Source organism: Cryptomeria japonica, chromosome 8 (genome assembly GCF_030272615.1).
Source record: "Cryptomeria japonica chromosome 8, Sugi_1.0, whole genome shotgun sequence".
In the NCBI taxonomy this organism is placed as follows: domain Eukaryota; kingdom Viridiplantae; phylum Streptophyta; class Pinopsida; order Cupressales; family Cupressaceae; genus Cryptomeria; species Cryptomeria japonica.
This window is the reverse complement of record NC_081412.1, coordinates 80550428-80806501: the sequence shown is the minus strand read 5'-3', so window position 1 is coordinate 80806501 and position 256074 is coordinate 80550428. Positions and strand designations below refer to the sequence as shown.

General features: G+C 38.2%; 1 protein-coding gene across 3 annotated transcripts; it reads left to right on the top strand.

The window, feature by feature from the left end:
* The first annotated feature begins 31498 nt into the window (after positions 1-31498).
* Positions 31499-244282, top strand: LOC131038433 (EIN3-binding F-box protein 1). Of its 3 annotated transcripts, XR_009104473.2 has the most exons (9): positions 31503-32164; positions 65033-65089; positions 87460-87527; positions 121752-122526; positions 135714-135848; positions 144979-145118; positions 206871-207051; positions 243599-243927; positions 244075-244282. XR_009104473.2 is itself a non-coding variant. In XM_057970872.2 (8 exons), exons 1-8 carry the CDS (start codon positions 32000-32002, stop codon positions 243758-243760), a joined length of 1683 nt encoding a protein of 560 aa, XP_057826855.2. In that variant the 5' UTR covers positions 31503-31999; the 3' UTR covers positions 243761-244282. The 3 variants fall into 3 exon arrangements, 2 of the variants coding, with proteins under 2 accessions (XP_057826856.2, XP_057826855.2); XM_057970872.2 differs by having other exon boundaries at positions 243599-244282; XM_057970873.2 differs by lacking the exons at positions 206871-207051; positions 243599-243927; positions 244075-244282 and adding an exon at positions 203178-203580 and having other exon boundaries at positions 31499-32164.
* Positions 244283-256074: the final 11792 nt, after the last annotated feature.

Genomic DNA, 256074 nt, shown 5'->3' with positions numbered 1-256074 from the left:
GATCAGACTCAAAACCAATCTTACACTCCTCAAAAGGATCTAGACATCAACAAAAACATACCAATCATGATAGACCACACACCATGCAAAATCAAGCCTAAACCCCACTAGGCTTCAATGCTCAAGCACGAGACAACCATGAACTTGATGTGGAACTCTTAGGGAAGACATAAGAAAACCTTGGAAAAATTTTATGAAGATAATTTCAGACCCCAAACAATTTTTTTTTTATCCCAACTTCAAACTATGACTATCCACCATGTAGACCAACCCTTAGGCCTAGTAGTCCTCAATGTAGGACAACACCAAAATACATAACCAAAAGGTTCTTGAACCCAAATTATAAGAATTAAATGTGATGTCTCAACAAGGCCTAAAACATAGTGCAAACTTAGACCTTGACTTTTTATGCAAACCCCCAAAGTGTAAATTTGACCTACTTGGCCTAGAGCCCCAATTAGGTCACTTTTACAAAGAAAGTACCCTCAAAATTATTCAAATAGACATGAAAATACTTTTAAAACATCCTAATATCTCTCAATCCACCAAATCCACATTCATTTGGGGTCCAAATGTCTCCAATTTTGTCCAGCACTCAAAATAGCAGCAAATTCATAACTTGTCACATAGAGATTCCAAGTTAAAACTTCACAAAACTCACTCCTCCCTCCATGTCTTCCCCTGATACTTTTGGAATCTTAAAATAAATACATTTAACTGACATTACCCCAAGTGGAATTAATTTTAGAACGAATAATATCAAGTTATTGACATTTTCGTACAAAACCCTAGGAAATGAGGGTTTCAAGACCCAATTTTAGAAAAATGGATGGATTTCACTCAAATCTGAACCAACATGCTTGAAACTGGTGGGAAATGAAATATTTATCTCTATTATAACAATACATATACCTTCCTTTGATCAATAAATCCATTCAATGAAGATATAAGGTCTGCAACATGTATTTTTATAGCAAATTTGCAGGGAAACAGTGAAGTTTTGTATTCCAATCACCAAAATCTACATCAAAAACCTTCTTCTCAGTTTGGGAGAGGTATATATAGAAAAAACACATCCTTCCAACTTATCATAACCACCATTTTAACCTTATGACCATTGGCAACCACCTTTTTTCAAAAAAATTATCATCAAGAATGCAAACATTGTCATGCAACTTTTGCAATGTTGACAACTTTTCATTCTAACCTATCACACTCACCTAGACTCATAAAATTAATTAAAAATAGGCCAAATGTGGCTCAAATATTCTAAATACATTTATCTAACCCACTTTGACACCTTTGGGTGACCATTGACCACTAGTTGACCAAATAGGTGTTGATAGGTTACGAAGTCCAAAATGTCATGAATGCCTTACATAATTGACAAAACATAATGAATTGGTCCAAGGGACCTTATTAAATCATAAAAAAATGAAACAACACAAAAACCAAAAGATAAAATCCTTTTGAGTCACTAGGTGCTCCAACACCATACTCCCAGGGAATAGAAAAAACTCAAGTCCCTTGAGGAACTAGATCAACAATAGAGGTACCATGCTTCAAAATGTCATCTTCACTCATCCATGTGGAATCTTCAGTAGGTAGGCCACTCCATTTGACAAGGTACTCCTTTTAGGTCTTCTTTCTATTTTTCTTGACCACCTTGGTGTCCAAGATGCACTCCAACTTCAATGGTTGCCTAGGTGGAATATCTTTCACCCAACCTTCATCTCCATCTGATTGCAAACTTGCATCTAAACCTGCAACATCAGCTTTGTAAGGAAACAAATCTGAAACATTGAGAATAGGAGATATTCCCATGCCTTGAGGAAGTTCAATCGCATACGCATTAGGACCAAATTTATGCATAATCTAGCAAGGTCCAATCTTCTTCATGAGTAACTTAGTTCGATACCCTTTAGGGAGTCTCTCTTTTTTTATGTGTGTCATCACCAAGTCCCCTGCCTTATACTGCACATCTCTCTTCTTCTCATTAGCCTTCTCTTTGTAATTTTCAGTTTTCTTGTGAAGGGTTTCTATCACCCTATCATGGATGTCTTTCATAGCCAATGCAAAATCCCCTCCTTGAGCACTCCTCCTTTCCAATCCTTGTAGGTCCCTTAATTCAAGAATATCCCTTGGATGATTCCCATAGACCACCTCAAAAGGGCTTTTTCTTCTGCTTCTATTGACAAAATCATTACAAGCAAATTCAGCTTGAGGGATGATCATATCCCAAGCTTCTCCATGTTGCTTTGTAAGACATCTAAGAAGATTTCCCAAGGATCTATTTACTACCTTGGTTTGGCCATCAGTCTGAGGGTGATACGCTGATGTAAAGGACAATTGAGTCCCCAAATTCTTCCACAATGTACGCCAAAAGTGGCCCACAAACTTAGATTTCCTGTCAGTCACAATGTTGAGAGGCAAACCATGTATTCTAATAATTTATTTGAAGAATAATCCAACAATATGGGGAGTATCATTAGTACATTTACATGGTAAAAAGTGAGCCATCTTACTAAACCTATCTACCACAACAAAAATTCTATCAAAACCTCTTTGAGTCCTAGGAAGACCCAAAACAAAATCCATGCTGATACTCTCCCATGGCCTACTAGGAATAGGGAGTGGTTGATATAAACCTACATTTGATGATGTCCCCTTAGCTCTTTGGCATATGCTACAATTTTCAACAAACTTCCTAACATCTAATTGCAACTTGGGCAAAAACTAGAACCTCTTCACCTGTTCCAATGTTTTATCAAGTCCAAAGTGACCCCCCAAACTGCCACAATGATTTTCCTTGATAATGTTCTCCCTCATTGAGAATTTAGGGATACACAACTAACTCCCTTTGAACAACAACCTCTTCTGCAACAAAAACTCAGAAAAATCAGAATGATAGGAATCTAAAAATTGAGTGCAAACCTCATATATCTCATTGAAATCTTCATCATCCTTACACATTTGTTTGAGGGAATCAATCCCCACACTTTGCAACTAAATCTCCCGCACCATGCACACCCTCCTACTTAATGCATTTGCCACCTTATTGGCCTACCCCTTCTTGTGTTTAGTGGTGAATGTGTAGGCTTGAAGATTTTCAACCCACTTCATATGCTTGCGACTAAGCTTCTCATGTCCATTCAGAAAACTGAGAGCATGATTGTCAGTATAAACAATGGATTATTTAGGTAAAAGGTAATGCCTCCATTTTTTCAAGGCTTGTAACATTGCATACAACTCCAAACATATGTAGAAAACTTCCTTTTAGCATCATTAAGTTTCTCACTAAATAAATCCACCAGTCTGCCTTCTTGACTTAAGACAACCCCTATGGCTTGACTTAGGAGAACCCCTATGGCAAGATTATTAGCATCACACTCCACTATGAACAACTTGTTAAAATTAGGCAAACACAAGAATGGGTTGTTGTGCTAATCTCTTTTTCCAATATTAAATAGATTCATTTGCTTCATTTGACCAAGAAAACTTACACTTTTGACCTCCCTTGATTGTGTCTATGATGGGTGCACATATATGACTGAATTTGTTTGTGAACTTTCTATAAAATGTTGCTAACCCATGGAAAATCATCACATCACCTACTATATTAGGTGTTATCCATGTCAATATATCCTCCACCTTTTCTGGATCCATCTTCAAATTCCCCTTGGAGATTACAAAACCAAAGTAGACAAGTTCCTCCTTCATGAAGATGCTCTTCTCCATGTTGATCATCAACTTTTCATCATGCAACTTCTTCAAAACCAAGTTCAAGTGCTCCAAATGCTCCTCCATTGTCCTGCTAAACACAAGAATACCATCAAGATAAACAAAAACAAATTTACCAATGAAGTCTTTCAATACCTCATTCATGAGGCGCATAAAGGTTCTTGGGGCATTGGATAGCCCAAAAGGCATCACCATCCACTCATAGAGAACTTCATTTGTTTTGAAGATTGTCTTCCATTCATCCCCTTGCCTTATTTTGATTTGATGATACCTACTCTTGAGATTAATTTTGGAATAGTAACAAGCCCCTCCCAAACAGTCCATTAAATATTCAATTCTAGGCATAGCAAACCTATATCTTATGGTAATCCTATTGATGGCCCTAGAATTAGTACAAAGTCTCCATTTACCATCCTTTTTAGGTGCTAGGACTATTGGGACAACACATGGAATGAGACTCTTTCTCACCAACCCCTTATCCAGCAATTATTGCACTTTCTTGGAAATTTCCTCATTCTGAGATGGAGTCTTCTTATATAGGTAGGTTTGTTTGGCAATGTAAACCCTGGTATGAAGTCAATTTGATGGCTTATGTCTCTAATAGCAATCTTGGGAATCTTGTAAACCATTATACCCTTATACTTATCCAACAATTGTTGACCTTTTTGGTAACTTCTTCCTTATCATGACTAGTGATGCAGGAGCATCCCTAGTTCATAGCAATCTTGCATCAACCAAAAATATTTTCCTTTTTGTTTTGCTTTTTGTTTGCAGTTTTAGTTTTCCTTTATGTGTGTTCTAATTTTGGCTCACTGGATCCTATGGAGTTGGATTCTACTTGAAGACTTGATCATCTTTCTTTCTTCCAAACCGCGTTGCATTTGGATCATTTTCCAGCAAGATATCGCTACCAGTTGACAGTCCTTTGTTACCAGTTGCCTAGACCTATTTTGGTGATCTACCAGAACCCATTTCAAAGCTTGCAGAGCCTTGGGCATTGATTCTGATGTTCCTTGGTGTGTGGTTGACCTTTTCCCATGATCTACATTTCATCCTTTGTATTTTCTGGAGGAATCTCTTGGTGAAGGCCGACCTTGTTTATTTTGCATGTTAAGTCTTGTTCTTAGAGTTTTGATCCCTTTTGGGCCAATTGGATCCTTTGGATGGATATATATAATTGTAATTGTGCATTAAAATGTAATCAACCAGAGAATCAAGTACCTAGATTGTGCGTAAAAGATAGATCTCAAGATTCAAGGTCTCGGTTGTGACCTATTCTGTATGTTCTACTAGGCCTATGAGTAAGTAAGTTGTAACCCGGTTGTTACTAGTTGGATGTAATCAATTTTCATGCAATAAAAAAAAAAATCTGCATTGCCTCCATCATATCTTTTTGTTTCCTTTGTGTTTACTCTTGCTGACTGGTCCAAATTGGTCTCTTTGAGGTCCCTCCTCACCGGTGATTGCTTCAACTAGGCTCATTAGGATTGTTTTTAGGCTTCAAAATCATAGCATACTTGGGGGTTCCTTCTTCTTTTAGGATGTCTAAAAACTCTTTTACAGTTACTATCTTGACACTTGACCCTATGTTCTTATCTACACCCTCATCTGGTAAAGGATCCCTCTTGTATTTCCTCCCATTTTTCGTTAAGAGAAAGGAGTTTGTTTTCCCATCATGTTGAGATTGTACATCATATTGTCATGGACGTCCTAGCAATAGATGGCAAGCATCCATGGGGATTACATCACACAATATTTTGTCTTTATACTCCCCTATTTCAAACTCTACCCAAGATTGCTCATCCACTAAGACCCGTTGCCCTTTATTTAACCAGGACACTTTATAAGGGCTAGCATGAGGTAATGTTTTCAACTTCAATTTTTCTACCATCTCTATGGAAACCAAATTTTCAGTAGAACCTGAATCAACTATTACCTTACATAGCTTACCATAGGCCTTGCACATGGTTCTCAATAATGTCTTCCTCTAAGGGGGTTCTTTCACTTGAGGCACCTTCAACATGGTTCTCCTCATCATCAATCTTTCTCCATCATGGGTCGAGTCTGCACTTCCAATTGGGGAATTGACACTTTGGAAATATTCTTCTTGAATCAACTGGTTCCTTTTCTCTTCTCCTTGAGAGTTTGAGGCTTTCTTAGGACACTTGTTTGCAGTGTGCCCTACTTGGTTGCAATTGAAGCATCTCCTTGTGAAGACACCAGGACCCCTTCCTGGTCCTCCAAATGTACCACTTCCATTGGGTCTCCTTCCTCTAAAGCCTCCTCTTGAACCTGAGTCTCCATTTTGTTCTTGCTAGCTAGACTCACCTTGGGGGTTTTGAGATTATCCTCTTCCCCCAAAATTTCCTTTTACTCTAAATTTCTTGCCTCCTCTTCCCCTACCATGATATTTACCTTTCCATCTCAATTTTTCCTTTGCCCTCAAAGCCATTTGAAAGCATTCATCTACTATTTTAGGAGTCATCAGACTCATCCCATCTTGAATATTGAACTTGAGCCCATTCAAGTACATAGCAACCTTCTCCTTTTCATCTTCACGGTGCCCTTATCTCAAACTAAATTTGTGGAATTCCTCTGTGTAGGAAGCCACACCCAAGTCATTTTGCTTCAAGTTTTGCATTCTCCTATACAACTGCACTTCATAATCAATAGGCATGAATTGGGTCTTGAGTTTGGACACCATCCGGTCCCAAGAATGAATCATACTCTTGCCCATCTTCACCCTTTCACCTTCAGTATAGTTCCACTAGGTTAAAGCAGCACCCTTTAGTTTGGTTTTTGAAAAATTCACCTTCTCCTCCTCAACCACTTCCTTGTATTCAAAATTTTTTTTAGGGCATTTATCCAATCTAAAAGTTCTTCGGCATTCATCTTCCCACTATAGGTAGGAATCTCCATCTTGGCTTAAGAAGAGTCTTTTACAATTGTCTTTAGGGATTAAATGAATGGTATTTGATTAGTAGGTATCTCTGGCTCCTATCTTTGGGGCTATTCTTCTTCATCCTCTTTATCCCCTTCTTCATCAGTCTCCTCACTTGGCCCTTTTCCTTTCTTCATTACCTTTAGTTCAGCCTTGAGTGCCTCCTTGACCCCGGTCTTGATCATCTCTTCCATCTCTTGGAATTTCTTAGCCAGCTTTGCGGACATCCCCTTTGGAGGCATTATTATAGCCTCTTCTTGGCTCTCTTTTTTTGACATACACCAAAATTTGTCCTCCCAATGACCAGACTTGCCTTGATACCAATATGATGCAGACCCCTGAGATGATAGAGTAACTTAGACCAAATTTGGTCACCACTTCCTAAATCTATTTGGGACCACTTAGATCAAAATCATAACCAATATTAGACTCCTCATAAGGCTCTAGACATCAACAAAAAAATACCAAGCATGATAGACCACACATCATGCAAAATCAAGCCTAAACCCCACTAGGCTTCAATGCTCAAGCATGAGACAACCATTAAATTGATGTGGAACTCTTAGGGAGGACATAATAACACCTTGGCACATGTTTATGAATATAATTTCAGACCCTAAACAAGTTTTTTTTTATCCCAACTTCAAACTATGACTATCCACCATGTCGACCAACCCTTAGGCCTAGTAGCCCTCAACGTAGGACAACACCAAAATACACAACCAAAAGGTGCTTGAACCCAACTTATAGTAATGAAACATTATGTCTCAACAAGGCCTAAACACATATTACAAACTCAGACCTTGAACCTTTCTACAAACCCCCAAAGTGTAAATTTGACCTACTAGGCCTAAAGCCCCAATTAGGTCACTTTTACAAAGAAAGTACCCTCAAAATAATTCAAATAAACATGAAACCACTTGTAAAACCTCCTAATATATCCCAATCCACCAAATCCATGTTAATTTTGGGTCCAAACATCTCCAATTCTGCCCAGCACTCAAAATAACAGCAAATTCATAACCTGTCACATAGAGATGTCAGGTTAAAACTTCACAAAACTCACTCCTCCCTCCATGGCGTCCCCTGAATTTTTTTTTAATATTATAATAAATACATTTAACTAACATTACCCCAAGTGGCATGAATTTTGGAACGGGGGATGTCAATTTATTGACATTTTTGTACAAAACCCTAGGAAATGAGGGTTTTCAGACCCAATTTTAGAAAAATGGATGGATTTCACTCTAATCTGCACCAAAAGGCTTGAAACTGGTGGGAAATGAAATATATCTCTCTTTTATAACAATACATATTCCTTCCTTTGATCAATAAATCCATACAATGAAGATATAAGGTCTGCAACATGTGTTTTTACAACAAATATGTAGGGAAACAATGAAGTTTTGTATTCCAATCACCAAAAATTACATAAAAAATATTTTGATTTGTTTGGGAGAGGTTTATATAGAACACATACATCCTTCCAACCAGCCATAACCACCATTTTAACCTTATGAACGTTGGCAACCACCTTTTTTCAAAAAAATTGTCATGCAACTTTTGCAATGTTGACAAATTTTCATTCTAACGTTATCATACTCACCTAGACTCAAAAAAGTCATTAAAAATAGGCCCAATATGGCTCAAATATGATAAATACATTTATCTCACCCACTTTGACATCTTTGGGTGACCATTGACCACTAGTTGACCAAATAGGTCCTGATAGGTTACAAAGTCCAAAATCGCATGAATGCCTTACATAATTGACAAAACATCATGGTCCAAGGGACCATATTACATCATAAGAACATGAAACAAAACCAAAAAAAAGATCAAATCCTTTTGAGACACTAGGTGCTCCTGCACCACCTCCAAATTAGGGATCATGGTTTATTTGAAGCTTTATACAATGAGGAAGGTGTAGCAGTGCATGATTTAGAGGAATGGGAACTTCAGGAGGATATTTATTGGAGGAAAAAGACACGAGTGGATTGGTTATAGAAAGGTGACAGAAACACAAAAAAATTTCACAATACGGTTAAAGATAGAAGAAATGGTAGCTCAATTACTTCTCTCATCTCCTCTAAGGGAGTTCCCTTATCCTCTCATAGGGAGATTGCTCAAGAGGTTATTAGTTTTTTTGTTAATTTATTAACTAAGGAATTTACCACAACTTGTGAGGAGGAAAGACTTGTGCTGGATTGCATTCCTCCCCTGGTTTCCAATGAAATAAACGATGATCTCATCAAACCTATTTCATTAGATGATGTAATACCCCTCTAGGCCGACTACAAATAAGGAAGGTATTGTGATATTATATCTTTGCTATAATGTCATCAATAGATATATTCGATATTAAATGTTGATCAATATAGTTAGGAATATGGATAATTGAGGATGTGTGGTTGGCTTAGGACTTGATGCTTATAATGAATATGTTTCAGTAATGTTTTCATAGGATGAAGAATGACTATTTTATAAGGGATTTTGATGTACTAACCTATGTTGCTGCAACTAAAGTTATACATTTGCTTGTGAATTTTATATTATTGATTTTTTATGGTGATGTCAAGTTTATGCTCGTTATTCATTATTTTTATGTGGCATATTTTGTTGGGTTATGTTGGTCATAAGGTCGTCCTTGTTACCCTTAGCCTTGCTCAATTTTAGAGCATTGTCTATTGTTTATTATCAACCTAATCAGATCGCCACTTAGGCAATTATCCGATGTGGTTGATATGTGGTATGTGTCTGTTTTGTGATAAGTTTGGGTTAATGTTTTAATGTGTGGTAGAATTAATTATTAATTTTTTTATTAAGTGTTGATTACATGTGAGTTTAATTTAATTAATTATTATTACTTATGAGTAATTAATAATTGATGTTTACGTGTGTATATGTTGCAATGTATAAATATATTAAAGGGTTAAATTAACACTTTACCTTTTTATTAATAAATTAATATTATAGTTGTAAATAAATTAATCAATAAAAATGTTTTGTTTAAATAAAGTAATTAATAAGCTTTATTTATTAATTTATTGAGTCGTATTTTAATGTTAAAATAAACTAATTGATTTTTAATTTATGAGAATTTTTAATTAAATTGTATTAAAGTTTTCTAAAAGGGCATGCTTTTTGGATCATTTATGCATGTGTGAGTTCTTGGGGAAATTTCTATTTTTCGAGATGGATTTGGGGGAAAACCCTTTATATTTTAGAAAATTTCCAGAATGAGGGGTTGGCTCTTTGTTGTTTCTTTTGTTTGTTAATAGTTGATCACGGAAATTTCCTTAGTAAATTTTAGTTTTTATGTTGACTAGTTTATCTGGTAATCGTTTGTTGAAAGAAAATAAGATAATCTTCTTAATTTAGGGTCTGGAAAGTGGTCTTCAAACTGAAAAAAAACTTCTATGTGTATATTATGTTCTGAAAATGGGAGTTCAATTTTAGGATTTGATTGTTGTCAGGAAATGTTTTGGGATTCCTTGTTTTAGATTTTTATTTTCTTTGTGTCTGTAAGGTGCCTAAATGAGGTGAGATTTTAATCTGTCTAGTTATTCATCACTTCCTCAGCCCCTTTTTGTACACTATACATCACAATGCTTAATCTATGACATTTAATTTCACAATATTGTGCTTTCCTGTATCAAATTTCATTGTGCCTCTATGGTCTCAACTGATATTTCTTTTAATTGAATCTGTTGACATCTCAACTTTAGGCAGTGCCTTCTCTTGGTCTATTGTAATGTCTATTTAAGTTGCTTAGTATTCTCACAAGATTTCATAGATTTAATGAATAATTGAAAGGATGGTTATTTTTGTTTAATTAAATAAAAGTAAAAAGAAATTATATTCACATGCTGGATAAATACAAAATGGTTATAGTTATTTTAGTAATTTTATTTGAACTTTATTTCTTCTAATCAAATAGTTATAATTATAATAATATGAATTATAAAATTTTATTACATAATGTTCAACCAATGATTTTGTTTAGAATGAAAACAATGAGGATATCCCAAATCTTTAAGGATTTACTGAATTAGAAGGTTGGTCTCTTAAGACTTTACTTATTTATTTAAAAATTAGAAAGCTACTTTATTGGAATTTATATATATATATATATATATATATATATATATATATATATATATATATATATATATATATATTATTTTAGAAAGTAAATTATTTTTTATATTTGAAAATAATATTACTTTACTTATACCATAATTGAATGAGAAAATGATAAGGATTTACTTTCATTTCTTTCCAAAAGAAAACAAAAAAAAAAAAAGAAAAACCATTTTAGAATTGAGTTATTTACATATTTAAATGAGAATATCTTTCCTCGAAGTATATTGAGGATTTATTGTAGAATTAATTTCACATTTTTAAGTGACTTTGATAACTTATAGAGGCTTAGTATTCATAAATAAGAATAGGATTGTTTTAAAACCTTTTCGTTTGCGTAGTGAACTTGTTAAAATTATTATATTAATATAAGGGGGTTATATTGAGAAAATTTTGGTAAAGTTAATTACCTAAATTTAGTAGATAGTTGTAGAAGGCATAAGAATATGGAAAACTATAAGATATCTTGTAGTATATATATTCATATCAAATGATTGATAGAAGAGAGAAAGAATGCTAATTCAATATGTTAGTGATTACCCCTTGAATGAAATAATTATCCTAAAGATTTTTAAGATGAAGATATTATTTTGATATTAAGATAAATTTATGAAGAATTATGTGTGAAGTGATTTAATGATGTAATACTTTTGTATTAATCTAGTTTAAATGTAAGATATAGTTTATAACTAGCACTTTAAGTATTTTAAATGCTTGAAGGTGTCATATTGTTTTATATTAGTGTTGAAGTTGATGTTTGGAACCCTTATTGAGACCCTTTGTGTAGTTTCGTAGGGAAACCTATGTATAAATAATCTTTATATTAGGTTATCTAGGACTTCATCTCTATTTCACCTAAGTGAGTGGTAGTCGACGAGAGAACTGTCTAGGGTAGGAGACCCTAGAGAGGGTTGCATACCCACTATTGTTACAATTTTTAAATCGAACTGCGAAGTTTCCGTACTTTCACGTAGGCAAGCCCATCTGCGATGATCCCCCAAGACTGTAGGTCTAGCCCTTAGGTCTAGCTCTTTTGAGTTGTCTAGTCTTGTCACTCTTCCTATGTTATATGTTTATCCTTGTAATGGTAGATGTTTGACCCAGTTAAAGTCATTGTATGGTTTAACCTGTTGAACATACCTAACATTCGATAGATCGAATGTGTGCATCTAGTGGTGTAGGCTTGTGTGCAGGAACGTGCAATAGGTTGAGACATGTGATGTGCCAAAAAGAGAAATCTTAGGTATGAGGTAACAGGTTTGTTAGTTGAGTGTTGCTTAAATCAGAATTCATTATGTTACAGTGTGTATAGTCATAATCTTTTAGTAATGTTGTAATATGTGATAGCTTAAAAAAAATTGTTGCTACTTTTTAGTGATGTTTGCTTGAGTAAAAGTGGGCATTACAAATGAGGTTGAGGCAGTTGTCTTCGATATGAAATAGGGTAAGGCCCCAGGGCCAGATGGCTTCTCTATAGAATTTTATCAGGAGTTTTGGGATATTATTAAGCTGGATCTCTTGGAGGTGGTGCAGGAATTCTTTAGAAACAAGCAGATGCTCAAAGCTTTGAACATTACTTTCCTTGCACTTATTCCTAAAATGGAAGGAATTGACTCCCTTGATTCTTTTAGACCTACAACCCTGTGTAATGTGGTCTACAAAATCACCACAAAGCTGATTGCAGAAAGGCTTAAGTCATGGTTGAGTAGATTAATCTTTGAGGAGCAAGGAGGCTTTGTTGCTGGAGGACAAATTTTTGATGGGATTATAATAGCAACAAAGTTGTGCATTCTAAGACTGTCTCTAAGAAGAAGGTGATGTTTATAAAATTGGACATGGCTAAAGCTTATGAAAGAGTCAAATGGACCTTTTTGCATAAAGTGCTTAATGCATTTGGGTTTGGTATTGATTGGATCAAATGGGTGATGGGTTGCATCACCTCCTCATCTTTTGCGGTTCTTCTTAATAGCGAGTCCACAGAGTTATTTAGTGCCTCGAGAGGTCTTCGGCAAGGTGATCCTCTTTCCCCGTACCTTTTCATTTTAATGGCTAAAGGTTTCGGAAGGTTTATAAAGTCCTGAGTTAGATAGGGATTGCTCCAGGTTGGAATTGGGGTCACAACATACCTTCGTCTTCCCATCTCCAATTTGTTGATGATACTGCTATTATGGGTGTTGCCAGAATTAGTGAAACTATAAACTTTAGAAATACTATGGACATTTATTTGAAAGCCTCTGGACAAAAGATCAACAAATAGAAGTCTTCTATCTTCTTTTTTAATACTCATGTTCTCATTCACTCCAGGATTGATAGAATTTTGAGATTTACAATTGGAACCCTTCCTTTTGTCTATCTTGGAGTTCCTCTTTCGGCAGGTTGTATACATGGGGGATTATGGCAGGATAGTTTGGATAAGTTTTGACGTAAGGTTCATCATTGTACTATTAGATGGCTTTCAACAATTGGTAGGGTGACTCTTTTAAAGTCTATGGTCCAGACGCTACCTATTTATAGGTGCTTTCTGCAAACTGCTCCAACAAGATTTATTAATGATTTTGATGCTTTTTCTAGACAATTTTTATGGACAGGTAATATACTTTCATCAAAATGGAGTTTGGTCAAATGGGATTCTGTTTGCAGGTCAAAGCAAGATGGGGGGTTGGGCTTGCATAATGCGGGAATGAATGGTCGGGCTCTGGCTGCTAAACTTTTCTAGAGATGGTGTATCAGTCAAAATCAAAGTTCGGCTAAAATCCTTAGCATAAAATATTTAGGAGGGGTGGATAGCAAGGAAGTGCCTTGGTATAGTCTTCTAGGAAGTGGATCTATGATTCGGCATACTCTCAAAAGGGGAGCTCAGTTATTAAAGAAAGGATTCTTTTGGATTTGTAGTAAGGGTGTTGATGTTTTGGAAGGACTCCCGAGATGGTTTCCCTCCTATTCTAGCTCAATTTCCCCATTTGTATTCTTTGTGCAGTTGTTTGCTTGATGTTAAGTGGACTAGAGTGAATTATGTTAAGGTGGTTATGAACTTGGGGCATGGGCGGGTGGCTAGATGGAAGGAACCACATGAAAGGCCTGTTGGAGGCTTCGTAGAGGATAGGAAGGAGCTTGCTAGAATCCTGGCTGATAGAGTGTGTAATTAACTCAATGGAGTGGATATTCTTTCTTAGGGCCCTAACTCGAAGGGGAAGTTTACTGTGGCTTCGGGATATCAAGAACTAGATAGGCGAGATTTTTGCATGACAAATGTGTCATGGGGGAAGTAGGTTTGAAATAGGATGGCTTGGCCCAAGTGTATTTTTTTCTTGTGGTTAGTCATGCAGAATAGGTGTCTCACTTGGGAGAATATTAAGAAGAGGGGGTTTCAGGGACCTTATATTTGTGTTTTGTGTGGAAAAAGTGAGAGACTATCCCTCATTTATTTTTTCAGTGTTCTTTTACTAGAGAGGTTTGGCATTGGTGGTGGGGTGTTTGGAGGCATTTTTGTGTTCATGCCAACTCTTGGGTCGACTTTGGAGCAGTTTGGGCAGACCTCCTGCTAAGACTTCATTTCTTAAGGTAGTATGGGATATTGAACCCTTCTTCATTATTTGGCAATTGTGGCTTGAAAGAAATCAAAGAATTTTCCAAGATAAGAGGATGTTGGAGGAACAAGTTTAATTGTGGGTTATGCATATGATACAGGAAAATCTGATGGCTAAGTGTGATCTTTCTGAGACAGTTGACCCTGGAGATTTGCATGTGGTCCAAAATTTGAAGATTTTTGGTGTGAATTTTGGAGATTTTTCCATCAGTAGGCAACAAGCAAAGTGTAGACATGCTAAGAAGAAGGTTAATCAGGATGGTTAGTGGTCTCCTCCACCTCTGGGAATTCTTAAAGTTAATACGAATGGTTATTCTAGAGGAAACCCAGGGCATGCTAGTGTTGGAGGAGTTGACATGGATAACTATGGTAATGCTATCAATGAGGGAAAAGTTTTCTTTCTTGGCTGAAGGGACGAGGGACCCCATCCCCTTTTATTCTCAAAGTATAAGGCACATTTGACTAATAATTACCTGAAGGTTCTTGTTGTTCTCTTAGCTCTTGAAAGGGGGTGTGCACTTGGTTGGAGCAAGATTATTTGTGAGTCTGATTCTCAAGTAGTTGTGGATATGTTGATAGACAAAATATGGATGATGTTGACTAGCATTTGGCTATGGTGGGCCGTCAGATTCTTAGTTTGTGAGACTCCTTGGAGTTGTCTCTTTTTGTTATATTCCTCGAGAGTGGAATAGGGATGTTGACTGTTTGGCCAAGTGGGCCTTAGAGGGGTTTGATGGTTGGGATGTTAGGGATTGGGGCCAATTGCCTCAATAGTATGCTCAAGATCTCGAAAGTATTGTTCAAGAGGAAAATATGTGATTGATTTGGTCCTTTAGGGGATGCTCATTGGTAATGTTTTGTATTGTTATTCTTTAATTAATAAATTTTTACCCCCTTTTTAAAAAAAATAATCATAAATACTTTAAATAGATTCTTGGTTATTCGTATTAATTTGTTTCTATTCCAAAAACTTGATCAAAAGCAATTAAAATTAGTCATGGTAGTAGTTGTAAAAAAATTAGTATAACCAAGTCTATTAGTTAGTTGAAAGTTGAATGATATTTATTATGAAATTTTGATTGAAGTATTATTTGAATTAGTTTAGATAATTTAAATATTTTGATTATTATTGTTGATAAGTTAGGGACATTAACTAACTTGGTGATAGGATTAGAAAACTTAAATCGAAAATATAAACAATAAGGATCATTGGTAACTATAAAAGAATAAAAACCAAAGTATGAAACATTATTTTAAAAAATCTGAGATTCATCTAGTTCCTCTTAACTAAAATAGAAATTAGGATGAGAGAAGTCCTTTTTGCATCTCAAATTAAATACTTATCTTTTGTTGTAAATGACTAACAAAACTTACTTTGGAGGTTGAATAAAAGTTAGATTTGTTGATCTCGATTTTTTTTTTTATTCTTGTCTTAATCAAGCAAATGAGTTTTCGAAAACCTATTCCATGATCACTTAGTTAGAAAATAGAATAATAATTTTTATGAAGTAAATTTTAGGAGCAAAACATTAGCCAATTTCTAAGAATTTGAAATTGATAAGGTTGTCATTTGTAGGAATTATCTATATATGAAGTTAAAGTTACTTCAAGTGGAAGAATTAGTTAGTTCAACAATTTATAAATTTGCAAAAGAATTTGGCATTAGTCCAAGAGCAAGTAGTAATAGATTGATTTAAAATTATTTTTTAAGAAATGAAATAGATGAGTTTTATTTGCAAGTATTTAGCCTTTACCATATAAAAGTATTTAACATATACATATTTAGACACTAAGTATCAACTTTTTTAAATTTGTGTTAGTCTTATTTTCAAACTTTATCTCAAAGAAGAAGCATTCCAAAAGTAGTTAGATTGTGTACAAAGCTTAACAACTAGTGATTTGACAAGTACATAGATTCACCTATCAAGTAATTACTTAATATTTCCTTTCAAGCAATCTCATTCTTAGTACTAGTTTTTTTTTTTTTTAAGCAAATAGAATTGTTTATATTATGCAAATTTACCTTTCACGAAGCTAGATTAAATAGTTCTTCCTTATCAAGAATTAATAACTTCCAAAGTAGTTGATTTGTTCATTTCCATTCTAATCAAATGTTCCTTTCAAATATGTAAAGTTTATATCTTAGTTTTTAATTTCAAGCAATAGTTCATTTCATGTAATAGTTTCATTTTCATAGTTGTTTTAGTATAATGATTATCTAAGCTTTCATGAATCTTATAGTTGAATTCCTAGCTAGACAAGTAAACAAGAGGAGATGAAACCGAAAAATTAGCAGTGTTCGGTATCTATGATGCCTCTGGGTCACGCTTACGGGTAATGCCATCATGTTGAACTACTACACTTAACTCCTAATAAAGTTGCAACAATGACCTCTGTGGTATCATCCATATAAATCGTTGGGGAGAAATAAGGGTCATTTGGAAGTTAAAATCCAAGGGGCAGGTAATCCCCTTGGATCGATAATCTAAAAAAATAAATTTCAACATCCATCAGTTAAACTTTAGAAAAACCCATTAGGGTGTGCGTGATGATTTTATAAATTATTTATCTAATGAAAATTTCAGCGGATGATAACGGGTTGAGGGTGACGTATATCATAGGAAATAGGACTTAGTTTTTAGGCCATAAGCAGAAGACCACCTTGAGCCTTTATGCTATAGAGCTACCATCGTGGGTAACAACCATAGGGAAACTATATGGGACATTAACCCTAGAAAGGGTTGCACACCCACCAAACAGTTTACATTAAACCATAGATAGAAACTAGAACCACATATTTTATGCCTTGATCCCATGCCGAAACGAGTATGTGGGCAGTTTAGGGACAGAGTTGTCCCTAGTACTTAGGCATGCAAGGATGGGGATTAGGATTTGGTTAAGGATGATTCGTTGGTTCTCGAAGCTCCTTAGTCCTTCAATCAAAGGGTACATATAATACTAATTGAAAGATTAAAATTAATTCAATGCATACTTGGAAGGAATCCTGTTTGGATTTGCTTGACTTCTCAAAGATTTGGTCGAATTTCGAGGCGAAACTCAAGCTTGTTTATATAATTGTTTTTATATACTCCTAAGGACGGTGACCTCGATGCACTCCTAGTAGGGGAGTGCAGTCTTTAGAGAGTGACCTAGGACCCAGATGGTCTCAATGAGTCTAAGTCTCTAGCCAAAACAATTCCTATTCTTATGAATAGATGCCTACTCCATTTGGGTAGATGCCTATTCCGAAGTGGATAGATGAAAACCCCCTGTCCCATATGGACAAATGCCTAACCCATATGGTTAGATGCCTATCCCGGTTCGATGGATGCCTATCCCATTTGGATAGAAGTACTTGAGTATGTGATTGAATCATACACAAGTAAGAAAAAAAAATTAGTGGAAATCTTGTGTTAAGCTAAGTGGGTCATTACATCACAAGCATAAATTATCTATGAGTACTGAAGAATGATGTACACTTCATTTCTAAATATTACAATAGTTTTATTTTAATTCAAGTACTGAGTGTTATGCTAAGTAATTTTGGTAGTGTAGTTTCAATTGTGTTCTTTTTTATAAAAAAATGATTAACATTTTAAGCTGTCCTCCATATAAAAATGTTACAACTTTTTCTTTTATTTTCCCTTGCTCAAATCTAGAGATATTTGGAAAGATGTAAACCTTGTTGTAGTTTTGTGCTACAACATATCAGTGGCTCACTCATCATTAACATATTTACCATATTGTTTCAATGTTGCAAGAACAATGTATCCCATATATATTGACTTCAAAAACCAATACCTTACTTCCATTATTTCTTCTCCTTGCTGTCCATTTTTGAGATGTTCACAAATATTTGGAAATTTTCCTTAGATCGTCGTTTAACCACAATATGATCATAAAGTTTTATGTTGGTTTGTTTGCAGCGTGACAACAAAGATAATTGGAACATCTAAGCCTATAAACAAGCCATGTCCTCATTTGACTAGGAGCATTGTCTTTCTCATTTTATTTGTCTTCTTTTTCCTCCTATGTAATCCTCCAATGATAACGACGGTGGAGCCTCTATAGGATAATGTTGGTTCCTTCTTGTGTTATTTTTACACATGGTTAATTTGATCTCTATTGTTATAGATCTTATTTCTTTCCAAAAATTTAGAAAATAAAATAATTTGGCCAGTGCATGAGCTCTTAGTATATTTTGGAAGGTAAGCCCTTGACGTCTCATGCAATAAATATTTCAACTATAGGAACCTTTTCTTCTTATAGAATGCGATCCAATAATTTTACATGTGTTATTATACTAATCTATTAGCCAACTAGTTGGTCATTCAAAGGATGGTTTAAATAAAAAAAAATACAATTATCTTGTTGTTCCGGGTAAATTAATGGCTCGAGTTTTAGAGAAAATTGTTCACACATGCTTAGGATTTATGCTAAATTCTTATTAGGTTGTGTTGTTTATTCTTTTACCCTTCCTGGAACATATTGAAGTTTTGAGTTTGGCTAAGGGACATAAAAGTTATGGGTACTTGAATGTTGCCCATTTGCTGCAATTGTAAGTTAAAAATTGTTAATTGATTTCCAAGATGATGTTTATTGAATTTAAAAGTTTATAGTAATTATTTACATAATTATTGCTATGTATGAGTGAAATTATCAATGGTTAAAATCCTCTATGGGTTATCTTTCATTTATATTGGGTGATAACCTACTACCAATTGCATCACGAGGGAAAAATATCCTTTGCCTCCTATATCATCTAATAGTGAATGGATCTAGGAAGCTATATGGTGTGGTGGATTAAGTTCCTTTGGAAACTAATCAGAAAATATTATTATCTTGGAACATATTAGAATTAACTAAAAGAGATGGATATGAGATATAGTCTTGACTTCTATTGAATATTAGGAATATCATAGTGTGAAGATTCAATAATTTGTGCTAAAAATATTGAATAACATTAACTACATTTATAAGTGCATTGCTTGAGTTAATGCACAAATTATTGAATAACATTAACTACATTTATAAGTGCATTGCTTGAGTTAATTTTGTTAGCAACAATCAAGAAGGAAGACTGAGCAGAGGGGGGGCGGGGGGGTGGGGTGAATCAGTCTTCACCGGAACATCAAACTTAATCACAAAGCATAGATCTGATAAACTGCAGTAATAAAACAAATAAGCAAATTAACAACACAACACAGAACACCAAGATTTTGACGTGGAAAACCCGGTTAAGGGAAAAACCACAGTGGAAATCTACCCACAGTAAGATGATACTCTCCAGTAGTATGTGTACATGTTACAATTGGGAATGCACATGCATTCAGGTACACTGCCTAGAGCTCACTACTCAATAATAATGGCCCGAAAGGCTACAACCCTTAGGGAAGTCTCACTGACTTACAACAAGATTTAGACTACAATCCAGAAGAAATGAACTGAAATAATAACATCTCCAAATGCCTGATTACAGTTCCAGTTAAGCACAGATGTTTGCCCTCCAACACCAATCTCACCTCAAACTCAACACCGAAGGATAAATCACTCGTTCGAACATAAACCTCTCTCTGATAATACAGACACAACATCGACACCCAAATTGCATGAATATATCACCTATATATATATACAAGTCATCAACCTTGATAACAAGGTCGACTAAACCCTCAACCCTTAATTACAAAATTACATCACTCGATACAAATATCAACCACCAGACCAATAAAATGATTTACATAGCATAACATGGACCTAAATCAAATTCCCAAACATTCAACTCCACTAGAAATCACACCAAGATCAACCACAACATGCTACACCACTGGGAAAACTGCATAACACGAAGAACGTCACCGATTGATAGAAACCGCCAAAAACTCGCACAACAATCAATGCAGATCGTCAAAACAAATAGAACACGACTAAGAAACACCAACAAGCACATTAGAAAAATCAGGAATAGTTGCACCAACACCACTTATCAAATCTTCATCGATCAACATCTGAAAGCTCAACAACACAACCAATCAACAACTTTCACGAAGAAAGATAACTTGCGGGGCACCAAATCACGAACCATCCGAAATGAAGATACACAAGACTATCCCAAGAAATATCCCAAAGTCTCAACACAAGATTTGATTACACCGAAATATACCAGGGATATACCGAACTCTTCAAAATAACACTACAAACCGGATCATAAGATCTTCCCAAAATGCAATCACCAGAACAAATCATAGGAATATGTTGACATCAATGACAACAACATATCCTATCAGAAGCAATGACCAACCATATCCAACAAATTTAACCCCCTTGTCACAACCCTCCTTTATCACTTTTGGATTTAAAATACAAACTCTATTATATTCTTTGGTTAAGCCATTTAAATGATTGAATGAATATTATAAAAGGATAAAATAATAAAACTCACACACACACACATGGAAAATATACATTTTTCTTATTTATTTATTTAGTTTTCAACATCCAATTATGGCACATGTTGTAGGAAGAATAAGAAGCTTCTAGAGGATTCTCCACCACCTTGCATGTAACTCCTCCCACTAAGTCTAATCAATTTGCATGAAGTCCAAAATTGGGAAAGAATCTCTTTTTTTAATTCAATTTTCAAGATAGTGGAGTGGAGGGAATTTTCTTATAAAATTATATGCAAGTTTCAAAGAAGGGAGTTGATTATGTTTTTGAAGGAAATTCTCCCAAGTTTTTCTTTGGTAGTCTCATTTTATTGCAGGATCTTTTTAAGTTGTGGTTGGAAGATCTCTCTCTAGTTGCAAGGAAGGATCAAGGATAGCTAGAGGATTCAACATCAAACTTCAGCAAACCAGGTTCTCTTTTTTTTTTTCATATGAGAAGTTTATATTATCAAAAAAAAAAATAGCTTCTAGATCTTCTTTCAAAAGTTTATTAGAGTGTAAATCTCTTCTTCTATGTAGGAATAATTATTGATAAGTCTCTTCCACATAAAGCAAGTAAAAGATAGTTCTATTATTTATTTTATTTTCCTTAAGAAATATGCTCATAATCTTGCCTTTTGTTTTTCCAAGATTTTAGATTTATGCAAAAAAAAAAAAAATCATATTCCCTTTATTCTTTAAAAATCTCTTTTTCTAAAATAAAACTCTTCCCTATGTGATTGAATCTTACTTCTTCCCTCTAATTCATTTCTCTGGAAATCTGAATCTCGTTCTTAAAATAAATTTCTCTGTGAAAGTTAGTTGAAATGAAAGGAATAGTTTTCGCTGTGAGTAAATCCTCTGCAATATTCTCATTGACTTCCATTATCTGGTTATATAATTTCTCTGTGAAAGTTAGTTGAAATGAAAGGAATAGTTTTCGCTGTGAGTAATCCTGTGATATTCTCATTTGATTCCTCTATCTGGTTATATGTATTTTCTCTGTAAAAATTAGTGGAAATGGAGGGATAGATTTCGTTGGGAATAATTCTTTGTGTTGTTTTTCATTTGGTTCCATCATTATTTCTGTGTCTGGAAATCCACTCCTCTCTGGATAATAGTTGAAAACTGAGGAATAAATCCCTCTGAATAAACTCTCTATGTTTTTTTTTTCCTGTAAATTAATCCTTATTGTTTACATTAATATTTTATCTTTATTGTTAAATTCTATCCTTTGTGTGCTTAATTAAATTAAACTAGAAACTATATATATATATTATTTATGAAATTTTATGCAAGTAACGTCCATATTGTTGGGTGCACGATATCCGACGTATGGGGTGTCAGGCTCGCAGGTAGAGTTATTACTCCGCAGGGGGAGTGGTACCGTAACGGTACCCTCCACTACCCTGAGGTCACTGTTGCGGTAGTGACCGCAGGCTAGGGGAGGGGACCATGGGGTCCCCCTCCCACTTATTCCTTTATTAATGCCAATGCAACTTTGACTAATGGTTTCGTTAGACTTTTTTTTTTATGTATAAAGTTTTGAATAATTAAATTCTTTTTTTATATGTATAGTTTTAGTTTATTAAAATTTTGAACTTAATAAATTTTTATTTAGATTTTAGTTTTAGCAAATTATAAATCGTAATTTATTTATATCAAATTTTGTAATTAGATCTTTTTGAGCCACTTAGCAATTAATCCCCATTAAATGATTTGAAGCTAAATTTTATTTGGGATTAGTGGCTTTTTAAGTGATATTCTCGCATGTAACTTACACTGCCTCCGCCTCATACAAATTGCTTCACATTGATTACATTTATTGGCGTTTCCATCTCCTTGCAAGTTTCACGCTTGATTATTGTTATGCTAGTTTCCTAATTGTTATTATTATGCAAAGTTACACTTCAAATTCAAATAATAAATAATGTTAGTTATGGTTTCTATTCCATGTCATTCATCAAGTAGTCATTTCAATTAATTGAGCTTTGCAATATCTAAATATTTGCGTTCAATTCATAATTATTTTCCAAGCATGATGTTTTAAGTTAGGAAAAAAAATTAAATAAAGGAAGTTGGAAAACCAAAACCTAGCAGCGTTCGGTATATACAGTGCCTCTAGGTCACGCTTACAGGTAATGTCGTCGTGTTGAACTAGTGCACTTAATGCCTAATAAAGCTGCATCAACGACGTCTGTGGCATCGTCCCTATAAATCGTTGGGGAGTAATAAGGGACACTTGGAAGTTAAAATCCAAGGGGCGGGAAATCCCTCTTGGATCGATAATCTAATAAGATAATTTTTAAATGATTTTACATCCATTGAGATAAACCATAGTAAACCCCCTATAGGGATGATGAGTGAAATGCTTTTATAAAACTGATTTAATCTCAAGGAGTTATTGTCGATCGGTCAAGGGTGACGCTCATGATAAGAATTAGGATCTAGTTGTTTTAGGCCACAAGAAATAGGCCATCTTGAGCCTTTGCTTAAGCGCTACCATCATGGGTAGCAACTGCAGAGAAACTCTCTGGGACATTGACCCTAGAAAGGGTTGCGTACCCACTAATCAGTTTACATCAAACCATAGAGTAGAAAATAGAACTACATACTTTACACCTTGATCCTATGCCGAAGCGGGTATGTAGGCAGTCTTGGGACAGAGTTGTCCCTCATACTCAGGTGTCCGTGGGTGGGGGCTAGGCTTGGTAAAAGAAAGATTGAGTAACAATCCTATTTTGAAGATAAGATAATTAAAATTGAATAAAAAAGTAATTCATTGCATACTCGGAAGGAATCCCGTATGGATTCGCTTGACTTCCCGAGGCTTTAAGCCAAATTCCGAGGTGGAATTCAAGCTTGTGTTATGTTATTCAATTACTCCTAAGGAGGACGACCTCGGTGCACTTCTGTTAAAAGAGTGTAGTACTTAGCGAGTGGCTCAAGACCCGAATGGTCCCAATGAGTCTAAGTCTCTGGCCAGAGCACCTCCTAGCCCGATTGGATAGATGCCTACCCCCTATGGGTAGATGCCTATCCCGTATTGGATAGATGAATTCTTATGTCCCATATGGACAAATGCCTAAACCATATGGTTGGATGCTCATCTCAGATGGATGAATGCCTAATCCAAATGGATGGATGCCCAGAGTATGCAATTGAATCAAACACAATGAATAAATTAAACCAAAAAAAAAAAGAATGGTCAATTATGTTAAGTTAATTATGGTGGGTTACTACATGTGGTATCAGAGCAAAGGTTCAAATCTAGGCCTTGTGCTCACTTCAATTTATTCAGCTAAGGGAATGTTTTGCAATGGTAGAAATTAAATTTAAACAAAAAAAAAAATCCTAAATCAAGAACTAACTACATAATTTAACTTTCAGGTAAAAACCTAGAATGGCAAGAGGAAGAGGAAGAGGAAGAGGAAGAGGAAGGGGTAATGGAAGACGTACTAGGAGTCAAAGGGAAGAAAACCATAAGGAAAACCATGAAGAAAACCATGAAGAAAACCATGAGGAAGACCATGAAGAGGAACGACACAACCTAGGAAATAAAGAAGATGGGGTCCAAGCTATAATTGACCTTCTAACCGAACAAACAGATAAAATCAACTTCTTAGAACAATCAATGCAGGACCTTAGGGAAAGGCAGAATGACTTTGAAAATAGAAGTGGTACTGAAAATGGAAACCCTGGTAGCAATCAAGGGAATATGGTGGGTAATAGAAAGGAAAATAACATATTGGAACTCTCCAAGGACTTAAAGAAAATCACCCCTCCTAAGTTCGATGGGAGGCAAATTGGTGAAGGGGCTGAGAATTGGCTAAATGAAATGGAAAAGTATTTTGAGCTAAGAGATTTTAGCGAAACAACCAAGGCCTTATGGGGTTCCTATCAACTCACAGGGGAGGCAGCCAGTTGGTGGACCAACACCAAGGAACATAATGGGTATAGCAGGGATACGATCACATGGGATCAATTTGTTCACCACTTCCGAGATAGGTGGCTCCCTCAATTGTTCTTTGATGAGAAGGTGACAGAATTCCATAATCTACGTCAAGGGCCCCTATCCATTCAACAATATTGGGATAAGTTCGCCAAATTGCTTAAGTATGTACCTATGTACCAGATTGATGAAGAAGCCCAAGCAAGGAAGTTCATTTTGGGGTTAAATACCAACATAGGGGCAGAAGTTGACATGCATGGACCCAAAAACATGAATGAAGTACTTGAAAAGTCCCTAAGGCAAGAGAGGAAGATTCAAACACTAGCAGGGCAGAACTATAATGGGAACCACTCATTTAAAAGGAAGCAAGAATTCAATGGAAACACTAATTTCAACAAGGGTCAGAGGAATAATTCTTCTGAAAGAAGACCACCTCCTAATCAATATCAGAGGAATGGAAATAATAATAATAATAACAGGGGCAATAATAACAGGGGCAACTATAACAGGAATGACCAACAGAACAGGATAACTTATCCACCCAGACCCAATGAAACAAGGAATGATTCCCCTAGAAATCAAGGTAGTAGGGGTCTTCCAGGTGGATGCTTCATGTGTGGGGGAAACCATTTTGCTAGAGAGTGCCCCAGGATGCAAGGTCAGATGTAATGTTATAAGCACTTATTGTACATGGACTGTTGAATTAATATAGAGGTTGGTTATTTAATATATTTCCATTATGTTTTGTGCATTTACATTCTGCATTTAACCGTTTACCCGAGAGGGCAAACATTTGGCGCCGCTGCCTAGACGAACTCGGGAACGGAAGACACAGATGGCGCACAGACACAATGGGCCTACCCATTGGTGAAGTAAACCCGGAGGCCGATGACGCGTGGACAGAACTTTATACAGGAGAAGACATGGCAACGCGAGAATTTTCAATTTTGCTCCAGGTAGCCATTCAAACATACGTTTGACAAGAAGCGGCGGAGGCAGAAATCCCACCAAGTGTTGTGTGGACAGGGCTGGAGGTTAGCCCGGCAGTAAACTGGTTGATGAACCACCTCCCCTGGTTGCTTGCACAGGCATCGCTGGCACAACAGGCCTGCCAGGGGGAGATTGCCCAGGAAGAGCGACGACAACAAATCTTGCAACGCTACGAAGAGAACAGTCGATGGGAAACAGAACGAGATGGCGCCAGACCAGGAGGAAATTGAACCTTGTAATAATCCCGACACACAGCTGATATAAATTGTGGCCAAAAGGCAAAATAAAAATAAAAATAATAAAAGCTTTTTTGTGTACATGGTGTGTGTTTGCTGTGTATGGAAGTGACTTATGCCCAATAGACTAAATAAGGACAAAAATAAAAAGATACAGAGTGACGAATGGGAAGTGGCACAAACCGCGTTGAATCTCAGACAACAGATAGAACGAAGGCATAGACTAAGGCAGCTTGTCGAGGGACGACCAGCCGAGGGGTTGCCCAAAGGGAACCCAGGAGGTGTCACGGAGGTTGCAGAGGCAGAGATAGACGGAGAGAACTACATTGTCTACACTGTTGTAGGGATGCCAGAAGGAGTCACGGAGGGTGCCGAAGGAGAACTCTATAGTTCGCCAGAATACCACCGTAGGGTAAGAAGCCGCGAAGAGTTGGTGGAACAAACAAGGCGAAGTCTAAACCTGATCGACGCTACCAGAGACTTGCTAAAGAATTTGTCCATTTCAAAGGACAACCGGAGGGAGACAACCAACCAGAGGGAGACAACAGTACGACCGAAGGTGCCGAGGGAGCACAAGGACATCAAACCATAGAGTAGAAAATAGAACTACATACTTTATGCCTTGATCCCGTGCCAAAGCGGGTATGTAGGCAGTCTTGGGATGGAGTTGTCCCTTGTACTCAGGCGTTCATGGGTGGGGGCTAGGCTTGGTAAAAGAAAGATTGAGTAAGAATCCTATTTTGAAGATAAGATAATTAAAATTGAATAAAAAAGTAATTCATTGCATACTCAGAAGGAATCCCGTATGGATTCGCTTGACTTCCCGAGGCTTTAAGCCAAATTCCGAGGTGGAATTCAAGCTTGTGTTATGTTATTCAATTACTCCTAAGGACGACGACCTCGGTGCACTTCTTTTAAAAGAGTGTAGTACTTAGTGAGTGGCTTAGGACCCGAATGGTCCCGATGAGTCTAAGTCTCTGGCCAGAGCACCTCCTATCCCGATTGGATAGATGCCTACCCTGTATGGGTAGATGCCTATCCCGTATTGGATAGATGAATTCTTATGTCCCGTATGGACAAATGCCTAACCCGTATGGTTGGATGCTCATCCCGGATGGATGAATGCCTAATCCAAATGGATGGATGCCCAGAGTATGCAATTGAATCAAACACAATTAATAAATTAAACCAAAAAAAAAAAAGAATGGTCAATTTTGTTAAGTTAATTATGGTGGGTTACTACACCCCTCCCATAATATGTTATTGATGGTTGAGTGAATTAGATACACATTGCATTTAGAATAAAGGTATGCTAGATTGTTAGTGATTCACATAGCAAATTAGATTCCATCATGCATGTTGGCCACATATTGCTAGATTCTTTGTGATGTGTCGGGCTTCTCTAGTGAGGTAGCACAAGGAAGCTAATTCTTCATGGCAGGGTGGATATCACCTTGATGATGCTCTCTCTCCTCTACTGTAGGTTATAGAGGAAACATTTGAAGGTTTGTAATGTAAGTGTTAATGCAATTACCTAATGATAAATAGTAGATGCCTTTTGTAGAATACTTATTCTTCTCTTGTAATTTTGAGTGTGGTTCATGATGTGGTGTATGAACCTATAGCATAAATATTTGTATTTTTTAATTTATACCAAGTGTGCTAAATGGGCTTGTACAAATAGTAATGATTATGGTATGATTTAAAGCATGTTTAAATTAAAAGTATTTTTTTTTACTATTAGTCTATTATTTGTCTTCTTGACTTTGGATTATGTTTACTTTAATCACTAATTACCATATTTTATCAAGTGACCATCAGTAGATGTTACAACAAGAAACAACCTTCAATTTTTTTTATCCACAACAAAGGTCGAATACATAGTAGTAGTATGAAGTTGCACACAAGTTCTTTGGATGAAACAAACATTAAAGGTCATGTTCAACTAGAATATGATCATCCAATTTAAATACTTTGTGACAACACAAGTGCAATTAATATTTCAAAGAACACATTTATGCACTCTAAGATAAAATATATTCTTATTAAGTATCATTTCTTAAGAGAACAAGTAATAGAATATCATGCCAATTTGGAGTATATTGCCACACAAGAACAAATTGAAAATATTTTCATAAAGCCCCTTCCTATACATATTTTTGAGCATCTTAGATAGATATGGGAGCGATATGAATATCATTGAGTCACAAATTTCTAAAGAGAAAAACGAATTTAGGGGGAGCTAGTCATTGCATTATCTTTCATCTCTATGCATTCTTTTTCATTGATGTCAAAAGAAGAGAGTTGCTAAAAGGGGGAGTACTATAGTTGAGGGGAGAATTATGTTCATGTTGCATTCACAAATTATTTCTTTGCACGTTGTCATTAATGACAAAGAGTGATTGTTGGGAATATTGTTGTCATTGATGTCAAACGAGTGAAGAGAAAAAGTATTGCTACCATATTACCACTATCAAATGTTAATCAATGTTGAAAATACATTTTGAGGATAAAATGAAAAAAATATTCATTGAGTTTTATATATAAATTTTTGAGTTTGATGGAATGACTGACCTAGGTACTTTGGTGCCCACATTTCTTGTAAAATAATATTATAAAATCTAGTTTATGGTACCCACATTGGTGAATTTATCCATCTTTGTTATATGCCAACCATTCATGGAGGATTGCCCTCTTGGGTGAAAATTTAAATTAAATTTATTGTTTTTATTTGGGTTGATCCATATTGGAAGGATTCCCCTCTTGGAGGAGTCACCCCTCTTGGTTGAAGATGCATATGGAAGGCATAAAAGAAGATGAATGAGGAAAGTGAAAAGAAAGCAATTAAAGAAATAATTTTTAGATTTATAGCAAACTTTCAAGGAGATTCATAATAGACTTTCAAAGAGAGTTATACATCGATTTACATTGTAAATCAATGTTGAAAATGAATTATAAGGAGGATAAATGAAAAAAATAATTCATTGAGTTTTATATGTAAATTTTTGAGTTTGATGGAATGGCTAACCTATGCAACACTTAAATTTATTTTTAAAATAAATATTATAAAATCTAGTTTATGGTACCCATATTGGTGAATTTATCCACCTTTGTTGTATGCTGACCATTCATGAAGGATTGCCCTCTTGGATGAAATTTTAAATTAAATTTATTGTTTTTATTTGGGTTGACCCATCTTGGAAGGATCCCCCTCTTGGAGGAGTCACCCCTCTTGGTTGAAGATGCATATGGAAGGCATAAAAGAAGATGAATGGGGAAAGTGTAAAGCAAGCAATTAAAGAAATATTTTTCAGATTTATAGCAAACTTTCAAGGAGATTCATAGTAGACTTTCAAAGAGAGTTATACACTAATTTACAAGCAAACTTATAAGGAAATTTTATGAATGAGATTCACATGATTATCATGCTTTGAAGAAGCAATAATTAATAAGATGGAAGTTTTGTTCATTTGGAGGTTGGTGACTCCTTTTTATAAGAGATTGGTTTCTCTTGCTAACTTGGAGCTTAGTAACTTAGGGATTCTATTTCTAGTGGGTTGATGCATACAAATATTTGTAAAGAGATTTTGTTATTGGTTAGATTTGGATGGTATATCCAAGCAGTCTTTTCTCTATGGTTTTCTCTTGAAAGAGTTTCTACATAAATCTTGTGTCTCATATTGGTAGATCCCATATGATTGCTAATTTTTCATGGTTGATGCTTTTTAAAATAAGTGATTTTTTAATCTCATACTAATTCACCACACTCTTAGTATAAGCATGTGTGCTCATTAGGAATGTAGAAAAGAGAGCCTCTCATATTGATGATGCACATCTTGACACTTGATTGGAGGACTCAAATTCTTCTTTCTAGAGCATAATTGGACAATGGTAAAAAAAGAATAAAACTCCATGTAATAATACACATTTGATGATTATAAGATCTTTCTCTTTGAGATAATTAATCTTTAGACTAAAATTGTTTATTATTGTCAAAGTTTGAGGGACAAGCATTCATAAAATGATTGGATTTCACAAACTATTTGTTACTAGAATCTTGCATCTGATGTTTTTTTTGTGGCACTTGGATGCCCAACTTAGATTTACGAAGAAAAAAAGTTTATATTATACATATGATATTGCAAATGTATATACATATGACATATAAAATTAATGCACAATCCATTCTTTGACATAATTAGTAATGTAAAGATACACTATTTAATAAAAAAAATACACGTGCTTAGGACTTACTCTATTTTTGCTATCTCTACAAATAATTATTTATATTGATAAATTATGATATATTTAAAGTCACTTCTTTTTAATATGAAATTGTGACTGACACACACACACACACACACACACACACACACACACACACACACACACACACACACACACACACACACACAGAGTAAAGATAAAACTATAAAACCTTTTGGTTAATTGATAAATTCAAATTTCCACCAAACTTTTCCAACCCCAACAAATTGAGTAAGCCTTTCCAATATTTCACAAAAAAGATAATTTTTTGCTTAAAATTTTCATTAATGTCAAATAAAGACAAGAAAAATGAAGGTATATTGTTGGTATAGGAGATGGCTTCCCTCAATTCAACTATAATGGAAACTATACTTGAATGCTTTGCCACGAATAAAAATGACTTAAAAGCTTTTGTTTTATATAAACTCTACAAGCATATATGGGGTAAAGTATTTGGGAGAAAAAAGAAGTATTATCTTGAAGAGTTCAATCTCAAGTGCCATCATCAACAAAAAGATTGCATAGCAAGTTCTAATATTTCATGGATAGCCAAAATTCTTATTACTCAATTAAGAACCGATTCTCATCAACTTCGATATAAAATGAGGAAGTGAAAAAGACCTAAAAAATACAGAGAAAGTGTGTATATTTTTGCGATAACGAAGTAAAAAAACAAAGACAAACCTCCCTATATAGCGACAACTAATTTTTCATAACTTCATAAAAAACAGGGAGATGGATGATACTTAAAGAGGAATGGGAAGATAGAAGATTTAGATATTGCACTCAAGGGGTGGTGGAGACTGAATGGCATTACATCAAGGAGTGTCCAACCTACAATGACATGCAGATCAACTATGTTGAGACACTAAATGTAAACACCTTGAGTAACCAATTTGACGAAGAACAGATAACAAGAGTTGTAGGATTCCTAATCAAGATACACAACAAAAGATCCAAGATATAAAGGAGAAGGAGATTTAACAGTCACAATATTTCATTTAGATTTATTCGGACTTTGCATGCCTCCTTTGCTAACTCTTTAACCTCGTGAACGTTATTAAAACATTCATTCATTCAAAACATTAAAAAAATAAATATACACATCATTTCCTTGATTAAAAAAAAAATGCAGAAGATCCAAATGAGAGAAGGCTGTCCATAGACTCTTTTAAAAAGCTCTATATATCATAAGGGATGACATGAGATCATTTGGCGGAATGGATACCCCTCAGTCCTTGGCTCTTAGCTAAAGAGGTTCAGCCTATTGACTCATGCTCCTGTATCTAGTGGCAAAAAATACTTTGTGAAGGCCCTCGCTAGACTGACAACTCAAGGCTTCATGCCTTTGCTAAGCTGTCGGAGATCTATGACAGGTCTAGACTTCCCAAAGAAAAAAAATTGAAACTAAAAACTATCGCACGTCTAGACCTCCCAATAAAAAAAAGAAAAAGAAGAAAAAGAAAAAAGCTCAGAACCGCTTTTATTTCCGTATTTCTCTTCCTCGACTTTATACAAACAAAATTCAAAATAATAAAAATGGCAGTTCACACAGTAGCGTAGAACAGCATCTGTTTTAGTGTTTTTCTCCCTAAACTGTATACAAACAAAATTCAAATTAAAACTGGCAGATCGCACTCAATAGCTAAGAAGCGCCTTTGCTTTTGTGTTTCCCTCTCGAAACTTTATAGATTGGGAACCTGAAAGGAGAAAATAACAATGGGGAAGAGGAGAAGGAAAAATGCAGGGGAAGTCATGGACAGCGCAGAAATCCTGCCTGATGATGTGTTGCTTGCAATTTTCTCGCACATTTCAACGCGAGATTTGCTTTCTCGCTTGGCTCTCGTCTGCAAGCGCTGGCTTCGCCTCGTTAAATCTCAGTCGGTAGGTATCCGTTTATTTGTTTCTGCAATTTCCTTTTCTAAGTTTTTGTAGGTTTGGCAGAATCTTATTAGTTTATTTATTTTTAGCTAAATCTTCTTCGGTATGGTAATTGTTCGTTTGTGATAAACCATTGAAGGCTTCCAGGGACCTTTGAAATGAGAATTTTTAATATTTTAACGATTTGGCTGTGTTTTGAAGTCATTTTAAGTTGATCTATATAAATATCTATTCATATCAATTTTTTTTCTCATGTCTATTTATTTATGTTTTAAATAAAATTTATCGTATCCATTTATTTTTTAATTTAAATTTTATTGTATCAAGTTATTTGTTAATTTAAATTTTATTGTATCAAGTTATTTGTTAATTTAAATTTTATTGTATCAATTTATTTGTGAATTGAAATTTTAACCAAATTTTTTTCTGCATAGTATTAATTTTTCTGTTTATTTAAATTATATCTAAATCCTGTTCTTTCTAATATTAATTTATTTGTTTACTTAACTCAGTTAAATCTTATTCTGTATGGTATTAATTTATTTAAATTTTATTGAGCAGGGTAGAAATTTATTTGTTTTTTTTAATATAAATTTTAGTTAAATTTATTTGATGTGGGAACAGTTTGTTTATGTTATGTATATAAGCTTTTTTTGTTATACAATGAAGGCTTTGAATATAATTTTTTGATGTTTAACTTTTTATATTTTTAATTCATAATCATTTAAGGATTAAGTTAATGATATATATATTTTTTATATCAATTTATTTGTTTATTTAATTTATATTAATTTTTTAGTGTAATATGAATTTATTTGTTTATTTGAATGTTTATAAAATCTTTTTGTATAATATCAATATATATGTTTGTTTTTTTTTAGTTTTTTCAATTAGATATAGTATTAGTTTATTTGTGTACTCAAAATTTTGTTAAATCTTATTTTCATGGTATCGATTTATGTATTTATTCCATTATGAACAAGGTGGGCCAAACTGGCATTAACATATTTGGGCCAAGCAGGAATTTGAACCTTGGTTGCACCATTAATAGTACAACCACTTGATGACTACACCACAAGGTGATGCCTTTTGCTTGTTTAAAATTTTACTAAAGATTTTTTATGTGCAAAATGAGGGATTTTTGGCCCTCATCCATCATATCTATATCAAAACTATCTGAACATGGAGTTTGAATAGTCTTATCCCTCTGAGAGAGCAAAACAATAATAGATTTCATCTTCTAATTGTTACCATACATAATACCAGTGAACAAAAATTACCCTAATACAATGATGATGGTATGATTTTTAAACCTTGCTCTTCAACGCTGATCTAGTCATCTTCCATATCATGGATGCTTGAGCTAGATGCCTCTCTAGCCTATGTGTTCAAACCGGCCATTTGAATCAAGTAATTTGCTGGCTTCCTTGCTTGCTCTACTTTGGCATTTGCCACAAAAGGAGATTGAGGACAAAACTTAAAAGGGCTTCTCAGCTTTGGCAAGTCCTCTCTTGGCACAAAATAATTCCTACCTTCAGCAAGGCGTTTCTGCATTTTTTGCATTCCTCCCAAAAGAAGGAAGAAATGAGCTTCTAGCTCCTGGAACGTGGCCATGGAGACCAATCCCTTGATTTCAAATCCCACCAGTAGCAAAGACTGAACATGGTGAGCCATGGTGATTTAGGGAAGAATACAAGCCACCTAGAAATTCCTTTCTTACATAATGGATTGCCAGCCTTTTACCCCATCCCCCTTATCCTTCACAAATTCAGAAATCGAGCAATTTGGACACAAACATGGACGAAATGTCTGAGTTTACCCTACTCATCTCAGCTTCCAAAATATCAAGGACACAAAGATGCTTCTCATTGTTTCAATTGTAGGATGAAGGCATTTCCCAGATATAGGCTTGAGTATGTACCACAAAAAGACATTTTACGGTTCTCTGTGAATAGGTGAAATTTGGGATCCATCAGTCAAGGAAAAGAAGCAATCACCGAAAACCTCAAAGATTTTTTGTTTTCCATTGAAATATGAGAACTTTTCCCATTTTTTCATCTTTCATAAGCTCACACAGGGTGTGGGAGAGGTCATCAAATGTTAGAAAACGTAATGATGTAGATATCCAGTTAGGAAGCTTGCCGTCTGATCATTGCTTGAATGCAATGCACATCATCCCTCTGATTCCCGTCTATCCTCTAAAATTTCTGACCATTCCCCAAACTTGTAGCTGGGAGTCTTCATGGTACCTTCCCTTCCAATGAATTTCAGAATATATAGAAGATTTTAAATTGTAGCATTATTACCCATGGAAACAATAGAATAACAATTATAGAGTACCTAAATATTGGATCTTCTAAACACTTTTCAAAATCTCATCATAATGGGAATTTTAATAAAGAAAAATTTAAAGGTAATTTTTTAACTCACTGCCAGGTGAGACTTCTAATTGGTGTACGAGACCCCCCCCCTTATTCAAGCATTTAATAAGTAAATTATTTCTCCATTTATCTTACATAATTTTGATGTGTATAACCCTACTCCCCTCTGGATTTGTATATGTGACCATAGATAGTTTTTTTGTTGGTCACTCTGCTACTGTTCTTGTACAGCTGGGTGCGTACAAATTAGCTAAAAATCAGACTTATTTTTGGGGTTGAATCTCCTTAATCTGGGTGCTGATTTCAATTCTTTATTTAGTGGTCAAAGTTTCTAGAATAGGCATATATATTCCGCGTGTGAATTCCTAAAATTAGGTGTATATATTCAGTGATAGTTGGTACTATATATTAGTTTTGAAAGAAAAATAATATTGGAGTTCTTTGGTGTGAGATTCAGAGTGTTTGGAGGCGTGTTTTGGAGGGTTTCTTGTAGTTGAGTGTAAGTGATTGTGTGCCCAAGGCATGAGAAATAGGAGGCTTGTTTGGTGCTAGCTGTACGAACTCTGTGACAGCAGAGACTAAGGGCAAGGAATGTGGAGTTGAGTTAAGCTTTGGTAAGGAGAATCGATGATACCATTAGTTCCTAAGTGCTGGAGAATAGCATTTTCAGATTTTTTGCATGCATAATTAGTAGCTGTTGTGTTTGTTGGACTGCTCCAACTCAGACCTCATTGCTGCTGTTCATGCATTGGAGATTGGGTATGCTGTCAAACACTTAATTTGTGGGATACTTTATCTTTTATTTGCTGTTCATTTCTGAGCTTTCTTGCAGCATGTAATGGACTTCATATCATTTGTATTTGAGTCCTATGCAAAATCATTTATATCAGATTAAGATCAGCAATATGCATCTTGTCTCTATAAAACCTGTGCAAGGCTTATATTGAGTTTGAGGGAATAAATATTATCTACTATTATACTTCTTGTCAATGCATTATATGAATGCCATCTATTATGAATGTTGAATGAAACCAATACAAAATTGGAAACACATAAACCTTCATAGTTGCATGCAAACTGTTTGACAAAATTACTCAAGGAGTACGAGTGAAAAAATTGGTGCCAGAAAAGGTGTAGCATCTTACATCTACTAATTGAAGTGTTGCAAATTATTTGGTCTATACAAATTCCACTAGGCTTTCAACATAATAACAACTCTAAAGAATAATGTAATTTCCCCTTCCCAATTTGCCCTAAAATCACAATTGTAACAATTTAGGGTTAGGTTTACATATTACCAAATAAATATCTCTTTATTGATGCAATCCTGGATTTGAATCCTGCAATCACAACATGAACAACATAAGCAAATATACACATATATGTGTTTAATCATTAGGATTAGGCAATTACACCATATTCATAGATTATCAATAATGCAAGCATATTAGGGTTTGGGAGAAGGGACATGATGGGTCCGCCCAAAGTCATTTCTACACCAAGCCCAAGAGTGGATGTCTACCATAGCTCTCTTGCTTGGCAGATTGCATCTGCTTTCCCCATCAATGTCTCATCCCCCTAATGACACTTGCCATCTTGTGGAATTGGGTGGGGGTTGTGTTGTGACCATTTCACACATCACCCCATTGCAAATGGGGACCCCTGCTTTTTGCTTTTCTGGGGTTTGTTTTTAGGTCTTTTAGGGTTTTGTCTGTTAGCCTTTGCATTTTGAGTGTCGCCAAGGGGATCACCTGGATAGCATGTCCTGCTGGAGTGATGTCCTGATCCTGAAATTTGGCTAAGTCTGGAAAGTTCTGATCCTGAAATTTGGCTAAGTTTGGAATGTCCTGATCCTGAAATTTGACTAAGTCTGAAAACTGAAAAACCTCCAAAAACTAGATTTTGCAATATAACTCTTGGAGGTCTGAAACCACTCTCAAACATCCTGAAAGTATATATGGAATATAACTTAAAGTATAAGAACTTATACTTAAATGTTATATTCCATAAAATTATCCTGACAGAGAGTGCAAAAAGTCAAATTTCGCTCTTGACCCTCTTAGGAGGTCCAATGCGAATCTCGCTCCTGACCCTTGCTGAGGGTCCAAGGCGAAAATCAACCTAGGACTCATTCCTTGCCTTATTTGACCAAATTTTGATTTGCGAGGCATTTTGAAGGGAAAATTGGAAATGTTTGAAAACTTTGAGATGATGGATTTTATCCGAGATTAGAAATTTCGCTCCTGACCCTTGCTGAGGGTCCAGAGCGAAATTCATTGTAGACATCATATGCCAACTCGCTTGAATTTGAAACCTTGTTCCTGGCGTTGAACATGACCTGACTTTGCCTTGTGAAGTGGTTTGTGACTTAAATTTGAAGCAGTTTGGCCTAAAAGGGTAAAATCGCTCCTGACCCTTGCTGAAGGTCCAGGGCAAAAATGTTGTTTAAGTCATATTTGTCACTGACTTTTCTAATTTGTTTTGTGCAGGGTCTCCCGGAAGGATGATTGGATGTGACTTGATGCTTTTTGAAGGTTGAAGACATAAAAAAAGGATGAATTTTGGAGACTAAAGGAAAAATCGCTCCTGACCCTCAGAGAGGGCCCAGGGCGAAATTTTGATTTCCTTCATTTTGCAGTGAAAAGAGACCAAGTTTTGAGTATGAAGGGGAAACGAATGACTTTCTCCACCCACCTGAAGGAGTTTTGACTTGAAATGATGAAGGACCTTGTTGAAAACACAAAAATCGCTCCTGACCCTCAGAGAGGGCCCAAGGCGAAAAATCTTATAGAGGTCATTGCTAGCCTTATTTGGTCGATTCGAGATGTCAAAGGCATGGTGGAGGATGAAATGAGCATGATAAAGTATCCAGACTTGATTAAGGATGATGAGATGAAGGAGTCTTGCCCAGGAAAGGTAAAATTGCTCCTGACCCTTGCTGAGGGTCCAGAGCGAAATTCTTTGTATGCACATTTTTTTGACTTTTCTTGGACATGAGAACTTATTCATAGCATGAAACAAGATGACATCTTCCTTAGCAAAGAAATTTTGAGATGAAAAGTGAAGCATTTTGGTCCAGGTAGCAAAAATCGCTCCTGACCCTCAGAGAAGGTCCAGAGCAAAATTTTCAAATGTGCATTTTTCTTACAAGGTCAAAGTGATTTTTATAATTGGAATGGATGAAGGAAAGCATGTTTTAACTGTTGAAATAATTTGGATGATCAACAAAAGAGGAAATCAGGCCAAAAATGAAAAATCGCTCCTGACCCTCAGAGAGGGCCCAGGGCGAAAAACCTAATATAGGATCTTTTCATCCAAGTTTGAGAAAAGCCAAGGCTAGGCATGGGTTTGAAATAATGTTTAAATTGCCTTGAAGTGAAAAGAGATTGTTGAGAGTTAGGATTTTGAAGGCAATTGCAAAAATCACTCTTGACCCTTGCTGAGGGTCCAAAGCGAATTTTCATGATTCTCTCCTTTGTTTGTGGAATTGAGACAAAATCTTGTGTGGATAGGAAGAGGATGTGATTTTTTATGCCTTAGAGGCAATTTGGAGTCCAAAAGATGAAGAAATATGCCTAAAACCAAAAAGTCGCTCCTGACCCTCTTTGAAGGCCTAGGGCGAGAATCACAAAAACTGCATGTTTTCTTCAAAATTGTGCCAAGGCAAGGTTAGGCTAGGGCAAAGAGACCTCCAAGTGCATGATGAAGGATGCTTTGCCTTTGAAAATTGATGATTTTGGTCACAAAATGAAAAATCGCTCCTGACCCTCAGAGAGGGTCCAGAGCGAAAATGTTGGAAATCCTCATTTTACCTTGCAACAATGAAGCAAATTTGGATGGAATGGTTAAAGCAAGATCATTGCTTAGTGGCGAACAAAGTTTTAATGAAAAATGATGGAGAATTAAGCCCAATTTGCAAAAAATCGCTCCTGACCCTTGCTGAGGGTCCAGGGCGAAATTGACATTTCCACCTATTTTTCCTCACGCAAAATGTCAAATTTGAAGTGCAACACATTAACTGGATATCAATTTACCCTCCAGGAGATTTTCAAGTCAAGATGTGAAGTATTCAAGGCTAAAATTAGAAAATCGCTCCTGACCCTCAGAGAGGGTCCAGGGCGAAATCATCATGGAGTTTAATCAAGCCTTGTTTTGAAAATTAATATTCTCCAAATTGCATTTGATCGCCAGAATTGCTAATTTTGAGGCATTTGGAAAATTAAAATTAAATTAGCATTAAATTAAAGCATTTTGGCATTTAATAAATTGATTTTAAGCCTTAGAAAAATCGAAATTTATTTTGGAGGCATTTAAAATTAATTTTTAATAAAGCGCTCAAGGCCTTATTTTGTTTTTATTAGCCAAGTCGGCCCCCTTTTTTGAGATTTTACTTATTTTTTACCTCCTTTTTTGCCAAGTCGGCCTAGAGGAAGCAAAGGGGTGAGCGCTCTATATAATAGGAGATGCTTTGTTCAAGTTTTAATCATTCATTCATCCTTTTTCAAGTGCAAAGTTGAAGTGCGAATTGGAGGAGCGAAATATAGCATGTTGGAGGCGAAATTCTACTAATTGAGGAGCAATTTGAGGAGCGAAATCCAGAAGATTGGAGGCAAAGTTTGCTAAGTGTTGGAGTTTAATGGAGGCATGATTCATCCAAGAGGAGGCTATGATTTAAACTTTGCCTAGCGAAATTCATCTATTTTTACATCATTTCTTAGAGTTTAATACTCAAGAGGAGGTATGGCAAAATCATCTTGACACCCTTGTTTAAGGTTTGATTTTTGGACATTTGTTTTGGAAAAATCTAAGTATTACATGGTTAATTAGGAAATGATAATTCAAGATTTATCATGAAGTTTCCTAATTAAAATCTTAAATCTTCCTTTTAAGTTTAATTTCTAGACTTCAAGATATATTACTAATTTTGAAATGTTGTGTAGGTATCAAGATGGCGACTCCAAAGTCCGGAGGATCTACAAGTCGACAGGTTCTCATCAAAGAAGATCAAGCAAGGATAAGGACGGCCTTCTTCGGTCAAGCATCATCATGACTAACCTCTTCCAATCCAACATTCCAAGGCGAGGTACATCATCATCCTGCACATCAAAGACAAAAGAAGTTAGGGCAAGGGTTCGTTGAAGAAGCAGATAGTCTCAGAAGAGTTAATTAAAGCTAGCTTCTCAGCAACATCAAATTGGCATCAACCAGGTGTTAGACGAGGTGGCATCCTAGTCATCACTCCTCCAGTCGGATAGGTCCACCTCAGCATGTCCAGATTCAATGTACCTAACTCATGGGAGGTGGCACAAAACTTCTATGTACCTACCCCAGCTATCTATTGGGCGAATTTTCCGGAGAAGACATGTATCCTAAAAATGTAATTTTATCATTGGTCAAGCATTAAATGCTATGTAATGGTTGTAACAAACCCTAATTAGGGTTTTCATTATTGAATCTTGGCCATTGATCTCAAATTGATCTTAGCCATCGAATTGTATTATGGGCACTATATAAGCCCCGACTCTTCATTTGAAAAGAGGAATTGTTGTGACGTTTTCACACATCGCCCCATTGCAAATGGGGACCCTTGCTTTTTTTTGCTTTTTAGGGTTTGTTTTTTGGTCTTTGAGGGTTTTGTTAGTTAGCCTTTGCATTATGAGTGCTGTCGGGGAGATCAATAGGATAGCAGGTCTTGCTGGAGTGAAGTCCTAATCCTGAAATTTGGCTAAGTCTGAAAGTCTTGATCCTGAAATTTGGCTAAGTCTGAAAGTCCTGATCCTGAAATTTGGCTAAGTCTGGAATGTCCTAATCCTGAAATTTGACTAAGTCTGGAAACTGAAAAACCTCAAAAAACTAGATTTTGCAATATAACTCCTGGAGGTTTGAAACCACTCTCAAACATCTTGAAAGTATATATTCTTATACTTAAATGTTATATTCCATAAAAATTATCTTGATAGAGAGTTCGAAAAGTCAATTTTCGCTCCTGTCCTTCACTAAGGATCCAGAGCGAATTTCGCTCCTGTCCCTCTCCAAGGGACCAAGGCGAAGCGCTCCTGTCCCTCACCAAGGGTCCAGGGCGAAAAGGCTTATTTGAGTCATTCCTGACCTTGTTTGGTCAAATTGGAACATCAAAGGCATGGTGAAGGACGAAATGAGCATGATAGAGCATTGAGACAAGACAATGAAATGATGAAGTTTTTGCCTAGAAGGTCAAATTCGCTCCTGTCCCTCACTAAAGGACCAGAGCGCTTTTCTTTATGTGCACAATTTTTAGACCTTTTTTGGACATTAACTTTTATTCATAGCATGAAGTAAGGTGAAATCTTCCCTAGCAAAGGAATTTCGAGATTAAAAGTGAAGCATTTTGGCCTAGAAGACAAAATTCGCTCCTGTCCCTCACTGAAGGACCAGAGCTTGAATCCCAAATTTACATTATCCTTGCAAGATTTAAGTGATTTCGCGATTTGAGGAGGTCAAGAGAAGTATGTTTTGCCCGTTGAATATAACTTGAGTGGCCTACGAAGGAGAAAATCAACCCAAGTTGCAATAGGCGCTCCTGTCCCTCTCCAAGGGACCAGAGCGATTTTTAAAGGAAGCTCCTGTCCCTCTCCAAGGGACCAGAGCGATTTTCCCTCAATTGCAATTTTCTTGCAAGGACGAAGCAAGTTTTGTGATTGAAACGAGTGAAGGAAGGCATAATCGGTCCATTGAAGATAATTTTGAAAGTTAGCAAAACACAAGTGAACTCATAATGGCCAAGGCGCTCCTGTCCCTCTCCCAGGGACCAGGGCGAAAAACACATTATCAAGTCTTCCTCCCCAAATTTGGACGAATCCAGGCCAAGGCACAAGATGGCAATGATATTTGAAATGCTTCAAGGAAGAACGAAGTGGCAAAGACCACAAAACTTGATGAAAAATGGCTAGGGCGCTCCTGTCCCTCACCAAGGGACCAGAGCGAAATCTTCAAATTTGCCTAATAGCCTAACATTTTGGAATGCTACTTTCGTTTCCAAGGAATAAGGAATGATGTTTTATGCCTCGAAGGTCATTGGAAGTTGATGCGATCATGAATGTGTGCAATAAGCTAAAAATCGCTACTGCCCCTCACTGAAGGACCGGAGCTTGAATTTCAAATTTGCACTGTTCTTGCAGGATCAAGACAATTTTATGATTTGAAGAGACCAAGGAAAACATCATTTATCCATTGAATATAATTTGGAAGGCTAACAAAGGACGGATAAGCTTGGATTTGCAAAATCGCTCCTGTCCCTCACTGAAGGACCAGGGCGAAAATCTCTAGAACATCGATTTTGCCTTGCAAAAAAACGAGTTGAACATGCACTGAAGGGACGAAAGGGATCTTTGCTAGCCCCACAACGTGAATTGGCATTTAAAAAAGTGAGGAGTGCAAAGCAAAATTACAAGTTCGCTCCTGTCCCTCACCAAGGGACCAGAGCGAAGTTAGTGGCATTCACATTTGGGCTTTAATATCTTCCAAATCGTATTAGATGCTAGAATTGCCAAACTTCGAAATATTTAAAAAGGAAAAATTAATTAAACTGGCATTCAATAAAAAACACATTGGCATTTAATAAATTAATTTTTGAGCCTTAGAAAAATCGAAATTTTAATTATAAAGGCATTCGAAATTAATTATTATTAAATTAAAATTTAAAAAGAAGAGCGCTTGAGGTATCATTTTTTATTGCCTAATTAAGTCGACCTTCTCCTTTTATTAATCTTTGTTTATTTTTTCCACCAAGTTGGCCTATGGAGAGGTGTAGAAGGTGAGCGCTCTATATATTGGAGGTGTTGTTTCACAATTCAAATCATTCAATCATCCTTTCAAGTGCGAAATTGGAGAGCAATTTGAGGAGCGAAATCCTGAGGAGTGGAGCGAATTTCTACTACTAAGTGTGGGGAAGCTAGTGGAGGGGGAAATTCATCTTGAAGGCTATTGGAGAGGCGTATTTCTTGCTAGTTTGGAGGATAATTTCCAGATTTTTGAAGACATTTGAAGGCGAATTTCCAGATTTTTGAAGAGGAAGGTGGAGTTCTTTTCCAAGCTAAAGGAGGTGCATTTTATCCAAGGGAGAGCTTTGATCTACACTTTGCCTAGCAAAATTCATCTATTTTTACATCATTTCTTAGAGTTTAAAACTCAAGAGGAGGTATGGCGAAATCATCTTGACACCCTTATTCAAGGTTTGATTTTTTAGACATTTTTTGGAAAAATCTAAGTATTACATGGTTAATTAGGAAATGATAACTCAAGATTTATCATGAAGTTTCCTAATTAAAATCTTGAATCTTCCTTTTAAAGTTTAATTTTTAGATTTCAAGATATATTACTAATTTTAATATTTTGTGTAGGCATCAAATGGAGATCCCGGAGTTGTAAAATCAAGCCAGATCAAGGACGGTCTCCTCCAAGGACGATCAAGCAAGGACAAGGGCGACCTCCTCCAGCCTAGCATAGACAAGGACGACCTTCTTTGGACTAACGTCATCAAGGGCGACCTCTTCCAATCCAGCATTCCAAGGCGAGGTACAACAATCATCCTGCAAATCAAGGACACAAGAAGTTAGAACAAGGGTTCGTTGAAGAAGCAGATAGTTCCAGATGAATTAATTAAAGCTAGCTTCTCAACAACATCAAGTTGAATATCTACCAAGTTACAAGTGTCAGACGAGGTGGCATCCTAGTCATCACTTCTCCAATCAGTGTGGTCCACCTCAGCATTTCCAGATTCAATGTACCTAACTCATGGAAGGTGGCACAAACTCCGATGTACCTACCCCAGCTATCCATTGGTGGAATTTTCTAGAGAGGACATGTGTCCAAGCAATACAATTTTATCATTGGTCAAGCATTAAATGTTATGTAATGGTTGTAACAAACCCTAATTAGGGTTTTCATTGTTGAATCTTGGCCATTGATCTCGAATTGATCTAAGCCATCGAATTGTATTGAGGGCACTATATAAGCCCTGGCATTTCATTTGTAAAGAGAATAGTTAGAATATAGTTGGAAGCAATTAGAAGACAGATAGAGAGTAGTTAGAAGGTGATTAGCTAGTTGATAGAATAGCAATTAGAGTAGAGTAGAGAGAGAAGGCAAAGATTGTTGCCAAGATGTTGTTGTAAGAGACTTGTAACTTCATTGAAGAAATGGTGAAATTTATGGGTCGATTCGACAATTTGCATGGTCTTTATACTTCTCATGTTTGATTTCATGTTATTAGATGAGTGGAAGAAATGTGCTTGATTGATGGTGGAATTCGTATATCCATACTACTAGCAGTTTGTTGATTGCAAACTTGCCTTGTGTAGTCAACTGGAATCATTCAGCTTAAGCTTAACTTCAATTGTCACTTCTTCATTGATATGCATCAACCTGATGGTGTCTATGCCTGCAGTGATGATTTGAACATCATAAAACTTTCCTTCGAAGATTGCACTAACCTTGTGGAGATGTTCCTGTGATGTCAAAACAAGACTTAGTTAGAATTTCATCAAAGATCATTCATTGTTCTTACATTCTTAGTGTTAGGATTAGATCCTTTCCTCGCCCTCATCTTTTTTCCTTTTTTCAAATCAAAGCTAGTAAGAGCTTGTGTTCCAGCAATATTCAAAGCAGATCAGACGTTCAATCATCAAATGTAAGTCCCCTTGTGATTCCAGCAAATCACATCATACCACAAAGAGCTTATCCACACGTAGAGATCCTACAACCAAGAACCTTGGAGTCATCCTGATTGATCCTTTTCCGCGATATCTTCAGCAATCAGAGGCTTTATTCAAGAGAGGATAAGGTACCCTTGGGTATTTTATTCTGTGTTAGGCAGTGTACAAAATACACGTCAATAGGAATAGAATAGATAATAGAGAGGAGAATAGAAAGTAGGGAGTGAATAGTTAGAATAGTGAATTAGTCAGTTAATAGTATAGCAATTAGAGTAGAGTAGAGAGAGAAGGCAAAGATTGTTGCCAAGATGTTGTTGTAAAAGACTTGTAAAACTTCATTGAAGAAATGGTGAAATTTATGGGTCGTTTCAACAATTTGCATGGTCTCTATACTTCTCATATTTAATTTCATATTATTAGATGAGTGGAAGAAGTGTGTTTGATTGATGGTGAAATTCGTATATCCATACTATTAGCAGTTTGTTGATTGCAAACTTGCCTTGTGTAGTCAACTGGAATCATTCAGCTTAAGCTTAACTTCAATTGTCGCTTCTTCATTGATATGCATCAGCCTGATGGTGTCTATGCCTGTAGTGATGATCTGAACATCATAAAGCTTTCCTTCAAAGATTGCACTAACCTTGTGGAGATGGTCCTGGGATGTCAAAACAAGACTTAGTTAGAATTTCATCAAAGATCATTCATTGCTCCTACATTCTTAGTATCAGAATTAGATCCTTTCCTCGCCCTTGTCCTTTTTCCCTTTTTTTCAAATCTAAGCCTGTAAAATCTTGTGATTCCAGCAAATCAGACGTTTAGGTCGTCAAGTGTAAGTCCCCTTGTGATTCCAGCAAATCACATCATACCACATATAGCTTATCCACACGTAGAGATCCTACAGCAAAGAACCTTGAAGTCATCCCGATTGATCCTTTTCGCGACATCTTCAGCATTCGGAGGCTTTATTCAAGAGAGGATAAGGTACCTTTAGGTATTTTATTCTGTGTTTGGTCGTGTACAAAATACACATCAACAGGTTGTAAGAAGGTTACTTGGCTGTCTACTTAAGTGCCCTCTGGTTCTAGGAGCCTTTGCGGTCAACTCTAGAATGGCCTACTTACTTAGCCTTGTATACCCCTTTTGCTTTCACCCTGGGCCCTTTCTACAAGGTGGGTTTCAGTCAATCAGGCACATTTCATATTCTATCATAAGGACATATACTTAAACATTCTTTATTATGCATAAACAATATGTATGCATATGTAAGACAATGATTGGCAGAAATATCAATTATTCCACTTAATATTTATCTGATAATAATAATTTGAAATGATTAGAGTTCTGCTGTGATGAATTGGACTGGTTTCTCTTGTGATTGCTGCTCCCTAGCTTATGTCTTATGCTCTTGCTGTGTGATCTGCTTATGGATTTGACCTGCTTGAAGGGTTCAGTGTGTTGGACTGATTTAATGATTTGCTGATATCGAATATTGTTGTTTCTGCAGATGTGTGTTTTGAATGATCGATGATTACCAAGTGATTGTTGCTTGGTGATTTGAAGATGCCAATGTTTCTTCCAAATGGCTGCTTGGCTTAAGTACTTATTTCTATATTGTTTGCTGCTTATTGGATTGAGTGCAGACCGGATCTAATGAGTTCTGATCCTTGTTTTCTCCTTTTAGATCTGCTTATAACATCTTTATGCATCTCTTGTGATACTCAGGATTTTTGCCTTTAGGACGAATTGATATATACGAATTTGCCTTCTTACTTGCTCTTTTCCTCTGCTTTAAGTCTGCTGTAGATGGAAGAGGTATATCTGAATTTTCACCCCCTTTGAACCCTCCAACTTTCCGTACTTAAATACCCCATCACTCCTTTTCATGAAGAGGTATGATTCTCCCAAGGGAGTCAGCCTTTTCATGTTTTTATTTTGCTTTTGAACACCTCACAAAGGATTCACCATTTCATGGAGAGTCATATACTGTCTTTTCAACCCATATGATATTTTATTTTCTTCCATAGTTGGCCTTAACAATACATAATTAAATTTATTTAATCACCCATATAAATCTGTGATTAGTTTGCTGCAACTAGGGTTTTGTCACTGCTGTGATTAGGGTTTTATGACTGCTTCAACTAGGGTTTGTTATTGCTGCGACTAGGGTTTGTTATTGCTGTGATGGTTTAAGATGGGGGCATGACAAATAACAAGAAAAAAAAATAAAAAGACCATATAGGGAGACATAAATATACCTAGTAAAACCCTTGTGGGAAAAATCTAACTTTGAAAATAAAAGCAAATGCATTATTTGCAACAAAATAATTACAATAGTATATAGATTGTATGCCTTCACATGAGATCAATACTCTCAATTAAGGAGGAAACCTTGCAAGATATGATCTTCAACAGTAGTTGGCAATTTCTGTTGCATTCTTCATGAAGATTGATCTTTAGCATGCACAAGATGACAATCCACCAAAAGATGATTTCTAACCTAGATCCCATGCCTTCTATTTATAGGCAAGAATAAAAAAACTTACAAAATTTTTTAGACACCCTTAACCAATGCAGCTAGGCATTGATGATCAATGCACCCAAGTACATCTCCAAGGTGAGTGCCCAAGTTTGACTCTAGGACCATGAGTCATTACAATCTCTAAGACATTAAATGCATTTCTCTAGTTTCCCTTCCACATTAAAAGCATTTGCCAGTGTACCTTGCATATTAAATCATGACTCCGTTAGGTTTTTTCAAACATTACCAACTGTGGTAACCAAGTTATAAATTGATAAACACATGGGAAATTGCACTCAATTAAGTACGCTGGTTAGGTTATAGTGACAATTTGACCAGTGTGCTATTTTCTGTTAACCACCATCAAGGTAAGCTCAGACATGTGAAATCATGTGAGGTCGATACTTTGTACTTGCATCACTCAACAAACATCAAGGGTGCCTGTGCATATATATCACAGCCAAAGCACATGCATATTCCCTGATTGGGGTCAACATCATAAACGCAATTAGTCACATAATCATACATGTATAATAAACCGAAATAGCAACAACATAGTAAACACACTATCATAATACTATAACTTTATTGTAGGGTGCACCACGTGGATGCCAATACAAAAGAATGGTGGTATGCATTATCTAATATAACATATATGATATTGACAATGGATCAAAATAATGAAGACAAAATACAAATGTGGGAGGCACTACATCCTCCCCCCTAAGGATAGGCTTACTTTTGGAAGCCTACAAAAATATAGAGATAAAGATCTCTCAATTGTGTTGCATCCTCCCAAGTAGCTGAAGTCTCATCATTCGGGTCCTATTGAACACTTACCTATTTTATGTATTGAGCCCAGAGGGTCAACCAATGATGTTGTAGACTCGGTCTCCAAAGAAAGATTCAAGAAGCGGAATGCTAAGCTAAAAATTCAAATTCAAGAGGAGGAGGAATCAATGAGGAAACTACTCGAGGAATTAGAAAAGATGATTATGGATCTAAATATTCAAGTTGAGGAGGCTAATTGAATTGAAGAAGTTTAAAGAGATTAGCTGAAAGTAAAGGAATCAGATTGTGAGAAGTTGGAACTTGAAATCGATTCCTTAACGAAGGAGAAGACAAAAGATCAGCTAAATTGAAGTATGTAAGTTTGATAAAATTATCATAATGTTGGATGATCTTATCAATGTGCAAAAAATCACCATTCATAAAAAATGGTCTTGGATTTGATGAAAATGAATAGAAGACAAAAATTGCTGCAAGTTCTAATGATGTGGATCTATTGAAGAAGATAGATGAAGAAAAGCCAAAAAGCTATGCTGAGACTCTAAAAAGTCCCACCAAAAAGGAAGAGAACAAAAAGAACAAAGTCCCTCAAAAAAATGATCCACCTCCAAAGGTAAACAAGGACAACTACAAAAGGTCCTTTTCTCAAAGATAGCTATGCACAACTAGGTTTCAATATTCCTTCCACGATTATTGTTTTTCATGTAATCAGTCTAGTCATAAGGCAATAAATTGAAGAGCTCATACAAGGAATGATTTTGGGTTCTCTAAGAGGAACTATATTTCATTCGCTCCTCTAATGGATTATAATGTAATATGCTATAAGTGTATCAATTTGGACACATAGAAAGGTTTTGTAGTACTTTTGCAGAGCCTTAGAGACAAAATAAGGAGGATGTTCATGACAAGAAAAAGTATGAATCAAACAAGGTTTGGAAGAAGAAGTAGGAGCAAGAAATGAAGGAAAGATCCATGCTTGTACAAGTTGCACTACATGCTCCTATATTGAGAATATCCTATATGTTAAAGGGTTGAAGCATAATCTCCTAAGTGAGTAAAATGTATGGCCAAGGGCACACTCTCACAATTCATTTTAGAGGATGTAAAATCAAGAAGGATGGTAAATTGATAATTGATGCTTATAGAATGCACAATAAGCTCTATATCTGTAATGGATTCAAAAGTGAAAAATATTATATAGTGCAAGAAGATGAGAGTTGGCTGTGGCACAAGAGGATGAGACACTTGGACTTTGATAACATTGTGAAGATCGGCAATAAGCAAGCCATAAGGGACATGCCTAAGATAGCAAAGCCTTCCAATACTATTTGCAAACAATGTGAATATGGTAAACAAACAAGGACAAGCTTCAAACCCAAGGAGCACTCTATGTCAAAGCTAATTGAACTTGTTCATATTGATCTATGTGGGCCAATGAGGACAAAAAGCTTGCAAGGTGAAAGTTACTTATGTTGTTCATTGATGATTATTCCAAGATGACTTGGGTAACATTTCTTAAAGAAAATTTTGAAGCATTTGCGAGGTTTAAGGCATTTGAGAAGACGACTTGGGTAACATTTCTTAAAGAAAAATCAGTCAAGGGGAGTTGCACTCAGAAGATTATTCTTACAGGGTCAACATCAATGACAAAGGGGAAGATTATTAGATTATTGTCATTAATGTCAAAGGGCAAATCAGTGGCGCAATGGACAGAGGATTAAGTTGTGCCAAATTTATGGCACTATGATTGAGATTTTGTTGATCAAAGAGACAGGCAATTTAATTATTAAATTGCACAAGTAATTAATTTTTGACGCCCCATGCTTGAAGGAGTTTTATAAATTGCAAAAATAATTATTAAAACTGATAAATATATATTTTTTTGGATGGGTAAAATTGATATATATATATATATATTATATTAATCAAAAAATAAATACATGAGTTTGAAAACTAGTTTGCAGAACCACCATTAGTCTACCACAACCACCCAGCTAACAACATAAAACTACTAACAGTAACAAAAACCACCCATCCAAAGTCCTACTCCACCTTAATTTGAATACAGTTTCTCATATAACATATAAGCATTACATATATTCTATGAAATCAAAAACTTGTAGACAGAAAAACCTAAAAATCTAGGCTTCAATCCTTATTTGTCTTCAACACCTAGTAATCCTCTTTTGCAAACTTTAGCTTCTCGCTCATCGGCTTTGGGCCATCTGCATCTTTGGCTTGTTTTTCTTTTTCCCTTTCTTGAATGTACTCCTTAATGAAACAGAAACCAATAGCCACCTCTTCTCGTTGATCTTCTCTCTTCTGTGTAGAGCACCACACCATGAAAGGCTTGAGTAGAGGAGTGAATTCAGCTACCTGCATCCATTTGCTGCCTTTGGCAACGAAACCTTCTATCGGCCTTGCCATACTAATGAATGCACCCATTCCCAAGGCCCACTCCGTTTTTATGCAAGACTCCATAACCCACTAGGCTTCCTCCTTCGTGCCCAATTCCAGACACCAGACAAGCATGATGGACAAAATGTTCACATTGCTGTGATATTTATGCTCCGCCTTCATAAAGCCATTCCCTTAAGAGCATTTTGATCATCTAGTAAAACATAGGGTTGCCAAGAAAATATTCTTCATTCTTAAATCAGTGATCTCCCCCATAAACGAAATTTGTCTTTTCCTTGACCTGAGGATGAATGTGGCCTCCATTCTTCCTACTACCCAAGCTCCACACACTACTACAATATCTCCAAGCTCTTTTCCTCCCACCACTGGTAAAATCTCTCCCATTTTTGAGTTCCCTAAAAAGAAAGCTTCCAATGCCCAGACCAAATTCAATGACTATTAGTAGCTCTAATAAAAACTCCCATATCTTACCACAAAACTTGCACGCATAATCTAACAGATCAAACAGTCGTCCATCAACATCCTTTAAACCGCATCACTTTGATCCTCTTGCCATATATCCCAAGCTTCGATTTGCAGATTTCATAAATTGAACCACCATAATTATCATTACCTTCATTTAGTGATATTGCCCATTTCGATAAGGTGTCCGCCACCTTATTTCCATCCCTTCTAACATTGGTGATTTTGAAAATTTGAAAATCGTCTAACTTTGCCTTAATAATTTTTTTGAATTTGTTGATTTTCCAATTTGGTGTTTCACCCTTTATAATCCCAGTAGCTATAATTTGTGATTCTCCCTCCAAGTGCAAATTGGATATCAAAAGTTTGCTTGCCAATGTGATCGCCAATAATGCCACACTAACTTCAGCTTCGTTATTTGTCCCTTCCTTGAGCTTCTAAGCTCCGATAGCTAGTAAGTTACCCTGCTTGTCCATAGCCACACACCTTGCTTTAGATGTGTTGTTCTCAAATTCTGATTCCCCCAATCCTCTTTGTAAGAAAATTTGATAACTCTGTTTGCATATGAAGAGGACAACAAGAAAATAAAATTCCAGAATAACATATAACAAGGTTTCAGCAAAACCTTCTACACTTTGAACTTATCCAAAGCTCAGGTGGGTATACCTTTTGTGAATACTTTCACACTTTTAAATTGAGATCCACAGTAAACCAATGCTAAAAACCTATGAACCTCATCACCTCAATAATACTTGAAATATTAAAAGAAAACATGCGTTAATTTTCAGTTTTGACCTCCAAGAAAGATAGAAAAACTCCACAACTGCTTTCAGTGTCTTATCTAGGCTACAGAGTCACCCAATCTAAACAAGAGTTCCAAATCTGGACATTCTCATACATCTCATCACTTCGGCTCTCATTAACCTAATATATGCCTGACATATATATAAGCTCTTTCCCTTTAAACTAAAACTGTTTATCAAATTCAAAGCAGCAAACTATTGATTTACTAACAGAGATATCTCAGGTATATTTAATTCCTCTCTTGAAGAGGAAAGCCTAAAACATATCTGTAAGATTGCCTTGCAATCCCTATTCAATCGAATAACCCTAAATTATCCAAAAGAATCCAGTAAATCAATGAATGCACACAAGAAGACAACGGAGATTTAGGCTCATAAAGTTTTGATCTGTATATTAATATTCATTTTTGAAAATCTTACATAACTCAAGGTGATTTTTGAAAGAACCAAAAAACCCTAGATATATTTCAACAGAGTTTCTTTACAAATTCTTGTGATGATCTTTTCCTAAAGTCCTGGTATCCATTTATAATCATATGGATGCAAACAAGCTTCGTACTTCCCTAGGAAAAGTTTGTTACAACCATGATTCCCGCTGAAAAGAAATGTCAAATGACAATCATTTCATTCCTAATGGCCTTTTAGTTTGTTATTCCGCTGTAGCATCTTCTAACTGTTCTTGAACTTCCACTTCTTGCACTGCATATTTGTTTTTCCATTCTTGGAACACGTCATCACCAGGCCAGGAGAAGTTAACAATTTTCTTCTTCAGTTTATTTAACCTTTTCCATGTGATTCTTAATTGTTTAACCTCTCTCTCCAAAAAACCATAATGTGACTTTATTTTCTCAATTTCTTCAATTGTACGAATAAATAATGATGTGTCATTTGTATTGATGACTTCATTTATCCGTTGAGACAAGTTATATCCTAGCTCATCAAGCCATGCCTTTTCATCTTTCAGTTGACTTGGACTAACAAAACCCCCGGGAAACAATTCATACTTATGATTAGCATATTCTCTTCTATACAAGTTGGCTTTTCTCTTTACACCGGCCCTTTCTTCTGCTAACCTGGTCATGCCCTTCACTAACTCACAAGTGGACTTAATATCTGCATCAGCCTCTGCTTCTTCATAAGATGAACACATAAGTTCCAAATCCACCTCCCTAGGCATCCACTTATTCAAAATTGGCTCCAGAGTAGCCTTATCTTCTTTCAGCTCAGTCAACATATTCAAAATTCTTTTCATATAAATGTGCACAATAGAAGCTCCTACTGTGTCAGCAAATTTCAAGATTTTGCCTCTGACTTTCTCCTCATACTTATTTGCAAATAGGGCCTGAGCTTGCTTTAACTTTTCCATTTTATCTTGTATGGTCTCAATTGCTTGAAAATCAGAAGTCATAGGAGAAGGGGGAAATTCAATGATTGGGCTGGTGGACAGAGGTTGTGCTGGAGAGGAGGCAATCATTAATGTAGAAGATTCACCCTTCTGATATTGTCGTGCTAGTTGGTTCTGCAACTTGGCAATGATGCTATCCTTGTGGGCTATCTCCCCTTTGCCTCATTGTAAGCCTTTAGAACCGTCTCTAATTTTACTTGGAGATCAACCTTCTCCTTAGCTTCCTTCTTAGCTACTGCCACATTGAATTTTGCTGATTCTAAAACTGTGCTGGCAACTTCTACTACCCTTGTGTCCTGCACTCTTTTCACAATCATACCTCCTAGGTAGCCAGACCTTGAAGTATCCTTCCTCTTTCTGCTCTCATCCCTCTTAGAGACCACATGACTAGAGCAACATGGTCCTTGCTAAAGGTCACCCCTTCCAAGGGCTTTGTTTCTTTCCTGACTACTTCAAGCACTAGTGCATTTGCTATATCCCATTCAGGGAGAATTAAGACACCAGCTTTTGCTACCATTTCTCTCCCCTGCTCATGTGTAATGGTTTTGAACTCTGTCATCGTTTCCTGTTTTACTTCTTCCTCCACTGCAGATGCATCTTTGTGGGGTTGTTCACTTTTCCTCTTTTCACATTTGGCTTTGAAATTTTCTACATTTTGCTTCCAAACAAACTGCATGAAAGACCCTATTGTAATAAAATTATTATCAGCCAGGAATTCTTCACTGGCCTGTTTGATGATAGGGTCTAGCTCTTTTCTTTTAAACTCCTCTGTAGTCAAATCCATTTCAGCACTTGGTGGCTCTTCAGGCATCCCTTCTTGCACTTCTTCATAAGTGTAGGCAATCTCCCCAAGACTTCCCAACTGCAATAATTGCTCAGCCACTGCATGTTCATCTCCCACATGGATTGGGGATTGGGATGGAGAGTATAAAGGCTCATTTGTTTGCACCTCTTTTCCCACCCTTTGCCTCTTAGGGGAATCTTGGGTTTCAACTACATCTTCCATTGCTCTTTTCCCTTTTGAAGTGGAAGATTCACCCCTTACTGGCACTAGCACACTGTACTTAGGCCTCTTGTGCATCACATATTCACCTGGAGGGATGGCCTTAGCAAAGGCAGGCTTGGCTAAAACCATCTTAGCCTTTTCAGGATCATTTTTCAATATAACTTCCCTCTTCTCCTTCAAGGTTTGCATTAAATCTTCAAATTACAATATCAAGAATTTAGCCTTCTCCTCAAAGGGAGTAAAACTAGATAAAGGGTCATAACCAATATCAAATTGGTGGATAAAATCAAGAGCCCTTTTATATGCTATCCACTTTTCCTTTCTTAATTCCTGTTCATCAAGGTTGAATTCATTTATGATCAGATCCTCAGGAAAATGGAATAGGTGTGGTCTGCCTTTACATATAGCTATCTTCTTGAACATACCATTAAAGAAGTCTTCAGGGTCAGCAAACCTTGATACTGCAGTAGACAACCTATATGGCTGCAAGAAGTCATCAAAATGTTTCCAACCACCCTTGGTGATTACAAATTGATGTGCAACGGTGACAGTTGGGAAAATTGTCCCTTTCCCCTATTTGTTAATTCTGCTTCTTGCAGACCTCCGATTTGCCTCAGGACCTTTGCAATTCCTATCTTCAATGGGACTTGGTAGGGGAGCAAATATGGAGTTCCTCTGAAACCATAGACTCTGAACACAGTAAAGACAAAGTACAAGTATATATCACCCCAATTATGAACAATCTTAATACCTTGAGCAAATTCCTTAGGCCTAAGGAATTCGAAGAGAGCTTTGGGAATTTTAGGGTTTTGGGGGGCACAAGAGGATCCTAAGCCTAGATGCAAAACATCTGTCAAACTTCAAATAACTAGCATCCTCTCTATCCCAAGACAAAATTGTGCTCCGCAATTGAACAGGCATCTCCTCATTATCCTTTTCCTTAATCAGGTCCATTTCACTAGCAAAATAATCAACACTTTTAAATAAAAACATGTGCATAAGAAGAGAATACCATCCAAAAGGTTTGTCTACCTTAGCATTTTTTATCCCCATCAACCCTTCATGAATGGCATCAGTAAGATAGGGTGCAAAGTCAAAAGTTATTGCCAGAGATGGGTTCAAAATCTGTGCTAACATGAGCGTGTAATGGGTTGGCATGATTGTTTCAGCATCTTCCCCAAAAATCTGACATAGGGACCAATACATCCCTTTAGCTCTTAAAGTAAAAAGATTTAAAGAGAAGGGCTCCATGGTGCTAGGGCCTACAACAGTCAGTCCTCCTATTTTGACAAAAAACTCTTTCAAAGGGCCACTCCTGAGGTGATCTCTCTGCACATTATAGACCTATGCAAGTGCATCAAAATTGATGGGCTCTAAATAATTCGACACCTCATCGAGTCTGAACACTTTCCTGAACTCATCATCATTTATTTCAATTAATGACCCCCCATTTACATTTCTCACACATTTAGCAACAGGGTCATAGTTATTTGCAATCTCGGTCAAGAAGTCTACATCCATGAAAACCCCAGGGACTATGAGCTTGCCAACATCTAACTCCCATATACTGTTCATTGGAGCAGGGGAATTCCTCTGGCCGAATCCCACTTTGAAAAGTCCTAGGCCTGATATCCCTATCTGTGAATCCCTCAATCAGTTCCCTTTGTCATACAAACCATCACCAATTCTCAGTCGGGGAGCCTTGGGTACTAATTCTTTCATTTTAGCTGCGACACTGGTAGACATAGTTAATTGTTCTAAAAAATCATCACAAATGGCTCTATCCTGGTAATTAACCTTCCCTGTGAAATCTCTTCACGGTGCCATCCCGAAATTACAACTATTTCAATTAAACTTAAACAGACCTCTGAAAATTCAAGCACCCAGGGATATCAATTCAAACTGTAACTGTCAAGCAATATGCAGAACTTACTTGTTGCCTGAAGAAATTTGCTCTATGCATTGGTTCCTCTGCAAGACTTTTCGAAATGATGCCAATGTTTTAGCTGATGTGAAGCTTATTACGGAAACTGAGCATTGAATAGAAACATTAAGCCACATGCTTTGACAATCAATTCGCAATTGAATTCGAAATATGGCTCCAACTGACCACAAAGAATTTTCTAACTGTCTTGCCTTTTCGCTGCTTTGTGAAAGATAAAAACCTCGCACCTTTTCATTGCGAAACAATGCCATCCGTTGAATCCTGAAAGATGTGCACGTTCTTTACCTTGCCTGGGTCATCCTGCTTAAAAATGGGCCCCACCTTCCTTTTGCTGTTTTGCGAAGCATAAATCACATGCATCTTTTCCATGCGAAACAACGCTGATCGTTGGATCTTCTATCATCCGCTCGACTGTTATCCTTCACGATGACCGCTAGTCTATTTAACTAATTGCATGAAACCTTCACCGCTAATGGTTTTCGCTGTTTCGCAAAGCATAATCACCTCACATCTTCACCATGCGAAACAGTGCGCATCGTTGGATCAATTTTGAGATGCGCAACTTTTAACTCCTTTAACCTTTAAAGTGGGCCCTCTATGCGGAATCCACTTGTCCTGCCGGTTTTCGGCAAATAGCCTCCATGCGTTGACCATTCATTCGCTCAAGAACTCTGTCGGACTCCACATTTGAACCGCCACGTGTCTTAACTAGCCGTGGATTTCATTAATATTGCCACTTAATCAAACGGGCCCCACACGATCCACTAGGAGCCACGTGTCCAACCGACAGATCACCTTTTGCCTTAGCTAGACATCCAGCTATATTGCCACCTTATCCGCCACGTAATTGCCAACTCTTTTTCGCTACTTTGCGAAAGGTAAACCTCGTGTTACTTCGGGCTGCGAAACAACGCGCACCGTTGGATCTTCTCGGAGATGGACTTCTTTTATCTTGCAAGCCACCCTTTTGCTGGGCCCACTCGCCTTTCGCTACTTCGCGAAAGGTAAACTTCGCACATCTTTACCATGTGAAACAACGCTGACCGCTAGATCATGAACAAAATGCATGATTTTTAACTCATTCTTTAGCCTACCTGCCGGGCCTGCCAATCTTTTCGCTACTTCGCGAAGCATAAACCTCGCCCATCTTTTCATCGCGAAACAACGCGGACCGTTAGATCTACCGGAAGATATCGGCCCTTTAGCCTTCCTTGCGACCGCTTTACCTGGGCCCACCACCTTTTTGCCACTTCGCGAAAGGTAAACTTCACGCAACTTACCTTTGCGAGATCGCGCGCACCGTTGGATCTATTAGTACTTGCACGATCTTTATGAAGCCCGACAAAGAAATAAAAACTTAGGAGAAGGCAAAAAATTAAAACATTATTAAAACCCACCTAAGGCAAAACTTAAAGGGGGGACCTCTCCTCACGACAAACCGACCCTTCCACTTAAGTGGAAAAAGTAACAAGGAAATAGAACACAGGGATTTCGAGATAGAAAAGGGTAAATTGCAAAAATCCTAAACCCTTAGAGCAATAACCCACAAAGGCAAAATGAAGCACTAATCACAATTTTGCAGATTTTAGCAGATTGGAGAACAAAATCATCCCATAGTCAAAATAGTGATAACGAGATGACCCTTGATTTCCCCTAGATGCGCCATCGTAATTAATTTTAATCCATCCTACTTCTGGCTTTGACCATTCAACCCTTTCTCCTTCTGCAAAAATGGATTAGAGCATAAAGGCCCATTAATAGGCCAACTTATAAATCTAATAAATTAAATACAAGCTGTTCGAAAACACTAATTGAGACAACTTAATTCTATTAATCGAATTATTTTCTCTCCAAATGCCTAGGCCGAAAATGGGGACATTACATATCTTATATCCATTGACCTAAGACCTGCATGTAACATCTTTTTTCAAGATATGGGATAATTCACTTGAAATTGGTCATATAAATGCTATGCCTTGTTTACTGTGGAATAGAACAAATGACCTTAAGTTGGTTGAGGCATAAAAGTGATTTAGTGAATTAAATGAATCTTCCTTAAAGCAATACTTATACAATACATCATTTGTTGATTTATGGAATAATTTACTTTAAGCTGGTTAATGCATAAATCCCATCTACAGTGGCCCAAGATTTGTACTGTCTTATTTGTTGAGCTGCAAAAATTGGTTGAGTGCCTAAAATTAGTTAAGTGCATTATTCAATTCTCCTCTAACTGAGACTTAACCTAAAGTTGGTTGATTGCATAAATGCTATCTCCCTTGATTGAATACTTGGACCTTGCTTCATTATTGAGGTATGCTACAAATGAACTCAAGTTGCTTGAGTAGATGTAGCCCATTGAGTGATTAAATTCTATCTCCTCTGACCTAACACTTGCCCTTCGGTGCATGTACTGATGTCTATGAGAAAAGGTCCCTAAAGTCAGTTGGGTGCATAAATTCCATCTCCCTCAACATTTGTTTGGGTTCTCAGCCTCTAGAAATGGATGCAATATGTTTATTGATGTTGGATCTGGATGAAATAATGTATATCATTCAACTTTGAGCAGCAACTCATCTTTGAGGAATCCAAACCTTAATTGCTGCTATGAAGATCCATTGATCGGACATTTGAGTTGACTCCTTTGAAAAAATTCTAATATTACCAACTTTGAAGTAGCACTCCAGGTTAAATCTTGTTGGTGTATGTAAAATCCTTAACTGAATTTATTTGCAAGGAAAAGAAATATCATAGATCAAGCAAAAGATTGCTAATAAAACATAAAGATATTGAATCTTTGAATTTCTGGAAATTTCATCACACAGTTCTGTTTTAATTGCATCCTTCCTTTTGCTTAATTCACAGCAAATTTATACTTGTTCGATATAATAGGGGAATGATTATTGATCATTTCAAATAATGTTCTTAATCCTGCAAATGAAAGGAAATGAATATGCAGTTTGCAACTGGTAAAGATTTTAATATTTGTGCACCTGAAGCGTTCACAGCCAAATTGGCAATTCGGTGTTGACTCAAATTAATACACTGAAACGGCTCTTTCCGGAAACACTAAAGCATTCATAGCAAGCAATCACAGACGCAAGACAATTTCTCCACGGTTTGCACAATATATGAATTGAATCCCGATATTGGGTTTGTAGTTTACCGCATTTGGTTGCCACATACGGGTAAACGATTAAATGCAGAAAGTAAATGCACAAAACATAATTGAAATATATTAAAGAACCAGTTTCTGTGTTAATTCAACATTCCATGTACATCAAGTGCTTATAACATTAAACCCAGATACGACTATCATGATGATACTAAGAAGGAAAGGTATGCAAAATATAATAGCCAAAGGGGTGCGACTAACCGTCGCGTCCAATTGCCCTTCGGGACGACTAACTAACTGATTGCCGTAACTCATTATTATTGACGACAACATAAACATAATATGACAACATAACATAATGATTATTCCCGGCAACATCATCCCCCCCAAAAAAAGAAGTCGTCTCCGGACGACTTAATACAAAATAGAGATGACATTAACAAAACCAAGGTAGAGAATTGCAGAAACGGCTGACACCAGTCGAGCCCAAAACTTATACACCTGCTGCGTCCTCGCCTGAAAACCCTTTTCTACTACCATCCGATGCTCAAGTGCGGATGCCACCATTATTGCTTCCGCAAGGAGTTCTTTTTTTTTCCTCGACATCACAATCCTCCTGTGCCTAAACCAAACTTGCCTGCAAAACACGCTTTGTAGTTTCAGCCTCCATCAACTGCTACTCAAATGATACTGTTTCCCTAGCCAATTTGTCCTCGATAGCCACTCGCGCTGCCCTCTTGGCATCCAACTCCTGGGTACGTTGAGCTAAGTCTCCTGCTACTACTGCCTCCAACCTGGTGGTCAGCTCCTCCCGAGCCCTCGGTGCATCCACCAAGGCAACCTCATGTCCAGTCGAGACATACTCCGAGTTCCTCAAAGCGTACCATTCATGCTTGGAAGTGGCCACAACCTTTTGGCACAAAGGCTAGGAGATGCCTCAAATCCTCCATCACACTCCCCAAAGGCTGATAATCTGTCTCCCTCTACGACTTATGGCTTCCCTGCCAATGCTTAGCTTCAGGCTTCTTTCTCATAGTACGGAACAACCCCAACACTTACCATGACTTCTCTGATGCCTTCGCCCAACTCAAAAAGTGTATTGCAGCTCAAAAATAAACTGGGGGTCTGGGGGCAGTGCCCCCAATGGGGTCGAGGGGCAGCATTGCAACTCGTACAAAGGTTATCTGTCAGACGATGGAGTGGCTGAGCCGTACAATGGCTGGGGTCACCTGAAGCTTGGTGTCGTATGGTGATTGGTCTCCCGTACGGTGGCTGGGAAGGTCATACGGTGGTACCTGCCGAGTTCCACCCTAGGCCGGTGACTCCCGTGGTGGTTCCACCGTACGGTGGCCCCCTGACAGTGGTTCCACCATGGCCATCGATTTTTTTTTATTTTTTTTTTATTTTTATTTTTTTCAATTTCCTAATCTAATTGTCCAGAGATTCTTTGGCTCAGGTCTTGTGTCTCTGGGATCGCCTTTCATCATTCTCGGTTTGCCTCGCCCGAGAGTCTCCCACTTTGGTCCCGTGCCTCTCGAGTCCCCTTCCATCCTCTCGGGTCTCCCTCTGGACTCTCGAGTCGCCTACCCGGCCTCTTGAGTCCCCTTCCATCCTCTAGGGTCCCCCTTTGGACTCTTGAGAGTCCTTCTGGCCTCTCGGGTCCCCTGCGCGCTTCTTGTGGTAGGGTTTCAATTTGGACCCGTTGATGGCAAGTCTATTTTCAATGGCCATCCGAAGACTTGGAACCATAAATTCTATAGGAACCACGGTCTCCTTCCCATACATAAGAAGAAGAAGAAGAAGAATAATAAATATTTTGAAGGTTGCGGCCTTCCACACAGGGTTCCAATTGTTGCCGACATGAATGATCTTGGGATTATCTACGTCACTGAGGTTTGGGGCGTCTCCCTTCCAATATTCTCTGTATTCTGGCAGGTGCACCTCCTTTGTTACTTGCTCTGGTTCCTCTACTTTGAGCTTGTAGCTCTGGAACATTTCGTAATCCTCCATCTGCTAGTGGAAGAGCCCGTTCAATGACCCCGTCTCATCCTCAGAGCACTCTCCTAGTTTGAGAATCCCTTCGTCGTTGGGCTCCTTGCAGCCTCGTCCTTCGTCCCCCAGGTCGCCTTCTCCTTCACCCTCCGATTCGGAAGATGATGCCAGTTCCTCACTAACCAACTGCGTCCCAAGGTCTATGATAAACTTCCTTCCTCCATTCTCCATAGACAGAGTGTTCTTCTTCCAGTTGTGGGTGGCCTTGGCTACCACCAGCCACCCTCTCCCTAAGATCACATCATACCCTTTTTTCTTTAGTGTGATTACCATGAAGTCCAGTATGAAGGATTGCGTCCCGATGGTAACTTGCTGGCCCATCAATGTCCCGATGGGTTTGATTCCATGCTGATTAGCTCCCAGCAGATTGAATGTAGATGGCCATAGCGTCGGCTTCCCTAGCTTCCGCTAGGTTTCTTCTGGAAGAACATTCACTCTTGATCCACCTTCGACGATGGTATCGGTTAGAATGGTGTCAAGGATACCCATCTCCACAATGGCTAGGTTCCTTCCAGTGTTAACTGCCAGCAGCATGGGGTCTATTGTAGACCCCCCAGGAACATCCGTGCGGTGGTTGGTATTGGTGCGTGGTTGGGAGACATTATTCAGCAACGCTGTTCGTAATTGAGGCATCGTCTGGAGGAGGTCATGTACCTTCACAGGCACCTCTAGTTTTAATTTTAAAATTTGATTTAGTATAGCCTCCTTTGCGTTTGGTCGGCTGGAAGTACCCATTGTACCCTTCGCCTTTGCCCTCTCTCGTATCTCTTTCTCAATTTCTTCTCGTGCTTCTCGTACCCTTCGCTTCTCCATCTCTGGGTCTGGGCACGTTGCTTGTCTGACTTGGGCGGGGGTTACTTCTAGCACTTCCTCTTCTTTGGTTTCCTCGATATTGAGCAAGTTGACGTCGGACTTTGGGCAGGTGGCGTCTTCGTGGTCTCCCGTCCGCACCATTTGCACAAATATTGTGTGGCCTCTCCCTTCAGACAGTCTCGGGCGAAGTGTCCCCATTGGTTGTACGCTCTGCATTGTATCATCGGTCGGCCTTTGGAGTCGTATTGGATCCGGCTCCTTGTATTGTTATTATTGTTGTTTCGTCCTCCCCACCGGTTATCTCGGTAGCCTACCGATGTTGCATTGTTGTTCGCCTGGGAGCTGCCGGTACCGCCCGATGTAGTTGGTTGTTCCTGCGTAAGCAATACTTGTTGGTTTCGTGTTTTCATGTTGTACGGGCATTCCCTGGTGGGATGCCCCATCAACTAGCATATATCACAATAGGCTTTCTTTGGGCAGGAGCCTTTCGTGTGGTCGTCCGTCTTACAATCCGTGCACCAAACCTCCCCTTCGTCAGTCTTGCTCGGACCTCCCTTCATAACCTTCAGCTCTTTCATCATCCTCAGCATGTCCTTTTGCAAGGCTTGCACCTTTTTTGCCGGACTCGCCATCGTTGTTGCTTCCCTCAGAAGAGTCATCATCCTCTGACGAGCTATCCTTCTTCTTTTTCTTCTTGGATGTCTTGGTCTCACTCTCGAGATCCATCGCTCTATTATATGCATCTTCGTACGAGGTTGGTGGAATAATTTTCATCTTCTTCCGGAGGGAGTGTTTCAGTCCTTCCACGAACCATCTCTATTTCAAACCATCCGCTGGTTGACTCTCCATTTTCCCCAACAGTTCCTTGAGCTGTCGACTATAGGCTCGAACCGTCTCGTTCTTGTTTTGCTTTGTGCCATAGATTTCGGCTACTATTTCATTGTCATCTCTGAGGAGGCGAAACTCTATCTCGAACTCCTTCAGGTTGGGCCATGTGTTGACTTTGGTCTTATCCGTATCGGAGTACTAGTCGATGGCCACTCCCCTTAAGGTTGTTGGAAATTGTGTTACCCATTCGTCCTGGTCGGTAACACCGTTCGCTGACCATATGGTTTCGCAAGTGCGGCAATGGCGGACGAGATCTTCCTTCCCGTCGCCGTTGAACTTCGGCAGCTTCTGCTTACTTGCCATCCCACCGCTGGGTCTCGCTCCTCTGGTGCCTTGTGTACTTGTACCTGGTGATCCTCCGCCTCCGCCTCCTGCACCTAACCCTCCACTCGTGGGTCCTCTAGAGAAGGTTGTTGACCCCGAACCGAACAAATTGCCTCCCTTACGGTACCCTTGTGCTCCCCTGGCACTGTCGGCCGTACCATCACCTTCGGTCGTCTCCCTCCGGTTGTCCTCCGAAATGGACAAGTTCTTTATTAGGTCTCTGGTAGCGTCGATCAGGTTTAGACTTTGCCTTGTTTGTTCCACCAACTCTTCGCGACTTCTTACCCTACGGTGGTATTCTGGCGAACCGTAGAGTTCTCCTTCGGCACCCTCCGGGACTCCTAGGTTCCCTTCGGGCAACCCTACGACAATGTAGAGAGTGTAATTCTCTCCATCTATCTCTGCCTCCGCAACCTCCGTGACACCTCCTGGGTTCGAGCAACTCCTTGGCCGGTTGTCTCTCGGCAAGCTACCTTAGCCTACGCCTTCGTTCTATTTGCTGTCTGAGATTCAACGCTCTTTGTGCCACTTCCCGTTCGTCACTTTGTATGTTTTTATTTTTGTCCTTATTTAGTATATTGGGCATAAATCACTTCCGTACATAGCAAGCACACATCATGTACACAAAAAAAAACTTTTATTATTTTCCCTTTCGGCCACAATTTATGTCAACATTGTGCCGGGATTATTACAGGGTTCAATTTCCCCTTCGCCTCTTGCCATCACGCTCTGCGTCCCAACGACGATTGTTTTCTTCGTACTATCGGAGGACCTGTTGGCGTCGCTCCTCGCTGGCAATCTCCTCCAGGCGGGTTCACTGTGCCAGTGATGCCTGTGCAAGCAACCGAGGGAGGTGGTTCATCAACCGATTCACTGCGAGGCTAACTTCCAGTGTGGTCCACACGGCACTTGTTGGGACTTCAGCCTCCGTGGCCTCTCTTCGGATGTAGGTCTCGATGGCCGCCTTAAGCAGGATTTAGAATTCCCTCGTTGCAGTGTCCTCTCCGTTGTAGAGTTCCGTTTGTGCGTCGTCGGCCTCTCGGTTAATCTCACCGACGGTTAGGCCCATCGTGTCCGTACGCCATCCGCTCCTTCCTTTCCCGAGTATGTCTAGGCAACGACGCCAAATGTTTGCCAGATATGGGTAAATGATTAAACACAGAAAGTAAATGTACAGAACATAATTGAAATATATTAAAGAACCAGTTTCTGTGTTAATTCAACAGTCCATGTACATCAAGTGCTTATAACATTAAACCCAGATATGACTATCATGATGAGACTAAGAAGGAAAGGTATGCAATATATAATACCCAAAGGGGTGTGACCAACTGTCGCATCCAACTGCCCTTCAGGATGACTAACTAACTAACTGCCGTAACTCACTATTACCGACGACAACATAAACATAATATGACAACATAACATAATGATTATTCCTGGCAACAACGTTGAATAGACAAGCCATGCCTTAGCCTCCTCGATGCTGTTAGAACAGACCCGCAATCCTTTGTGTTTTGAATTGTCTTTGCAATGGCTCGCGATCTTAGCGAACACGACACAAGCAACACGATACCTTCGTGTTTGTATACTGGCTAATAAACAACCCGATACCTCCCAGGCGGTTCGTATATTGGCAGATAAGCAACGTGATACCTCCGTGCCTGAAGAAGGACAAGATTATACCATTCCGAACTTGTTCGTGCCGTTACTTCCTTTGTTTCGATTCCGCCATGGATATAAAAGCAATAGGAAAATCCCAATAGGCCAATTATTATTGACGAAAGGAATACTCTGTATTTCTTATCGGAAACTACAGAGATGAATATGAACTCTCTTCCAGTTATTAAATCTAATGATATTTCCCACTATCCCTCATTTTCCAACAGTGCCTCTATTTAAAATGAATTTTAGAAAGGAATCCGTTCCGTGAGGAACTATTTGGAAACCAACCTGTAACTTATTCCATTTCAAAATAAATAATAGTTTATTGGCTTATTAATTAGTTTATATTAGTGAAGAAATACTAATATAAAATAATTAACCTGAGAATAATTTATTTAATTATTAATTAATTTATATTAATGAAATGGATAATTAATATAAAATAATTAATATAATATTCTAGTTGAACTTAAACTAGAATTTATTAGGGGACATTACAGTGTAAAATAAAACTATACTTCCAACTTAAATGAGCAATTTTTTTAATCAGAAAAAATGAAGTAAAAGCTGATGACAATTTGATTTTTTTTTTCAGGTTAAGGAGCTGCTACCTTCTGTTCTTTGCTGCTACAACTGCCCTTGGGCATCTTTGGTAACCCTAGCCCTCTTCATATATTTATTTATTTTGTAACGATTTTTCATATTCTTTTTCTAGATTTAAATAAAATATTTGTTCAAGTACAAAACGTATCGTGTTCAGGACATATATCTTTGTATATATATGTGCATGTACATGCATGCATTTATGTTTATGTGCATGTGTAGATACATATGCATGTGTATGTATTTGTTTACATAAGTTACATACATAAGCTGACATATAATTATTTGTTCTTTCTAATATCATAAATTATGTATATACATAAACATACAGATATTTTATATGTTCTTTTGAGTAAAATATGGACGAGGCTGCATGTCCTTATAATTTAAAAAGGGTAGGGACCCCTTTTCACATTGGACTGATTTGTTCCCTTAGTGCATCCATTTATCAATACTATATGTATAAAATTTGACAGATATGTTTGCTTAACAAAGATTTTATTAATATAATTTTAGAATTTTATCTTTTTAGTTTTTAGCTTGTTTTTGTCTTCATACACACACACACACACATAGATGCATATATACATATACATATAGATGCATATACATATATACATATAGGTACATACATATGCATATATATGTATATATGTGTATAAATGTATACATGTATATACATATGTCTAAATATAAATGTATATATATGTATGTATAAATATTATATATATGCGTATACATATACGTATACGTATACGTATACATATACATTATTGTCAGATTTCTAAAGGAAAAGCTAAAAAAAAAATATTTGTATGGATAGAGTTTCTGATTTGGGAAACTTATCAGAACTACTTTTTGGATTTGCATTGGCATTTGCATGGATTTTTTTCTGTTATTTCCATATTTACAAATGTATTTTGAATGGTAAACAAGAGGATCTTGAAATCTTTACAATTCAACTACGTTTAGATCTTTTTTTGATAAATTTAAAACATTATGTAAAACATAAGAACAAGATTGCATGATAAATAGGGTTTTTATTCCAACCATTACAACCAAAAGACTCACGAGTGCGATAACTATCCGACCATAAAGAGACAAAATGAGTTAGGATCCACTGTTTTCCTCCAAATGCATATAGAATACTTGATGATTAGAATTTTGCTCATTCCCCTTGTCCAGGGTGTAGAACAAGTGGTAGAGGTGACATCGGATGCTGTGGGTGTTATTGTTGGAAATATTGTTGTCTTTGATGTTAAAGGAGTATTGCTGCCATCATGTTGCTGCTATTGAAGGATATTGGATATGTGGATTCTGGGAGTTACAACTTGCCATAACTCACATTTTCTTTCCTTTAATGATAAACATTTAAAATGGGCTCTCAAGAATGAGTCGGTCTGCTTTATCTATTTTGGGGTCCTGGTGAGTTAAGTGGGTGTCATAGTTGACACCTATTGTTAGCAGGTTGGTGGGTGGAGATGACAAGGCATCATTGAGCAATTAAGGCAAGTTTCCAAGTGCGTGAGCAGCCTTCTCTTGCTTGGACGTAGCATTTGGGAAGGTTACCAAATTTGAGGTTATGGTAACTAGTGTAGTTATTGGCAACTACACCTTTCAACAAGACAATCCCATACTTGGGATTTTTCAAGTTTGGAGTTGGAGAAGTAAAAAGAGGTGAAGAAATCAGATTTGAAGAGGAATTTGCTGTTGTAGTTCTTGCTTGTAGTGATGTTGGATTTTGTAATCAGATTTCATGTTTGCACATGAATCCAATAAGGCTCAAACTTTGGAATCAGATTTGGATTGTAATTTCAATCAAGAAAGCAATAGATAGTTTGCACATTTCTTATCTATTTTTTTTGTGTGACATTGCTGATTTGTTTTGGGTTTGGGTTGAGATGGTGAGTCTCCCTACATCAAAATATCAGCATGATCAAGTGTCTCACTGAATGTGATGACAAGCTGCTGTACCTTCTTGGTGCAAGGATTGGTGAAGCCATCTTGTAGTATCTCATCCTATACAAATTCTCCTTTGTGCATCAAATTGTGGCAAATATATTTGGAGCTTGATTCCAAAACACTAAGCTATACTTTGCAAATTTTGAATATCAAAATAACATCTACCTTATTTCGAATACCAAAATAACATCTACCTTGCTTATCACCTTCGAACTTCAAGCATCTTGTTATCCCAATAGGCCGCTTCTTATGTGAAGTTTTTTGACTATGATTTGTTCCATTAGACCATAGATCATATCAAGCATCATAATTTTGTCTTCAAGTGTAGAATATAGCTCCAAGGAGTGACCCATGAATTGCAAGCATTGAACTTTCATAACTTTGTTACAATTCACAACATATTCTTTATGATTCTCCATGGTTTATCTTTTTATCCAAATGCATGGAATGAGGAACTCATAAAAAATAATGATATTGATCTTCCCCAAATCTTTATCCTTTTTGTGCCTCAAAAGATCACCTCGGTTGCATATGCATAAACAATTTTAAATTTGAGTAAAGGCATCTATATGCCTTTTATTGCAAGTCATACGTTTCACCCTTTCACCATTCTTAGAGTGCTTTCTATGATGACAAAATCTTGTAATGGCATAGCGTGGAGCAGTAAATTTGGATACGACCCATCATTTTCATACATTGGGTTGTGGTCAAGCCGCTTATGTTTTTTTGCTTATTTAAGATTCTCGATTCAAGATCAACTAAAATATTCATGCCTATCAACATAGCTACTTTGAAATTCAACCACATATGGCAATAACCCACTCTTTGGAAGATCCATGGGTAGTTCTTGGATTGAAACATCTTTTCCCATCTTAGGCTCTTTGCATTCAACAAGTAATGCTTGTTCTTCCTGGACTTTATCAATATTTTGCTAGCATACACACTTGTTAGGAGTTGATAAAAACAGTTTCTTTTGACGAACGGTCCTTATCTTCAACTTGTGTGGCAAAACCTTTCTCTCCTTGCTCAATGGTTTGTTTCATAGCAATGTCTTGTGCCTTTGGTTTTAACTTTTCTTCTTGCTACTTGATTTCTTTTCTATCATCTTCTTCAAGTTCTGACTTTTCCGCTTCTTTTCTTGACCTTCTTATGCTGTTTATATAGACATTTTCATTTCTTGAAATCTCATTCTGTGTAACTCCAAATTCTCATTAAAGGGAACTTGAGATTTGAATCTATTAGACATCTTGTGATATTGGTCAAGGGTTCTTGTGGCCTCCAATTTGCACTTTTCCTTGTCTTATTGTATTTTTATCAAGACCTATTGAATAGGATCTGTATTTTTTTCCTTTTGTAAGAACTTTGCTTTAAGAAACATAGGTTAGTTATTTGTTGAAGGACTATTTTTGGTAGTCTTGTACTAATTAATATTATGCAAGGCTTTGTATCATTCTTATAATGGATTCTTTCATTGGGATGAATGAAATACACTACAGGCTGGCAGATCAAAGCATCGGTGCCATTGTAGTGTCACCAATCAGACAACCATAGGAGATAGGCAATTTTTCAAACACGTGCAAGCTGAAATAATGAACTAATATCAAACGTGGATGGAAAATCCTAATGAAATTAATGTTATTTAACAAGATAAAAAAACTTGCAGAATCCTTATCAATTGAAACACACAACTATGAACAACAGATCCAAAATTCCATAGGCTAATATGATTTTTGAAGACCTCAAATGACAAAAATATGATAATTATGCTAGTTGTATGATGTATAACAGTTGGTAAATTACTAAATTGTACAAAATCATTATGTACTCTTCAACATGAATCGTAGATTATTTATGAGGGAAGATCAGACTTTATAATAGTAAAATAACCAATAGTAAGCATGTATGACAACAGAAATTAGATCTAAATTGAGGTACCAAAAAAAGAATCTAATTCTATTACAAATTACTAAATTGTACAAAATCATTATGTACTCTTCAACATGAATCGTAGATTATTTATGAGGGAAGATCAGACTTTATAATAGTAAAATAACCAATAGTAAGCATGTATGACAACAGAAATTAGATCTAAATTGAGGTACCAAAAAAAGAATCTAATTCTATTACAAATTACTAAATTGTACAAAATCATTATGTACTCTTCAACATGAATCGTAGATTATTTATGAGGGAAGATCAGACTTTATAATAGTAAAATAACCAATAGTAAGCATGTATGACAACAGAAATTAGATCTAAATTGAGGTACCAAAAAAAGAATCTAATTCTATTACAAACATTAATCAGCAATATATCCTTGAACAACAAGTTATGAAGACATCTTTTATTTATTTCATTAGAATTCACTTACAGCAGTCTGTATATCTGTACAGAAGGTAACCTTTGAATGTGGTGCCAAAGATGAGCTGAAACTGTACAGCGGCAGCTGGAAGGTGCTAAAACAAGTGTGAAAAGGTCTGCAACCTCTCACCAATGGCAGTAGGCATCTGATATTAGCAAGTTTTTTTTGAAAACCTATATGCAAAACAATGATATTTTAGCAGATTCAAACCCCTATGTACAACAACAATAGTCATATCTCTCCAAAATCATCAAATCTATAATCGTACGACGATGCTAGGACTAGGAGTTAAGTGATTGCTGGAAACATCAACAACAACAGATCCAGTTGGGATGCAACTTAGAATGATGTGTAGCAGCAACAATGAAGTGAAACCAACAAACTAAAGTTGAATATTGGTAGATTTGCTTGCAAACATCCTATTGGGCCAAGCTTTGACAATCAAATCTTCAATTAATCTTCAATAAATCAGCACAATGGTGATTCCTGGCTGGAATCACCTTTATTGGATAATAGAGTTTTCACCATCAAATCTAAATTGGAAACCAAGAGCTTTTTTGTCCATCGTATCCATTATACTAGGGGTTTTTCTCCTTGAATGTTTAAAACCCTATATTGGAAGGAATATTGAAATGACAGATATAGATGATTTGCTTTGAGTAGATGACTTTGTTTTTTATATTTACTTTTCCTCTTAAGTCCACAAAAACACATTTAAAATAAAATATTATTTCAAGTGTTTAGAAACAGTTTTTTAAACATTACATAGGCCCTATAATAATATATAAATTGCTCTTTTGAAAATAAAGTGGCTGGGCCCAACTTAAAATATTAATATTAATTATTCAATTTTTTAATCCCCTAGCCTATAGGAAATAAAAATAGGCTATTGGTCTTCAATTATTTCTTTTAGTTTTGAAAACCAGACATGACATTGAATACATGACACAAATTTGGACATAAGTAACTGGATAATTTTGGTAAATGTTTCAAAGACCAATGAGCTCCTCAATATAACGCCATTGTGCCTCATTTTTCCTCTCAAAGATAGCAATTAAATATTAATGAGATTCTTTCTGAAAAAGAGCCCCTCTTTGTTTTTTAATTCCTTTTAATTTCTTTTAGAATTTGTCATGAAGTTGTCAAGTGTCTTGAGGGTTAAAACAATCTTTTATGGAAAGAAAAATACCATGGAAGGGATTTGCTTTGTTGCCCAAAAGCCCAGATGCTAGTGTTTAATAAAAGTCCTTGAATCTCTGAAAATATATAGGACCCCATTTAAACTCTTGTCTCTATTAGATTCATTGGTAAAGGTAGTGTTATCACAAAAGCTTGCACCCTTGCTGAGCTATCAACTCAGCAACCTTGTGAAACATGGAAACAACCCCGAAGTGTGGGACCTTGCGCAAGGGGGTTGAATCTCCGGAGAAGGCTGGCTTCCTTCTCAATCCAGGTGCAGGTGTTGAACCAACTCAACACTTCAAAACTTACTCCTAAGCCTATCCTAACAACTTGTAGAGGAAAAAGGAAGAGAGAAATGCTTAAAATGAAAGGAGGTGATGCACCAAGGTAAGAGATTCTTCCTCTTCCTACCCGAAATGACACAAAGAATCAATTGAAATACCCAAAAGATGCACAAACTTCGGTTTGTATGAGTGACCCCAATGCATGTATGGAGGTTAGAATTCGCTGAATGTCAAGAGGGGAGAAGGTTTCCCACAAGTCACACTCAGAAATAAATTAACACAACATATATGAGAGAAGAGCCACAAAACATACACCTATGATGAAGGTAAGGAAACATACACAACATACATAAGTTGAAGGAAGGCGAGAATGGTGATTTCAATTCATTATAAGGCCAATGGCAAAACTTACAGTTGCAAAAATGCAAGATAAATACAAGAGAAGTGAAAGAGCATAGAATAGCTCAAGCTAGCAGAGAGAGAACCCTTTACAATGAGGCTTAACAATCTTTATATAGAAAACAGGTTACAAGAGTGATCATGACCCTTGTGTGTGCAGGAAAATGTCAATCTGGGAGTGCAGGGAAGTGTATGCACTTGACTTTCTGTACATGCAAGCAACCTAGCCATACCCTGAAAATGCAACCTTGAGAAGGGTGGATTGACTGACATTCCAAAGTCAGAGCATGCAGACATGACATAAGTTACCACAACAAGCATGGCTCTGTACCTCTCTTGATGGAAATCCTGCCAAAATCATTAAATGCACCCCTGTAGCTCCACAAAAGGTGTACAAGTCACAAAAATTGTTGGAGCATTTAAAGCTGAGTGTTGATCACGCCATCCGGAAGTGTTGCAAGCCGGAAGGAAGTCCGAGGACTTCGGAAACTCGAGTTTCGAATTGGGGAAGACAAGGAAAGAACTTCGGAACCTTGGGGTTCCGGAGTTCCGGGGAAGAGGAAAAGAGACGCAGCAGGGAACTAGAGAGAAAAGGCAAGGAGGGAAGGAACTTCAGAACGGGTTCCGGAGTTCTGGGAAGGAGAAAGGAGAGTCAGCAAAGGGAAGGAACTTTGGAACCTCGGGGTTCCGGAGTTCCGGGAAAAGAAAAGGCCAAGGGGAGGAACTTCAAAACCTTGGGGTTTCGGAGAAAAGAAAGGGAAGGCTAAGGAAGGAACTTCGGAACCTTGGGGTTCCGGAGTTCCGGGGAAGGGAAGAAGACTAAGAGGGAACTTCGGAACCTCAGGGTTCCGGAGTTCTGGAGAATAGAAGAGGAGGGGGAAGGAAAGGGAGGAACTTTAGAACCTCGGGGTTCTGGGGTTCCGGAGAAGAAAAGAAGAGAAGGCAAAGAGAAGGAACTTCGGAACCTCGGGGTTCCAGAGTTGTGGGGAACATGTAAGAAAAGGAAGCAAAGGGAACTTCGGAACATCGGGGTTCTGAAGTTCCAGGGAAGAAAGAAAAGGCTAAGGAAGGAACTTCCTCCAGGCAAGACAACACTTCACACTTCATAACTCCATTGTCTTTCTCTTTGATCAATTGGGGCAGCGCTGGTCCATGGAACATATCTCTGATCGACTCTCATTGATGGACCAAGGGTGTCATAAAATGACAACAGGTAGCTATTAAGTATGGCACACCATTTGTCTTCATATTTTTCATTTGGGTGCCAGATTTTTTCACCAATGCATGCAAGTCCTCCAGAGACAACTGATTTTGAAGAAACAACAAATCAGATTCATTCCATGCAAGTATAAAACTTTTTTTGTGAATTCACTAACTATTAGAATAATGGCAATATTTTCCTCCGTGGCTGGGATATAAGTGTTCCTCATGGATTTTCATTCATGGTCTTTCTCTTTCCAACCTTTGCAATGGCCGCTGCAATCTTCTTGTCTGAAGCATAGTATTTTGAACTCATCAGTGCCTCACAGAAGGAGAAACCCTTAGGACGGGTTGCTCCTCTCCTGATTGCTGTTTACTCACATATTCTACTTTAATAGGTTAGACTTACAGAACATAGGAATATAATAATTTGCAACATTTCAGAAAGATATAGCTCTATTATCAATTCTCAAATATTTAATAACTATAGAATAACATTAGAGCGGTCTGTGATTGTGAATAACAAGTACACATATATAGTAGACCGATGTTGATTAAGGCTACCAATCGTTGGAAGCTACTAAGTGACAACTAATTATCGGTTAAGGACTAACACATAAATACAAAACATAATTATTTATTACATAGCCGACTATAATATATTTGTTTTATTCCTTGCCAACTACATCAACCCCCACAAAAAGAAATTCATCTTCCAAATGTCAAACAAAATTGGGATTTGTACACAACAAAACTGAAAAAAATACTACTAAGAGGAGGGAGGATGAGAAGACTTCCTTGGATGCATTGAGGACGTAGGTGTGGATGTAGGAGAGGAGGAGAGCGGTGTTTGTTGATCTAGCTTGTGCTCCCGACTTGCCTTCACCATGTGAGCAACCTCCATCAAGTGGTTTTTTCTATTTTCTAACTCCTAGTCCCTCTCCTACAACTTGCACTTCATCTTCAACAGGTTGGTTTACCAAATCAATGACAATAAATGTGTTTGTACAGGGCATTACACACTAGTGATGTGTTTATATATAAATTCATCTTTAAAGGATGCAATGCATCATTTATTCATTTGTTTAGTAGATGATAGGTTTTTTTTTCTATTTCCCAATTATGCCACTACAATGTAGACTATTTACTGTCATTCGATAGAAAACAAGCCTATAATGCAAGAGATGTGGTGTTTATTTCTTACTCAAGAATTATGGGCAAGTGCCCTTTATTTCCTACTCCAAAATTTGCTAAGTGGTCACGACTTGAAGCTCATTTTATGCATATAAGTATTACACACACAATATTATTCAGGAAGAATACAATTATATATCGTTGCTGTGTTGTCAATACAGTGGATTATGAGCACCTTTAGCATGTTTGCATAACCTCAATCATTGCCTTTATTTTAACTGCACCAACAAAATTATAGGGAAGGCCGATCAAATTAACAAAGCACCAGGAAACAAGCAATTCATCATAAAAATAAAAGTCAATTGTAAGTCAACACAGGCACAATTAATTCCTAATCAAATTTAAAGGATGCTTTGTTCAAAATTATTTGTCTATAAGGAGAAAGAGTTTGTAACCAGAGCAAGGAAATCATAGCTAACAAGCACAAAAATAATCAATTGGTTATGTAGGAATTATTAACGAAAATAGGATTTATGATTTTAACTAGAGCAATACATTAGCTTTTTGTTTATGGCATTTTGGAATCAGTTACTAACATCATGAATTGTAAGGATCACTTTTCTCCTAGAGTTAATTAAGTCTATGCGGCAGAATTAGTACAATGATTAATACTAGAGTTAATATAATTTGCATATATAATGTTATCGAAAATAGACATAAACAACGATGTATACCCTAATGTGATAATTTATAAGAACTCTAAAGGAAATATCCAACATGATAATTGAATAACACGACCACATAAAGCAATCACATTATCACTAAATTCACATGTCATTGTCTCAATATCTTTTATCAACAAGGGTTTCCGATACTTATCTTAATCTTGAGCACTTGTAATGATCATTCTCACTCTAAGAAGATTCTGGTGGCCTTGGGTCATATTGGTGTACGTTTTATCATATATCGAACATTAGAATAAAATATCGAAGGATACTCTATCCTCTCCCGAACAAAATCACTACTTGTGCCAAGATTGCGAGAAAGACCACAAGGCGACTCCAAGGTCTATATGTGCGAATGGGGGACTTTATGTGGATAGCTTCTTGGATAGTGTGTGCTGAAATACAAGAGGGACTTACGCTTATCAACTAGTATCATTCACAAGCTGGACTTAGGCAAATTTATCAATAAATGCTCTTTGTTTTTGGATTTTCTGATTTGGGATTTCAAAAAAGGATAAGGGTTTGGGAATTCAACTGCTGCTAAGCTATTCCTATGAACTCAAGAGATGGTAAAGACTGGGTGAAACTAGTAACGACACTTTGTTTCGCCACACTTGGACAACCATGCAAAGCGGGTGCAATCTTCCCGGGTTGTGCTTAAGATTTTCACACTTATGAATAATACCAACAATTGAACAATATTACTCAAAGTAGAAGTTAAGCAACCACATCAAAAGCTCAGGCTAACTTTACACATTGAATGAAAATCATCCACCCAACAAAAGTATGAGCAAAGTTTCACCAATCTAAACTATCAATCCTTCATTCATCTAACAACTTCAAAGCAAATTACTTAAAGCAAATCTATTCTAAGTGTTGAAGAAAATATGCAACCATGCAACCACTTGATAACGAATAAGACTTCAAAACAATATTGATAATGGACTTTTTATTATCCAAGTAGCTCTATGCAACAATTTCATAAATCTCTCCACACTGAAATGCAATGAGAGAATGAGTTTATATAGAGTTTCTGAAAACAAATGAAAGGCCGAGATCAATCTAAGATCAATGGTCAAGATTAAGACAACCTAACCCTAATTAGGGTTTCCCAAAATAAAATTAATATCCAGTGCAAGTAAGACAAATGGCACAAGGTGCTATATTTTAGGATTGCACCCCATTCTCCTATTGAGAAGCAGAAAGTTCAATGAACTTGGACACAATCTGATCAACCTCTTCTATCATGACATGTGGCAGCACATTGACTTTGAATTCTAATCCTTCCAAATCATCTGCACATACAACAAAAGTGATTTCCCAATCTAATTCCTGTCTTTGGAAAGCATCTTTGATGGACAGGAGGTTTGATGCCTTAGATAAATTCTGCTTCAGGATTGGTCCAGTGGAGAAGATTTCCTGTGTCTTGACCTTTAGGTTTTCCAGTGCCAACTGTTAAAGTCATATGCAACTCTTGCTTCAATTATATTTCCATCAGTTAGTTCTTGCTTCAAAACTCCCTTCAATTCTCTAAGGCATGGAATAATTCTTTCTTGGATGTCCTGAAGGTTGGCCCATGCTTCTGCCATATTTGCAATCCTGGAGAGTAAAGAGTTTTGTCCATATGTTAATGCTAACCTTTCCACAAATGTGGCTGCCTCTTTACTTGCGCTTTCCATCTATGTTTTGGTCTCTCTGGTTGTTACTGCTTCTTCCTCAGATCTTTTGACTGTTTCTTGTGGATTCAAGAGTGGAGGAGCTTTTGGATTGGCTTGGTTAAGTGGCTTAGTCAAGTGCTGAATGTATTCCCTCAGGCGCTCAACTTCTTTTCTAATATTCCTTCTTCTTTTCTCCTCCCTTGTCCACTCTTGCCTTCATGGAAGCAACTGAATTATCCAAGTCTCAGCTTCCTGCCTCTTGGTAGTTGGTCCTAAACTGATTGCAGTGACTTCATATTCATGAGGACCAATATCTCCCTTTGCCTTGTCCACTTTTGGCACAACAATTTGCATTGTCTTGTAGTCGGTTTCATCTCTTTGGATGGTGGAAAACCTTCTGGCTGGCTTCTTTGTGGCAACCTGTTCTAATCTTGAACTTCTATTTCTTGTGTTTTCACTTTCAATCTTTCCTTCAACCAATCGGGAACAGTGGGCTGCTCAATGCCTTTCACTTCCTGATTGCCTTTTTCACATGTGATACCTCGAAGGGTGGAAATCATTCCTTCTTGAAACTCACCTTCCTCAACATCCATTTCATCGTCCGATTCCAATACTTTTGTGCTAGTAGGAGATGGAGGCTATTCATCTTCTTGATGGATTGACTCTACGATTTCTCCATGAATTGGGGAAGGAATTTCCATCTCGGCCAACAACTTATTAATGGCCAATATGTCATTTATGTTTGTTGATGCGACATAACGAGATGGTTCTAGCCTTTGTTTCTTCTGAGCAGGTCCTTCATTCATAACTGCCTTTCCTTTCCTTTTAGCACCATCAATTGGCATGGCACTTTGAGATGCCTTTGCATTTGAAGAACATTCTTTTGCTTCACCAATCAGGTCATAAGCCAATGTTATATTTCTCTGTCTTAATCTATGACTTTGTTGATCGATCCACCATCTGGAATATTTCATAACTGGCTGCATCAAGGTGGTCAAGTCTGCATGTTCTAGTTCTGACCATTTGATAGGAGAAAGAGGTGCATGCTCATCAAAGCCAGTTTGAGTATATTCTGCACTGTCTTCTACTTGATTCGGCATGGGGAAAGGTTCCGTCGTTCTGATCAAGCTTACTGAGAGTCTAGATGATAACCTTTTCCTGATGTCAAATTCATTTGCAACATTTGCCCAAAAATCCTCTATGTCTACTCTATGTCTGAATCTTTCTCCATTCACTGATCCAATATTATTGTAAGGATCATAGTTAGCTTTGGACCGGTAGAATGTAAAGGGATACCACTACATTTCTAGTTTGGCACTTTCAGCTGCCTGTGGTGTCAGACAAGACTCTTGCATATTTCCAATAAAGAATGGAAAGGATATAGCTGCCTTCTGTCTTATCCTTTTGAAGCCCTGATATGTTTTCAGTTGTCTGAGAACTTCAAGTAGGACCATCCTGTTTGTTGGATAGATCGGAAGTCGGTAAGGAAAACCGTCAAAACCTTGGACTCTTATGTATGTAAATTTCGGAAACTGGATAAACCAAGATCCATACTTGCTGATTAAACTTTTGGCTTCAGGAGGATAACCTCAGGTGAGTTCCTCCTTGTAATGTCCTTGTGATGTACATTAGGAATGCATCATTCACTCACTTGAAGTGGGTTTTCTCCTTAAGTTGTAGCCGAGGATAACAGTCATAAGACTTGAATTCATTTTCTCCATTACTAACTACGCCTTTGCAGATCAGTCCGGAATATCTAAAATTTCTGGTCAATGAGTAGATAATGTAGGAGCTCATGTAGAATGTCTTTGTCTTCTCCAAATTTATTAGCTGTTCATGAAGACTGTTGCTGATTATGCAAGACCAATTGAACATCTTGACTCTTGAGGTAATTTCATCTATGAAGTAGTACATCCATGTCTCGAATGGTGCGCCCTGAGGGCTGCCCATTACTCTATTCAACAGTAGGATGATATCACCATATTCTTCTTTGAAGTATGGACGCAACAGATTCTTTGGCAGTTTTCCCTGGGGTCTTTTCTTTTCCAACCATGACTTTGTTAATATTTGCCGCACAGAGTTCAAACTGGTTATCATAGATCCTCTTGGTATCTTCTTTGGTCTTGTAGGAGGTTGTATTGTAGTTTGGAATTCCAAATGTCTCTTGAATGGCTAACTCTGAAAGATTAGCTAACACTCTTCCATCAGGTGCAATGATCTCTCTTGATTGTGCATTGTAGTGAATAGCACACTCAACTATCAACTCAACACATCGCTTAGTTGGAGGAAATCCAAATGCTTGGACGATGCCATTCTCATCATTCGGCAAGCAATGGGTTTCGGCAGGTATCCATCATGCCCGTACATTCTCTTTTTGAATTCTTCTAAGTCCACATGTCCAAGGTCAGTGTCTATGATATTCTTCCATTTAGATTTGATCTTGGATTCCGGTTGTACTCCTTCACTGACAAACTTCATTGGTGCTTTTCTGGAAGGTGCTCCTTTGGTGGTCATCAACCTGCAAAACACATGAAAATATTATTTCTAAGGTTTTTATTCTGATTTTTGATCCTTCTTCTTGGAATTGTCACTTTCAGCCTGTTAAAAGGTTAAATTTCTGTGAAAAAGCAAACTGAAAGTGAAGAATTTAATCAAGAAATCGATAAAATTTGAGAGAAATAAGACATGATAATCAGAAAAAAGCACTTAATTTCTTGACTTCCAACACTTAAAAGGTATTTTTACTTTTTCAAAATTTCTCTTCAAGAAATCAATTTTCACAAAATTTGAGAGAAAACTTCTTCTCAATTGCTCTCCAAATTCTCAACTTGAAAAATGAATTTGGTTGAAAATATATAGAGTTTAAGGTTTTTAAACTTAGAAGCTTCTTCTTTGAGTTTTTTTGTTTTTTTCTATTTTAATTTTTAATTTTTTGTGTTTTAATGTTTTAAATCTTTCCAAAATGGAAAGTTTTATTTTTCTCTCAAAATTCCATCCTTAGTTAAGGAATCTTCTAGAACTTTCTTTCAAATTGAATTTTCTTGAATTTTTGAAAATATTTCTAAGTGTTGAAATTATCATCCCTTCGAAAATAATTCAAGTGTTGGAAAATAATTAAAAATATTCATGTGTCAAAATTATTTTCCAACCCGTTCGTTGATTGACCCTTGATTTCATGTGCAATTTTTCTCAGATTTGTATCTCCTTTAGCCATTTTTCTCTCTTCATCATGGCAAGTTGATTGTCTTTGTGTCCAAGTCATGGGTGAATTTTTTTATGCCTTGTTCAGGTATCTTTACATATTCCATTTATGCCTAGGCAATTGGAATGTCTAAGTCTTGCCAACTTGTGTGTTTGAGTGAACTTCCAAAGTGTTTGGACAATTTATTTTGGCAAAATCTATTTACTTCTTTGAAGTGTGCTTCCAAGTTGTTTGGATTATTCTCTTTTGGCAAAATTTTATTTTTTCTTCCCTTTTAATTTCGCCTTGCTATCTTAATCCCATTATGGGCGGACTTTGGAGGTGTCTAGCCAAGGGCGGACTTGAATGTTTCTTAGATATGCTGAGAAGAGGGCGGACTTTAAGTGCACTTGGACATACTAACTTTCACCTTGCTTCCTTATCAAAATTGTTATTCCTCTTATCCATTTTTCCCTTCTTCATAGCAAACTTGACCATAAATATCTTATACTCCACCTAGGCGGACTTGGCGAGTCTTTAGACATAGCGGACTTTAATTTGCTTGTGCCATCCTTGGGTGGGGCAGAGTTTGAAGATGCTTTGCCATCTTGTTTTGATCACGCTTTATTTTGCTTTTATCTTTCTCTTAGAGGGCGGACTTGAGGAGCTTCATGCCAAGTCTTGCTTTTCCAAGGGCGGACTTGGAATGTTCTTTGCCACCCATCCCATGTGCTAGGCGGACTTCTTACTTGCCTTGCCATGTTTCTATGCCTTGGGCGAACTTCTTATCTTGCTTGCCAACTTTGTTTGTGGAGGGCGGACTTCATGAATCTCTTGCCAACTTCAAAATTTGGTTAACTTTTCGTTGCGCTTGTTTTAAGCAATGTTTGCTTCTCTCCTTTATGCCATGTCTTGTTCTAGGCGGACTTGGCAAAGGCTTTGCCAACCTTGACATGTGCCTTGACATGTTGTCGTAGCTTTCTCTCCTTGACTTAGTTTTATTTCTTTCCTTTCAACTTGGTATTGTTGGCTTAACCTCGAGTAGGAGTTTACTTTACTCTTGCCACGAGTTAGTTGACTGAAGGTAGGAGTTTGACATATGCTTGCCATGTTTGTTTTGTGTCTAGGCGGACTTTGATCACTCCTTGCCTTCCTCTAACATGCCTAGGTGGAGTTCACCTTCTCTTTGCCATGTCTTCTTGGAAGCATGTTAGACATGTCCAAGGCAGAGTTCATTTGTCATATGCCTTCACCTCCATGGCGGACTTGATGTAGTATCCCTTGCTTATGTATGGAAGAATTGATGATTTTGATTCAAGGAATATTGTCCAACAAGTTACATACAATCTACAACTAAGCACTTTACTGATTTGCAAAGTATATAGGAAACATATATCAATTTAACTACCAAGGGAACAACTCAATTTTTCATCAATACTAGAATTGACATTATGTCAAATAGATGTCATACATGCTTCAGAAATATGGGAGTTTGAAGTATACAACTGTTGCAATTAATTTCTGATCACTATTTCAGACTTTCTAAGATAGACAATGACATTCATTGATACATGAACAAAGATGTAAGTTTGCAACTGATCTCTAAATCGAACCCTGACAAGATAGTATTCCAATTAAGCACACCTGAATTGGCTGAGTACCAATTCCGAAGAGCAACCCTTCAGAGGATCTTTCACCCCCTCAGTTATGCAATCACTTGGGAGGTATCGTTCCCAATGATTCAGCTGAATACTTGTAGACCTTCAAGCTCCACAAATGCTCAAGTAGATGCACTAGAGAAAAATAAACTTGGATGCCAAATGAGAGACCCATGGGGTCTATTTATACACATAATAGAATCTTCTAGAAGCCTCTTAGTCTTTCTAGAAGTATCCATAACTTTCTAGAAGTATCCATAATAGAATCTTCTAGAAGCCTCTTAGTCTTTCTAGAAGTATCCATGACTTTCTAGAAGTATCCATAATAGAATCTTCTAGAAGCCTCATTGCACTTTTTAGATAAAAAGTTACTTCATAAAATAAAAAGTGCACCTCAATTTAAAAATATAACATCTTGGCCCCAAATAATAAAATATAATGTCTCCAAGAGCATAATGAGCCATCCATTCACCAAATAAATGCCAAAATGACTCTCTCACCACAACCATCTGCCTACGAGAGTTTGGAATAGGCAAATCCACGTAAAGTGTCATGTCATACTAAAGAGGGGACATGACAGTCCGCCCCTCCTGAAATTGCTTGGCCTCAAGCAATCTCAATGCAGGATGCTGCAGAATGGCTTCACCCTCCCAAGTAGCATCCTCAACAGGTAGATCCTTCCACTTAATCAGGTACTCTCTGATCACTCGCCTGCGAAGCTGCTTCTCTCTGCTATCCAAGATGGATTCTGGAACCAAGATCAACTTCCCCTCATCATCCAAGGGAGGTAATACTGCAGAAGGCACCACACTCTGACCCAACGCCTTCTTGAGGCGTGACACATGGAATACATTATGCACTCTGCTATTTGCGGGAAGCTCCAACTCATAAGCCACCTCACCAACCTTCCTGATAATCCTAAATGGTCCATAGTAACGTGGCTTGAGTTTCTCTGCACCACTCTTCTTGAGAGTGGACTGCCTGTATGGCTGCAACATGAGGTAAACCATATCATTCACCTCAAAACTGCGCTCAGTCCTCTTCTGGTCTGCATATTGTTTCTGCTGGTTCTGAGCTCTAGCAATATTGTCTCTGAGAGTCGCAACTATGTCCTTACTCTCCTGTAGTAACTCACCTGCACTAGGTACTCGACTGTCACCCAATACTAAATCCAAAAACAATTGTGATCCTCGTCCTTCAGACCTCCTAAATGCTTTGACAACGTTCGAATGTAATTTTGAGCAAGATTTCTCTATTTCGCTCGGGATGACTTCAAAACTCTAACTCAAAACTCCTAGAGAAAATGGATTTATGAAATTGCAGAGCTAGGACAAAACCCTAAAAAGCAAAGATAGGGGGTCCCCATTTGCGATGGGGTGATGTGTGAAATAGGTCACAACAGGTCCTTTATGGCTATAGCACCCCTAGAGGAAACTGGGTTGTATACCTAACCAAACTTGCCTCATGGCATAAATAACATAGAAATCGGTTCTTACACAGAACCAAACTGCTTCACTGGATGATAACATAGCCTTGACCAGGAAATTCCCAAGTGTATGCTTGTTGACGTGTATTTTGTACACAGCCTAACACAGAATAAAATACCTAAGGGTATCTTATCCTCTCTTGAGAAAAAGTCTCTAACTGCTGAAGATTCGCATAAAGGATCAGTTAGGATGACTCCAAGGTTCCTTTTAGTAGGGTCTCTACATGTGGATAAGCTCGCCGTGGTATGATGTGATTTGCTGGAATCACAAGGGGACTTACATCTGATGTTTGAACTTCCGATCTGCTTTGCTGGACACAGGCTCTTACTAACTTGGATTTGAAAAAAAATGAAAAAAGGATAAGGGCGAAGAGAGGATCTAATCCTAATACTAAGAATGTAGGAGCAATGACTTGATTTTTGATGAAACTCTAACTAGATCTTGTTTTGACATCAATGGAACATCTACACAAGACTAGTGCAATCTTCTAAGGGAATCTTTATGATGTTCAAATCATCACCGCAGGCATAGATACCATCCAAGTTGATGCATATCAATGAAGAGGCGACAAATTGAAATTGAGCTTAAGCTGAACGATTCCAGTTGACTACACAAGGCAAGTCTGCAATCAACAAACTGCTAGTAGTATGGATATACGAATTCCACCATTAATCAATCACATTTCCTCCATTCATCTAATCATCTACCATCTAAGATTGAAGACTCAACAAGAAACCATGCAAATTGCAAGAAAACGACATATTTCACCATTACTTCAATGAAAATGGAGTTTGTTTACAATCAATGGCAACAATTTCTTGCCTTGTCCTCCTATTCTACTCTAATTGCTATTCTATCAACTATATTCTAACTCTTCCAACTATTTACATGCTATCTCTAACTTATTGCTCATTATTTCTAATTTATTGCTCATTAGCCTTTACAAATGAAATACCTGGGCTTATATAGTGCCCACAATACAATTTGATGGCTTAGATCAATTCAAGATCAATGGCCAAGATACAACAATGAAAACCCTAATTAGGGTTTGTTACAACCATTACATAACATTTAATGCTTGACCAATGAAATAATTGTATTGCTTGGACACATGTCCCTTCTAGAAAAATCGACCAATGGATAGCCGGGGTAGGTACATCGGAGTTTGTGCCACCTTCCATGAGTTAAGTACATTGAATCTGGACATGCTGAGGTGGACCACACTGACTAGAGAAATGATGACTAGGACGCCACCTCATCTGACACTTGTAGCTTGCTAGATATTCAATTTGATGTCGTTGAGAGGCTTGCTTTAATTAACTCTTGTTCTAACTCCTTTTGTCCTTGATTTGCAAGATGATGATGTACCTCGCCTTGGAACGCTGGATTGAAAGAGGTCGCCCCTGTCCTGGCTTGATCGTCCCGGCGAAGACCGTCCTTGATCCGGCTTGATTTTTTCTTTGATGAGATCTCCATTTGATGCCTACACAACATTTCAAAATTAGTACCATGATTTTGCAATACATAACATAAATTAGAGAGCAAATTTTAGGAAACTTAATGATACGTCCTTTATTAATCATTTCCTAAAAACGACTATTGAGCTATGAATTCAAAATTTAAGCTATGACGATCAACGTTCAAAATCAAAACAATAAATCCATATCGCCATACCTCTCTTGAGAGCTAACTCTAGAATGCAAAAACAAGGAAATCGCCTAGGCAAAATGAAAATTAGATGGCTTCAACGTGATCTCCTTTAAATGAACAATCCCTTTATCAATTCATCACCCTTGAGGATATCTTTGACGTGGTCTTTGGCAAGTTCGCCCAACTTGAGACTAAGCTCGCACTCCTTTGATGATGTCTGCGCCCTCCTCTTGAATGACAATTTCGCACCTCCTTTGTATTCTCCAAATCGCATGCTAATGAAGGATGTTAAATGATGATTTGAAATGAATAAACCACCTTCCCTTTATAGGCGCTTACCTTCATATTGATCTTAGGCCGACTTTGGTAAATAAGACAAATTTAAAATAAACTTAAAAGGCCGACCCTTGTAAAATGAAACAAATTTTAAATCAAGCGCCCCATTTGATTTTTTATTAATTAATAATTAATTATTAAATGCCTTTATTATTTAAATTAATAAATTTCGATTTTTATAAAGGCAAAAATAATTAATAGATATCAAGCGCAAATTTTAAATGCCATTCTTAATTAAATTTGCAATCCATCGATTTTAGCATTTAAAATAAATTTAAAGAAATGTGTTTGAGCGCCAAATTTTTGAAAATGAAATAATACATACCTCATCGCCCTGGTCCCTGACTGAGGGACAGGAGCGATCCATCAATTTGGTCTTGATCCTTGCATTTTTGACGTTCAAAATCTTGATCCTTACGTTCAAATCGGCATTTTAGCTGGGTCCTTCAAGTTTGATTGACTTGTTTGTGCGAAGGAATGTCTTTAAGATGTGATATTGCCCTGGTCCCTTGGAGAGGGACAGGAGCGATCCATGTGTTCTAGCTAGAATTTTCCACCTTTCAACCTTTGTTCCTCGTTCATTATCTTTCAAATGGCGTCCTCGATCTTGCCCACCCTTGCATTGTCTTGATTTTGAAGGAGCATGAGTGTTTTAATAGAAATCGCTTTGGTCCTTGTCCAAAGGACAGGAGCGATATAAGTTCCTTAGCTCAATTGATAGCATTTTGACGTTCAAAACTCTTGTATATCGTCTTCAAAAGACACCTTAGACCTTTTACCACTTTGCAAAACCTTGACTTAACGTGATTCATGCATGAATTGGCAAATATGGTGTATATCGCTCTGGTCCCTTCCTGAGGGACAGGAGCGAACTTCAACGTTTTGAGCTTGTCTTTGCCTTCTTCAACTTGTAATTGCTATCAACGAGTAAAATGAAGTCCCCTTGATTCTCCTTGGTCGCTTGAAACATGATCAACTTTAAAAATCCAGGCCTTTATGAGAATTTCGCTCTGGTCCCTTCCTGAGGGACAGGAGCGAACTAGGAGTCTTGATGTAAATCCTTCAATGTTGACGATCTTTGATGCTTTGCGCTTGATTGGGACGCTTCGAAATGTCCTTGCCACCTTGTTCTTTGTCTTGGAGTGTCTTGAATTTGGAGGAACGGCAATATAATCATCATATCGCCCTGGTCCCTTGGAGAGGGACAGGAGCGATCTTGCTCTTGTAGGCTCCACATCATATTGCTAACCTCTAAAATTATCTTCAACGGATTCGTAACATTCCATTCCATTCATCCATGCCTTGGGTTTGATTGTAACTTAGCCAGAAAATCATCTATAACAAAAATCGCTCTGGTCCCTTCCTGAGGGACAGGAGCGAACTTAAGCATTTTGGTCCTTTGATGGCATTTGGTAATCTTCAATTTATCTTCAATGAGTTCATTTCACCTCCTTCCTTGCCTTCAAACATAAAGTTGACTTGATCTTTGCCCAGATCGTACCTTATGAAGAATTTCGCTCTGGTCCTTCAGTGAGGGACAGGAGCGAATTTGACCCTCTAGGCAAAAAATTCATCATTTCGTTGTTTTTGATCAAGTCTGGATGCTCTATCATGCTCATTTCGTCCTTCACCATGCCTTTGATGTCTCGATTCGTCCAAACAAGGTCAGGAATGGCTCAACTAAGCATTTTCGCTCTGGTCACTTGGTGAGGGACACGAGCGATTCGCCTTGGTCCCTTGGAGAGGGACAGGAGCGCTTTTCGCTCTGGACCCTTGGAGAAGGACACGAGCGAAATTTGACTTTTCGAACTCTCTATCAGGATAAATTTGATGGAATATAACATTTAAGTATAAGTGTCCTTCTATCTTTCTTCTTTCTTTCTTATACTTTAAGTTATATTCCATATATACTTTCAGGATGTTTGAGAGTGGTTTCAGACCTCGAGGAGTTATATTGCAAAATCTAGTTTTTGGAGGTTTTTCAGTTTCCAGACTTAGTCAAATTCAGGATCAGGACATTCCAGACTTAGCCAAATTTCAGGATCAGGACTTTCAGACTTAGCCAATTTTTCAGGACATTCCAGACTTAGCCAAATTTCAGGATCAGGACCTCACTCAAGCCGGACTTGCTATCCATGTGATCACCCCGACAGCACTCAAAAATGCAAAGGCTAACTAACAAAACCCTAAAAAAACTAACCCTAAAAAGCAAAAAACATGGGTCCCCATTTGCAATGGGGCGATGTGTGAAAACGTCACAACAATGCTGTACCCCAAATTGGACACACACCGTGTGCCCCTTCTCCAAATGCCTCGTAGCCCACCATGCCCTTCCAAGTCTCACATAAATGACTTGTATACTTTTTAAAGGGTGGTTCCCAAACCATCACACCCTTTCAAAAAGGTCACCTTTAATTACCCTTTAATAAACATAATTATCTTTTAAGAGAAGTTTTCATACACATTCTTTAGTAATCTTTCCTTAAACCAAAGGATCATAATACCCTTTTATTTTATATCTCTTTTTAATTCTAGAAGAGTTATTTCATAAATTTATCTTTTCTTGGAGAAAAAGTTAAATAACATGAACAGATGTGGACTAGATGTTAGGCATGGATGTTCTGCAAATTTGAGAACCGCACGATCATTGGTGTGAGGCACAACATATATTTGGAGGCAGAACTTTTCATTCAGATCAGTTTTGAGTTGTGATTATTAACTCTAGACAGTTTATTCATGACTTGGGGTAAAGAGAAGGTTTGTTGGTGTATTTTATATTACTTCTATTAATCCTAAGTCTTCTTTATTTCTAAGTCTAAGCTATATGCTCACTACCTCAATAATTGTTTGTTATTGAATATTTGATTGTAGTAGTTATCCACTCATATTGCTTTGTATGTACTGTATTTCGATGTGATTAATAATCTGCATTCAACTTTTGATTATAATCTGTCTTTTTTATTATTTTTAATTAACAGACATTCGTAGTTTGCTGGTCAAATGGTATAATTCTTTTTTTTGAAGCCAATTATTGCAAAAAAACTTGATTCATCTATTCTTTTTCTATCATATATTCTTCATAAGAGATGTATTTACATAAAGTAGACTTATCATTGTTTTCTTCATAAATGGGACTGTTTTTGCTATTGTAGCTAGATAATTTTTGATTTTCAAATCTGATCTTCTATTACTTCTTTCTAGAGGGAGGAGGACTTCTTGAAGCTATGGTCTTGCTATAGTAACTGTTTGGAGAAAGTGAGCTTGAATGGGTATGCATTCTGCAACATGCAAAAGATTTTTCATGCTTTATCATCTTGGATGTTTTAGATTTCATGTACCATAAAGTCTCGTGAAAATGGTGCATTTTTATTATAAAAATTGAAAAACATAAAAATACACTCTGCAAAAGGAGATACATGAGACTTTTACTTTTCTTACAGCTAGTTGCAAAATATAACAGCAAACAGATGCCCAATATGTAGGAAGAACAAATTATGTTGTTTTGAGTCATTGGGTAGCTAGATGTAATAGTTTCTGTTCTCAGGACCAAATTATTATGCATCTTGCATTAAAGAAGAAAGTGGTCCTTACAATAAAGGTATGGACTAGAAGAGCCCAAGATAATGAAATTGGCTAGCATATATTTGCAAGTCCTCCTTAGCCTCTTTTCTGCTTCATCCAAGTCAGCAGTTGCTTTTAGAAAATGTATAGTTAGTCGTCCTTCTTGTTTGTTTCTTTAGGTGCCTGTTTTTACTACTTTTATCTCTGGTTGTGTTTGTGAGCTCATCAACCATTTATTATTCATTTTTCTTTCTTTCTTTCTATTTTTCTTGCATATTATCCTTGAAACCATAGTTGAAAATCTCGGACTCGCCTCGGACTCGGCAAACCAAAATTTTGGACTCGGACTCGAACTCGTGAAAGACTCGCGAAAGACTCGGCAAAAAAAAAAACCGTAGTTTTACAAAAAAAACATAAAGAAATTAATGCATTTAGAGAACATAAGTGCCATAATTGAAACATTACACATGTCATATGATCTACAAACACGCAACATTTGAAATTTCATCATTCATGGCAGCATATTCAAGTTTCAAGTTTCAACTCTAAAATGTATAATGGCAGCATAAGTATATAAATGTTCACAAAATTACATATAATGATATGTCCAAGTCCAACTCCAAATGTGAAAAACAACAATGTGAATGAACAAACCAAAGAGAAAACTACATCTTCCTCTTTGTATTTTTCCTAATATAGCTCAATTTTTCAGGCCTTGAGCTAGAAGTAGTAGCAGTGGGTGTTGTGGTATCTAAATGGTGAAATGATTCTTCTTCAAAGTCAAAGTCCTCATCATCATCCTCATCTTCGTCCTCATCTTCATCCTCCATTTCATCCAATCTTGCTCCTTCTGCATCTTGTGCTGCTCCTCTCTCTATTTCTGCAATTTCTTCTTCGGTAAGGAGGACATCATCACCATCATTTTGTTCATTCATGGTCCAATCACCATATGGATCAATTTCATCCAAGTCAATGGCCTCATGTGAAACACCCTCCACCTGTCTAACTCGAAGGCGAAGGTTGTACCGAACAAATACTAGATCATTGAGCCGCTTTTGTGACAATCTATTTCTCTTCTTTGTGTGAATGCTCTCAAAGACACTCCAATTTCGTTCACACCCAGAAGCACTGCATGGCTGAGACAAAACACGGATAGCTATCTTTTGAAGATTAGGCGTGCCGGCACCATAATTCTCCCACCATAAATCTACAAAAAACATTTAGAAATATTAGAATTGAGAAAAAAATGTAACAATCAAGTTTGTAGGTTTTTTCTTGCACTATTGAACTAAGTTACTAAATTTTTTACCTGGTTGTTGTTTTCCTCTCCTATCAATTGCTAGTTGTGATGAGAAGAGTCTCCCCTCTGCACTTTTGTAGATCTTGAACAATGAACATTTCCAAATTCAGAAATAGATACTAGATAGTCAAAGTGTCAAACTCAAATTCAATAATGAACATTTCCGAATTCATAAATAAAGATAGAGCAATTGCAAATGTCAAATCTCACCTCCAACTCATCAAGAACCTTGTCTCTCAACACAGGATCAGGTGTCATCTTATCAATGCATGTAATAACACCTGCCATGACCTCCTCATCAGCCCTAAATGAATCAGTGAAGTAGAATTTCGGGTTCAAAAAGTAGGCGAAGGCATGTATCGGTTGGTGGAGTTGGTTTGTCCACCTACGATCAATGATGCGCCAAAAGATTTCACATTTTCTTGTATTTCCACGATAGTAATGTGAAATGGCCTTTTTGGCCCTATCCATGGCCTCATAAATGAAACCCATTGGCATGCCCTCTCCATCCACCATACGAAGAAGCCTTACCAAAGGTTCTGTCACCTAAAAAAATTAAAACAAATTTTAAATTAGTACAAAATCAACCCCTAAAAAATAAAATCAGCAAATAGACAAGATTGTATAAACTTTACTTTTGTGTTTGTTACTTACCGCAGTCAACTCCTCTCCACTTTTGGTGAACCCTTCATCAAAAACAATGCAAACAATCTTCTCTACTTCAGGTCTTTTGGAGTATGCAGACCCCAACCAAGCATCTGACACAAACATCTGCTTAAGATGAGGAATGGCACTAAGAATGCTCTGCAAAGTGATGAAGTGGCTAGCAAATCGTGTCACTCCAGGTCGCACAAGGTCCTTGCCATTTGTGTGTTTTCTCATCAAAGCAAGCACCCAAGTATGGTTGTAGATGAATTTGGTGACACTTTTTGCATCTTCAACCACCTTCTTCACCCATCCAATCTTCCCAATGTCCTCTAGCACCAAGTCCAAGCAATGTGCAGCACAAGGACTCCATGTAATCGAAGGATGCCTCTGCATAAGCATTCTACCTGCAGATACATATGCAGCTGCGTTGTCCGTGATAATTTGGACAACATTCTCAACTCCAACTTCCCGAACCACACCATCCAACAGATTACACAAAGTCTCTGCATTTTTTATTTCATTTGAGGCATCAACAGACTTTATGAATACCATTGCACCATTTGAAGCCACCAAGAAGTTGAGAAGAGTCCTATTCCGTCCATCTGTCCATCCATCAGATAAAATGCTGCATCCTTTTCTCTTCCAATACCTTTTCTGATCATCAACCACACCTTCTGTATTTTTCATAGCTTTCTCTAGCAATGGCCCACTGAAGTCATGACCTGTTGGGGCCTTAAACCCCTTACCCGCCACTGTACATGCATTAACAAAACTTTCCCAATACACATTGTTTGGTGCATTGAAAGATAGATTATTGTAAAACCAAAAGTTTGAAGCTGCTATCCGTGCTTGTTCATGCTTCTCTCCATTCCATCCTGTACCTTCAAGTGAAGGTTGTGCACCTGGAACATTGCGTGGTACAAAAAAATTAGGGTCTGATCGAACAAGAGTGCCACTAGCCTCACCCTCATTGTCACCAAAAGATGAAAGTGACTGACGACCCCGACTGTGACCAATGGGACCCGAAGTGGACAATGTGGGATTCATTGCAGCTGCCATGGCTTCTCTTGTTTTTTGCCTTTCTTCCTTATGCATATCATTCTCAGCAATAATGGCCTTCATCTCTCTAATAATTTCAGGAGTTGATTTGGGGCATGCCTCCACACCATATCCAGGTATTTGTGCAAGGTGGTATTTTAATCTATTGATTCCACCAGTCATCCATTTTGTGCATTCGGTGCAAGTGACCTCCCCCTTTTTGCTTCCTGCAATCCCATATTTCCAAGCTTTATCTCTTTGTCTTCCTGACCTTGGGGTTGCCCTTGGAGTTGAACTTGCCATTGCTGATTTAACATGAAAAAAATAAAATCAGCAGGGTTTCATGGAAAATCAACAAAAAAAATGACAATGAATCATTTGGGAAAAATAGCATTCAAAAACAAGAAAAAAAAAAGAGGAAATAACTTAGGAAAGAAAATAGAAAAAAATTTGGCAGCATATCCCCTTGTTTTTCAAGATTTTTTTCAGTTTCAAAACAATGAAATGATTCAAATGAAAAAAAAAAAGAAAGAGAAAAATCCTTACCTAGATCTCTCTTGCTGATTTTTCCTTCTTCCCTCTACTCCTCCAAACCCTTCTAACCTGCTACAGCCAAAAAAAAACCAAAATGAAGTCAAAAATTAAAAAAAAAGCTTGTTTTTAACCCTTACGGGCGCATTTTTCTGGGCCCGCGAGTCCCTGTGAAAGACTCACGAGTCTTTGCGAAAGACTCGCGCGAGTCTTTGCGAAAGACTCGCGAGTCTTTCGCAGGGACTCGCTTGGACTCGCCTCGCGAGTCCTGGGCGAGTCGACTCGCAGCGCCAAAGGACTCGCGAGTCCGTGGTGAGTCCGAGGCGAGTCGCCGAGTTTTAAAACTATGCTTGAAACCATGCATCTGAAATTTTACTTGAGTAATTCGAACTTTAAAATCTTCTTGGTGAATTGATGTGCCTATGCTTACTTCATTACTGCATACTTTGGGGCACAGTAGCAAAAAACCTTTTCCGTGAATAAAACGGCAAACGAAAAAAATATTTTTCAGTTAATCGGGATTAAATTGGGAGAAAATGCAAACCAAAAATTGCAGAAAATCAGAGAGAGAGAGAGTTTCCATCACAATTTGGCTAGGAGGGTTTCCATCCTCAAAACCAATCTATGCTGCAGGGTTTCTGTCCAAGGGAAGAAACGATGAACAATTGCTGATTCTCTGAAATTCGGTTTTTTAAAAATAAAATGTCAAAAAGGAATTTTCTTTTACAAGCTCTCCTTTTTATACCTTATTTTAATATTTGAAATATCATATTTCACTTCTCTCTCGAAAAGTGACTTTTAATACTTCTTTTTAATTTAACTTAGATTCGGGACCTATAAAGTTTGTTAAGTTGTCCAATATTAATAAAACAATTAATTAGATATAAGTTTATAACACGAGTGACTTTAGGCAACTTAATTAATTAATTATTTACTTATCACACCCCGATTAGCCTACATGAATTGAAATAGGCTACAGTTTTCCGCTAATTGATCACATGTGTGAAGGGGTCATTACAAGCCAATGTCTTGCTGCTATGAGGTACACCACATTAAGGGCCTGTGAATTTGTTTGACAAGCTGTAGGGTCCACCCCTCTCCTAATTTGATCAATCTAGTTTTCATCAAGTGCAGTAGCGTCCCACAAGATGGCAAGGTTACTGTTGTGACATTTTCACACATCACCTCATTGCATAGGCGTTTTGGCGTAGTTGTCTTAGTTTGGCAATAATTTTGGTCATTTAGCCTTTTGCTTGTGAGAAGGGCATGTCTTGTCAATCCAGGATAGGGTGAGTCTTGGGTAGTTCGTGAAATGTCTTAAGGGTGCAAGGTCTTGTTGTTAGGAGGTGATTAAGTTAGGAACTCAAATTTCGAGTTAGGAATTCGTGAACAAAACATTAGGACAGAGGATTGATAGAAAAGTTGTCAAAATTGTCAAATGTTGTCATAGAGCAAGAAAGTTGTCAATGTTGTCAATTTTGCAAAATGTTGTCATAGTTGTCAAAGTGCGAAAAATGTTGCAAAGTTGTCAGGGAAACTCGTCAAGGGGATTAAGGTTTTGAAATGCTAAGTGTGAAAAATGAAATCCTAACAATGTGACAACCTTGACAAGGAAACTTTCTCGTCAAGTTTGGATTTTCCGACCTTGATAGGATGGAAATAAGAAGAATTTTATAAAAATTCCTTGTTTAAATTTAGAAATTTTGAGATTTGAATTCAGTCTTAGGTTGAAGCATGGAATGCACTTTTGTCCTTGATGACCTTGGAATTGCACCAAGTTTTGTCTTTGTAAGGCTTGAAATGCCGTCCTTCACTTAAGCAATCCTTGTCCATCATTGATCACTACCTTGGAGTCCATGAACACACCTAAAGTGTGCTCAACACTTATCCCTAGCATCACTAGTATTCACCCTTCTTAGTCCGTATCTCCACATCTATCCAAGCTCACCTTGAATTAGCACTCATCTATCCATGAAACATATGAATTAGTGCCCTTAAATCCTTGGAGGGCATCATTTAGCACTCTAGATTCCTTAGAACACCTCATCTAGTGCTCAACAATTCAAGGCTATCATGTTTTAGTACCCTTTTATCCTTGCTCACCTTGATTTGGCGCTCACCTCTCCCTAGGACACATCATTTAGCGCCCAACATCAGTCCTCACTATGCAAGGAATTGCGTCCAAATTTCTTTTGTCCCTTTACACTCATAAACCCCACCTTGAATTTTGTCTCTTCACACCAAGGAGATCCTCTCCAACATCAATCGGACCTCATTGCACTTGAAATCCGTTTTAGACTTGTCCTTGTGCACATTGAAATCACGCCTCACACTTTGTCCTTGCTTAGTAAGGAAGTGTGCCTTGTAGGTAGTCTCTACACCCTTTGAAATCCCGCCTTATGCTAAGTCCTTGGGCATTTGGAAATCTCGACCTGCACTTGCCTTTATTTCACCTTGAAAATCAGACCTAAATGCATAATGGATTTATGTTTATATTGAAATGCACGAGTGGTCTTGAAGTCCACCAATGTTTGCTCTTTTATACGAAGGCCTAGTTCAAATGGCAATAGGGTCGACCTAAAATATTTGACCTTAAGATTAAAATGTGTGGGAGAAATTTAATACAAAGCGTGTATGAGCAAAGGCAACCATGTGAGGGAGGGTCCAAAAATAGGGCCGACCTAATGTGAATTCAAAGCCCTTGACTTGTGTGAGTTGCAAGGTGAATCAATCATGCTACAAGGATAAGAGCAAGCCAACTTGAACTTGAAGGGCTAAATCCTTTTAAAGTTGAAACTATTAGAATATTAAAATAATGTTAATTTTAGTATTAATGCTCAATAGTGTATATTCTATTTTAGTAAGATCTTCTACGAACTTCTCAGAAGTTTCTTATTAGAAACTTGCTATTCTTGTAAATATTCTTGTATTATTTATGAGCGTCTTGCTCATTCTGTAATTAATCAATTCTTTGAAATCCATTGCGTGTCTCGCACTGTTTTATAATATGAGAGCTATAGGTGAATTTTTTTCGAAATTTTTCTTTTTTGAAAATTTTCGAAATTATTCTCATTCATCCTAAGGGCTTTCGTCTGCAAAAATCGTGATTGGCATTCGTGGGTCTGTTTTGAGGATTTTTTTCATCTACTCGCGTTTGTTTGCTACCTCAGAAAATGCGATTTTTCGCGTCCGTTTTTCTGGAGCTGTGCTTTTCGCGCCTGTTCTCGGCTCTCATACAACCCGCGCGATTTTATTCCTTTTTCTGGAGGTTTTCATGTGATTCTTGTTCGCGTTTTCTAAATCTGCGATGCAATTTTCACGTTTTTTGACTGCGGATTTCGAAATTTTCTGGCGGCTCTGCTAATTTTATTTTCACGACCTAGGGTTTATACCCTTTATTTCAAGTCGGAAAATTTTTTCAATTAAAGATTCCTTCTGGGTTTTTTGAGCTCTCAACTGGGCCGTCAGAATTTTCTGGGTGCCTTGGTTTTCGTGCCTCGATTTTCGAGCCCGCGGATTCACATTCAGACAGCATATTCTTGGTGGGTTTTTCGAATCCTAATCTGGGTAGTTGTCTGATTTTTCTGGGTGCATCGTTTTTCGTGCTGCAATTTTCGAGCCAGCGGATTTGAATTTGGTTTTCAGATTCCTTCTGGGTTTCCTCTCAGCTTTCAGGCACCTGTCAGTTTTTTTCGGATCAGTCGGGACTTATCTTGAAATCCGTGCCTGTTGGAGTTGTACATGTCTCTTTCTGTCGTTTTCCGTGCCTTGGGAAGCGTGCAAATGGCTTCTCTAACCAACCTGATGTTAGAAGGCAGTCAACGCTTTAATGGCAACAATTACAACATCTGGAAACAGCGTATGTTGACCATTTTCGAATATAGGCGTCTTGACCAGCTTGTTTTGGGAAAAGAGCTCAGTCCTGGTACACCTGGTGCAGATCAAGATAAGTTTGATGAACGCAATCGAGAGGCAGTTATGCTTCTCAAACTCTCCGTGATTGATGATCAGTTACCACAGATTCCTTCCGGCAAGATAGCTTTCGACATCTGGAAGCATCTCAAGGAATTGCATGAGACATTCGACAAGAGCCGAGCATTCTTTCTGAAGAATCAGTTGTTCTCCATTATGATGGACGAGCGCATGTCCTTACAGGGACACCTCACGAGGATTAAGGACATTCGAGATCAGCTCGAAGCTATTGGTCAGACTATGGAGGAAGAAGACATGGTAGTAATCACTCTCAAAAGTCTTCCGAAATTGTATGAACACTTCATTGAGACCCTCAATATTACTTCAACTAATGTTGACCTGAAGTTTTCAAAATTGTGCACCAAATTTCTATAGCAGGATCGCTGGAAACAACAGTTTGGTAGTGGTACTACGTCAACCTCCTCGGAAAATGCCTTCACAGCCCAATCCTTTCACAAGGATAAAGGCAAATTTCAGTCCTCTCAGTCTTTTCAGCAGAAAGGCTCTTCTCAGACATAGGATGGTGCTAAGAAGAAGAACATGCAGTGCAATTACTGTCACAAGTACGGCCATATGAAGAAAGATTGCCGTCAGAGGCTCGCTTCTGAACAAAAGAAGCAGGGAGGGTCACACCAGAAGGCGCATGTTGCTGAACATTCCGAGCAGAAGGAGTCTGCCTTTTATGCCTTTATGGCTAAGAGGTCTTTAGATCATGCCAGGTCTTCTGCTTGGTACATCGACTCTGGTGCGTCACGTCACTTTTTTCATCAACGTGACTGGTTTACAAACTTCTCATCTTTCAGTGATTCCGTTGTATTTGGCGGAGGTGAGGAGTATACAGTTGTTGGCAGAGGCACTATTCAGATACAGTCTGGTGGCAGGAATCTCATCTTCCTGAATGTGTACTATGTTCTTGGTATGGAACTTAATCTGCTCTCTGTCAGTCAGATTATGAGGAATTCTCCTCAGTTAGATGTGGTGTTTAGTGCTCACAAGTGTTCCATCATTGATTGGGAGACTTGACTTACTGTTGCTGTTGGTCTAGAGGATCATGGCCTATACAGGCTTCTTGACACTGGTGATTCTCCTGAAGTGGCTCTGGCAGCTCGTGTTTCTCCTCTCAGCACTTTGTGGCATCAGAGATATGGACATCTCAACATTCAGTATCTCTCTCAGCTATCTCGGGAGGGACTTGTTTCAGGGTTATCTGATATTCAGACTCAGCATCTTGGAGTATGTGGCGCCTGTCAAGCTGGCAAACAGCATCGGACTTCATTCACACATGGAAAGTCTTGGCGCGCATCTAAGGTACTTCAATTACTTCATGCTGATATTTGTGGTCCTATGAGTACATCTTCTGTTACTGGTTGCAAATACTTTTTGCTTATTGTAGATGATTTTAGTAGAAAGATGTGGGTGTACTTTCTTAAACACAAATCAGATGTATTTAGTATCTTTCAGAAGTTTAAGTCCTTCGTTGAAAAAGAGTCTGGATGTAGCATCATTACTCTTAGGACAGATAACGGGGGGGAATTTTGTTCTTCTGTATTCTCCAACTTCTGTGATACCCATGGCATCAAACAGCAGTTGACTACACCCTACACTCTTCAGCAAAACGGTGTTGTCTAGCGTCGCAATCGTATGGTTGTTGAGATGGCTCGCTCTATGTTACAACATAGGAGTGTTCCGAATAAGTATTGGGCTGAAGCAGTGTTTACTGCTGTCTACCTCCTTAACCGTTCCCCTACTCAGGCTGTTAAGGGGAAGACTCCAGAAGAGGTTTGGTCTGGTCGGAAGCCTAAGATCAGCCACCTGAAGGTTTTTGGCTCTGTTGCCTATGTTTGGATCAAGTTGGATTCCAAAAGTTAGAAACTCATGATGATAGGATACAGTGATCACCATAAGGCCTACAGACTGATAGATATAGACACTGAACGTCTTATCTTTAGTCGTGATGTTGTATTTGATGAAGACAGAGGATTCTTTCAGTCCCCTTCTTCTGAGCAGTGTTCTTAGGATCAGCCTCACAGTGTTCTTCCCTTAGGTTTGCCTGATGGGAGGGATGATGCAGAATCTATTTTCGATGATGCACTACCTGAGTTCCCTCCGGAGAATAATCCTCCTCCTGCTGCTCCTGTTCCTGATCTTGAGCCTCTTCCAGCTCCTCCAGATGTTAGCACTTCTACTCTCCGGCCTAAATGGTGGGCCAAGACCATTGGTGATCTCAGGGATACTGAGCTCATTGAGGGTAGAACCTCCCGTAATAAGAGCAAACAGCAGCATACAGTAAATTTTGCTCTCATGGCTAACATACATAGTGTTTTTGAGCCTTAGACATATTCAGAGGCTAAAGGTATACCTGAGTGGGAACAGGCTATGGAAGTTGAGTTCCAGAGTCTTCAGAAGAATCACACTTGGGCCCTTTCTGATCTTCCTTCAGGGAAGAAGCCCATTAGCTGCAAATGGGTGTACAAAGTAAAATACAAAGCTGATGGAACCCTAGACAAGTATAAGGCTTGTCTTGTTGCTCGTGGGTTCTCACAGAAAGAAGGCATTGACTACGAGGAGACTTTTGCTCCTACAACCAAAATGAGTACCATACGGCTCGTTCTTGCCTTGGCAGCCCAATTCAGTTGGAAAGTCCATCAGATGGACGTCAAGAGTGCTTTTTTGAATGGTGACTTACAGGAAGAAGTCTACATGACGCAACCCCTAGGATTCAAGGTTGCTGGTCAAGAACAAAAGGTCTGTAGACTAGTCAAAGCACTCTATGGTCTGAAACAAGCTCCTCAGGCTTGGTACATGAAAATTGATAAGTACCTGACAGATCATGGTTTTCAGAGGAGTCCATCTGATGCAAACCTGTATATCAAGCATACTAGTAATGATGTTCTGCTTGTGGTTGTCTATGTGGATGACTTAATCATTACTGACAATTCAACACATTTGATCACTAGGATCAAACAGGATTTGTGCCGCACCTTTGATATGACAGATTTGGGACTTCTACATTACTGCTTAGGAGTTGAAGTTTGGCAGACTGAGAACAGTATCTTTCTCTCTCAGTCCAAGTATGCCAGAAGTCTTGTGGACAGGTTCAGAATACAGGATTGCAAACTTGCCTCTACTCCTATGGAACCCGGGCTCAAACTTTCAGCTCAGTCACCTTCATCAGTTGTGGATGAATCTTTGTTTAGGCAACTAGTGGGCAGTCTCATCTATCTTACTGCCACTAGACTTGACATCAGTTTTGCAGTGAGCTACATTTCACGCTTCATGACAGCTCCCAAGGCTGATCATTGGATAGCAGCGAAGCGTGTGCTGCGTTATGTGAGTGGCACTCCTGATTATGGACTTCTGTACACTCGGAGTTTTGATCCTACACTCAGTGGTTACACAGATTCTGATTGGGCAGGTTCGGTTGATGACCGTAAATCTACAGCAGGGTATGTGTTTAGTTTGGGATCTGGTGCTGTCACATGGACTAGTAAGAAGCAGTAGGCAGTGGCTCTCTCCTCGACAGAAGCAGAGTATCGGGGAGCAGTTAAGGCATCTTGTGAGGCGGTTTGGCTTCGACGAATGCTTGCGGATATGCATGTCTCCCAGGCAGGTCCAACTCCCTTGTTCTATGATAATTAGGGAGTGCTCAAACTCGCCAAGAATCTAGTCTTCCATGAAAGAACCAAGCATGTGGAAACTCATTGTCACTATATTCGATAGCTGGTTGAAGACGGATCTATCCAGTTGCTGTATGTTCCTACCTTGGAGTAGCCAGCAGACATCTTCACCAAGCCCCTTGGTCCTGATAAATTTGTAAAATTCAGGGGGTCTATAGGTGTAGTTAATAGATTGAGCATTAAGGGAGGGTATTAGAATATTAAAATAATGTTAATTTTAGTATTAATGCTCAATAGTGTATATTCTATTTTAGTAAGATCTTCTACGATCTTCTCAGCAGTTTCTTATTAGAAACTTGCTATTCTTGTAAATATTCTTGTATTATTTATTAGCGTCTTGCTCATTCTGTAATTAATCAATTCTTTGAAATCCATTGCGTGTCTCGCACTGTTTTAGAAACATGTGTGTGAGGAGAGCAATTAAAGGCCAACTTACAGTGAGGATCATCAAACATGAGAATAAGACTTAGCCGACTTGAAGGAAAACAATTAAATGAGATCAAAGACATTGAAACTGAAGTGCAATTAAGACTTGGCCGACCTGTTTTGAATGGAGGATGCAAAGTGGTGAAGTGTATGATTACTAAGACAGCCGATCTACCTTTGCAAATCACACCAAGTCTCTATAAATGTAAGACAAGCATCGCCTTGTTCATCATCAACTCAAATTCGACTTAAACATTAGAAGAGCAAAAGAGGAGCATGTCGAGTTTCATCAACAGTGTGATGATCACTTTCAAGAAGTCTACAACAAGAAGATTCCAGAGAAGCAAAACACAGATCAAATTCAGATCAGCAGACATAATTGAATACATAGATGCTTAAAACTTCCGACTTTCAAAGAGCTATAACACTTGAAATTAATAAATGGAGATGGTAAAAGTCCTACGCTCAATGCGTAAGACCTTATAAACCTCAAGCTTTTATACATGGGACCTTGTAAATCCATAACTTCATTACATGCACACTCCAAAACTCTGATTTGGAGTATACAAAATGGTGAAGAGATGACAAGCTCAATTAGGATTACAAAGATGAGGTGTTTAAGGCATGGGAAGGGAGTAAAGACTTCTTGGATTATCGTGAATATCTTTTATTCTCAATTTTAATGCATTTACATATGGATTTCATTCACTAATGTGATTCATTTTGTTTCCTTTCTTTTTTAGGCGATGCATGCAAGGACTGGAGCAAGACAAAGGATAACATCATGATTCACATTTTCAAGAAGGTCACAACATTTAAGGCTTGCACTACAAAATGAGGAGGATAAAAGCTCAATAGCATGAAGAATTCAAAACAAGCTTATGAATTTTAAAGAAGATGCACAAGAAAGATAAAGGATTTCGGCCTCAACAATGCAAGATGCAATATGGAAAGGATAACAAGAGGAATCAAGGTTCGAGTCTATCGTGCTGTGCACAAACTCCTCGTCTTTGACAGGGACCCCCTTTCTTTTTTGCTTTGCTAGCCATGAGAGAAAGAGAGAGGGCCTTGGGGGTATATGTAATATTCCGTACGTAGTACGGTCCTCCTCAAACACTACTTCCATGTGCGCTGCGATTTGTACGGCCTCCCAAGTTAGAACATACGGTTGTGATCGTACGGTATACTCCCTCAGCCAGTCGGTGTGCGGTGACGGGTCAATGGCTTTGATTGTACGGTGTGTGTTGGCCATATGATGGTATGTTGTTGTATCGGGTCAAAGCACTTTGACCGTATGGTTGGCGATGATCATACGGTAGTGCTGGGCCGTATGGTGAGTGAGTATCTGCTGAGTCCCGCCCCTCGAGCCCCCCAAATGCTTAGACAGTTCGGTGTTGCACAGAGAAAGGGTAATGGAATGAATTATTAATATTCCAGACATGAGACTTTATTTTCAGAATGAAGATTCACACTTGCCAGAAGAAATAATCTGAGGATTCGTACATGTAAAGAGAAATTATATTGATAATGATCGCACAATAGATTACACTATTATGTAAGTAATTGGTAAAAAAATGATTGTTATATTAACAATGAGCAAATATGCTCAATAAAAAGATTTACAAAATGTACAAAACAACAAGTTTTTAAAAAGAAACTGCGAATAAGATCAGAAAGATCTTATTAGAAATATTTACATAATATTACATAATTGAGCATTAAATAAATAATAAAGTATTATTCTAATACCCTCCCTTGATGCTCAATCTATCAACTAAACCAATAGACCCCTTGAATTTTACAAACTTATCTGGACTGAGGGGCTTGGTGAGAATATGTGCTGGCTGCTCTGCTGTAGGAACATACATCAACTGAATGGATCCGTCTTCAACCAATTGTCGAATGTAATCACAATGAAGCTCTACATGTTTGGTTCTTTCATGGAAGACTGGATTCTTGGCAAGTTTGAGAACTCCTTGATTGTCATGAAGCCTGAAATGTAGCTCACTACAAAACTGAGATTAGGTCTAGTAGCAGTAAGATAGATGAGACTGCCCACTAGTTGCCTGAATTGTGTTTCATCTACAGGAGGAGAATCAAACTTGGCCGACAACTTCAAGCCAATCTCCAGAGGTGTGGAAGCAGGTTTGCAATCTTGCATGCGAAACCTGTCAAGCAAGTTCCTGGCATACTTAGACTGAGAAATAAAAATGCTACCATCAGTCTGCCAAACCTCAACACCCAAGCAATAATGGAGAAGCCCCAAATCTGTCATATCAAAATCCTTGCACAAATCTTGTTTGATTTCTGCAATCAAATGTGCTGAGCTGTCAGTAATGATCAAGTCATCCACATAGACAACAAGAAAGAGAATATCATCACCAGAGTGTTTGATATACAAATTACTGTCAGAAGGGCAACGCTGAAAGCCATGAGCAACCAAGTACTGATCAATCTTAATGTACCACACTCGAGGACCTTGTTTAAGTCCATAGAGTGCTTTAACGAGTCTACATACTTGATGTTCTTTGTTGGCAACCTTGAAACCAGGAGGCTGCATCATGTAGACTTCTTCCTTCAATTCATCGTTGAGGAAGGCACTCTTAACATCCATCTGATGGACTTTCCATCCAAACTGAGCTGCAATAGCGAGAAGAAGACGAATGGTACTCATCTTGGCAGTAGGAGCAAATGTCTCCTCATAATCAATGCCCTACCGCTGTGTGAATCCTCGAGCAACTAATCTGGCCTTGTATTTATCTAAGGTACCATCGGCATGATACTTGACCTTATAGACCCATTTGCAACTAATGGGTTTCTTCCTTGGAGGAAGATCAGAGAGAACCCAAGTGTTGTTCTTCAGAAGGCTTTGGTATTCAGTATCCATTGCCTGTTCCCACTCTGGAATCCCTTTTGCTTCGGTATAAGTCTGAGGCTCATAAAAACTATGAATGTTGGCCATGAGAGCAAAGTTAACTGTATTTTGCTGCTTGCCCTTATTTCTCGAAGATCTACTCTCAATGAGCTCATCAAGACGAAGATCACTGATTGTCTTAGCCCACCACTTAGGCCTAAGAGTAGATGTGCCAACATCGGATGGAGGAGGAATAACTGGAAATGGAGGCGGAAGAGGATCTGCAACAAGTGGAAGATTAGCATCATCGGGAGGAAATTCAGGTAGTGCATCATCAAATACAAAATCTGCATCATCCCTCCCATCAGGTGAACCAAATGGAAGATGAACACCTAAATCAGAAGCCTTCAAAGGCTGATCCTCAGAATTCTGCTTAGACGAGGAAAGTTGAAATGCTTCTAGATCTTCACCAAAGACAACATCACGACTGAAGATGAGACAATCAGTGTCTACATCAATCAACCGGTAGGCCTTATGGTTGTCACTGTATCCTGTAAACATGAGCTTCTGACTCTTGGAATCCAACTTAGAACGCTTGGCATCTAGAATCCAAACATATGCAAGAGAGCCAAGAACTTTCAGATGGCTGATCCTGGGTTTGCGACCAGTCCAGGCTTCCTCAGGAGTCTTCCCTTTAACAGCATGAGTGGGAGACCTATTAAGGAGATACACTACAGTAAACACTGCTTCTGCCCAATACTTCTTAGGAACATTTCTGTGTTCCAACATAGACCTAGCCATTTCTGTAATGGTGCGGTTACGACGTTCTACAACGCCATTTTGCTGTGCGGTGTATGGTGTGGTTAACTGACGTTTTATGCCAGGTGGATCACATAAAATCTAGAAAGAAGTAGAACAAACCCCCCCAATTATCAGACCTAAGAGTAATAATAGAACAACCAAACTCTTTTTCTACCAAGGCCTTAAATTTCAGAAATACAAGAAGCACATCTAATTTTTGTCTAAGAAAGTACACCCACATCTTACGACTGTAATCATCAACAAAAGTAAGAAATACTTGCACCCAGTAACAAAAGTAGTATTCATTGGACCACATACATCAACGTGGACCAACTGCAATACCTTAGATGCTCACCATGAGTCACCATCCTTGAACAGTGTCTTGTGCTGCTTCCCAGCCTGACAAGCGTCACAAACTCGCTGATTCTGAGTTTGAATTTCAGGCAAGCCATGTACTAAATCTTCTCGAACAAGCTGAGCAAGGTAATGTATGTTCAGGTGACCATACCGTTGATGCCATAGACGAGTGATAGAGGATGATTTTGTTGCGAAGGCATGCTCAAGAGAATCACCTGTATCCACAAGTCTGTAAAGACCATGATCCTCAAGACCAACAACAGCTGTAGTGCATGTCGGACGATCAATAATAGAACACTTATGTGTACTGAAGATGACATCAAGTTGAGGAGAATGCCGCATAATCTGATTCACGGAGAGAAGGTTTAGTTCCATGCCAGGAACGTAGTACACATTGAGGAATATGAGATTCCTGAAAGATCCCTGATGGATCCCCTTGCTGATCTGCTGTAGTTTTTAAATTAATAAACTATATCTTCCTGTGATGCCTTTGATTTGTTTTAGAGAATAGACAGAAGTTGCAGAAGGTTTGTTTCTTTTTGTGTATTTTGATAGTTTTCACAGAAGTAATGAATAATGAACAGTAAACATGAAAGGAGACTGAAAATAAATAAGAACATACAGCCAAATTCAGAATTGCTACAAGTTGTACCAGACAGATTTCTGATTTGTAAAACCAAATAATAATTTCAATGCAGATCCAAGGAACTTACATCCAACAATGATGCCAAACTAAAAGGTGAATAGTGATCATGAATCAAGAATACCTCTAAGGCTGAATACATGCATTCCTTACATTCCACGTGGGATGTACCTGCTGCAAATGGCGGCCCTAAGGCTGCAAGGATCATGCCCAAACTGAAGAATCAATGTGCCATGCTGAAACCCTTACTCTGCAACCTGAATCCACAATGAAGAATGGCGTACTCAATCTCTGTCAACAATGCACTCTGCTTGAAGAATCCAATGCCGGTAACTGCTGAGGGCTACGTCCCAGCCAGTGCAGATCTTGGGGTTTGCGTCCCAAATGAAGAATTGCCCACTCAGAGCTAATTCGCAAAAATAAGTCTGATTGTGTAAAAAGATAATGAACAATTTGGTCTTCATCTCCTTATATCTCCTTTCCTTTCCAAGCCAAACCCTAAAAGGGAGTAAAGTTGGCGCATTATGAAAAGAGTGTTATTTTCTAATTATGGCGTCAACTATAGGAAAATAACACTAAATTGCAAATAAATAGCTTTAGGCATCCAAAAAGACTCCGGAAGGTGAGAATCATGCAGCAAAGTTCAAGACCTTTCCAACGAGCTATAACACATAGGCATATCAACCCAGATGAAACCAAAAATCCCTTATTACTCCGAAATGACTAAATACATAGCCTTATTTTAATTTATTTAATCGCTAACTTAGGAAATATTTAAATATATTAAAATATCTCCAGATATCCAATAATAGCCCAAAATGACCAAACAATCATGAATATAACTTTGTCACCTATCTGTGACCGATGCCGGAAAAGCTAAGCTAACTGGCAGTAATCTAGGGATGCTCCTAGAAACTAGGAAACACACCCAAACTCCCTGAAACTGAAACCATGACATGGTCTCGTGGAACCTCCAATATGGGAACTGCCACAACCTCCTAAAAAATAGGGAATCTCCCTAAAATCAAGGAACTTCTCCCAATGGCCCTCAAACTGTTTGAAATGCCAACTCCGGATACTGAATACCCTGCATGAGTCTCTATCCACCATTGCCAGCCTACGAGATCCAAATAATAGACCATCCCACTACTCTTCTCCTGTGACCTAGAAAGGGGACATTACAATTCCTCCCACCTGACTGTATCTGAACGTTGCCCTTGCCGACAACTATATACTCCTCACCTCCTCCAAAAATAATTGAATCAGTATAGGGAGTGGATTTTGTAAACCAATCACGCCTGTGAGTGAAATACCGAGAAGCACCAGAATCAATATACCAAGCAGAAGATTTCCCATGGTCTACACGTCTTTTAGCCATAAAGGCGTAAAAGGCAAACTCTTTCTGCTCTGTGTGCTTGACGACACTGGCTTTAGGCTGAGACCCTCCCTGCTTCCGCTGTTTGGAAGCTATCCGATTGCGACAATCCTTAATGAGATGGCCATATTTATGACAATAATTGCATTGAACCTTCTTTTTCGAGCCTTCTTGTGACTGACTAGAGCCCTTCTGCTGAGATGACTGGGAGGACTGAGATTTGCCTTTATCCTTGTGAAAGGATTTGGCTACAAATGGTTGCTCAGAGGAGGATGAAGTGGCACTGCTACCAAACTGTTGTTTCCAGCGATCCTGCTGCAGAAGTTTGGTGCACAACTCTGGAAATTTCAGATCATCATTCGTAGACGTAATGTTGAGAGTCTCTATGAAATGCTTGTAGGATTTTGGTAGACTTTTGAGGGTTATGACTACCATATCCTCTTCCTCCATTTTCCGACCAATAGCTTCGAGCTGATCTCGAATGTCCTTAATATTCGTGAGATGCTCTTGTAAGGACATGCGTTCATCCATCATGATGGAGAACAACTGGTTCTTCAAGAAGAACGCTTGGCTTTTGTTGAATGTCTCATGCAACTCCTTCAGATGCTTCCAAATTTTTGAGGCTGACTGGCCAGAAGGAATCTGAGGTAGCTGGTTATCTGTGATAGAGAGCTTGAGAAGCATCACAACTTCCCTATTGCGGTCATCAAATTTGTCTTGATTGGCTCCGACTACAGAAGGACGAGATTCTTTTCCCAAGATAAGATCATCTAGGCAGCGATATTCGAAGATTGTCAGCATACGCTGCTTCCATGTGTTATAATCTTTGCTGTTGAATCACTGACTGCCTTCCAACATCAAGTTGGTCAATGACGCCATCTTGCACGTTTCCCAATGCACGAAAAACGAAAATCAATGAAGAGGCAATAGCACGAAATACAAATCCCAATGTAGAAAATAGAGGCAAATACAGATACAAACTTAAAAAACAGATGAAGTACAACTGACACGAATTTCGAAATTATTTCCGACTAACGCAAAAAAATCCAAACACAACCCAGAAATCCTTGCGAAAAACCTAGAAAGAATCTGAAATCAGAATTGAAATTTGCGGGCACGAAATTCGAGAGACGGAAAACGATGCACCCACAAAATTATGAAAACAACCCAGTTGAGCTCTTGAAAAACCCACCAAGAATCTGCAATCAGATTTTTTTTTAGACTTGATCTGAAGGGTAAAAACCCTAGTCGAAAATGCAGATTTTAGTCCAAAAATGGCAAAAAAAATTTGTAGGCACGAAAAAATCGCGTCGCGCGGGCATAAGACTTAGAAATCCCAAGTCGTTGGATGAAAGGTCGAAAAATTGCGTGCGAATAAATACAGGTCGCCACGAACAAAAGACGCGAGCAACGAAAGAAGTAACACTAAGAAAGTCGTAGGTTTGCAGGTTCGAAACCTGAGACACGAAACTCCTCGAAAAATCCGGCCTTTACACACAAATCCAACCTCGTAAATTTTCCAGGAGCAAAATTTAGAAAAACAATTTTTTTTTCTTTTCGAAATCATCAGGCTCTGATACCATATTACATAAGTAATTGGTAAAAAAATGATTATTATATTAACAATGAACAAATACGCTCAATAAAAAGATTTACAAAATGTACAAAACAACAAGTTTCTAAAAAGAAACTGCGAATAAGATCAGAAAGATCTTATTAGAAATATTTACATAATATTACGTAATTGAGCATTAAATAAATAATAAAGTATTATTCTAATATACACAGACTCCAAACAGAAGCAAAATAGGGTGAGGAGTTACTCCCACCGAAATTGCGGATGCCAAGTAGGGAGGATCTTCCACCTCCGAAATGGCAGACGACTGAACTCCAACACGAATTCGCACATACAGAGCAAAGATACCAAATTCACACATACCTACAACTAAGCCAAACTCGACCATATAAATGGGATCCAGGAAGTTTCCCGAAGGGTTACAAACGGGCCGACACCAAAAAGTTTATAACTAACTCATTAATAAAAAGGGCTCGAAATCTATTATTAAGTACGGGGCCGTACAATAAATTATTTAAATTGACTATTTAATTATATCGAGGACATTACAGTATATGAGTCAGAAAATCAAGTCCAAGCATGAAGATAGGGTAAAGCTGAAACATGAAAGATCTAGGCTATGGAGCAAGAAAGAAAATATGATCATATGATCATTTAAGAACCTGACTTGATCCCAGGGAAAGATGGGAGTGGGCCCTAATCTTTTGAACCTCCTTCCTCAGAGGTGTGTCTCAGGATTGCTCCTTAGAAGACTCTTCCAAATGCCTAAGCAAACACCTAAATTCATTATGGACATCCTCAAGTGCGGCTTTGGCAAAGGGAAGAATGAATAATTTATGTTATAAAAGATCTTCCAATGCCTAGAAAAGAACCTAAGTTTGAGTTAAAACTTAAGCAAACTTCGGGAAAATCAAACCTTTCTGCTTGAAAACCCTCTTGAAAATCCCTAACTTTATTGCAAGTTTCTCTAAAGCTTCTACAAGTTCGGTATTTGCTGGACTTTTGGTCTGAAAATGCCTTGGAAAATGCCGAAGAAAATACCGAATTTCACCAAAGTCGAGCAGTTTTGGCGTTTTCTTGACTTTTGGTCTTCCAAACTGGAACTTAAGACCAAAATTCACCAAGGCATTAGTAATTTTGGTGTTTATAGAAGTCTTTGTCTCCCAAGACCAAATTTCAGGCTGAGATTCATATGTTTGCAGTAAAAAAGAGATGAGATTTAGTCCATTTTTTCTACGAAATTTCAAACAAGGGCATCAAAGATCCCCTCCTAGACGTGAGCAAAGAATTGCAGCATTATATCTATATGTTTAGAAGGCTATAGGCCAAGGAGATGAAAGAGAAGCAAGGCATGGAGCTGAACCAAAACCTAAACTCGGTGTTTTCCAAGGAAACAACTTCATTCCCTAATCTTTGCCAAGGTTTATGCCCTTTCCTAAGCAAAATTCGGACTTTTCTAGACCATTGGCATTCCACACTTGCCAATCCCTAAAAAAATACTGAAGTTGATCAAAACTTGAACAAAGTTCGGAATTTTCAGAACTTTCCACTTGCCAATCCCTAAAAAAACACCAAAATTCACCAATTTTTTGGAAAAGTTTGACATTTACTCAACTTTTTGCTTGACAACTCCTTGGAAAATACCAAAATTCATTCATGCCTGTCCAGACTTTGGTTAAATTAAAGCATAGCTTAGGTGACCCTTCCAAGCCCGAGGTAAAGGCCGAACTTCCTCATATTGTGCTAACATTTAATGATGTTATAATGCCTCCTTCAAATGCCGAGTCTTCTTTCCTAAGTTTTCTTCTTAAGGTTGGATTTCTCATTCACAAAAGGTGGGATTGAAGGCATCAAAGGCCTTTCCTAGACCAAGAGGCATTCCAAAATCAGCATTGGTTGAAGCTCGAAATTAGGGATAGTCTTCACTCCCAAAGTGTCTCTCTCATTCACCCCAAGCCTATGTAGTTCATCACTTCGTCCAAGCCAAGGGATCCTCGTAGACATGATGGTAGAGTAATACTCAAATCCTTCAGAGAATGAGTGAATGGTAAAATGATGATTGATCCTTGCCTTATGTGGCCATGCAGGATGAAGAATACAAAGAGGGCTCTGTGATGCCACCCTCTGAAGGATCCCCAAGATAAAGCCAGAGGATGAATTCCACGCCAACACCCAGAAGATATTAGCAAGTGGATCCAAAGACAAAGTAATAAGGGTTGGATGAGCAAGGACCCCTACCACCATTGACATGGCAACGTGTTAAGAGCCAGGGCATAAGATTGAACAAAGAGTTATAGAACGGTGTGATGTAGGGCCAATTGGTGTTGTTTCCAGAATTCTGGAAGACATTGATAGAAGACATAGAATGCTACAAGACATGTGGAAACAAAAAAGAACAGCTGGAGATAACAAAATATAAATTTATTGTAAAATCAATTGCTTTATTGTAAGATGAGTACTTGCAGGCCCAGTTTAATGCAATTCAAAAGAGGGTCACAAGTTAGTTATTTCCCAGCTACCAGATTTACCTTTTTGTGCCTCGAGCCCCATGTGCATCTTGGTCTTCTAGCGGGATTAATTGAAAACAATTGAAGGTAGTTGAAAAGGTGGTTGATGGTTGTTGAGATCATTAACCAGAAAGCTGTCTGAACTTCTAGAAGGCAGATCAGAGCCATTGGATGGATGGAATCCTAGCCATTTATTCAAAATGTAAAATCTATAAAAGGCCAATGCCTTCTCATTGTAAGGGGATAAAAGGTTATAATTTTAGAGTTAGACAGTTAGAATTTTAGAAGTAGCAGTAGTTAGAAGTAGAATAGAGTAGGATTGTTGGACATAAATTGTTGTAATGGTAGTTTGAGCAGATGAATAAAGCATTGAAATATGGTGTTTTGCCATTTACCCTAACTTGTTTGCATGGTTTCTCTCCATCTAGCTAATTAAAGTTCAATGATCTTAATGGTGAAGTGTGAGGGTATTTGATTTGATTTCAGGTTCATACCATTGGAGGCTTGCTGACTGTAAGTCTTTGTGCATGGTTAGTCTAAACCTATTATCGCTCTTAGTTCAATTGTGAGTGTTTGTTTTGGATTGCGCCAGAGTTGGGTATCCAGATGAATGTTCGTGGTCTAAAAATCTTTCATCCTCTTTGGAGCTTGCACTATTCTTGTGGAGTTGTGAGTTTATCTCTAGCTCAACAAGAACTAGTTTATTCGAAATCTGTCTACCTACAACACCAACTATTATTGTCGTTGACCCTAGGATCCCTAAACCCTATCTGTTTGCTTTTATTTCATCCATTTTGAGAAGTAAAGCATCATCAGATAGCCGTACCAGATGTGGGTTGGCTTGTAAAATGTGTAAGTCCCCTCGTGTTTACCAACAATACATATCAGCCGCTGAGTTATTCTAAGCAAGTCAAGACCTGACAGTTGGAACCTTGAGGTTATCCCCTTTGATCAGTCCGAACAACATTAGGGATTTCCTTATTGAAGAGAGGTTAGGACACACTCATCATTCTATTCTGCATTGAATGAAAGTGCAATCTTTTCACCATCAATAGAGTCCTAATTGCTCTACAAGGAAGGATTTTACATTGACGTTGATCAACATTAGGACTCTACAACAACGTCAAGGAAATCAAAGATTTTCAAGACCAAGGTGAAGATGAGGACATCAAAGACATGTTCGATACATTCCTCATCTGTTTTCTTCTACTAGTGAGATTCTTGAGGTTGCTACTTATAGCAGTTTTCCTTCACCCAATTCTTTTATTCCATGCAAGGTTCGAGGAGCACAACCTTCGCTTGAAGGTACTCTGGTGACAAACTTTTGGCACCACAATAATTGACTCTTCAAAGTAGCGAAGAACCCATATTGGGAAGGTTTTGTAAAAGCATTGATAGTTGTTGGTAAGGGGTTTAAGACTCTTACGAGTAAGGATTTGAGTGGGCCATTGCCATAGGAAGCCCTAAAAAATACATGGCTTGTGTTTGGTGATCAAAAGAAAGTATGGCAGAGGGAAGGATGCAACATCTAATTAGATGGATGGATGACAAAATGGCTAGAATAGGATTCTCCTTAACTTCTTAGTGGTTTCTAATGGCACATCGGTGTTGTTGAAATCCATACGTGCCTCACTTGAAGCAAAAAATGCTCAAAGTTGGATGCATTGGAGAAAAATGAATACATTTCTGAGGAAATAATCGATCATTATTTTGATTCCAACTTATTGTCTAGTTTGAGGCTTGTTGGTGTCTGTTTTATCATCTTCCAAACATTAGAATAAAGTACCCGAAGATAATTTATCCTCTCTTGAAAAATCACTGCATATGCTAAGATTGCTAGAAGATCATATGGCGATTCCAAGGTTTGCTTAGTCAGGTCTTGACATGTGGATAAGTTCAATGGGCATTGTGATTTGTTGGTAATACACAAAGGGACTTACGCTTGGATTGCTCAATTCACAATGAAGGTTTAGACAATGAACCTCTATCATTTGGGACTTGGATCGTGAAAAATTGAAAAGGAGACAAGGGTTTAGAAGTTCTAATCTATTCCTAAGAATTCCAGAGACAATATTGGTTTGATGACCTCAATAAACCACACTTTGCTTCGTCTCATTCACGACGACTACACAAAGTGGGTGCAATCTTCAAAGGACGTGCTTATGATTTGGAAGTTAAACATGCACAAAGGAAAGCTCAGACTAACTTTGCACAGTGAATGGAAATCATCCATTCACCAAAAGTATGAGCAGAGATACACCTTAAACCAATACTTATCAGATCTTTCATTCAATCTAACAACATGAAATAAATTCTAAACCATTGTGTTGAAGAAATTGATAGCCTCACCAATCATTCAAATAATAGAGATTACAAAGCCTTAAGAGAAAGCACACAAGTAATATATTATCTGAAAATTACCTTCTCGCGACAATGTTTCAAAAACCTCACACTCTCCAAATGAGAGGAGGCAACCTTATATAGGAGTCCAAAAATTATGAACGACCGAGATCGAACAATGATCAAGGGCTCAGATTGAAAGATTGAAGCCCTAATTAGGGTTTCCCAAAACTAACTACCCTTCGACCAATGAGAAAATTACATTTGGGGACACTTGTCCTTCTTGCTAACTATGAACCAACAATAAAAATAGAAGGTTGTTGCATTGTGAAGTGTGCCCTCTAGAAGCTTCTGTGGATAAGTTAGGTTCATTGAACCTGGACATGCTGACTTGGAACAATTTGATTGGTTGGAAGATGATGAGGCGCCACCTCAGCGTGTTGGATTTCTTCCTTGAATTCTCCAATTTGTGCGAAGAAATCGTCTGAGTATGGAAATTTGTTTCTTCTTGTCACCATCTAATTCTGATTGGGAGCTTGTCTTTAAGCTTTCAGGAGATGAAATCCTTCAAGAAGTTGTCCTGATTGCTTCCATAGGTCTGGGATTGTAGATGAAATTCCCCAAGAAGTCTAAAATTCTTTTCTATATTTTCACCAAGTCTGAGAACTTTTCTTTCTTGATGCCTTGAGTCTTTCAAGTGCCTTGAATTTGGAGAAGAATTCCTCTATGCCTTTGCCATAATGGAGGAATTTGGAATTTCTTCCTATGAAATAGTTTTTCCCATACTTAGCCAAATTTGGGCCATCTTTATGCTTGAACCTCGCTCATGGATTTGTCTTCAATTCTCAGTTTGGCTTGAATCTCCATTTGTGTTTTCTGCGATGATCCCACTTTCAGCTGCTATTTATGATCCGCGAAACCAAAATAAAATTAAGTTAGAATCCTCATTTTGAGTGTGAATTTTGATGGTTTGATGGCAGAGTGTGTTCTGATTTTGGTCCCTTTTACTCCAATACCTCAACTCTTTTAGCCTTTAACAAGCTGCAAACACTTAGAAATTTTAGAAACCCTTGAAAACTCAATCTGATTTAAAGGTTCGGGAGTGAAATTTGTCTTTGATTACTTTGAATTGTTGGTGTTGGAAATAAGCCACACCCAGACCGACGATGGACTGGTCCAAGAGGGGCTAGTAGCTCAGTGGTAGAGCACTCCAACAGCGTATGGAAGGTCCTAGGTTCGAGTCCTAGCTGGTCCATGTCTCAACATGGTATCAGAGCCACGTCCAGGCTAGGAGCTCCAAGCATACGAGAGGTGTGGCTTAAGGGGGGGTGTTGGTGTTGGAAATAAGCCACACCCGGACCGACGATGGACTGGTCCAAGAGGGGCCAGTAGCTTAGTGGTAGAGCACTCCAACAGTGTATGGAAGGTCCTAGGTTCGAGTCCTAGCTGGTCCATGTCTCAACATGAATAACTTAGTTCCCAAAATCTGTGAAATGAATGTTGAAATCAGATTTGGATATAGGGAAATGTCTGAAAAATAAACTAAGTTGTGAAAACCAACTCCATTTTCCATAAAAACTTCATCAAAATTTGAAAATTAGATTGAAAAACTTAACCAATCTGCCTCAAATACCCGTCACCTTCAAAATTTCAGAAAATATGTGGATTTGCTCTTCAAAACAGTCAAGAATCTCCTTCAATCTGCGTGTGAACTTGTGAGAAATGTTGGAGATCTCAGACTTAAACATAAAATCTCCTTCAAAATTACTTCAATCTGTAGAAAATTCTTCAAAATACTCTCAACCTGCACAAAACTTCTCTCAAAATGCCTCTCAACTTGTTCTTGAAATTCGAACTTCATATGATGAAATGAGAGAATGAAAGGCATTTGTATGCAGTTCAAATTTCATAATTAGAAACACAAAGGATTTTCAATATTTGTTTCTAATTCGTTCTTCATTCATCGAACTTGGACATGTCTTGTTTCTTTGTTGAGTTCAGTCTCTTAAGAAGGTTTCTAATTTCATTTTCAGTTGAACTCAGTCACATGGGAAAGTTATGATTTTGAATCAAGTCTGAGTTTAGTTCTTTGAGAAAGTTTCTATTTTCGAAACTTTCTAAAAACTTTCTTCTTTCCTTTAGCAGATTTTCTTCACAGCAAGGTGGATTTTGTCAATCTTTTCCATATAAGGGTGGACTTGGTTAGATTTGTGCACCATTCTTGCTATTACTTCACACCCTAAGGCGGACTTTGACAGATTCAGGAACCAAGGAGGGCGGACTTCATGGAGCTTGTGCACCTTCCAAGGCAGACTTCATGCCTTTCATTCCCTCTCAAGATCGGACTTCGACAAAAGTATTCCTCAACTGAAGCAGACTTTAGGAAAAACATTCCTCATCTAGATGAAGTTCACAAATTTTTTTTCCTAACATGCTGGTCACATTTTCCAACGCAGGGCGGACTTGGAGAATTCTTTTCCTCAAATCAAATTGGAGTTAGCAGATTTTATTCTTAGCCAAGGGCGGAGTTGAAGGAAAGCCTTCCCTTCTAACTGCTGAGTTCATTATTTTCTTTCCCTTGCACATATTAGACCTCAGAACTTCATCATCAACCAGGGCGGACTTTACCATTTCCTTGCACCACTCACCATCTCCTTTCAGCTTAGGGCAGACTTTCCTTGATTTGTGCACCTCTTTACCTTATACTTGCCGGACTTCCTTAACTTCATGCACCTTCTTCATGGGTGGAGTTCAAGAGATTCATGCACCATCACCTTGCAAATTGGGCGGACTTAGACAGACTTAGGCACCAAAATTCATGTCTTTGGGTGGACTTTGGTGAGTTCATGCCCCTTGACTTAGCCATATTTCTTCATCCTCAAGGTAAACTTCACTTGATTCTTTTCTCATCACCTCCAAGGCGGACTTTACTTGTTTCATGTACCTTGTAATCACTTCCCTAGGGCGGACTTCATAGAAGCTGGGAACCATATGCAGGTTAGGCGGACTTGGAGGTTACCATGGCCATGTTGATGTAGGGCGGACTTTGTTGAGTTTCTGCACCACATATCATGCTGGGGCGGACTTCATTTATCTTATGCACCTTAGGAGGGCAGACTTGCTCAAACCTTTGCACTTCTCCCACATGCTACTTCCTTCTCCTTTGGGCGGACTTGATCTGATTCTTGGCACCACTTCGTACACTTAGCCATATTTTCCTTATCTCAAGGCGGACTTGGATTAATCTTTGCACTTCACTTATTACCTTGAGCAGAGTTCAATTCACTTAGGAACCTTTCATCTGCAGCATAGGGCGAACTTTGCTCCACTTGTGCACCATCATTCATATGTTGTAGGGCAGACTTCATGAAACCCAGGCACCATGGGATCAAAACTCAAAATCTTCATAACTGGTGCAATTTTTTCCAGATTTGCTTGAAATTCGTACATCTTTCATCCGTTGAATTCCCTAGGACCCCTAAAATCTAGGAAATTGGCTTTTTGGGTCAAAACTTGGAATTTGGAGGAATTTGACGATTGCTTTTAGTGCATCTTGGAGCCAATAATGCAAACCCTAGATCCACTTTCTAAAAATAGAAAAAGCAAGGTTCCCTTAAAAATAGGAATTTTTTTCAAAAAATAGCCATTTCGGGGATCGTACTCAAAATGCCAAAAACAAAACTTCCTAAAAAATAGGAAAAAGCAAAACTTTCTAAAAATAGAAAGTTGTCTAATAGCTCAAATCAATTGCGATCTTCGTCCTTTGGGCTTTCTAGACACAATGATGACGCCTAGACTCTGTTCTAACGATGGCTTGCACACTGACTCATAATGTTCAAAACTCAAGTCGCTCAAAACCTTAGTCACCGGGTTCGCCGAATTTCATGGTTGAAGTTCAAAATTTGGCGAACATTAAAAAAATGTATAAAGTTCATTGAAATTCGTTGCTAAATTCATACGAAGCACTTTGTATTAGGTTTTTTCAAAACAAATTTCTTCCTGCTCGCGGCTGGGGCACTACATATTTTTTCAAGGCGTGACAACAAAGAAACGGTGGGTGAGAGGATATGTTTTACTCGACATGCCACCACGGGATCGGTCTGCTTGAAATCGTGATGGCTGTCGGGCAATAGATTTGGTAGTGTTCGTTCTTGGCTTAGCTTTCATTCATTCCACGATTGCTCTCTCTCTCCCGTCATTTTCATTCATTCCTACTGCTCTCTCCTATCGCGTTCCCACTGTTCTCTCCTGTTGCGACTTCTTTTGAAGAATTTAAATTTTCTTATATGTAGTTGATTTAAAACTTTTCTATGGTTTATAATTTTTTGTAACATATATTTTATAGTTGAATAATTTATATTTATTAAAAAATTAATATTATTTTATTTATATTAACATTTAATATATTTAAACTTAATATTATTTTACTTGTTTATTTTTATTTTTAAATATTAATATTTAATAATATTTAATTTATATATCTTAAAAAATTACATATGGCGAATTTAATTTGAATTTTATACATTTCGAATTTTTTCCTTATCGAACTTCATTCGAATTTCAAAGCTGTCGAACTTTGAATTCGAATTCGAACCTGGTGACTTAGCTCAAAATTGACAAACTTTGGCAATACCGACGTAGGAAGGTCACAAGGGACTAACAAAAACCCTAGAAAGCAGGAAAAAGGGAGGGTCCCTATTCTCAATGGGGCGATGTGTGAAAAAGGTCACAGCAAGGCCCAACTATTTCAGTTACATTAGAAGGGGGGAGATAATGATGTCAATTGTATTCGATTATTTTTTGACATAGGTAAATAATTATAGTGCTGTTATACAATTATTATTGGTAATTTGGCTGTAATGTAATGTATTATTTGATTTTGAAATTTCAAAATTTGAGTGTTTGGGGGTCATATGACATGTATTTGAATTTTGAATCAAATTAGACTTTTGTGTTTGTTAGTTCATGATATTTTTCTTTGCTGTAATTATGTTTCTTGTTTTTTGTGCCACATTTTTCACTGTGTCTGTGCATAGTCCCAAGTTTGAGTCAAATTTAAGGGTGTTGACTCTGCTTTTTCAACCTTTGGTATATACAATAGAATGAATGAATGAATGAAGGAGTTTTAATGACGTCCACGAGACCTAGTGGTCTAAGGGACCTAGAAGTTCCAAATTATCCCAGTTTCAAGTTCTTTTCCATACTGGATCTTCTCTTGTGAATCTTGATTAAGAGGCTTGCTGTTTTGTGAAGCCTCGACTCTTCAAAAAGCTCATTCAAACTGTCCACTTTTAATTTATTATCAAATTGGCTGCGAATGTCTTCATACGCTGCACACTCCATATTGAAATGCCATTCTGTTTCTACTGCCCTCTTGCTGCAAAAAGTGCTCGTTCTTTCTTTCCACTCTTCTTTTGGCACCTCCATCTACCTGTTTCACATCTCAAATGATGAGATCCAGTCCTTAGTTGAGCAATTAGAATTTTGGCCTTTCCATTGATCGCGGATCTCAAATATTTTTTTTCATCATGCTCCCAAGTAGGGTTGAATTCTTTAATATAGTATGCTTTTTTATTGCCTAGTTGGTTTCTCCACATGGCATTCCTGAATTTCTCTAATAGCCACTTTTTTATCTCCCTTTACTGCTGGGACATTCGTGTAAATTTATGTCTTACTTGTTCATCCACTTGTTATTTTGTTTCTTCCAAGTCTTTTTCCTACGACTTAAATCCTCTTCAACAATCTAAACTGTTGTAATGTCCCCAGTTAGACAACCTTAGGAATTGGATGAAATCTGAAACAATGTGCAAGCTGAAATGATAAACAAATACCAATGCCTAATTGTAAAAGCCAAAATACCTATTGAAGTTATGCTGATCAGCAATATTATTAGCAATAATAAATATACTCAACCAAATATAATTGCTGTTATAGAGAAGAGGGTTCATATGAATACCTAACACCAATATGAATTCATCCACTATGCTGTTACAGGTGTATTTTTGATATAAACAACAATATCCTTTATTTTCTGAATCTAGTACAATTTCCTAGTCAATTACAAATGCAAATAGATAAATTTGTGGTCACAAATAATGAATTTAGTCCAATGACATTGTACTATAATGCAATTAGCAAATAGAGATTTTCGCTCCTTTAATCCTGTATATGAGTGCACATCATATACAACAAATATCTGAACTTACTGCAATGTTGGTTGATAGAGATATTAAATGACATGACCCTTGATGACATGTCCTTCAAATTTGTATGATGCCAACTGCAGTATGACAGATAACCTAGTATTCAGTTGTAAATAAGACTTCAATTCTGCAGCAATAATGAATATAAAATATTTTGGCTGAGATTGCAAAACACTATGTTCACTATATGCTGCATAGCAGCAATTGCAATCAATATTCCAGCAGTAAATTGCTTACCAGACCTGCAAACTGGAACCTTTAATACAGCTGAAAATAATATGCAATAGGTATTGGACTGATATATACTTTAAATAAAATCATCAAGTGCTAATACAACAATAGATCTCAATTTCCTGAGCTATTATCAACAAGTACCGAAATCTGCAATAATATTATAGTGATTTTTGAAATGACCTACAACTGTAAACACACCATTGGTTACTTCACAGACTCAAAGATAGTGGTGGATGTGAACTCAAAACATGGTGCAAAAATGTTGATTTCATTGTAGTTACTAGTGACAGTGTAGCAGCAACATGCAAATTTGAAACTCGGCTCAAAAATGCTGATTTGATGATGTGGTACAATTTTGCTTGCAAATATAAATTGAACAATTGCAAGTGATGAGCCCAAATGCGATCTTTGAGTAGAATCACCTCAAAGGATATGATGGTTTTTGTCCTCAATCCACTTATGGCAAATCAAGGGGGCATTCATCGTTTGGATCTTCAACACCAACGGTTTTCATCCTTGAGTAATTAAAATTCCAAACTGGAATGAAGTCAATAGAAATGATTTTGAATAGATAGATAATGCCTTGATGTGAACATTAATTTCCCTTTTATGGTGCTTTGCTTTGGGCTCTCTTTATTTTATATTTTATTTTATTTTTCTTTTTCCCTCCTAGTATTTTTAAAATATACTTTTAAATTACATTCGAAGACTATAAAAAAACCACTTTTTTAATATTACATTGGCCCTAAAATATATTAAGTTACCATGCTCACTTAAAATATTATTGTTTTATTTCCCTTGCTCTATATATTGGCCTAGAGAAAAGGAGATAGGCTAGAGGTCTTTTCCATGGGTCTAATCTTGAAAAGGGGACATGATAGTTGTCAAATGTTGATGCAATTACTAACTCAAAGGTGGTATTGCATTCTATAGTATAAATGTTAGAGAAAACCCTTTGCTTGCTTGTATGAGCTCACTCTGATATAGTTGCCTATAGATTATCTAAATTTTTCTTTTGCGTGAATGTTTAGCTTGGCTCTTTTTTCTATTGTGATTTTTTCTTCCTTATTTGGCTTGTTTGAACTTAACTTGGGGTTTTTGCTATGCAAATTTTGCTTATGTGCGAGTACCCCTAATATTTTGTTGCACAATTGTTGTGTCCAAAATTTTCAATTGCATAAACTTCTTTGCACATATATTTCTTCGGTTGGTTCTATTTTTGCTGCAATTTTTCTTTTCTCTTGTTTGCTTATTCTACGTAGGTTTCTATTGTGCATGGATTGGTTTATGTTGCATTTTAGGGTATTAGCAATGTGATAAGAAGGGCTTCTTCGAGAACATGGAGTTCCCATTAAAACAAGAGCTTAAAACTCTATTCCTTCACAAGGTCCACTCACCAAAAAACAAATACGCTAGCCTTTCCTATCAAATATTTGGGATTGAAAATCTTTGCCACAAACTTAAAGATCTTTTGTCACTATTTCAGAAACAACTACATGGAAAAGATGATTTTGTTGCTGATTTACAGGCAAGGATCACTAACCTTGAATAGGTTCAAGCCACCCTTATCTGTCCCATTACTTTCAATTGCTGAACAAAGTGGTCTCCAAAATTAAGATTTAACAATCAATAATAATTTACACAACACGAACATATTAAAAATTAAATTGTTGCCCAACAGCAGTGTGTTTGAAAACAAACTAAGGAGCTAAGTGTGTGGGTTTTTGTGTGTTGAAAGGCACCGCAGAAATTGCATGTAAATTAGAGAAGCATTAACAAGGCATGTGATTGTTTTGTTAGTACATTGGTTTGTTGGAACTTGGAAGAGTTTTGGATACCATAATTACAGAATACATACAAAATGAATTTGATTGAAGGCTTTAGAAACTCTCAAGCAACTGGCAACAGCAAATAGAATGCATTTTTGTCTTTTAGCCCCTTGCCTGTGCCATGATGGTAGCTTTGGAACTTAATATAAACACTCATCAAAGAGAATGCTGGAATTTAATCGCATGTTTCTATTGCAATGCTCTATCTGGATAAACATGTAATGTAGAGGCATAGAAAAGCTTTGCTAGTTACCTCTTCCTATGCCAAAATTGGGAGGCTGTAGAACATTTTAATGCATGATACAAAGTTATGGGTCTTATACAAATGGATTTGATTTTTTTTATATATGCCTTAGTAATTTTCATGCAAATGCAACATGCAGACTAAAGCCAAAATCTGCAGCCTTTTCTCTTATTATCTCTGTCAGTACCAAAATGAATACTTCAGAATAGAGGCAAGGACTGTGGATGTTTATTATCCAAAAGGGACATGGTATAATTTATTCAGTGCTTCAGATTCAATAACAGTGGTGGATGGTGCATGTGTAAAACTTCAACTTCCTGTAGACACCATCAATGTTTAAATATATGTAGATACCATATTCCCTATGCAAGAAATGGATATGACAACAAGAGAAGCCAGGAAAAACCAATTTAGTCTTGTAGTAGCTCTGGCAGTGGGATGGAAGCAACTGGAGAGCTATATTTGGATAATGGAGTTGATTTAGAAATGCAAAATAGAGAGTATCAGATTGAGTTATGTAAAGTTTTAGGCAAATGTTTTGGAGGAATGAGTTAGGATCAAGCCATTAGCCCAAATGGGGGAGTTCACAATTGAAGAGAGACAGATTCTTTAGAATGTTATAGTTTTGGGATTGAAACTTTGTTCTGCTTCTGTTGCAGATGCCTCAATTGCTACTTTATCTTATCACTGTGATCATGAGAAGGAAAGAAGAGGAAGGTGAGAACTGTTTTGGTCAGAAAATTTGTAAGTTTTTCTTCGTCATTCTTGGTGAAAAGAGTCAGAACTGATGCATCACCTCATATTGATGATTTTGATAGTCATGGTTTTCAACTGGTGATTTCAAATCATCCCCTTCCAATTGGGAACAACTTTGAGCTCCTTATAAAATAGAAGTAATAGTTGAGTAGAAATCATGTGATTGGTATGGTATTAAAAGATATTTTCCACTGAATACTTGCAGAGTTATTAAAGTGAAAATGAAATGATTACAAAGCAGCATTCCATCTGTTTTTTCTGTATTTTAAATCTGCTCAGATGTGAGAACAGTTAGAGAACATTAGTTTTTTTTGAAGATTTAGTTATCATCAATGAGTAGAAATCTTCCAAGTTTCTCTTGAGTTGTCTGCATTCTCTCTTTTTGGTCAAGAGCAAAGTATGCAAGCAAACTGTTTGGCAGAATGTTTTAAGAATGTGCATCTACAGTCATCACTTGCCCAAACATTTATTATGTTGTTTCTTGATCTCTGGTAATTTTATTTCATCTTTCGTTGTTTGTTATTGTGTTGACAAGCATCAGCATATACCATTGATTGTAAATAATGTTGGAGAGTATCTGACACACTTCTATGTATTTCTGGCTCTTGGATGGTGATGCAGATACAAGCTGGGTGTTGACCGTGTCGTTAGCCTAATAGCATCCTGCCCTAATCTGAAGGATCTATCAGTTGTTTCATGTCCATCACTTGTCCCATTTTACCTAGAAATTATTGCAAATATTCTTCCAGTTCACCTTGTCAATCTTGACTTTCATGTTGACAGCCAATTTCACTTGAAATTACCAGCTCTTTTTGATAGAGTTCTTGATGCTGTGAGTCACAGATGCCCACATCTTCAGAAGTTAGACCTTGATAGCTGCATACAAGTCTCAAGAGATTGTCTGTTTCGATTTTTAGATTTAAAGATGTCCATCAAAAGCCTTAATTTATGTTGTGATACTGTTGGATGGCCAGAACTTGCTAATATCTTTGTATCGCTTAAACATTTAGAACACTTGTCTATTGTATCATCAAAGCTCAACGAATCTGCAGATACTAGCGATGAAGAGGATTATCTGTTAGATAGGAGGAGGATGAGAAGTAGGATGCGTCTTAGAAATGTGGAATATGCATCTTCTCTTTCGGATTTCAAGTCATATGTTACTTCATTTCCTTGTCGTTTGTCCTCATTACGGCTCTACCATTCTCCACATCATTCTGTATCTTTCACTTCAGCTCCATCCATTGCATTATTAAAGAGTCTTGGCCACCAAATACATCATTTGCATGCACAAAATGTATTCAACGGAGGTTGGCATTCTATTTCAGTTTGGTGCGCTGGTCTTGAAACCTTAGATTTGTCACATGCAAAGAACAAGGATCTTCAGTTAACTGGGGTGCGTTATTCCTTTCTTTTACATGTTATTTTTATTAATGATAGAATGTGATTATATGGATATGTTTACCGGAAAGGAACAAAAGTTAAAAGGCATTACTACTTTTCAAAAGTTTGTTTTACTTGATATGCCTTTTCAATATTCTTTGTGCACATAAGACTTCTGAGGACATACATATTGACTTTGAAAAGTACCTGCTCTCTTGTATGAGAATTTCATGGCTTCTTCTCAAGCTTTTCATGAATGTTTTGTTCTTCCAATAGTTTTCAGGTTGACTAATATTCCTCCATTTCTAATATACCAGAATTATTGGTACAATAAGATTATGTAACTCTAGGTAACCAGAATTAGTTGGATTTATGTAACTTTTTTGTATTTTCTTATTTATTGTAATGACTGAAAATCCTGAAGCACTATTGATTTTAAACCCTAGGTGATTCAATTTTGCGATTTACAAAAATCTATAGAAACTCCAGAGTTTAAATTACTACACTTACAATAATACACTAAATGATTTTTTTTTTTTGAAAATAATAATAGTAACAGCAATGTATAAATGGGCAACATTGACCGGCATAAATTTGCTTACAGATAATAGAAACCGCTTACTGCAGGCTGCAGCTTGATAGAAGGGTGGGGCCCACAAGACAATAATCTTGCACCAGAATGTAATCAGAAATCATATAAAAACATTCTGAAGAATGTGATCAGAGTAGCAGTCTTCAAAAGAATCCAAACTCCCTGCAGTATATTATAATTCCAGTGTTCGACATAAAATGTTAAAGATCTAATATTGTGATTACCTTTTTTATATAAGCTGCAGCTGGTGTTTTGGAGGTTCATCCAATAACAGATTAGAATTAATAATGTATCTACCTTATATGTATTTATTTTCCTTACAGCGTGGCCCACAAATTACAACACAAATATTAATAAGTTTCTAATCAGCATATGGTCTTTAACTGTTTCGATTTCCTTATTCTCTTTGGCTGTGGTGGACTTTGTGTCAGAAATGGTCTCCTTTTGGAGTGGTAATCATCCAAGATCCCTATAACTTTTGATGGTGCCCAACAAACTTTCTCTAAACACTTCTTCCTTGGTTGTACGATTCCTGTATGGCATTCTTTCCATTCAAAAATAGTATAAAAATATAATCTAATAAAGCCTTCAAAATGTAGGGCTAATATTTACCAAGGTATAATCAATATAATATTTATCTTTGAAGACCAAAAATATTAGAGTATTGTGAAATATCAAAGAAACCTTGCAAGAATACAAATAGACTTTTGAACCAAATTGGAAACTGGAAAAATACTCGAGTAATGAACTAGCTGAAAGTGGGAAACTGATTGAATTTTTGAAATTCTTTGATCTTCCACACAACTCCAAAATTTTTCAATGAACTCTTCAATTGTATCTTTCTGCACAAATGCAACCCTTGGATGGAATCGCTTGTCTATCGAACACGAGGGTTTTCCTCCCCAAATCTAATCCAAGAACCAAGAGGATTATTGTCCTTTGGTCAAAAGATGAAGCGCTCAATCTTCAAGAGAAAATGGTTTTTCTCAAACCAATGGATGATTTTTTTTGAAGCCCAGCTCCTTTTATAATCACTTGTTTTCTATTTTTAGCCCTCCTCAAGAAGTCTCCAGAAATTATTTTTGTTTTTAGTTTAATATTTCAATTTTCTCCCTTGTCCTGGCAACACTTATGACATCATCTTAGGCCCTCTTGTAAAAATAACACTTTACAATATCACTTTCAGGTACTTTATGGTTTAATAATAAAATATAAGTTGTTTTTTATAAGATTAAAGTTACTTTTTGGGCAACTTAAATTAAATTATTAAATTATTTCCTTAGCTCAAAAAGGGGACATGATAGCTAGCCCTCGGAATTCTATCTCAACCTTGTAGTGCTTTTAGCTGTGAGTGTAATTGGAGTTTGTTTGACACCATTCACACAAAGAAACATAATAAGTTGACTTAACAATGTCTTAATGGCCTAGTATTTGTGCAATACAACCTTTGGCTTTACACAGAAAAGGTGGAGGGCAAATTAGAGCAGCCGATTGATTTTGATGAGATTGACCCATTAGAGACTGGATTGTGTAGGACGATGAGTCGTCTTTGTTTACAGAGGATGAGATTGCTGATTTCGAGAGGCAAATGTGGTTACAACTGAAGGAGGCAAAGTTGGATTGTCATTGGATGATACTGATGTGTTGTAGGAGTTATTGCTATCTAGCAGTAGGGTGGAGCCATAGGCTCAATATCTAGGCCAAGTTGTTGCCGGGAATAATCATTATGTTATGTTGTTATATTATGTTTATGTTGTCATCAGTAATAATGAGTTACGGCGGTCAGTTGGTTAGCCGACGGGTAGGTAGTTGGAGTCGTGACGGTGGTGTCGCACCCCTTCGGGTATTATATATTGTGTACCTTTTCTTCGAAAGGATCATGTTAGTCGTGTCAGATGTAATGTTATAAGCACTCATTGTATATGGACTGTGGAATTAATATAGAGGCTGGTTATTTAATATATTTCCATTATGTTCTGTGCATTTACTTTCTGCATTTAACCGTTTACCCCAGAGGGCAAACATTTGGCGCCGTTGCCTAGACGTACTCGGGAATGGAAGACGTGGATGGTGCACGGATGCGATGGGCCTACCCGTCGGTGAGATGAACCCAGAGACCGACGACGCGCACATGGAACAAGAGGCGAAGGGGAAATTGAACCCTGTAAGAATCCCGACACAATGTTGATATAAATTATGGTTGAAAGGGAAAAATAAAAAAATAAAAGTTTTTTTTGTGTACATGGCATGTGTTTGATGTGTATGGAAGTGACTTATGCCCAATAGACTAAATAAGGACAAAAATAAAAAGATACAGAGTGACAAATGGGAAGTGGCACAAATCGCGTTGAATCTCAGACAGCAGATAGAACGAAGGCGTAGGCTAAGGTAGCTTGCCGAGGGACGATCGGCTGAGGGGTTGCCCGAAGGGAACCCAGGAGGTGTCATGGAGGTTGCGGAGGTAGAGATAGACGGAGAGAACTACACTGTCTACACTGTTGTAGGGCTGCCAGAAGGAGTCACGGAGGGTGCCGAAGGAGAACTCTACAGTTCGCCAGAATACCACTGTAGGGTAAGAAGCCGCGAAGAGTTGGTGGAACAAACAAGGCGAAGTCTAAACTTGATCGACGCTACCAGAGACTTGCTAAAGAATTTGTCCATTTCAGAGGACAACCAGAGGGAGACAACCAACCGGAGGGAGACACCGGAAGGTGACAGTACGACCGAAGGTGCCGAGGGAGCACAAGGGTACCGTACGGGAGGCAATTTGTTTGGTTCGGTGTCAGCAACTTTTTTCGGAGGACCCACGAGTGGAGGTTCAGTTGCAGGAGGCGGAGGATCGCCAGGTACAAGCACACAAGGAATTAGAGGAGCGAGACCCAGCGGAGGGATGGCGAGTAAACAAAAATTGCCAAAGTTCACAGGGGAGGGCAAGGAAGACCCCTTACGGCACTGCCGTACATGTGAAACCATTTGGTCCGCCAACGGAGTAACAGACCAGGATGACTGGGTACAGCAATTCCCAGCCACATTATGAGGAGTTGCCATAGATTGGTACTCCGATGTGGACAAGCAAAAAGTGGCCACGTGGGCCAATCTACAAAAGGAATTCACGGGGGAGTTTCGGTTGCTCCGTGATGACAATGAAATTGTAACGGAGATATATAGTACCAAACAAGGTACCAGGGAGATAGTACGGGCATACAGTCGGAGGTTGAAAGAACTCTTGGGTAAAATGGAAAGCCAACCCGCAGATGGATTGAAGAAACGATGGTTCGTTGAAGGGTTGAAATCCTCCCTATGGAGGAAGATGAAAATTGTACCCCCGACGTCATATGACGACGCTTATAATAGGGCGATGAACCTGGAGAGCGAACACAAAACATCAAAGAAGAAGAAAAGTAATAAATCCTCATCCGAGGATGATGACTCTTCACAGGAAAGCAGCAGCGATGACGAGGCTGGCAAACGGGTGCAAGCGCTCCAGAAAGACATGGAGCGAATGAGAAAAGAATTCAAAATAATGAGAAGCACTGGTCGGAACGAAGGAGACATATGGTGCACTGAGTGCAAAGAGGAAGGGCACACAAAGGGTACTTGCCAAAAGAAGGCATTCTGCGAGATTTGCCAAGTGATGGGACACTCCACCAAGGAGTGCCCATACAACATGAAAACCCGAAGTACGCAAATGAACCAGGTGTTGTTCACGGAGCAGGCCACAACATCCACACCAGCGGGTACCGGCCAACATACTAACACAACGACATCATCTGGAGGATACCGGGACAACAGACGTGGCGGCGGAAGGAATAGCAACAATAACAATAACGGAAGCCGTATCCAGTATGACACCAAGGGTCGGCCAATTATCCAATGTAGGGCCTGTAATCAGTGGGGGCACTTCGCCCGTGATTGCACGAAGGAAGCCACCCCTCAGCACCTCTGCCGTTGGTGTGGGCCAGGCGACCACGAGGACGCAAATTGCCCGCAGGCAGGGGTTAATCTCCTCAACATTGAGAAGGCTGAGAAGACTGGTGAGAAAGAAGTACTGGCGATCACCCGCGCCCAGACGAAAAAAGCCACTTATCCCGACCCCCGTACGGAGAAGGAGAGATTACGGGAGGCAAAGGCCAATATTGAACGTGAGATGATGACCGAACGACGGGACAACGAGGTGGCGAGTACATCATCCCGTACGGAAGCGGAAAATAACATCATTGGGCAAATCTTGCAGATGGAGGTGTCGATAAAGGTAAAAGACCTTCTAGACTCTATGCCACAATTGAGGACCGCCATCCTCACCAATGTGCAAAGCACCGCAGCGTCGAGTGCACCACAGGTACGGGTTCCCGCCACCGCATCGTCGAGTGCACCACAGGTAGGGGTTCTCGCCACTGCTTCGAAGAGTACACCACAGGTGGAGGTTTCCGTCAGCCCTTTGATTGACCCGATGTTACTAGCCTTGAGCAGTGGTAGACACCCAGCTGTGGTAGAAATGGGTATCCGTGGGACCATTCTGAAGGACACCATTGTGGACGGGGGATCTGGGGTAAATGTACTACCAGAAGAAACATGGAAGCGGCTGGGGAAGCCCACCCTGTGGCCACCCACATTCAACCTGGTGGGAGCGGACCAACACGGCATTAAGCCACTCGGCCTGTTGATGGCCCAGCAAGTGACAATTGGTACGCAACCATTCTTGTTAGATTTCGTGGTTATTCCCTCGAAGAAGAAAGGCTATGACGCCATCCTGGGGAGAGCGTGGTTGATCAACGCGAGGGTAAACCACAACTGGAAGAAAAATACACTTTCCATGGAGAAGGGAGGGCGGAAATATACCATTGACCTACACACCCAAGATGTCGGCGAAGAGCTCGCCTTTTCAGACTCAGACTCAGAGGACTCTAATAAAGGGGAAGGGGGTCTCGATGAAAGCAAGGGCAAGAACGCGATGGAGCCGAACAGTGAAGGGGTGCTCGAATTGGAGGGATGTTCTGAAGATGAGGTATGCTCACTTAACGGGCTCTTCCACTGGCAAATGGAGGATTACAAAATGTTCCAAAGCTACAGGCTTGAAGTAGAGGAACTAGAGCAACCAACAGAGGTGTACCTGCCGGAATATAGAGAATATTGGAAGGGAGACACCCCAAACCCTGGCGACATAAATAATCCGAAGAGTGTCGGCAACGATTGGAACCCTGTGTGGAAGGCCACAGCCTTCAAAATCTTTATTATCCTTCTTCTTCTTATGTACGGAAGGAGACCGTGGTCCCTGTAGAAATTGTGGTTCCAGGTCTTTCGATGGCCATTGAAAATAGACTTGCCACCAACGGGCCTAAATTGAAACCCTACCACGTGAAGCGCGCAGGGGACCCGAGAGGCCGGACGGACACCCGAGAGCCCGAAGGGGGACCCGAGACGATGGAAGGGGACCTAAGAGGCCGGGCAAGCGACTCGAGAGGCACGGGACAAAAGCAGGAGACTTTTGGGCGAGGAAAACCGAGAAGGATGAAGAGCGATCCCAGAGACAGGGGACTCGAGCTGAAGACTCTCTAGACAATTCAAAAAAAAAAAAAGGTGAAAAAAAACACCACCGTACGGGGCCGTACGACAGATGACCGTACAGTTGGAAGAAAGAAAGAAAGAAACGTACGGTCGTATGACAGGCGACCGTACGGTCAAAAATTTATTAAAAAAAAGTTTGAAAAAAATTGCACGGACGTACGACAGCGACCGTACGGTCAAAAAAAAAGAAAGAAAAAGGGAAAATGGCCACCATACGGTGGGACCAAGGTGACACCACCGTGTGGTGGACGGTGACACCACCGTGCGGTGGAAGCACCGACGGTGACACCACCGTGTGGTGGAACCACCGACGGTGACACCATCTTGCGGCGGTCACACCGTGCGGTGGGAGACACCGAAGGTTGTTGCCGAGACATGAACCCACCACCGCACCGCACACTGCACACCGCATAGCCCGACCACCGCACAACACCGAACACCGCTGCACAGCAAGGGATAAAGGAGGAAGATGCACCGCACGACCCGACCACGCACCGCACGGATCGATCAACACGCACAGCAAGGGTTACGCACACCAATGCGCAGCAGCCGCAAAAGGAAAAAAAAAAAAAAAAAGAGACCAGGCCCGCACAATCCACACAGCCACGTAAGGGCAAAACGACCACCATAGGTAGACCAAGCAGCCGCACGATTGGAGGTGCCAGTGCTGTTGTTGACCGGAGGTGTGTCCGTACGATAAGAAGGGTGTCGACTGCATGGGAAGGTGGCTGCACGATTGGAGGTGCCAGTGCTGTTGTTGACCATACAGGGAGGTTGTATGGCCGGGATGCCATCGGGGACATTACATTGCCTTAAAAAAAAAAAACAAAAAACGACGACGACGGATTGAAAAATGTTTCAATGACATCTGGAGCCTAGACACTGAAAATATTGGAGTGTAGAAGAAGGGTTTTGACATCATAAAATATCACAGAAATGATGCGCGCCATGGACTTTTGTGGGGTTCTGAAGGTTGTAAATTGGTGTTGCCCCGCAAGGGGCGCTGCCCCTCGACCCCGCTGGGGGCGTTGCCCCCAGACCCCCAGTTTATTTTTGAGCTACAGAAGGCCACGGGAAGTGTTGTGGTTGTTCCGTATGGTGAGAAAGAAGCCTGACGCTAAGCATTGGCGGGAAGCCATAAGCCGTAGAGGGAGACGGATTTGGAGGTTGCGAACAAACAGAGTTTGAGGGAAGCCATTGCAGGTCCGCGCAGTTGTATGACACTAGGGAGTTATTCCGTTCAGTTTTTGGCCTTTTGGGAGTGTGATGGAGGATTTGAGGTGTCTCCTAGCATTTGTGCCAGCGGATTGTGGCCACCTCCAGGCATGACTGATACGCTTTGAGGAACTCGGAGTATGTCTCGGCTGGACGTGAGGTTGCCTTGGTGGATGCACAGAGGGCTCGGGAGGAGCTGACCACCAGGTTGGAGGCAATAGTCGCGTGAGACTTAGTTCAGCGTACCCAGGAGTTGGATGCCAGGAGAGCAGCACGGGTGGCTATCGAGGACAAATTGGCTAGGGAGACAGTATCAGTTGAGTAGTAGTTGGTGGAAGCTAAGACCGAAAAACGTGTTTTGCAGACAAGTTTGGGTTAGGCCCAGGAGGGCTGTGATGGCAAAGGAAGCAATATTGGTGAAATCCGCACTTGAGCATCGGATGGTAGCAGAAAAGGGTTTTCAGGCGAGGACGCAGGAAGTGTATAAGATCCGGGCCCGACTGGCGTCAGTAGTTCCTGCCGTTCATCTCTATTTTGTATTAAGTCGTCGGAGTCGACTTCTTTTCTTGGGGGGGATGATGTTGCCGGGAATAATCATTATGTTATGTTGTTATATTATGTTTATGTTGTCGTCGGTAATAATGAGTTACGGCGGTCAGTTGGTTAGCCGACGGGTAGGTAGTTGGAGTCGCGATGGTGGTGTCGCACTCCTTCGGGTATTATATATTGTGTACCTTTTCTTCGAAAGGATCATGTTAGTCGTGTTAGATGTAATGTTATAAGCACTTATTGTATATGGACTGTGGAATTAATATAGAGGCTGGTTATTTAATATATTTCCATTATGTTCTGTGCATTTACTTTCTGCATTTAACCGTTTACCCGAGAGGGCAAACACAAGTGGGGAGCCACAACTGAGTATGAGGGTTAGACCTTCTTCTACCCAAATTTTCACTAGAATGGGGAATAGAAATTGTAAAAGCTTGTAATAATTACTTTCCTAGACTTGCAATTTATGATGATTTCAGAGACAATCATCATAAATTAATAATGGTTATCTGCATGATTAATTTTGTACTCCATTTGTACTCAAGAATCAAATCTAATTGAAAACACTTCCCCAATGGTTTTTCAGATTCATTCAAGACATTTTGCAAACGAATTTTGAAAAAAGAGTCTCTTAAATTTAAGTACCCTTTTAATGACTAAGTTTTCCTGTGTTGGAATTTTTTGGCTTGTTGAGTGCTTTCTGATTTAGAAATTGCAAACCATGTTATTACTGTCATAGATGACAAAAAATTCAATTTTAATATTGCCATGAACATTGCATTACTATTGCAGCAGTTCAATAATAGAAATATATGATTTTTAGTGGTGTTAGGATTTCTAAGATAGTTTTTATTTCAATGTTTATCACGGCAGCCATATTGGCAAAGTAAGAAAGAGTAATAGATTAATGGTTTGCTGATTGGCGGATATCACAGAATAATCATCAAGTGGTATTAAGGATTCCAAGGAACATTATTTCCTGACTAGTGTTTGAGCTAACCCCATCTGCATTTATTAGGCCGTTGTTACAATCTCTTGCACACTTCCCAAAGTGTCCAACACATGGCAAATAATGCCAACACAAAGTGGGACTTCCCAAGATGAGGCCAAAACAACAAATAAATATGAACATTGGGAATACAAGGTTGAGACACCTTATGTTGATAGGATTGGTTGTCAACATAGGGTTACAAGGACATAGGAGCACACAATTGTCATGAATTTTGGTAGGTTAGGGCATACAAGATTTAGAGCCAACAATCTTGTTCATGAAATGAGGCAAGTAAGAAAGATAAAGAATGATCAAAAAGCACTTAAGGTCGAAAATCAAGTTAAAAAAAGGTCATTTTAAATAACATTAGTAAAGTTATAATAAATCTTAAATAAATTTCAATTATTGATTAATAATGAATGCTCTTTCATTTAAAGAGTGAACACCAATGTACAGGGTTACCTAGTACGCCCTTAATGTAATGTCCCCTTTCTAGAAGATAGGCAGATGACAGGTGGTTGACCTGTTAGTCGAGTTCCCGTAGGTCAATAGTTTGGATAAGGGACTCAATTGGAGGCTAATGGAGCATTGCAAGGGCTTTGTGAGCGGTTTGTGATAGTTTCCTAGATTTTATGCCTCTCAAAACCCAATGCCCAAATTAGGGTTCCAAATTATTAAATTTAATAGACTTTAATCAAGTTTATTCCCCTCCAATAATTCTAACTTCATGAAGCCTTCATTATTCATTAACAAAGGGGCCATTTATTATACAAATAACTTAACACTTTGACACCTAGGGAAGTGTGCCAATGGCCCACTTTATTATATTTTATTATAATGTATAAAGTGATAATAATAATTCACTTTATTATTATTTATATAAACCCAACTTAGGAAATATTTATATTTCCCAATTAATTCATAAAATGCTCATCTGGACTCAGAAACGAAATCTGACTGAAGCCACCTAATCATGGAAGATGCCCGAGTCCTATAAGCCAACTGATAGTTCCCCCTAAAAAATAAGGGCCCCTCCTAAAATCTAGGAAACTATCACAAACCGCTCACAAAGCCCCTGCAATGCTCCATAAGCCTCCAATTGAGTCCCTTATCCAAACTATTGACCTACGGGAACTCGACTAACAGGTCAACCACCTGTCATCTGCCTGTCTTCTAGCAAGGGGACATTACATTAAGGGCGTACTAGGTAACCTTGTACATTGGTGTTCATTTTTTAAATTAAAGAGCATTCATTATTAATCAATAATTGAAATTTATTTAAGATTTATTATAAATTTACAATAAATCTTTGTATCGGGCAAAATGGTGCTTTTAGGGCATTTTAAGGTTGTTGGATTAAAAAAAACACTTCAAAAGTGACTTTTTTTGTTACTTTTTGGTGCCCAATGACTTTGGTTACGCCTAGGTATACCCGGGTACACATGGTAGGCAAACCCAAGCATGGTCCCCAGCAAACCCGTATCCAAACCTACCTGGTGCGAGTGTGAGAGGCCTTAAGTGTGATGTCCCAGCCTAAATGCTGCAATGATGCGGATTCCTGCTGGGAGTGTACCCAGGGCTGGGACCCACCCACGATCAGGCAGCCATGTGTCCACGAGAGGGCTGGCTTGAGCTGGCACTCTAGTGGGACAGAAACTCCATTCTTAATGCCACTAGGTGCCATTCACTACCAATCCGAGCTTTTGGCATAGTGATCGCCTTGCTTGGTATCAAAGTCGAGGTCTCAAGTTCGAGCCCCACAGAGCGTGGTGAGCTGTGATGTCCAAGCCTAAATGTTGCGGTGGTGCGGAATCCTACTGGGTGTGTACCCAGGGCTAGGACCCACCCACGATTTGGCAGTCATGTGTCCATGAGGGGGCTGGCCTGCGTTGGCTCTCTAGTGGGATGGAAACCCCACTCTTAATGCCACTAGGTGCCATTCATCACCAGTCTGGGCTCTGAAAGATCCCTTTCCAACTGACAAACTGATTTTTTGAGTTTGAACTTGCTGTTTGAGGTTTTTTTTTGGAAGTTTTAATGGTTTTGATTGCTATTTGTTTCCAAAGGATCATATAGGGTTTATGCTTGCTTCTTTGCCAATGAACAAGTGATTTTAAATGCAAAATATAATGAACTAATGGACTGATAAACAATTTCAGAGTCTGATTTTATAATATCACAATAATTATTGCAATTTTGAAAGATTTATTTCATCAAAAGGACAAACAACATACCAGGGGTCCAATGCCTAGCTTGGAAGTGAATGTTTTATTGGATGAATTTGATCTATTGCAAAATATTGGCATCCAAGTAGAACTAATGCCTCCAATGAGGTTTATTTTCTTCAACTATAATTATCAAAAACAATTATTAAAAGAATTGACAAATCTGCTCTTGATTCCTCCATTAATTGACATAATATTGAAATTTTGAACTATTAATTGGCATTTAATATTTATCTTAATCACTACCATTTTGGCATTTGGCATTGATCATTAATGAAGTATCATTGTCTCAAATGTATTTAGTTTTGCAATTCTGTAAATTTCAAAAAAAATTTAAATTTTTTTTAATTATGTATGTATGTATGTATGCATATGTATATAATTACCGTAGCCAAGGAAAAAAAATGCCCTACCAATGTATCCATATTGGCAACTTAGCTATTGTATTAACTCTTTCAAAGGAGTATTGTACAACAAATACAATTTAAAGACAAGTTGTAGTAGCTGGAAAGCCAACCAAGAGACCTTCTCTCTTCCACTCTCATATATATATATATAGACTCGGACTCGGTGTGGACTTAGTGAGGGTGACTCAACTTGGTAGAAAAGCTTAGCGCAGACTCGATAGTGAAAAACCCAAGAAATTTAGAGATTTTTAAGGATTTAAAACTTGTTTCATGCACCCTTTATTAAATAAACCGTAAAGACATTGACATCATCAAGTAGAAGCTAATTTGATCAGATACACAAGTAAACATCATTCACATAATTATAAACGCAAATTATAGTTGAAGGAAATACCACAGTTAGATATATAAATATTGTCAAATATATACATTACTCTTGGAATTTGAAATCCAGGACATCAAATGTTCCAAATAGATATCAAAACAATAACTAGAAGTCTATGGCTCAAAGGATTCTGTGTCCCTCCTATGAAGGCATCTAAGGTAGGTTCCACTAACTAGTGGGGATTCGGGAGTGGAGGCACTAATGGGTTTGAGGGGTTTGGGCATCAGGACTTGTCGGGTCTCGGCCAAGTCCGTGAATCCTGGGACTTGCCAAAACTCGTCCAGGAATTGGACGAGCCGAGTTCGAGCCCCTGCGACTCAGCTAGGCTCACCCGACTCGCAACTCGCCCAGTCCTGGCGAGTTTTGGCGAGTCTTGGAACTCTGACATACATACATACATACATACATACATACGTACATACATACATACATATATATAATAGATACACATATAATAAATTTACATATATATACATGTGCATATATATATGTACGTGTATATATATGTATATATATATACTCTACCCAAGGAAAAAAGTTGCCGTATCGATGTACCTGTACCCATACCCGTATTGACAATTTAGCTAATGTATTAAATCTTTTAAAGTACTGTACAACAATTACAATTTAAAGACGACAAATTGTAGCAGTTGGAAAGCCAACCAAGTGACCTTCCCTCTCCCACACACACACACACACACACACACACACACACACACATATATATATATGTATGTATATAAAATTGCCATATCGACATACCTGTACCCATACTAGCAACTTCACTAATGTGTTAAATCTTTCAAAGGAGTATTGTACAACAATTACAATTTAAAGACAACAAATTGTAGCAGTTGGAAAGCCAACAAAATGACCTTTCCTCTTCCACTCTCAACCTGGATTTACAAATAATGAAGTGCCTATGTACATGCTGCTTAAATTATTTACATCTGATTTACAAGTTCACACATTTACATGGATCCACCAGAATCAGTTAATAAATGCTTTAAAAATCTTGCCGGGCCACATTTTTTGGATTTTCTATTGTTTGATTTTGGTATTGACAAATTCAATTATGTTTAAAAAATAAATGTGCTTCCTGAAGACTGATTCGCTTTTTTAAAAATTTCTTTGTTAGATGACACAGTTCATTGTAAATTGCTTTGCTGTTTGTTTTTCACCAAATTAGCTTAGAGTATGTGAATACTGATGTTAGATTCATTTGTTTTACTATGTACAATATTTTTCAATATATTCATTTTCTATTGCAGATTGAAGAAGTGATTTTATGTGGCCTTCCACGCTTGTTAAGAAATCTGAAAAGAATAGCTCTTCCTTTTGTATTTGATGATGTTCTTGTGGAGCTTGGTCAGTTCTGCCCCAAACTTAAGGAGCTTAGATTTGAGGTATGATAACAATTGGTGTGAATTCATTTCCATTCTCTTGGATTAAATTATTCATGGCAAACTTCATTAACTGGGTTCATGTCTGAAAGACTACTTTAATGCAAGTAACTTATAATATTAATATGCTATGAAATACATGGAGTTTATGTAATTAAATTTTGAGTATAAGCCCAATGCTAAAATGACCATATGCAGCCTTGCACATCCTTCTTAATCTGTCTGCACCAGATCTTCCTTTGCTGCTGCTGTTGAACCACACTGTCACTTGGCTTGTTTAATATTTTCATAATTGGCTATAAGCTTCTTTGGAGGACATCTGCTTTCAGCTTCCCTACTCTATACTAATCATTTATTGCTGTGGAAGCATAGTAGTCTTGTCAAATATTTGTTCTTGATTCTGCCATATGTTGTCATAACTATATGCTTCTTGAGTATGGTTGAAAAAACAGTCCAAATAATGTTGTTACAGATCAACCTCTACTGTTTCTCTAGTGAATTGATCATCTTGAGAATCTGCCAAAGGCTTTACGTGTGCATTCTGGTTTTCCCGGTCTTTGCCAAAATTCAACTTTTTAGCATTTCTCTTCCTGGCTTTGTCTTCCATTATCCAAAATAAAATTAAACCATGCCTTATGATTCGGTTAGCCATTAAAGATACTAAACCATCAGCTTGCTTGATCTAACTAGACAATTTCATCACATTGCATCCTTCATCTGGTTCAATTGCATCCATTGCATACTAAACTTAGGCCCTTGGCCCCCCTGCCCCCCCTCAGGAAACTCCATGGAACTATGATTTGAGGTGAGGAAGTCCCATATTGGATGCCACTGTCATAACACAGCATTTGTGGCTTTTCTTGGTGCATTCGTGGGAGCTTTTGTTTGTAAGTTGACCGCCAAACTTCCCCAAGACAGCCGTGATTATTGCAGAGATTTCTTAAGGGGATGTGAGGGGTAAGCAGCCACCTTGGTGTTCAACTCTACCCTTGGGATTGGTGTTTGGGGAGGTGAAATGATACCTTGGAACAGATTTTCAGTCATCTTCCGTAGGTGACTTCTGCTGTAGCAATTTCTGTGTGTCCCAATCTGCTGTTTAATAAGGTTAGGGCTTGTACATGCATATTTCTGTAATCTGCCATTCTCAAACAGCAAACCATTCCACCAATAATGCAATTGTTAAGGATAAGGAAGGGCCAAGAAGAAGTGACAAGTGTGCGGCAATTGCAATATCATTATCTACTGAGGATGCTAGTCTTCAACATACTAGTCCGGATAATGTTTCCTAGAGGCTTACTTAGTGCTAGTACGACCACCACCTCTAGCAAGGACTATGATTGTGAGTATCGCACTCTTGCTCGCCATGCTCTTATCTCTCACACTCTTGACACTCTTGCTAGTGAGTGTTTCTCCATGGGCTGAAGGAGTTCTAGTAGTGACACTAGTAGCCATTGTTCCTGAAGCGGCATCAGTCACGACACCAAGAGCTATGGTTGTCAAAGTGGCACCAGTCATGACACCGACAACCATTGTTGTTGAAGTGGTGCTAGTCATGACACCAATACTAGTTGTTGCCAAAGTGATGTTAGTTGCTGCATCGTTGGTAGTTGTCATCGAAGTGACACCACTAGATTCCGAGGATGGAGTTGGTGCTAGTAGGGTGGACAATTGGCTGAGCAAGTTCAACGTGTCACCAGTCGGCCCCTATTGCCACCACCAAGTCTCTTAGATGAGAACTTGGATTCTTTGGAAGTTGTGGAAAGTGAAGTAGAGGAGCTAGTAGTTTATGCAAGGGAGGTAGAGTAGGTGGCAGTCGAATGGGAAGAGGAAAAACTCGGACTTGTAGGGGAAGCGGAGAAGGGTATACCAATAGTAGAGGCAATTCTTTCCATAGAGACATTTGTCGAGCCCATGGCTAATTAGCTAGGTAAGCCTCGAGAGATGGATAACAATTGTGCTAGTACTTCTTGGCTTGAAAAGGCTAAGACTCTAGAAAGCGAGGGTTCAGATGGCGCATCCAGTGAGGATGAGACTTGGGGGATGCACATAGAGATTTGTTTACTAGAATCCCATTACGTACTTGGCACGGTGCACAGATACTTGGTAGAGCTGTAGGATGTAGCTTTGTTTATGCATGAAGTGGCAGATTTGTCTCGCTAATTGGAAATTGGTCTGAATCCCTTAGTGGTCATTGAAGCCAAAAAGATCCTTGTATTCATGCAAATGGATTGCCAAGGGGAGTTCTTATGCTGTTTTGTATTTCAGGGATGACCCATTATGGAGACCCTAGTGATGTTGGCAACATGGAACCCATCGTGACGCAACATGGTAGGAAGGCATGGCTGAGTGCTCGACATGGAGGCATGCTTTCAAGATATGTTTGACAAAATGAAGAGGGTAATGACTTCTTTGGAGGAAGCTAGTGTAGCCAGGGCAAGTGCACTTAGACAGGAAGAGGTGCTAGGGGTGAGTTGTGTGCCCATATCAACATATCTCAGGAGTAGATCGCCTAGTAGATCCATCTCACCACTGTAGAATGTGAGTGTCATATAGCTTTGGAGGCCACCTTGGATGGTCGGAAAGCTCAATTACTTGAGCAAGAGGGTAGATTGTGGCAACAAAAGGTGGAATTGGTAGAGAAGGATGCCTAGTTGTCACACACGAGCAGTAAAGTAAGGCTACGACTCAGGAGTTGGAGTAGACTAAGAGTGAACTGATGGAGATAGTTCTCATGGTTAATGTGTCATGGGAATGCGAGCTCTTGGCTGAATGTGACTTGAAGATCCACACAGATTAGTAGAAACACCTTTGCTAGCAATACTCCACTTCTGGCGCCACTTCGAGCCTGACATCCTCCACTTGCCTAGGGATATCCTCTCGCCTTCCTGAATAGTTTTGTTGTACATAGCTCCATTTTTGCTTCAATTGTTTGGAAGATGACTTCTTTTTTTGGGGGTTCGATGTAGTCGGCAGATTATGTCAAGTTTGTTTAAAAATAAATATTGGTTAGACAAAGGTGTTAAGTGTGTAGTAGTTAGTCGACTATGTTATGTCATGGTGTTTATTTTTCCCCAAAGGGTAGTTGTTACTTGACAGTTCTTGATAGTTGGTAATCTTAACCAACTATGTATTATTTATGTACTCATTTTGGATTTCTCGGGGACCTGTTACTATTGTCATGTATACATTGTATATTGGAATAAATGCTTTATTGAACATGTTCTTGTTATTTCTATGTTATGATATTCCATGTTCTGTAAGTTATATTTCGTTTACTTTGTATGTAGGTCGCATAATCCTACCCGAGTAAACTTTAAAGTCAACAACATTGTTTAATTTGCTGTCCTATCAAGTGTTTGACAAAATGTCAATGAGCTGAAAGTAGCAAATGAGCAAATATTTTTTTTGAAACTTTTGGTAAGGGACTTTATAGTCATGGTCTTCTAAACTAGAAGTGCCATCTTCATTGTAATGTTTCACTCCACTCTGATTTTGAGAAGAAAGTGCACTGCTGCTATGGAGAAGATCTAAATTAGGATTGTAATACTTGTCAACGCTGATCCCATAGCCGTCCCGACTCTCTTGTGCATCCTCCTCATCACTTCCAACGGAGTACTGTGGATCCAAGACATCAAGATTTCTAACCTCATGCTCCAAGTCAGCTGCAAATGAAGATGAATCACATTTCCTCTCCAGAATAAAATCCACTTTACGAGTGCTAACTTGTATGCCTATACCATGTCTTGACTAATTTTTATCTTTGTCAAGTTTACCTGTAAGCCTCAAGTTACAAACACGTACTTCTTCCTTCACTAACCCTTCTTCTAGGGCAACTTTTGATTTTTCTTTCATTATTCTTTTGATGTACTTCACCATACCCATTTTACCAGGTCTCAAGGCTGCAACCGAACTTAAGAAATCATCAAAGGAAACCTTTTTTTTAAACCCCTCAGGCATGCTTTGGTACTCTTAAGAGAGTTGGATAGCTTCCTATTCATAACTCCTCTTGATCTGATCTTCAACCCTGCTACAACCCATTTTTGTACTTTTGAATTTTATTTAATCTTCCAACAGGATGGCAGGAAAACTTCGCTTTGATACCATTGTAATGTTCCATCCCAATTTGCACCTAAAATTCTTTGCACTTCTATCTACCACTCAGCTATATTGGTATTTTGTCAAACAATTGTCGTACATTCATTGGTAAAGAATATAAAACTTGTTGCTTGTGAAAACATAGGCTGCTGATGGTTTGGTGTTGTTTGTTTCAGTCTTGCAAAACCTTGTAGATTTGCAAATAACAAGGAATATAAAATGGATAAACTAAATAGCAGAGAGAAGTATGTATTGCTTTAATTTTCAGTCATTCTCGTTGCAAAATATTTGAAACTTAAATGAATCTGAAATTAAAACAGACCTAAAAGTAATGCCAAAAGATGATAAGTCTCAACCAATCTGCAACAAAAAATAGGAGATTGGCTCTGAGCTCCTGAAATGCATCACAAACCTCCCCAAAGGGCACAAGACCCTTGAATGGGCTCCCTATCGACTGTATAAGCCTATGGAGACCCTACTCATAGGCTAACCTTGCTAACAACTCTGACACTAGGAAGGTGCAAAAATGGGGCATTACATTCATTTAAGAAGTTACCAAAACTTTGTGGTATATTACTATGTTTGATAGGTTCCCTATCTTGTTTTTAAATTTTAACAATTTGAGTTACATGTGAGAAGTCATGTGCTCAGCCTAAAAACTTTAGTTGGGTTAAAATGCATAGGCATTGAATATGGTCTTAAATTTGGTATTTATTAGTGCATTCTACAAAAAATCAATCAAATTTATGAAAGAGCTTGAACATGTGTAAGAAACCATGTGTATTGGTCTAGTTGGTTTATAGATTGTATAAGTAGGCACTAGTGAATTAGATTTCAACATGGTAGAAATTATTTCTTGTAATTATCCCAGTCTTGATTTAATAGTAAGGCAAAGTGATTACTGTAATGATGACTCGGGATTCGGTCCTTTAGGGCATGCTTCCTGTGTTAATGTAGCCATGAGACTTTGAGCCATGGGAACAAGGCTTTGTGGAAGCCCCAAGTGAATTTTGTTAAAAGAGATACTCGTTGGACATGGCATCTAATACAAATGGTTCTCTAAGCTTGTTGTTGGACTCTATATTCATCTTATTGGGGGACGAGTGTTAAAATTTACATATGAAATCACCCTTGAAAAGATAATCTACAGTAGCCTTTAAACTGCACTTTTTAATGAAGTTTTGGTGAGAGATGAAATGAAGAAATATAATTACAATAGACAAAATAAGGGGTATTCTTGATGTTATTGGATTTTATATTTTACACTTCTTGAAAAGATGAAATAATTAGACTCTTTTCATTAGTAATTAGCTGGTTTTGTCTGTATTATAGTTATGAGACTTAGGAAGTGCCAACTTTATTTGTCAAAAAAGCAGAAAAGCAATTTAAAAGTAAAATAAATAGTAGACAATTAATGTTAGAATCTATTTTATAGACAGCTGTGTTGGTTGAAAAATTTGTACAAACGATATTATTTCTCTTATTTCAGGAAAGAAGTTACAGCAACAACAATAAATACAGAAATGAAACTTTCATAGGATTTTTAGAACATAAAGGGAAGCAAAGTTTCCATGAAAGCACAAAGACTTCCGTCACTTCCCCGGGATGGGAAAATAGAAATGAAAGCACAAAGTCTTCAACACTCCTACTGTCCTATCAACCTACTCAAAATGATAACAGTGTACAACACACAACAGTTCAAAGTCTGTCTATATGACACACTTCACCTTACATGCACAAGTCTTAAAAATAAAAGCAGCACAAAGTCTACAAGTTATCTCCTTGAGCTTTCTAAACTAGCTTTAAACATGATAAGCAGCTCAAAGTCTGCAAGACCAAGTCTGAAAACCTAACCTATGATTCTAAATACAATTAGCAACTCAAAGTCTGGAAGATTGAGTTTAAATCCCTCTTGAACAATAGAACAAAAATCACAATCAATTCCAGAAAATGTTGTCACATAACAACTTGAATTGATACAAAGTCTCAACACAACTTGCCTCTTTTATTGAATGCAATTTGATTTACATCTAAGCTCAAAGTCTTAGAGTGTACATACAAATTGACAGAATTTTGTTGCATTGCCAGAAGATATAGATTACAATAGACCCCCTCAAGTATTTATAGGAGAGGAGCTTTGAGAAAAAGGTGGAAGGATCCCAACTAAGTTGAGAAATTCTCTCAACCACCATGACTTATTCCAACTACAGTCCTAATTTAACTCAACTTGTAGTTGCCTTACATGTAATTACATTTTACAAAAATGCAAGTAAAAGTGACACTTGCAATTACAAAACTTGTTTTTACATGTAACTTGTCAAAACAAAATTACAAATGCATAATTGAAACTATTCTATGTGTCCGAAAACATGACTCTAACTACATCAGCCTTTGTCTGTGATGATTTTCATGCTGCATTTGGATATTAGAACTTGAAGTATTCAGGATTAGTGAAGATATCTCGAATCGGAATGGGAATTTGCATCCTTAATGATCTTTGTGTCCTTGGCCAACGAACTTCAATCTTATCTTCTTGCTTGGGGTAGTACTGGTTTTTCTAGAGGGAAGTTCTTCTCTTTGTTGTGTTCTTTCTCCATGCTTGATTCACTTTGTCACTAGATGACTTCATGAGGATTATTGACCGTTGGGCTGCCCCATGAATTACTGTTGTATCTCTTCTTCTTTTGTTCATTGATGAAGAACCCATAACACCTTATTCAAGATGAAATTGTTATAAAACAATGCCCATGCTTTGATTTGTTGGTTTAATAGATCGTGTGTGCAAACAATATTGACAAGGGAAGAGATAAATTGATGCAAAAATGGGCTAACAAGTGAATTTCGGGTTTTGAGGACTGCATTACATGTGTGGAAAAACAAGAGCACTGAGTTGCAATTGTGGAGAATGAACATGCAACTTCATATGTGTAATGGGAAAATACAAGTTTGCACTTGTAATTGGATCCTAGAGACTCATTTTCAAGTGTTTTTGAGTGCATTTTGGACCAATCTCAGGTTTTGGGAGGTGGAATGTGAGTGAAGACCAGCAAGCTTGAAACTATGAAATGATCAACACAAATGTAGGGAAAAACCTTGATACTTCCACTTGTAATCAGGTCTTGAAGAGTTGATTGCAAGTACCTGATTACAAGTGTACAAGCTTGCATGTTTGGGAGGTGCAAATGGAAGAATACAAGTTGGGAAATAATGTTGAAACTTTCACTTGCAATTGGGTCTTGAAACCCCCATTGCAAGTAAGCATGCTTGTATGATAGTCATTAGCTTGCAAAGACAATAAAAAGACTTGCTATAGAAAAATAAGCACCTTCATACTTGCAATCGGGTCATGGAACCCCCATTGCAAGTTTCAAGAAACTTACTCGCAATTCGGGTCTTGGAACCCCCATTGCAAGTTACAAGAAACTTACTTGCAATTCAGGTCTTGGAACCCCCATTGCAAGTTGCAAAAGACTTACTTGCAATTCGGGTTATTTTTGGTTCATTACAAGTTGCTTTTTGAAAATAACTTGTAATGGGGGAGCTTTTAAAATCACTTTACAATTTGAAAAAATGACTTAAAGGCCAATTTCGGGTTTGAAGGACACTTTACAAGTTAAAAAGACTTGTAATTTTAAACACTTGCATTTACCTCAAAAAGTTCCTACAAACACTTAAAGTGGAAAAAAAAACATAAAGTGAAATTTAAAAATTGTAATTGCATCAAAAAGTTCCTACCTGTAGTGACTTTACTTGCAATGACATCTAAGTGTTCCCCAACTTGCAATGACATTTAAAAGTTCTCCAACTTGCAGTGACTGCTTTGAAACCCGAAATTGCACAGAAAATGGCCAAAATGAAGGCCAAATGTAACCAAAGTTTTCACGGAGATGGAAGATAAGCTCGTGATTGATTTATCATCAAGAAACGTAGACTTTCCACCTTGAAAAGTGTTCCTTAGAGCCTTAAAATTGCAAATTTCATATTAAAATTTCCTACTTGCAGTGACTGCTCTGAAACCCGAAATTGAAGAAAAACCCAACTTTAAGACAATGAAAATTGACAAAAACGGAGGTGAAGGACTTGGATTCATCAATAGATTCCTAGGTGATTGAAAAATGCCTTGGAAAACATGTGTAGAGCCTTAAAATCTCAAATTTCAAGCAAAAATCAGTGGGGTCATCCCAATTTGTGCAAATTCAAAAATTAGGACAACAAGTTGCCATGTGTTTCCATTGAGTTTAAAATCAGCTTTCAAGGTTTTCTTCAATCCGAGTCTTGTGATGATGGTCTGGACTCTATATGACTGTTTCTTAACCAGTTAACAATTCCTCAAGTTTTTATACTATAGGAGAGATGGGTGGGAATATTATGATTATTTTCTGCAAGTCTAAAGGCAGGCTTTATTGGCATTAGCTTCTTTTTCATATACATACTATACTATACTGTGTGTTAAAGCATATTATAAGCTCAAAATGAAATGCTGGTGTACCTAGTCATTTATGGTGCAATATGTCCAGATTATCTAGAGTTGTTGCTTTAGTGATAAGTTTCTGAAATGCATAGATATTTCTTTACTATATATATATATATATATATATATATATATATATATATATATATATATATATATATATATATATATATATATATATATATATATATATATATATGTATTGGCTCATTTGAAAATGAATTGAAAGAAGTTATTGAGTCAAATAGTTGTTTCTTTACTGATGACTTTGGCTTGTATGGTCCATTCTAAAAATCTAGCCTTTGTATTTCACATCTCTTTTACCATTCAACACAGAGTTAATCTGCTGGTGCATCCCTCCTTATCATGAGTAACTTTATTTTAACATAACTAACTTATTTAACAAAGTTCTTCTTTAACAATGATTTTTCCTTATTCCCTTAAAAGAAACGATCTTTGAATAAGAAAGTGTTTGATTTCAATTTTGGTGTCAAAAAAATGTAGGATTTATTGGGGGGAGTATGAATTATTATCTTTACTAACTTTTTGATTATGGAAACTATTTAGGGTTTCAGTTGCAAAATTTCTAAATCAACTAAAAAGCACCTAGTTACTGACAGAGGAGTTATAGCAATTACTGAAGGTTGTTCTGAACTTGAAGTATTGAGCTTGAGTGGTTGCAATAAGGTGACTGACTCAGCCATAAGGTACCCTTTTTCTCCTTTCTTATTGGTATTTGACATTTTTTTTTTACAAATTTTACTGCTTCCTTTCAGCAGGTAGTGTATTATTAGAAAACAAAAATAAGAAATGTAGACATATCTCTACTGATTAGGGTATTTTTCAAATATATTATGGTCTAGTCTTTCAGTTTCTTAAAGGGAGAGTGAATTGATTATCCAGATCGGAGAAAACTCCCAGTTTGGGAATTTGTCTTTACAAATAGTAACATGGGCTCAATTTACAAATTTTGCCTGCAAAGAATGATCAATTAATGTCCAGAGAAAGAAAGAATAAATGAAAATACCGTTGTTCAATTGAGCTTTGGGGACAGGTGACTAGGGGACCATGGAAACAAATTTAGGGATAGTGGCTAGGGCACAAATATAATATATTTATGGTTATACATACATATTTTACAAACACACACAAAAGATAGGCCTAAAACAAATTTCATTTTTAACTTTTTCAAACCAGATTGAAGGTGTAAAAGCAGCGCCTTTGTCCGATTTCCTATCATGATACAGGGTGGAGTCAAGGGGTAGTGCCAGTAATGCCCAAAAATAACACTGAACAATTACTCAAAAAAAAAAAGAACAATTTTTTTTTAAACCTATTGTTATAACTTGTGCATTTCATCATGACATAAAGTGTAGGAGTACTATTTCCATATCTTGGATTTATGATAGGAAGGGTTTTACATGATTAATGCCACCTATTTTTTATGTATGCTCAAGGGAGTTATTATGAAGATTTAAAACAATTTAACATTCTTCCACAAGGCGTTGTCATGCATATCATGTGGTAACCAGAATCACCATCACACAAGAACAATAACCTCCTTTGCAACCACATTATATGTTTAATTAAAAATAAATGCTTATTGTTGTTATAGAATTCGAATGTCAGGACTCAAAAAATTACTATTCCAGAAAGCCATTATTCCTAAGTCACAATTGTAATGCTTAGTTGATAGTTGATAACTCTTTACAAAATCTTAAGTTGCAATGCATAAACAATTGTGCTCTAATAATTTCTTTAGTCAACTCAATAGATATCTAATATGTGTGTGTGTGTGTTCGTTTGTGTGATTGCTCATAATGGATTTATTTATATCAAGCTCCTATCTAAAAATACTATGTTTAATACATTCAAAAATCAATTTATTTACTGATGATATTACGTATAGAACATCAACACCATTTGAAGTGTTTACAACACCATTAATAAATTACATCTTATTGTATTGACAATATAAGAAGAAAAGTGAAAATAAAATAAGCATTCTCAATAAGATACAATAAAATTCATCATTCCAAGTAAGATTCTTATATCAATTGTAAATTTATATATTTTTTTCCAAGAATGTGTATCACTTGTACCAGTATAAAAGATAAGACATTATTCATTGAATATTCTTAGGAATATCATTAATAAATTAGTACCCTTAAAACTCGTTTCCAATTCCACTATCAAAGTGATATTTTTAATAATACACCTTTTTCTTTAGTTATCCATTTATTGTTATTACTTACCAACATGCTAATTGCTATGAGTTAAAAAAATATAAGCTCGCTTATGATCCAGTTATGGAGGTAGTGTACAATGTTCTCATTAACCAAGTATCTAAGACAAGAAGATAAGGCCATTTTACTGCGAGTCAAAGGTGAGTATTCCACCATGTGTACTAGAATGATAGAGACAACACACCATTAAAATTGATGGGATTGCTAAAGATAAATTTCAAATGTGTTAAATAGATTGCGCTTGGCTCTTGCCTTAATTAAATTAACTTTATAATGAATACCAATGTTGTGTAGATAAACCGGCTCATTTGGAGTCTTCCCATTTTGTTTAAGTTTAGCAATTATTATTCTTCCCTACTATTAAATGTTCCATCGAGCCTACTCCAAGAACTATGTAATGCCCCCTTTCTAGCATTCATAGCATGATGTTGTCGTTAGCCTAATTCCCCATGTTCCCGTAGGCTAACCAGGACATTAAAGGGACTTAGAGGCCATTTGGCCTAGACAGTTTCAGTTGCAAGCCATTCTGAGGGGTTTTGAGGTAGTTTTGGGCACACTTACTATTTATAGTAAGTTATTCTGGACATGGTTGGACATCCAAGGGCAATAATATGTCGATGGTAATTGTTTAAAATTGACAAGAAGATTTATTTATCATTGATATGATTTATTGTGCGTTAATAAAGTTATTTTATAAAGTTAAATTTAATTATTTAACTTTATTAATGCATAGACTATAGTTGTGGGAAATATCTAAATAAAAGAGTTCCCCTTTTATTCTATAATACATTGGAGACTTAAAAAAGTGTTTGGGGACTTATGTTGAATGAAAATCATGTTACATGCCATGGGAAATATTAAAGAAAAAGCAATCGCGATAAAATAGGGGCCAAAAAAGCAATCGCGAGACGATAGGGGTGTAAAAGCAAAAATCCCGAAATTATAGGAAAGGGCAAAAAGGGTGATTTTGTTTATCCCACATTGACAAGAGGAGTGAATGAGCTTTTGAGAAAGGGTTATAAAAGAGATTGATGAGTCCTCTTTCAGCGTGCTGGATTGAATAAGGGATTTATGAAATTGTTTGGAGAGTTCATCTTCAAGGGCTTGGAGGACGAAACCCCTCTTCGCTTACAATCTCTATGCTGTTGGAAGACACAGTCTGGGGGTTTGATTAGTGCTTGCAACCAGGTATTAAATCATTCATCAAGGGTTTATTTGCTGGTAAAGAACTTTGAATTTTTATATCAGAAATTGTGGGAAGTTTAGAAGGAGCTTTGGATATATGTTTGTTATCGCTGGAGACAGAGATAGGCTGCATTTGGAGATATATATTGACAGATATAGGCTGCATCAGAAATATATACTGGGCTGCGATTAATATAAACTGCCTTTTTGAGATGTGTATCTGCTGTGACTGCAGCATTTGCAAATTCTGGGCTGTCCCTTACTACTGTAGCTGTACCTTTCTCATTCGATAGAGCTGCTAACTTAGGTTGAAGTCTGCTAGGGCCTGCGTGGGGAGTTAATAAGACTACAACTGCACTGTGGAAGGTATTTCCATCTATACAGATCTGTAAAAGTCAGCTGCACTGTTGGAAGACTTATTCTGGGCGTTGTGTGTGAACTCTTGCTGTGTATTAATACTCATTTCAGCGAATGGGTATGTTTATTTGATGTTTGCAATTCAATTGAAGCATTTGATATTTCCAGTCTTTAATTTGCTTGCACTTTCAGAATATATTTGATTTGAGAATTGAAAGAAGTGAGTTTCATCTTAATATCTGTTGTTGATCTGCATTGCATATACATATTTTGTGTTTCATATCTCTATCTTGAGCTAAACATTGAACACCAAATCAAACAAAAAGTAAAAAAACAAATACACATTTGGGGGCTGCACATTACAAACTAGGAGGTGTGGGAGAATTTTATGTTGTTGGGATTTTTGTTTACTCCAAGATCCATATTATTATTTATTTCTTTTGAGAGGGGTGCAAGGACGGAGATGTACCGCTCATAGTGGCTTACCTTGTTAGTATAGGCATGCCCAAAATGCATACTTGCGCATAACGCTATTTAGCTTGTAGTTTTTTGTTTTAAAAGAATTACAACATTTAAAATTTTCTAAATGTTTTTCTAAAAAGACCTTTTTATAATATTAAACAAATCTTTGTTAGAGGTGTGTGTTGACGTGTCTAAAATCGCTGAACTTGCGACTTCATCCGGCCAACGCAGAGTAGAATGTACTCGCTGAGTATCCTATCCTCTCTTGAGATAAGAAAATCCCTAATGCTGGTTTCGTTGATCAAAGGGGACAACCTCAAGGTTTTGATTGTCAGGTCTTGACTGTGGGATTACTCAGTGGTCGATGTGATTTGTTGGGAGCACAACGGGACTTACGATTTGCAACAAGCTGGTCTGCTGGGATTCTCAAATTACGTAATAAAGAGAAAAAGGAAAGGGTTTAGGAGACCTAAAACTAACAAGATTGATATGCGGGTAGACGGATTCAACATAACCAATCCCTGCTTGGCCAGAATAGCTCACAACCTTGCAGGAACGGTGCAATCTTCAAAGGGACTTGGAAGATTTTCAGACTGGAGACGCACGACTAAGCACCCAATTATGGCGCAGCTCAGACGGACACCTGCAATTGAACTAAGCACAATTAAAGGCTCAGGTTAACCATACAAAAGGATACACAATCAGTATATCTTCAATGGTATGAGCCTGAATCTATCAAATACCTGCACACCCAAAACAGAAAGATCTATCTAAAATGCTGAAAGAAACCATGCAAACAGGATGAAAACAAGACAATAAACACCAAATCAATGTCTATATATTGATTTCAGCTGCCTATTACAACAATTTCTGTAGCATTCCTATGCTACTGCTAAGATCTAACCTATTCTAATTTCTAAAATCTAACTCTCTCACCAGAGTCTGACTATTTAACAAAACTCTCTAACCCTTTACAAAAGAAAGGCCTCTGCCTTTTATAGTTTTTACAATATTGAATCAGAGGCTAGGATTGACTGCATCCAAGGGCTGCAACCTGCCATCCAAAAGCTGGCAACCTTAACTCATGCCCAATCAATTCTCAGTTATCGAACCAACCACAATTCCAACTACCTGCCACTATTTGGCTTTAATTCGGTCAATTTGGCAGTTGGACATAATTGTCCACAAAAATATCTTGCACGGGACCCACAGGCAGTTTTATAATAAATAAGTTTCAGTTTTTTAAAAAAACTGAACTTTTGGAGTTAAATCCAGCTATGTACTTTTCCTGAGAATGCATGATTGTTGCATTCATAGTGTTCTTCGGTCTTTGGTGGTGAACTTTAACTTGTTGCCCGGGTGGCACACTTCCCAATGCTTCATCACTTTGATCTTGCACTGCATCTTTTCTCCTCCAGCTTCCAGCGCTTGGCCTTGGTTGCGATCCCTTTTCGATTTGCATTTTTAGGCCTTCGCCTAGTTCTCTGCGATGGCGTCCTGCGACCTGCAAACCATTAATCCCATTTTAATAAATTAATTTGAAAAATTAAAATTAATTTAACAAACATTAAATTTAACGCCTGGAGGGTCATTTGAAAATTTCCCAAGTTTTAACGCTTTTACTCCGTCCGCAAATTTAGTTGTTCCTGGCAATTTCAGGCAAGAGGGGCGTTCGAAAAGTTTTTAAAAAAGTTCATACTTAGACGTTTTCGAAATTCGGCCTAAATGGCACTTCCGCAAACTTTAAGATAACGCCTTACTATTTTATTTTCACATTTTCGGGGGGTTTGAGAGCAATTGCAAGGTTTTTAAAACTTTAACATTTTCGTCCCTTTATGGCGAATTTTGGGATTTTGGACACTTTTGAAAGGTTTAAAAACTGACATTTTCACCCCTTTATGGCGAATTTCGGGATTTTGGGCACTTTTGAAAGGTTTAAAAGCTTTGACATTTTCACCCCTTTATGGTGAATTTCGGGATTTTGGGCACTTTTGAAAGGTTTAAAAACTTTGACATTTTCACCCCTTTATGGTGAATTTCGGTATTTTGGGCACTTTTGAAAGTTTTAAAAACTGACATTTTCACCCCTTTATGGTGAATTTCGGGATTTTGGGCACTTTTGAAAGTTTTAAAAACTTTTGACATTTTCACCCCTTTATGGTGAATTTCGGGATTTTGGGCACTTTTGCAAACTTTGGGATTTTGGAGTGTTTTTCAAACTTCGGGATTTTGGGCACTTTTGCAAACTTCGGGATTTTGGAGTGTTTTGCAAACTTCAGGATTTTGGGCACTTTTGCAAACTTCGGGATTTTGGAGTGTTTTGCAAACTTTGGGATTTTGGAATGTTTTGCAAACTTTGGGATTTTGGGCACTTTTGTAAACTTCGGGATTTTGGAGTGTTTTGCAAACTTCAGGATTTTGGGCACTTTTGCAAACTTTGGGATTTTGGAGTGTTTTGCAAACTTCGGGATTTTGGAGTGTTTTGCAAACTTCTTTCCCTTTTGTACTTTTACCCTCTAAAATGCAATTTTCGGCATTTTGAGGGGGTTTTGCAAATTTTAAAAACTTTTCAACTATCACTTGTCCCTCATTGTGCAATTTCTGGTGAATGGGAGGAGTTTGTCAAGTTTTACCTCTTGTATTTTATCCAATACTAGCGAATTTCGGGGATTTCACCCATTTTGCAAATTTTTAGAAACTCATGTAATTTCCCCCCTTAGTGCGAATTTCAGGATTTGAAGGAGTTTTGTCAGTTTTTTGACACTTTCAATTCTTTATCTCCTTTGTATCCCTTGGCGAAAATCGGCATTTCAACGTCATTGCAGGGTTTAACTCTTTCTTCACATTTAGGCGACTTTGCGAGAATTGGGGAGTTTTAAGTTCGCAATATGGCCCTAGAGGCCGAATTTGGTTTTAGCGGCACTTGATTGCTTCATATCCCCTTCCTCTTCCGCAAGGACAGAAAGGCACAAACTGGGGGGTCCCTGTCCAAGACGGGGATGGGTGTGCGATTCGCACAACAGTGTGTTAGGGAGTTGTACGACTCCTTCAGCGAAATATTTTTGCTTTCTCTATAAACTTGCCCAAAATTGACATTTTGATAGACGATTTTAAGGTTTCTAGATCTTCTAAGCACGTTGGCAGGGTTAGATTTGACTCAAAGTGTTCTGAAATGGCATTTCCTTGCTAGATTTGGCAATGAACTGATGGCTTGACGATGATGATATGATGTAATAGGTTGATTGATGACTTGTTTTGTGTTGTCATTGATGGCAACCATGTTTTGTTAGTCATCTAAGTCATTTAGTCTAACCAGTAGAGGAAGCAGTTATACAGTGAATCGGTAAACAGGGACAGTGCTATGATCAAGCGACCAGTACGGTAGATCGGTGATGAGTTAGGTGTTGCGGTTTGGATTGCATGTTCATGACATTGGCAGGAGTCTATGATTGGAACCACATCAACAGATTCGAAGTTTGGAGCGAGTTATGATGTACTGAGTAGTCAGTCACGAAGAACAGTTAATTGGTAGAGTAGAGTTACTTAGATCGGTAAACCGGTAGACTTCATGTTTTATTTTTGAGTTATGATGTCTGTGGCCGACATGAGTAAAGCGTAATGTGCAAGATTGTCTAGATACATTGCACCTAGGAAATTGTTCCAAGGATATTAGTCGACTTAGGAGACTTGTTTATAAAAAAGGTGAATATTGTGTGATGATGTATGAGATGAAGGATCTACAATGAGAATTTGATTGTGTGGTGTAAGGTGAAGCTCTGTATTAATGTTTAGTCGGTGCTAGAAGCAGAACTGAAGAGGATCTATCAGGCACAAAAGTGCTATATGCAGATCATTTACCTGTTGTTCCCTAACAATTGCTGCAATATTAAAATCCCTTAACTGGGTAGGTCCTAACATGCCTGATCTTGTAAATCCCTTCACCGGGTGACTCATTAATTTGGGTTTAAATCCTTTAGCAAGGTTACTCCTAACAGGGTATAGCTCCTAACAGAGTTGAGGTTGAAATCCCTTCACCGGGTGACTCCTAACAGGGTCTGCTCTTAACCGAGCATTATTGTAAAGCTCCTAACCAGGCTAGGCCTTTAATAGAGCGCATTCTGAAAGAGTGCATATTTTTGTGGGTGCTAATTCCCACTGTGGTTTTTCCCATTTGGGTTTCCACGTGAAAAATTATTGTGTTATGTGTTGCATGCTTTATTGGATGTTTGCATATGTGGTGATATTTCTTGCATGCTTATTGTTTTTCATGTTGGTTAAAGTGGTGATTAGATTTATATTGTTTTTGCTTGCACTGATTCACCCCCCCCTCTCAGTGCCTTATAAGTTTATCAATTGGTATTAGAGCCTAATTCCCTTAAGGCTTAACCGCTTGGGAAGGATCCTTAAGGCTATCATGGGGGATATGAGTTATAGAGAGCTTTCTAATAGGCTTGTAGACTCTGAAGAAGCGCTTGGAGAACTTAGGGTTAAGTACAAAGCTTCTTTGGCTAAGAGGAGAGAGTTAGCTGAGCAGCTAATGGAACTTAGTGAAAACAATTCTTGTGAGGAAGCAAACATTGATGCCTTGGCTAATGAGGTGGAAAAGCTAAATGATGAGAAGTCTAATATGAGGAGAGAACTGGAAGCCCCTAACCATTAGGATGAGTCAAGAGTTGGAAGTCAAGAGGACTGCTGAAGACAAGATCAGAGAGAAGGATCATGAGATCTTTAAGCTGAAACAAGAGGTTGGTACCCTGACTGCATATCTTCAAGAGGAAAAAGAAGAAAAAGAGGAAGTGAAAGCTGATCTAGACATGGCTATGTCTCTTAGAGAGAGTCTTATGAAAAAGAATGAAGATCTTACTAAGGAGTTGGCTGATTCTAATGAGATATTGGCTAAATACAACAAGAGCACTGCTATGATTGATGAGCAAATTCAGTCATAGAGGCAGGAAGGAGAGACACATGGCTTGGGTTACACAACTTTTGAGAAAGGAGAACCATCCGGTACTAAGTACATCATGCATGAAGATAAATCTGCATCTAAGAACAAGAAAACCACCGGTATGAAATCCTACAAACCAGTATGCTTTAACTGTCATAAGGTAGGTCATACTGCTAATGTTTGTAGAATTAGATCCAGTGGTGTTAATGGTTATAGACCTAATACATATGATGGATATATGCTTAGCACTTTTAATGGTTATTGCTACAATTGCAACAAGTATGGGCATAGAGCTGTTGAGTGCAGGTTTGGAATGAATAATCAAAGACCTTACATGAATCAGAGGTCTGGTGGTGATTGGTAGAGATCTTTTAATGATCGGAGAAACCCTAATTGGCAAAGACCTTATGTAAAGCGGTCTAGTCCATATGAAATGGAGAATAGATGGAATGTGATTTGCACTATTTGTCATAACTATGGACATGTAGCTATGAATTGTAGAAGAAGAACTGGTAGGGGCAATGCTGGACCCTGGAGAGCATCTTGAATGGGTTGTTTTCATTGTCACAATCCGGGACATATTGCAAGGTTTTGCAGAGCAAGGATGAACCAACCTGTAAATTAGTCTGTTGACTGGAAAGGGAAGAAGAAGGTTGATGTAGAAGAAGTCGGGTGTGAGATGGATAAGATCTGGAGGAAGAAGGGTGAGGAGAAACCATCAGAAGACTCCAATTCTTCACCTAGTGTGGAGAATCCCTCATCGGTAAACTAAGCTATATAAATCTTAGGGGGAGCTTATTGTCAGATCTATTTCCGGACCCCTTGAATGATGTGCGGTAAGTTAAATCTGCATATTTTGATGCATTATGCTATTATGAAGTGATTTTGAGTTGAAACCGGCATGTTGGATATGTCTTGGAAACCTGTAGCATGTTTTAGGGTTGAATGGTGTTTAGGGTTTGTTCAACCGGGTATAGCATTTTATGCAGTAGGTGTTAAGCAAATAAAAGGAAGTTTTTCAGTCTTATTTGTCACCTAGCATCCTCGAGAGCACTTGGAGAGAAAAGAAAGCAGAGAAAGAGCTTGTGATTATTGCATTGGTAAAGGTTGACAACGGATTGAGAAGATTTGTGAACAGTGAGTCGGTGAAAGTGCATTTCAGTGTAGAAACTCTAGCTGCAAAGGAGTTAAAAGGTATTTATCTAGAATCTGATTCTAAGTTTGATATTTTGCGATGGATATGCCACACATTATAGATGTTATTGTTAGGCTTCGACTGGAATTCAAGAGGCATCCTCACAAATCAACCGAAACTGATCTCGCTGGAGCCCTATCCAGTGTTCCTTATGGTGTTCTACATGTGGAAGATGTCAGATCTTATATTCATTGTAAGTTGGAAGACTTAGGTATTTTGCTATCTTTGATCAGTACAGGTTAATGTGTGATAAGGAAGGAATTTTGAAAGAACAATTCAGGCGGGTTAACGATAAAGGTTTTCATCATGCATTGAATTTTCTGGATGATTTTGAGGAAGAGCATGTTAGATATGTCTTGAGTAGAATACATGATCAGTCTATGTGGTTAGATAGACCACATAAGATTACCAAGGATGCTATTCATGCTATCACCGGATTGTGGGCAACCGGTGAAGTCCTTGCATTGAGATCAATCCCTAAGGATGATGTGACTAAACTGACAAAATCTAGATGGGATGGATGAGCTATGATTGTGAATGAGATTGAGGATCCAGAAGTAAAATATGTATCTATGGTCATCGGTTATAGGGTTTATCACTCTAGCCGGATGAACAGTATTCCTTGTGCTGCGATTCATACTGCCTATCAGATGATTAAGGATAATGCAGAATATGATCTTTCTAAAGCCTTAAGAGCACAATTGATGCTGAATCCAGAGTCAATTAAGAAGGACAAAAGGCAACAATTCAAATTTGGACAGTTGATTGTTGGTTTATTTTTCTACTTTCTGTAATGTCCTTGAACCAATCAGTGCACAAAGCCCACAACAAGATGCGAAGACCACCAAGAAGGCGTACGGTGCCATTCGTATGGTGAGGTTGGTGCTAGCCGTACAGTGGTGTTTGTGCCAGCCATACGGTGAGGGTGGTGCAAGCCGTATGGTGGGGGTGGTGTAACCGTACGATATGTACAACTTTGACTGTACGGTTGGAGATGCTGGGCCGTACGGTGAGTGAATGACCACTCCAGAGCCCTCCAAACTCACAAAGTTCAGTATTGCACAAAGGAAGGTTAATGGGATGAAATATTAATATTCTAGACACGAGACTTATTTTCAGAATGGAGATTCCCACTTGCCAGAAGAAGTAATCTGAGGATTCGCACATGCAAAGAGAAATTATATTGATAATATACGCACAACAAATTCACAGACTCCTAACAGAAGCAGAATAGGGTGAGGAGTTACTCCCACCGAAACTGCGGATGCAACGTAGGGAGGATCTACCTCCTTTGAAATGGCTGACAACAAGAATTCGCACGTACAAGAAAATACCAAATTCGCATCCCTACCTACAACTATGCCAAACTCGGCCTTATAAATGGGCTCTGGGAAGTTTCCCAAAGGGTTACAAACGACCGACAAAAGTTTATTATTTTATTAATTTGGCCCCCTTTATTTAGTAGTTAAATTAATTAATTAAATAAGTCCTTATGATATTATTTAAAATTTAGGACCACTTAATTAATTAACTTAATTAAGTCACTTTATTAAAATTTGGGACATTATAGTCCTCTCGGCCCAAAGATTGCTTGCCCTTAAGCAATCCGTAACTATCTGCCATTTGACAAGCTTTGGGATCCCAGACCATGCGCGGATGCTGGTAGCCGTATCCGTTGAAAGCTTGACGCCGCACCATGACTGCGAGCACCGCATGCAAATCCCCAATCAGCTTGGGCTGCTCCACTTTGATGTAAACATTGCCCTGCTCGGAGTTGAGAAATAACTCATCAAAATCCATCTTGCTTTTTTCATATAAATGCCACTCACAAGGAGAGATGACAATCATGCACGCCTCATGCCCAACCAAAGGGTAAACTTCGTATTCAACCAATTGTAGAGATTGCTCCTGTAAGGGATCATTGCTAGAGTTTGCATCTCCATGAAGTTGATCAACCGCTGTTGGCTTGACAAAATTTATACAAACATCTTCAGCCTTGTAGTTGTCATGAAAGTTTAAGTGTTCTCCACTTGAAGGGACAATTGTTGTCTCTGGTTTGTCCATATCCTCCTGTCGCTGGGGTGATGTGATGAACCCTTGCTAGTTCAACTCTTCAACCTGCTGTAATTTGTAGATCTTCTTTGTAATTTTGATTATTAAGATGGTCTTTCAGAAATAGATAGAAGTTGCAGAAGGGGGTTTCTAAAATTTGCAACACATATTGAAATAATACATGAAATTAATCAACTGAAACAATAAACTGGAGAATTTAGAAACATACCCGTAGGTCCTTAGCCAATTTATTAAATTAAAAGAATTCAATCAACAACTTACAAAGTTTTGATTTTTTATTCTAAAACAATTCAGATCTGCTCTTATTCAATACTAAGACACCCAAACAGTGGAAGATGGTGCCAATAAATGAGCAAGCTATGTGTTTGGGAAAAGAAGCCTCCAAACCATAGAAAAATTAACAACAAACAGGAAACCTACAACAAATCTGCCTTGTAAGAAGCCAAATCTGCCCCAATTTAATTCAATTTGACTTTTGAATGAAGCCAACCAAGTTGCAATAATTTGATTGATCTTTCACAATCTCAAAGCTACTGAATTCTGAAGAATGCACGCTCTCCAAAACAGATCCAAACCCTAGCCGCCATAGCCAAGTGCTCAGAAGAAATGTCAAATGCTCAATATCAATGAATGAGGTTTAATTTCCTCTTGGCTGCCTAAATACCCAAAAAGTACGATTTTTGGCAATTAGGTTTTTTAAAAATCATAACTTGCTTTTAGGGTTCCCAACTTAACCCTAAAAGCAACGCCCAACTTAGGAGATATTAAATTTTCACTTAAATAAATTTAAGTGATGCACTTTGTGGTTTTATTTTAATATTTCATTAAAACATTAATTGCCTGTGGGAATCACTTAAAAATTCATATCTCCCTCATTATTGCTCAGAAATTGAATCTGGCAGGGGCCACAGTTCGCCATGACAATGAAAATAGGACCATGTCTATTTTTAGCAGTTTTCCCTAAAAATTAGGAAATCCTCATATAATGTCAGAAATTGATGAAACGAAGACCAAAACTGAACTCAACACTAAACTAGAACAAATAGACAGACCACTCCTCAAGATACTGCATCACTGACCCCCTTATCCATACCCTGTTTACCTACAAGTGTCCAAAAATAGGCTAACTCCTCGAACCACTGTCCCTGACTAGGATGGGGACATCCAGTCCGCCCTCCCAGAATTTGCTTGTCCTCAAGAAAACTCAATGCTGGATGCTGTAAAATGTTATCACACTCCCAAGTAGCATCCTCTATCGGCAGATCCTTCCATTTAATGAAAAAATTGCTGATGACACCTCCGCAAATGACGCTCTTTGAACTCCGGAATGGCCTCAGGTACTAGCACTAACTTCCCCTCATCATCTAGGGGTGGTAAAACTGCAGAAGGAACTATCTGTTGTGCCAATGCCTTCTTAAGGCGTGACACATGGAACACATTATGAACCTTACTATCAGCCGGTAAATCTAACTCATAAGCCACTCGGCCAACTCGCCTGATAATCCTAAAAGGACCATAATAACGTGGCTTGAGTTTCTCTGAGCCCTTCTTCCTAAGAGAGGACTTTCTATAGGGCTGTAGCATCAAATACACTATATCCCCAATCTCAAAAGATCACTCAACCCTCCTCTGATTAGCATATTGCTTTTGCTTATTTTGAGCCTTCTGAATATTATCACGAAGTGCTCTCATAATATCCTGGTTCTCCTGTAATAGATTCTTAGCACTCGGTACTCTGCAATCGCTCATCAATAGATCCAGAAAACTAGGAGCATCATATCCATACAAAGCTTTGAAAGGTGTCATCTGAATAGTCATGTGGTGAGTGGAATTATAACAATACTCGCACAAATGTAACCACTTTACCCAAGCCTTCTATTGCCTTGAAATATAGTTCCGCAGGTATCCTTCCACCCATTTGTTGACAATCTCTGTTTGTCCACCAGTTTGGGGGTGGTAACTGGTACTCGGAGTGAGCTCTGTCCCGCAAAGTCTAAATAACTCTTGCCAGAAGTGATCCATGAACCTGCTGTCCCTATCACTGACAATACTCCGAGGTAAACCATGCAATCTAAATACCTCACGAAAGAAAAGATTAGCCACCTGTCCAATTGAATAAGTAGTCTTGATCGGGAAGAAATGTGCATACTTAGTCAATCGATCAATTACCACATAAATGTTGTCTCTCCCTTGAGCTTTCGGCAAGCCCGTAATAAAGTCCATAGACACGCATTCCCACTTCTTGTCAGGAATAGGAGGTGGCTGAAGTAACCCTGCAGGAAAGCTGTGCTCCTCTTTGTTCTGTTGGCAGACAGAACACTCTTTGATGTATTGAAGAACATCAGACTTGAGACCCTTCCAAGAGAATCTCTCCCGTACTTGCCTATAGGTCTTAAAGTAATCGGGATGTCTAGCCATAGGTGAATCATGGATGCTGCAAAATTTTATCACACTCCCAAGTAGCATCCTCTATCGGTAGATCCTTCCATTTAATCAAAAATTCCCTGATGACACCTCCGTAAATGACGCTCTTTGAACTCCAGAATGGCCTTAGGTACTAGCACTAACTTCCCCTCATCACCTTAGAACTTGGGACTAGAAATATCCTCTCTTTGTAAATGATGAGGTCATTCGTAAGAGAGTACCTATTGTCCTGTACAGTCCCATCAATAATACTAGAGGCCCATGGATTCTTGGCATACTCTACTATAATCAAGTGTTTCCAATCTTCGGAAACAGTTGCCATGAAGCTCAAATGGGGGCGACGAGATAAAGCATCAACAACAATGTTTTGAGTCCCTTTGACATAGGAGATGTCAAAATTATAAGACTGTAACTTGCTGGCCCACTTCTGTTGACGCTCATTTAGATCCCGCTGTCCAAGGAAATGCTTCAAACTATTATGATCAGTTTTGACACAAGACTTGCTGCCAACTAAATATTGCCTGAACTTGGCCATTGCATGCATGATGGCCGACATTTCATTATCATAAATACTATAGCTCCTCTTCGGACCTCAAAGCTTCCTGCTCTCATAAGCTATAGGATGACGATCCTGCATAATTACTGCACCAATACCCTTTCCGCATGTGTCACAATAAAGCTCAAAAGGTTTGGTGAAATCGGGTAAAGCAAGTTTTGTGTCAAACTAGTGAGTGATGTGGCATGCCGTGAAAAACCACTAACAAACCGACGGTAGAAGGCACATAAACCCACAAATCCCCTGAGTTGAGTCAGGGTCTCAGGCGTAGGCCAATCAACAATGGCGCGAATCTTATCAGGATCCATGCGAACTCCCTCTTTGCTGATTATGTGACCCAAATACAAAAGTTCTGCCATTCCCAATGCACACTTGGACTCTTTGGCATAAAAGGACTCCCTGTCAAGTATGCCTAAAACAATATCCAAGTGAACCAGGTGCTCCTCCCAAGTTCTACTGTAAACCAAAATGTCATCAAAGAAAACCAGAACAAATCTCCTCAACTGAGACTGGAAGACCATGTTCATAGTGGACTGAAAGGTGGCTGGTGCGTTGGTCAACCCAAAAGGCATAACCAAAAACTCATAGTGTCCACAATGACATCTAAATGCAGTCTTCTCAATATCCTGCTCCCTGACACTGATCTGATGATAACCTGTCCTCAAGTCAATCTTGGAGAGATAAACAGGCTCCGTGAAGCTCATCTAACAACTCATCGATGCGAGGAATGGGATACCTGTTCTTTATAGTTCTTCTATTCAGCATACGGTAATCAATGCACATTCTGAGTGTGCCATCTTTCTTCTTCACCAAAACAATTGATGAAGCGAAAGGAGATTTACTCGGCCTTATGTGTCCCATTGCTAAAAGTTCTTTGATGGTTTTCTCAATTTCATCTTTCAACCGCTTGGGGTGCTGGTAAGGTGTAATCATCATGGGCTTGGTGCCCTCTTCAAACTCAATAATGTGCTCTATGCCTCTATTAGGAGGCCTATCAGGAGGTATGTCACTAAACACCTTTGTATACTTAACTCTAAGCTCCTGAATATCTTAATGGTAAGGTGTTTTATGCTGCTCCTCATAAGTAGGCATTAGTTTACACTCTGTTGCCCAATCCACCATGTCATGCCTGATAAGTCTCTCCATTCTTTTAAGAGTGATTAATTTCAAGTTGCTGGCCTTGATAGCTTTAAGAACATGATTAGTCCCATCAACCTTGAATTTCATCTCCATATCGCTGAGGTTGAGTGTAAATTCACCTATGGCATGAAGCAACGTCATGCCAAGGACCACGTCCATGTTTCCCATGTTAACCACATGAAAGTCAGCTTTGAATTCATAATTATTGAGTTTCATGGGTAAGTCTGAAATCATTCTATCACAAGTCAGCACATTACCATCAACAACTTTCACCCTTATAACTTCAAACTCTTGAGTTTGAATCCCACGCTTCTCCACCAACCGTGCATCTATGAAATAATGAGTTGCACCTGTATCAAGTAGAGAAATGACTCTTTGACCAGCCAAGAGTCCACACAACCTAAAAGAACCTTCTCCTTGCATGCTAGACATATGAGCTTCCCATAGATCGAATTCTCCTTCATTTTCAATATCCTTTTCTGAATTTTTAGTCTCGGAATCATCTTGATCAACTTGCTGGTCTGTGTTATCAGTCATGTTTTCTCCCTCATAAAACCACTCCATAGTCCTATTTTGACCTTAGGCTTGAGGGGAAAATCATGGTTTTGATCATAAGGGCTCTTATAATGAAAACACAGCTTCCTTCTACACAAATCATTAAGTGTTTCCCTATACAAAGGCGCTGTAAACTTCTTTGCTTGGTCCACATTTTCTGATTTCTTTTGACCAGACTTGCTGTCATTAAATGATGAGGACGGTTTTGAATTGTTTGGAGTGAACTTACTACGAGGAGCGGTAAGTTCCATGCTACGTGCCTTCCTCATGGCTTCTTGCAAGATAGGGGGATCAAAAGTTTTAATCCAACCTTTCATAGGCTCATAAAGACCTTCAACAAAAAGAATGACCAACCTTCTCTCTGAGATGTTAGTTGCCATAACTGAAAACTTATGAAATTCACTAATATAAGATTCCAAGCTGCCCATTTGTTTCAGCTGAGCTAAATCCTTGGAATACAACTCTAGATCTCTTTTATCAAAACGCTCGACCAATCTGTCAGTGAATTCTTGGTATGTAGTAATAAGGTCATGATGCAAAGTCACCATCCCATACTGCCACCAATGATGGGCTACCCCATCCAAATGCAAAGCTGCAAACTTAATAGCATCTTCTTCTGACATAGGACATAGGTTCAAGAAGGTATCCAACTTGCTAATCCAAGCTGTGGCTGTAACTCTACCGCTGCCATCAAAAGTAGAAAGTATGAGCTTGTTGATTGCATATTTGAGATCATTAGTTTTGTTCCAAGGTTTCCTGTCATTCCAATTCAACTTCTTGTTGTGTTCCCTCTTTTGACTCATAAACCTGTCAAAGTTAAGATGTTCCTTAACTCTTGGTGGTAATGCATCCCATTCATCATGAAGGGTGGTCACGTTAACTGTAAAGACCACCTCATCTTCCTCCTCAGCCACATCCTCTTCTTCAGGTTGATTTCTAACAAAGGTTGGGCGTGTAGGCCTATCATAGGTGTGTGTGGGAGTCACTCTTGCCCTTGGGCGACCAGCAGCACTACCATTTTCCTCCTGGTTTTGATTATGCCCCCTTGGCACACTGATCTGTTGTATGGCTGTAGTCAACTGTTATAACACATTTGCCACCTGTCGCTGCCTTGTTACTAAACCCCTCATAATAACTCCAGCGTCTTGGTCCTCATTGTTAGCAGCCTCTCTGTGTGGCTCACCATCATTCCTATCCCCCATAATTTCCAAGGGTATTTCTTCAATTTGATCAGGATCACCCTGTAAACTAGGTCTCCTGCGTGTGTAATACCTGTGAGGCCCAGTCTGTTGTTGATGCATAAAAAATTCTAACCCTCCAGGAAGGTAGGATCAAAGCTCTGATACCACTGTGATGAACCCTTGCTGGTTCAACTCTTCAACCTGCTGTAATTTGTAGATCTTCTTTGTAATTTTGATTATTAAGATGGTCTTTCAGAAATAGACAGAAGTTGCAGAAGGGGGTTTCTTTAATTTGCAACACATATTGAAATAATACATGAAATTAATCAACTGAAACAATAAACTGGAGAATTTAGAAACATACCCGTAGGTCCTTAGCCAATTTATTGAATTAAAAGAATTCAATCAGCAACTTACAAAGTTCTGATTTTTTATTCTGAAACAATTTAGATCTGCCCTTATTCAATACTAAGACACTCAAACAATGGAAGATGGCGCCAATAAATGAGCAAGCTGTGTGTTTGGGAAAAGAAGCCTCCAAACCATAAAAAAATTAACAACAAACAGTAAATAGGAAACCTACAACAAATCTGCCTGGTAAGAAGCCAAATCTGCCCCAATTTAATTCAATTTGACTTCTAAATGAAGCCAACCAAGCTGCAACAATTCGATTGATCTTTCACAATCTCAAAGCTACTGAATTTTGAAGAATGCATGCTCTCCAAAACAGGTCCAAACTCTTGCCGCCGTAGCCAAGTGCTCAAAAGAAATGTCAAATGCTCAATATCAATGAATGAGGTTTAATTTCCTCTTGGCTGCCTAAATACCCAAAAAGTACGATTTTTGGCAATTAGGATTTTTAAAAATCATAACTTGCTTTTAGGGTTCCCAACTTAACCCTAAAAGCAACACCCAACTTAGGAGATATTAAATTTTCACTTAAATAAATTTAAGTGATACACTTTGTGGTTTTATTTTAATATTTCATTAAAACATTAATTGCTTGTGGGAATCACTTAAAAATTCATATCTGCCTCATTATTGCTCAAAAACTGAATCTGTCAGAAGCTAGGGCCACGGTTCGCCATGCCAATGAAAATAGGACCATGTCTATTTTTAGCAGTTTTTCCCTAAAAATTAGGAAATCCTCATATAATGTCAGATGCTGATGAAACGAAGACCAGAACTGAACTCAACACTAAACTACAACAAATAGACAGACCACTCCTCAAGATACTGCATCACTGACCCCCTTATCCATACCCTGTTAGCCTACAAGGGTCCAAAAATATGCTAACTCTTCAGACCACTGTCCCTGACTAGGATGGGGACATCACAGGTGAACATGTGAACTTGTCTTCATCTTTCTTTGATTCTGATTGAGTTATTAATTCAGGATCCAACTCCTCTTTTCTTTTCCTTACACAGTACCTATCAAATGATTCGGTAGCCTTGATCTCCTCAGGTTCACTTGAGTATTCATCAAAGATTCTGATAACCTCCTCATGCACAGGTATACTTTTTCCGGTCAGAACTAGATATTCTTGAAATGTCAGAAGATTCTTCCTCTTTTGATATTTGTTATACCACTTGTTGATTTTATTGGCAGCAATTTCATTATCCCTTTCTTGCATTTCTATAGTCATCCCAAGCATTCCATAGGTTGGCAGGATTTTATCTCTGATACCACTGTAATGTCCCTGAACCGATCAGCGCACAAAGCCCACAACAAGATGTGAAGACCACCAAGAAGGCATACGGTGCCAGCCATATGGTGAGGTTGGTGCTAGCCTTATGGTGGTGTTTGTGCCAGCCATACGGTGAGGGTGGTGCAAGCCGTACGGTGGTGTTTGTGCCATCCGTACGGTGAATGTGGTGTTACTGTACGGTATGTACAACTTTGACTGTACGGTTGGAGATGCTAGGCCATATGGTGAGTGAATGACCACCCCGAAGCCCTCCAACCTCACACAGTTCAGTATTGCACAGAGGAAGGGTAATGGGATGAAATATTAATATTCCAAACACAAGACTTATTTTCAGAATGGAGATTCCCACTTGCCAAAAGAAGTAATCTGAGGATTCGCACATGCAAAGAGAAATTATATTAAAATTGGGGACATTACACTTTCAAAATTTCTTTCCCAGTGTAGGTGAAATACAATGGTCTGATGATACACTGACATCCCTGCAAATCAAGAACAGTATCAGGATGCTTGGGAATGAATTTAATAAGACCATTTGGGGTTACTTTAAAGAATTTTAGAAGAGGATTCATGAAAGAGAAAGGATACCGAAAAGTGTTGTGAAGAAATAATAGGATTCTATCTGTTTCATGGTGGATATTGACACTTGTCAGATGGAGGTTGTAGATCCTAGAACTTCATGGCTGATGCCCATAGGATATGAAGTGAAAGTAGATATTTTGACTATGTATGCTGATGATCTCCTTGCACAACCGGTAGATCCTAGTGCAACAAGGTTTGGAACATATAAGGAGAAATCTATAGAAGTACATTCCGAGTTGGCCAAACCGGTTATTGCAAAGAAAGTTAGAAAAGAGGTTGAACAATTTGTAGTTGAACAAGGGTTCACAAAAGAGATGATTGCTGAAGCTAGAGCAAAGTTTGAATCATGACAGGAAGGATCCTCTAGTGCGTCAACCGGTACCAACATCGTTAGACAAACAAGAAGTACAGTTGTTAAGGAGAAGCCCCCTCCTCCTCCTAAGATCCAGATTAGAAGAAAACCTAAGGAAGGTAAGCCTCAAGTTCCTATAGTGAAAGAAGTGTACAGAAAAAAGGAAGAAACAACAAGCGCAAAGAACTCTTGAGACTATTGCTGAGGATGAGGAAGAAGATACAAAATTTGAAGGTGGATAGAAAGATCCGAGAGCCAGTGGGAAGAAATCCAAAGTGGTTGGAGCGCCTACTATGAAATTTGTAAAGCAACTGGTAAGTAAACTTACTTCACTTGAAAAGATGTTGGAGAAAATAAGAAAGTATGGTATTTTGGTTGATGTAAAGAAACATTATAACAATTTTGGTGAAGATGAGTAAAAGCAAATTGAAGATACTGTTGTCTGGTTTATGAATAAGTACAACAAAGCATTGATTGAGTTGCAAGGCTTGATTCTTGATTCTTTGTACAATAAATTGGAAGCAAGATGGAAAACTGCTATAAAGCAGGACAAATAATTAATTGAGTTTGTAGTAATGCATTTGCAACCGGAGACCTCTATGGAGGATATTCAAGAAATTATTTCTAAGCCAAGGCCATTATTTCTTACAAAGAAAAGGTTGACAAGATTATTAGTTGGTGAATTTGAAGAAGTTTTTAGGATTGGTACCTGAAGAAGAGGAACCAAAGAGACTTAAGGGAGAAGATCTCCCTGATACTTTGAATCTTAACGATATCATACGGGATGAAATTGTGTTTGATGACACATCGGTAGATGTTGGAACAAAGAAAGAAACAATCATTATCACCGATGAGGAGACAATGCTACCAGAAGCTGCACCAACCGGTAAAGTTGCAGAGATGACAGAGCGATTGATGAATGAACAAACAGACAATGTACAAACCACTGCACCACCAGTGAAGGACAAGGAGAAGGAAGAGGTGAAAGTTGAAGAGAAAACAGAGGAGAAAGCATCGGAGAAGAATGTAGAGATGTAGAAGGAAGAAGAAGAGAAGGAAGGAGAACTTGAACAGAAAGTGACATCCCGATCACTTGCATCCAAGAAGATCCTTGATGATGATGAAGAAGATGATACTCTAAGCATTCAAGGACCTATTAACATGGGCATGCTAAGTCCTATTGAGCTGATGGAGATTGCATCTGCTATGCAATCTAAGGCACAAAAGAAAATTATGAAAGCATAGAGAAAAGAGGCTCAAACTATTCAAAGTGCAATTGATATACTTTCAAGTATACTACCGGAGACTGATATTGACAGTCTTCCTACACCTATTGACAAACTGGAACAAATGGTCACATTAGTAGGAGGACAAATGAAGAGTTTGGAGGAACCAATAGTGCATAATGTGGAGAAGGAATATAAGAAGAAGAGAATTGAGCAATTGATGAAATATATTGATAAGGACATAGCAGGTCTCACTGTCAACATGGACCTAATTAAAGGAGCATTGAAAACCGGAGGTAAAATACTTTCCACAATTGCCAATTTTTCATTGTTTTGTGGTGATTTAGAGAAGAAGACACATGAAGCTCAGCAGGAGCAGCAGGAGCTAAAGAAGTTAAGTGAATCCTTTGATCCTGTTAATGATTCAGTAATCAATTTTGGTAGATCTGTAGTAGCTTTACAACATAAGTTGAAGTTATATGAAGCTGAGCAGGTTAAAAGGACAACTTCTTTATAGGAGTTACAGACTCAGTTGATTCCTAAGTTGGAAATTTTAAAATGAGGCTACAAGGAAACATAGGCAATTCTGTCAACACCAGAGATGAGTACATTAGATGCCATGGAAGAATTTGCCTACCAAGTCAGGACTCACAGTGAGATCACTGCTACACTTTTGGAGACATGGGAGAATGACTTGACAGTCATGAAGACACATTTTGCTGACGTTTTTCTGAAATTGACATTGTAATATTTTGAACTCCTATACATTTGATAATGGAAATTATAATGTATTATATTCATTTCTTTCAAATGTATTTACTTACCTTTGTCATTGCTGTCAAAGGGGGAGTAGTATGTCAGTCAAAAATTTTGTAAAGGGGTAGTAGTAAATTTTTGTAATAGCATGTAATTGCTAAGGGGGAGTTTTGGTTTGAGTCTTGATTGTTGTATTGTGACACTTAGACAATTTTTTTTCCTAAGTGTTGCCATCAATGCCAAAGGGGGAGATTGTTGGCTTGATGATGATGATATGATGTAATAGGTTGATTGATGACTTGTTTTGTGTTGTCATTGATGGCAACCATGTTTTGTTAGTCATCTAAGTCATTTAGTCTAACTGGTAGAGGAAGCAGTTATACAGTGAACCGGTAAACAGGGAAAATGCTATGATCAAGTGACCGATACAGTAGAGGGGTGATGGGTTAGGTGTTGCGGTTTGGAATGCATGTTCATGACATTGGCAGGAGTCTATGACTGGAACCGCATCAACAAAATCGAATTTTGGAGTGAGTTATGATGTATTGAGCAGTCAGTCAGGAAGAATAGTTAACCGGTAGAGCAGAGTTACTTAGATCGGTAAACCGATAGACTTAATGTTTAATTTTTGAGTTATGATGTTTGTGGCTGACATGAGTAAAGCGTAATGTGCAAGACTGTCTAGATACATTGCACCTAGGAAATTGTTCCAAGGATATTAGCCGACTTAGCAGACTTGCTTATAAAAAGGTGAATATTGTGTTATGATGTATGAGATGAAGGATCTACAATGAGAATTTGATTGTGCAGTGTAAGGTGAAGCTCTGTATTAATGTTTAGTCGGTGCTAAAAACAGAACTGAAGCGGATCTATCACGCACAAAGGTGCTATATGCAAATCATTTACCTGTTGTTCCCTAACAGTTGCAACAGTATTAAAATCCCTTAACTGGGTAGGTCCTAACAGGTCTGATCTTGTAAATCCCTTCACCAGGTGACTCATTAATTTGGGTTTAAATCCTTTAGCAAGGTTACTCCTAACAGGGTATAGCTCCTAACTGAGTTGAGGTTGAAATCCCTTCACCGGGTGACTCCTAACAAGGTCTGCTCTTAACCAGGCATTATTGTAAAGCTCCTAACTGGTCTTGGCCTTTAATAGGGTGCATTTCCAAAGAGTGCATATTTTTTTGGGTGCTAATTCCCATCGTGGTTTTTCCCATTTGGGTTTCCACGTGAAAATTATTGTGTTATGTGTTGCATGCTTTATTGGATGTTTGCATATGTGGTGATATTTTTTGCATGCTTATTGTTTTTCAAGTTGGTCAAAGTGGTGATCAGATTTATATTGTTTTTGCTTGCACTGATTCACCCCCCCCCCCCCCTCTCAGTGCCTTATAAGTTTATCATGAACATCCTGCTTCAAACCCTTGTAGATCTGTCCTCCAGTGTTTGAATTGAAGCAAAAGTCAAATCAGTCTTTTTAAGTTGCTTTGGAGTCAATGGTGAGCTCAAAATTTGTCTAGGAAGCTTCAAAATTCCTGCAATTGGAAAGTCAAATTATGAACTCCCTAGAAATTGATATTTTCTCCCTACTTTTTTGATTCTCTAGATCATCTAAGGAGGCAAGAGAAGAGCATACTAGTGCTTTGAAAAATAACAACTGTACACTCCCAAATTGCTTAAAATATTGCTTACCCACAACTCACAACAACTTTGGTACCATGTAAGATTTGGCTGAAAAGTTATCCAAGAATCCAAGTGAATGAAGGAAAGCTAAGTTACCAGATTCTTCGGTGCAACTGCTGGGTCCTGTTGGTGTTTGTTTTATCATTTACCAAATATTAAAATAAGATACCCGAAGGTATTCTATCCTCTCTTGAAAAATCACTGCTGTTTCCTAGGTCTATGTGTGCGAACAAGCGACTTTAGTGGGATAGCTACTCGGGAAGTGTTTGCTGAAAATCTAAAGGGGTACTATCGATTTTGATTTGATTTGGAACCCCTTGCACGACAACCACATATGAGAAAAGTCGGTGGAAATGTATCCATTTAGTCTTCTGGACCAATCCTTGTTAAGAAATCTAGATCAAAGATAGAGAAAACAATAGTCTGATGATATATAGTAAGGATAGACATTTGATGAGATCATTGCAATGAATATCTTGACCACTGATTTATATATACAACTCTGTCTATTAATCTTGTATGACAACATCGACTGCTTGCTGGATCGTGAAAATGCCATGGTTATTGTGAAAATGCCATGGTTAATCTTGTATGACAACATATTTCGGAACAACCACTTAATGATAACAATTCAATAACTCATCATAGCAATTTTAGTATCAAGATTTCCGGCACATTTCGGGACAACAACTTAATGTAGTCAATTTTGATAACCGATCAGGCTATTGTGAAAGTCGTCACCTTACAATAGCGATCTTACACTTACATCACATGAAAAATCGTCACCTTTCATGACAGAACACATACATGCAATATTGCATCCAAGATATTCATGAATATATCAAATTACATATGATTAAAATTAATATCAGAAATTTCCATTATAATTTAGTCATACCAAGTTTAACTCTAAAGTACTCCGCTTTCAACTTTGTGAGAGGTCTGGTGAATATGTTGACACTTTGCTCTTCAGTGCTGATGTAGGTCAATTTGATAACATATCTGTCTACCATATCTCTTATGTAATGGTATGGGATTTCTATGTGCTTGGATCGATTATGAAAAACTGGATTTACAGAAAGTTTGATGCAGCTTTGATTATCACAGTGAATCACAGTGGGGTTTAGGGGCTTCCCAAATAGTCCAACTAGCAATTTCCTTAACCATACTGCTTCACGTGCTCCCATGGAGGCAGCCATATATTCGACTTCAGTGGAACTCTGAGCAACTGCTGACTGTTTTCTGCTAAACCAGGATATCATAGCTGATCCAAGACTAAAACAACACCCTGTTGTACTTTTACGATCAATGGAACTGCCTGCCCAGTCGGAATCAAAATACCCTTGGAATTGTATCTCAACATTTTTATACTTCAGGCTAAGTCCAATAGTACCACACAAGTATCTCAGAATATGCTTAGCAACCATTAGGTGAATCTTCTTAGGTTCGCACATGAAATGACTTAACACATTGGTAGCGTAACAAATATCAGGGCGAGTGTTCACTAGGTACATAAGAGATCCAATAATTTATCTATAGTATGTAGGATCTGTAGGTTCTGAATCTACTGTTTCACTTTTGAGCTTATGAAGATTTGTTTCCATTGGAATGGATAGAGGTTTACAATTTATCATACCAAATCTGGTCAGGATATCAGTGGTGTATTTTCCTTGATTTAGGAAAATATAATTCTCTTTTTGCCATACTTCTAGGCCCAGAAAATAGTGCAGTAGACCTAGATCCTTCATATCGAATTTAGCCACAAGATCTTGATCTTCTCTTGTTATCAACAAGTCATCAACATACAGAACAAGCATTAACATGTCACCATCCAATATTTTGAAGTATATGTTAGAATCTGCTTCATTTTTAGAATATCCTAGTTTGGAGAGATAACTATCTATGGTTCCGTACCATGCCTTGGGAGCTTGCTTAAGGCTGTAGAGAGCTTTTTTTAGTCTACACACATAGAGATTTCTATCATGTGTAGCAAAGCCTTCAGGTTGTTCTATATATACTTCTTCTTCAATAACACCATTCAAAAATGCAGTCTTTATGTCCATTTGATGTATCTTCCACCCTTTGGAAGCTACAATGGCAATGATGGTTCTTACAGAAGTATATCGGGCAACTGGAGCAAATGTCTCTTCAAAATCAATTCTAGCCTTTTGAGAGAACCCCCTTGCAAGGAATTTGGCTTTGTGTTTTTCAATACTACCATCTGGTGCATATTTGATTTTGAATAACCACTTTGATGAGACAACTGATTTGTCTTTTGGTCTAGGTACAATGTCCCAGACATCATTTTTTAAGATTGATTGGTATTCCTCAATCATTGCATCTTTCCAAGCTTGACATGTTAAGGCCTCTTCAACATTTGATGGTTCAGATTTTGTAAGTTCGGTCATGAGTGCAACATAGCATGATTGAATTCTTGTTTTATTATTTTCTTTGAAGATTTCATCAGGTTCCACATTATTTTCTTCAATCATATTTCTTGCCCATAGTAGTCTTTTCTTGTTAGGATTTTCAGCATTCTCGAAATTAGGTGATTGAAGTTCATGATTTTCTATGCTATTCTCCCTCTGATTCTCAATTGTAAGATTTTCATCTGATTCTGTGGTTAGATCATCTTCTGCACTTAGAGAGAGTTTATAAGCAGCATCTTCTTCAAATTTGACATCTCTACTGATTTCAATAGATCTTCGTCCTGGAATATAGACTCTGTATCCTTTAGTGGTTTCACTGTAGCCAACAAATATGCCTTTTTTCCCGGAGGGTTCTAGTTTGGTTTTCTTTTCTTTAGGAACGTGAATATACACGTGGCAACCAAAGATTCTTAGATGGCTTAAATCTGGTTTATATCCTGTAAAGGCCTCTTCAGGTGTTATATTCTGTAGGATTGAATGAGGGCATCTATTTTGAATGTACACAACTGTATTTGGGGCTTCAGCCCAAAATGAGATATGTAGATTTTGATCATGCATCATGGCTTTAGTGGCTTCGATGATGGTTCTGTTTTTCCTTTCTGCGATTCCATTCTGTTGAGGATTATAAGGTACAATACACTCCCTCTTAATCCCAACAAAAATGCAAAATTCTTTAAAATTTTCAGAGATATATTCACCCCCATTAACTGATCTTAGTCTTTATTTTCTTCCTAGTTTGATTTTCCACTAAGGCTTTAAATTCTTTGAATTTCAATAACACTTCATTTGATTCTTTGAGTTTTATGAAATAGATCCAAGTTTTCCTAGAGTAATCATCAACAAATATCACGTAATACAAGAATCCCCCTAGTGATGATAATGACATTGGACCACAGAAATCAGTGTGGACAAGTTCTAGTACAACTTTTGATTTGTGTTCACTTGAGGGAAAGGACCCTTTTGAGTTCTTCCCTAGAGCACATCCTTTACAAGTTCCAACATGATTAGATTTTAGATTGGGTAATCTTTCCTATAGAAGGTAGGGCACTAAATTGAAGATGTCCTAATCTTCTATGCCAAATTTTATTAGAGTTTGATACTTCATGATTTAGTGCTTGTTTTTTAGTATTACATAATTTGTATAAACTACCATTTCTAGATCCTATAGGAATAACATTCTTTATGTTAGAATTGTTAGGCCAGAGTAGAACTTTATCTTCATGGAAGGTGACACGATATCCTTGATCAGCTAGTCCTGAAATGGAGACCAAATTCCTTTTGATACCTGGTACAAAAAGAATATCTTTTAATTGTAATGTAACTCTTGTTCTTAATTGAATTGAGCAGTTCCCAATTCCTTTCACTAGATAGGTAGAATTGTCTCCTATTGTAACTTCTTCAATGTAGTGGCCTTCAAAGGTTTCAAATTGATCTCTAAATCCGGTTATGTGTCGTGATGCTCCACTATCAATTATCCACACATGTTTGTTTGAGTTTAGTTCGCTTGATAAGGCTAAGAAAAATAGAGGATTCTCTACTTCCTTGACTTCAGCTATGGTTGCTTGAGCTTTCTTTCTTTCTGGGCAGAACTTGTGAGTGTGTCCAAATTTATCACACCTGTAGCATTGAATCTTGGAGAAGTCTCTGCTTTTGTGATTATTTCCTCTCTTCCGTTTGAACTTCCTTTTCTTCCCTTTGTTGCTTGTGTTAGCATGTAGTGCTTGAATTTCTCTGTCTTTGTTTGGACCCAACCCTCTTGTAATTAGTCAAGATTCTTCTTGAGTGCAATCATTCTTGAGTTGATCGAATTTTGGTAGTGTCGGTCGAGCACTAATGCCTTGAATAAAGGATTCCCAACTGGATGGTAATCCCTTAAGTGCTATTAGAGATAGCTCCATATCATCTACATTATTTCCAATAGTTGACAATTGGTCTTTCAACTCTGGAATCCTCATGAAATATGATGTGATTGTTTCTCCTTTGTTCATGTAGATATGCATTAATTGCTGTTTTAAGGTGAGCAATCTGCTTGCATTATTTATTTCATATGAGTTTTGAATGGTCTTGAACATATCATAAGCTGTAGTTAGTTTTGAGATGGTTGGAAGAATGTGATCTTTAACAACATCAATTATGATTTTCTTAGCGTTGTTGTTGTGTCTTTTCCAAGTTGTTTTCACTGGTTTGTCTTTGGGCATCTGAGTATCTTCTTCTATGTATGCATCTAGTTTGAGTTCTTGAAGAATTGCTACTATTCGAATTCTCCATGAAACAAAGTTGGATGCGCCTTCGGGTCTATCCTCCACTCTAACACTGTTCACCATGATTGTTCTTCCTTTGATTCTGAATGCAAGTCTGAATTTTTAGAAAAAAAAAAGAAAAAGGTGTCACCATTTTTATTATTCCTCTACCAACTTAGCTCTGATACCATGTTAAGAAATCTAGATCAGAGATAGAGAAAACAATAATCTGATAATATATAGTAAGGATAGACTTTTGATGAGATCACTGCAATGAATATCTTGACCACCGATTTATATATACAAATCTATCTATTAATCTTCTATGACAACATCGGTTGCTTGCTGGATCGTGAAATTGCCACAGTTATTGGTTTCCCCCCCAGCAAGTGTCGATGCCTTTGCATAAATAGAGGGGTGAAGAGTCATGTCCATGTAGGGGCGTGACTTCTACGTGGCTTATGCCACGTAGAGTCATGACCCTGCGGGAACATGGCTCTTTGTACATCGTTCACCGTTATGTTCATTAGTTAACATTATTAACGGTGCTTGGGTTTACTAACTACTTCGATTGTCATCGGATAATGCAACGATGACAATCACTATCTATGTCTTTCGACTTCGACAATCACTGGGATTATTCTGCTGCAGGATTTCTGTAACATGTCAATTAATATATGATGCGATAAATATGTATATATATTGCTTGCTTCAATCCGAATGAGGCTACATCCTTAACAATCCCTACTTAACAGCATGCCATATCCATCTGGGATGTCTACGACAGATATGTCGATACAACTTTACACTCTTGGGTCTGCTGCTAACTGCATGTGGATATTGTTGAACTCTCCCATCACGGGTACCTCAGTCTTATCTAGCTGTGTAACTTTCTTATTAATCCTTGCCTGAACAAGTCCTAGATTTTGACAAACGGCTAGTGGCATTACATTGCTAGAGGCACCAGAGTCTACTAGGCAATTGTGCAACATTTTGCCAAATATTCTTACTGACAACATGAATGGAGCAAGTTCATCCTTACCTTGGTAGAAAACTACTTGATTCTTTTCTTGTTTCTCTTCCTGCTCCTTGAAGGGAAAATCTCCCTTTTGTGAGATCTGTGGTAATTCATTTGCCAGAATTTCTTCTTTAAATATGTTTGTGTCCATAAGGACCTCTTCCGGCGTAATGTTCTCTTGGTTTTCAACTGATGTATGTATCATGCCTACAAAATTTGGAGGTTGTTGTAGAACATCGGATGATACAACATTGGTATTAGCAGGAGTATTGACTACTCCTCTATTGACTGTATTTGGCGGAGGGATCCGCGGTGCAACAACTTCAGTTACATTACCAAAGATTGTTTCTCTAATTTCATGAATTTTCATCAACTCAATCAAAGCCAGACTGACTTTTATTTTCTTGAATTCCTCTAATATGAATGAACTTAACCTCTTCAACTCATCTTTGGGACCGTCTTTTGCTTGAGTTTGAACCAGCTCTGGTTGGGGAATTGTTGGTCACCTTTGGTCAACTTGAGGAGAGTTGACGGGTCTTGTTCCGTTGGGTTGGACATTTTGTTGGCGATATTCAGGAGTATCCCTAGGCAGAATTGGTGCATTGGTGGCATTGGGATTTGGTGGGGTTTGGAAGTTATTGGGAGGAATAGAAGTAGTTAAAGGCTCATTATACCGAGTATTCCTCTGGTATACTTGGGGTTGGTTTCTAGATGTTTGCTGGAATGCTTGCACTTCTCTTGTCCCTTCTACCAAAACACTATCATTTAATGGGGGAAAACTATAGCCATTAATTGTGGTCGGCTGGTTCGACGCCAATTGGACTTCAAGCTTGATTTGACCTTGTGGTGCTTCCACGGGGCTTTTAGTAGATGCAAGTGGAAATCTTTGACTGGGCTGGTATGATGAGCCGTTCTAGAATGGGGATCTGACATTTTCTATGACTAAAGCTTGGTCATACCTTGTTACGGGAACAATCTCATATCCAGTCGTTGGAGCCTCTTCTGCTTCTTAATTCCTTTTCTCGCTTCGGAAAATATCTGCTGCTGCTTGAAATTCATGGCATTGTAACTCGGAATGTTGATCAGTATTATGCAACCTACACCACCCTGATAATGCAGCTTCAGGTAGGAATACGTTGTCCGTAGGGCGATTGTCTGCAGCAAGCTGGCTATCCAAGGGAAACGACACAGTTCCATTGTTAGGCCCAGTATTCCATGTTCTCTTCTGGGAAACTTGATTATTATTCCTGAAACTTTGGTTATTCCCTTGGTAGTTTTGGTTATCTCTTTGGAAATTTTGACCATCTCTTGTATATCCAGAAGAACCTTGCCCTTGATGATTCCCTTGATAACTTCTCTGCATATTCTGCATTTTATTGTTCTGACCTTTCAAATAGGTCACTTCTGCTGACGGTTTTTTACTTGGTTGATTAATTCCCTCATTTCTTCTTTCTCCTCTTAGGTTCGACTTGAAGTTGTTGCATTTTGGAGATATATCGATTGCGGCGGAGGTACTTGTGAGACAGGAGTTCGAGGATGGAGAACCAACTGATTACTGGCTATGGGAATCGGGTTCATCATTGGCGTGTGTTGAGACAACACTCTGTTGATATTCTAAATCTGTCCTTGCGCAGCAGGATTTCCTAGATAGTTCAAGGGTCCTGTAGCAGTACCTACTTCTAGATCATTGCTAACTGAAATAGCTGAAGCATATGATTCCTTTAAATTGGTTGGGGGGGTGCCTTTGGTCTTTACAAACATGGAGTGAGGCGATCTAATGCTGCATAGTAAATAGGCAGTGCTGCAACATTGTTCAAATTGTAGGGATCTCTTAGCCTTGTGAAATCTATTATTGAAAGTGCTAATAGACTCATGTTCTTGCCTTCTAATTTCCACAAATTGTCAATATAATTCAGATGGAGAAATCGGTGATTTGAATTTTTCCAAGAAAATGTCTTTCATCTCTTGCCAATTATGGATAGAGCCAGCTGGCAAGTGGATATACCAATGAGAGACTTCTTCATCAAAGGTGTAAGGAAACAACCTACAAGCCACATCCTCATGCTGGATATCTCTATTATGCAGGAGATCTTCAAAAATCTTTATATGTTCATCAGCTGTGCGACTTAAGTCACAACTGTGAAACTTGGAAAAGAAGTGCTCAGGGCTCTTTGGCATTGCATTATAGGCTGTAAAAACCATAGGAGATGCATTAGTCGGACGCCACGCCATTGGGACGTTTGTTTGGGAAACTCGTGGTTGAATTTGTTGGATAATTGGTGGAAAGCACAGTGGAGGCGAAGACCTTTGAAACAGAGTGCTTGGGACTTGAGAGGCGGGGGTTTGGGATAAATTGAAAATATCTTCCTCTTTTGGCCTATCTTCTTTTGCTTAACTCTCTCCCTTCCTTGGTGAAACTACCCTCTTCTGTCTGGATCTTGTGGGTCGTTCTAACTCCACAAACTCCTTGGGTGAACTCTGGGTGATCTGAGGATTCTTTGAAATTTATCTGGGGAGAAAGAACTTATGCGATCCAGCATAGCGTCTATTCTTGTTGAGGCAGTGCAGGAGCAGGTTCAGGAGCTGGATTAACTTCTTATTGTTCCCTCTGATTTTGTGCATCAATGTGGTGAGCAATTTCTTCTTCTTCTTCGAGAATGAAGCACATTCGACGCTAGTCAGGATAATTTCTTTTCATAGACCAGGCCAAGCTATATAACTCAGTGATGATGTTTTCTTGTTCGTCGTTGAAACTCAAGTCTAGGTATAGCACTGGTTCGGGATCTCTTCTTGGTTCAGGAGGAATGATGGGCAAGCCCATCTCTTACCATGTTAGTGGACTGGAAAGAAAACTGTCGGATTTCCTTCAGAACTTCCTTGTGAATTGCAGAAATCCTTTGTCTCTCTAGATTTTTTTTAATCACAGTCTCTATTTGCTGACCCTTTTCTTCCTCCTTAGTAATGATGTGACTCACTTGTCTGAATTGAGAATAACTTACTTTTGATTTCCAAGCAAGTGTTCGTAATTGACCTGCAATATAAGATTGGTTCAGTCCTTGTTCAGGTTGTTCAAGAGGCAGATCGAATGGGAATTCATGCGGCGATACCATGCTGCATCATATCTACTATACATAATAGGTGACTTTAGCCGTTCAAGATTTGATAGTGATAACATGTAATGTCCCCACTTTAGCAGTTGACCGAGTGTATGTGCGTTAGCCTAGCTCTACATGGTCCCGAGGGTTAACGAAGGGTTTAAGGGGATCCTGGAGTGTTTTGGCCTAGTCATTTCCAATTTGGGCCAAAACGGAGTTGATTTACTTAATTTCAGGCATACTTACTATTTTTAGTAAGTCAGCAGGACACAACGGAGGCTAGTTTTGGTGATTGGATTCGATACTCCTCGGCGAGAGCTTTCCGACGAGCTATCACTCGTGCTATTTGGAGTCAGATTGCTAATATATTTTAATGCCTGAAGTGTTATTAAAATAACATTTAATTTAATTGTAAAATATTAAAGTGTTACTTTAATATTTATTTTATGGGGATGTGTGCAAATCAAAGGGGCACCCAAGGGAGACATAAGTGAATATTTTAATATGTTTTATATTGCACATCTTTTATCCCACATTGCTCAAGTGAGTTGGGTCGACCCTTGGAGAAAGAATAAAAGGAAGCTTTTGTGGCTTCATTCAGCATGTTGAATATGAGAAGAAATTGATGTGTGAGTTGCAGATCCGTTCTTGGCATTAGAGGATGTCTATCCTCTCTTGTGACATTCTAGACGTCATTCGCTTGGGGTTTGGCCTTTGGAATCCATTGCTATCAGCTTCATTAACAGGCAGATTGGGTGCATCTCGAGCTACAGGCAGATTTGGTGTTTTGCTCATACCTTCTCTACTTCTTGACCAATGCTTATGCCATTCTGAAGGGATGATTTTATGAAGATATTGGACTGATTGAAGACTAATTAATACTGTAGCAGCACTGTAGCACATCACTATTCACGTTATTGTAGCACGACACTATTCACGCTACTGTAGCGCAACACTATTCACGTTACTGTAGCACGGCACTATTCATGTTACTGTAGCAGCAAGATGGGAATTCATTGCTGGAATATTATGTCAAAAATGCTGGGGTATTTAGTGAGTTGAAAAATCTGCTATGTATTTGATTTTAATAATTCTGGAAATAATATCGTATCAGCAGTAGTTCAATCTTCATGTTGCATATTATTGTAATTTCCTTCTAGTTCATGTTATGTGATTTCAAATCTATGCAAAGACTTAAAAACAAACAAACATTTCATTTCCGAAGTTATAAGGGGATTTAAACATTAAACGGAGAAATAAGGAGTTGGGTGCAAACTGTTTGACTAAATTCCTATCAGCAGTTGGTTTAGTTTTTGGGCATTCTAGGGTGTCCATTACAGTGGTATCAAAGCTTGTTTTTCCTGCCATCCTGTGAGGGTTTCATGTGTCCAGCACATCAGTATTACTTGAGGAGAAACAGGTCAAACACAAATCTACAAAATTCACCAGAGATTGAAGAGGAGGGTGACTCTTTTTCAGCACCAGCCATGGGTGACAGAGATGGGGAAAGTGGAGAACCTAGCACTAGGGAGATGCTCAGTGATCTTGCTAGGGGTCAGAGGGAGCTCCAGGCTACATTGCAGCAGATGGCTATAGCATTTACACAACATTTGACGAGAGCAGATCAAGGCAATAATGCCAACCGAGGTAATAATGGCAACCAAGGTAATAATACCAATCAAGGTAATAATGCTAATCAGGGAGGAGGACAAGGTAATGGAGGTAATGGAGATGCATCGGTTAACAGGGGAACCAGGACATATGCTAGAGCAGGTTCTTCTACTACGAGACCACTCATGCCACAATTTCCTCCGAGACAGAATGACCAGAATAATGTCGGTCCTACACAGCAAGAGATTCAAGATATGATTATGGATGATTGGAGGGACTCTAGCCTTGAGTTACAGGCTGAGATGACATTCAGGGAATATATGGATGTTAGACTCAAGAATATGCCCATGAGAGGAAACCGACAACAGAATTATGAGAGGAGGAAGAAGCTGGGAAAGTTGTCTATTCCATACTATGATGGTACAAGGAAGGCTTCAGCATGGACATGGGTCCATAAATTAGATACTTATTTGCAGCTTAATCCCATGCTTGAGGAGAATGCGATTAAGTATGTTGCATTGCACTTGGATGGGAGTGCACACGAGTGGTGGTACCATGGTATGGTCACATTAGGCCATAATCAGATAGACACATACGCAGAGTTCACTGAGAGGTTGATTGACAGGTTTGATACGAAGGATCCAGAACTCCATTTCAATGAGTTAGCTCAGTTGAGACAGTGGGGTCCTATTGACAGTTACATCTCAGATTTCCAGAGACTATCAGTGTTGGTTACAGACATTTCGGAGAGGAGGTTGATTGTACTGTTTGTGGATGGATTGTCAGAGCCTCTTCGTGGTTGGGTGAAGGGACATGATCCCCTCACATTGCGGATGCCATTCGGACGGCGAGAGATCTTGCACCTTCCGCTTCTAGGAGTAAGTTCACTCCTAAGGATCCACACTTCAAGAAGGATAAGGATAATAAACCTCTACATAGGGATTCTCAACCTCAGAAAAAAGAATCAAAGAGGTTAGACAATGAGACACTGAACGAGTTGAGGCGGAAAAAACTATGTTTTCAGTGTAGGGAACCGTGGGATTTATCTCACAAGTGTCCTCTGAAGGCTAAGGCCAACTAGATGGAGTACTTCTGCTGAGGAGTCACAATCAGAGGATGAGGAGCAGCAGTCAGAGTCTGATGGTGAGAGCAGTGCCATTGAGGAGGGTTCAGGGAATGAGAAGTCCCTAGCTAGATTGACCGGTGCTCAAAAGGCAATCACTTTTAAGGTGTGTGGCACCATACAGGGACAGAAGGTGGTTGCTTTGCTGGACACTGGGGCCACACATAATTTCATAGATTCATAGTTAGTGGCTAGGAGAGGGTGGCAAATTGAAGAACATTTAGGATTTCGAGTCATGGTAGCTAGTGGTCACAAGTTACTAGGCACACAGAAGATTACAAATCTTCGCATCAGATTGGGAGATGGTTATGAGCTTTAGTATGAGTTCTATGTTGTGGACATGGGTGATTATGACATTATCTTAGGGATGACTTGGATGGCATCGTTGAGAGAGTAGAGATAAGGTTCCAGCATGAGGGCAGGACCGTGGTACTCAGAGGATTATCAGATGGCAGTTGTAGGGTAGTTTCTTTGAGGAGGATGGAGAGGTTGTTCAGACATGATGATGTTGACTGGGTAACGGAGTGCTTGATTATGCCAGCATCACTAGAGCCACAGGTTAAGAGTCATCCGCCTGATATGCAGGACATCCTTGATAGACATGCCAAGGTATTTGGCAGTATTCCACATGGCGTTCCTCCAGATAGGGAGATAGAGCACGTCATTGAGTTAGAAGAGGGGGCTAAGCCCATTATGATCATGCCCTATCGTCATCCAAAAAAACACAAGGATGAGATAGAGAAAGCCATCAAGGAGTTGTTGGAGATGGGGCACATTAGGCCAAGCAAAAGCCCTTTTGCTTCAGCAGTTGTTTTGGTTAAGAAGAAAGATGGAACAATGCGCATGTGCATTGACTACAGGGCCTTGAACAAGAAAACCATTAAGAACAGGTACCCCATTCCGAGGATAGATGAGCTGATAGATGAGCTACATGGGGCATGCTTCTTCACAAAGATAGATTTGAGATCAGGGTATCATCAAATCAGTATGAGGGCAGAGGACATTGAGAAGACAACTTTTCGGTGTCACTATGGTCATTTCGAGTTTCTGGTTATGCCATTTGGGCTAACCAATGCTCCTGCTACTTTTCAGAGTTGCATGAACCAGGTGTTCAGGGGGCATTTGAGGAGATTCGTTTTGATTTTCTTTGACAATATTTTGGTCTTTAGCAGGACATGGGAGGAGCATTTGCAACATCTTGAGGAGGTGCTATCTATCTTGGAGAGAGAGTCACTGTATGCCAAGGAGTCTAAGTGTGAGTTCGGGATGACAGAGCTTTTGTACCTTGGTCATATTATCAGTGCAAAGGGAGTTCAGATGGATCCTGAAAAGATTAGAGCTATTGTTGATTGGCCAACGCCTACGAACCTTACTCAGCTTAAGGGGTTCTTTGGCTTATGTGGTTTTTATAGGAGGTTTGTTAAGGGGTTTTCTCAGACAGCTGCTCCCTTGACAGATCTTACTAAGAAGGGGGCCTTCATGTGGACAGGGGCAACACAGAGGTGTTTTGGGCATTTCAAGCAGGTGATGTCTTCATGTCCAGTCCTAGCTCTACCAGACTACACGAAGCCTTTTGAGCTTCATTGTGATGCATCAGGGGGTGGGATTGGAGCAGTATTGATGCAGGAGAAGCACCCCATCGCTTTTGAGAGTAGGAAACTTCGAGGTGTGGAGAGGAGCTATTCTATTTATGATCGTGAGATGTTGGCCATCATGCATGCCTTGGCCAAATTCCGATCCTACTTGGTTGGAGGGAAGTTTGTGATCAAGACGGATCACAACAGCATAAAGTTTATCATGAGCCAACGAGACTTGAATGACAGGCAACAGAAGTGGGTCACTAAATTGCAGGCTTATGACTTTGACATTGAGTTTGTCAAAGGGAAGAAGAATGTAGTAGCTAATGCCTTATCCAGAAGACCTCACATTTGTGCTCTTGCAGAGATTACAGGAGATTGGAGGGATAAGATTATAGCAGAGTATGTCGGAGATACTTGGGCTTCTGGTTTGATTTCAGGTACTATACAGGATGATCGCTATGAGGTGATAGATGGATGGATTAGATTTCAGGACAGGGTTTATTTGATTCCGTCATCACAGTTGAGAGAGGCGATACTGAGGGTATTTCATGATGCGCCTACAGCTGGGCATCCAGGGGTCTTCAAGACCTACAGGCAGATCCGAGAGCGGTTTTCATGGAGAGGGCTCAAGGATGATGTTGAGAGGTATGTCAGGGAGTGTGCAGTTTGTCAACAGAATAAGGGAGAGCACACGTTTCTTGTAGGTTTACTACAGCCCTTGCCCATTCTGGACAGGAAATGGGAAAGCATTTCTATGGACTTCATCACTGGTTTACCACGAGTGCAGGCAAGAGATTGCATTTATGTGGTGGTAGACAGATTGACGAAGTTTGCTCACTTCTTTGCTATTCCTTCTTCTTACACAGCAGCTCAAGTGGTAGATTTGTTCTTCAGAGAGATTTTTAGGTTGCATGGGCTATCGAGATTTATTGTTAGTGACAGGGATAGCAAGTTCATGAGGGCCTTTTGGCAGGAGTTGTTCAGGTTGTGCGGTACAGATCTTACACCTAGTACTAGCTACCATCCTCAGACAGATGGACAGACAGAGATAGTAAATAAATGGGTGGAAGGTTATTTACGGAACTATGTGACTGCGCAGCAGAGAGCTTGGGTCAGGTGGTTACACATGGGGGAGTATTGTTACAATACCACATATCACATGACAATCAGGATGACTCCATTTATGGCATTGTATGGGTATGAAGCACCAAGCTTCATGGATTTGGCTTTGGGGGACAACAGAGTGCCCAAAGCCAAGGATCTGTTGCAGGATAGTCAGGATATCCTGAGAGCGCTCAAGGAGAATATACAGCAGGCTCAAAATCAGCAGAAGTTGTATGCTGACCAACATAGGGTACATCACAGTTTCGAGGTGGGGGACATGGTGTATTTGAGGCTACAGCCATATAGGCAGTCATCGCTCAAGAGGAGCGGAGCAGAGAAGCTGAAGCCTAGATTTTATGGTCCCTATAGGGTGATTCGCAGAGTGGGCGAAGTCGCCTATGAGCTTGAGCTTCCAGAGGGCAGTCGGGTTCACAATGTATTTCATCTGTCTAGGCTTAAGAAAGCCATTGGTTAGAGTGTAGTACCTTCTGCAGATTTACCCCCTTTGGATGAGGAGGGGAAGCTCGTGTTAGTACCTGAGGCTATTCTGGACACCAGTGAGAGGAAACTCAGAAACAGGATAGTGAAGGAGTATTTGGTCAGATGGAGAGATCTATCGGAGGAAGATGCTACATGGGAGAATGAGCAGGTGTTATAGCAGGCTGGACTGAGATTGCTTGAGGACACGCAATTTCAAGGGGGGCAGACTGTAATGTCCCCACTTTAGCAGTTGACCAAGTTTATGTGCGTTAGCCTAGCTCTACATGGTCTCGAGGGCTAACGAAGGGTTTAAGGGGATCCTGGAGTGTTTTGGCCTAGTCATTTCCAGTTTGGGCCAAAACGGAGTTGATTTACTTAGTTTCAAGCATACTTACTATTTTTAGTAAGTCAGCAGGACACAACGGAGGCTAGTTTTGATGATTGAATTTGATAGTCCTCGGCGAGAGCTTTCGGACGAGCTATCACTCGCGCTATTCGGAGTCCGATTGTTAATATATTTTAATGTCTGAAGTGTTATTAAAGTAACATTTAATTTAATTGTAAAATATTAAAGTGTTACTTTAATATTTATTTTATGGGGATGTGTGCAAATCAAAGGGGCACCCAAGGGAGACATAAGTGAATATTTTAATATGTTTTATATTGCACATCTTTTATCCCACATTGCTCAAGTGAGTTGGGTCGACCCTTGGAGAAAGAATAAAAGGAAGCTTTTGTGGCTTCATTCAGCATGTTGAATATGAGAAGAAATTGATGTGTGAGTTGCAGATCCGTTCTTGGCATTAGAGGATGTCTATCCTCTCTTGTGACATTCTAGACGTCATTCCCTTGGGGTTTGGCCTTTGGAATCCATTGCTATCAGCTTCATTAACAGGCAGATTGGGTGCATCTCGAGCTACAGGCAGATTTGGTGTTTTGCTCATACCTTCTCTACTTCTTGACCAATGCTTATGCCATTCTGAAGGGATGATTTTATGAAGATATTGGACTGATTGAAGACTAATTAATACTGTAGCAGCACTGTAGCGCAGCACTATTCACGTTACTGTAGCACGGCACTATTCATGTTACTGTAGCAGCAAGATGGGAAGTCATTGCTGGAATATTATGTCACAAATGCTGGAGTATTTAGTGAGTTGAAAAATCTGCTATGTATTTGATTTTAATAATTCTGGAAATAATATCGTATCAGCAGTAGTTCAATCTTCATGTTGCATATTATTGTAATTTCCTTCTAGCTCATGTTCTGTGATTTCAAATCTATGCAAAGACTTGAAAACAAACAAACATTTCATTTCCGAAGCTATAAGGGGATTTAAACATTAAACGGAGAAATAAGGAGTTGGATGCAAACTATTTGACTAAATTCCTATCAGCAGTTGGTTTAGTTTTTGGGCATTCTAGGGTGTCCATTACATAACACCCTCCTAATGCTCTTGTATGTTGTGTGTGGGAGGAGGGTTAAAAAGCTGTGGGCAATTTCTTGCAAGTGATCTCAAGTCCAACTATTTAAAAAGTTGTTCTCTCGGTAAAGCCCTCCTAGGACCATTTTATGTTGGTGTTTGTTTTAACATTTACCAAACATTAGAATAAGATACCCGAAGGTATTCTATCCTCTCCTGAAAAATCACTGCTGATTCCAAGGTCTATGTGTGTGGACTTTAGTGGGATAGCTACTCGTTTTTCCAAGATTTAGACTTTAAAAAAGGGAAAAAGGGATAGGGTTTGAGAAAGCTGATCTAATCCTACGAACTCCGGAGACGGTATCAATTGGGTGCTCTCGGGAAACCACACTTTGCTTTGCAACACTGGGGACAGCTACACAAAGCGGGTGCAATCTTCAACGGGTTGTGCTTATGATTGGAATGTTGGCAGGCACAAAGGATAGGCTCAGACTAACTTTGCACAGTGAGATGGAAATCATCCATTCACCAAAAGTATGAGCAAAGATACACTGTCAATTAACACTTATCAAATCCTTCATTCAAATCTAATAACATGAAAGCAAATCTAGGTTAATTTTAACTAGAGTGTTGAGGAAATTGAAACCATGCTAATCATTCAAACAATAGAGATTACAAAGCATTAAGAGAAAGCGCACATGCAATATATTATTCGAAAATGACCTTCACGCAACAATATGTCAAAAACCTCACACTCCAAATGAGAGGAGGTAGCCTTACATAGTTTTTCAAAATAAATGAACGGCCGAGATCAAACAGTGATCAAGGGCCCAGATTGAAAGTTACAAACCCTAATTAGGGTTTCCCAAAATTCTATTAGTTTGAAAGAATGAGAAAGTGACATGTGGCACAACTGCTATTGTCACTGAGGTGAGTGTCCAGTTTCCCCTTTTGTAGATTCGATGTATCTGGACACGATGATCCCAACCTCCTCCATAGTGACACTTGGCAAGTTGCTAATCTGGAAGTCGATGATGTCCACATCATCAGTACATGTGGCGAGGATGCCTTCCCACTCAATTGCTTGGGCAAGAAAGTTTTCGTCAATGAAGAGAAAACTTGCAATCCTTGAAAAATCGCCCTTATCAATCATCCCCGAGTGTTTGAAAAAACTCGACTAAATCCTGGCTCTCAGGTTCTCTGCCTGCAAGTGCTTCTCTCTTATACTCTATTTCTTCTAGATCCCTGATGCTACACGAAAGAGCTTACTCAAAATTTCCCTGACACTTTCCTCTATCTCAAAGCACTTAGTCTCAGACTTCTTCAGGACTTCAATCCTGGTGACTAAAGCATAATACCAGGTGTTAAAGTCATACCTATCCCCAGCCTGTATGACACTTGCATCCACCAAACTCCGTTTTGATAGGCCTCAGATAACCTTTAATTGCGGAAGTATTTCATCCTGAATTTATTCAACATCTTCCCAATTTGCAGCTAGGTCTCGAATTCGGCTGACTAATGAAGAGGCCAACTTTTGTGCTGACACTAAATTTTCTACAAGTATGTTAGCACTTGCCGAAGCGTCTGAAATCCATTCCTTGGCCTATGTGAATGTGCCCTTCATGTCCTCATAATCCTTCATTGACTCTTGCTAAAGAGGTTGCGGAGGAGTGACTGGTATCTCATGGTTGAGTGACCGAGTGAGATGGAGAACATATTTCCTCCATTGTTGGTTCTCTTCCTCAACCTTCTTTCTTTTCTCCTTTTCCTGGGCTAGACTCGCCTTGAGGGCGTTGCAGGAGTCGTCAAAGTGCTGGACTTCTTGGTCTTTGGTAGGCTTACCCAACTCTATAGTGGTGATCTTATAATCCTCTAGGGCAATATTGTCCCGAGTTTTCCCTTCCTTTGGTACAGCTATCTGAACTGTCCCAAATCCTGCACCATCCCTCTGAATCAAAGAGAATTTTTTGGTTGGCTTAGGTGGCTTGACTATAACTGGTTCATTCACCTTTTCCAGAAATGCTGCTGTGTTCTCTTCAGAATGGGCTTCCTTAGGGACCTTAGCTCTTATCTTTTCCCTCAACCAATCGGGAATGGTTGACTGCTCCACAGTGTTTTGATCAAATCCATCTTTTGCCCTTCCCGGTCTAGTAACTATACCATCGAGGAAAACTACTGGGGGCTTAGGCTCTTCAACATCTGTGGCTGCATTTGAAACCTGTTCCCTGTCTGGACTTTGGACAACTTCTTTCATTATTTCCTCAATTGAAGGAGAAGGCACTCTTGCTTCATTATTCACCATATACCTGTCCCTATCTTTCTCTTCAACTGCATTTTGATCTGGCACGGCAGACACGGCACTTAGGATGGAATGACCTTCATTGGACTCTCGTCTCTCCCCGACAATCTTCTTTCCTCTAGCCTTCCCAGAGCTTCCAAGTAATTCCTTCCTTTTCCGGGACCCAACACTCTTTGGATTCTGAGCATTGCCTGCAGAGATATAAGGGTTGGAGGACAGAGAGTCATCTACTCCCATTAAATCATAGGTCAGGGCCACACCTTTAGACTTCAATCATTTCGTCCTCTCAGGTGTCCACCACTTAGAGTATTCGACCACCGACCTCATGAGGTCTGCGAGATTTGATTCTCTCCATCTGACCAATCGATCAAGGCTAGTGGCTCATTCCTCATCTTTTCAAAACCTGTCTGCTGAAGCTCAAGGCTGTCTTCTACTTGATCAGCAACTCTAAATAACTTTGTTGCTCTTACCATGCTCAAGGGAATCCTTGACCAAAATCTCCTCCTGATTTTGAAACTATCGACTGCGTTAGCCCAATAATCTTCCAAATCAGCTCTGTGCTCAAATGCCATCCCTTCGACCCTTTTCATCCTATGGAACGGATCAAATTCTTTCTTTCTTTGTACTGGTAAAAAGGGTACCAAGCCAGCTCTTTCTCAGAAGTGGCAGCGGCTTGTGATGATGGGTACGTCTCTAGTCCATTACCAATCGTGAGAGAGGAGGTTCTTGCCTTCTTTTGCTTATCTCTTTGAACTGTCATATATCCCTCTAATTGCCTTACAACCTCCAGTAGCATGACTTGGTTGGTAGGATAAGTTGGGAGCTTATAAGGAGATCCGAAAAACCCCTGAATTCTAATGTAAGTGATCTTCGGGTATTGGATATACCAATATCCGAATCTACTAACGAAGTCCATAGACTCTTGAGAGAGTCTCTGATGCAGTCCACCTTGCAGTGTCCGTGTGATGTGCATGAGAAATGTGTCATTCACCCTCTTGAAATGGAACTTTTCTTCCATGTGAAGCTGGGGATAACAGTCATAGACGAGAAATTGATTTTCTTTGTTTCCCACTTCCCCTTTGCAGGTGAGGCCTCTATACCTGTAAGTTCTAGCCAGGGAATAGAACAGGTACGAGCTCATGAAGAAGGTCCTATTTGCTTCCAGATTCTTCAGCTGGCTGTCCAAGTTATCACTTATCATTCGACCCTAGTCTATCATCTTAACTCCATTCATTATTTCAATTATAAAATAGTATATCCAAGGCTCAAATGGGGTGCCTTGAGGATTCCCCATTATCCTGTTTAGTAGGACAATCATATCTCCAATATCTTCCTTGAAGTACGCCCTTGCCAAGCTCTTCCTTTGTAGTTTGGAGGCACCTTTCCTTGGCTTGTCCAGTCAGGAATGATTGACGATGGCGTCATACTCCTCCAAATGATCCTGATACATGTGATCAGCTTCATCCTTGGTTACGTACACAACATTATGGTACTCTGGAATTCTGAAGGCTTCCCTGATGGCCTCATCGCTGATGTTTGCCAACACTCTCCCATCTGGTGCGACAATATCCCTATTGGCAAGGTTGTAATGCCTAGCACACTTAGCTACTAACTCAGTGCATTGCATGGTAGGGAGAAAACCGGCAGCATGCACGATGCCACTCTTCATCATGTTTCGCGCGGTCATGGTGGGCATGAGGTTGTCCAAACCAAACATCCGCTTCTTGAACTCCCTCATATTGATGTGCTCGAGGTTAGTGTCGCTAACATTCTTCCACTTCGAGGTCATTCTCGACTCAGGAGGAGCATCCTTGTCCACTTGGAATTTCATCGTGCCTAAAATCTGCAAGTAAACATGAAGCTTAAGTTAGAAATTAGTTCTCGGATTAAAGAAAATTGAGGCTGTGAATGGCTAAGAGCTTGGAGATTTTATTTCATCTTCATACTTAGCCACAAAAATGGATTTTTCACATGCAAACAATTCAACCTAAGGACATTTACGATTGTAATCCAACAAACCAAGTGTTATAACTTCAAAACTTTCATTCCATTTAGTCAATGAAATGACTTGTTCTCACTAAAAATTTGAATAAGTCCACAACGAACCTGGAAAACTCAGAAAAATGCAATAAATCTGCATTTTAAATCTAACTTCACCTTCGAATGAATGAGAATAAGGCTAGAAGATAGAAAAACTCGGAAAAAATGACAACTCTGCCTTCTACCAGCTAGTTCCACTCCAAAATCTGCGGATTCTTTGATAAGAAAATCAGAACTCCTCAAGAAGCTTGCCCAAACTGCAAGCACTACCAAGATTTTCCTCCAAATAAACTTCAATCTGCAAAATACTCCTCAATGCTTGCTCAGAAAATTCGAACTTCTTGGTGTAAGAATGAAGAAACAAAGAATGTATTTGTAATGAAGTTGATTTCACAATTAGAAACACGTGAACACCATCCAACTCATGTTTCTAAATTGAACTTAAACCTTGGGAAAGTTTCTTATCCAATTTCGAGTTGTGTTGTCATCTCTTTGAGTTCGAAAATCTTCTTCTTGTGCAAGTTTCTAAATTGGATTCAGTCCATAAATTCGAACTAGGCATCTTCCAAAAGGTTTCTAATTTCGAACTCAGTCTAAAGATCACCTCAATCTGCAAATATCTTCTTTCCAATTTTAATTCATAGTTCCAACTCGAGTTTCCATTTTGATTTCCCAGTTCATTGATCTTCGAATTTCTCTTTTTTCAACTTTCTAAATTAGTTAGAGGTTCGAATTTTAGGAAGATTTGATGACATCACTAGCTTTTGAATTCGATTTTGAACTTGCTGTTGACTTTGTTCGACTTCCAAGAGTAGGGTGGAGTTTTGAGACTTCAACTTCATGCTTGGGTGGAGTTTTCATCTTCTAATATGATGCTTAGGTGGAGTTTAGAGGTGCCTCTATCATCATATTGGAGTTTGCTTACCTGAAACTTCTTTCATCCCATTCATAAGGCGGACTTTGAAGGCTTCCATTTTATGGCGGACTTTCTCATGCTCACTTTGTTAGGCTCTTACCAAGGCAGACTTTTTTTTTTTCTCATGAGGGTGGACTTTGATGCCTTCAATGCATAGGGTGTCATGTCCCCACTCTAGCTCAGTCTAGCAGAGACATGTGAGTCAGCTTATTATGGGGTCTTGTAGGCTGACAGGGTTGGACAGAGACCCGGTTTGGTTATTCAGTGTTGGAGACTTGGTGTTCTAGCAGTTATTGATCAGTTGGGAGACATTCCTTGTTTTTAGGAGGCAGTTCCTACTTTTTAGGAGGTTTGATCATGCCCAAGGTTGGGTCTCCATGAGATGCCTCTTTGGGTTCAGTTTTAGAGAGATTGGGCTTGTTTCCTAAATTTTAGGAGCATCCCTAGATTTTAGGGATGAGACTACCAGTGAATCCTTGGTTTCCGACTTCAGTCACAGACAGGTGACAGGATGATTTTAGGGTTTGTAATGTCAGTTGGGCATTTTGTGGCTATTTGGGTTATATTTTTAATATTTCCTAAGTTAGCGTTTAATAATTAAATAAGGCTAAGTTGTTAGACATTTTGGAGTAATAAGGGGATTTTTGGCCTCATCTGGATGCGCATCCTATTGTGTGATAGCTCGTTGGAAAGATCTTGAAATTCTTTAAATCTTTCTCTTTGGTCTCAGGGCAATTCAGTGAGCGGATTTCTGTCTATGGGGAAAAAGGTCATTTTCTAGTAACATGACCACTTTAAAATAAGAAATTATAACATTTCCACTAGACCACGCCACTTGGAGACAATTAGGGTTCGATTTGCAATTGAGAGGGGTTATAAGGGGATAGGAGCTTCATTCTATGATTATCTTTTGCATATTTGACAACTTGTATGAATTTGCTCTGGAGAGCGATTTCTAGACTGGGACGCAAACCCCAGGATTAGGATTGGCTGGGATGTAGCCCTCAGCAATCTTTGGCACCGGACTTATAAGGCATTGTGCGTGGTGATTAAGGACAGAGGCATCAATTCTCAGTAGGGTTTCAGCGTAGCCTACCATCTTTCCAGTGGAGACGTGGTTCATTGCAGCTGGAGGAATGCCATTTGCAGCAAATACACCACGTGGTGTATAGGGTATTGCTTGTATTCACTTCCAGTGTATGTGGGGTTGGAGAACATTCTTCATCTTCCAGTTTGACTTCGAATTTGTATGAGAGCTTGGGAAATACATTGGATTCATTGTTTGGCTTTGTAATTCAGACAAATCTGCCTGGTACGATTTGCAATAATTCTGACTTTTGCTGTATACCTCATTTATTTCAGTATTGCTTCATATTTGCTGTTATCTATTCCTTCCTATGCTATAAAACAATCAAAAACACAAAAACAAACAACCCTTTTTGCACTTCTATCTAGTTCTGTAAGAAAAACTTAAATAAACAGGAAAACAAAATTAAAAATAAAAAATTACAGCAGGTTAACAGCAAAGATCTATCAGGGATCTTTCATAGGGCGGAGTTTTAGTCTACCTCCTCAAGGCGGACTTTGAAGGTATTATCCCATAGGGCGGAGTTTAGAGAGACAACCTCTAAGGCGGAGTTTTGGGAGGCCTTAAGAGGCTTGAACACTATCATGGGTGGACTTTGGAAGGCATCTCCAAGGGCAGAGTTTGAGTCTACCTCAAGCAAGGTGGAGTTTTTGAAGCACCTTATGGCGTCATCACCAAGGTGGACTTTGAAAGGCATCTCCAAGGGCGGACTTTTGGTCTATCACCAAGGATGGCGGACTTTGGAAGTCATCAAGGATGGTGGACTTTGAAGGCATATCAACCAATGGCAGAGTTTGGAATGTGCTCTCCATGGGCAGACTTTCTTCACTTCAAAATGGGCAGACTTTGGGCATCCCCCATAGCTTGGGCAAAGTTTAGACATCTCTCCATGGCGCGAAGTTTCTTCACTTTACCATGGGCGGACTTTGGTGGTCCCTCCAACATGGTGGACTATTGACTACCTCCTCAAGGCGGACTTTTGATGACCTTCATCCCATAGGGCGGAGTTTTATAACCTCTCCACATGGCATAGCGGTCTTTGAAGACTCCTCCATCACTAGCATCTTGGGCGGAGTTTCTATCACCTGCCATAACACTCAACATCATCCATTAGCCAGACTTAGAATAGTGAAAAGAATAGTGATATCACTCACCCTATACTAGGTGCATGGATAACAAATTTGAATCAGATTTTGAACTATTTATAATTTAAATCTATTATAGTTGTGTTTCATGTGTGTTTAATTCATTACAAACAGCTATTCACTGTCATGTCATTTTCTCTTCAAACTAGGTGTGTGGCTATGTAAGCTCTAATGGGTTAGGGTAATTAACAGAAAGCCTAGGGTTATTACATTGCTATTAGAGACAACAAACTTGCCAGCCTTTTGAGTGTGTTGTGTATGCAGCTAAGCATGGGCCTTGGAAAGAAGCTAGAAGATGAGTCACGATAGTTAGAGTCTGGAATTGAAGGTAGGGGTAAGAAGATGCTGGAGTGGGATGAGGATTGGAGAGCCTTCATGCAAATACAACAAATAGCACATAGCTAGGAACAAATGGCAAAACAACAAGAGCAAAACAACACAAATACTTCTTCAAATGTTGTAAAACATGAACAATTCTAACAATTCCATCAAATCTACACAAAATAATGGAGTATAAGGTAGTAACTCAAATAAAATTGTGGACCTACATAGCCTATATTCTTTCCTAGAGTTGATTTGACACAAGAAGATGAAGAGTTCAATCCAATAGAAAATGATTTCAATGCTTGCATAGATTGATATTCAAAACTTGATTTAGAATTAGATGTCAAATCCCATTTGTATATTTTTGCTGCTGCATATATGTATATATTTTTATTTTTATATGTTTTTGTACGAACGAACCCAACACAAGGTCAAATATAGTGAGTAATGATGCCTTCCCTTGGTGCAAGAATACACATAAATATGCTTCTTGAAGAAATCTAATCTTATCTATCGCTGGAGGGGTGAACTTCTTCTTTGAAGAATGTGAACTTGAATAATAAATAATGAATCAAATGAGCAAGCAACACCTTGCTTATATATTTGTCTAGGGCGGCCTCCTCTCTAGGTCGGCCCTAGAAGAAAGTAATATTATGAAACATAAAAAAAATGAAGAAGGCCGACCTGCCTTGATAATTCATCATTTAATTATATTAGAGAGAAAAATATCTCCCGAAGCTGCCAAACACTAACACTCCCTCTTAGCTAGGGAGGTATTTTTCCAGATACTTACGTCATGGAGTCTCTCAACATGACGCCCACAATGGCTACATCCATTTGTGGAAAGCTCTAAGGTTCATCATGGATTCTCTCAACGTGACGTTGTCATGGAGTCTCTCAACACGACATCCACCATGGCTACTCCCATGTGTGGAAAGAAAACATGTGCACAAGTGTCCATCACGGAGTCTCTCAATGTGATGTCGTCATGGAGTCTGTCAACATGACGTCTCATCTTAGTCTCAGAGATGAACAAGGGCTTGCAGCTCATATTTCTCCATCTCGGAGAAATATACACTACAAGGGCTTTCACCTCATATTTCTTCGTCCTAGAGAAATATACACTACAAGGGCTTTCACCTCACATTTCTCCACCTCAGAGAAATATACACTACAAGGAATCTTCATGATGATGTGACTCCCTTTGAAGTTCCAAGTACTTGCATCAACCTCCTGATCACCGCGTCCAAGGTTGCCTCTGTTGGTTTGTCAGACTCTCTCTGAATGTTAAATCCTCCTCTTTGAAGAAACTGATCACAATGACAATCTGAATAGGTTCTTCCTCTCTGAGAGATGTCTCTAGTTATGTGCCACCAACTCAGCCCCATGGCAGCAAGCTGTGTCTCCATTCTTCAGTTTGCGTGACTTCCTCACAGGATGCATCAAGCTCTTCTTCCTTTGAATGCAATCTCTCATCATCCTTATGCTCCTCAATCTGTCCTGGAAGCATCTTTAGAGAGATTACTAATAGTTCATAGAATCAACCTATCTCAAAGCGAAATACCAATGCTAGAAGCATAAATGATTCACTATTCCAAATAACTACATAAAAAATTTATGAACATTATTCAAGGGTATGAAATACTTATCTCTTTATTGTCTTATCTTCCTCTCAGTCCACCAATTGTTCTTTCTTGATCTTTGACCTAAAGATTTAGATCTGCTCCAGATGCCCCCAATATAGGAACAACAAACTTCTGTTGAGACGGTGAATGTACAAACAACAAAAATTCCGTATCATAAGATATGAATAGAAGCACCAATATATTTTGTATCGCTAGGAATAACCCTCAAACAATCCAAGCAGTGATCAAACATTTTGAATGAAATACTTATGCGTATATTGCAAATGACGCCTTGGACAATAATCTGCTTGGTTTCATCGAAGTTCTATTCGCTAGATATAGTCTTGCCAGCATGTGCAAATTTTTCTTCCTTCTGAGGTCCTAATTCCGTTCCAAATGGTGCCACTAGTACTCAGTATCTGTAGGTGGAGAAAGGCTCCGATTGGTGAGTAGCGAGAGCCGGAGGCTATGCAACCACGAGCAAATCAGTAGTCACTCCAAATGATAGTCGCTATACTCAGATCTGTGTGTCCTTTGCAATTCTTGATGATGTATATTGTCTGCAGCCTTAGGAGTTGATTGTATATTTTGTCAATGGATCTTATAGGCTCACATGGTGTTGTATGATAAGATAAGAGCTTCGCAGTAGACGTGAATGTTCAGGCCCTAGATGCTCAATCTTTTCCACTTATCCACCTCCAATACAGACGTCTCCCCTTGAGTTCCATGCTAGTAGACTACATAAGATTCAATGCCTTTCAAAATGAACTTCATAGAGAATTTGCTTAATTAAATCTGATCCGATCTCTGAACCTGTTTTGATACCATGTTAGTTTTAGGATCAAAAATGAAATAAGCAGAAATACAACAACACATAAGACAATGAACACGATGTTTACCTTGGGAAAACCCTCCTCGAGAGAGAGAAAAACCCAACAAAATATATCTCTTATATATAGTATGAATAAGAGCAGAAATCTGCTTTGCAAATCAGACCCAACACAAGGTCGAATATAGTGAATAATGGTGCCTTTCCTTGGCGCAAGAATACACATAAATATGCTTCTCAAGAAATTTGATCTGCTGCTATAAGAATGGCGATTTGCTGCTGGAGGGGTGAACTTCTTCTTTGAAGAGTGCGAACTTGAATAACAAAAAATGAATCAAATGAGCAAGCAACACCTTGCTTATATACATGTCTAGGGCGGCCTCCTGTCTAGGTCAGCCCTAGAAGAAAGTTATAGTATGAAACATAAAAAAAATGAAGAAGGCCGACCTGCCTTGATAATTCATCATTTAATTATATTAGAGAGAAAAATATCTCCTGAAGCTACCAAACACTAACACTTCCCAAGTGCTATCAACATGTTGAATGTTCAACGTACTAGGACTACATAATTCATTGTGTAGTATTTCATCACACCCACATTTTTCTTCATGCTTCCAAGAGAAGTTTAAGTCAAATTTTTCTTTTTGAAGCTTAGTAACTCCTTTGACTGTTTGCTTGATTTCCTTTTCTCTTACTTCTAATTCTTGTTTTTGGAGCATTGCTGCAACAACCATCTAATTTTTAGCTTTGTAGAGTGAGAAGTGAGATAAACTGATGCAGAGAGATCAACTCTGGAACTCTCCCTAAGGATTAAATCAACTCAAGGAGACACATCAAAGGATCCTCTACATGCTAGGTGATTCAAAACCAAACTCAACTCAACACACCCAACCAAGGATAAAATCAAAATGGTTTGTTCCAACACCTCTATTGGTCTTAACACATCCCAAACACCATAAGACAAGGTTCTACACACCCCCAAACTCAGACTCAAACTCATAAACCAAACTTGCTCTTCTAGGCTCTATTCCTTGTAGCCTCCAAATCGGGTATTTTCAACTTTTCTCCAAATCATCCCAAAACACTTGACAAACAAATTACATATTTAGACACCCATTTGGATGTTACAAAACATATCAGAAAATCAATATAGGTTGTTTTGGACGGACCCTTTGCTGTCCTCAAATGTGCCCCTTTTTAGCCTTAAAAACCACCCACTTTACAAAGGAAGTACCAACAAAACTTAACACCACATTAAACCCTTTTTTACAGTCTCTTATTATGTTCCCAAACCAAGGATTTTTCAGGTCTTAGGTCTTGGTTGCACTCCTAGATACCCAAACACCAAAAAACCTCACTAAATCACCCTTTTCCCTAGGGCTTTCTAGAAATATCACTTCCAATCACTTCCAAGGCTCAACCAAAGTTCAAACACCTTTAAAATGGTGTGTCTAGACACTTCAATGCATAAAATACCCCCCTTGTTCAATTAGATTCTCTGCTGCTACACTCTAGCCTTCATTTTCACTCATTTCCAGTCACTTTTCTTCAACTTTCATGTAACTTTCATGGTGTACACCTGCACTCTTCACTCCTTCCTGTCAATCATGGGTTAGTAAACTATTGTACATGTTATTTGGCATCCATCCTATGAGAATCAGACCTGTACATTCATAGGATGGATCCTTACATGCTTGGAAATTCACAAATTAGTGAAAAAATCACTGTCTTTTCTGGGACAGTCAGCAATAAATAAAAATATGATACTTTCAAGACTTCAAAAATGCACTCAATACATCAAAGGAATAACCAATAAACCCCCAATGTACAGCAATGATGATCCCTTAGCCTTTCAATGCAAAGAAAGCATGAAAAAACAAGGATTTGACAGCAAATAAAGAGTTTTTTAATTAATTTTCTGAGACAGTCCGTACAAGTCCATACCAGCATCATCCAACCACACAAAAATTACTTTAGAGACTTTATAAGACCTTCCCCAACCAACTCCAACCAATCTCCAACTAATCCAAGTGATTAAAATGTCAAAACAACTCTAAAACTTATTTCTCACCAAAACTGGAACTAGTTGTTGAAATTCAAAATTTGAATTTTCAACTTTATTTCTAATACTTTTAATCAACTAAAACCTATCCCATTCAACTTATTTTGACATAATAAGATCATTAAATCACAATAAACTCCTATCCAACCTATCTAGACTCCATCATCTTATTACATTGCATTTTGGTCCTTAGGCCTTTATCAGGACCTTTAGGATTTTTACATAATTTATTGAATTCAACATTACAATAGGCCATTATAGGCTTCAAAACATTCCAATTGACCTCTAGTGATGTCATATCACTCTCCTTAGTCCTTGGTGTCCTCCTTTGTTCATTTGCCCTCCTGGATGCTCCGGCATCATAAACTTTGCTCTAGGTTGAGGTCATGAATCTCTTTCTCCTTTTCTGTCAATGCACTTAAGGTCTCTTCTGCGAAATTGATAGCGAGGTCTTTGTTTATGATCAATTTAAGGTATTCTAATTTCATTATCTCCAATATGTCTTTGATTTTTGGCAAGTTTTCAAGAGTGGCTCCACCCTCAATGTCTGACTATCGCTCCTTAACTTGATCCTTCCAAACAATGCTTCAATATATCTGGGTGTGCTGTCAACTCTGTTAAAACATGTACCGCTTTATCTTCTGTGGCTAAGAGCTGTTTCGTCAATTCTTGCGCTTGTTTAGGCCTTTGTATTATTTTGCAAAGTGCATTTGCGCTCCACACGACAAGTTTTCTAAATTGTCTTTATTTATAGGAGCAACATGGCTTTCAAAATTAACCACCTTTCTGATTCTTGCCTTGGAAATTCCTTGAATAGATGACATGGCAACACAATGCTGAAGCGATGTATCATCAACCCTTGCTGAATTGATAATTTCAATAGGCTTCAAATCAGCAACCTTTCTACTGAATCCTTGTCAAAGATTTTTGTGCACCCGTTTGTTTCCATTTCATTACTCTCATGAAGACTTGTGTACCCCTCTTCTTTTGCAGATGCTCCTGAAAATTCATCTTCATCATTATTTTTGGCTTAGGCATTCTCTTGTCGTTTATCAGGAAATTCCAGTTCAACTGTACTTTGCATTGAGACATGTTTTTCATATTCCGATTTGAAACTATTGTAGTGCTTATCTTCTTTTTTTGTCTTACGTATAAGATCAAAACCATCTGTCATAACCCCTCCTTGGACATTGGATTAAATAAATACGATAATTAAAACATTTATTAATTAACATTTAATAATATTGGAAAATCGTCTCATTTATGAGACTTCACGATTTTCCTCTAATATATAATTATTAATGTTTATTATTATTTGTTATGATTATTATTTATTATTATTGTTATATATGATTATTATTTATATAATAACTACCAAACAATTATAATGCAATAAGGTAGCGGTCATCAAAGATATGAGGAAATAATCATTAATGATATTAATTAAGATTAATAAATTAGTAATTCGAATAAGACACACATAATAATTAAGACATAAGACATGGACAACATCCACGATAACTGGTGATAAGTGACAGTAAACATATTAAGTCGACAAGGAATAGTTTCTTCACTGACGCCGTAGCCAAAGGCCAGACATAAGCTCAGTGCATCCTACGGAAAGGATAGTATTGCTCAGACCAATTGCTGACAAGAATCGATCCCTAGACAGCAACTTGGAGAAATTGTGGATAATGATCAGCAAATGGAGACAGCGATTAAAATAATCATTATCAATGTGTTCTGTACCGATTTGTATATTAAGGAACGATATGTTAATGACTAAGTCAAAGCAAAGGAGTATCGACTAAGTAAGTTAGCACTGACTATAGATTTAATAAAGAAGATTAATTAGTTATTAGCAAACTCTAATTAGAGGAAGGGTTCGATTAAGTTGAAAGAACTGAATTGTTATGAAAAAATGATTAAAGAGGCATGATAAGTAAACAGCGATTACTAGTTGAAGATCGTTCATATTGAAAAGATCAGATTAAGTTTAATCGATAATCATGCAAAGGTGCAGTGATAATGAATGGTCATAAGACATGTCCTTTGGTAACATGACTTATCATTCCTATTCCAAGATATAAGAAGCCATTCACAATCTCTCAAGCAAGGGGCATCGAACATTTTCTTCTGCTATACATATCCAAGGTTGATCTGCTCTTTGAGCACATAGCCTCTATGCAAATCAGTGTCAGACATTATTGTGAATCAGACACAGTCAATCATTATGTATACATCAAGATCAGTTAAGGAGTGATATAGTAATTATGGTATGGGAGAGGAGGATCTAACGTACATACACCAGCCAATGTGTATATAAATTATAAAGAGAATAAATAATTCAAAGACAAATTTACAAAGGGGATACATATGATGGGGAACCATCGATCAGAACACATCAGAATAGTATTGACCTTGATGGTATGCGTGGGGATATACTTTTACTGTATGAAATAATGTTTCCATGCAGTGGTTAATATTAATGAAAATATTAACATAGAGTGCAATATATTTAATAAGGATATCAAGTCAGTGGCAGACCAGATTTGACATGCGTCAGATCTGTCTGCCAATATCAGCCCCTAAACACATTACTAATTAGGATTGTTTATGTGGTAATAGTACAGTAATAATATAAAAGGATACTAGTAAATCCATAAATAATTGGTAATACTATTTAGTTGTATAGTAATAATATAAAAGGATACTAGTAATCCATAAATAATTGATAATACTATTTAGTTCATATATATACTCAAATCAGAATAAGAGTAATATAATGATGCGTAAATATAAATATTGATAATAATAGATATTAATAAAATAGTTAAGGTTACATAATACTTTAGAAATTACTTTGTAATATCATGCAATAATTTATACAAATAGTAATTAATAAATGCGTAAAGGATTTATATGAATCAGAATAAGATTGGTTATTTAATATGGTAAGTTAGCAAGTACTTGATAGACTAAAGAAAGATCAAATATCACAGATTTGACTCGTGTAAAATAGACTTGATTCTTAATCAAGTTAGTTTAAGTCATTAGTATTTTGAAAATAGATTGATTATGGTTAAATTAGACCAAATCCGATTAGGGGACATTACACCATCATTCATTCTTGATCTTGATTTGTTTTTGCTTGGATGCTCCACTTCAATTAATTTCAAGTAATCATCAAGGAAACTCGGTCTTTGAACTCATTAGGATAATTCTTGATATGATGAAGAATTTTGGTGGCCTCACATTCATAGTCCCATTTATTCTTCCCCCTTATCTATCATCGTTTTGAAATGTTGATGATTTTCGATGCTCGAAAATGGATTTTTCAAGATTTTTCCCCTGGGGATTTTCTTGTTCAGTTCATCCTTGATTCCTTCCTTGCCTTAGAATTTTTTTTTTTACCTTCAATTCATAGTGGTCGTGGAATTCATGTTGTGAAGGAATTCTCCTTTGGAAGGAAATTCTTTACCTTCCTTGTTTTGTCGTCACTCCACACACTTGGGCGCTAGATTGCCATCATGGAGGAAATTTTCAAGTTTTTTCAATTTTTAGTAGCACCGTCCATTTGGCGCCCTGTCTTGACCTTGATTCTACTTTACCCCTGAGGAAGGAATTTCTTCAATCCTTAGCGAAATTTCACATTTTCCAAGAATTATGTCTTGAAGGAAGGAATTTCCAAAACTTAGTCAATTTTTCACTTTCCTCGAATTATGTCTTGGAGCAGGGAATTTCCAACACTTAGCTAAATTTTCACCTTTTTTGGAAATCTATCCTGAATAAGGGAATTTCCAGCACTTAGCCAAATTTCCAGCACTTAGCCAAACTTTTACCTTCCTGGAATTTCTTCGTCTTGGGCGCAATTCTTCCCTGAGGAAGGAATATTTTTAAATTGTAAACCTTTCTTCTTGAACCTTGATTTTTACGTCTTGCTTTCAACCTTGGGCACATTTTGGAACTGGAGAAGAAATTCTGGAAATTTGTTCTTTGAGGAAGAAATTTTTTGTGCTCTTTGAATTCATCATGTCCATAGGGAGCTTTTTGACCAATTTTTCATATCTCCTATTTTTAGGAATTATTTCCAAATTTGAGTTGCAGGGTTTAGGAGAGAGAAAATTCTCTCACGAATCCAAATCTGATTTTTTTTTTGAAATTCAGATGAGTTTTGATGCTTAAAAATGGATTTTTCAAAACTTTTCCTGAGGGGAATTTTCCTGTTCAGTTCATACTTGACCTTCAATTTTCCTGCCATGGAATTCATCTTTCTTCCTTGGGCATGGATTCCACTAAATGAAGGAATTTTCACTCTTGTTTTTCCTTGACCCCTTGGGATTTGTGCCCATCTCCTGACTTGGGCGTTAAATTGCTATCATGGAGGAATCTTTGGCCTTGGTGACTTTTCCATGCCTCCTTGGTTTTGGCACTATGCTTTATCCTGACTTGGCGGATTTTGGGACGTGACAGAGGAATTTTGGGTGTGGAAGAAAATTCCTCCACACCCCCATTTTGGTGCCCCTTTACCAACTTGGGTGCTAATTAGGCATGGTCATGGAATTTTGGGGCTCCACCACCCCAATTTAGCACCCAACTCCCAACATGAGCTCTATTTCCACATGGTCAAGGAATTTTGGATTTTCTTGATTTTCCTTCCTGGCCTCAATTCTGCACTCACTCCTGACTTGGATGCCCTTTTTGCCAATGTAAAGGATTTCTTAATTTCTTGCCTGACTTAGTCATTTTTGATCAATCGCCAGGTTGGGATGCCATATTTGGAATTGAAGTGGATTTCCGTGCCTTAGAGGATTTTCAGTGCTTTCCACTTTGGAATGGGAGTCCACACTTAGCCATTTTTTGATCAGTAACCTGCTTTTTCCAACTTTCTGGATTTAGACAATTCTTCGGGAATGTGCAGTCTTTAGTGTGTGCCTGTGAAGAGCCTGCCAAAATAGACTTTCCCAAAATAGTAAGTGTTTCAAAATGTTAGGGTTAGGGCAAAATAGGACGTAAAGACACTTACGAAAAAAGTAAGTTTGATTTTTGGCAAAATTAGACCAATCTGAGAGGTGAAATCCCTAAAAAATAGGAACTTTGTAAAAATAGAAAGTTGCTCAGAATTCACTCAAATTTCACATGTAGGTTCCTTAAAGGGTCTTGATACCAAAGCAACGTTCATTTTTTCGAAATCCCTAAAGGAAAGGCCTCAAATTCAAGTTTGAAGGGCAAAACCCTAAAATGGACAGAACAGGCTCCAAACTTAGCCAAATTTGCTCAAACGAGCTATAGCCTTGATCGAACTGACCCCCAAACACTTGCAAACTGATGAGACTGCCGTGAAAAGACCCAAAAACCAAAAGCAAAAGACTGAGAAGGCCTAAAAAAAGGGGGTCCCCATTTGCAATGGGGCGATGTGTGAAAATGTTAGGAAAGAGTTTGGTTTGTTTATCTCAGGAAGAAATCATAGTCCTTGTGCCATTAATGACCATTCCAAAATGGATGGAGTTACATGGTTGTACCTCCATGGTCGAGATTATATGTTCCTCCAACCTCTTGCAATCAAGATACTATCACAAGTAAGTTTTTTAACTTTTAAATATTAGCATTTGTATTGTAGACTTTAGCTTTTAAGTTTTTAACATTCTTTAATTTATTTTGCATTTTTTTAATTTTAAGTTTTGTTGGTTTTCTCTCCAATTTCAACAGGTTGCAAGTTCTTCCGTTGCTGAACAGAATTGGATTACATACTCCTTTATCCACTCAGTGGAGCGTAACTGGTTGGCTTCAAAAAGAGTAGAAGACTTGGTTTACATTCATTCCAGTTTGTGTCTTCTAACACATAAGGGAAAATAATACAAGGAAGGGGCAATGAAGCTTTAGGATGTAACCCTTGAGTGTACCAACTTGGATGCAATTGTTGATGATTTGGTTAGAGTCACTTTAAATGATGATGATGAGATACCTACAACTGACTGAGCTAGTGGGAGTGGCACTTATTTGGGTTCAAATGATTTTGAATTTGAACTTGGAGCAAATGATGATGAACTTGATCTAGATCCTTTTGATGATTGATGAACATTGGATATAGAAGACAATTATTATTTTTGATTGTCAATTTTGTAATTGTAATGATTTTCATTTGAATTGTGAACTTGGACATATATGAATCTATGATTCATTGATTGTAATGTCCCCATTTTTGGAGAGGAATTAATTAGTTAATTTAATTAGTTAAGTTGTCCAAATTATTATTATTTTTCATGGATATCTTAATTAATAATATTAAGTTAATTATTTATAAAGTTATCAAATACATTAAAAATTAAAAGATGACTTTATATTTCATTAATTTAATAAAAGTGACTTAATTAAATATTATATCATAAAGTCACTTCTAGAAGCTTCTAGAGATGGAATGAAAAAAGTATAAAGGGGGATCTAACTGAAGCTTCAAAGCAGCTTGGATTATTGATATGGTTTTTGATTGGGTTTTGTGGAACCGAGAAGTGTCTGCAGAATATTGTCTTTGGGAGCGAAAACTCCCATAGATAGCATAACTGAGGGAGTGGAAGACCTTTCGAGGGGTTGCAGCTGAGAGTGGGAGATAACTTAGTCTTCCACATTGTGCTAATGAGTTTGCTACATCTTCATGGTGGTTGGGAAGGACAAATCAGTCCTTTCACTTGAGCTTCATTGGTGGCCAAGGGCCAATTTTGATGGAATTCAATTTGGAGATCATTGAAGGCAATTTTTGGTGTTAGATGTCTTTCTATTTTCTGAGTTTACATCTCAGACATTTTTCAGACTTGTATCAGCATATGTAATACCATGATTTTGTATCCCAAGGGCTCATTCCGATCCATGCTTGCATCTGCACTATGGGAGGAGTTAGGCGATTCATGTAGGAGCATCTTGGAGGTGGTTCGAAGTGAATGCATGTCAAAAACCAGTCTGAAGCAAATCGTCCAGTCATCCTAACTTCCACAATTTTGTTCATTGCTTCATTATTGAGCATTGAATCTCTTCAAGATTGGGACGGCCACTTAGGAAGGGTGTGCTGATGAGGTTAGAAGTCTGAAAGGCAGCAAATGAGTTGAAGATTATTTGTTTGGGGACTCACATGCAGAAACAGGGGCAATTTGGACAAATAAATCATTTTGGCACTAAGAAGGTATCGAGACACTTGGAATTGTTTGCTTCCACATTCATACTTCAAGGCGATCCTATTGGGAATGTTTTAAGGGAGTAATAAGAAGAATTCAGAATCTATATCAGATCTGAAGATAAGTTGAATCAGACTGTTAAGTCCCCACGATTTTGCTTATAGACATTCATTCATGCATCAGTTATGGCATTTGGCAAGGGCAAGATGATTGAGGGAAGGAGGCGATCATTTGAGGAGAAGAGGTCGATGGTTAGCAGCTGATCATTATCAATTATCAGACCATCCATATTGCAGCAGGGGCAAAGATGAGACAAGTCCGATTTGGCAGTTTGGAGGCTTCATAATTCAAGATATTGCTTGCTTCTTCACCTATCCAGCTGGGCGACTCCAAATCAGGTTCATTTGTCCATCATCCTATGTACTTTTTTAGACAGTTGTAATGTTCGTGGCTACCTTATGTTCTCAGAAATTCTGAGTACTGAATGTCAAGAGTTTGGTCATTAATTGTATGAACCTGTTGGATTACTATCTTTTGAAATAAGGTTGCAATCTCAGTTGAATGTTGTCTAAGGATTTATGCCAATTGTTCGATGAAATGTCAATGTATATGTCTATGTATCCAAATGAACGCAATGACATCTTGCATTAGTGCATAATCATCCTAGGTGATCTTTCTATCAATTAGAAGTTATTAATAGTCATTATTTGGTGCATATGTATGGTTTATATCTTTTGGATATGTCTGAAAACTCTGAGACAGCAGAACAGCATAACACGCAAAATACAAAAGCCGCATAACACACAGATTGGAAAATCAGATTATTAGCCAAAATCCCTTGTATTTTTAGTCACACTACTGCAGGGGATATTTCATTGATATTATTATATGGCATATGAGCATATGACATAATATGATATTATTGAAATTCTGAACTATCAATTGAAATGGCATTTGGCATTGATCATTGATGAAGTAGCATACTATTAAATGTATTTAGATTTGTAATTTTGTATATTTCTTTAAATTTTGCATATATATATATATACGGATGAACCCAACCCACGAACACAAAAGGCAAATTTTTTTTTTCCTGAACCCACGAACCGATAACTTAGATTATTTGTGGTCTATGTCTAAAGGGAAATGCAATTTTCATAAATGGACACATGTTTTTATCGTTTACAAGGCAAAATAGGTAAAATATCCATCTTTGCATCCACATTTGGAAGGTGAAGAGTCACGATAGGGTAGAGTGGAATGGGCACCTTTCTAGGCACTCATTTTGGGAATTTCAATAGTCACCTCTATAGATGTCCTTTTGGGAAAGTTTAGGGATTTCTATTGGGCTATGTGTTGCATTTCTTGATTGCCATGTGTTTCTCTCCAAGAGGGGGCATGGGATTTAGAAGGGGCACACGAGTGCTATAAAAGGGAGGCTTGGGCTAATGGTTAGGCACTCAGAGTTGAGTCCTTCTTTACAATGCTTGAGAAGTAAAGCTTGTAGCTTCATCTTGTAGAGTTGTGAAGCCTATAGCTCCATCTTGTAGAGTTGTAAAGCCTAAGTGGCTAATATTTTATAATTGATGAATTTGTATTTCATTTTATTGAGAAATATAAGGAATGTTGTTTCTTGCAAATTTGTGTTATTCTCTTTGTTATGCAATGTGTGAATGTTGTGTGGAGTAACCCTTTATCAAGTGTAACAGAGCATGTGTTTGGATGTGTAAGGATAGTCCCCTATATTAATAACATAGTTTGATGCACAAAACTATGGCCATAAACATGTGATTTAGTAGGAATTTTGAAGTCTATGTGCTGTAATATTGATTTGACTTTTGTTGGTATATTTTGTTTTCCTTGAAAACAATGAGCCTTCTAGAAACAAAGTTTCTAAAGCTATCATAGATATATAGCATATACTTCTTCTTTGTCTTCATATTCTTAACATCTTTGGAAATCGTATGTACTCTGAACCATTAATAGAATTGGGCATTAATTCATTCTTAGTATTTTAGTTGTTTAATATTTTGATGCAAGATTAGTTGTATCAGATGTTGAGTGCTTTTCTTATTCGTATTTTGTTTCTTTTGCTAACATGGACACTCTTTTATCGATAGCAATGAACCTGCAATTTTTTTATATTGTGGGAAAGTATTTTAAAGTGTCTTATTTATTAATTATTTGACTGAGTTGAATTTTATTTCGATACTGATATCCTCATGGACATTTGCAGGGAACTTGCATTTCGATGTAGAAAATTAAAGATTTTACATCTTTCTAGCTGCAAGAAGCTAACAGATATTGGAGTCACAATTCTCCTGCAACAACTACATGGTTCATTGTGCCTGCTTGATCTTGTGGGTTGTAAAAATATCACCAAAGACATCATTACTTCTTTATCCCTCCTCAAAGAGGTTTGAAACTAAACACTTTGATAGTAGTATGATGTCTTGGACATTAGTAGCAAATGGTTTTGAATGACTTACCAAATTCAAAGGAAGATTTGTTAATCAATGTGGGAAAATATTTTTATTATCCTTTATTTATATCTCATAATTAGCTGGCACTATGGTTTTGTTGCAATAATTGTAGAAGAATTTTAATCACAATATTGCTATGCTGATGTTTTCTGGATTACCTTAAGGGTTTGGAAGCTGTTACTGAAGATTTCTAATGGGCACTGTATGTCGCCTACTTGGTTCAGGACAGTTTTAACCGTAATTAATCGATTTCCAATATATTTATAACTTAACTAAATCGATTAAGAGACAAAACTATCTTAACATGAATCCAACCTAGGATGTTCTACCTTTTCTTTAGCCTATCAAGTACTAGCTATCTTACCATACTAAATAATTAATCCTATTTTTTATTTATAAATCATTTACGCATTTATTAATTTTTAATTAATAAATACTTATTATTATCAATTAATTAATAAATACTTTGTTTTGGTGATTTAATAAATATTTATTAATTTACTAATTAATAAGTACTTTTTATTATATTAATATTAACTATAATTATTATATTAATATTTACTATTATCCATCTTTATGTTATCCCTCATTGATCATTCTAATTATATAGATACATAAATAAGTAAATATAGTAATGTGGCAGACAGATCTGACACATAACAGATCTGGTCTGCCATTCTTATGTTCTTATATATTGGCTTTACATATATTTCACTCTTATGCTAATATTATGTAATTTGCCTATCTGGGAATTTCCTTTATAAGTCTGCTGAAGATCAATCTAAAAGAATAATTTCTGAGTTATATTCCCACCTAATATCATTAACACTATATAATAATTATAATTACAGCTTTATTATTATTATTAAAACTATATTATTATTATTAAGCTTATTAAATTCTACATAATGATGATATCGAGCTCCATGTATTATGAATATATATATTAAGCACATTCCCGTGCATACCACAAAGAACAAAGATGCTACTGCCTGTAATTAAATAGCAGTTCTGTTCTGATCCAATCCCTTATTAATATCCCTTGCAAATCTGTTAACCTCCATTAAATATCGTGTAATGCTGATCAGGTGCATCTCTTAATTTGGAACAGTCATATCCTTTCATTAATCGGGCCTCTTTATTATTTGTCTAATCATGGCTCTTCATTAACCGATGATTAATGGTTAAGAGTTTAACCGGTAATAATTATGGACTTCAGATTTATTAATCCTCAAACGGTTCCACTTCCACCTTGTCGTATTATCACACTGCTTCTAATACCCTAATCCGTTATTCATTTAATAATCTTGGACATTCTTGGGTATGATATTGTATTAAAATAATATTTAATATTGATATGATTAATATTATTTTTATATTAATGAATGACTAATATTACTATTAACATCAATAATTAATTACATAATAAATGATAATTTATTATTATGATGAAGAATCACAAAATCTATTATTAATTACATCACCAGGATGTGGGGTTATGACAACCCTCTCACTTCAGAGGAAAATTGTGAAGTCTCATAAATGAGACAATTTTCCAATATTATTAAATGTTAATTAATAAATGTTTTAATTATCGTATTTATTTGATCACAATAATCCAATGTCCAAAGAGGGGTTATGATAGGCACATACTACTTCCTGTTTTATATATTTCATGACTGTATATAGATTTGGAAGAATAAACTCCATGCATCCAATTTGAATTGTAATGTTGAAATAACATCTTGGTCTATAGTGTGATTTTGTGTACTACTACTAACTGTATGCTCAGCAGTTTTAATATCTTTTCTGTTCCTGTTAGAAGAACCAGCTCAATGCTTGCTACAAGTTTCTTAAATATTACAAAATGCTCTCTCTCTCTCTCTCTCTCTCTCTCTCTCTCTCTCTATATATATATATATATATATATATATACTGTTAGAAGAACCAGCTCAATGCTTGCTACAAGTTTCTTAAATATTACAAAATGTTATCTTCTTTCGAAAGATCTCTCTCTTTATATATATATATATATTTCGAAAGAAGATAACATTTTGTAATATTTAAGAAACTTGTAGCAAGCATTGAGCTAGTTCTTCTAACAGGAACAGAAAGGATATTAAAACTGCTGAGCATACAGTTAGTTCACAGAATCACACTATAGACCAGGAGGTTATTTCAACATTACAATTCAAATTAGATGCATGGAGTTTGTTCTTCCAAATCTGTATATAGTCATGATATATATATATATATATGACATAGCAAACTAAGTGTAAAAGGAATTCAATTACATGGGTTTGAAATGGGAAAAACATGACATTAAAAAACACTAAGATACTCAAAAACATGGGAAAAAATTTGCAATTGTTATTTCATGTGAAATAGTGTGCAAAAATAGAAACAAAGTTGAAACTTAAGTTATAAGATATAATTAAATGCTCAATATTGCTAATTATTCTCAAAATTTCCAGAATTTATAAAATTTTCAGTCTTAGAGTACATTTACAAGACAAAACCTATATTTTCCCTCAAATTTATGCCAAGTTTAGTGTGGATCAAGATTGGAGGTGTCCTTAGGCATGTCCTTGATTTGCCAAGAGTCATCAAATATGAAGAAATGAGCTCAAAACAAGAAATTCGCTATTGACCCTTCCAAAGGGTCCAGAGCGAAAAACACTAAAACCATCCTTTTCTCCAAATTTTGTGCTAAGTCAGGCCTGGACTAGGGTGAGAGAAGCTATTTGGAATGCCTTGGAAAGATATTTGATCACCAAAGATGCAAATTTTGAGCTAAAATTGGAATTTCGCTCTTGACCCTTCCAAAGGGGCCTGAGCGAAATTCTGGATAGGTCCTGTCCCTGGCTAGTTTTTTGAGCGAATTCTCCTTTTTGGACCTTGTGAAGATCAAACCAATGTTGTCAAGTTGAGAAGTGGATTCAATATGAGGGAGTCCAAATGAAGTGAAGTGAAGAAAGTGAAATTTAGTGTGAATAGGCAAGCAAAAAGTGAATTTCGCTCCTGACCCTTCCAAATGGTCCAAAGCGAAATTCATCAAAATCACTATTTCCCCATTGTGTCAGGACAAGATTTTGTTTCCTATGGCATGAGTGAGGTTGGAGTGAGATATTCTTGCCTTGTAGGGTGAATTGAGGTAAAGGAAGTGCAAAATAAAGCCTAAAGAAGGAATTTCGCTCCTGACCCTTCCAAAGGGTCCAGACCGAAATTCCCATTATCACCTAATTTGCCCATGTGAGAAACTAAAAGGATGGATCCGTAGACTTTGTTGGACTAAAACTAGCATATGCTCACCTTCCGGAGGATTTTGAAGTCAAAAAATGGAGTAATTGAGGCCTAACCATGAAAATTCGCTCTTGACCCTTCCAGAGGGTCCAGGGCGAAATCTTTTGAAACTACTATTTTTCACCTTGTTTGGCCCAGGTGAGGAGCTGGTTGTGAGGTAATGTTGAAAAGAGGTCCAAGTTGGCCAGGAATGCAAATTTCGCTCCTTACCCTTCCAGAGGGTCCAGGGCGAAATTCTTATAGGGCCTGTCCCTGGGGAAAATCTTGAGCAAGCTTCATTTTGATGTCTTCTTATTGATGATTTAAGGTATAAAATGCTATGTTAGAATAAATATATTATGTGTCCTTAATCATCTTATGGTTTGTCTTGCAGATGAAAGAAGACCAGACCAAGACAAGGACGACCTTCTCCAGTCCAGCATCAACAAGGACGGCCTTCTCCAGTCTAGCATCATCAGGGACGACATCTTCCAGTCCAGCATTCCAAGGAAAGGTACACCATCCATCCTGCACATCAAAGACAAAGGAGGTCAGAGCAAGGGTCAGTTGGAGAAGCAGACAGTTTCAGAAGAGTTAACTAAAGTTAGCTTCTTAGCATCATCAAATTGAATATCTACCAAGTTACAAGTGTCAGACAAGGTGGCATCCCAGTCATCACTCCTCCAGTCGGATTGGTCCACCTCAGCGTGTCCAGATTCAATGTACCTGACTCATCAAAGATGGCACAAATTTCGATGTACCTACCTTGGTTATCCATTGATCGAATATTCCAAAGAAGACGTGTCCAAATAATGCAATTATTTCATTGGTCAGAATTTAGTTGGTTGTAACAAACCCTAATTAGGGTTTTCATTGTAAAATCTCAGCCATTGATCTAAAATTGATCTGAGCCATCGAATTGTATTAAGGGCGCTATATAAGCCCTGGCTCCTCATTTTGTAAAGGCTGATAATAGTTAGACAGGAGTTAGAAGGTGAATAGTTAGAAATAGTGAATAAGTCAGTTAATAGTATAGCAATTAGAGTAGAATAGAAAGAGAAGGCAAAGATTGTTGCCAAGATGTTGTTGTAAAAGACTTGTAAAACTTCATTGAAGAAATGGTGAAATCTATGGGTCGATTCAACAATTTGCATGGTCTCTATACTTCTCAAATTTGATTTCATGTTATTAGATGAGTGGAAGAAATGTGTTTGATTGATGGTGAAATTCGTATATCCATACTACTAGCAGTTTGTTGATTGCAGACTTGCCTTGTGTAGTCAACTGGAATCATTCAGTTTAAGCTTAACTTTAATCGTCGCTTCTTCACTGATATGCATCAACCTGATGATGTCTATGCTTGTAGCGATGATCTGAACATCATAAAGTTTTCCTCCGAAGATCGCACTAACCTTGTGGAGATGGTCCTGGGATATCAAAACAAGACTTAGTTAGAATTTCATCAAAGATCAATCATTGCTCCTACATTCTTAATGTCAGAATTAGATCCTTCCCTCGTCCTCATCCTTTTTTCCTTTTTTTTCAAAAAAGTCTAGGCTAGTGAAATCCTATGTTCCAGCAATATTCAAAGCAAATCAGACGTTTAGTCATCAAGTGTAAGTCCCCTTGTGATTCCAGCAAAATCACATCATACCACAAAGAGCTTAGCCACACGTAGAGATCCTACAAAGCAGAACCTTGGAGTTGCCTCGACTGATCCTTCGGCGAGATCTTCAACAGTCGGGAACTTTGTTCAAGAGAGGATAAGATACTTCAGTATTTTATTTTGTGTTCACATGTGCATAAAAAACACATCAACACCACCCCAACTTGGCCACCAAGCATCTACAAAATAAAATTAGGTTGAGTGTAGCACCCCTCGTGGGGGTTTGAGGGTGAGAGAGGGGTAGAGAGATAGGTCTAGATATTGGGGGAGATAGGAGAGAGAGATGGAGAGTGGTAGAGAGGGGGATAGAGGAAGAGTGGTAGGGAGATAGATAGGTCTAAAATTTGGGGCAGATAAAGTGAGTGAGATCGAGAGAGCGAGAGAATGTTGATAGGAGCGTACTGATTACTGAAATTTGACTGAAAATTTAAAAGGTCTTCCAAAACCTAGAATTTGCATTATAACTCCTAGAAATCTGAAACCACTCTCAAACATCTTGCCAATATGTCTTTTTCCTTTCTTATACTTAAATGTTATATTTCGTGTATATATTCTGATGAAGAGAATAAGACTGGCTTGAAAAAAAAAAATAGATAATTTTTTGACATGTTTGGGTCTCTTTTTTTAATGCAACCGAGTTTTTTATAGAAACTTGCTGAGTTCTGGTGAAAAACTCACCAAAACGTTGGTGGGTTTTTATGGCGAGTAAAAGTCAAAAAACTACTTGCCGAGTTTTCGGTGAGTAGTCCAACTATAATTATCACAAAGAAATCATTTATATCCTTGATGGATTGAACTTTTTGAACTACCTTCTTACTTATTCTCTCCTTTAACCAATGAGGAACTGTAGACAACTCCATTCCATCTTCTAACCGGTTACCCCCATTGATTCCTTTTCAAGACCGAAATGATGACTTCACTTTGCTGTTCATTTGTATTTAGGCTAGGATTTCCCAAATCTTCTATGCAACTTTGACAACTCTGACAACATTTTGCAACATTGACAACTTAGCAACTTTCTTGCTTGATGACAATATCTTGCAACTTTTAACAATATTTGGCAACCTTGTGCATTTTGACCTCATTGCTTAGTCTAGATGCCTATTCATGAACCCCAAACATGAAACATATCTTCTTGATGTGACCACACCACATGACAAGGTAGTGTACCCTAAGTCACCGGAAGGACCACTCAACATACCTAACCTAGACAAGACATATGCCTCATAGACAAAGGTTAAACCCTAGGAAACTACCAACAAGCTAAAACAAAACACTAGAACACCTAAGGAAAGAAAAATGTGGGGGTCCCCATTTGCAATGGGGTGATGTGTGAAAATGTCACAACAATTATCATTAGACATTGACTAAAGGTTTATTTATTAAGCAGTGATTCCAATATATCCATAATAAAGGCAACAATTTAAGATTAATATAAATAAGCATTGAAATCAAGCAATTAGTTTTTGAAAGACATGTCTCTTTCAAGGGAGATATATTTCCGTAAAGCTATGTCTCTTCACTTGATATGGGGATATAAAAAGAGATTGTGAAATGATTTTGAAGTATGGTAAGTGAGAAAAAAATAAATATATCAGACACCTGCAGATCTGCACTTAGAAGAGGTGTTAATACAGATATAGAAGAGAAGTCAATGCAAAAATATGTGCAGATATACATGAGGAATATGTGTAGATATTATGAAGAATATGCACAGATATCTATGAGGAATATGTGGAGAAATAAGAAGTATAAATTAGATTTATTTTAAAGGAAAATATGTGTGATTGCAAGAAAGTGATATGAGCAGATTTTTGAAGGAAGATATTGATATTACTTGTGATAAGATTTGAAGGAAAGCTTTGCCATATATGTGGTCAGTTTGTAAAACAAGATTGTGCATGATTGAGATAAAGTGTGGTGTGTGAAGAAGAATATCTATCATACATACACAAGCCAAAATACTTTGAAGGGCAGATTTTGAGAAAGATATATGTAGATTTCTATGAAAGGATTGTGAGGATATTATAATCAGATATGTGAAAGGGAGATTATGTCAATTTGAGAAGATGAAGCAATGAAGAAATAAGGCATATATATGAAGATTATTCAAGAAGGTAATTATAGGTTGAATAAGAAGAAGATTTTATGAAGGCATAGGAGTTTGTCATCCATTGAAGAAGACATATTTTGTAAGGAGTTTGTAATTGTCCATCATTTGTTGAAGAAGCAACATTTAAGGTGAAACCTAGTTCTGATTTGGAAGTTGGTGCTTCCCAAAGGAGAAATTGGTGTATCTCACTAAGTTGGTGCTTAGTTGTGGGGGTCGATTCCTATGAATAAGGGGGTTGGTGTCTCTTGTGGGTTGGTGCCTACAAAGTTGTAAGAAGATTTTATTTATGAGTAACATTGTGCCATGGTTTTCTCCCGTAAGGGTTTCCACATAAATATCATGTGTCATTGTGTTCTTCTCATGTGCATAATTATTAATGTTGAGTAAATGATGTTATTGTGATTGATAAAGTGTTAAATTGGTAAAAAGTTGCATCATACTGATTCACACCTCCGACCCCCCCTCTCAGTATATTTGTGTGCTCTTCGGCAAGGTTGTTGAATATTTTGTCATTGATGTCAAAGCTAGTCAACGATTTTCTTAATTAGTGGCAATTATGTTTTATCCTTGCTATTATTTGGTGAAATAAATATCATCTATTGGACGTGGTAATTTAGTGAGGCAATATGGTATTATTCTTAGTGTATGATGGCTGCAGGTGTTTGTATACTTTGATAGTTTCAGACTTTGATTCCTGATGGCACATTAATTTATTTATCCTTTTTGAGCGATGACAGATTCTTTGTTTGACTGTGAGTGGGGCGGCTTATTCTTGCCGACAACTGTGTAATGCCAACATTAAAAAGGGAATTATTTTGAATTCTGAAGTAATTGATAAATACCTCTGTCATTCCTTCCTTGTTTAGAGTTTATGGAGACGAGCATGTATGCTACATGGTAATCTTTTCAAGATTATTTTTTTGCTGTTAATCACTATCTTTATTTTTGTTGTGGGATATATTTTGGTTGTCTTTTCAACTTGCTGCAGATAAGAAGTCAAGAACTATTTCAGCAGGATATGTGTAAGTTTTGTATGGTGATTGAAGTGCTCAGTGTATTATGAAAAGCATTAATAAGCTTCAGTGGATTTGAGTTTGTGTGAAAACTAAAGTTGGTGCTTCGAGGAGAGTTGGTGCTCTCTATGAGTTGAGGCTCACTTATGTAACCTAGGTTGGTGCCTATTTCATGAATGGAAGCTATTGGTTTGCTATTGGTTTTTACCCAAAAGGGTTTTCCATATGAAATTTGGTGCTCCTTGTTGATGTTTTCTCTATCTATTGTATCTCTTTGTTTATGTGTTTGCAACTTTGCATGTGTTTAAAAGTTCAAAATATTGATTCACCCCCCCTTAGTATTTCTTGTGTGCTTTGCAATTGGTATCAGAGCGGGGTTCCTTCGGAAAAAAGAGCTTAAATGCTTGGAGGTTGATCCTGATTGCATACATGGGTTCTCATGATCATATTGATGAAGAAGTAGGAGAAGTGGATTTTGAAGAAGAGCTAATAAGTTGAAATATCCCAGCCCAATTTTTTCAATTTTTCAATTACAAAAAGTAATGCAACACACATTCATTAGGGTTAGCACTTAAACCAAAACGATGCGAAATACAACTCTAACCAAGAATGTACACCAAGATCCCGGGTTGGGCAAGGCGTGAGCATATGGCCAGAGGGTCTTAAAGCATTCTGAAAGTGACTATAACCAAGAATGTGCCCAAAATGGACTAACATATGGTCAAAGGATCTTAGTGCATGCTGAAAGCAACTCTAACCAAGAACGTGCCTAAGATGGACTAACATATGGTCAGAGGATCTTTACAATTACAACTGCTGAAAGGAAAACTCGACACCAAGCATGTGCTTTCAAACCCAAGGTGGGAATGGAGCTACCATATGGTGGAGATGCTAAGAACTTAGAAATGGAATTAAATGTAAATAACAAGCGTGAAATGAAAATGAGAAGAAATGCTGGCAGTACTACTGTTCAGCTTACAATTTGATAGTGAATGCTTGCCAAGATCATAAGATTAAGACTATACAATGTTGCAACAATATAGAAGACTCTCCCAGGCTTAACAAAAATGATAAGTCCAAGAAATTCTTCTCAAGGATCAATCTTAATATTCTGATTTATGACAGACTTGCACTTGAAATGCTTAATCAGCTACACCATGGAATCACTAAAATGCTCATTACTCTCTCAATACTAGTCCGAATGACCCAAAACCAAAAGCAATGGCTTCCTATGAAGGAGGCGACCAAACCAATACCAAGAAATCAGACATTAACCCAACAGATTATTTAACACGAACCCCAAGGCAATTCCCAACAGTGATGCCAAGCAAGAATGGCGATTCTTCTCTATAAAATAAAACACTTCATATTAGAATCTGCAAATTTGCACAAAGGAGCGCCCAGGCAAAACAAGAGGAAATATGCGATACCCAGAATGAATATGTTTTTATTTTGAAATATATGAGTGAAACTACAAATCTGCCTTGCTAACCGCGACTCCTGAAAATGAAATGAAATGCAAATAACTGAACTTCCAGCACAACTCAAGCTACAATGCAATCCTCACTACAAACTCTCACAACTACACGAAATCACCACTAGTTGCTATCTTTCAAGCAAGAAGCAATGCCAAGGCTAGGAGGCATTCATTCCTCGAAGCAACCCCAATACCATTCTGACAGAGTAACATTATGATAGACATAAGATGCCCAAATGAAGGGAAGAGGCCTCCATTTATAAGCTTAACAAGGAATCTCAAGAGGCTTCTAGAAAGTGCGCCCTAATTTCACATTTGAATTTTCCTCCAAGAGATGGCGCCACTTTTAAAAGCTTTAATTGACCTTTATTTTAATTCACTTCTCTTCATAAGGTTGGCACCCCTCTTCATAAGCAAGATTTTACACCTTAGGAAATATTAAATCCCTTCCATGATGTGTCCACCCTTGAAGACCACCTTTTAAAACAACTTGATGTGATGAAGCTAGGCCAAGGGGTCAACTTTAAAATATAACATTAAAACATAACATTATTTAAATGAAATGAACTTATCTCTCCAAAAACATCCCAAGGCCAAAAGTGACGAAGCCAACTGAACCAACTGAAGAAGAGAACCAACTGTGCCGAAATAATGAGGGCCACTGCCAGAAATAGAATTTACTAAAAATAGTAAATTCCAAAAAGTGCTCGGAACGCAAAGCCGGACATACCACTGCGAAGCCCTCTGAAAACCCAAAAAGAATCCGCGATCCAAACTCTAATACATGAGCAACAACAACCTCCAAAACTAGAAACCCTAATTTCACCCATTGAGTAGCCTACGGGTCTCTGAAATAGGCCATCGGTCAATTGAAACATCATGCCTGAGAAGGGGACATTACAGTCCGCCCTCCCCAAGATTGCTTGTCCTCAAGCAATTGCAAGTTTGGATGCTGCAAAATCTCCTCATTCTCCCAAGTTGCATCCTCCAAGGGCAAATTCTTCCACCTCGCCAAGTATTCCTTGATTGTTCTTCTTCTCAAAGAACGCTCTTTGGAATCAATAATCTCTTCCGGAATCAAAATCAACTGCCCTTCTTCGTCCAAAGGTGGTAATTGTGAAGAAGCAATAACATTATGTCCAAGTGCCTTCTTGAGGCAAGACACGTGGAAGACATTGTGCACTTTACTACTCGAAGGTAGCTCCAACTCATAAGCTACTGCTCCAACCTTTCTGATGACTTGGAATGGCCCATAGAAACGAGGCTTGAGCTTCTCAGCCCCACTCTTCTTGAGAGTAGACTGTCTATATGGTTGTAGTCGAAGATAAACCATATCTCCAACCTCAAAAGAGCGCTCAACGCGTCGTTGATTAGCATACATCTTCTTCTGATTCTGAGCAATCTACAAGTTGTTGTTCAAGGATTTCAAGATGTCTTGACTTTGCTGCAACAAATCCTTGGCTTGAGGGGCTTTGCTATCACCAAACACCAAATCAGCAAAGCTAGGAGCCTCATAACCATAGAGAGCCATGAAGGGAGACATCCTTATTGACATGTGAAAGGAAGAATTGTAGCAATACTCGCCTATGTGGAGCCATTTCATCCAGGCTCTTTGCTGCTCTGAAACATAGTTTCTCAGATAGCCTTCCAACCACTTGTTCACTATCTCTGTTTGTCCATCGGTTTGGGGGTGATAACTAGTGCTTGGAGTAAGCACCGTACCACTCATCCTGAAGACTTCTTGCCAAAAGGTGCTTAGGAACTTGCTGTCCCTATCACTCACAATGTTTTTCGGCAACCCATGCAATCTAAACACCTCATGAAAAAACAAATCTGCAACTTGAGCTGCTGAAAAAGAGCTCGTGATGGCAAAGAAGTGAGCAAACTTTGTCAATCTGTCCACTACAACATAGATACAATCTTTGCCTTGGGCCTTTGGCAACCCAGTGATGAAGTCCATTGATATGCTTTCCCATTTTTGGTTGGGAATGGGAAGAGGTTGCAGCAGACCAACAGGTAGAGTGTGCTCATTCTTGTTCATCTGACAAGTAGGACATTCCTGGATGTAGCGTTGAACTTCCCCTTTCAACCCTTTCCAAGCAAATCTTTCCCGAATCTGCCTATATGTTTTGAAGAAACCCTGATGACCAGCAAGTGGAATGTCATGGAATGTCATCAAAATCTTCTTTCTGAGCTTAGAATCAGCCACCACAAAGATTCTACCCTTGTAGTGTATCAGCCCGTCAACCACCTTGTACATTTCGTCATGAAAAGTACCTTCAATGATGCTGTTTGTCAACTGATTTTTGGCATAATCAGCGAGCAACATGTCCTTCCAATTAGCAGTAAGCTCACACAATGAACTTAGATGAGGTCTCCTAGATAGAGCATCAGCCACAATATTGTTTTTCCCTTTGACATACTCAATGTCAAAATCGTAAGCTTGAAGCTTACTCACCCACTTTTGTTGTCTCTCGTTCAAATCGTTCTGATGCATGAAGTGCTTGAGACTATTGTGATCAGTCTTGACCACAAATTTGCTCCCCACCAAATACTGTCTGAACTTAGCTAATGTATGCATGATTGCAAGCATTTCCTTGTCATAGATGGAGTAGGTCCTTTCAACACCTCTTAATTTTTTGCTCTCAAACACAATGGGATGCTTGTCTTGCATCAAAACAACCCCAACACCTTCTCCAGATGCATCACACTGTAGCTCGAAGGGCTTGGAGAAATCTGGAATTGCCAAAACCGGACAAGAGCTCATGATCTTCTTAAACTTATCAAAAGTAGTTTGAGCCTTTTTTGTCCAACAAAAAGCTCCCTTTTTCGTGAGGTCAGTAAGAGGAGCATCGTTCTGTGAATAACCCTTCACAAATCTTCTGTAAAAACCACAAAGACCCAAGAACCCTTTCAAATGAGTCAAGTTCTCTGGGGGTGGCCAATCAACTATTGCCTTGATCTTTTCGGGATCAACCTGTTGGCATATGCACACTCCAATGAGACATTGTATATGATTGAAGGTTTTGTCATTGATGGCAACCTTGCAATCTTATGGCACCGGCAAAGGCATTATACCGGCATCAGCAGATCACACTCTACACTGGCACTGGCACAGAAGAAAAGAAGTATACCGGCACAGAAAAAAAAAGTATACCGGCACAGAGGCCGACAGGATTCCGACTTGGCAAATTGTAAAATGACTCTTATATATAAAGGAGATCATTGTAGACATTTGATATAGTGATGTAGATGCATAAAGGAAAATATTAGGCAGACCTAATGTGCGAAATATAGGTCAAGGGGTATGTGTAAAGAACAGAGCAGGAACTGGTACTGAATCTAGCATTGAAGATGCTATTGTAAAGCAGTAAAAGTTATTGGATTTGCATAATCCTTATTGTAAGTTAGTGTGACTTCCCATTGAGCAGTGAGCTCTAGGCAATTGGCCTTCTTGCATGTGCAGGCCCCTATTGTAAGTAATATTCTCTTATTGGCCAGTGAGTGAATATTGTGGGTCACAAATCCCACCGAGGTTTTTCCCACATTGGGTTTCCTCGTTAAAATCTTGTGTTATGGTGTGCTTTTCATGTGGATGTTCTTGATTCTATTTATTGCATTATTTCTTGCATACCGGTATGCTGTTATATTATGTTCTGCATGTTTTAAGCTAAGAAATTCTAATCACCGGTTAGATACTGATTCACCCCCCCTCTCAGTATCTGTGGGACCCCTAACAATTGGTATCAGAGCTTGGTCCTCTATTTTCAGAAGCCTAACAGCTTGAGGAAGATCTTGACACCGGTAAAGATGGAAAATCTGATGAAGCAACTTGAAGGAGCTCTTACAGACTATGATGCAGAGAAATTGAAAAATATCAAACTAGAAGATGATTTAAGAGCAACTCAGGATATCATTCAGGCACTTCAAGAAAATCTTACTGTTGCAATAAATAAGAGAAGAGAACTTTGTGAAAAATTGCAAAATGAGAATGATGAAAAGGAATCACTTAATGATATAATAAGCAAGTTGAAACAAGAGAACATGACAACAAAAAATGAAATGCAGGATATGACACTGAGATTTTGCAAAGAGATTGAGGACAGGAAGAAGAATGAAGAAGAATTGACCAGAAGACTAAGTGATGCAGCAAATGAGAATACAAGACTTAGCTATGAAAATGACATGTTGAAGACAGATCTGATGCATACTCAGAATGACTCAAATGAACTGATGAGACAAAAATAAATCTTAGAAAGAGAACTAGAAACTGCAAATCAACACAAAGAAAAATTCAAGAAAAGCTCAGAGGAACTTGGCACCTTGCTGAAGAATCAAAAACCTAAAGGTGACACTTTTGGAATTGGCTTTGAAGTTGGTGAAAGCTCCGGTACTGCAAATACTCAGGATCACAGCAAACCGGTAAGACAACCTAATGCTTATAAATTCAATGGTAAATGCTTTAATTGTAATAAGTATGGTCATAGAGCAAATGAATGTAGATCTAGAAATTATCAGAATATCAACACACCCACCGGTCAATATTCTGAATGCAACAAAATAGGTCACAACTCTGAAAACTGCAAAATGAATGTAAGATGTTATGTTTGTGGAAGATTTGGGCATTTATCTAATCAATGCAGAACACAAACCGGCATAGGTTATGAGAAAGCTATTCAGAAGAATAATGTAACTTGTTATGCATGTAACAAGATTGGGCATATTGCTAAATTTTGTAGAAGTAAAGGAACACCGATAGACAACAAAAGTTCTAGCTTGAAAGGTAAAGAAAAAGTTGAAGAGGTTAAGCAAGAATTCTCAAAACAATGGATTAGAAAAGCTGATCTAAATATTGGGAATACTCCTCCACCGGTAGAAAAAACCAATGCTTCACCGGCAGGACAGAGCAGTGCTCCATCGACAGGAAGTTCTTCATCCAATTGAAGAAAATTTCCTTGAGGGTTTGGCAATCTATTGATACATGTGCTATTATTCCCTCGGTTAAAGATAAGAAGTTGAAAATTACTTATTACCGGCAAACAATGTTAAGTGAATACTTAATCGACATGCAATTAATGTGGTAGATGGCGAACAGACACCATAAAGTTAAGGTTTTGGCTCCATTTCATTTCACCGAGATTTCAAATTTTCAGAGAGCGCGAAGACTCCGAGCTAAGGCATTTCGAGGAAGAAGCAAGCACACTCCAAGCAATCATCCATCCAAGGCAGTAAAAGGTATTTAATCATGGCATCCACCTCTGCAATTGAATACATAGCAAACCCTACTGTTGTTGAAGTAATAAAAAGACCTAGGCCCGTATTTCAGTTAGTTCCCGAGATAGCAAAGAAGGATGATACCTTAGGTGCTTTTTCTCAAATTCCTAAGGGAGTTGTTTATGCTGAAGACCCCCGAATGTACATCCATTGCAAAATTGAAGAGTTGGGAGATGAGGAAATCAAAACCATGTATAAAACTATGATATGTGATAATACCGGCAATGTAAAGGATGAACACAAAATCATTGAGACCCTAGGATTTACAGAAATCCTTAGCATTCCTGAATTTCCAAAGGATGTTATTAGGACAGTTTTAAGCAAGGTACATGGAGAATTTTTCTGGTTAGATGCAATCCATAAGATCACCAAGGAAGCTGTGAAAGCTATCACAGGGTTACCGACCACCGGTAAGAGACCAGATAAAACCAAGAAGGTTTCCAATGACCTAGTTATAAACCTAACTGGTGCAACATTTGACAAGAGGTCTCTAAGGGTTAATGATGTAAAAGATGTCAATGTGAGATTCATCAGTTTGATATTAGGTTATAAAGCTACTCATGCTAATAGACTTAATTCAGTTTCAAGTTTATGCATTAAGAGTGCTTATGACATGGTCACAAACAATGCAAAAATTGACATATGTGAATGGTTAAAGGATGAACTAATTGACAACCTTGGAAAGATAAAAAAGGATAAGAAAGGAACTTTCAGATTTGGAAATCTGTTAGTATGTCTAATGCTACACATAACAAAACAGGTTCCCGGTATAGGTTACAAAGAACTTGGATATGACATACCGGTAGGAAAACAATTGACTGAACTATTCAATAACATGGGTGAGAACAAGGAAAACAATATTAATGACTCTTTCCAAGCATTAAAGACCAAAATGAAGAAAAGAGTAAGGTTATCTCAGAAGATTGTAGACAAATACAAAGATGATATATGCTTTGTCATCAAGAAAGATGAAATCTGGATGGAAGCGGTCATCCCAAGGACAGTCTGGGTAACCGAGATGGGATATGAAACAGATGATCACATAGTTGAAACATATGCCAAAGCACTTCTGGAAGCCCCCAAAGAACCAAAGGAAGAAATTTTTGGTAGTGCAGAGAATATTGAAAGACAAATTCAATCAAAGAAAAGGGTGAAAAAGGTTGAGGCAGTTGTGAGGAAAGGATCCAGACAAGCAAAAGCCATCAAAGATGTATTGAAGAAAACCGGCATAACAGAGGATGAGCTAGCAGCTCCACAGCTTGAAACTCACCTATCACCGGTAGGTACTTCTTCAGGAAGTGACATGCCTGCAACTTTTAAAAGAGTTGTAAGAAAAAGATATCCTTCACCGGCAACCACACCTTCACCTAGGAGGACAAGGCAAAAGCAACAAGCTGCGAGATCTTCGGTTAGAAAGGCCACACCTAAGAAGAAGAAAAGGACAAACAAAGACTTGGCCCCTCTTGATATACTGCTAAATGAAATCACAGAGGAAGGTAAACTGAAGAACATATAGAAAATATATGACACTCTAACAGCTGATGAAAAAGAGCAAGTTGAGAACAGTGTTATATTACATATGGACATGTACAAAAAATTTCTGATGGAAGTAGTAAATGAAATTCCTGATGAATTATTCAAAAGACTTGAGGCAAGAAGACAGGCAGTGATAGAATTGGATAAGAAAATAAAAATTGAGAAGCTACTTGCTGTATATCCGGTAAACTCTCCAAAATAAATTGATGATTTGATTGCTCAAGCAAACCGGTCAGTATTCTCTACTGCACACCAGCATATTTCACTAATGGCAGGAAGAGTTAATGAGGTGACAGGAAACATAAGATGGATGGGATATATTCCTGGTTGAGAAAGAAAAACAAGAAGAGTACAGGAATCCCAAACCCATAAAGGTATATCAAAAAGATAGAGACAAGGGGAAAGGTAAAGTTGGTGGACCACCAAGCATCAAAGTTAAAGACAACTTACCCCCACTTTCTTTAAATACTCCACCGGTGAAAACAACAACTACTGAAAATCAACGGGCAGCTGAGAGTATGGATGTAGAGGATAATAATCCTAATTCTGAAGTCCTATACACTGTGGATGTTGATATTCAGAAGATCAACATAGTAGTAGACAAAGATTCAACTAATAAGTCAGATATGGCTAGTGAGCCTCCGGTAGCAGGGGAAATTGAGAAACCGGCAGAAGATAAAGAGAAAAAGGCAGAGATTGAGTCACAGACTGAGGAAATGAAACCTACAGAGAAACAAACAGAGAAAAAGGCTCCAGAACAACAACAACTGGAATAGGTACATAAGGAAACAGTGCCACCGACAACCAGTGAAGTAGGAAAACCAGTGCTTAAAGAAATACAGACACAAACTGACCTACCGGAGGTCAATACAAGCTTGGTAACTTCCACCAGTACTCAGATTGTTGGATCATCATCAGCATACAAATCAACAAATGTGACTGAGGTATTACTAGATTCTATCAAGAAAATAACCGACTGCAACTCACAGGCTTACAAAGCAATTGATGATACCATACCAATTTTGAAGGTAATTGCACCTAACTGTAATATAGATAACAAAGATTCTTTAGGACAATTGGATACACTGTGTAAATATATCTCAGAGAACATTGAGAAAATAAAGGAAGATTCAGTAAAGGATAAAGTAGAAGTTGAAAAACATAAATTCTTTGATGAGCAAATAAAGAAGTGTAATAAAGATTTTGACACACTTCTACTGGAATTATGTAATTTGTTGAAAGAGTACAAAAATTTGTACAAAGATACCTGTAAAACAAACTTTTTGACTGTAGATATTGACAAGAAAATGAGCAAGGTACAGGATGAGATCAATAAACTTGCAGATAGTTTTGTCAACTCACTTGATACACTATCAGTTTTTGAAGAGAAGATAACAAATTTTGAGGAAGAACTACTCAAATTGGAAAGGGAGAAAGAAAGGATAATAAATAAGGCAAAACATTTGAGATCTAAACTAAGTCCAAGATTGGACTATCTAGCATCTCTGTGGAAGGAAATTTTTGAGGCATTAATACAGGGAAGCAAAACACCGGCAGAGCATTTGCAGCATCTCACCGGTATAGTGAAGAGAACTGAGACAACAATAAAGGATAGTAAGAAGTTTATGGATAGTATAAACCTGATTTTGGGAGATCTTTTTTAGATTATAACTACCCAGCTACAAGGTTGAGTTTATGGATAGTTGAAACTACAAACTCTACTAACATCTTGACAACTTTTGTCATTGATGCCAAAGGGGGAGTAGTGGGATGAGAAAGTTCAAAACACAGAAATCATATGCTCAGGGGGAGCTCTCACATTTTTGGTAACATTTTTGGACTGCACACTTTTGAACACTTTATGAAATTTCTCATGAGTGTTGCCATCAATGCCAAAGGGGGAGATTGTTGGCATATGCACACTCCAATGAGACATTGTATGTGATTGAAGGTTTTGTCATTGATGGCAACCTTGCAATCTTATGGCTCCGACAAAGGCATTATACAGGCATCAACAGATCCCACTCTACACCGGCACCGACACAGAAGAAAAGAAGTATTCCGGCATAGAAAAAAAGAAGTATACCGGCACAGAGGCCGACAGGATTTTGTTATACAATATTTTGTTTATTATTGTAAGCCGACTTGGCAAATTGTAAAATGACTCTTATATATAAAGGAGATCATTGTAGACATTTGATATAGTGATGTAGATGCATAAAGGAAAATATTAGGCAGACCTAATGTGCGAAATATAGGTCAAGGAGTATGTGTAAAGAACAGAGTAGGAACCGGTACTAAATCTGGCATTGAAGATGCTATTGTAAAGCAGTACAAGTTATTGGATTTGCATAATCGTTATTGTAAGTCAGTGTGACTTCCCATTGAGCAGTGAGCTCTAGGCAGTTGGCCTTCCTGCATGTGCAGGCCCCTATTGTAAGTAATATTCTCTTATTGGCCAGTGAGTGAATATTGTGGGTCACAAATCCCACCGAGGTTTTCCCCACACTGGGTTTCCTCGTTAAAATCTTGTGTTATGGTGTGCTTTTCATGTGGATGTTCTTGATTCTGTTTATTGCATTATTTCTTGCATACCGGTACACTGTTATATTATGTTTTGCATGTTTTAAGTTAAGAAATTCTAATCACCGGTTAGATACTGATTCACCCCCCCCCTCTCAGTATCTGTGGGACCCCTAACACAACCTTCACTCCATCAGCACGGATTATGTGACCAAGGTAAAGTAGCTCCTTCATTCCAAATTCACATTTGAATTCTTTGGCAAACAGACTTTCTGATTCAAGGATGCTAAGCACTTCCTCTACGTGCTTGAGGTGTTCTTCCCATGTCTCGCTGTAGATTTGACTGTCATCAAAAAAGATTAACACGAAGTTCCTCAACTGCTTCTGAAAGACTCTGTTCATACAAGACTGGAAGGTAGCAGGAGCATTAGTCAACCCAAATGGCATGACTAAAAACTCGAAGTGACCATAGTGACATCTAAATGCTGTCTTCTCAACATCAGACCCTCTCATCCGAATTTGGTAGTAGCCTGACCTCAGATCAATCTTTGAGAAGAACTTGGCTCCATGTAGCTCATCTATGAGCTCATCTATCCTTGGAATGGGGTATCGATTTTTGATGGTGCTTTGATTCAAAGCACGATAATCCACACACATGCGAATGGTACCATCTTCTTCACAAGAACAACTGCTGAAGCGAAAGAACTCTTACTTGGACGAATGAAGCCCATCTCCAAGAGTTCCTTAATGTTTTTCTCAATCTCATCCTTTTGCTTCTTAGGGTACCGATATGGAGTTGTGATAACTGGTTTAGCCCCTTCCTTGAGCTCTATGACATGCTCTGAGCCTCGTTCGGGAGGTGGCCCAAGAGGTAAATCAGCAAACACTTTACTCTTCCTGGTGAGTAAGGACTGGATATCAGGAGGGTAGCCCCTCTTTGTTTTAACCAGACTAGCTGGGAGAATCATACATTCCGCAGCCCACTCAACTTGATCATGCCGAATCAACTTTGCCATTCGCTTGAATGACACGATCCGAGGTCCACCATTAGACATTCCTCTTAACACCACCTTCTTCCCATCGGATTGAAACTTGAGCTCCATGGTTTGCAGATTTAGGGAGATCTCTCCAAGTGAACACAGCCATTGAATGCCTAGGACGACATCCGTATCTCCAATGCTGACTACATAGAAGTCATCCTTGACTTTGTAGTTGCCCAATTGCATAGACATATTTCGGATCTTCTTGGTGCAAGAAATGTGAAACCCATCAGCAACCATAACCTTGAAGCCTTCAAAACCTTCTGTTTGCAGCCCTTTCTTTGCCACCACCACTTCATCAATGAAGTTATGCGTTGCTCCAGTATCAATCAAAGCAACTATTCGCTGCCCCTTAATCATCCCTCGAACCTTGAAGGATTCATTTTTTTGAAAGCTCGAAAGTTGAGCCAAGGTACCCCCACTTCCTTTTTCACCTTCAGATTCTTCGGGAACTCTTTCCACTTCGCTGTCATCACAATCTGATTGCTGGTCTGAAGAATTAGAATCGCTTTCTCCAGCTGAATAGTATTCAATTTGATGAATTTTGACTCCCTTTGGGCAAATATGATCTTGGGACCATTTTTCTCTACACCGGAAACATAATCCCTTTCTTCGGAGTTCGTTATGTGTCTCTGGATCCAACCTTGTGACATGAGTGTTATGCTGTTTGAACTCCTTATGGCGAGGTCCCTTTCCTTTATCCTTTTTGTGAAATAATGGCTTGGATTGAATTTTTGCCTTAGGAGCAGCCCACTCCATATTTCTTGCTTTTTTCATTGCTTCTTGTAAGGAGGGTGGATCGAAAGCTTTAATCCAACCCTTGAGTGGTTCCATAAGCCCTTCACTGAATAGGATCACCAACCGCCTCTCGGTGATTCCTGTGACCATTACTGAAAGCCTCTGAAAATCAGCTATGTAAGCATCGACTATGCCATGTTGTCTAAGTTGTGCCAATTCTCTGAAATGCACTTCTGGATCCTTTTTCTTGAATCTCTTTGTGAGCCTATTGGTGAACTCATCATAGGTAGTGATCGACCGATGCCCCAACGTGACTAGACCATGGTACCACCATTCGTGTGCTACCCCATCTAAATGAAGCGTAGCAAACTTGATTGCCTCCTCTTTTGTCATGGGTCTAAGAGCTAGATAGCTGTCTAACTTCTGTATCCAAGCTCTAGCTGAACTACTGTCACTCCCGTCAAAATGTGGAAGCATAACCTTGTTGATTGCTTGATGCAAATCCCTCTATACTATTGCTTCCCTATGTTCACGATGTCTCCCATGTCCTTTATTCTTCCTTTTATGGTCCACGAAATCATTGTAAGACATGTCTAACTTGATTTCATCAGGAAGAGACTCATACTCAGCACGATCAAGTCTCAACTGTTCCACAAATGATGCATTCTCTCCCGGATCAAGTTGAGGGTTCACTGGTGCCAAGAAGGTGGGTTTAAAAGGCCTGGAAGAAATGTTTGTTCTATTTGAGGTATGCGGAGCAGCATGTTCACTATGCTGGTTGGAGCCGCTGTGTTCTCCGGTGTGCCCTTGATTGTTCTGTGAATTAGAACTCTGACTCATTTTCCCCATCATGAGAGATACCATATCCAATAAGGTATCCATCTTCCTCTCGAACCTCCTTCCCGGACTTGGTGTTCTTTCCCTTCCTTTTCCACTTTCATCCCGACTGCTTGTAAACCTCTCAGTACCACCCACTGGCCTCTCATTGTCCCCCATTTCTGTTTCCGGAGAAGACTCCCAATGAGCCCTCAAAACCTCTGATGCTGTTTGACCTTCAGGAACCTGATACCACTGAAATTGACTTGCAGCCCTCTTATTTTCCCTTGCTAAGTATCTTCTTTCTCTGTCACTCATAGAAGGTTTGTTTCATAGGATGGCAGGATGTGAAGCTCTGATACCACTAAAATATCCTAGACCAATTTTTTCAATTTTTCAATTACAAAAAGTAATGCAACACACATCCGTTAGGGTTAGCACTTAAACCAAAACGATGTGGAATACAACTCTAACCAAGAATGTCCACCAGGATCCCGGGTTGGGCAAGGTGTGAGCATATGGTCAGAGGGTCTTAAAGCATTCTGAAAGTGACTCTAACCAAGAATGTGCCCAAAATGTCACTAACATATGGTCAGAGGATCTTAGTGCATGCTGAAAGCAACTCTAACCAAGAATGTGCCCAAGATGGACTAACATATGGTCAGAGGATCTTTACAATTACAACTGCTGAAAGGAAAACTCGACACCAAGCATGTGCTTTCAAACCCAGGGTGGCAATGGAGCTACCATATGGCGAAGATGCTGAGAACTTAGAAATGGAATTAAATGTAAATAACAAGCATGAAATGAAAATGAGAAGAAATGCTGGCAGTACTACTGTTCAGCTTACAATTTGATAGTGAATGCTTGCCAAGATCATAAGATTAAGACTCTACAATGCTGCAACAATATAGAAGACTCTCTCGGGCTTAACAAAAATGATAAGTCCAAGAAATTCTTCTCAAGGATCAATCTTAATATTCTGATTTATGATAGACCTGCACTTGAAATGCTTAATCAGCAACACCATGGAATCACTAAAATGTTCATTACTCTCTCAATACTAGTTTGAATGACCCAAAACCAAAAGCAATGGCTTCCTATGAAGGAGGCGACCAAACCAATACCAAGAAATCAGACATTAACCCAACAGATTATTTAACACGAACCCCAAGGCAATTCCCAGCAGTGACGCCAAGCAAGAATGGCGATTCTTCTCTATAAAATAAAACATTTCATATTAGAATCTGCAAATTTGCACAAAGGAGCGCCCAGCCAAAACAAGAGGAAATATGCAATACCCTGAATGAATATGTTTTTATTTTGAAATATATGAGTGAAACTACAAATCTGCCCTGCTAACCGCGACTCCTGAAAATGAAATGAAATGCAAATAACTGAACTTCCAGCACAACTCAAGCTACAATGCAATCCTCACTACAAACTCTCACAACTACACGAAATCACCACTAGTTGCTATCTTTCAAGCAAGAAGCAATGCCAAGGCTAGGAGGCATTCATTCCTCGAAGCAACCCCAATACCATTCCGACAGAGTAACATTATGATAGACATAAGATGCCCAAATGAAGGGAAGAGGCCTCCATTTATAAGCTTAACAAGGAATCTCAAGAGGCTTCTAGAAAGTGCGCCTTAATTTCACATTTGAATTTTCCTCCAAGAGATGGCGCCACTTTTAAAAGCTTTAATTAACCTTTATTTTAATTCACTTCTCTTCATAAAGTTGGCACCCCTTTTCATAAGCAAGATTTTAGACCTTAGGAAATATTAAATCCCTTCCATGATGCGTCCACCCTTGAAGACCACCTTTTAAAACAACTTGAAGTGATGAAGCTAGGCCAAGGGGTCAACTTTAAAATATAACATTAAAACATAACATTATTTAAATGAAATGAACTTATCTCTCGAAAACATCCCAAGGCCAAAAGTGATGAAGCCAACTGAACCAACTGAAGAAGAGAACCAACTGTGCTGAAATAATCAGGACCACTGCCAGAAATAGAATTTACTAAAAATAGTAAATTCCAAAAAGTGCTCGGAACGCAAAGCCGGACATACCACTGCGAAGCCCTCTGAAAACCTAGAAAGAATCCGCGATCCAAACTCTAATTCACGAGCAACAACAACCTCCAAAACTGGAAACCCTAATTTCACCCATTGAGTAGCCTACGGGTCTCCGAAATATAGGCCATCGGTCAACTGAAACATCATGCCTGAGAAGGGGACATTACATAAGTTGTCTAAGTGAAATCAAGAGACTTGGAAAGAAAAATCAGAACTTGAAGTTGTTGCTACAAGAAGAGAATGGGACGAACATCAAGAGATCTCATGCTTTTGAAGAAGCTGAAAAATTGATAGTTGATTTGAAGGTTTAGGTTGAAGAAGCAAAGAAAAGAGAAGAAGAAATTAAAAATCAGCTTAAGCATAAGGAAGAAAAGTGTGAGAGACTTGAAGCTGAAATTGTTTCACTTAGATAAATCTTTGACACAACGGAATCATGAGAAGATAAATCGGAAAAGTTTCATGTCCTTGGATGATGTCATTGGCTCACAAAAACTGTGTACTGATAAAGGTTAAAGTTCTAAGTCTACAAAAGAAGAATAACAGAAGACCAGTGTGGACAGCACAAAGGATTCACCATCAAAAATCAGAGATAATGCTTTCAAAAGGCCTCCGATCTCAAGGCAAGCACTTATGAATAGGTTTAATAATATTTTCTTTTATGGTTATTGTTTCTCTTGCAATTATTTTGGACACAAGGCAATCAACCATAGAGTGTTTGCAAGAAATGATTTCAGACCTAAGAGTAAAACTCTTTTGCTTCTTCGAGGAACTTCAATGTTATATGCTATAAATGTAATAACTTTGGTCACACTGCAAAAGTTTTTAGAAGTGGTATGACAAATTTCTCTAAGTAGAGCAAGAAGGTTGAAAAAGAGGACAAAGCAAAGGAGGTTACTATTGATGGGAATAATCATTATGTTATGTTGTTATATTATATTTATGTTGTCGTCGGTAATAATGAGTTACGGCGGTCAGTTAGTTAGCCGACGGGTAGGTAGTTGGAGTTGCGATGGTTGTGTCGCACCCTTTCGGGTATTATATATTGTGTACCTTTTCTTCGAAGTGGGATCATGTTAGTCATGTCGGATGTAATGTTATAAGCACTTATTGTACATGGACTGTGGAATTAATACAGAGGCTGGTTATTTAATGTATTTCCATTATGTTTTGTGCATTTACTTTCTGCATTTAACCGTTTACCCGAGAGGGCAAACATTTGGCACCGTTGCCGGGGATGATGTTGACGGGAATAATCATTATGTTATGTTGTTATATTGTATTTATGTTGTCGTCGGTAATAATGAGTTACGGCGGTCAGTTAGTTAGCCGACGGGTAGGTAGTTGGAGTTGCGACGGTTGTGTTGCACCCTTTCGGGTATTATATATTGTGTACCTTTTCTTCGAAGTGGGATCATGTTAGTCGTGTCAGATGTAATGTTATAAGCACTTATTGTACATGGACTGTGGAATTAATACAGAGGCTGGTTATTTAATGTATTTCCATTATGTTTTGTGCATTTACTTTCTGCATTTAACCGTTTACCCGAGAGGGCAAACATTTGGCGTCGCTGCCTAGATGAACTCGGGAACGGAAGACACGGATGGCGCACAGACACAATGGGCCTACCCGTTGGTGAAGTAAACCCAGAGGCCGACGACGTGCAGACAGAACTTTACACAGGAGAAGACACGGCAATGCGAGAATTTTCAATTTTGCTCCAAGTAGCCATTCAGACCTACGCCCGACGAGAGGCGGTGGAGGCAGAAATCCCACCAAGTGCCGTGTGGACAGCGCTGGAGGTTAGCCCGGCAGTAAACCGGTTGATGAACCACCTCCCCCGGTTGCTTGCACAGGCATCGCTGGCACAACAGGCCCACCTGGAGGAGATTGCCCAGGAAGAGCGACGACAACAAATCCTGCAACGCTACGAAGAGAACAGCCGACGGGAAACGGAACGAGATTGCGCCAGGCCAGGAGGAAATTGAACCTTGTAATAATCCCGACACAGAGTGACGAATGGGAAGTGGCACAAACCACGTTGAATCTCAGACAGCAGATAGAACAAAGGCGTAGGCTAAGGCAGCTTGCCGAGGGACGACCGGCCGAGGGGTTGCCCGAAGGGAACCCAGGAGGTGTCACGGAGGTTGCGGAGGCAGAGATAGACGGAGAGAACTACATTGTCTACACTGTTGTAGGGCTGCCAGAAGGAGTCACGGAGGGTGCCGAAGGAGAACTCTATAGTTCATCAGAATACCACCGTAGGGTAAGAAGCCGCGAAGAGTTGGTGGAACAAACAAGGCGAAGTCTAAACCTGATCGACGCTACTAGAGACTTGCTAAAGAATTTGTCCATTTCAGAGGACAACCGGAGGGAGACAACACAAGGTGACAGTACGACCGAAGGTGCCGAGGGAGCACAAGGGTACCGTACGGGAGGCAATTTGTTTGGTTCGGTGTCAGCAACTTTTTCCGGAGGACCCACAAGTGGAGGTTCAGTTGCAGGAGGCGGAGGATCGCTAGGTACAAGCACACAAGGAATTAGAGGAGTGAGACCCAGCGGTGGGATGGCGAGTAAACAAAAATTGCCAAAGTTCACAGGGGAGGGCAAGGAAGACCCCTTATGGCACTGCCGTACATGTGAAACCATTTGGTCCGCCAATGGAGTAATAGACCAGGATGACTGGGTACAGCAGTTCCCAGCCACGTTACGAGGAGTTGCCATAGATTGGTACTCCGATGTGGACAAGCAAAAAGTGGCCACGTGGGCCAATCTACAAAAGGAATTCACGGGGGAGTTTCGGTTGCTCCGTGATGACAATGAAATTGTAACGGAGATATACAGTACCAAACAAGGTACCAGGGATACAGTACAGGCATACAGTCGGAGGTTGAAAGAATTCTTGGGTAAAATGGAAAGCCAACTCGTAGATGGATTGAAGAAACGATGGTTCGTTGAAGGGTTGAAATCCTCCCTACGGAGGAAGATGAAAATTGTACCCCCGACGTCATATGACGATTCTTATAATAGGGCAATGGACCTGGAGAGCGAACACAAAACATCAAAGAAGAAGAAAAGTAATAAATCCTCATCCGAGGACAATGACTCTTCACAGGAAAGCAGCAGCGATGACGAGGCTGGCAAACGGGTGCAAGCGCTCTAGAAAGACATGGAGCGAATGAGAAAGGAATTCAAAATAATGAGAAACACTGGTCAGAGCGAAGGGGACATATGGTGCACTAAGTGCAAAGAGGAAGGGCACACAAAGGGTACTTGCCAAAAGAAGGCATTCTGCGAGATTTGCCAAGTGATGGGACACTCCACCAAGGAGTGCCCATACAACATGAAAACCCGAGGTACGCAAATGAACCAGGTGCTGTTCACGGAGCAGGCCACAACATCTGCACCAGCGGGTACCGGCCAACATACTAACACAACGGCATCATCTGGAGGATACCGGGACAACAGACGTGGCGGCGGAAGGAATAGCAACAATAACAATAACGGAAGCCGTATCCAGTATGACACCAAGGGTCGGCCAATTATCCAATGTAGGGCCTGTAATCAGTGGGGGCACTTCGCCCGTGATTGCACGAAGGAAGCCACCCCTCAGCACCTCTGCCGTTGGTGTGGGCCAGGCGACCACGAGGACGCAAATTGCCCGCAGGCAGGGGTTAATCTCCTCAACATTGAGAAGGCTGAGAAGACTGGTGAGAAAGAAGTACTGGCGATCACCCGCGCCCAGACGAAAAAAGCCACTTATCCCGACCCCCGTATGGAGAAGGAGAGATTACGGGAGGCAAAGGCCAATATTGAACGTGAGATGATGACCGAACGACGGGACAACGAGGTGGCGAGTACATCATCCCGTACGGAAGCGGAAAATAACATCATTGGGCAAATCTTGCAGATGGAGGTGTCGATAAAGGTAAAAGACCTTCTAGACTCTATGCCACAATTGAGGACCGCCATCCTCACCAATGTGCAAACCACCGCAGCGTCGAGTGCACCACAGGTACGGGTTCCCGCCACCGCATCGTCGAGTGCACCACAGGTAGGGGTTCTCGCCACTGCTTCGAAGAGTACACCACAGGTGGAGGTTTCCGTCAGCCCTTTGATTGACCCGATGTTACTAGCCTTGAGCAGTGGTAGACACCCAGCTGTGGTAGAAATGGGTATCCGTGGGACCATTCTGAAGGACACCATTGTGGACGGGGGATCTGGGGTGAATGTACTACCAGAAGAAACATGGAAGCGGTTGGGGAAGCCCACCCTATGGCCACCCACATTCAACCTGGTGGGAGCGGACCAACACGGCATTAAGCCACTCGGCCTGTTGATGGCCCAGCAAGTGACAATTGGTACGCAACCATTCTTGTTAGATTTCGTGGTTATTCCCTCGAAAAAGAAAGGCTATGACGCCATCCTGGGGAGAGCGTGGTTGATCAACGCAAGGGTAAACCACAACTGGAAGAAAAATACACTTTCCATGGAGAAGGGAGGGTGGAAATATACCATTAACCTACACACCCAAGATGTTGGCGAAGAGCTCGCCTCTTTCGACTCGGACTCAAAGGACTCTAATAAAGGGGAAGGGGGTCTCGATGAAAGCAAGGGCAAGAACGCGATGGAGCCGAACAGTGAAGGGGTGCTCGAATTGGAGGGATGTTCTGAAGATGAGGTATGCTCACTTAACAGGCTCTTCCACTCGCAAATGGAGGATTATGAAATGTTCCAAAGCTACAGGCTTGAAGTAGAGGAACCAGAGCAACCAACAGAGGTGTACCTGCCGGAAAACATAGAATATTGGAAGGGAGATGCCCCAAACCCTGGCGACGTAGAGAATCCGAAGAGTGTTGGCAACGATTGGAACCCTGTGTGGAAGACCATAGTCTTCAAAATCTTTATTATTCTTCTTCTTCTTATGTACGGGAAGGAGGTCGTGGTCCCTGTAGAATTTGTGGTTCCAGGTCTTCGGATGGCCATGGAAAATAGACTTGCCACCAACGGGTACAAATTGAAACCCTACCACATGAAGCGCACAGGGGACCCGAGAGGCCGGACGGACACCCGAGAGTCCAAAGGGGGACCTGAGAAGCGAGGCAGGCGACTCAAGAGGCACAGGACCACAGCAGGAGACTTTTGGGCGAGGAAAACCGAGAAGGATGAAGAGCGATCCTAGAGACAGGGGACTCGAGCCGAAGACTCTCTAGACAACTTAAAAAAAAAAAAACACCGTACAGTCGTACGAGACAGTTAACTGCACAGCAGGAAAAAATAATAATAATAATAATTTGAAAAAAACACCACCGTACGGGGCCGTACGACAGATGACCGCACGGTTGGAAGAAAGAAAGAAAGAAACGTACGGTCGTATGACAGGCGACCGTACGATCAAAAATTTATTTTTTAAAAAAAAAAAATTGAAAAAAATCGCACGGTCGTATGACAGCGACCGTACGGTCCAAAAAAAAGGGGGAGAAAATGGCCACCGTACGGTGGGGAAAAAAAGAAAGTGGCCACCGTACGGTGGGACCACCGAAGGTGACATCACCGTACGATGGAACCACCGACGGTGGAACCATCGTGCGGTGGAACCATCGTGCGGTGACACCAGCGACGGTGGAACCATCGTGCGGTGATCACACCGACGGTGGGGCCACCGAAGGCGGTCACCAAGCAGCCCGCGGAGGATAAAAACACCACCAGAAGAACAAAACACCCCGCGCAACGAAGGAGAAGACGCCGCACAGCAAGGGATAAAGAAGGAGGAAGACGCACCGCACGACCCGATCAACACGCATAGCAAGGGTTACGCACACCAACGCGCAGCAGCTGCAAAAGGAAAAAGAAAAAAGAGACCAAGCCCGCACAATCCACACAGCCACGTAAGGGCAAAACGACGCCACAGGTAGACCAAGCAGCCGCACGATTGGAGGTGCCAGTGCTGTTGTTGACCGTACAGGGAGGTTGTATGGCCGGGACATTACAGTGCCTTAAAAAAAAAAAAAAAAAACGACGACGACGATGGATTGAAAAATGATTCGATGACATCTGGAGCCTAGACACTGAAAATATTGGAGTGTAGAAGAAGGGTTTTGACATCATAAAATATCACAGAAATGATGCGCGCCATGGACTTTCGTATGGTTCTGAGGGTTGTAAATTGGTGTCCCTCGACCCCGCGCTGCCCCTCGACCTCGCGGGGGCGTTGCCCCTCGACCCCGGTGGGGGCGTTGCCCCCAGACCCCCAGTTTATTTTGAGCTATAGAAGGCCACGGGAAGTGTTGTGGTTGTCCGTACTGTGAGAAAGAAGCCTGCAGCTAAGCATTGGCGGGGAAGCCATAAGCCGTAGAGGGAGACGGATTTGGAGGTTGGGAACAAACAGCGTTTGAGGGAAGGCATTGTAGGTCCGCGCAGTTGTATGACACTAGGGAGTTATTCAGTTCAGTTTTTGGCCTTTGGGGAGTGTGATGGAGGATTTGAGGTGTCTCCTAGCATTTGTGCCAGCGGATTGTGGCCACCTCCAGGCAAGATAGGTACGCTTTGAGGAACTCGGAGTATGTCTCGGCTGGACGTGAGGTTGCCTTGGTGGATGCACAGAGGGCTCGGGAGGAGCTGACCACCAAGTTGGAGGCAATAGTTGTGTGAGACTTAGTTCAGCGTACCTAGGAGTTGGATGCCGGGAGAGCAGCACGGGTGGCTATCGAGGACAAATTGGCTAGGGAGACAGTATCATTTGAGTAGCAGTTGGTGGAAGCTGAGACTGAAAAATGTGTTTTGCAGACAAGTTTGGGTTAGGCACAAGAGGACTGTGATGGCAAAGGAAGCACTATTAGTGAAATCCGCACTTGAGCATCGGATGGTAGCAGAAAAGGGTTTTCAGGTGAGGACGCAGCAAGTGTATAAGATCTGGGCCCGACTGGCGCCAGTAGTTTCTGCCGTTCATCTCTATTTTGTATTAAGTCGTCGGAGTCGACTTCTTTTCTTGGGGGGGATGATGTTGACGGGAATAATCATTATGTTATGTTGTTATATTATATTTATGTTGTCGTCGGTAATAATGAGTTACGGCGGTCAGTTAGTTAGCCGACGGGTAGGTAGTTGGAGTTGCGACGGTTGTGTCGCACCCTTTCGGGTATTATATATTGTGTACCTTTTCTTCGAAGTGGGATCATGTTAGTCGTGTCAGATGTAATGTTATAAGCACTTATTGTACATGGACTGTGGAATTAATACAAAGGCTGGTTATTTAATGTATTTCCATTATGTTTTGTGCATTTACTTTCTGCATTTAACCGTTTACCCGAGAGGGCAAACAGTTACTAAGGTTTGGAGGAAGAAGGAGAAAGAATTTTTAGTGGAATCCCTAATTGTGCAAACAACCTTTCATGCACAAAATGTAAAAGACATATGGTATATAGACAATAGCTATTCTAGGCATATGATTGGAGACAAGCAAGTTTCTCACTCTCAAAAGGACTAATAGAGGTAAAGTAAGATTTGGTGGTGATAAATTTGCAAAAATCAAAGGTAAAAGTACACTTGTTTTGGATGATGGTGAGACCAAAGTTGAGAATGTTTTATATGTAGAAGGACTGAAATACAATCGATGAGTGTGAATCAATTGTGTGATCAAGGACATTGAAGCAGTCACTGGCGAGGAGGGACCTCAAAGAAATCAATCCGGACCGGTCAGCAATAGTAAACACAACGGAAACACAACCATAGTTTTATTGCATGAAATTTGATTACACCCAACCGGTAACAACCTGGTTACAACATACCGACACACAGGCCTGGTAGAATAGGTCACAACTGGGACCTTGAATCGAAAGATCTATCTTCTAGGTACAGTCTATCTATCTGATACTCTGATTGATTCTAATTGATTACATTCTAAAGCATGATTACAAATATATATATCGATCCAAAGGATCCAATCGGCCCAAAAGGGATCAAAACCCGAAGAACAAGACCTAACTTGCAAAATAAACAAGGTCGGTCTCCGCCAAGAGATTCCTCCGGAAAATCCAAAGGATGAAACGTAGATTGTGGGAAAAGGTTGTCCTCATGCCAAGGAACATCGAAATCAACACCCAAGGCTCCGCAAGCTTCGGAATGGGTTTCGGTAGATCACCAAAATAGGTCTCAGGCAACCGATAACAAAGGAACAACCGATAACAAGAAACTATCATGGAAACCGGTAGTGATATCTTGTCGGTAAGTGATCCAAATGAGATGCAGTCTGAAAGCAAGAAAGATGATCAAGTCTTCAAGTAGAATTCAACTCCACAAGATCCGGTGAGCCAAAACCGGGATACACAGAAAGAAAAACTGAAATTGCAAACAAAAAACAAAACAAAAAGGAAAATGTTTTTGGTTGATGCAAGATTGTTGTGAACCGGGGATGCTCCAGCATCAAACACACTTTAGTTTTCAATTCGGATTGTTGTGAAATCAGTAAAGATGATAAACATATTGCTGATGCAAGTAGAGATGCTAACAATGTATACATTCTTGATGATATCGGAAGCGAGAAGTTGGGACTGATTCCACTCCATTGTTGAATTGCTGTTTTGACTTAGGGGGAATTTTCATTGTCATATTCTTTCGGCCCCATTTAAGTTATGTAGGCTGGTTTCAGTCATTGATGTCAAAGGGTGAGTAGTGAGTCAGGGGGAGAAACTTTTTTTTCAAAGCAATTTTGGTTTCAGATGGAGTTGCCATCAATGACAAAGGGGGAGATTGTTGAATATTTTGTCATTGATGTCAAAGCTAGTCAACGATTTTCTTAATTAGTGGTAATTATATTTTATCCATGCTACTGTTTGGTGAAATATATGGTATTATTCTTAGTGTATGACGATTGTAGGTGTTTGTATACTCTGACAATTTCAAACTTTGGTTCCTGGCGGTGCATTAATTTATTTATCCTTCTTGAGCGATGACAAATTCTTCGTTTGACTGTGAGTGGGGCAGCTTATTCCCGATGACAACTGTGTAACGTCAACATTAAAAAGGGAATCATTTTGACTTCTGAAGTAATTGATAAATACCTCTGTCGTTCCTTGTTTAGAGTTTATGGAGACAAGCATGTATGTTGCATGTTATGCTTTTCAAGATTATTTTTGTTCCTATTATTCACTGTCTTCATTTTTGGTGTGGGATATATTATGGTTGCCTTTTCAACTTGCTGCAAATAAGAAGTCAAGAACTATTTCAATGGGATGTGTGTAATTTTGTATGGAGATTGAAGTGCTCAGTGTATTATGAAAAGTGTTAATAAGTTTCAATGCATTCGAGTTTGTGTGAAAACTGAAGTTGGTGCTCACTTATGTAATCTGGGTTGGTGCCCACTTTGTGAATGAAAGCAATTGATTTTCCGTGGTTTTTTTACTTGATAGGGTTTTCCACGTGAAATTTGGCGTTCTCCTTGTTGATGTTTTCTCTTTCTATTCTATCTTTTTGTTTATGTGTTTTCATGTGTTTAAAAGTTCAAAATACTGATTCACCCTCCTCCCCCCCCCTCCTCGTATTTTTTGTGTTCTTTTCAAAGGTGTGTTTCATAGTTGTTTCTAATTATGCTCAGCAGCAATAGCCTAAGCTTGAGTAGAGAAAGAACTGACTGGTACTTTTGATTTTTCTTTACTACATCCATAGTTTCCCTTTAGAGTAACCTATCATGTTTGGTGTTTACAATTGAAGAGAGGTCTTCGTATTTTTGTGGTCTTGGAAGGAAATTTCTTTGGATGTCGTCAAAGTTGTAAGGCAGCACTTTACATGAATTTGGCTTTTAGAAACTCTTATCCTCTTCTTAGAGCTATTGATGATTTTTGGCAAAGTTCATTGATCATTTCCCCATTATTTTGACCTAGTGCAGCTGTCTTCTTTCTACTCTCCCTATGGTGGTAGTTTCAAATTTCTTCTTTTCTGTTGGTGAGAAATTGGTTCTATAACTATGTTACCATGTCCTTCCCTTACACCCCCTGGGTCCTAGTTCGGTTCTTACTGGGTTCTAGTCCTAGTCTAGTCCTCTGTGGGTTTGGATAGGGTCTTGCTTACAACTTGTGGGTTCTACTTTGCCGAACCTGGGGAGAATTTCGTCATCTTTTAAGGAATCGAGGTAGAAGTTGACGAAAATGTTTTTTTTTTCTACTTTTTAAAAATCTAAAACATTGAAAATTAGAATTGCTTATGTGATTAAATTAATTCCTAATTATGGATAGTTTGTAAATCGAAGTCCAAAATAGAGTCATAATATCATTTTTTTATAAATGTGTGCCAATTTCAAAATAAACCAGTAACTTTAGAGTTTATATTGCACATCATGAAGAAAAAAATCTGATTGGAGTAGCAATAGAAAGATGATTAACTTGAAGAACCAGAAAGTTACCTAGAAATAAAAGGTCAACATGGATTCAAAGGAATAAAAATTTAAGATATATTTTCATGTTGTACTTCAAAAGATGTATATATTCTTTTGAAAATTGCCCTTTATCCTATGTTTGATCCAAAAACAAAAAAAAGCTATTTTATTTTCCAACTTTGGAATAAGTTAGAATTTGAAACCAAAAGATGATTATGAATTTGCAACTCTAGGTTAGATATATGACTACTATAATTGCAATATTAAGGGATCCTCAATGTGTGAATCCCTTATATCCTTATGACATGCTCTTAGATATTGATTGAGAGGCTTTAGAAATTTAACATGGTGTAACCAGAGACTCTTCAGAAAATTGAACTATTGATTTCCTCATGAATGTTGTCTCGTGACCAAGCAAATACTAATTGAAGATGGCATTAACATGCTGTGTATTTAGAATTTTATAGAAAAAATAAATACTCTCACAAATGCTTTCCAACCTGGTCTTGGATCTCTTTGCTTTGTGAGTCTGTGACAACTTGCATTTTCACATAGGAAATAATGGCCTTCTGCCATCCATCATCCTCAATGAATTGTTTTATATTGTTTGTATTTTACTATGTTATTAGACTATTAGCATAGTGGTGTATTTTGAACTTAATTGCTACTGCATATATGAATATATTTTTTATTTTTATATGCTTTTGTACTGACGAACCCAAACCCCCCCAAAAAATTTGACCGAACCCGCGAACCCGAACCTCAAACCCAAATCCGAGCCCAAACCAAAACCGGCAACTTAGCGCTAAATGGAAGATTATACTTCTCTAATGGGTTTTTCCTTTGGATGCACTTTCTTGGGCATCATTTCTTGGCTGATTCCTGTGGTAAACAGTTTTTTCTCTTTTGCATGACCTCCTATTTTGGCAATTTCTCCTCATGCAACCCTTGTTGATCCACCATCATTTGCATATCTGACTTTGTATTCTTAATGGAATGACCACAATGCTGGTCCCAGGGTAATCTTTTTGGAAATCAAGGAAAACGAAATATCCCAACTCTCTTAGTGTTTGGTAGCGGTTAGTTTTTGGTGTTATGCCTTTAGACATCTTGTAATCATGGCTTCTAGCATGAAAAAAATGTTATAATTTATCAAGTAAAAAAGTACTAGGTTAAGAAGTCAAAGAGTTAGCTTCTGAAAACTAACTTTTAATGGGCACCAAAAAAATGGAAATGTAACAAGAGGGATAACCAAAAATTTTAAACAATGCACCATGATAACCATTCAAAATCACAAAACATCCCTCTTAATTATAGTAGCAAGAAGCCTCCAGCTTGAAAACTAAAATTACCTTTTCTCATTTTTTGAAGTGTGTGGGTCAACATTGTCCTACTCTATCTCTAACCTCAACTCATATACGACTGAAGTTATTTATCAATTACATTCTTTGGTATAGTTGCTTGGACAAAAAGTAGATGCCATATTTTCTCATTTGCCTATTCTTATTGTTTCAGTTTATTTTACATTTTTTGGACCTCATTCTAATTTTTAGATAAAGATGGTTACTAATTACTCTGCTTTTAATCAATATATAACAAATATTAAGTGTAAAAGATATTGAAATATAATGATTTCTCGCTTCAGAAGCATGAAACAGCTAAATAATGAATATCAAATGTGGTGTATGGTCTCAGCATTTATTTGACCAATATTTTCTGGGTTTTTGCATTGCTAGATACTTTAAGGTAGAAATAATATCTCTTGCATCACTATGTTATGGTAAGAAGATGTGGAGTAATATGCTACATGATTAGCAGGATCCTATTGTCATATAATTTTGAGAACATTACTGGTTTGCCATGGGATGTTAGGACATGAGTTTCATGTTTGACAAGATTTCAACTCTAGTGGTTGCTGTTAGGGTTTATACTTTTTAAATGTACTTAAATAGGTTATTTGTCATGGAGAAACCTGGAAAACATAAGTGCTGGGGAAAGGGGAATTTGTGTTTAACATCATGAAGAAACCTAAGAAAATTAAGGTGCTTAGACAATTTAGTAAAACAAACTGACTTAAATTTGCACTAAGAAAAGATTAGCACAAATGAATATGGATTACCACAATATAGATGCTTATTTGCAGGCCATTTTCTGATGCTTTTTGAAGCTTCCAATGTAGAATTGAACAATACACCAATTCCAGGGATGGTTGCATTCTTCTACCTATAAACTATTTTTTGCTGGTATGTTAATTGATTTGGAAATAGAGGTCTGGCTGGGATACAAAATTGTCTTGTGTACATGATATTGTAATCAACATATAACTGGATTGGATGTTGTCCTTACAATGTATGGAGTCATGTATGGGGCATCAATGTTTAAAATGGAAGGTAGAATCTTGGTGTTAAAGTTTTGTGGTCTAAAAAAATAGTTATGCTTTTCTGATTTTCCCTTAATTAGTCTCTTGAATCAAGGCCCTTTGATAGAGTAGCTTAGTAACTAATTTTCCTGCTACAAAGTGCTTTTCTTTGACAATGCTTGATCTGATTTCAGGACCAAGGCTTTAATATTCAAGTATTGGCAATCTCTAAGCGTCTCTGGGCATCCTCCGAAGCAGAGCTTATGAAATTAAAGATGTGTGCTCCGAACTTGAGTGTAAGAGTAGGTTCATGCAAGATTATATGGGATGGATTTTATCATTTACGGACTTGGTAACTTCAACTACATGTCAGATGATGCAAAATCGAAGGATACAATTCAAGATTGTTATACATAATGAGAACATGTGCAAAGGAAATTATGTAGAAATGCATTTCTTAGAGAAGACTTTCCTGTGCACAACTATCTGCTTACAGTTGGTGCATCTCTTTTTTGTTTTTAAGGTTTATCCTCTAGACATTTCTCTAATTTCATTTGTTTATATTTATTTCAGATTATGATTTTCTTTGACGGTTGGTTAGATCTGTCAAGCAGTGTATAAAAGGATGTATTTCTTCTTTTTTACTTTTTTATTATTTTGAGAATTGCAGCTGTAAATTCAAAAGGAACTCTGTTAAGGTGAAGGAAGGTGATTTTTTAGGTTACTGCTAAATACACACCACTTTGGTGAATGACATTTTTTTTTTAATGAAGCCCACATAGGGAATTATTTTGTATTTTTCTTATTTGAATGTTCAAATTTGTACTTAAGGTATTGACATGACTGAACTTGTGATAAATTAAACTTTTCCAGTCCAAAGTCCAAGATTTATTTAAGCTATTATGACATACTTTCAGATGTCGTAAAGCTTTTTGTATTCATTGCTCACAATCCATCTGTTTCTTTGATTAGACAAGAAATGAATTCTTATGAATCTCACATTATAATTGCATTATATAGAAATATTTTATTCACATGCATTAGCAGACATTGAGAGAGAGTCAATTATAGATAGAATGTACAATATACCATACACTCAATAATGAGATGCAACCACTTACCCAAAGAACATTTTCTTCTACATGCCCTCTAGAGGTATGAAAGCCATTTGCATTGGATAGAACTTCCACATGTAGGGAAATATGGGTTATGTCAGAAAAAGATTCAATGAAATATAAAATTAACTAATATCATAAGTGACCAAGTATACAATTTTTTTAATCAAGAACAGCTTTGTTTGTGATGCGGTACAAAAACCCCTTCCTTCAAACTCACAACATTCAAACCCAGAAAACCCTTGCAGAGACTCTCAGCTACAGAATACAACAAAACATAAGCTTATATGCTTATCAAATTAGCAACACACAATTGTAACTATAGCCCTAATTGGACTGATGCCTCTCCTTGATGCTAATTCTATCCTCTAATCCCTCTTGGGCCCTCACACCGAGTCTCTAGGTGTTCTGACAATCGAATCGGGGAGAAACTGTCAAAATTCTTGTTAGAACCCTAGTTAGCCTAGCTACCAGGCGATCTTGTGAAAAATCTGCAGTCTTTTTTAACAACTCAAAATTTCAAATCATCGGCAAATGGAAGATAACACACAGCTATACACCCACGTGCTCTCATAAATAGTTTGAATCCATACAAATTCAAAAAACAAAACAAATTTCAGAGACGTAGCGAATGACAGAAAATAGACTTCCAATTTGGTGCCAATGATTTCAAATTTAAAAAGAAAACAGTTACATAGTTTGCATTGTAGAATCCTCCTTGTAATCTCCTCTCTTCCGTTCTCTACCCGTTGCTCATACAATTTATACCAAGTTTGAATTTTCCCGTCGTGACCGTTGGGTTGCATGACTCTTCAAATTCAAAAACTGATAAGTCGTTGTCAGACACAGGGGTTGGAATAGAAATGCCAAGTTGATAGATCAACGTTGAGTACCGATATCGGAATAACAACTCTGATCTTGACTTTCAATTTCCCATCGGAATAACTCTTCAAGGTGGAGTAACAATTTCATGTAATTCCGAAAGAACAAACTACCCCGATGTCGCTCATTTCGGTATAGCTTATGCCGAACAAGTCATGTGGATGCCTATCGGAATAACCCATCGAAGTCGGTTAAACAATATTTTGCAATCCCGATAGTGTAAATTATCTTGATGACAACCTTATCAGATTAACTATTCCGATGACAACTTTTCACCACAATGATGCTTTATCGGGTTAACTATCCCAATGCCAATATTGATACCTTATCAGAATGACTATTCAAAGTTGTCCGAATAGAATTTTGCAAATCCGATAGTGTAACCTATCCCGATAACAACAATGATAACTTATCAGTTTAACCTATCCCAATAACAGTAATGACAACTTTTTATCCCAATGACATCTTATCGATATAGCTTATCCCGATGAAATAAACGACAACACTTTGAACAACTTTACAAAATTGAAAATTGTGACTCCAATTTTGACATACAGGCCCCAAAACATGAAATAACATAACAAATGGTCTCAACAGACCTTATTGAATCAAAATAAACCTAACCCTAACTCCTAAGACTCAAAACCTAATTAACATATTCCAGGTGCTCTTGCACCAATTTGATATTTAATTAGTACTTCACAAGCATCATGGTTGTCAATCCAAAAGTGGAAGGCTTGAAGAATACTCCCTTGCAACTTGGTTTGTAAGGTCTTAGATGTCATCAAAGCTCTTTTCAAGATCATTCTTTCTCAATCTTGTTTTAACTTATCAAATTATATCGCAATGTCTATAGAGATTGTAGTTATTATGCCTTCTACGTTTAGGCCATGCTTATTGTTTGGGAACATGTGGAAAGTCTCATATTTGTTTCTATTTGTAATGGTGAAATTAACATCCCCATGCTATTTCCCATTTAGTTCTGTGCTTATTTTGATGAAATGTCTTAATACGTATACATGATGACACATGACACAATGTTGTGCAAAGTCAATCCCATTCACCAGGCTTTTATCTGTATATGATCCAAAGCTCATTGCCTTCTCTTACTCTTATGTGCACACATCTATATATACAATTACATGTTTGGATGTTATTCTTATTTGTACATTGTTCCCTAAATAGCCTTTTGTTTGCCATGATCCTCTTTGTCTAGTAAGCTTAGGTTGGGTTTGTGGTTGTGAGGTCATCCTCCTAAGTGCAAACTGAACCTACCCTAAATCAAATTTAAAAAGTCAAATTATGGCTAATAGATCTCTTTTACTTTTCTCGCCCATGGTTGTCACAACACACCTTTTTAAAATTTGATGTCGTGCAAATTTTTGAAGGCATTTAATTAAATTCATTTTATCGATCTCACATTCAAATACCTTTCAATTTAGAGCAATCTAAAAGAGGATTTAGTAGCATAACAATTTCATTTCATGCTTAGAAGAAGCAAAACACTTGCATTCAAGGGCTTGCTTTTTTTTATAAACCCTGTTTGCTGTCAAACAATTGTTTGAAGAAAAGTGCCCTTTTGACAGGTTCCCATTGATCCTTGGTGGGCTCATTAAGAACCTTTCAACTTCACCAGCAAACCAAGGGCCCATTGATGGAACAATGTTTTTAGTGTCATTGTAGATTTTCAATCATTAGTCGTAAGGTTGTCATCTTATCCAACTAGTTGTTATTTTCTAAATGACTTGTACACTCATCAATTTTTAAATAGTTAATTCCATTTATCCACCTAGGTTGATTTGAACTTATTTGTATATTTTTTATTAGATTAGTTTAGGTTACTATTGAAGGAAGATTTTTTTAATATTCCTTTTCAATTTGGCAAACGTGGTCAATCTCACACAACTTTCATAGGGTTTTTTAAAATGTTCTTATATTTTATTATAAAATATATGATCTATCGTTTTGTCCTTGAGTTATCTTTATTTTAGGGATTGGTGATTGCACATATTTTCCTCTCTTTGTCCACAATATTGACCTTTTTGGCTTTATACTTCGATTTTAGCTTATTTTCATATTTTATCACCTTTGATTTTATTAATTTAAGAAGAAAATCATGCTTCAATCTAACCAATTCGAAGAGTTCTAGGATAAAAATCCCTCCTTGAGAAAGGCGAGGCTACCTTTATTCAAACTCTAAAATTGTATTTTCAAAAACATCAATGTTTACTTCATAGAATTGATTTCATGGGTAATATATTAAATTATAGAAAAGTAAAATAAAAAATGCTTGTCAGTGAGAATAAATATTAAATTAAATTGACTTCGGAGTTCAAGTGAATTCAATAGAATAATAAAATGTTTTGATAGTGATATTCCAACAACTTTATACATTTTACAAGAAAAAAATTGGAAAATGAAAATCTACATAAAACATAAGAAAGTGGTGATATGAAATTAGTTTCAATTATAAATTTTTGTTTTGAAGTCATTATTTATTCTTGAAAAGTTAAATTTTTGTTTCTTTACAATCTTTGCAAAATGGGGCAAAAACCTTTGTACAAAGTTGAATGTTTACAATATTCTTGTACTCATGAAAATTTTGTATTTAGTCAAGTTTATGAGCTAGGAATCCTTATTTATCTACCCTTGATATGTTTCAAAATAAAATCTTCTATGCATAGTCTTATTGGTTCCTTTTGTTAACCCCATAAGGTCATACATTTAAGCACCTCATAAATCATTGCATCATTGCAAAAATAAATGAAAATTACAAGAAGATACGCAAAGAAAACAAAACAAATGCAATTGAACGCTACTTCTCTATTTAGATGTTCTTGAAAGAAGATAAATGTGTATGATTAAAGGGGTGTTTTTACAATTTTTTTAGTGCCTTCTCTAAAATTGTTTAAGATAGTGCACGCGCAAATGTAAAAATCTTGTTTCAATCAACTTTTCTACCTAAAGAAAAATGTGCAAATGTATAAGGTTTGTGCAAATAATTTATTGGAAGGTGCATAAAGGATGGCAAAATGCATTATGTCAAGAACTTGAACTAGTGTTGTATAGATGTTTGGCAAGGATTAGACATGCATTACAAACACGAATATCATTTCCTACCACCAAATAAAAATTTGCCAACAGATGAAGGAACCAAACAGGCTTTTGCAAAGTCAAATCTTGAGAAATTTGCCTCTAATGTATTGGTGCATACCAAGTGTCTAACATGCACCGATACAAAGAGAATCTCATATATAAAATTGGAAAATATTTTCATGGTTCATTGATGTGTGCTAATAGACTGATGTGCGCCAATACAAAGTAGGGTTTAATCAAACATTCCCTTCAATGTATAAGTTTGTGCTTGGGCAATGGTGTGTCGATAAAGAGGTGGTGGATTTTTGAAAATTTGAGTCTAATGTAGAGGCATGTGCCTAGACAATGGCACACACTAATACAAAGTAGGGAATTTCATTATGGCTTTGTATTTATTTCCTCAATTAATTTAATAAAGTATTTTTGTTATGTTTACTTGAGTTGTCTAGGCTCTAGATTTCATTTAACAAAGCAAGAATTTAGTCAAAAAATTTATTTTCAATAAAAAATATAATAATCATTTGTCGTAAGTGAGAGAGCATCTTAGCTCTTTATCTTGGGCAAAACAAAAAAACAAAAAAACAAAACATTTTATTTGGCACAATTGTGAACCTCTCCAAAAATCATTTTGAAAATTATAAATTTTATGTACATATTGTTTAGTTTAATATTCAATTTTACTTTATAAGGAGACTCCCCTTCTAATTTAAAGAGCAGTTTTCTCACACATCTATTTCATTTTGTATCCCACTAAAAGATGCAAATTAAAACTCTTAATCATTTTTGGTGACTTTGTTGGGGAATGACATAAGAGTACCCCATCTATTTATTACGTGATTCAATTTAGCACCTCTCTATGGCTAAGCCAAAAGGTAATTGCATCAACAAAACATGTCCACCTCCATTGCTACCGTGATAGAAAATCATGAGCTTCCTTGGGGACCAAACAAGCATTTTCCAAAATTTTATCATGATATAGCATTCTAACAAATATTCCAATTTTCACCACAACGTGTGGAATTTTGAGTGGCACATAAAGATGTTGCATTTCTTTGCAAAAACATTAAAAGGCGTAATAGGTGATTGATTTCACCACCTTGTTTGCCAGTCAATCACAAGTTGGGAGCGTAATGCATGAAGTTTTTAGGATGTCTCAAATTTGTTGGAAATAGTTATTTGCACAGCTCTCAAATGCAAAGAAAGATGAAAGTTAACTATGAGAGAGCTCATTGCAAGATTCAATTGCTTGGATATTAGAGGAGTTGACGGTCTAAATTCTTTCAAGATTCTTCTTAGTTGCTTCATAAATGATCTAGCTTCAAAAGTTGTAATCTTTCTCAAGCAAGGACATGATAGAGAATTGAGGGATACTTAGGAACATGGCATCAAGTTGAAAGACCATATGATTACATTGGGAAAGATACAAAAATATTCAATCAAATCATTGGTTCCTTTTTATATCCAACCACGTAAACAGTATTCACTTCCTTCAAATAAAAATGTTGCTATAATCGATTATGTTAGCAATAGCTCTCACCTACCTACTTCACTAACAAGGCAAGAGGCAAATGTCTTCTCTTGCACGTATTGCCTGTTCCATGCAACAAGTGAACACAATAGAGAAACTTATTGTGAGATGCACATATTCACATGTATATTGATAGCTTCAAATTTAGGGTGATCCTAAACATTTTTTAGATGAATTTGATGGTAGTTCTCTTATGGGATATACCCAAACAAACTTGAAGAGGTAAAGAAATAGTTTTCATATTCATAAATTGAATGATGTCATGTATTCACATAATCAAGAACCATAGATGAAGCACGAGCATACAATAGAAGTCAAATCTTGTCCACTTTTTCTCAAGTTCTTTCGGGATGAAGAATGATTTCTAATGGAAGAACCTTTACACATGCCAAAGTTTATCTATAGATTCAAAGTCAATTCATAATTTAAAAAGAAAACTGATGCTCCAATATGAGCAAGAATAGATTAGTTGTGCTTAAAAATGATATGATGAATCTAATCACTTCTTTTTTTCATTTGATGGGGTTGTTTGAAGATTGAACACTATATATAATCAAAGAGTAATGGCTTTTTCTCTTTCTAGCTTCAAATTCAAAAGATTCTATATGTACTCATGATGAAATTTTTTAGTTAATATTGGTGGAAGAGATAAATGATCGGTCATTAGAGGTTGGTTATTTTGTTCAAGGAATAAAAAAGAATCATAATTAGATCAAGTACAATAATTTCTCCCGATTGAAGATATATAAGCTTTGGAGCCATTCATCAAATTAGAATTTCATATGTAGGATTCATTATGATATCTTGTGATATCTTGATAGTTTTAATGTCACCTAAAGAACAAGTCTTTATTGGAGGATATAGACAATTTTTTTGTAGTTCAACTCAACTTCACCTTTGTACTCAATATACTTCATACATGTCATAAAGAAGAATACATTTGGCACTTGGAAGTAATTAATCAAGTTAGATCCAAATGTTTAGAATAGTGAACTGTAATCAACATTTTAGAGGATACGCTTTTACTTAGTTCAACGATAATTATTCTTTGTAATTAGATCTATTGTAGTTTACCCTGAACGAGTGATCTTTAGTGTTTTTCAAGTCCATTGTATCTTGACCTAAGGTTGTGCACCTTAGCTTACATGTCCAAATTAGGATTAGTGAGCTTCTAAAACTTTGTAATCAGTTTTCATATAATGAGATAATTATCATCATGGTTTTTCCCACAATGTGTTTTGCACATAAAATCTTGGTGTCCTTGTGATTGATCTTTTATTTTCAAATGTTTACTTCTGCACATGTGATAATTGAAATGAATGATAAACGAATGGTTAAGTTTCAATAGATGTTTATTCACCCCTCCCCCCCTCTCCACATCTGGAGGTGTTCAATAAGTTTATTATGATACCGCCCTTCTCTCATATGAAAATTGTGTGAAAAGTAATCTAATAAGGAAGCCCATTTTGTTTAGTGTGGAGCATGTCCAGTCTCCAAGTGGGATATTTTTGGTATGTGGTGAATGATCATGTTGCCAAGACTAAATTTTGGTGACTTTGCTAGCCACATTTTTCCCTTGAATCTATGGGGAATGCAGGGCGACATTATTTGATAAAGTGGTTAGTTGTTATTTTGGCATGTAAACCAACTTTTTGATAAACCACCAAAAAGGCTTGATAAATAAGTGGTTGTGGACTGTTAAAAGATATCGGATTGTAATTTTCTCTTCACTAGAGAGTAAAAATAAAGCAGACGATTGTTTCTTTGTGAATGTATCTCGCATTGGGTGTGAACCATGTTAAATTTGCATGTTTTCTCTCTTTATTCTACATTATAATTAATATGATTTATTGCTTTTATCTTCCTAAAACCAAACAATTTTAGGTTGGCATACCTTGTAATCTCATATGTCAGTTTTCCTCAAATTAAATCAACAATTAAGATAATGTTTTCATTTTTTCCAATCCATAATAAAAAAAAAAATTCTCATTGTAAATGGATCTAAGGAATTGCTAATCAATATATTTTCTCCACTTTTGTTGCTTAGCAAAATATGTTAGAGAATTTCCTCTATTTGAATATTTTGTGTGTAATAGTTATCTACTTGTGGTCCTCAAACATAAGTGGGTTGAATTAATTATGAATGAAACCATTATATTTAGAATAAATAGATGATTGAATGATATAAATAGGACATAATTGATTAGTTGTTGTAGACATCTAAAATTAATTAAATTAATATTTAATTAATTTAAGCCCTCCCACACAATTAAATTACAATTAATTAATTTAATTGTGTTGATCTCCTTCCTCTTACGGTTAATTAAATTGAATTTAATTAATCTTATCACTATAGCCCTATAATTAGTTTATCAAAATTAATTATTCCTCATTTTTCTAAACTCCTTCCTATCATTATTTCTTCTAAATCTCTATTAGTTAATTAATTTCAATTAACTAAGCTAACCATATGATTCCTACAAATCACTTTTTCTAATCCTATCATCTAGCCTGATTAATTACTCCCTAATCATGCTTATCATTACTTTAATTTTATATTCCTCCACTCATTATCTCTCCTCATGTCACATCCTCCCAACTTTCCCACTTGCACTCTAATCCCTCATTAACCCACCTAACCATCCCCTTAATCACTTGCACATTCCTAATCACCTTGATTAGGAATGGGTCAACTCTTTGCCATAAACGGTTTTTCCATCTCATCCTTCAATCTTAAATGCTACCCACTTTGGTCCTTTCAAGGAAATTCAAATTCTTTGAATCTCCCCATGCCCCCTCTTCCCAATAAATTTTTAATTCCTTTTCTCGTTTAGTCTTCCCACATATCTTCTATTTTGGAATTTTTAATTTCTCCTCCATTCCCCCAAGAAATTTTATATTCCTTTTTCTCTTCCCAATGTACTCGGAGAACTCTTCTCCATGTACCTTGAGAGGCGTGGAGACAAGAAATGCCTTTATGGAAAATCTCTTGACCCTCCCACCTTGGCCTCTCAATCCTCTCCCACCTTTCAATCCTAGCCCTTCATTTCAAATCAATCTTGACCCTCCATTGTGGCCTCCTCCAATCTATAAACTGGAGTCTCCTCTCCTTACAAATAATCCACTTTTCATACATTCTTATGTTGGCCTTTTGAGTTCCAAATCCATCAATGACACCCTCATAATGCCAAAATCCTATCATAGCCAATCTGTATCATCCACAATCATCCTTTGAATCCAATCCCTCTTGTTGTGTAGTGGAGAACAATCCACAATCCACCATCTCAAGGACCAAATCAAGTGGAGCAATAGGGAACCTCTACTTCATCAAGCTCAATTGGAGGAAGAGAAGAGAACTAAGATATAATGGTTGTTTTGTGTATTTGAATACATTGTTTTATGTTTTATTTGATTATACACTAGCCATTTGACATTAATTTTCCCCTCTTCATTTTGGCACACCTAATGGGACACCAAGTCCCTTACATTTAACTTTTTTTTGTGTTTTTAAAAAAATATTCTTGCAAATTAGCGCATCGGCGTCTCGGACTGCATTTCAACATCTCCACCTCTAAATCGGCACCTCCACTTCCTCAAAACGACATCTTCGTTCAAATTTTATTTTCTCACCTAACTTTTTTTTGCAAAAACTGTAGATCAACATCCCCACCTATAGATTGGCATCTCTGCCTGAGATTCAACATCTTCGCTTTAAATTTTGTGCCTCTGTCTAAATTTTTCTTAAAAAACTATGAATCGGCGTCTGGGCCTCTAAATCAGCGTCTGCGCTTTGTAAAATAAAATACTTTTCGTAAAATGGGGACACCTTTTTGCTTAGGTGTTGGATTTTCAATTGAAAATGAGTTGGAAAGAAGTCTCAAAGATCTAAAATGGGTTGGCAATAGATTCTGCATATAATGCTTCAAAAATTAGTTTAGCACTTTCAAAGTCAACCCTTCTTTTTGAACTTCAAATGCACATAACTTTAGCATATGAAATCATTTTTTAATGAACTTTTTTTTAAATTACCTAGAAAATCATAAGGAATCCAATTGTCTAATTATTTTTTTCTTCTTGATATAGTTTTTTGGTGTGTTTTCCTCATATTTGCATCCTTGGACTAATCATCTTGTCTTTGTATTTTTTTTGTTAGTCCAGGACAAAAACTTAGACTACTATTCATTTTTTGCAGGTCATTTGTCGAATGCTTTTGGTTTTCCACTAAAGTGGATTTTCTTTCATTTATTAGATTAGAAAACAAATACTTTGCAGTTAAAAAGAATGAGTGTTTTATGTGTCTTGTGTACTTGCAAGCATGTAGGGTGTACCCACTATTACGCTTAGTATTGTTAGATATTTGGTTAATCCCAAAGACACTGAGAGGGGGGGGTGAATCAGTGTCTAACCAGTAGATGAAAGATTTAAACTTATTTGCAACTTTATAACTGAAATTAATATATCGGTAAGAAAATAATAATGCAGTAAAGAGAAACAAAAGATTCAGCATCAATGCACACCATAACACAAATATTTTGGCGAGGAAAACTGGTAAGGGAAAAACCTTGGTGCGATTTGTGACCCACAATATTTACTCACTGGACAATATGAATAAATATTACTCAGTACAATAGGGGCCTGCACATGCAGGAAGGCCAACTGCCTAGAGCTCATTGCTCAACACAAAATGGAGTCCCACTGACTACACAATTGGATGGTTAAATCCAATAACAATGTACTGCTCCAAAATAGCATCTGCAATGTTGGATTCAGTACCTGTTTAATCTTTGTCTAATACCTCTACCAAAACCTTGCTGGTAAATAGTCTTCGCTCTGCTTTGCTTCTTATTCGCTCTTAAAATAAATACATCAAAGTGCATATACAATTGTCTGGTATCATATCTCTATCCTATTACATATACCGCATATTCCTACTCACAAAATGACCTACAAGATCTCATACATATATGAGTCTTTACAATACATCATGTCGGCCATACAATTACAATCTACATTACATAAACAATATTATTGCCAAGTCAGCTTTGGATGTCGATATGATCTGTTGCCAATGTAAACTGGATGTCGGTGTGAATAAGCCTATAGTATCTGTTAGTGCCGGTAGGTGAAGTCTTTTGCCGGTATAACCTGTGAACCATGTTGAACCTAGTTGCCACTTAGTTGCCATCAATGACAACATCTACCATTCTCATCTGAGTGTATAATGCCAACAATCTCCCCCTTTGGCATTGATGGCAACACTCATGAGAGAAAACAAAACTGTGAAATCCAAAACTGAAAGTGCTCCCCCTGAGCAAATGATCTCCTTCTGTTCACTTGTCACCATGCCTTACTCTGTACATTTTTCTCATCATACCACTCTCCCTTTTACATCAATGACAAAGGATGTCAAAAGTATCAAAAATTCAAAAAATTACTTGGAACCCTGTAGCCGGTTATGTACAATCTGAAAAATATCCACCAAAACCAAGTTAAGACTCTGCAAAAACTTTGTACTATCAGAAATTATTGTCTTTGTCTGCCTGATCATCCCGGTGAGATAATGCATTTGTTGCTCTGGTGTTTCGTCTCCTTGAATTGTTGCCTTGGATAGTTCATTCCGGTGTGTTAGTAGATTATCCAATCTAGGACCAAGTTTAGTCTTCAACTCCTGGGTTTTCATCTTCAACCTTGCTTTCTCTCTTTCCAATTTTTCAATTTTCTCTTCATAAATGTTAGGAATAAGGTGTCTCAACCTTGGATAATTCCTATTCTTATTATTTGTTTTGTAAAATGTATTTCTTGCAAATAATGTAATTAAGTGTGAGTGTACATGTCTAATTGGCATGTTGATGTGTCACTCCACTTGATGTGTCGGCATCTTGAATTGTGTGTAAGGAGATCATGGCTGAAATGGTTATGACGAATTCCTATGACACGTAAGAGCTATTTCTAGGAGATTTCAATGACGGGTGAAGACATGTGGCAACTGATAAAGTTGAGTACTAAAAATTTGTAGGGTTCCTATTTTCTCGGAGAATGGTAAAACCCT

Coding starts and splice junctions, on each gene's coding strand:
- LOC131038433 (XM_057970872.2), top strand. CDS start 32,000: ATGGGGAAGAGGAGAAGGAAAAATGCAGGGGAAGTCATGGACAGCGCA. Junction 65,090..87,459: donor ACTGCCCTTGGGCATCTTTG/GTAACCCTAGCC, acceptor ACTTCTTTCTAG/AGGGAGGAGGACTTCTTGAA. Junction 87,528..121,751: donor GAGAAAGTGAGCTTGAATGG/GTATGCATTCTG, acceptor ATGGTGATGCAG/ATACAAGCTGGGTGTTGACC.